The sequence below is a fragment of the Strix aluco genome, chromosome 2, assembly GCF_031877795.1.
Source record: "Strix aluco isolate bStrAlu1 chromosome 2, bStrAlu1.hap1, whole genome shotgun sequence".
NCBI classification, from domain to species: Eukaryota; Metazoa; Chordata; class Aves; order Strigiformes; family Strigidae; genus Strix; species Strix aluco.
In genome coordinates, this window is record NC_133932.1 from 70,729,499 (window position 1) to 70,995,442 (window position 265,944).

A 265,944-nucleotide genomic window follows, 5' to 3' on the forward strand; every position below is an offset into this window, starting at 1 on the left:
AGGCCACTGTCCAATCTCCTTGTCTTATTTTAACTTTAAAAAAAGCCAAACACACTTGTCTTGAGTATCAGTCAGCTCATAGTGTAGTGACTGAAAGTACCTTTTTGTTTACCCTCTTCTCCTTTCTATGGGGCATACAAATTGGTCAAATGTCTGTAAATCTTATTTTTTTTTTTTTTACTTGACCTGACTCCTATCTCATCATCTGAAACTAAGTTAAATCATCCCAAATAGGTGGCTATTACGCTGCCTGATCTGAGGCAGAAAAACACAATAAATCTCTCTTCATGTTCAGAAACTCAGCATTATTTAGCTGACAGAATAACCCTGCCATATTACTCCAGCTGACAGCCTTAGTTACAGCTGTCTCAATGTCCAAATAATCCAAAGTCTCTCAGCTAACCTTATATACGTGCCAATTTTAAAGACTTTGCACCCAAAACATGTCCTGTGGAGTGAGTGAAAGGCAGGGCTCACCAATATGGCTAGTTAAAAGGGATGAAACCCTGGCCCTGCTGAATTCACGGGGCAGTTTTGGGGTTTGACATTACTGGGGTTCAATAAGTGAGTAAAAGTATTAGCGAACAACTTCAATGAGCAGCGAGCCTGGAAGGGCTTTCTAAAGCCCAAGCTCCCCTTGCAGAGAGGGCGTTTAGAGAGTCTGTCATCTCTACCGTTTGCTTTTCCACCCGTGGGGAGCTGCTGGGGACACTTTTCAATCCTGCTTCTCTGCGTCCAGAGTGAGCTCAGGGTTGGGCGTCTGCCTCAATACACCAGAGCCTTTGGTTTAAAGCAGATAGAAAAGGTAGTTAATTGACACCTCTATGTTCTCTGCTCTGCCTCGCCATATACCTGTATGGCAAAACTTTTATTATACACACTCCGAAGATGAGTTAGCATCATCAGAGACCACCTAAAAACATTCCCCGCAGAAAATGGAAGAACATTGGTCTTAATTTTCCCAACTGCGCAACGTGGCAAACACTCTGGGAAACAGTGCTTTTCCCCTACTCGCTCCCTCCGTGATCCCCTATATCCCAACAGATGGCTGCAGGTTGTAGTGGGAGAATTATATTCATTATGTGCAGGCTTATAGGAAAGAAAAAAGAAAACCCAGAGGGAAACAAGTTCTCCTTTGCTTTATCTGCTCTGATAACAGCTATCACGCCGAGTCTATCGTAAGCCCTATGGGCACTCAGCAAAATGCGTAACTCTGCCGATCTGCTAAGGCAGTCAAGAGAAAGGAGAAGGGCATTTGATAGGAACTAACTTCTCCTTGCCAGCCTCAACACCACCATTCATTATCAACACCCTTTATAAAGAATTGTATCTGCTGTGGGTTGATAATAGTGAGCAGGGGTTTTCATTGGTATAGGAAGTAATCTCAGTGACCTTCAGCAGAGAAGAAGGTATAAAAACCAAAGTGTTTTTCTCAGGTGACTGTTTGGGCACCAGTTGAATTTCTTTGCTCCCAAAAAGGACGCGTTTTGGGGAAATTTTGTGAGAAAATGGCAACTTTAAATGAAAAAAAGACCTGCAGTGAACGGATGGAAAATTTCCGTCGTTTTGTCTGGAATCCAGAAACAAAGCTCTTCATGGGAAGGACCTTAATTAACTGGGGTAGGTTTTCACATGCAAGAGTCTTTTCTTCCTTCTGGTATGCTTAAAAACCCTGGGTGGGGGATGGTCCTAATGAATGGGACATAATAAGGTGGTGGATGTGTTGTAATCATTGAAGACATCAGTTCTCATATAGGCTTCTGAGCCACTTTAGGGTGGCCCTATAAGCTGAATCAATTAGATCAAAACATTGATCCAGGTACTTCCTGCAAATGTAAGAAGACTTTAAACTGGTTTCGGACCAAATACGTCAAAAGGACAAAACTTAACACATTAACACATTAACTTATTAATAGCTAAGGGTGATGGTTACAGTGTGGTTCTGACATTGCTGACTGAAGGGGGTTTCTGGTATACAGAGAATTTTGCTTAATTGGTGAGTTTTGTCCAATTGTCTGGAAACATATTTTGATTTTCCAAAATTCCTTTCTAAATTATTCTCTGCTTAGTAGATCTTCTCTCTTATCTCTGTGTGCTAGTTAATATTTCATCAGGGTCTCCCTGTCCATAGCCAAACTTGTGTCTACGATGACGATATGTTTTCTGATCTACATTCTCGGGAGGGCAGCCCTGACCACTGTAAGGAAGGTCCCCGCTCTTCCCACAGACCGTAACTGCAAGTTTTCAGGTGATTTTTCTTCTGCCATGAAGCCCGTGAGTGTAGCTTATTGGCCACTCTTAAAACCACAATTTTACAGAAAATTAAAGCAAAACATGAGTCTTTCCAGTTTGGAGAGAAGGTGCTATGAAGCGCCAATGATTACAGGGAGTGGTTTCTGACAGCCTTCTGACAGCTGCCCCCACCAAATAACCACTGGCTACTTGTAGGACACCAGCTGTGTGCAACACACATAATGCACATACAGACAGAAATATAACTTTCTGCATCTCACACCAGAATAAAATAGCAAGATGACACATTTTGCTGAAGGTAATTTCAGCTGTAAAAGGCAGTGAAGTGACATGGGTCTAGAATCAACACGCCTGAAATAATAGAATCACAGAATGGTTTGTGTTGGAAAGGACCTTAAAGATCATCTAGTTCCAACCCCCCTGCCATGGGCAGGGACACCTTCCACTAGACCAGGTTGCCCAAAGTCCCGTCCAACCTGGCCTTGAACACTTCCAGGGAGGGGGCAGCCATAGCTTCTCTGGGCAACCTGTTCCAGTGTCTCACCACCCTCATGGTGAAGAAATTCTTTCTTACATCTAATCTAAACCTACCCTCTTTCAGTTTAAAGTCATTACTCCTGTCCTATCACTACATGCCCTTGTAAAATGTACCTCCCCACCTTTCCTGTAGGTCCCCTTTAAGTACTGAAAGGCTGCAATAAGGTCTCCCCAGCACCTTCTCTTCTCCAGGCTGAACAACCCCAACTCTCAGCCTGTCCTCATAAGGGAGGTGCTCCAGCACCCTGATCATCTTCATGACCCTCCTCTGGATCCGCTTGAGCAGGTCCATGTCATTCTTATGTTGGAGGCCCCAGAGTTGAACACAGTACTCCAGGTGGGGTCTCACAAGACCAGAGTAGAGGGGGAGAATCACCTCCCTCGACCTGCTGGCCACACTCCTCTTGATGCAGCCCAGGATACAGCTGGCATCTGATATCTGTCGTCCAAATAACACAAGGAACAACTTGGTTTTGTTGAAGAAATATCTCATCTGTGTCGCTTAGTCCATGTGTAATAAGTAGATAAATGGTCTTAATATGTGAAGTTATTTCAAGAAACCACACAATTTAAACTTTAAATAATATGAGCTAAGCACCAACTACTTCAAAAATCTTTGTAAAACTGAACAAATTTACAGCCAGATTTTTCTAGAATATTCTCTTGAGTGTAGAGAATAAGATACAAAACACCTGTCCCTCCACAGCAAAAACCTCTCTGTGGCCAAGAGTGGAAAGGTGATGGCCACTGCTGCCGGGATCACTGTACTGCCTTGCTCAAAAAATGAAATTTTGCCCTCATTTATTTCCACAGTGTGGATCAGCCTGTACTACCTGGCATTCTACGTGGTGATGTCTGGGCTCTTCGCACTCTCCATTTATTCTTTAATGAGGACAGTGAATCCATACGAGCCAGATTACCAAGACCAGCTGAAATCCCCAGGTACTGCTATGGTCTGGTCTGCTGCTGCCCAGGGGAGTTAAATCCCCCCAGGTTCCTGCAGCGGCTGTGTGGGGCTGTGCTGGGTGGTGTCACCAGAGCCTGGGCACGAGGGGATTTAAACATGAAATAAATCAGGTTGATTCTCCCCAGATGATCCCTGCAAAGTTTAACCTCCACCTGAAAACACTTTTAGGATTTTTTTTTTAACAAAGGCATATTTATTTTATTCTTTTTTATATATTTATATATTTTTATATATAAATATATACCTCCTCTTCCCATGAGCAGCGGCAGCCCCTGGGTAAACTCTGGTTTCTGCTCCAGACCTCCAAGCACCCCAGAGAGTTTTGGGGTGCCCAGCAAGACAGAAGGGTGCTGGGGCAAGAAGCCCAGGGTGGGTATTTCCACACTTGCCGGCAGCATGGAAAGTCCCTGGGAGAGCAGGAATCCCTTCTTGGCGGGATGTGCTGTGACAGAGGCCAAGCAAGTAAAAATAAGACAAAGACACATGGGATTAGGAATAAATCTTCGTGGGACATGAAGTGAGACTGGGGAGATCATCAGCAAAAGATTATCAGCTCGCACTGCTAAAATTTCATCCCCCTCACGGCTTGTTTTTACAATGGGAGGGAAAAAAATGACCTTTTCAAAGCTATAGCCCTAAAAATTATTCCATCTGCTGTTGTATTTTGAGGTTTCCTCTCCCAATATTCAGTGAATTTGGTGTTTGCTGGCAAAATAATTCCTGTAAAATATTGTGTCTTTTTCAAAAGCTGTTTCTCATGCTGTAGTATGATCTGTTTCTTTAACCTGATGTGACTATTATAACTGTTATTGTTAACAAGTCCTGGGGAAATCCAGTGCAATTGGTGGAATGATTTCGCAAGCTGTTCTGATAACAGCATGGATATACATAAAAAGAAAAGAGTTTAGCAGCGGCAGAGGCTTTAGGGTTTTGGTTGAGTGATTCACAGCTGAGATGGTTTCCATACGTAGTTAAATCCTCCCCAGCAAAGCCTGGGGATCTCCAACACTTACTAGAATGAGTCTTGATGCAGCATAATCGCTGTTGTCAATTTAAATAAACACATCAGTGCCTGGCACCTCTCCTCTGCTTTGCCTTCCCTTTTCTTTTCCCTTGAAGGTGTAACATTACGACCTGATGTTTATGGGGATAGAGGACTACAGATTTACTACAACATATCTGACAACAAAACCTGGGAAGGTTTAGTGACAACTCTTCGGACTTTTCTGGCAGGTAAAAATGAGGTTTCCTGCATAATATTGAAGAAATGTGCTGTCACATCTCCTGTGTTAGGTCTAAGGAACCTTAAGTCAGTGTTTCCATTTTCTATTTGCCCTTCTGAAATTACAGATTTTGAGTGGGAAATGCATCTTCTCAAAAGGATGAGCAGATCTCATGGATCTATAAATCAAACATATATAAACATATCTATTAAAAGCAGAGCCCTGCTCCAGAACTTTTACTTTTAATCCTAAACAGCCTTAATAAAATAGGCCAATAGAAAGTTTGAAGGAAGAGGAAGGAACAAGGTCTTCAAAACTAGTCTCATCTAAATTAATCTAATACTGTCTGTGACTACAAACACCAAAGTGTTATAAGTCTTGTGAGGCTGTTGCATAGTGTCACCAGAGTGTATAGTCAAAGTAGGTTAGGTGCTCCATTTGCCTGTTCATATCTTGACACGTTCATATTCCTTTTGAGACTTAATATCATATTTCTGTTTCTCATACACATATTGGTAAAAATTATATTTGAAATTGACTTTATATGGAACTATCAACACAAGTTGCCAGTCTTAACTCAATTTGATCTTTTTTTTTGCTTTGTCTAGGTATTCTTAAAAAAAAAAAAAACAAACCAAGCAATTTAAATTTCCCTCATTCCATCTAATCCCAACTTCACCTGAATTACAGTCTCCCATGATATAACCTCCCAGCCTGGTATCAGGATGTATAATTTACATATGAAAAAGTTCAGAGAGGAATTTTCTTTCTTCCCTCACACATCTAGCATATACACCAGCTGCTCAGCGTCTGAATGTCAACTGCACCAGTGACACATACTTCATCCAGGATACATTTGATGGCCCAAATAAAACAAAACTATCCTGCAAATTTACCTCAGATATGCTTCAAAACTGCTCTGGCATCACTGATCCGACTTTTGGATTTCCAGAAGGAAACCCCTGTTTTATTATAAAAATGAACAGGGTAAGTACAAGCTCAAGGTGCTGAGCAGGAAAGAATTCACCAAGAAACCCCTGATAGCTCGACTCTCCACTGGGGGGCTGCTGCATTGTCTGCTGCCACAGGCTCTAATCTCTGCTTTGTACTGGGAAGAAAAATTCACATGCTTTTCCCAAGAGACCTCCAGAGTTACCAAAGAAATAGTGAGATTGGTCACCACCCCTACGGAATGAATGTAGAGCAAAGTGATCTCCGAACTGACTCTCTAAAACTTTAGCTTTTGTTTAGTTTTGTTAGCACATCCATAGCACTGTCATCCAACTAGTACATAAAAATTTCATTCTGCAATACTGCAATCCTGTGCCTTCAGCTGAGGCATTAAGATGTCACAGTAACTGAAGCGATTTCAGAGGTGATACTTGCTCACCTTGTTTCTCCAGGCTGCAAAGAAAATGTTTAGCAGAATACATAAAAGCAAAATTCAAATCTGGTAGATATCTTTTTCTGTGAAAACCACCAACACATGTCTTTCAGAGAGAAAAAATGGAATCTTCTATGCTTCCTTTGGTTTTTTTCAGGACATAGACAAAGGCATAAGCATTTTATTTTTGTTTTGAGGTAAAATTCTGAGTCTTCTAGCTCAATTTCAATAGAAAGTGAAGAGCTCAAATTTTCCTCCAGTTCCTGATGGACAAAAATCACTTGAGTTTTGGTTTGGCTTGCACCATAGACATTTTCAAGAGCTGCGTCCCTGATTTTGGCACGCAAAACACAGCCTGTTCCCCAAAATGTCTTTGCCTCCTTCAGCAAGGCTGCATGCCAGCCCTGGCAAGGGAAAGGCACGTGGATAGTGCCAGGGCAGGGCGGGGGGGGGGGGCTTTACCTCTTTTCGCCTTTGCTGCTACAGGATGTGACCCCACTATTTTTGTAGGATCAAATGGGCCCAAGGGTTTCTGCCGAAGCCAAGGTTTTCTAACCAGGCATAAGATGAAAAGTACAGAGATTCAGCTTTTCCTTTATTGTCACGCAACTAGCTGTTTTAAGAGACCCCTGGCTGCCCGGGCATCAGAAAGAGCAAGTGGTACATGTGGGTAAATGAGCTGGATGTGCCCAGAGGTGCAGCACTACCTGCCCTGGCCACGCTAGAGCCCATCTGCAGGGCCCATCCCAGGCAGCACAGAGTCCTACTTCCTAAATATCCAGCTCCGACATGGATTTTCACCCATATACTTAAGATGAGATGATCTGTTTGTCAGTGCCTTACGCAGAAGCCCATTAAGCATCCTTTGAAGCTCAGTTAATCATTTGCTCATTTTTATCTCCAATTTCGAACATGACCAAATGTGTGTTTTCTATTTCAGATTATCAAATTTTTCCCTGGCAATGGCACTGCACCCAGGGTGGACTGCACGTATGTGGTAAGTGTATAAGGTACAAGTCTCAAAAATTTCAAGCACTGCAGCTTTGATAGCAAGTGAAATGCAGTTGCAACCAGCAAGATTACCCTGCAGCTCTGAAAATCAGATAATTCTGGCCAAGTACTGGGAATATTCTCAGTTCTGTGCAATTTCTTGCACCAGACAACATCCTAAGAAGAAAAAAAAAGTTTGCTTTATTTTAAATCACCTGAAAAGTTGTTTTTCCATGCTGCAGAGAACATTCGCTGTTTGCTTTCAGCTCCCAGTAGTGAAGTTCATGCCTCAGAGCAGCTTCTTCAGGCTCTCTGCACATTTCAGCAGGTCCCTATTCACTGAATTCACAACTGCTATGCAAGAACACTTGCCTGTTTTTCTTGGCAAGAGCAACAGCAGGGGATTTCCACTTTTACTTGAAAAATAAGACCAGTGCTAAACCGACTGCTGAATTTGAGTTTTAATACGCACTACGCAGCTTTTAGCAGCAGTAAAACACTTGCCCAGGGCTGGCTTATGATTGCCTAGCCAGCGAAGCTTCTCTCTCACTTTACAAACAGGGTGATGAGTCTCGCCCACTGGAGGTGGACTACTACCCCGTGAATGGTACCTTCAACCTGCACTACTTCCCCTACTATGGAAAAAAGGCACAGGTGGGTGCTCATGAATTTCAGTATCACTTTTCTTCTTTATCTCTGTATAAGATTAAACATATTGCAGAGCATCTCTGCAATCTTATGAGAACTGGAGAGAAGGCTAATTTTAAGACTTCATTTTTAAACTGGCAGTGTAAAATTACTTTTTTTTTTTCCCCCTCCTAGCCCAGCTACAGCAATCCTTTGGTAGCTGTGAAATTTCTCAACATTACAAGGAATGTAGAAGTTAAAATAGTGTGCAAAATCATTGGAGCTGGAATTACCTTTGATAATGTTCATGACCCATATGAAGGAAAAGTGGAATTTAAATTGAAAATAGAAGACTGAGCAGCAACAGAGACACTTCTGAAAAACACGTGCAAAGAGTAAACTTACCTATTATCACATTCATCCATATTTATTTTCTATGATTTCCATATAAATTTACGCAAATGACAGTGCAAAGGGACGTTTTCTAGTGAAAGATGACCCATATAGCTAAAAATCAAGATACCACTCTCAGTGTGTGAAGGAGATGAGGGTTATCTCAATGTACATAGCTTCATATTCCATGGCTACGGTATGTTGCTGCCTTCATGCAAATATTTGTACAAAACATTTCCTCTAAACTGAGCAGCTGTGCCTTCAAAGAAAATACGTATAGGATCAAAACATCATCTTCTGTCACTTTTCAAACCATAATAACTGATGTATGATACTTAATATTGGATATTGAGAAATAATTAGATAGCTAGAAAAAGAAATCAATACTTTGAAATACTAGCAAGCAATATAATCCTCAATCTCTCTTGTATAGGATATATAAATTATGAAAGTATATTAAAATTATCTGTATCCCAATGCATTGTTTTTTTGTACTAGTCAGCCAAGCCAGATTTTTTTAGTTGACAAATCAATGACTGCAGAAGAAGTGAACTTGAAATCTGTCCTCTACCTTACAGATTTTATTGTACCACTTACGACTTCTGTATGTATGTAACTTAATAAAAATGACCAGTAAGACTGTAACAACTAGTTGTATCTAGTAGAACTGTGTTCATTTAACTATTAGAGGTTGTCATTTGGGTTTTTTTTCCTAGCAGACTAGTCCTTTATTGCAATGAGTTTTGGGTTACTTGGAGTAATCTGGAAGATGCTGAAGTAACATGAATCTAAAATTTGAGAAGTCTAACTCTACCACATACGATACAAAGACACAAGATTGCTGTCTGTATAGTATGCTTATGCTAAATGAAGTCCAGAATGCTTCAGCCAGAGAGTAAACATTGTACAGAAAAAAGATATTCAAGAGAAGAAATAATTTTACACCCTCACTGCCTGGGCGTTTTAGGAAATGGGAAGATATAACAGGTCAACCTCCTTTACTACAGTGACATTCAGAGAGCCATCTTGCAGAAAGAATTCAGTTGGAGGGGAGTATTTCCCCTTCAAAACCACAAATGGTATTTGAGCCTTTCTTAGAAAAAATGGGAATTCTGCATTTTAGAAACAATAAGAAAATGCATCTTCGTAAAAATTTTTTTTCCCCTGACCTTTCATGTTTCAATTTTTACAGTGGGACTTTGCCTCTCTTCTAAGAGACTGAATGAAAATCAATTTTATATCCTTGTTGGAACACAGGTCCCCCCCTGTGCATTTTTCCAAAATAACATGGAAAACAATAAAATCATAAAATACTTTTGATAACAAAATAGTAATTCATGCTCAAAGGTAATTCAAGGTTGCCTGTAAACAGAACATCTAAACATTACTGAGAAAACCAAGAACTCTTCCTTTGGTGTCTCTAACATAGGCAGATTTCTCTGCTTGACTGTATTTGATTTGGCATCTTCAATTTGCACATTTGAATCAAGCAATGCAGTATTATGAGCTCACATTTTTGTTAGCACTACAGCACAACACAGGAAGATGCTGAACAAATTTTCTACAGACTGGGTGTCTGCACAGCCACAGCTTCAGAATGACAGCCTAGGCCACCTTTACAAAAAGACCTTTGATGGGATAAGTACAATGAAAGGAATGATGGAAGCGTCCCTGTGTTGACCAAAGGATGATCCATTCTGAGGTCAAAAAAAGGGTATGCAGGCCCACTGGATCTGGTTCTTTAGTATAAAGATTGTACCCTGAATTTAGATTTCTCTTGAGCTTTTACCCATCTGAGGTGATTCTCTTTTCTTTACTGGAATTACAAATAATAATAATACAGAGCAAGGTTTGCAGATAGTGTAGGTGAAGTAGAAAAGCTCTGTGAAAGTTCGATGTGTATTAATTTGGGTATAGTTAATATTAGCTTGCCTGGAACCCAAATATAAGCACTCTTAAATAGCAGAATGACCAGCATGCAAGATTTTGTAATACGGTGAAAGCACAGCCCAACCCCACATACAAGCATTTCACGTAGTGAGCAACATAACCATCAAAGCAGCAAAGACACGCTTGCTCAGCTGCGCTTTGGAGACATTCAAGTGACAGACGTTACAAGATAAAGACCAAAATAAGCACAGGGGAAGGAAAACAGGCAGGGTTACCCTGCCCAAAGCACAAGAGGCATGACTGGTAAAAGCAAAACCAAGTTAAGGAATGGCTGAATTCCCCCTGGGGGTGGGGGGAGGGGCCAAGAAGCATAAAACATCACCAATGACAGGGGAGAAATGAAGACAGCTCTTTCTCTGGTGGAAGAGCTCTCCAGCCTTATTGCTTTCACCTTGGAGACTGAGGAGGACCTCAGCCACCAGTGCCAGCTCTACAGCAGCAGCTCTGTGCTAGTGTTTAGTCACAGTTAATTTAGCGTACAAGTCTTAGAGCCTAACAGTTTTATATACATAGAACTAATGCTTAATAATATGCAAGAAATAACAGTTAGCACAAAGTGTGTTGTTAAGAAATGAATTCAGTAGTTTTTGTTTTCAAGTTTAAAACTGGCTAATTTATCACTCTTTTAAGCACTCCCATTGCAAGTCTTCAATTCCTTGAGAGACACGCTCACATGCAAGAACATATACAGATGTATACATAAGTAGATATATAGAGATGTATACAAATACATAGATATACATTAATTCAGGTGCAACACTAGTGATATTTGATTAGACCAAATAATATAAATGGGGAAAAACTGTCAGGCTACATGGGTTTTTGATCAGGAAACTGAAGCAGCGTATTTAAGAACGAAATACAAGTAAAAACAAATTCCTGAGTTTAGTTAGATGTTGACCAACTCGGCCATCTGACAGTACAGGCAGTGAGCCCGTGTCTCCGGAGCAGCGGAGGGGGCGGGCAGGCGTTACCAGAGGAGACGCCTGGGTGGCTGCCAGTGCTGGACTGTCTGCTCTTTTTCCTATCAGCTGTGCAACAGAGGTTAGCCGGGAGAAGAGGAATAGGGAAGATGCCATGAAACTAGTGTTATTGACACCATGATTTTTTATATCCAATAGATTTTAGTTTCCAGACTTATCCCTTAAAGGGATCAAGCTCTTGAAGATCAGTGCAGAGAGAACAGAAACAGGGCAGTTGCTTTGAGATGTATCTTCCTCTCGACACCCCCATCTATTCTTATGAATATTCATATGACTGGCAAAGCCAAAAATTGAAGTGTGAAGTTCTAACGTCTATTATTAAAAATGAAGAAAAATTAACAGAGTGCAGAAAAACACTGAATACAAGCTCCTTGATGCAGAAAGGATTTTTTGTGCTGAGACTACAGCAAGTTCAAAACGTTTGCCCTCTACCTTTCAGAATTGCTAAGTACTATATATTAATAATTAAGTCTTTGCTTAATGGTTTCACATGATGTCATTGTTATTGCACTTGGGAATTCCTCTCATCATTTCATGTAACTGGTTTTAATCTCTCACCTGTAATAAAAGTCAGGCAGAGATTGATTCTGCAGCAAATAAAGCTGTCTACCCATGTCCTACTTTCAGTAATTGGATGTAGAGTAACAGCTGCATCAATAATGCTTGCAGAAAATATTTTATGCTTTGCACATATACTGCTTTCCCAAGCTTAATTTCTTTCAGATACAAAAGTTCAAGCTCAAACACGATTATCTTGTTTAACATAAAATAAGAATATGCATGAAAGAACAAGGTGTCCTCTTCCTCAATTTAATTTGAACTCTCTCTCACTGGGGTCAAAGACTGTTCACTTTTCTTCTCTTTCAATTTCTTTTTCTTGGTATCAGAGTGGCAACAATGGATGTATGACACTTCTCATTATGCTAAGAGCAGAAATTGCGCTGAAAATTCCCTTTTTAGGATCCCACTACATCTCTCTCACTGTCTAAAATGAGAAAGAACTGAATTCTGGAGAGACACTTGGGATAACAACCTTCATCATTAATGCATGTATTTATGTATTTACTGCTATCAATGTGGGAATTCTATCATTCCAATCAAAATATTTTCTGGCGTTTATTACCATCTTTATCAACTAGATAACTAATTTTATTCTGATTTCAAGTCCCAGTCCTTAAATTTTATGTCACTTTTCTCTCTGATACTGATGAGCCTGTTTAAAATGGCATCTTTCTGTATGACCTGACATAAATCCAGTATTTTCTTTTTTTTTTTTTTTTTAATAAACCAGAACAGAGTTCCTTCAATCTCTTATTAAAAGATCTTGACCTTATGTATCATATAACAGGGGGAAGGACTTTTTTCTGAGTCCTTCCCAATTTTTCCAATACCCTTTTTAAATGATGATGCTAACAAGTATGTAGCTGCTCACTATTGGTTTCCCTGTATGTATCTATATGTAACATCACTTCCCAATCCATTATTAGTTTTAGCTATACAGCGAAAATCAGATTAGCTAGTTCCTTAAAACACCATGAAGGAGACATATGCAGTTCTTGTCCACCTCAGCACCCAGATCATTTTTAGGATCCTACATTTTCAGCATATAGTCTTACCTCCTATATGCGTAGCTTCAATTCTTTGTTCAAAAGACGTATACTTTAACCATAACATTTTTTTGGACGTGCTTTGCTTGCGAAGCAATCCATTCATCTATCCTTTTCATTGTTTACTTCTTTTCTAACCAGTATCACTTAAAAATATATTTTTAATTTTCTTCTAGGTAATTGAAGAAAATGTTAAACCTAAGTACAATCTTACCTGATGCAGCTATTCAGTCACACTGACACAAAAACTATGTTTGATTCAGCAGTAAACAGTTCATAACCCTTTAACATACGATCTGTTGATACTGTAAAACATGTATTTAAAATCAGAATGCAATGAAACAGAAAAGGCTTAAAGATGCTGAAACATATCCATAGTTTCCTTAATCAGCTAAAAAGTTGCAATCTCCTCCCATATTAATCTGGTAAGACCTATTTGTCATTAATAATTAACCTTTCAGGCTTTTAATTTTCTTTTAGCTGTTTTCTTCAACAGTTTTTCTAATATGAGGTTCAGGGCTGACCTTAGTCTGTCTAGGCCACATTTGGACAGGACTTCCTCACATCACTTTGAAAACTGGCACTCTAGCATTATTTTAGTCTGTATGAACTTACTATTTCAAGGCTCATTAAAAATCAGCATCAGAAATGTAGAGATTCACACTACCTAGCAGAAATTACCTAGGCTGCCTGTTTAAGAGAGTTAAGCTTCAAGTATGTGCTTAATGTTCTGCTTTATTTTTAATGAATTCTCTCAAGTTTACATGATAAAAGACACGAACCTTGCCCAAAGTCTGCAATTTTGCTGTCTTTTAACGTGCTGCAACGCAGAAACTTTCCATTCTGCTCTGACCAGCTCTCCTGAAGGCTAGGGTTGGTATCACTGCACTATTTACAGCAATGTTGTACACAGTGACATGTTAAAAGATTGTCAAATCTTTGAGCCTAAGTTTGGATTTCAACCTGTTCAAAACACCCAAAAATTTAACAAACAAAAGAGGTCATAGCAGAACAAAGAAAAGCACATGTAAAGATATTACACAGGTGATTTTCTGTTAAACACCAGTCTCTCTATTCTCTGCCACATCAGGGCATTCTGCCTTTATCACAGCAAAGCTGTGAATCAATAACCACGATTTTCTCTGATTAATGTTTCACTTGTTAGTGTTGACCTACTCTGAATGTCTCTCTGGGGACAGCAGCTCTCTGACTGAGAGGCAGATGCACCCAGGTGACAACTGTCATCATGCCAGATGAGAATTACCGGTGTAACCAAATGCTAGTAGGAAATGCCCGTGCTATGTCAGTTGTTGCCCTTCTTCATTCTGCTCTCAGCATCAGCTGTATCTCTGCTTCTCAGAAACCTCTTCTTAAAGGGAGACAGTCTTCACTTCTACCCACTCATCTAACTACCTTTTCCATTGTAGGAGTTTGGTAACTTTTGACGGCTTCTGAATATGAGCTGAGCTTCCATGCTTTTTCTGCTGAGTCTTTGGTACACAGGCAAGCCAGATGACCCACTTGTTAGTCTGTTCATGCTAGTAATATATGGTATTTTCTAATGTGCTTTTTGTTTTCTTTTCCCCTCTCTTATGGGATCTGTATGGTAATTCAGGCTAGAAGGCACCTCAGATAGTTGACCATGCTTTGCACAGGGATTGGACTGTGACATCAGACTCTACACTGCTCAGGGCTTTTATCCTGTCGGGTCTTGAAAACCCTAAGGATGGAGTCAGCACAACCTCTCTGGGTAACCTGTTCCACAGCTTAACCATCCTAAGTTATTCCTTAAATCCAGTTGGAAACACTCTCGTTTCAGCTTGTGCGTGCTGTCTCCCATCCTCTGACCATCCACCACTGTGGCCTGACCCCATCTTTGCAATAACCTTCTCACAGTACTGGAAGGCTGCCATTAGGTCTCTTCAGGACACCTCTTCTTCAGGCTGAACAAGCCCCTCTCCCTCAGCCTCTCCTTATACAGCAACTGCTCCAGCTCACTGAGAATCTTGGTAACCCTCCAGAATCCATGGAAGCTCAAGGAGGAATCAGAGACCAAGAGAAAACTTGGAAAAAATTTAAATCCCAAATTTAGAAAATAGTGACATTAAAAGTTGCTGCTCTCATTGTGCTGGCTTGTCTTTGACTTTCCTGATAAATGAATGATAATTAAGGTAAAGCAAGGCTTTAACAATAAAGCATGTGTGATAATATTTGCACCTTTCTGGAAGCAGACAGATCTGATAAGGGCTTAAAGTTGTTAACTCAATGTAGTAGTCAAGATCAACAGCCTACTACTTCTCATAAGCAGACATGAAAAAGCAAATCCCTACAGGAAACAAGGAACTATCTGGGAAGAACAGTGTATATAGTCTCCTTTCTACTGATGATCATGCCACTAGAACAACATCAACACTTCTTTTTCCCCCCCTTTTACCCTTTTTATATTAAAGCAGCATCCAATTTTCAGATTTCCCATTAATGTGAACATTTCACAACCCATGTATTCCCTTATAAAGAAATGAAGAGATTTATCTTGTGACGGTTACCTCCTTCCATGAACAATTTAATAAATAGTCATCTTGAAGATGATTATTGTAGAGAAGAAAAAATAAATGGGATTGATAGTCGTCTTTAATTGAAGGAAAAAAAAAGTTAGTTTCCAAAGTCATAATTGCTTTTCTTTAGTTAAGACAAGCAAATTCCTACAGGAAAAGCAAAACAGTTCAATATTGAAACAAACAATTCAAGAAATTCTTCTTATCATACATGTCAAAATAGAGAGACAGTCTTTCAAAGCTCAGTATCACTTTAGAAAAACAGTAAAAGAGGGACTGTTCCCACGATTTATCTGCAGGACGTTTCAGAGATATCAATACACACTTTGCAACTTTTCCTCTTCTTCAGATCACAAAAGAGTGCTGACAAATTTAAGTCCCCTCCCTGTCATGTTTTTCCCCAAACTGAGCCCTTATTCCCATTCTCATTACCTTTACTATCATTTAATCTTTCTTAAACAGAATGTGAGTTTCTATCTCCTTACAGTATTTTCTACTTCCATAGATTTCCTCAACAATTTCCTGTCCATGATTTCCTCTTACATTCTTTTCGATCTTTCCTGCTTTCGATCTTCCTTTTCCAGCTGTGTGTGTGGTACCACACTTTTCAGAGATCAGAACCATATAGTTTAAAGTTATCTCCCACTTTCCAGCTCCTTTCATACCAGGCCTGATATTACTACATCTGTTCTATGCATTTCTCTGCCTTTTGTTTTAAACTTTCTAATAGTAGTCTTTTTTGTAGTCTTTGACTAGTCTTCTCTTGTTTTCCGATTATTTCTTGCCTACTTACACCTTCTTCTGCTTTTTTTCCCCTCTGTAAAGTTTCAATCATTTCTTTCTTTTCTGGCTCCCTCCTCCTACACTTCTTCAAGTCTCCTTTCCTCATTTCCACCTCCTCCCTCACCATTGGTCTCTTTTCTCTTTTTTTTCCTCCCTTCCTCCTTCACCTAAACACTATGACGAGGTACCTGCTCAAAATCTAGCAAGTAATTAAAATTATTGATTGTTGCCTTTACTAGAAAGCTCTCCTGAAACAAAAGTAATATAGAATCATGGAATCATTTAGGTTGGAAAAGGGCTTTAAGATCATCGAGTCCAACCGTAAATATAACATAGACTCATTCCCCCAAACCACTCCAATGCTATTTGTTTTAACTCTCAAATTCCATTTCAGAGATTCATCAGCAAACAAAAGCAAGCAAAGTAACATCTTTTGAAATGTATGTTTTGCCACACTTTTACGCTCACCTTGACCTTCTCTCATCTGAGGTCTGTTCCACTGGTAAGAACCAAAAGAAAGCCTTTCTTACCTAACATCCCTGTATTTACTCTTTGCAGGTAAATCTTGGATCATACACTGGAAATTTAGAATGCAAGGGAAAACTGGAATAACACCCTTGGACTGTTAAAAGTTCCTTGATAACTGTTTTTGGACTGTGTAGATACAACTGCTGTTCAACAGCAAAGATAATTTGAGTCAGCTGACTCATCCACAAGAACCTTGCTTCTAGCATTAGCACTGCAAAGAATGTCATCTTCAGCAAGAAACAAAGCACTCACCTAGACATCCCCCAAACAGTTTTCCCAGGTCCATAAAATTTAGTAATTTGCTTGGTTCACAGGGTGTGATACAATTAGAAAACGTTCACTGCGTATCAACTGCTCTGTAGTAAGCACCCACATCTCCTTACCACAGAAGATTTGTCAAGGCATAACCCCTCAGAGAAAAAAAAAAAAATCCACACTTCATATTTACCACAGGGTTTAAGTGCATCCAGGAGCCCTTACCACAGACAGAGCAGTTATTAGACTGTAAATTGTCTTTGCAGTGACTCCCTGGAGTTTGTGGAAGCAACAAATCCTGACTCTGGCAGCAGGCTGCAGAGTGACTGAGCCAGTTCAGTAACCTGCACTTTCAGGTGAGAGCAGAGGATGTGATTTAACAAAAAGTTTTAAGGTAGAAGTATACGGAAAGTAGATGAAGACCTGTTCTGAAGGCATGGGAATATATGATGGAAAGCCAGGATTGAGGAATATGGGATGAAAAGATAGGACAGTAAGTGTGGGATTTTAAACAGAGAAGCTGTATTGGAGGACTAAGATTGGCCTGACATGCTGAGGAGCAACATGATTGACATAAGGAGACGTGAAAGAAGAGAGTATACAGGTTAAGATACTGTTTTTTGCCTCGTAAGTTACCAAGAGCTATGACAAATTACTAAATCAAAGCAAAAAATCTAGGTCCTCTGTAGTGTAGATGCAGTATCCTGAGACAGTTAATTCTAGGTCTTGTGATGAAAGGAAGTTAAATGTTCTAAAATAACCCTAAAATTAGAAAAACCACAGAGCTTGTTAAAAATGCCCATGCGCGTTTTATTAATAAAAACTAACAGTGCCAAGGTTAAACAAGTCAAACAATTATAGTCTCTTTATATTCCATAAAATATTACAGAAAAGTTTATTTGTGTTTCAATAAAAAGACTACTGTCTTAGAATAGGCAGCTGACAGTATTTGTGCAGTTAATTGTTTGTGAATAAATTTAAAAAGACTACCACCTGCCCTGAAATTCCTTTTATAAAAATGAACTATTAAAAATGATTGACAAATTTTGAGTTAAAAAACTTAAAACATTCTCTATATTTAATTTCAACTTTATAATAGATTACAGGAAGATGCTTATGAAACAAATACAAACATTTGTTTCAGTACATGTCTTTATATGATAGACTTATAAGTATGTAAACAACTATATAATAAAAAGTTTCCAAAGTCTGCCTGTAAGAAATCAGGCAAATTTTACCATAAGCAATAAATCATTCCAAACCTTCAAGACATTTTATATAGCTGCACCAACTGGCAGTAAACATTTGCCAAAAACTTTGTAATTCTTATGTCCCAACATACAGTGAAAAGTATATAAACTTGATGGAATCATAATGTTAGATATAATTTAAGGGAAAATAAGTTCACAACAACATTTCTGGAATTTAACATGTAAAAAAGTAGGACGTATCTTTCTTGTTTGGTTCTTTGGACACTGCGTGATTAACAAAAAACACTACTACATTAGCACACTATCCCTCAAACAGTGGCATAATCAAAATACACTCCAAATAAATTGCCATTCAGTGTATTCATTTTCCACAGAAGGATAGCATTTTATTTCTCAATCATGTGTCTACATTTTTTTTTTTTTTTTTTTTAGCAAACTTCGCAAGAACATTTGGGGCAAAATCCATTTTCCTTCAAGTAAAAAAAAAAAACCCAAACAAAAACAACCAACAAACCAAAAACCCCTAAAACAAGAGTAAATAAAGGCTCTGCATTAACACACTGGTATCAAAAACACACATCCACACCACATTTAAAAATATCCTACATAAAACAATCCTTGTTTGCTTATCAGAGGTGCAATTTCTAAACTCAGAACTGCTTACCAATATTCTCCTTGAGGGATGGGGCAAAGTAATTTGAGACACTTCTCCCTAGAACAATTTATTCCTGAAGCTTGCTGAATTTTAACAAAAAATAGTCTACAAGCAAAGGGCATCAGTCGTCATCATCGTTTTCATTAAAATCGTCATCGTCGTCATCATCATCCCCGACATAAGAAACTGGTGTTTCAACTCTGGAGCCACTGTACTGAGATCCATTGGAACTGGTAGCCAACATCCCATCTCCACCATTGGAAAAGTCACTAAAAAAAAAAAGAGAGGCCAGTTGGCATTGCTGAATTATTTTTCCCAGTTTACTGTGCTCTTAAATATAGTCATAAATTCATTCCTTTAATGAATCTGCCACTGCTACTTTATAAACTGTCTTTAATATATGTCTAAGTTGTTTCTCAAAAGCAGAAACAGTTAAAGTAATTTTGAAACGGTTATTATTATGTTTTTTTCTTCAGGTTTAATATGAAGATTAAAGCCTTTCACAGGCGCATTAGAAGTATGCTTTCCAGGTTTCTTCTAAAGCACATTCAGTGTTAAGGCTACACAGCTAGCTAAACCCTTTCATATTTTTATGTAGCACTGGACACTTCCATCACAAGAGAATCATGTCTTGCAAAAGCACTAATCTTGATTCAGAGACTGGGAAAACTGAGGAATTAATAGCTTCTCAATTCCTTGTTGTAGCAATGGTAGTTTGCAATGTAATATGTGCTGTATTTTTAACTTGAAATTGTTTTCTTCTCATTATGCTTTTCTTTTTTAGCTAAAACTACTCAAACAAACAAACAAAAAACACATTGTCTTCAGCATCTCACATTTCTCCCTCTGTGAGAGTATCCCTACACTGAAAATCTACCTCCTGGATCAGCAAGTAGATTTAGAGAGTATCCACTTTCTTACTTGAATGTGTTCTTCTTCCAAAATACACACACACATTGTAGATATGGTCTGAAATGTCTTATTCCTAGATGAATTAACTGTATCCAGAAGTATTTTATTTTAATAGAGCCAAAACATTCCTGCCTCCATTATTACTTGACATTTTGTCAATCTTTTTTATCGTTTACTTTCTCAATAGTTTGATAAACAATTAAACTTGGTCACAAATTCTTGAAAAAATGTTTTTCTAAAAATCACAGAAATAGCATCTCCAGCTTGAAAGACATTCATCATTAAAAAACAGATTTAAAATATGTCTGTTAGTAATTTTTTAATCCAGCTAATGCACATAACCAATCATGCACACTGTTGTTCTATAGAGCTAATTCAATGGCCTATCATCACACAGAATGAGTTTCTGCCCTTCTGCACACTTCTTCAAAAGGAAGATACTAAGCTATAGCAAGCCATAGCTGTAGTCAGGTGGCTTGTAACAGGTTCTCCATAATTATCTGCAGAAGCAGTTTCAAAAACAAAAAAGAATGGAGATTATTCTTGTGTTCCTGTGAACTTTGAAAATACAAACCCAAAAACTCATCTCCCCTTTTTTTGATAAAAATGGAACTGGATTTTATAACCTGAGTATCCTAGTAGGACAAAGAAACTGGGATGAAGGCATTGGTAACAGCATCTTCAGTCTTCTGCAGACTTTCTTTAGAGAGCTTGCTAAATAAATTTACAGCCTATATTTGCCTTGGCTACACATCTTGTAGTTTCCTATTTCCATGAATATTTATATATATATACTATAATTAAACATAATTTGTCACTCCCTTTTTCCAACCTCCTAAGAAACAGATGTGGTACTTCTTGTACTTCTCAGCAAGATAATGAACCACAGTCAGCCTCTGGTTTTTTACTGGCCTCTGGCTAGTACTGGCCTATTCAAATTTAAAAGTCTTAAAAAATACATGGGCTCTTTTTCATTAACACCATGTTCATTATCACAGAAGGAACCTTAGTAAAAACAGTAGATTTTATGTACCGCATAAGTTCTGCTTCTCTAAAGATATTTTGGCAGTATTCACTCAAGTTTCAATTCCCTAGCACAAAACAGGCAGAATTCCCCACACTTTTTTGGGCAGCAGGAATGGTGCTCCTCACCACTGCTATTCCCATACATCCCTTGCACTTTTTTTTTTTTTTTTGCTTTGCATTCAACCCTATCATCTACAAGGAGTTTTTCAATGGTATAGCAATTTCCCAAATAATTTACACAGCAGAGCATGACGGAACAGTCATTGTTGTGGAAAGCACTGAAATAATCTAGAACTTTTCCCCTCCTCTCCAGCCTCACCTCAGTGCCCACTAAAATCATGGAACAGATCCTCCTGGAAGTTAATCTAAAGCATATGGAAAACAGGGATGTGATCAGGGACAGGCAGCACAGCTTCACCAAGGGCAAACCTAAGAGTAATCTAGTGTCACAATGGAGTGAATGCATCAATGAACAAGGGAAGAGCTACAGAAGTAATCTACCTGGGCTTCTGGAAGGCCTTTGATGCAGTCCCCCACAACCTTCTTATCTCTAAATTGGAGAGAGATTAGTTTGATGGATGGACTTTGATATGAGTTTGATGGATAAGAAATTGGCTGGATGGCCATGACCGAAGAGTTACAGTCAACAGCTCAATGTCCAAACAGAAACTAGTAACAAGTGGTGTCCCTCAAGGGTCCATACCAAGACCAATACTATTTAGTATCTTTGTTAATGGCAAACAGTGGGACTGAGTGCACCCTCAGTAAATTTGTGGATGACATCAATCCAAGTGGTGCAGTTGATATGCTTGAGGGACGGGATGCCAGCCAGAGGGACCTTGACAGGCTTGAGAGGTGGGCCCGTGCAAACCTCATGAAGTTCAACAAGGCCAAGGGCAAGGTCCTGTACATGGGTCGGAGCAGTCCCCAGTATCAGTACTGACTGAGGGATGAACGGATTAAGAGGAGCCCTGTGGAGAAGGATTTGGGAATACTGGTGGATGAAAAATTGGACACGAGCCAGAAATGTACACTTGCAGCCCAGAAAGCCAACCATATCCTGGGTTGCATCAAAAGAAGTGTGGCCACCAGGACAAGTGAGGTGATTCTCCTCCTCTATTCTGCTCTCGTGAGACCCCAGCCGGAATACTGCATCCAGCTCTGGAGTCCCCAGTATAAGACAGACATTGACTTGGTAGAGCAGTTCCAAAGGAGGACCATAAAAATGGTCAGAGAGCTGGAACACCTCTCCTATGAAGACAGGCTGACAAGAGTTGGGGTTGTTCAGCCTGGAGAAGAGAAGGCTCTGGGGAAACCTTACTGCAGCCTTTCACTAATTAAAGGGAGCTTATAAGAAATAAAGAGAAAGAAGTTTTACCAGGGCCTGCAGTGACAGACAAGGGGCAATGGTTTTAAACAGAAAGAGGGTAGGTTTAGATTGGATGTATGGAAGAAATTATTTATGATGAGGGTGGTGAGACACTGGAACAGGATGCCCAGAGCAGCAGTGAATGCCCCATCACCAGAAGTGTTCAAGGTCAGGTTGGACGGAGCTTTGAGCAACCTGATCTAGTGAAAGACATCTTAGCCCATCGTAGTGGGGGTAGACTAGATGATCTTTGAAGATCCCTTCCAACTGAAATCATTCTGCAGTTCTAGAATTGCCCAGATTGGATTAGTTGTGTTACATACATAACAGAAATTTAACTAACTTTTCAGATAAGGCTAAGTTTCTGGACACAACAGAAACAACTGGTAGAAAATGAACACTTTTACAGACAATTTGTTCAGCTAATCAGCTTGCTCAATTAGAATATTTTTTTTTAACAATGTTATACATTTCAATGATATTTGACTCATTTTACAACTTAGTAGACCTCACAGAAGGACATCTTTTTGATTAATGCAACAGCAAGAAACTAACAAGTAAGGGAAAGTGTCCTACAGAGCAAGAGAAAAATGAGTTCAGAAATTACCTATGTCCACACAAAGTTAAATACAAGTTATGGTTTACCAATCTACCAGCTTCTGATGCTGTTTAAAACCCAAAGACCAAAACCTTTTTTTTCAGTTAGACACTAATGACCAAGGGAGAATCTTGCCCATATTGTATCTTTAGGGAAGTATGTTTCTTGTCACAAACTCAAAACTAAACAAAAAAAATACATTCAAGATTAACACCACTCAAATCAATTTCTTTTCCACTATACAGGAAAAGATTTCTTTAATGACACTGGTAAGAACCACCACTACTCAAAGTAATGTCTGAAAATAAACTTAAACACATATCCACACCGTATTTAATCAAAACAGAACTTGTCTCATGAAGTATTTGATCCCTAATTAAGTTTCTTTGATGATCACAGATTTTGAAAACTTATTGATAATTTCATCTCACCTGGCTGAAAATCTTGTGCCATTTGATGCAGAACCTGATGAAGATGTGACATATACACTTCTGATTGATCCCTGAGCCATTTCTGTAAAATGAACAATACATATTTCAAGAATCCTTCAAAACACACTCATCTGATTCAGTGAAAATGCTTAATCCTTTTGAAGACCAGAAAAGGAGTCTTGCAACCAAAACAACAAAACATATTGATGTACTATATCCAAATCAGCATAATTAAAAAACCAAGAATATAGTTCAACAGCAAAATTTCAAAATACATTAAAAAAACATTTTATAGTGAGCAAATCAGATGCATTCAGTATTCTTATATAATGAAAATGATAAAACAATAGAAAATGAAGCCATGACCATGTTTGCACTTACTATCTTTTGCCTATGCAGATCAACTTATAAATACTGTCCTCTTAAAAGAATTACACACTGCAAAGATCTACTTGTGTGGTATAACGCAAAACATGCTTCTGCAAACAGCAACAGTCTGTTCTCTAATTTGTTCCCTAAGTTACACTAAAAAGCATATATATTTGAGAACTTCTTCGAAATCTTCACCACAGACTAGTGGAAATTAAATGATCTTAGATGTTTTAATGTTTTTTCCTTGAGTCCCATATTAAGGAGAAAAACAAAACAACTCTTCTCGGAGTAACTAACCTGTCACATATGGTTCCAGAGCTTTAGGAACCAAACTCCTTGCAATTTTTAGGTCCTCTGCTGAACAGGTTCCAGATTCTAGCCCACAAGCCATTCCCATTCGTTTTAGTACTTCTATATCATCATGAATTTCAAAAGTATTGTCAAAATTAAATAGATATTCAAACCTGGAGAGGAAAAAGTCTCAGTTAGCTTTAATTATTTTAACTACCTTTCCAGTTTTGGGAATTGCAACATTTCAAAAGCTTAACACACATTAAGCAATCAATTTTTCAAGATTTATGTATTTATGTATTTGACAGCAAGCGACTAAACCTGTCATTATACACAGTATATAAATCATTAACACATTTAAAAGATACAGAGTTTTCACCAAACATTGCATATTTGATAGTTTTTTCTTTACTCCCATTCCTCTGCCTACCATGTAATTTTTTTTCATGTTTTTAAGCTTCTCTAATAAGCTAGTAGTGCAAGGAAAAATCACTGCTACATTCAGCTTTTATTTAGCAGGTGAAAAGTGAACCAAAAGTAGGGAACAGCAGTTTTGAACACAAAATCCGTTTTCAATTCTGCTGGCTGCATTTCATCAAGTTAAAGTCAAAGGAAAACACTACCTGGTAAAGTATGATGTAAAACTTCAGCACAGCTGCCTTACTTTGCCTCTAACATCTCTAGACAGTAAGTCTTAAATACATTGTTAAATGTGAACGGAATTATACTGTTTATTAAAAAGCTCTATCAGATTGCTTCTATTCAACATGACTAAGTTTTATCTGTCTGAAATGCATGTTCTCAATCTACAAAAGGCACAAATAAATCCATCTGTATTTCATTTTTAACAAATCCAGATGAACACTTTAACATGGACATAAAACTGTACCAAAAGCCAGACAGAAAACTTTAACTCACTTGTCATTTGAAATACTGCAGTCAATCACTGTCTTCTTGCTGGTGTTCACAATAATAAATGGCAAATGGATGACAGAATTGGAAGGTGGCGGTCGATTTGCCTGTTGTTCTGCTTGACGGTTTCGCTGAACAAGGTTCTTGAAGGCAATTTGCTAGAAAAAGCAATAGTGATATGAAAGTATGAATTAAACCTTGAAGATTCTGTTAACAAAATGATCCCTCAGATAAAGAATACCAGCAATGGTTGCAGCAAGTAAATGAAGAAAAGGACAGAGAGTGTTCACCATATTCCTGCATGTTAAGATGCAAGAAGAGACACAAATGATAGCATTGACAAATACTCCACAGTAAAATTTAACTGAGAAAAAAAATGCATGTTTTAAGAACACATCAGGACAGTTCCTTGGACAGAATGAAGAGATAACAATGATTGGAAAAAGGAATTTTCATATAGCATCCTACTTCCACTGTGTTTACTATTCTCTGCTAGCTACTGCACTCCACAACAACAGTTGAATGCTTAATACTGTATTCTTGCTGAAATTATATGTTATATGTTAAAAAACAGTAAACATTTGGGATTTGAATGTCTGATGTTAGGTTTCTGAATTACTGAGCTAAGATTGGTGGCTTTACTCTCATATCTTACCAAAACTGCTTTTCAGAATGGCATGTTCATATTTTAAAGATTAGTAATTGTAAGAACTAAAAACTTAACTATTGAAACTCAAGTTATAAATCTTACAGTAAGACAGCAAACTAAGAAAAAAGTATTCTTCTGGTCATGGAGTCAAAGGAAATAAACAGGAGTTAAAAACAAAATCCAAAGCCAAAACAGACATTTGATAAAAATCAGATAGCTGTTGACATTACTGTCCCACAGCTGTCTGGATTCTCTTTCTGCACACCCTCCCTGGGATTCTCATTCCTACTGCATAGATAATGCAACTACTATGGGATACATTCCGGCGAACCAGCAGCACAGTGATTTAGGGGACAGACTACTGCTTCCTGCAGTGTACTAGGGGAAATCTGGGAAGGAGTTCAGCAACTGTTTCACAGCAGTTAAGCCACTAACACAGCAGGGGCAGCAACATCCCAGAAAGGCAAGACACAGAGCATTATGAGAGACGACCTCTACAGTCACATAATTTTATCTATGGACTCTAACACAGAAAAACATTCTGGATACAAGAACTGAACAGGAAAATTCAGAGGGTACAGTATGAATTACAGTTCCTGCCTGCATAAATCCCATTTAAACATACTTGAAACTGCAAAAGGATTAATCATAACTCATGGAAGGTTCCCCAATAGCAATGGCCAACAGCACGGTCCCAGCTGAACTACAGTGCAAATTAAAACTGCATATCCTTTATCCTGAAATTCACCTCTGATCTTCTTAGAAGCTTCCCATCCCTCACAGGGATAAAACAACAGGAATACAAATATAAATTACCTTGCCCTATAGACAAGAGTACCTTGACTGTACCTGTAGAATGAGTTCTTGTAGTTGAGACTGTTTTTGCTTTATTCTTTCAAGTCTTCTCTGTTTCTCCACCTTAAGACAGAAAAAGGATTGGTTAGTTTGTTGATTTTAAGTAGTGTTTTATATCAACATTTTCTCCCCTTAAAATCATTTCAACACCAGAGAACTGGAGGTAGGACATATGATGTCAATCATTAAGTTTCTGCAGATAATTTAAAGATCTAACTATCAAGACTCATATCAGTACTACTGATGGAAACTGTAACAAAGAGCAGAATTACAATACTGGGGAATAAAGTACAATATATCAGGGAGAGGGTAAAAACATCTTTGTAAACAGAAGTTATGCCTCAAAGAATTATCCAAATTCTCTCCAGGAGGCTAAGAGCATGTAGACCAGAACAATCCACTTGATGTAGTCTACCGATATTGGAGGTATTGGAGAAGATACATCAAAGATGCTTAAAGAAATGAAGCTGCTATGGAGCCCAAGGTTAAGTCCTCACGGTATTAAATACATACTAAATAATAACATAAAAGATAGGAGACAAAATGGTAGGAAATAAACAGCTTACTCGGTGGAGGAAGCTCACCAGCAGATTCCCACAAGGACTTAATTTACAGACTGTTATTCAAATTATAGAGGATCAGAATAAAGGGATAAACAGCAAGGTGACAGAATGTGCTGACAATGCTGGGTTACCTGGCATAGTAAAAAGAGAGCTTGTCATAAAGCACACTTGAAGTGTCTTGTAGCATTGAGTGATGACATCATCAAAATTATTTTTCGTAAATGTAATGTGGTATGTGAGAAAACAATCTCATCCATGCATGTATTAGAAAAAATGACATTCAGTAAACAACTTAAATTACAGTATCTACAAAAGTCATCAGCTCAGCATACCACAGCAGCCAAAAATTTGAATTATTAGGCAAAGAACAGAGAACAAAACAGGAATTATCACTACATCAGTGTATGAACCAGAACATTTACATCTTGAATTCTGTAGGTCTGGTGTTCCTATTTCAAAAAGACCAGCAATCAGGATAATCAATGGTACAGAACAGATTCCATACAAGGGAACAATGAATAAACTAGGACTCCACAGAAAGGAGAATGAAATAATGGGGGAGAACATGGGAGGTATGTATAAAACCATGAATAGGATGGAGAAAGTGAATAAGGAATGACCAAGTCATCATCACTTCCAATCAAAAAAAAAAAAATAATCAGAGGCTATCAACTAAATATAGTATGTTCAAAGCAAAACAAAAGGTATTTCACAAGAGGCTTCTAATGCACCTGAAATGCACTGCCACAAATGACTCAGTATTAAAAGCAAACTTTGTACAAAGCAAAAATCTGTGGAAGAAAAATTAATTGAGGGCTCTTAAATAGAAGGATACTCTATCTGCCTCAGGTTATGCCTGAATCACAACTTACGGGAGAAGACATCACTAAATACTTTCTCCAATCTTACACTCCTTCCTAGGTAACTGCTACTGTCAGGCAAAATACTGGATAGACAAGACCACTGGCCTGAACATCAACTTTTGTTTAGACCTTTAAAATATGCAACTAACAAAATTACTGGAGTTAAAAATTCACATGAATGCAGTTTTCTGTTTGTTTTCAATGAACAAAACCCAGAAATGTACAGAGTTGAAAAAACTGCAAAAGGCATATTTAAAAAAAAAAAAGGTAGTACCAAGTCTTATAATTTAGCATTAGAAAATAAGTCAAGTAACTGCCTCCCCCCAAAAAACTTACCACAACTCACCTGAGATATTTTCCTATCACATACATGTAAACTGCATTGCTTTCCATATTACTTCCAGATACAGACTCACACCCTCTCTTTTTGCATTATCGGGACATATTTTATCAAATCTAATATTCTAATTTACACACAAAGTTTAAAAAGACTTAAAATACTAAATACTTGATGGGGAACTCCTCAAACTCCTACATTACCTTATAAACTATTTGGCTTGATTTTTCAACAGTTTAAGGGTGAAGCTAGGCAGTATCAGATGGAATAGTAAAAAAAAGTTTATTAGGCCTGACAATTTCACAAATCTCACATATCAAACATTAGCCTCCACAAACTCATTAAAAAGAATCTTATTGCAAAACTTGTCAGGCAATGTCACTAATAATTTAAACGTCAATAGAACTTGCAGAAACAGGAGCTAGAATACTCATGAAGCGATAATGGGGAAGTGAAGAATCTTGCAATTTCCTCAACTAAACTCAACGCATCTTAGAATTTTTGCTATTTTCAAGACTATTACACTTGTGCCTCTATTATTCAGTGGTTAACAGAACTCCTTCCTCTTGTAACATCCAATTAGTAAGTCCTCATTTCGGTATCAGAAGCTATCATTGTTCCCATTATAAGCACACGAACCTTCACTGTGCATTATTACATTCTAAGTTGCTATTTTACTTCAGTACTAATATTATCCTACTCTTCTTTAGGACATTATCAGTCATGACATCAAAACCAGCTGTATGAGCCACACTTTTTCTTTTGCTCCAACATTACTGGCAATGCCATGCTTTGTGAGACAGATCCAAAGAGGTCTACTTGTAAAATCCCTCCAACTAGCTGGTTCTCTACTCAACACACAGCGCTGCCCAAACTATTTCACCTTCCATACTCATGCTACTGTTTATGCCCCAACCATCACTCTCTTACCTTAACTAATAATTTTCACTTGGGATGATAAATATTTAAATAACACTCAGACTGATTAGATACCCTATATTTTCTTCATCTAGATAGCAATTACAGTACTGACTGAAAAAACAATTATCAGTATCAAACAAAAATCTCCATAGAATTAGCCCTTTGTACACAGATTTCAAAATGTTTTCTCCAGTTTGTCAGCTTCTACACTGATTTTTCAGTCCTGCTGAAGGGAATTTAGACTTATTAAGAATAAATACAAAGTTTCATTCTATTCTGATAAAGTGAATTGACTTCAGTAAGCATCAGTAACTTTATTAACCTGCAAATCTCAGGATACTAAAAAACCCCATCCTGTCAGAACTTATGAATGCTTTTCAGTATAAAACATTTTACTTCTTACCCAAGACATGTAGTAAAAACGTCTAAGACCTGCAGCAACAAAGAAGAAGCAACGCATATATATACTGATCTACATGCAACATCTATCATCACAGATCTATTATTTGTCTGGCATCTGGAGAAAACAATCTTCCTGACTCTTGAGCACCACTATTGCAATGTTGAAAATACACATTAATCTTTCAGTTTTATTAACTTCCACTCAGAGCCATTTCACATACGCTGCAAAAGCTGTGACAGAGCTGTATTTCTGACACAGAAGAATTAAAAAGAATATATTTAAGCAATCTGGAAGCTTAAATGTGTGTTATGCAAATACAAATAAAAGAATCAAAGGAACCATACTATTCTACCTTGCTATCTCAGAAGATAAAATGCACATGTTGTATCAGAACATATTAAAGCTATAAACATTTACTCAAGCACAAAGCCACTGTGAACTTCCTAATACATGTACCTCTAAATTCTGACATTCCTGAGCCGAGTTAGCAGGTAGACCAATCCATCTGATTTCCTTCTTCTCTTTAGAGATAATGTTCATGGCCATAAGGACATTTAAGGCATCATAGACACGTCGTCTAATATTCTTCTGGTCATAAGCCTGCTGTAGACATAGTGCATTAATCAAAAACATACCTGTGACAAAAATATTTGAAAATATATTACAGTAAATGGGCAAACTCAGGTAATGTCTGAACTGTTTCATTTAGCAGCAGGAAAAGAAATACAAAAATCTCAAAAGAAATTTCTCTTCCCCCATTCAGTTCACATGTAATTGACCTCCCATATACTTACTGATTCATTTGGTGAAATGTGATTATCAGTGGTACTGAATTCTGCAACCAACTCGTCTGCCACCTCATTGTATGAGGTGGTTCCTTTTCTTTGTACCTTCTCACAAACCTTCATAGAGAAATGACGTAAACCCTTGCCATTCTTCTCTCCTTTTTTGTTCCGCTTCCTAAATATACGTATAATATATATTTTAAGAAGATTTGAACTTTGGAATATTTAATGTCTCTTTTTCAAATACAGGTACACTGCTGTAAAAAAACCAAGCCTTCCCTTCTGTTCTGCTTCTCACCCCTTCCCAACACTTTTTCCTAGAATTTTTTTCCCCTGCAATTTACAATAATTAACAATTCTAGTATCTTGATGCTGAAACACAGTACAAATTCATTCTTTTGGCAACTCTGCTAGCTCCAGTAGCAGATAATAAGTTAACAATAGGGATATTCCTTGAAGGAGTCAATAAAGAAAATCTTCCAGTCTTCAAGACAAGAGGGGATAGGGGGATAAATGCTAAAGTATGAAAAGTGAATTACAGGAAGTAACTTTTTTTGGTTTTCTTTTTTTTTCTTTGGTTTGGTTTTTGGTTGTTTGGGGGTTTTATAAATTTAAATAGCCCATCTAGTTTGACCACAAAAATTACATTAGATTGATTGAGCATTTTCCATGTAAGTGCAATACTGACTGAACAGACAAAGTCTGATGCTGGTTGAACTCACTAAACATTACACTATTACTAAAACACAGATTTGAAGTTATGCAGTATATGAAGTTGCTATGAAAACTACAAAGTTACAAGTAGTATAACAAAGTTTTCTCCACATCTTTTTATTTAAAAGTTCCTTGTAACTTGAGGAAAAATATAAGTATTAACAAAATTAGTAGCAGCAATGGAACCTCTCAATTCTCTACATCTCATTTTACTGTGTCATTCCAAAGTAGAAACCTATTTATGTGCAACAAGACACTGATGATACAATTTAGTCTTAAAGCAACTACATTAACAAGAGACCCTTAAAAACAAGCTTGCATGAGAAAAGACACCAAAAGAATGCATTCATTGTATCCAATACTTTTTCCCAATAAGGACTACATTCTTATTCAAGTGATACTTCAGGATACACTTATTCAATCTGAAAGTACTGTATATTTTTTTTGAAAAACACCAGCAAAACAGAAATGCCAAATTAAAAACTGAATCAAGTCCAATGAATTCCTGTGTCCTTCTAGGAGCTAAATTCTCTAAACGTAAGTAATGTGAGAATATCTATCAGAGTTTACAGAAAATATTCTAGTTCCTTTTACGACAAATGAGGGGGTATTTATTCTTGTGTGACTATTCCTGATTTTAATACAATATACTTGAATGTTGAAGTGCACTTGATGGAAAAGTGAACAGACTGTCTCTCTCACACTGCTAGCCTGAAGAGTACATACACTATCACAGTGAACATTTAGAACAAAAGTTCCAAACAATTTATTAATCCTTTGTAACTTCAATTTTGCTCACCCAGCAGACCACGGCGAAGAATCTGCAGTCTGATTCTGTGATACAAAATGTGTGTTAGGTGTATGTGGACTTCCTACCAGGATAGTATTTGGCGCTGAAGGTCTCTGAGGTGTACCAATAACCTACAGTAAAGATAAAATAATTTGGAAAGTGATCATAAGTATTCCAAGATATTCATATGCTGCATGATTCAAATGATACATTATACAAACAGCACTAATACTTTTTTCCTACCTGCTTCTATTACAGAACTGAATTTATACACACTAACACAAAAACCTTCAGATTACAGATTATATAGTTAGAGCACTCCCTAAACAACAAGCATTTATGTTTTATTCTTCTTAAACAAGCTTTTCATGCTTGCAGGATTACTTAACACTGTTCAACACTTAGATAAGATCAAAACACACATGCCCTCTTCCCCCAAAGAAAAAGGGAAAAAAACCCGAAACCCTACCAGACCATGTATAAAGTTGCAGTAAATTACAGTTAAAATATAAACATATGAAGCAAGATGATCTGAAAATTAGTAAAAGCAGAGAGAAAATGCAGAGCTGTTGCAAGAAAGGCCAAATTTTCTCCTGCAGTCAGTCTCTATCACTACAGAATCAAAACCAAAATACAATGTTAGAGATGAGAAAGAGTAAAGGTCAACTTTATCACTGCAGTGAGTGAGACCAACTTAGGCAAAACCATCCCATCCTGAACATATTACAAGCATATGCTCAGCTGATCACAGTCTTCCAGCTTACCTGTAAGCAGTCCTGAAGATGTGCTAATTTGATCATGAGTAATATATACATTTGCACTTAGAGCCATGCTCTCCTTATCTGTGAAACTAGCTGAAGCAGAACTCCCCCTTTGGCAATGATGTTTTTTATCTCTGAAATGTTATAAATGTAACTTTCTAGGGAATATGTATTTAGGAAAATAAAATGATACTGTACAGATTTCTACTCTGTAGAAAGATATGCCTACTTTTGGGGGGTACATTTACCTCCCAGTGAAAACAGTAGGTTGCATCCCTGGCATCAAGTGAAACAAGTATCAAATGAACCTAAACTCATAACCACCCACAAACTTGCTCTATTCTCCTGCAGCCACATTCTGCCTCACCAACAAAATTTTAAATTTCTTCCTCAGGCTAGCTTCAATAATTCAGCCTCAACAACAGTAAAAACAGAGAAACTGAAACCCAGAATCAAATGTTTTATGCATGAAAGTTACAATGAACCAAAATTTGAACAACCTTTAAATGCAGAATGCAAAAGGTAGTCTAGTGACTATTAGATGTTTGTGATTTCAACTGCCTGGAAGGAAAACCCCTGCGCTTTTTCTCAAAAACTGTCTCTTTATATTATGCCACCTCTCTGAGTAATTAATATACAAGTTTGTTACATCCAATTCTGACAGCTGGAAAATCTTAGATCCTCCTCCCCTTTCCAGTAGCTTTGTTCCGTACTTAAAATGTTTTTAATTCTTATGGAAAGTCAACTGATCTCCTCTCCTACTTTTCATAACCAAAACTTCTGATTGTGGGAAACAGAGCGAGGGTGAGGGATGCCAAACAGGCACAGGACACATGTGAACCATGAAAAAAGTACTATCAGTTCTGCTACTGACCGGTCTGGTTCACCAAATGTCTCAAAAGACTGAAAACCACCTGTGTGCTATTCAAGTAACATAGACAATAGAGAAAACAGAGGAAAGCAGTTAGCCGGTTTTTATTCCCTAGGATGCAGTTACAGAGGACTGGAAGAGATGATTCAATATCCTGCTCAGAGCCTAAAATTAGAGAGTCCCACTCTATTCCCTAGCTTCCTAATTCCACAAACAGCCCCACCATCACTGTGGTGCCACATCTAGAATTTGTATGACTACACAGTAAGATGAGAGCCAAGCCAGGACAGGGGAGGTGGTGGAATTACAGCTGGGAGAAAAACAAACCACTTGGCAGCAGCAAACCCTGGACATCTAGTGTGCTCAGCAGTGTCCTGAAATACTCAACAGTACAAAGGAATAAAGGGGAAGCATGTACAAATTCACAGGCTCATTTCTAGAGTGGAAAAGTAAAGTCTGTTTAATACATTCAAAACCTGTTCTGCATTTTCATTCTAACTCTCAAAAGTCTGCAAACTAGCTAGAATTACACGCTTTAATGTATCACTATTAAGGAAGACTATAAGTCTAGAGTTTCAGAATCTTCTAAGGATTACTTAGTATTATTGGCTCCTTAATAGAAATGTTAATGCTCTTAACTTTTATTCACAAGTTCATAAACAACCATGACTGAATGAAAAGAGTTAAGCAGTATCGAGTCACTGGGAACATCCTAAAATGAAAGCTTATAGATAGAATTAGGAAAGATGGTTTTAAGAGAAAACAGAGGGATTGGGGTGGAAGCAAAAGTAGAAGTGCCTGCTGTTTCTCTTAAGTTTCCTGACTTCAGAAGAGAACAAGATTACAGTTTAGCTCCTTGATAAGAAGATCAGGACAACAGAGAAAGCAGCAAGACAGCCCACACACTCCGCGCTCCACAGTAATCAACAGAAAAACTTGTATGGGGACAGTATTAAGAAAAAGAAATCAGACTACCTGAACAAAGAACACAAGCTCAAAAAACAAAGTATGTAAGTATTAAAAGACTGTTTTTACCACTCAAAGGTTAGAAAGTTGAGCAGTGTCACAAGCCAACTCCTCAAATCTGCTTCCCAAAACCATTTTGCAGATTGACAGAAAATTTATCTTCTCTTAATTTTCAATGTTCTAGGGGCGACTTTTATTTATAGTTCTTGCTATCCCCTTCAGAATTGTAAAGTCAACAGAAATTTATCCAAAATTTCTCTCTATATATACACAAAACTCCCATCTCTTCTTTAATGACATACAACTAAGCATCTAATTTTGTACTGGTAACAGTCAATACAAATATGGTGATATGGGCCTCCTTTTTCACAAAAAATTTAATGCTAGTATGTTCAGAGTAAGACTTAAAGTGCTGAAAAAAAATTATTATTGCAAATGTAAATTTCTCACAGTAATCATACTAAGAAAACCACCATTAAGAGTACTTATTATTTCAGAATCATACATTTTTAATGATGTTACCATGTAAAATTAATCATAGATAATATAGATGAGAATCTGTCAATTTAAAATTGTGATGTAAAACACAGAATTTATTCTATATGTATATAAACATAGTAGTCAACATTAATTTATTCATTGTTGAAAGTTTAAAAAAGCATCAGATGATTTTTAATTTCATTATTTTCTGCTGGGTTTGGTGCTTTAAGAAAATTTTGTAAGTTACCTGAAAGAACATTTCATTTTCAACATTAAACTCAACTACGTACACAGTCTCACAATAATGCCCTGAAGGGACTCCCTCTGTGCCACTATGGCCTATGATCTATAGTTAAAACGTTCTCCTCCTACTGCTGGTTACTGATTTTAAATTAAAAGAATGCCTAACTACTTTGAATTTCCTCTTTGAACATTTATTGATAGAACACCTCCTACTGAAAGAGCAGTTTCATTCAGTTAAATTTATTTCGCTACACTCAACTTTCAAGTGGCTGCTGCAAGTAGTTAGTTCAACACTGCTGCTGGAAATGGAGCATGGTGAACGATCTCTACTACATCTGTACAGTTGAAGCAATACAGTTTATAGATGCAAGCAGCCTCAATTATAAAACACCACTTAGAGCTTACAGTAGGGAAAGGCAGATGGGAAACTGCTTTCTTATCAAGAAGAAACCCAAATATAAGACATTCCATTTCAGATGGTTACATGTTACAGTTGCTTTCCAGAAGATTAACTGAGACCAACTCTTTTCAGATCACCAGATTTTAATTTTGATCACTATAAAAGTGACTTCTCATAACCTATGTATTATCTGTTGCATTATTAGATTCTTTGAAATCTCTAATTTCACAATACGTGAAAGCAAAAGTATATCTAAATTAAGCACTAAGAAAGGTAGCTCTGTTTTCAATTTTGTTCCACCTAACTTCAATCTCAATAAAACTGTGCTGATGGACTTCATTTACATTTCCCTATGCCAAATTTCAAAGCAGAATCTGAAAGAGCCACTGATTTTAAGTGGCAACTCTAGCAAAAGATGAAGCTCCCTGAATATTCAGGTATCTGCATGCTGATTTGAGAGTCATCTTTCATTTCTTTGTGCAAAAGAACATTTGTTTTAACATAATTTCTATGAAAATTAGAAACAAGCTTGGACTATCTGCCCATAACAAGTGATACCGACTATCAAGCTACAAATCAGATTTACAGTATGTATAAGCAATAGTACATACAATAAAAAAAAAAACAAAACAAAACACAGAGTCTCCTTACCACTTGTTGTGCAATGTTGACATTAGACTGTCCGAATGTTTTTGGCAGGAGCTGTTTTCCGAGCGTATTTACTGTAGAAGGATGAACAGCCAGTAGAGAAACAACCCCTAAACCAAATAGAAGTAGATAGCTTCAGGTCAGCCACATTGTATTATTTTAGCAATTGCAGTTTCACCTATACTACCAATGCATATTAATAGAAACTAGCTCTGAACTGCACAGAGAGTCAACATAGCATTTACACATTTGAAGCAAAAAAAGAAATTAAGATTCATGATACTTTGTCTCAAACTTTCTCCTATGTAACCTTACAGGTCAGTGACCTAGTATGAACATGGTTTTACTCCTTGTATTCCAATTTTTCTCTCAAAGCAGAGTAATATAGGCAATGGACACCTGACAGAAGGCATAATCCCTTCCTCTTTCACCCCTACCCTTTGTGGCTATTGAAATTTTTTCCCTCACCACCTGAAAAACATGCCTGACGCCCCAGCTTATGATATACCCTTCTGAGGCATGCTGGTGGTCTACAGGAGATAAAATTTGGCTAGCAGGGGCCTTTCCAAGAGAATATTCCCAACTTTTCTCTAAGTGTCCCCTCCCAGCTGAAGGCAGGGAATTAAAGAAAAAAAGTCTTCAAGAATCCAGTATGAGCAAAATACATGCAACACAGTAGACCAACCCTGCAGAGAAAGCTGCTCTTTTTCTGTTCATAAGCCATCCATAATCAGCATTGATAGCTAAGCAAGTTTTAAGCCATGTAAAACAAAAATTCAACTATAAAAATACCAAGCCAGGTATCCTCTACCAATTTGATGTGCCATGCCATAGTTTCAAAAAAAAAAAACCAACAACAAAAAAAGCAAAAAAGCAGCAACAAAGACTGACTACAGAAAAAGAATAATGGGACAAACAAGTCTTAAAATACCAGAGACATTTATTTTCCTGAAACATCTGTCATTTGGTTGTCAGGTGAGAAGTTTAACAGCTCTTTCCCTCAGATCACTTTTAAAGGGGCCAATGGGGCCAGAAGGACTTGGCACAACTCCCATTCCTCTTCCTTTTTCCCATTATCCAATATAAAAGCAATGAAGTAAGCATTTTTACAACAGTTGTATCAGGAAGGGCCCTAATGAGTCACTGATGCCTACCACCTCTTACGAATTCAGGTAGTTTACAGAAAGTTGAAGACAACTCAAATCTTAAGTCCTTGCTTTCCAAAAGGCTTGTATTTTCTAGCTGCTATTACTACACCATGTCAAACCGATACCTTCATGCAAGAACCTAATTCTCAATCCCCCAAATCTGAATAGAATGCAGCAGCCTGTCATTCTTCCACCATTAACCAACTTTCCAGTGCTCTTTCAGAAAGTCAGCAGCAATCTAGTTTGTAATGTAAGTCTGTTATGCTGTCCTGTCCTTTCAACCATACTCACCACTATCACAGTCTGTTTTCTGTGTGTTTTTCCTCTCTGCAGAATGCAGTAAAGCAATATAAACTACCCTGGCTATTAGTGCTTGTGTATCTTCTTCTCAGCTTCCTGGAGGTCAACATGTCTTTTATTAATCTCCTCCTCATTGCTTAACAAACAACAAAGCAATCTGAAGTGTTTCCAGTATAAGAGTTACAACTGCTTTCCAAAGTTAAGATGCTTCATCTATTTGATCACCCTCCCTTACCTTTGATGGTTCTTGTTGCCCATACACTTTCTAGTTCCCCTACCCTTTGAGATTTATTTTTGCAGAGGACAGGGATGGACACATTCATGACAAAGGAATGTCATATGTTATTGTATAACTCCATAGCAAATTTTCTATTTTAATCCCTGTTCCTTTCCAAATAATTCTCAAAATTCTATGTGCTTGTTCCCAACCAAACACCGATACGACATTTTTGTAATATAACCTACTTCAAGACCTTTCTTGAGTGCTAATAGCTCACTTGGGGTATTCATTGTATCTAGTTTAGTTTTCACCAATTATTAACCTGTGGGAGGACTCTCTCATTCTATGACACCTTGGTTTAACAGGCTGATTAAGGACCTTGATAATCAAGGTTTTGTTGTTACTTTTAAGAAATCCAAGGACGTTGCACTGATTAGATAACCCTTATCCACATGCTTGTTGACGCTTTCAAAGCATGACTTTGAAAAGACGTAACTTCATAACTTCCCTTCCCCCTCCCTCTAGAAAAGCCCTGTTAACTCCTGCCCATTATCACATTTGTCCATATGTCTACTACTTCTCTGTTACGCACTCAACCTATCTACCTAATAGAAGTCTCACTTACTCATCTGCAGTTATCTGAGCCCTTCAGAAATCGCTGCAAGATATGTGGCTTCCTTCTGATACTATATGAATTGTACATGTACTGATTTAGCAGAACAGAAGTACCACTGCTAGGTCCTAAGAATTCACAAGTAGATAATCCTCTGGCTCTGATGATTTCTAACCATTTATGTTATCAATTTTTTCCTAAGACAACAACTTCTAGCAATACTTCAGTAGGACAACCTCATAAAGAACAGTACTGCAGTGAGACTCTTCCTAATCATCTTGATCACTTATCGACTCTTCAGATGCACTCAGAGACTTTGTTCTTCTGGTATGTTTAAAAATAATTATTTATGCTATTGTGCTGTTTCTTAAAAACTTGTATGCAGTCAAAAGACAAAAGCAAAAATCTTGCACTTGAGACAGTGTAACTCCACACAACAGCAGAGGTCAAGGGTCAAGTGGTTAGGAAGCAGACCTGCAAAGGACCTGGGGTCTGGGTGGGCAACAGGCTGAATGTGGCCCAGAAGTACACCCCTAAGCTAACGAAGACTTAACCACATCCTGGGCGGCATTTGGAAGAGTACGTACAGCAGTAAGTGATTATTCACTCTTAGCCCAGGGCTCTTTACACTGTATCTGGATCACTGTTCAGTTTTGGAGCCCACAGTGCAAGAGAGGCATTAACAAAGAGGTGAGAGTCCATCAGAAAGACACGAACATGCCTAGGGTACTGGAACATATGATGTGCAAGGAGAAGCTGAGTGAGCTTGGTGTGTGCAGCTCATGGAAGAGAAGATTAAGGTGGAGCGAGAGGTGTTGTTTGTAGGAAGCTAACCACTGCCTTCAACTATTAAATGGAGAGTTATAGAGAGTTATTGACAGAGGACACAACAAAAGGAAAAGAGGGAACAGTCACAAGTTTGATGCAAAGCAAATTCCAACCAGACATGAGGTAAAAAATGCACAATGAGAAAGGTAAACAACGTAGCAATGGGTTGCCTAGGAGGTTCCCTGGAGAGATACATAAAAATTCAGCTACTGAAGGCTCTGTGCTTCAAAGCTGGCCCTGGTTTAATTGTAAGGTTAGACAAGATGGTCTCCAGCTTCCTTATATTATTCATTTATGACTACAAATAGCTATTTAAACTAAAACATCCACATGAAGGGAAGAGTACACACTATGCTTCTTTAAAGTCTTTAATTACATTAACATTTCCTGTGGTGCTTCGCCAGTTAATTCATGCAACTGAACAACCTGGCTTTATACAGAAACTGCAAGCTACATTTGTCTCTATGGCACAAACTGAGTGGCAAGGAAACGTCAATCTAACTGGAAGAACAGTAACACACACTTCACAGTTCCAAGCAAAGTCAAAGTCAACCTATAAAAGGTATCATACTAAATAGGAAAGAGCATAACTACTCAACAGCACGAAAAAAAAAGAGAGTTCTGGTTGGTGTTTTGGGTTTTTTGTTTGTGGCTTGTTTTTTTTTTTAAAAGGGTATTTTCAATTTGCCTCTGCCCAAGCGCATCCTACTATTCTCTCATTTACCTGATGTGGAAACATTTTTCTCATATCCACCTGCATTTTCATCAAAGGCTCACAATGCTCTGGTTTCATTGTGATGTTGTGTGTGTGTGGTTTGTTTGTTTCTTTGTCAGGTATACAAGCAGAAATAATTTCATTAACTTAGCTTTGCAAGTGACTGACAGCTCAGTTTCTCAAAGGAAGTTTACTAATAATTTGTTAATTACTATTACTCTTAGAGCAATCACTGCAATCCAAATAAGCCTGTACTTTGGCCAATATACAGTGTGCATAACAGCATGTAAAAATTAAAACCACGAGTTTGCAAACAGTTTTGCTGGCACTGACTCCTCTTCCTTTTCAAAACAAACATATTGTTAATACTGCTAGTCTGACACATCTTTTTTTTTTTTTTTCTTTCTTCTGAAGACTTCAAAAACCATGGGAAAAGGCCATGAAAAGCAGAAAATAAATTTATACAGAAGAATATAATTACTACGTAGATTCTTAGTCTCCCAAACATCACCAGTTTGGAAGACTACTCTCAGGAACTTACAAGGAATCATTAAACCTAAAGAGAAGTAGAACTTCATCAATATGAAGTCCCAGAATGCCTCCTAAACAGAACATGATGATACAGATGGGATCAAGGAGTAATGCCATATAAAACTTGCAGAGCAAAAGCAGCAGCACCCTTTAACAAAACTTGTTATTTATCTGTCTATAAACTGTTCCAGGTAGATGCTTTCTCCATACAGAGTATGTGGTAAATAGCCTTCTTTGGTTACTGGGTGCATTTAGGGAAGAACTTTTGAACTGGACCTTGGCGTGCATATAAAAACAAATTCAAGAATTTTACCAAAAAGAGAGTCCCTTGAAGAATTTTACCAGTAAAAAGGACTGGTGATACAGCTGATTATGAACATTTTAAATAACTTGAGATGCCACAGAAAAAGACAGAGTACATCTAAAATCAGAGAAAGGAGTGCCCTCTGCAGACAAAGCAATAGATCTCTACAAGCTGACCACTCCAGTTCATGAAACAGTAGTGACTTTGAACTTGGTGTTTCAGATCAAGGAGGATGGGTTGAGGTACTCCTTCCCTCAGGAGCAGAAATCCCCCTCATTGTAGGTGCTGTCCCACTGTCTGATGTAATCTGCCTTTATGTTTTCTTTACTTGTGAAAGAGAGAGCAACAGGAGTGATGCAACAACAGAAATCAACAGAAAAACAAGTCAGTTTCCTGATAATGCAGTCTCTCACAAACTAAGTCTTGTCAGTCTGTCTTCTAGCATAGAAGCAATATTGTATAAGGCACAACCGAATTTGGTAAAAAGGTAACTTTGCGAGCATTTTCTGCATTGTTACAACTCCAAAAAATAACGTACAGAATAAGAGAGTGGTTTGTCAGAACACAAAGTAATTCCTACCATCTCCTGCAACCGTTTCAACCAAACTGTCCAGCAGACCAATTTGTAAGTAAATACTCTACACGATCAAAGGTTAGGAATTAAGCAAAGGATTATTTTAAGAAAAGTCTAAAAAAATTTAACCTTGCAGATGACATTTTGCACTACAAATGCTTGTAGCCACTCTTATGAACTCTACAAACTTTTATCTTAATTACATAATGAGCTTTGAAATTGATGGTTTTAACAGAGCAGCTGGAATCTAGCTTAACGACAGCTACACAGCTCAAAGGCAGCGTTACTAAGCCAGTCTCAATACACGTAAAGTATAACTTACACTCTTAAATCAAGACAACATTACTATCAATAACCTGATAAAGCTCCTAAGAGAATATCAGCTGAGGAGCGGCAACGGGTCTGTTCTGAGAGACCAAAAGAGACCAGTGAGACATTCCATGAACAAAAAGATTTAAGAAGCTGACACAGACACCAGGATTCTATTGCGATTGTCACTTCTGAGAAGGCCAAGTGTCATCTGGAACATTACATTCCTTACTCTGGGAATTTTCTGAAAAGTTAATTGGAACAGAATTTTTATAAAGCCAGAGTACCTTACTGCTAAAGGTGCAAATGATTTATATAAGATTATATGAAAACTAAGAGAATTATTTGGAAAATGTTACAGATTCAGTTTTGGCAGTCTTCCATATGTGGATTTTTTCTTTTCTTTGGTAAGAAAAGATATAGGAGGAAGAGGAGAGGGAATTTGACATCAGCATCACTAACAAAATTCCGTATTATAACCATTTTGTAAAGCAAATACAGACAAAGCAATTCCAGCTCCAAACCTGTCCATCAAACCAACTGCTTAGAATAAACAAAACCCTAAATAACAAAAAGCAAACTAGTTTTCAGTGCCCAGTCTGCCCAGTGCCCAGTCTGCCCCTCTCTTTCCAGTACATCACCCCCCAACCCCAAGTTGGTGTCTACAGAAAATTGTTTGAAAAATTATCAAGTTTGGAATCAAAAAGTGAGCAGGGTCTCTCACGAGAATGTAAAGTAGCTTAAGTCCACCTAATTTTTTGCAAAGGTTCTTTTTTCAGTTGAAAAGCTCTGGGTTATCAGACTACAGATTTCTCTCAGGGTCTCTGCAAGCCACAGGCCTTATTACAGACACTGCAATAGTATTCTCAAAGACCTTAAGTTAGACTTGCTGATCTTTAATCATGGACTCTATCTGTCCTTGTACCACCTTCAGCTATTTTAATTTGCCACTATTCTACTCAAGAAAGCTTCATTTGTCTAGTTCAGCTATCTAGTTGATAGCTCAATATGCTTTTACTAGTACACTCCTCCCCAGTAAAGTAAGAGCAAAGCATCTGCATCTTCTACAAACAGTAAGGAAAACCACAGTTTGAAATCATTCAGAACTGCGGATTTACAGAAGCCTTCTAACTCTTTCTTTGGAGTCTGTACAATGCAATGCGTTTATTTCCAATATGGGGGGGGGAAAAGTAAGATGCAAGAATTACAAAAATATGAGCTTCTTCTGAAACATCTTTCATTAATCAGAAGTACTGTTCTATCCAGTTGTTTGGGCTGCTGTCAATAAAACTGACAGCAGAATGCCTTAGAGCAATTTATCCCAGGCACCTGAAGGTTTCAGTTGCCTAATTCTACTTGGCTTCTCTGCTACCACAGAAACTTGCACAGCTAATTTCGATTCCAGGGCTTCAGCAAAAATTGCCCAGCGACCAGGCTACAGGTTCTCTTCCTTGAGGCATTACCAAGCAATAGAAATCTAACAAACACTCCATGTTTGTTTTGTGGTTTTTTTTTTTTTTTTTAAAGGTATGGGAGACCTCATGAAAGCTCATCATGGAGACTGAAAGATAAGGAAGGCAGATCCTAGGAAAAACTTAAGTTCATTCCTCAGCATGACAGTCTAGTACAAAGCAGTATTAGTAAAGATGTGCCTTTGAGGACTCCAAATAATGAAATCCAAAATGCTCACTAGAGTGTGGAAGAATCTCTAGAAGGCTCAAAATCTTCACAGTTCAAACACAGGTGCACAATCTCTGAAGCTGAGACAGAGATGAATCCTGTTTTGGACAGCAGTGAAGCAGAGCTCAGAACATTATCTATAGTCAAGGTGGAAAATGCACAGAAAGTGAGAATTTCAGAGCTACAGAAAGCTGGTACAGCAGTCAGGACACAACCAAATAAGCTGAGGGAAGTCCTCAACTTTTCTACACCACTATTGATGCCTGCCAGCTGATGCCTGCAAGCAGTTGGTGCCTGTAACAATTGAGGCCTGTAACAATTCATGCTAAGAGAAGCGTTTCATTACACCTTATGCGGTCATGTTGTACCCAGTTGTGTATACCTGAAAGTCTCAAAGAGGGCATATTAAGAAATTCTTTTACCAAACAATGTTTAACTTTGTATTTAACAAGACCTGATTGATTAAAATGTACAGAGAAGATATCCTAACCTTCTGCCATCCTGGCAGAAATGCTCAAACGAGGTGTATAAGAAAGAACAGCCTGGCTAGACAACAGAGTTGGGAAACATCCAAGGAGAAGAAATTGTCCTCAAAAGACTCATGACCATAAAAGGGAAAAAGGAGTAGGAGATTAACTTCCCAAACGACCACCACGACCACCCAAGACACCCACTCATGTGTAGCTTAGTTCTGCAATGCCAGCATTATGTAAATAAGCAGAAAGGTGGAGACTTCTTGGAAAATGTATGAATATTCATGTCTTTAAGGTATATAAAGGATGAACTTTTGTTTTAGTGTATGCATGTTAGGTGGAATGATCCCCTGCTGCAATAAAGGATGCCTGCTTTCTGAAACTCCACAAGTCTTAAGAGAGTTCAATTCCACTGCCAGCTTTTACAGTAACACTATCACTGAACAAGAGGTAACAAAAGTAAGGTCTGAAAGAAACATCCTAAACAACAAGGCATCATATCAACATCATAACAAGAAAAGTTTTCTGTATGAATTAATGGAGCAGGCTTCCACTTCTTTCTCTACCTCAAAGCATCATGACAGCAGGAAACAGTATACTAAAGTCTCAAACCCACCAACCTGCCTCAATACAGTGACCAATGCAATGCTTGACAACAACCTCATTCAACCCCAACACTAGATGGAGGTGAAACAGCAACCAAGTGTCAAGCAGTTCCCTCAAGGACTGTTTAGTTTACTCCATGCATTTTGCTTTACATAATCTACCCTAAATCACAGCCTGAACCGCTACTGTCCTCCAAGTGCAGGAGAAGTCTTGAAGACACAGCTAGGATAAAAACATTAGTTTAGAGGTATTATTTAAAGTGCCTTTTATCCAGTCCACATCACCTTCAAAGAAAATAATTCCTTACACAAAAGCATCAACTTGACTAGTTTTAGATTATTAGACTACATATACATACAGAGTATGTATAACGGGTGTATTTAGAAGATCTGGGAAAGAAGACAAAGGTGATAATTCTATCCGAGGAGCTGATTCCTCAAATGTCACTCCTGTGAAGTTTCAGTTTTTAACATCTCTTGCAGACACCATAGGTATTTTAGGATTAGTTAGTTATACGCCAGTTTTCAGATAACACTCAACTCTTCTTGAGGGCATCAACCTACCATAAGCCTTGACAACACACAGATGATTGTCTCCAGTTGTGTGCCAAGACAACTGAAAATAACTGCTTATTGAACAAATCACACCATCCTGTTAGGACAACAAACATGCTTACACAGCAATTCTGAGCACTTTGTCAAAGACAATCTTCCCCCATGTGTAGTATTACTAAGTTCTTAAGCAATTTCTTACATCAACTCACACTTTTAGGTGATTCTCATCATCCTTAGATATGAACAGTAATACTTTGGCTATTACAAACCAGTCTTTCCAAGTCTGTGTTGAAATAAGCTGTGTGGTCTACCTTTAGACTTTTTAAAAAGTATTTTCAGACTTTTCAATGAAAATATCATTCCTATTTGCAGCAACAGTTTTATTTCCTAACCTTGACTTTAGATAATAATAATTGTTTGGATTTACCTCAGCTGCAATAACACACAGGCATTTTATAACCAATGTTCAGGTATGTATCTGTTTGCTAAAGCATGAATCACAGGCTCTGAAATAGATCTCTACTTCTGTTTCAGGGGAACAATTCCAGTCACTGCCAAAAATCAGAGAGAGTTTGATCTTCGGAATAAAATTAACAGTAACGTTACACTGCAAAAGTTTCTTGTTATATTAATAAAATGAAAAAGACAATCTTACAGTTAGGCAGTGTTGAAATGCAAGAGTCAAAATACACCCTAAAAATTTGCCTTCAATTTTTTCCAATTATCAAATCTGAAATGAAAATAAAACTAAAGTTCTTTATGCCCATAAAATTTTAAAGGGTAAGAGGTCAAAGGAGCTAAAGGCATCTTTCACAAGTATTTTCTGGCTACATACCTCTAATGCCACCTACTGGCATAACAGAACATCCAAATTTTCTTTCTGAGTATTTTTTAAATTAAGACCTTTAATTTCAATACAACATTAAATACCATTGGTTATCTTTTCCCTTGCACTCATCTGAAGCAGATAATTTCTTTCACCTGAATTTCTTCACAAGCAACAGGCGGAATTAGAAGTGTTCTATTTAATACTTAAATATCAGCACTAATCTGAATATAGCAAGGACCAGAATGTAGCAGTTTTCTTCAAAATGCAACCTTCCAGAACAACAAAATTTCTAAGTCTCTAAAATTCATTGCCAAATAACTTTTAGAAGACACAAACTCATAAGGAAGTTTTACTGGTTCAGCACCTATTAACAATTCTGTCCATCCTTCCAACCCATATGTATTTTCTAACCCTCAAAATGACTTCTGATTATAATTATCACTCAAAGTCCATGTACTTTGCAATTTCAGGTTTAAGCAATTAGCCAGGTGGATATCCAAAACAAAGCCAGGAATCAATAACAATTAGTTGGGTTTTTTAGGTTGGGGTTTTTTTGGCTTTTTTTTTTTAAATCCCAGAATAGAAATGAACGAAAATAACAATTAAAAGATCTAAATGAGATTGTTCTTGCCTTCTAACTAACGTAGTCAAGAAGCAAACAATTACAATCAAGTCACTTTGGAATTTTACTCCACAATTAAACCACTCTCTTATTCTCTCTTAGACAAAGCAATTTAGAATAGAACTATTTCAGTTGGAGGGGACCTACAACAATCATCTAGTCCAACTGCCTGACCAATTCAGGGCTGACCCAGTGAAAGCATGTTGTTAAGGGCATTGTCCAGATGCATCTTAAACACTGACAGGCTTGGGGCATCAATCACCTCTCTAGGAAGCCTGTTCCAGCGTTTGACCACCCCCTCCGTAAAGAAATGTTTCCTCATGCCCAGTCTGAGCCTCCCCTGGAGCTTTGAACCATTCCCATGTGTCCAGACCCTGGATCCCAGGGAGAAGAGCTCAGCACCTCCCTCTCCACTTCCCCTCCTCAGGGAGCTGCAGAGCACAATGAGGTCGCCCCTCAGCCTTCTCTCTCCAAACTAGACAAACCCAGAGTCCTCAGTCGTTCTTCCAGCCCCTTGTCCTCCAGCCCCTTCACCAGCTTTGTTGCCCTCCTCTGGACACATTCCAGGACCTTCACATCCTTCTTAAATTGTGGGCCCAGAACTACACACAGTATTCCAGGTGAGGCTGCACCAGCACTGAATACAGCAGGACAATCACCTCTTTTGACTGGCTGGTTATGCTGTGTTTGATGCATCCCAGGATGTGGTTTGCCCTCTTGGCTGCCAGGGCACACTGCTGACTCACATTGAGCCTGCTGCTGACCAGCACCCCCAGATTGCTTTTTATTATTGCCAGAAAAGGGCTAGAGCTATAAACCACAATTTGGGTGCCCTTACAGTTTTCTCCACTTGACCTTGGAAAATTTTACAAACATTGCTTCTGATTACAATTTGACACTTTACTGGAATTAATCTATGCGCAACTTCTACAAAACCCAATCCTGAATATAGGGTAACAAGCAAAGGAAAGAGCCCTCTGTAATGATGTTCTCAGAAATTGAGGCTTTAGGGAAAAAAAATTGCAACTGGCTATTTTGGAATGAGCCAAGGAAACTTGCAACTGCTTCCAATGGGATTTAGCATTCCTCCTCAATGTCACAATTGAAGCTGACGGTAAATAAAACAGCACAGGACAAGCAGCAGATATAAAACCAAGTGGCTTTATTAGAGTTCATCAGTGAGAAGACCTCTGGGTATACAGCTATCTTTTGCTGCATATGTTAACTCACTAGTGGTCACTAGCACAGCTACATTTTAAAAGCACCTGGCATTGCTCAGGATTTCCTGAAACAAAAACCTCCCTTCTCAGACACTCTCTGCATGTTACATTGCTGCTTCTCTCCTGAACAGGGTTATTGCAAAAAACCATCTTCCTGGCTGCCAAGTACACCAAACCTTTTTAGTCGTACCAAACCGCACCACTCTAGACCAAATCTGGAGATTTGTGCCACTTAAACCCTACCAGACTACAAACTCCACAGCCCTTGCACTTAACAGGAAAGCTGAACGAAGATACAAATGTCATACCTCATGTCATTCCAGAAGTTAGAGCCTTTCGACAGCACCACCCTGAAGCCAAACATACTGAAAACCCTCATTACCTAAGTTTCCTCATCCAAGGACTGGCAAATACTCAAAATAGTAAACAAATTTATCCCAAATATATGCATTTACATCATGAAGAAAAAATGATTAGACGGTACATTTTCTGAAGCCTTTGTGAGATCTGGGAATCAACACAGCCTTAGATCAAACAGGGGTTGATATAGCTGGTGTATTGCTCCACCTATACTTTCCCAAGATTTAAGAGTTAAAGAGTCAAGTTAAGAGTCAAGAGTTAGCCTTCTAGACTAAATTCTCAGTGATGAAGGAACAGAAGTAGGCTGAGAGAAAAATCTTTCTCCAGTGAGCAGAGCTAATGGTGTCATCTTAATACAAGGGAAAACTAGCACCTTGCTTGAGCAGCTCCATTGAACGCTGTTTTTTTCAGGGCTAAATGGGGTGTTACACTCCAGTAATGGAAATACAGAGGGATATCAGAAGACAGGTGAGTTTACACGCAACCTCTTCTGGAGGTTGCACAAGGACTGAAGGAAGCACAAGCTTCCAGGTCATTTCTACCACATACTGATTGATAACTCTTACTCCACACTAAAGATGTTTTTGAAGAAAGACATTTTTAGAGCATTTTCTGAAATGGTATTTTATGCCTATCACCAATTTACTCAAAATTATACGCATTATACACTAAGCAATTTTTTTTTTTTTTTTACTATTTTCTCCTCTTAAAAAGTCAGCCTCTGCTTTAAAACAAAAATCCTCATCTAGAGTTCATGATTGAGACCAGTCTCTCCAAAATTAGACTGAAGCATATCCCCACTAGCTTAAGTAAAAAGGCTGTCTAGGTTGGTAACCTGTTTCTGACAGCATACAGAGATAATTCCCTAACATAATCTCTTTCTCCCAGATTCTACAGCTTCAGAACTTTTTGAGCAAGAGTTTGCTCAGCACAACTGTTCAGCATAACTGCTGAGCAAGATGAGTGATGTCCCCTTTTCATCATTCAAAGAAATAACAGCTACCTACCTAACAAAACTCAGTCTAAAAATAACCCGTTCGCAGTTCCCAGATTTCTGCCAGTGCAGATTAAAAATTTACAGAAGTTCATGCACAGGCTATTCTGAAAGCATTGCAGCAAAGCTGTTCACGCTCTAAGAATTGTGGCATAACCACCTGTTTTGGCCAGAAAAGTCAACCTTTGCTTATCTTTCATAGTTGATTCATATATCTACCACTTAGTCTTGTATTCACCTTACAGAACTCTGATGAAGTGTTACAGAACCATTTTAAGAAAAACACTCTGCTCTCTTTCTCCCAAACCATGTTTTTGCAAGCATGTCCTTATAACCTGGCAGACAAGTCATTTTTTGTCCTCTACCACCCCCCTAAAAACTATTATTCCTCTGAGAGCTGAGCTCCTCTCCCTTTCACATCTGTGGAAACTGAAGCATTCTTAATTTGCGAAGTCTCTCAAAGTTGGACTTTCCTGAAAAGATGCTGGAATGCACCCTCTGATATTATTAATCCAATGACCTTGAGTGCTGTGAGAGCATAAGGAAAATGAACTTCAAAAAGTAGCCAGGCTCCTGCATTCTCCCTCAAGAGCCTGCCCATTTACTGCTGTTGAGGGCAACAGATTAGGCTACGCAAGCCACTCATCTGACACAGTAAGGAGATTTGATCCTGTATCAATAATGCAATGTATTCTCAAACTCTCCTTGTGATTGACTTGCAATTTCCAGAAAAGACTCCTTCCTCTTGAAAAATACAAATCAAAAAAAAAAAAAAAAAAAAAAAAAAAAGGAAAGGAAAAAACCCCACTTTTAATGATGACCATCAGAGAAGAATAGAAAGATTCTTTCCTGACCTCCTTCAATTCATCCTAAGAACAACACCAGGTACACTTCTGCTACCCTGTGGAAAGCTTACTCTGTTTTTATTGTGAAATTTTGCACAAACTTAGCAAGACAGCAGAGGACTGGACTTTTTGATATAATGGCATGTAATATAGACAGCTACTTTTAGAAAGCACATAGTACTTTTGTGTAGTTACATTTAAAATTCTAACATTTAAAGACTACATAAAAATCCCTAAAATGATAAAAAAGTGACAACGGAAAATGAGTACTACTTTAGTGAATAAATTCTGATACACATCTGCATACTTTAGTGACAAAATATTTGCTATTTTAAGCGCTGATCAACAGAGCCTGCATACAAAACACAGACAAGTTAGAGGCAAGAAACATAATCAAGCCAAGAGAAACAGTTGTGTCTTCTCAATATTAAGAATCAGTTGCTGTGTGTTAAATTTACAAAGCTTCCCTAAAAGCAATGAGGTGCAGAAATTAACTGAGGATAGCTTAGTTTGCTTGTATTATTCATGGTGGTATACACTGAGAATAGAGCTTGACTCTCAATCTGGAGGAGCTGCAAGCCTATAATAAACTAATAAACTATTTGATCACTTGAATTTATTTCAGAAATTCTACAAGCAATGAAATTACATCTATTTTGCCCAGTTCTACTTTAACAGCTACGTAATAATGGAAGATTCACATTTCCAATTCTTGCTGTCTAGGCTACCCTGTCTGTTTTGATTAGGTCTCCACTGAGTGTTACAGGGTCTAGAGGCCTAGATGGGTGTAAAATCTCCCTGTAAATATCAGTCCTGACAAAAATATCAGTTTTACTGCCCACAGGGGAGTATGAGGGAATCAGTAATGTAGGGAAAAATGATACAGCTGTTAAGAAACAGGTATCTACCTGCAAACTTTTTTTGTTCAGGGTCGTGTGACTTTGTTTACAAATATACACATGGAACAGTTAATAATTATCAATTATTCAACCCTTAGTGCCTTCTCCATCAAAAGTGGATCATGACAAATTAGTTGGACAGCCCCCTTTTGTAAAGCAATGTATATTTTAGACAAGAGAATGTCAAATAGAGAGCCTAGTGAGATTCCAATAAGATACTTAATGTACCTAGAAAAACTGTTAGTTGGTGGTGACAGAAATTAGAAGTTCTGCAGGTTGTGAAAACAAATGCTTTAACAGGTTTCCTGAAATCGTATATATAAAAGGCTAGAGCAGTAATACAGTTCACTTGGACTGGACTACAGGTTAATCTGAGAGTACCAGCATAATCCAGCATGAAGTCAATAGATTTGTCAACAGTGAGGTTTATGAGAGCATCAGACAAGTAGTAGGTGACTCTGTCCTAATAAATTTCACCCTACTTAGTACAGCCTATCAAAGCACACCATCTGTCACACACAAGAATAAACCAGACTATCATAATTTGGAAGCAACAACAAAAGGAAAATGGCCATTTCACCAAAATCTATTGTGAGATGCCTGTGAACCAAACATAGAAAAATTATTGATACCTCTGTACAAATATGACTGATGCTTCACTTGGAATCATATATACTATTTTGGTCACTTGCATTCAAGAAAGTTCATGAAAGCAATTGAACAGGCTCAAAGAAAGGCAATAAGGAAAATACAGAGGACAAAGAGCTCATCTGATGAGGAATCTAGGAAACAGTGGCTAGCTGGCCAGTCAAACTAGAGACTGTTAAGATTGTTATTTATCGAGTAGGTAAACATACTGGAGAAAACTATTAAGCTGAAAAATAACACTGTCACCAGCAAAATGCATAAACTGGCAAGAATATCCTTAACTGGAAATCAGAGTTCTAGTCTCACTATGGAAACAGCCTTCCCGTAAGAATACAGGGGACAAAAATCTAATCTTCACATATAGCATTATCAGGTTACAGTACAGGTTATGACATAGCTGCCCAGAACTGCAGGCAGCTGGAACTCAGTGGTGCTTCTGTTTTTTCCCCCAACTATGCTAATTGTAAAGTGCAGCTTGTAGCTGCCAAAATGTTTTAATACTCTTAGTTTTTGACCTTACATATCAAATTCAAGTTTATAGCCTGTGTTTTATTAAATTGCTTGATTACATTACATTATCATACATGCACAGCCATTATCTGCAAGTCCAAAACAGTTCTGTTCAAAGTATTTTTTCAGATAGGCTTGCACTAGTGTGGATGCACAATCATAAAAACTGTCATAACCCATTTTAAACTTCTACACTCCTGCATTTTTCCCATTTGCTAAACTATAGTGCCCCAAAAGATGTTTTAGACCATCTTGGCCTTTATACTTAAACACAATCTGCACTAACAAGAAGATCACATATGGGATGACAAACCACCACTGAACTTCACATGCAGTTTAAAGACAATTATAAAGCACAGAAAATCTACAGTTTGCTTGCTGATTATATAACTTAAGAAAAGCTTTACAAAAACTATGCTAAAAAATCAATTTAAAGCCAGCATAACAACTAAAAATCAAAAAATGGAGAGTCTTACTAAAAATTGTGTTCTTACCTTTTCCAGGACTTAGGTTTTGGTCTATAAACACCTTAAGCTCTCCATTGGCTTCAATTAGTCCAGCCTGTTAAAGAAAGTAACTTTTATTAAATTTACAAACACAGTTTTTTATTGTTAAAGATGGAAGATATCATACCAGAAGTCTTTGCTGCTATTACTCATATTTTGTCACAAACCTGCCATGATGTAATGGCACTGTTTGTGGCATAGTATTTGCCAAATTTTAAAATATTGGTTTTATAAATACTATATTCTTTAAAAGCAAGCAGAAAATCAGTTTACACCGACTTTGCTATTTTGTGTCCTACGGTCTTATAATGTACATGCACTGTTTTAACAGAGAGCTGAATACCCTTCTAATTGGAACTGCTCGCTACAACTACACCTTTCTCTACGTAGACACTATTTACCTATCACAGAAGTAAACATTATAGCAACAACAGTAGAGGTGGTAGAGAGCACATTAAGCTATTTTAATCAAAAAAAAAAGGCATTAGGAAGAAACACCTTGAGCTCTTGAATTATTATTTTTTTAAAGATCAGAACATAAAGGTCTTAAGTGAAAGTTATAGAACATACGAGTTTATAAAGTAATCACTATCCTGTGAGAAAGCTCACAGCAGAAGGTATTTTTAAAAATACTATTAATTTTTGGATACAAAACACTTGATGCAGGAATCCTTTGGTATCTCTGGAAAAAATAACGAACACAGGACACACAGGCTGTTTCCATTTAGAAAGAACAGCAGGAAAGTCAACACTTGTACTTAACCATAATTTGGCATGCGGTGTTACAGAGACTGAAAAGTTCCTAGCGACATTTTCTGCAGAGCTGGTATTCGCAGGCTGATCTTCAAGTGGTTTGCTGTCAGCTAGCAGCAAAGCTTTTCCCTTAAAAGTGTACCTCAAGAGCCTTACTTATGATTTGCCAGAAGTTCAGCAAACTAAGAGAGCCACTAGAGGATGCTGTGGTGCTGCTGTTATCCAGGTGTATGACAGAAATGATTTCTTAAGAAAGACAGGGAACTTTACAAAACGGGAGACTTTCTCTCCTCGGTGAAGGGGGGGCGGGGGGACGACGATGACGACAGAAGACAACCGAGCATTGGGAACGGGCTGGGAAGTAAGCAGAAGAGAAATTTTGCTAAGGGAAGCATAAAGAGCAGTGGCCTGTAATGGGATGGCAGCGATGAGGACCTGGTGGTACGAAGAAAACGTAAGTGAGGAGAGTCGAACTGATGGGTAGAATGAAGAGCCTGTGGCAGTTCTGTCCTCCATTCTCCTAATTTCCTCCCCCCCCCCCAAGTAACAAAATAGCATTGTTTTAAGGAGACTTCAACGATTTACCAGTACACAAACACTGCCTGTTCTCCACCTTGCCCACAGCAGGGATTCAAAGGTTTACTTGAACAAATGACAGTTCTACTGCCCTATTCCCAGGCAACCAGAGCTTTTCATAAGCCTGACTTGACTCTTCATCACACTTAACTACATAATTCAGAAGTGCAACAGACTATATCAGACACTTTCAAAGAAAGAAGGAATATGCATCAATGTGAAATCAGTATCACGTACAAAGATGTTGTTATTAGAGCTACAAAGACATTACTAGAGCTACACTCTATGGCAATATGACATTCCGGAACACTGGAACCCAATGTGCTATAGGAAGATGAATTTTTGGGTAAGTGTTACATTATACTCCCATTCTACCTCAATTTCACAAGAGTGTTAAACCACACAGGAAGTGCAGTCTCACTGTGATAATTTCTTTAAACACAGTACTTCAGTTTCTATTCAACAGCAGAAAAAAAAGGTTTGTACTCAAGGATTCCTGCAAATTCTCTTTTCCATGAGAATCAAAAAGATATCAATGAGACTGGAAAGACTTTTAATATATTGAGTTTCTGATCAGTGGACCACCAAAAAAATGGCTGTTTTAATCTGTAATGTCTTTCATTTTAGAAGCACATGAATTTAATAGTTTTGAATTATCAAATCCATTCATCAGTTTAATATGCAAAAGCAAACTTGCATCAAGTTCACATGCCAGTTACAGTGATAATTCCAAACCAAATATTTAAGCCATGATATTCAGCAAATTCAAGTATTAAATGCAAATCATTATTTCGGTAATTAGCAAATTAGGCAATTCAGTAATCAATTATTTATTGGTCCCTTCCTATTTTTATCTTTTTAAAACTAGAATGGTCTCAAATATAAGCGCATTTCTATTAATTCATTTTATCCTTAACTATTCAACCAATCATCACACCATAGCATCAAATAATCTCATAAGCTTCAAGGTTTTTTTCTACATAATTATAATTTTAATACACAGTGAAAAATATTATCCAAAACACTATGCAACTCCAAAAAAACAATTTAACCTTGCATTACAAAGGATCAGGTTAGTGCTACATGCCCTGGACCATGCTTTTGTGTGACTGAAATTATGCAAGTCACTGACAAACTGGAGAACATCTGGGAAAAACACTGCATTTAATCAATAGGAGAACACAATTTGGGAAAATCAGAGAATAGCAATCCCTGAACAACAAGGAGAATCCCCTCAGCAAACACGACAGTGATGAAGAGTACAGCATTTACAGTTCCACCACCTTTCCACACCAGTGTCTTACTAAAGGGTCAGCTCCAGCAGTTAGAATAGCTGGTAAATATTCAACTCACTTGTAAGAGCACACCCAGGAAAGACTCCAAGAAAACTATCTGGAAAGAATACTACCAAATCCCACAGCAAATAGCACCCCCAGTTGCTATTATTCATAATGAAAACTGATTTCTAGTGAAAATTCTGCTACTCCAGCCTCAATATGCTCTTTACACATCTGGATACACTATTTAATTCTAAAGTTAGCAAAATTTATCACTAGTTTTGAGTCAAAGAGAAAATTGAAAAGTGAAACTTCCATCCCATATGAAATTCTAGTGTCTTTGTTCTAAAATGGAAATAATAGGCAAAAAAAATCAGTGTGCATTTTGAAGAAATTCCCCCTATTTTTCAAGCCAGGTTATTTTGGAGGACACACTGAGATTACTCCTCCATAACCTATCTAGCATAGCAAAGTGCCCAAAAGAAATAAAGAAAACGGAGGAAAATGTGACCATAGCTCCTATTAGGTATATCATAGTCACAGATTCACAACAAACAAAGAACCAAAACCAAACCAAACCAAAACCAACAAAAAACCCCACACCAGCAAGAAGTATTTGATTTTCCCCAATGGAAAAGTAACCTCCTGCCAAGGAGGGTCTAGATATCACGGAAATTCTATTTTCTGATAGGAAAACACACATAGTTTTCAGGCCTTACCAAGACACTTGTAACAAGTATTTTGATTTTTATTTTTTTCACCTGATAACATGGGTTTTTTCTCATATTCCACATTTCCTGATGTTTTCATGATTCTCAATTTCAAGATGTGTTACTTCCTTTGACGATAACACCAGGGCTGCTTGAAATAATATCATGCTCTTAATATTTGATTCTGAAAGCTTATTATGTGTGTGCAATTCCACAACTTAGCATTGCTTTATTCTTCAAAGAGACATGCTGGCTACATATACTTCTCTATGGCTACACAGAGAAACTCCTAGTATCCTAGACGGGCAACAGATACACCCTTTCTCCTTTTCACATTACAGCAAAATCAACAATGATTTTAGAAAATAACTTTTGACACACAACATAGCATCTGAACTGTAATAGCTTAAGATCTCCTTTCCATAGATCAGAGGAAGAAGGTTAAGGACCACTGGATAAATTAGCAAATCTGGTAATTTTAACTGCAGATGCTGGAGTGGAGACCCTAACCATCACCTAGGCTGTCTCATCACACCCATTCAGAACTCCGGAGGAAAAGAAACCAACTGACGGGCTAAACATATCAAAAATTCACTGAAGTTAGCTTTGGCCTGCTATGAGATCATCAGCAGTCATAAGGACTGGGAAGTCTATTTTTGTTTTGTTTACAAGTAAAAGCTGAAAAGCACTACAAGTGCCTTCAGTTTGAAAGTCAGTAAAATGGGAAACATCTTTTTGTTGGGAATAAAGTTAATCTGAAACAAAATTTGCTAAAAATGCAGAGAATTTCACGTATTAAAAAAAATCCCTTAGTGCAGGCTATCACAGAATAATTTCATATCTTACTAACAAGCTAATATTTGCGGTCTCTGAAGTTGTGCAACTAGAAACTCAACACCCTTACAACAAAAGTATCATTTCTTCCACAGCTTTCCAGACTTGCAACTCAATTTCTTAATAAAAATTGGCATAAAATTATTCACTAAACCTTTAAATAAACAGAAAAGATTCAAGCTGAATTTGGACTGAAGGACAGGGAACCTATAAAAGCATGACCAAGAAGTTTGACTAAAACGAGACTGAACAAGTACATGTGCTATGTCTATCAGGTTTAACCGGAGAGGAAGGTCCTCCCTCACTACTCTGAGATAAGTAAATATGGGGAACAGAAGGGTGCTTTTGTGCCACAGAATACCTCTTCTATCTTGCTTCTAGGTAACGAGCCCACTTCAAGTATACTCCCTGAAAAAGAACTGAGAGAAGAGCAAAAAGGGTAGAGATAAACGGAACCAGAGGTATTTGCCAAAAGGTTATTTCTCAGAACAGAAATTTTCAGTTGTGAAGTGTAACAGCAGATTAAACCCACTAGTTTGAGGCGCAGAACTGGGTCTGATGACAAAACAGGAGATGTGGGTGCCAAATATACAACAATGGTTAAAGAACAGGAGTCAGCATGGGACAGACAGAAAAACGATCTTGAGACTGGCTGGGAAAGAGACAGAGTGAGCTAGAAAATCAGATGAAGATGGCAGATGACGAGTTGAGGTAGAGGAACTGGGAGTCACTGAAGAAGTACAGGTACAGAACTGACGAGAACCTAAAACAGAGCTTTAATAGAACAAGGAGATCAGATCCTGAGAAGGGAAGAACATGGGAACTGGAAAGACAAATACAATCTATTCTAAACTACGACTGAATGGGTAAATAAACCAGGACTCAGACTGAGAAGTTCAAAACAAATCAGGAAAGAAGTAGAAAAGACAGAACCATAAAACAGAGAAATTGGGAAGGAAAATTATTCCTGTTAGAGTACATTTCCTCCCCAAGCTTGTCGAAGGCATCAGGAGAATGCCTCTGCTGTCTACAGGCATTTGCAAAGCCTTCTAGCAAACAACCACACATCTTGTGCAAACTGCACCTAACTTGATCCACACAGAATGACAATCCCTAGCCATTTTACCGCTTAAGAGTAGGCAATAAATGTACAGGCCCTATGCCATGCAATTTTACTATGTGTCACTTCACCAACGGTGTAGGGGGTTTTTTGTTTGCCTTATATTTTAGTATCAGGAAGCAACAAACACACACAAACACAACGGAAAATTAACACAGCTACAAAGTGGAAAAAAGCTTATAATCAGAAGTAACACCACTTAATTCTTCTTTCACCCCCATCCATATGCAAATGTAATTTATAATAAGATGATAACACACTATTTTTCCCATTGGATTCTCAATGCATTCAGGAACCAGAGCAAACATGCTCTGAGAATGAATCATCACGTAACTGCAGAAGACTATTTTTATGGGACATCCAATTCATTTTTCACAAAAGTTAAAAGGCAATTAAGATATGAAGTAGAGGATCGCAGAAAAGGAAAGAAAGTTCTTAAATTTAAAACATTTGAATTTCATTTTGCAAATGAAGTCAGTGAGAACTATACCATATATAAAGTAACATAAAAGAACTTCTGAAGTCAGGCTATAGGAGTCTGACCCTGCAAAATTCTCAGACGTGTTATTTTACTCTGTCTCAGTGGCCTTCTGAAACAGAGATCATACCACATCCTCAGTTCATGATGCATCTTCAAGACTAATGTGTTTGTCAATCACACCTGAGGTCTCCTTACTACAGAATATGTCAAGACCATTAGCTTTCTTGGCTGTTCTTTCTGAACAGATCTGAACACATCTGGAATTCAGCAAAAATTAAACGAAGAATTCATTTGCAGATGAATCAAAGAATGGTTCAGTCTAAGCAGCCACACAGATCAAAAATACCACAGGAGTTAAAATCATTATACTTTGTTGTTTCTTAAAGTAATTCAATCGCCCAATTGATACAATCCTTGCAAAATTTACAGCTGGCACCCCCAAAACAAACTGCAAGGCTCTAAGAATGAACCAAAACTGAACACAAGATTCCTAGGGTGAATATGACCAAAGCACTGGTTTGTCACTTTTACCACATAAACTAATCAGAAAATAAAGTCATCATCTGTGTCCTCCTGGACTAAATACTCATATGCAAAGAGGTACCAGCAGCAGTCACTTCCACAACTAGCTCCTGGTGATGTTCTAGATTTGACCTTAATAGACTTTTGTTTTTCCAGCCAAATCACATTTTACAGCAGTTTGCTCAACAGCATCTGAACCACAGCCGAAATCAACAAGTAATGTTAAACAGGACTCATTCCGAAACCACTTGCTTCACCGACCTCCTTATCAGTGTATTATAAGTCTACAGGAGCCCACAATGTAATTTTCAGGCAAGTCTGTGTAACCATTAATGCAATACTGGGACACTTAGCAAATGCAATGTAACACACCACAAGACAAGTAGCCAGCAGTGTTTCTGGGGACATGGACCACTGTCAACCTTTAAAATCACGTTGTCTGCTGTGTGTCTGAGAACCACTTCAACACAGAGAATTGGCAAAAATTGGCCCATTTTTCCTCCCACTTCTAATTAGCCACAATAAATCTCCATTAAATGATATCCAGGCAAGCAAATACAAACACTAAAATAAGTGATCCCTAGTGTAACTTAAGTTTTAAAAGCTGCATTTTTGTTTAGCGTGTTGTCAGCAGAGTATTTACTCAGTAATACTACAAATAGGTATTTATATAGAGCCACTACTATTAACTGACACAATTAATAAGTTAAACACTTGAAGGTTACAAGAAAATGCTTTATTTACACAAATAAATTGGCAAGGTGAGGGGCAACTTCTGAGTTGCTATCTTCTGACTCAAAAATGCAAACCATAATGGGGGAAAGAAAAGGGAAACTCGTGTATTTGGAATGTAAAAAGGAGAGCTTCAAGATCACTTTCCTTCTGCCTTCTTCTAAAAACCATATTTTAAAAAAATTTAACAATATTCGTAATCCCAGACTGAGATGCCTTTTTAGAAGACCTAATTTTGTAACATTTCATCTTCAGTTTGCAAACTTCTGAACACCTTAGAACTCACTAAAGGCAAATCGAAACAGATCAAGCTACCACAAAGTCACTGAACTAAAATCATATCAAAAAGGTGCATGAACCACTTGAGATCCACTAAAGACTTAACTTCTCTGGTCTGCCTCACTGTAACTCCCAGTACATAACCAAAAATAAACATAAAAGGAGAAACACATGCTGATATTTTAAGAAAAGTCTGAAAAATGTTTTGAAGACTTCAATACTTTCTAGGCACTGGAAGAGCATCATGTAAAAAAGATCCAAAATACATCTTTTTCCTACTTCCCTTAGGCTCTTTTTTTAATCCATCCCAAATGTAACTTTTTTCAGACCACAAAGACTTGCTCAAGATTCATGTAGAAGCACCACATGAAAGCCATTAAAAAGTACAACTTCTGTGGTGTTCTGGCAAAATTAATATATAGCAGCACAGATCTACTTCTTTCCCCAAATTTTGCAGACCTATTGACCTATTCAGTAAAGTTGTGGTAAGAAATTAGTTTGCTGTGGGTTTTTTAAAAATTCTTTGAGCAAAATATTTATTAATACTGTGAAATAAATTCATTGGATTAAATTAGATACCCAAATGTATTCCAAATACACAAATAAACCATCAGTGTTAATCCCTACAGCTCTAAATCTCTTAAACAGTCATGTTAGATCAGGTGCTGAACTTTGTGCAGGCAGAACTTCTTACGCGGTGTCCTCAGATTTACATATGTGCACAGGGCTTCCTTGGCAAAGTTTGATATGTGGGCCATAGCTACTACTCAGTGAGATTAATAAAAGCACCATGAAATACTAAAGAGATACAGTAAGTTTTATGCAAACCAGAGATCAAGAAAAAAATACCTCATAAAGTAACTGAAGCAAAAGATGACATTAGAATAAAACATAAATAAATAAAAAAAAAAACCACCCTAATTTTAGAATGAGTGGTTCCAAAGCCAACACCACTGTTGGCAACCTATGAAACAGTAAAAGGCATGAGCTTTCCAGACAAAGAGCTCTCAAGAAAGGTATTTTAGTCTGTGAGAAATTCTGAAGGCTAACAGTGGTGTGTCAGTTTAAAAAGTTTGTGAAATACCAGATTAGTTTTCAACTGTATGTTCTTCATGAACAATTATATTTCTTTTAATGGCTAGAAACAGCTCATGCGATAATGGTGACCAGCCGAAACAATCATAAGCAACTGCTACTATACAGAGTATTTCATTTACGTAACTCATCCGTTTTGATATGTTAATTTTCGAGATCAGAAGGAATCTTACTCGCTCCTTTTGTCTAGCCCATCTCCTCAGTACTCGCTGTAACATCATGCATTGGACTATCCCCTCTAACAGACCCAGTTCCTGCAAGCGACTCGGGCTTCTTCTCTGCTATTTAACAGTGGGTCTTAAAGAAGAGCCACAAGCTTCTCCTTCTTTATGGCTGCTTGAGAGGCCTCAACAGTTCATTTGCAACAGAAGTAACTGAGAGGAGAAACAGGATCACACAAGTTGGATCTTCAGCTACGCTACAGAAACTGTTTAGTGGTGGAGGGTATGTTAATCATTGATATTAAAAAGTATTATTTAATATTATTTAATTTACAGATAATTCTCAAGATCTAACTGAATATAAAAGTGGCCAGCAAGAAGTCCTCAGTCTTGTACTGGGAGTTGGAAGACAAAAAATTAAGTTAACATTCCTTGCTACAGTAATTCCTGCTCCTTCTTTCTATGTCGCATCCTGCCCAGTTTTAAGCACGCCAAAGCTGGACAGGTCACCATTTCACCTTGGGAACCGTACTCCCTGCCAAACTATTAATCCCACAAATCCAGTGAGCAGTGCAAGTCAGCTGATGACCTCGGTGTGTACGTTTGGCTCTTCCAGCTCCTGCCTGGAAGGTGCCACATTTCTCATCAGTGGAAGTGTTTACAGTAGACTCAGCAAAGTCTGAGAGTGACACAGAAAGAGCAATACTGGCTAAGCTGGAGTTTCTGGAGATTGTCGGCAAGCGATGACTACCTCTGTCTCAGACCAACAAACTTCCCATACAGTGCAAATGTACGTGTCAAACTGTACCCAACTCTACCGAACTCAATTTGTCATTCAGCCTCTGACAAGCAATAGAATGATCCCCCTCCCAAGGTACACAAGTCCTTGGGATAGTGCAATTGGTGTTCTCTCATCCACACATGGTTTTTTGATACCTTTTCTTTAAATTACACCAAAAGTAAAGTCTTTCTAGTAACTAAGATCTTCTGAATTGAATGCGATATTCTGTGGCCAAACCACCTGATTCTGTTAGAATTGCTTCTCAGCTCCACACGACGCTCATTTATATAAAACCCAAAATGGCTATGCTCATTACTATTACCAGATCACACTGAAAAACAAGTTTGCTCTTTCCCCCCCACCTTTACACTTACTGCATTCTAGATCCCCTACCATTTATGTAAGTTTTCAAAAAAATAAACTATGTCCACAGATACTTTAACCTTCACAAGCTAGTATTTCTCTTTTGCCATTATTATTTTCCAGCTTATCCAGCTATAACACTACTTGTGATCATGCTCTTAAATTCCACCTGCAGGCTCTTAATTAAGGTGCTACATATGACTGTATCTTTTTTTTCCTCCCTCATAGCCTCCTGACCACTGCTGAGGAAAGTATTTGGAAAAAAAAAAAAATCAATTCTTTGTTGCTTATTTTCTCTTTATTGTACACTCTGAAAAGCACTAGAGGGATACATTTTGAAGTAGTACTTAACAGAATTTAGACTCAGGTCAAACAGCTCATCAGCATTATCTTGCCAGCTTACCTGATCAGTACTTCTGTAATTATTTAATCCTTTAGAAAAACATTTCATTGGGTTTGCTGGTATTCCCCATCATACTCCCCTTCTGTTCAATTATCCAGTAAAGTCTCAGTCTGTAAACTTTTACAAGTATTTCACTTTTCAAACAGGTCTTTTCAAATTATAGTTTTTATAAAGAGGTATCAGAAGGAGAGCTGGAAGCCAGCAACAAAAGGAAAAGTGCTGTTCTGCAGCAGGTGGGAGGAGGGGATAAGTAGGAGCACGTTGTCTTGTGGCGCCCTGGCTCCACACCTTCCTCTTCTGCAGGGCTGCCTGCTTCACCATCACCAGAGCAAGCACTGCCCCAGCAGTGTAAAAGCGGGATGCAGATCGAGCCTGCGTTCCCAGGCTGGAGCGCGCTGAAGCATGTTTGGCCACGTAAATGCCACCTGAAGCCCAGACTCAGCATCGTAGCAGCACAGCCCTTACCACAGTTTAGCCATCTCAGCTCTGCTGAGAAAAGGGGAAGGAAGGGGTGGGGGCATTCATCAAGTAGGCCATCTTCTTCACCACTACATCTCCCAGTCCGTTAGTGCACTTGATAGGTGACATGGCAGAACCTCAAGCCATTAATCACAGCAATATTTCCATGTCAGAATGTTTAAACTTACAGCAGTGCAGGTCTTCATAGACTCAGTGACCAGAATTTCAGGGATACTGTCTCTACCATGATTAATTCCATTATTTCGCTAGGAAAAGAACTTGGATTTTGGACAAAAAAATATGGGAATAATTCTCTTCCCTTCTGAAAATGAAAGAAGTGTTATACCAACTAGCATCTCTATTTTCTAGCATTCAAACCTAACAGGGCCCATAATCAGACCTGGAAATTTGAAATTTCCCAGCATTCACTACACGTTTTAGACATCATGTAATGGTGGGTATGTAATAGTCTGCAAAAAGGTAAGCAGTTCATCTTTCTTCCCTGAGGCAGGATTAAGTATGTGTAGAGGTTTTTAAGAACAGGTTAGACAATCCTTCAATTAAGATTTCATACCCTTTCTAGCTACCCTGTTCCGGTGCTCAAGTACACTTACAATTTTACCTAAAACCTGACCTAGATTTTAATTTTTCCAAATTCAGCTTATTAATTCTTGTAATAAAGATACTGAAAGCAATTTCTTTTCCTATCTGGAGCATCTTCTTCCATTTCTGAAGTTTATTATCATGTATGTTATTCCTCCCTTAACTACTCTCTTTTCTAGAATAAATTTCAAAAAACACAGTTTCTTTATTAAATGTCTTACTCTCATTCTGCTCTCCTAGACCCTCTAGGATATTCACCTGTATTTCCAGGTGCTAGCACTTCTTCACTTGGTTGATCTCTCTCCCAAAAGCTAGTATTACACAAATGTACTTTAGTATCTCAATTACGTTGAACTGTTTCAATTTCATCTTAGTCTAACATTCCTCTTTCATTTTCTTCCCGCTTATACAGCCTTTCATTCCCTGAACTCTGCTATCTATAACGTACTTGGCCACCCTTATCTCTTCCAGGCAAGCTTTGAGTGACTATGTATTTCTGGTTGCTTCTCCGCACATTAAGATGTTTTTCACTTGCTTTTGAATTACTAAAATTCTCTACAAGATTAATCTGTTCAACCAATCACTATTTCATGGAAATCCTCGATATTTGAAAGTTACAACAGTCCACATTAGACTGTAACCTGCTGTTTAATAATTTGAATTGTATCACTTTTCCTTATCTTGAATACGGAGTAGTATCTTGTCTTATTTTCAATAAGGAAATGCAAAAGCCAATTATTTTAGGTATTAACAATGAATTACATCTTAAAGGTAGAACCTGCTTAATTTTATTGTTTTTTTAAAGTACTGGAACAGGTAAAGACAAACATGGTTCAAGCGGTAGACCACAGAATCAAAGCCATTAACATCAGTGGTACAGAAGTTATGATTTAAGTCCCCAAAGTCTGTTTTTACAGACACTAACTAGCATCTTTTGGTAGACAGAGACAAAACAATGATCACATACGGAGACAGAACCATCTTCACTCCCTTGAATATATGACACCTCCTTGAACACAAGGAAGGCAATGCTAGCTGACAGCAGTAGCCAACGACAACCCCATCACCTGAACACTATTTGCTGGGGTTTTTAAAATCCAGTTCAAAACCAAGCTGTTTTAGTGTTCAATATGAATGTATGTAATGCCTACAGCCCAAGTGCTTTGATGAGCGTAGTGAATTCTTAAGAATAATTACTCCGAAAAAAAAATGGCTGCAGATCTGAAGCTGGTTTATGCTGTTACATCTACAGGAAAACATAGTCTAGGCTTGATGTAAAACGTAGATAAAGTAAGTTTCATATACTCATTAATGACAGCTATTATAAAGCATGACCTGGTTTGCTTTTGTTAATAAAAACAAAGATATTCTATGAGCTACGCTTCCACATATGATGTGCTACAAATATACTTACATCTTTTGCCATGTTACCAAAGACTAGAAATCAGTCCTCTTAAAATCTTGACGGCTGCAGGACACAGAGACAATGACGCTATTTTCTAGAAAGCAAGTAAAGACAACATCAGCTATAAAAATGAAAGGAGGGAAAGTTTTTACAATTGAAATTACTGACCACGACCAAAACCAATTTAGTTTTTTAAAAACCGGTTTTAAAGAGGAAAAAGTTTCCTGTCATCACCAATCCACCCCCTAACACCCCCCCGCCCGCTCACGTGTGGGCAATACTCCCTTTCCGAGAGCGGGGGTGAGCTCTCCCCTGGCAGGAGCGCCCTTCCCCCAGCCCGTACCCGATCCCGGCGGGGCAGCCGCGCTGGGCCGGTCCCTGTCCAGCTGCGCCCCTTGCAACACCGCAGAGCAGGGCGCGGGCAGGAGCGGCGGGGGAAGCGATCACTGCCTCGGCCTCGGCCTCCTCCTCCTCCCCACCCCCCTTTCCAGCAGCAGGCACAAGTAGGCCCCGGGGGCCAGCTCCCCCCAGGGCCTTGCAACCCCCCTCTCCTCCTCCTCCTCCACCTCCTCCTCGCAGGCGAACGGGCCGCGGCTGCACCAAGAGGCAGAGACTGGCCGTCGCCACCGCGCCTCGGGCAACCAGCGCCCGCCCGCCCGCCCGCCCGCCTCCCCCACCGCGCCCCCCGACCAGGGCCTCACCGCCCGGGCAAAGCCCTAAGCCCCGCGTCGCCTCCCCTCGGCAGCGAGGGGCCGCGCTAATCGCCTCAGAGGCGGCGGGGGCACGAGGAAGGGGGGACGCGCCCGCGCGCGCCAGGCGGCTGCACCGCGGCCGGTGGGGGGAGGGGGCCACCCCGTCCCCATCCTCCTCACCCCGCCGGCGGCAGCGCCCCCCCCCCCGTCCGCCGCCCCGATGCTCCCCATCCTCCTCCCGCTGCAGGTCGGCCCGGGGCTGCCCGCACCTGAGCGGCCGAAGGCAGAGAGAACCGGCTCCATCCCCCGCCGCCGCCCCCAGACAGGGACCCGGAGCGCGGAGCGGGAGCACCCCCCGCCCGCCGCCGCTGCCGCCGCGCTGCTGCGGAGGCGCCCGACTGCACATGTGCGGCGGCGGCGCGCGCGGGCCTGGCGAGCCCGGCGGGAGGGGGCAGGGGAGGAGGGAGCGGGCGCGGGGGGAGGCGGCGGGAGCCCAACGGCCCCAACGGCAGCTCGGGCGGGGCGGGGGGGGGGGGGGGGGAGCGAAGGGGGGGCCGGCAGGGACCGCCCCGCTGCCCGCGCTCCGGGGCGGGGGGGAGTGGGGTGCAGGGTAAGGGGGGGGCAGAGGGCAGCGGGGTCTCTCCCCGGCGGGCTGTCACTTCCCAGCCCGCCTCTGCCCCCGCCGGTCACCAGCCCGGCGGGCTCCCGGCCCCCCGCCCGCACACCTGCCCGCCGGCGCGCCCGGCCCGCGCCCCCGCCGCCGAGGGGCTGCCCGCGGGGAGGGGGGGAAGGGGGCGGCGGGGGGGAGGGAAGGCGCGAACGCAGCGGCCCCCCGCCGGGTACCGCGCGCGCGACCCCGCCGTTCCCTCCGCTCTTTTTTTTTTTTTTCCCCTCCCCCCCCGTCGGCAGGAAAAAAAAAAAAATTGAAACTTACACTTTTGTGCGTCCCACCGCCGTGACGCTGCGCGCTGACGTCACGGGGGTGTAGCGTGCCTTGCACGGGCACACGCGGAGCGGCTAAGCCAACCGCCCGCCGCTCCAGGGGTGCAGGGAGCATGCGCGGGATTTTCGCGCCTTCCGACTCCCCGCCCTGCGGCGCTCGCGGCGAGCGCGCGGGAAGCATCGGCGCGAGATTGCTCTTCGGCCCCGGCCGCCGAGCACGTGGTCGCCGGCGCGCGCGCGCGGGCGGGCGGGCGCGAGCCGCCTCCCACACGGCGCTGTGAGGGGGCGGGAAAGCGCCGGGCTCCGCCGTGTCCTTATCGCTGCGGGACACGGCCCGCGCCTCGGCCCCGCCGGCGCGGGGAGGGCCGCGCCGGGCCGGGCAGCCTCCCCCAGCCTCCGGCGGGCCAGCCTGCCTCATGGCCGAGGAGGGAGCCCCGGCCACCCCTGCCCCTGAGCGGGTTTCTGGGGGCGCGGGTGGCAGCGGGGCAAGGGCGGTGCGGTTTGTTGCCGCAACATCCTGCTGGTGCTTCCTCATCGCGTTTTGTCCGGCCTTTACTTGAGCAAGTTCGCTTACAGCGATCGTGGCTAAAACTAGGATTTCATAGAAGTAGGAGTGAAAGTTTTCCGTTAGGCGGCTGCTGCTCTCAACCTTGAACTAGGCCATACCTACACCCGGTAATTCAGCACTCATGCTGACACCTCCAGCCTGTGAACCCTCTGCATGCCCCATGTGCCAGCTGTGGGCAGCCACTGCAAGGGTACATGTGATGTAATAACGTGAGAATGATGTAATTCTTGGCAAAAAACTTTCAGCAGCCAGACTGGGGGCTATAAAGGCGTAGCCATAACGGTGAAGACTGCAGCACATTAAAAACCTTAAAAGCTGTGTTGCCTGTAGGAGTGGATATAAGACTATTTGATGGGGGGGAAGCTACAGGCAGTGGTGCATGCGATACCAAGCCTGCATGGTACAAGGTTGTTCGTAACACGATCAGGAGGGGAGCAGGAAGTAAAAGGTTCATTCTTTCTCTAAAACCTTGCCCCTGCCTGGTCATGCCTGGGAAGGATGACTAGTTGGGAACAGAAGACAGGACCAGCAGAGCTGCTATGTAGAAACAGCGGAACAATCTAACATAGATGACGGACAAGAGGCATTTCATCAGCTGACAAGATTACTTTCATACCTTACTCAATTTATTTTTTGTGTGTTTCATAATAATGAGGATACACTAGCTACCTTCATTTTCTTGATAAAGAGCAATCTTTGAAGTTTTTCATTCTCAGTAACCCCCTGGTTGCTGCTCTGGGGTTCTATGGCTGCTCATGCAGGAGCCTGCTCTGATAATGACCATTATCACCCCCTTTCCTCATTCCTCTTGACTAAGCTTGATGGCAGTAGACATCAAAGAAAGAACATGATAATGAAAATATGTTTAGAACTGTTTGTAACTTTTGAGAAAGAGGCAAGAACTTCCACACCGAAAAAAACATGAAACACCCCAAGACAGCTGCAGAAAAAATGCTTTCTAAAAGACATCTCCTCTAGTTGATGGTGCTGCTCTACACCCTCCAAGTGACATATGCTATGCCTGTGGGTTTAAACTGTCTGTATACCTCAAGTCCCTGCCCACACCCCCCTTCTTACATTAATACTCGTAGAAAAAACTGTTCTGTTATCCCAACTACCAGGAGTTCCTGGAATGCACCCTCAACAGGGTACATCTGTCCCAGGGTGAAGAAGGGACTACAAAAAAAGCAAATGTGCTTTTAAAAAGGTAGAATTAAACGACTGTGCTAAGATAGAAAGCATTTCCTCTGCTGTTTTAAGTTCTACCTAAGAGACTAGTTGAATTTTGAAAAAGTCTCGGGTTGAAACCTTCTACCTTCTCTAGTACAAAGCAAAATTGACAAACTTATGAATAAAAAAATTAGAAAACACTTCATTAGCAGCTGTGATTCATAGGGACTAAGATAACTATACCAGCTTTCAGAATGGAGGTGCAGTGGCAAAGGACAGAATATGAACCTCACGCCACTACCTGCTTTTGCAACCTACACAACTGCTCTGCAAACATCAGAAGTGATGCTTTCTTGACCCTAGTCAGTAAAGAAACAGTGACTGAAGACCACCTTTTTTAGTTACTCAGATTCTTCTATTTACACTTGTCACATAATGTTGCTGCGTTGCTCGTGCTTCCCAGTAAGCACACCTCTGCCTCGAGCTGCTTGCAAGACAACTGAACAAGCACGAACAAGAGGGGGTGTCCTGGTTTGCTAGCATTTATTTTGACACATTACTAACTGCCCAACCATATCCAGTCCCAGGTGTGGTTTTTCTTTCTTTAGGAGAGGGTTGTTGACAACTAATTTGAAGTATTTGTACCAGTGGAAAAACCTTCAGCATTTCTCTAATCTCGGAGCATGCCTTTCTCAGGCATTTTAAAGCTTTAGGACTTTGTGTTTGTAGCAGTGAAAGGCTATTCCAGTTCACAGCTGTTTTCTGTGGCCTGCCTGCCCCTTTTAAGTGTGCTTGAAAAGGAGAACGGATCACAACTTTAAACAGCATCAGTGTGGCAGAACTATGTGACAGACACAAGGAAACTGTTTCAAGAGGTCATCTAGTCTCTAGACAGAAACCTATGACAGATGCCAGAGGACATGCATGTGGATGTATTTTGACCTGCATCCTTCAGAACTGGAGGCCATGACATCTTAAGAGAGGGACCTGTGCAAGCTCCTGGCTTAAATAAAGGGCTAATACCAGCTGACAAGCTTGTCAGCATTAGGCCTTGTTGGGAGGTAGCATCTCCAATTCCCAAATTTCTGCTCGGTTTTAGGAAATAAAAAATACAGCTTGGTACCGTAGCCTTGAAAGTGTTGCCATTCCCTGATCTCCATTTTGTCCCTCAAGGTGGGATCAGCTGTCCCTAAGCCAATCTGGTCACACCACTGTCCCATTTGTTCGGTCTCTGGGGATCAGGAGGTTTCCCTAGTCTTCTGTCCTTCCTGCCAGTAAGTTCTTCCCACCTGGCAGTGCTCATCACTGCCAGAGGCAGCGGGAGACCCAAAGCAGCTCATCTCCTGGGCTACCCAGTGAGGCTGGTAGAGGGGTGCCTTCCCCTTCTACCTTTTGTTTCCTTTCAGGCAGGGTGGGCCACACATCTCCCAGCCCTTGGGATACTTTGCTGCTCTTCCTTCTTGCTTCAGTAGTTTTGTTGGCTCCCTCATTGTCAGATCATCTTAACAGTGGAGGTTTGGTACTGGCTGCTCCTTACAAGCTATTGCTGTTTCCCACAAAGATGTTAAACACTGTCAGCGTGGCTTGCCTCCCGTCACTCAGGGGTCCAGTTTCCTCTACCTCTGGCACTGCCCACACGCTGGAGCACTGCCAGGATCGTTTACAGAGCAGCACTACAGATTCCTCCCTAGACAAACCCCAGGAGTGCTTTTGTGGTTAGATTGTTCCTGGGTTCACTCCAACAGACAGCAAGACCACGCTAAGGCTTCTCACACCCTCCATCAAGCACCATCATACAGCACTACTCTGTCACGCTAGGCACCCCCACACACCCCTCTGCCCGCAAAGCGGAGGATCCCCAACCGTAAAACAAGTCAAATACAAGGTATTGTGAAGGTGTTTTCTCCTCATCTTCAAGGATTATAGGAAATACTAATTCTTACATCTTTTAAAAAGCTACGTAGCCCCATGGACCAGGCCCCATGACAGCGTTCCTTGAGCCGTCCTAGACCCGTGTCAGTCACAGTTGCAAGAACCTTCCTCACAGCTCCCACTAGGTATATTCCTACCGAGGAATGGAAGCAGCCTGCTCTATATATGATGTGCCATATGTAGGGTGGTTGTGGGTCCATATAATCCAATCTGACCCTGGGGACAGGGAAATAACTTGCCGAGTATAAACACAGCCCACACTACCAGCTTCTAAACTGTTTTTGTTCCTTCACCCTCATATGGAACAATGACCGAAGTTAGCAATTAAGGGGTAACATGCAAGAACTCAAATTTTCAGAAAGCCACACAAAACAAGCAACCAGTTACACCCACACCTGAAACAAACCAAGCTAAAAAAACCCAACCCCAAAACAGGTACACTGAATGAGTTGCTTACTCAAGCACAGAGCAGACCCTTCTTTTCCACCTCCTCAAGCTCAGCTTCACCACAGAAATAGCCTATCATCGTTTATGAAGCTTCTGCCCTGTATCAGCTCTTCTGTATTCAAATGATGCTGATCATTAAATAAATAAATGAGACAGAACCACTGTCCAACAAGCTGAAACAAAAATTTCCAGAAAAGATCACCTGTTTTTCAACAAACCTTCAACAAATCAGTAGATTTTCCTTTCAGGGCTTCCGGATGTCTGCTTTACTTTTATCTACTTGGCACAGACAGAGAGTATTCCAGAGTACAAGCATAAGGTTCCCAAAAAGCTACAATTATATCTAAGTAGACTAATTGTGAAATATTCTCCCCATTTTCCATACAGGCATGACTGATCATTCAGGAATAAGGTCTGTTGTTTCTATCCTGAGATTGTATCATGAGACTACCCTATTTTGACATGGAATTATGTATGGAGCCATCATTTGCATTTCAGGTAACATTTACAGTATCTCAATATACCTCCAGATTTCTATGAGACAATCTCAAACAACAGATTGTAAACAAACTTATCGTATGTCCAGTAAGATTAGTAATTTGAACTTACATCTAATATTCAATCAGGCAAGCCAAGTCTACGTCAACAAAGAGGCACAGAACATTGATACTCAGATGAGGCTCCTGTTTCTCTTTCACCAGTTCTCCTAAAGCCTAGCCAAGTCATGACCGAATCAAAAATTATTTGGGAAAGAAGTGACAGAGATGAGGCAACTATCTAGATACTTGCTTTCCTTTGTGGACATGGTACCAAAGGACTCTTCACCCAACTCCTTTAAAAGGTAATCAGGAAAATATTTTCTTTAAGAGACACAATCCATCAGTATTTCCTACTTTCCTAACTGGAATTTTCCAGAGAAGTACCACTAGCCACAGCAATTAATTTAGACAAAAGATTTACTCATCACAGCTGTAATACTTTGTATAATAGTTTCAAGGGCTAACTAAGAGACATAAAGGAAACCATACAGAGGTCTCTACCACGGTCTGTCCTAGATAGTTTTTTTCCCCTGAAACATAGGTGGTAAACTACATGTGAAATGAACATCTTTCAAAATGAAAACGAGGCATTCAAGAGAGAAGCTTGTATTTCAAGGAGAAACTATGAGCTAGGTCAGTGGATAGAGTAAGATTTCTCTCTCTAGTACAGTTAAGAAACAAATTATTGTAGTGAGGCACCTGAAAAAAAGGTCCAAGCTAGTAGATTGTTAAATGGTACCCTAAGAGTTTTGAATACAAAATATTGAAATACACCAACAAATCAGTTTCAAGTTTCTTTTCTGTTACAGATTCATTTTATAAAAAAAAAAAAAAAAAAACACTCCACTATTTACAGGGCAGCTTTCTCCTCTGTATTTGTCACTGTTCCTCAATAACTTTTGAAACCATTCAAGGAGAGATGGAATTGCCATATGTTCCTGCAACCTTTATGAAGCATCAGTGCCTGGAAAGAAAGCCCTGAATTCGGGGAACAAGAACAGAAATATGATGAACCCTACCCTGTCCTAACAGTATGTACACACACACACACACTCCAGTCTAGTCCAAGCTGCATTTTGACAAGCCCAGCACATGTCAGAGAAAACACAGGGGGAAACTGAGGCTATGGTGGTAGAGGAAAGAGATATAAAGCACACAAATCCATCCAAAGTTTTGTTCTGCTACTTGGAGGACAGATTTCATTTTAATTGGTAATTTAAATCTATGTAACATGCATTTTTCTAACCATTTTTGGGTATCAAAGTTATTTCAGATGACAGTATAATACTGACCTAAAGTGTTAATCTATCTTTAATAGTATTGTTTTTAGCAGATAAATCTCAAGATGATTTTTAAATTGTTTGTCAGAGTAGACTACTATCTGTGAGTAAGCTTTCTCCACGACACTTAAAGAATGGGCTTTTACAAGGCTTATCCTGCTACATGTAACATTTTAAAGAACAAAACCACTTACATTTAAGCTCATATTCAAAACACTGTTTTTTAAAATATCATGGTATTTTAAAGAGACTAACAATTTATTCAGTGTAAATGCAACATATCAAGTCGCAGAGTTCCAAATACACATCCAGTCTGCCATTTCTAGTTTTGTGCAAATTAATTTACTTAAAATAATTTCAAATCTAGCATACTGTCAAATAACATCCAACCTCCAAAGTTACAGAACTGATGTTTTTCACACCTGCTTGAAATCAGATTTCCCATTTTACTAAATTTATTTATTTAAAACAAAGAAAACAAACTGTAAACAATTACTCTAACAGCAGTTAGCAACAGGAATGGGTGACAACTGTCAGTCTTCAAATATAACTTATGCCCTTTCTTACCGTCAGCTTTTAGTCAAAAACGTAAATAAATACAACAACTAACACAAATAAAAGTTACTACTATAAGAAAATACATTATATGCTGCAGTTTGGAATAAAATATACAATATTGGCTGCATCATTTGGAATATGTATCTGACTGCTTAAAACCTCTTCTTGGTGTAGAGGACTACACTTTTACTCACCTTTAGAAATGTGTTTTGTGATTAATTTCATACTAGTGTATTAAACTCCTAAATGTGAAAATGACTCAAGTCATTTAGTGAAAGAAGATACCATAGGCACCATAATACATTTCTTTTTAAACAAAAACTGGTGATGAACCAGCAGTAACAAAATAGGATGAAAATTAAAAGGCACATTCAGGCAAAAAATAATCAACATAATGTGCATGATGCTCTGAATAATTAATTGGATCAGGAACAAATATTCTGGCAGATTCTAATTTGTCAGAGAAAAAGTAAATTTTGTAAAAGGTGTGCAATTCAAATTACATAATTATTTTTAAATGTTGAATTTTGTTTTAAGGTCAGTATAAGGCTTATAACCAAGTGCACGTTAAGAGTGACTACTCAAAACCCCTTGTTTTCTGAGTGCATAGAAGTACAATGAGCAATGAAGATATTCCTTGCAAGAAGTTGTATTCTTGAATATGTGCAAATCTTAATCAAGTACTTGAGCGTCTTTCTGGTCTTGGAACACATTTCATAATCGCAGCTCTCCACAGGGCAGGGGCAAGTAAAAGGCTTAGAGTAGTCACACTCAGAATAAGAAGATAGACCTGAAAATTGCAAATAAAAACCATTACTTCTTTTAGTTACATGGTAAGCTAAGAAGTGACTAGAAGTTTGAGGAGATCAGACTGTCCGGGACAGTATTTTCAGGAGACTTCACCTGTCTTCCTAACCAAATATGTATATTGCTACAAAAGCAAACAAGTGCATTCTCAAATTGTCTAATTATTTGTTTACGTCCTTTGAAGATACAATTACAAAAACAACACTATGAGCTTATAGAAAAACAATTATTTACATGTATGATTAAAGGGTCAATTTTGAAAGCTCAATGTTTGCTAAAAGGTCAAAGGCCAAATAACACTTTATTTAAAATAAAACAAAAAGCAAACCACCCAAAACTATTCTGGTTTAATGATATAATGGCAAAGTACACTACTATTTTATACAGTAAAAAAGCAAAGAAAAATTCATTTAAGTCATACTTCATATCTTCTGAAAAAAGATCTTAACTATATAGTCTGAATGAGTCTTATAAAACAGCAACAGGAAGTAGTTTTGGGTCCCAAACAGAAGAATGACTTTTGGAAATTTCAGAGATACACAAACCCATAGAGTAGGTAATCACGTGACAGCTGCCAGAGAAAAAAATGAAAGCCTAAAGGCCTCCAAGCGCAGTGGGTGGGCCCCTAAACTGGTTCTGTGATCACGTATGGATATCTTGAAACTCTATACAAACATACAATATTTATAACTCCTAATTATATGCAGGAGTGAACATGAAAATGAATCACCTTTACCTATACAAGTGAACAGCATTGTATAAGTTTTTTACACGTGCTTCATTTGGAATTGGTTCCAGCATTATACAGCCCACTTGCTCACACAATGGAAAGCTCAGAGTGCCAGCAGAGTATTTTTGTGAGCAGAGATACAGAGAAGAAAGCAGCTAGCATTAAGAAGTGGGGACAGTTGTTGTATCTCTATAGCCATAATTTACTTAATTTCACAAAGCAGGCTTCATCTTGAAAAAAATAACATTCTCACAGCTTCAACATAGAACTAAGTTTAAGGTTTCTTTCCTAGGGGATTTTTTTCATGACTACTGAAAAAGCTGGTGGTTTCTTCTGCAGAAGATTTAAAATGAACAAGCTTTGCAGGTAAAGATTACAAATTTGTTTGCTTGTCTAAATGTTAAGGCAACTTCCTCCTCACCATATCTGCTCTCTAGTTCTTATTTACTGATATTTTCTTATTCAAATCGTATACTCTCAGTTACCTCTTTCTATAGCTATATCAAGATTTTAAAAGCAAAGGCTTCTCAGTCTTAGCGATTTGGGTGCTATCTAAAACTCACAGCTCAGTTAATAAAGAAATTGTAAGTGAGAGCAGCTAAGGTAAAGCATTTATAACTAAGCTATTTAAAAGTAAAACCTGCTATTTAAAATATTAAAGTACAATATGAAACAAGTAAAAAAAGGAACTAAAAACCTGTCAGGAATATACATGTCTCCATTTGTATGGGTTGATTCTACTTGTTAACAGTTGAGAGATGCCACAAAATTGGAGTGTATTGATAATTCAAACACACTGTAATACAAAATCCAGTAAGTTATTCAGGTGCAAAACCCAAAGTTAATAACTATAGAACAGCTTACCTCCCGAGATATGATCCCTGCTCTGCGTGCTCTACTTCCCAGAACAAAAGAGAATTCGCTGACTTGTGCCAGTCCTGCTGAGACAATCCACTTGATATACTGGCTGGTCTTTGGAAGAATCAGAGAAAGGACAAGCACTGCCAAGACAAACTTTAAAAACGTTGGAGGTTTTTTTGTGGGGGGTGTTGTGGGTTTGGTTTGGTTTTTTTTAAATAGAAGCACAATAAATAAAATAATACAATCTTTGTAAGATACATAGTATCAAATATAATAATTCTGGACATAAACTAGTGGACTTCTAAATGTGTCTTCTGTATTAATGTAAAAAGAGACAAATGTACATTACACAGTAAAAAATAGTATCTTGTTTACTATAATAAAAACATTTGTTAACTTTGTCACAAATCCCAAGCTAGACAAATAGAAGTTTCTCCATGTGTAACTTTTAACTTTAAATACAATCCTTTAATATCCTAAGAATGTTGTATCAAACTGTATTCTAATAAGCAAGATTACTTCAAATACAGATTTACAGTAAATATGTAATATTCTCTGTTATATCAGATGTTCAGTTCTTGCACAGAATTTTCATTAGGGCATGCAGCACAAAGATTATTGTGACTATTAAAAGATAAAAAAGAGAAAAAGAAAATACCTTCATTATGACCACAGACAATGTAAGGAATAGTAAAACTGTGAGTTCATATATTACAAATGTGGGGAAAACATGAAGTCCTAGGAGGAAAGAAAACAATGTTTCAAAGTTTAAGGCCAATATCTTACTATAATTTTCTGAGTTAATAATAGAGTTAATTGCAAGACTGTATTCTCAAAACCAGACAGCCAAAAAGCCCTAACATACCTACCTACACTACCGACTTGATCACTAAAGTACTTCTTGCATTATCCAACCATTTTTCCTTTGGAGGGGTTTAGCACAAACAATATTCCCAAACTTAGTTAAATTGTATATGACTTGTATATAATAATGATATAATTGTATATGCATGAGCACTTGCATTTATAAAGTTTTCTCTCTTCCACACCAGTCAACAATCCAGAATCTGAACTGAAACACACCTCTAATGAAAACTATAAAAATACTGCAGCAAAACAATTCTATTGTTCTGCTGAGCGATTGCAACATACACTTTGCTAGCCATTTAACATTTTTGTATGACATGGTAATGGACTGCCACTGTGGGAGGAACATGATACTTGGTACTCGCAGACTATAGCTACAACAGAAAATATAATTGTTTTGATCCCATGACCCTCACTTGCAAACACTGAAAGACACTTGAACTGGAAAAGTCACTTCAACTGGAATCAGGTAAAGTTATAAACCTGACCATGCTCAGGGGTTTATGATTATATAATTTATATAATTAAGGAATTATATAAAACCCCATTTCTATGATGTTGGTTTTGGTTGGTTTTGTTTTTTTTCTTTTTTTGCAATTTTTTTGTCATTTTAATGCTGTAATTATATGAAGCAAGATAACAAGAAGCATAAAGAGTGCAAAAATTTAAAATTAAATGCTGCTAATATTAAACACAATAAAAAGAAATATTTGTTGGAGAAGTCCTGGAGTCACTGAGGAAGAATCTTACTCACAGCTGACTAAGTCCATTTTTTCCTCCTAGGGTATGAGGAACTTGTTCAGGCAAACATAACTGTGTATCCTTGGAAGCTCATTCCTTTTTCAAAAAAGCTCTTAAAAAGAGGAACGAAAGTAGTGGTGCCGTTCCTGATAAATCCATAATAGTTGGCAGTTCTCCAACCCAGTTACACCTCTGGTGAAGGACAAGAGTTTAGCTTTCTAAAGCACGAGGCATGTAAATCGATGCTGTAACTTCTTGTTTTAATGCAAGACAAGTTTTCACTAATTTTCCCTGCCCCATAGGGCTGCAGAGCCAGAAAACCTGTAAGAACTAAGAGTCATCTTCTCTTCCTGTGCGCGCAGAAGTTACAGTAACTTCACAATGTTTTTGTCCGTACGCACATTCCATTGTGGATGGAAACGTACTTCAAGTACATCAGAGATTTTTATACAAGTACTACCCAGTCAGCATGTACACGCCCTGTTTTAGTTCTTAATTTCCCTCCAACTACTGAAGCACAAATGCAAAAGACTACCAAAAGAAGGGGAGAGATGGCAGAATAAGAGAGACAACCACCAAACCAAAAAAAGAAATCCAAATGTGTGCACACGTGCATGTGGAGGGACAAGCAGCTTCTCTTTTTTTACTGTGTATCACGTACACATTCCTCATTCACCTTTAGGCCAGTCTCAGAAATATACATGAAAAGCAACCAGAGAAATACAGCCTGTAACAATGTCATGATTGATAAGAGGGCCAACTCTGCCACATCTGGAATTGAAGATTTCAGGGGGAGGCTCTAAATATAGCCTACTGTTGGCATCACTACTGGTGGAGCTACCTTTTCAGTTCTGGAGAAGACAGGCAGTCTGAAGTCCATTTGAACTGCTGCCCCACATGGAAATTATCATCATATTCCAAAGAGCTGAGGCACAAACTACCACAGATTTCTATACCAATCCCATGGAGGTAAGCTGCTGCAAGGTGAAGCAAGCCTAAACCTGTTACATACACTATTCTGAGCAAACAAACATCCCAGCACACAGATATATTTTGGGGGAAACAGATCCCACTGTAGTGGGTTTCATGGTCATTACAGCCCTCTGTCCCAGCCCTAGATGAAAACTTAGGGTAAGGCCAGAAATCATATCAGACTGCTGTACAAGCACATGAAGCCTTCAGGACAATACAAATGTCATCAGAAAGATTAACTTCATAGATGGAAGGTGCGTGAATATGGGGCATTTATTTCAATGGTTTTAATCAGACTTTGCAACTAAGCTCAAGAGTCATTATGGACTTGTTCTCCAAAATGGAAAAAACGCTTCAATCAAGTAATTCAAGAACTTCAGCACTGTCATCAGGTAGCATGTGGCATGTTGGCCTGTCACCAATAGCTAGGATATCACTTAGGTACATTTTTACAGAGCTGAGCATAAGCCACCAGACTTCAATTCTAAGCAGTGTTCTGGAATAGCTGGAATGGAGGCCTCTGGGTGAAGGTGTCCTTGCATCAACGTCAAGCCAAAAAGTACAGTTCACTCCTATAAGCTGGGATGTGTTCTTCTGTGGACAGCTACAGGCAAGATTTTGCACTTTCTTTTCAGAAGTACTTTTTTCTTAACAAGTAAACTGCCTCTACCTGCTGATTAGACAGATTCCACCAATCCACTGGATGGCCGCTAAACAGCACGTGAAGATCCAGACATCATGACCACATCCTGGAAGATCCAGATCAAGAAAACAAATCTTGGAGATCCTTGATGGCAAACAAGATTACAGAAACCAGAACTCTGTTGGTCAAACTGAAGCCAGTAGAATTAGTTCTGACACATACTCAAAGCAGGTCATCACTCAGAAAAATCACGTTAGCGATGCATTGGGATGCTGTATCTACTAAGAGTCTTAATAAGATGATAGCTAGCAAATGCAATGAATGCTACAGCCCTGGCTAGATGATTAAGCAGAAGGGGAAAACATTAATTTCCATCTTTCTGCATAGGGGAAAGTCCTCTTGATTCTAACGTCAGTTCTGAGAGCTTGAAACCTCGAAATTTCATTGTGTTTCATGCAGGACAAAGCAGTAAAGCTGGCTGGATAAGAAGGCGATGTATGTCACCTAATAAATTCCAGTTGGGATCTTCCTTTGATTTCTCTTAAATTCAACAGAAATGTTAAGAGGCTCAGAGAAACATTATGTACATGTTTGTTCTGGACAGTGGTAGTGCTGACAGTGCTGACACATCACCCATCTTCTGAAGACAAAGACCGCACTGTTGAAGAGTTTTCAGCATCTTGCATTCAAGGACCAAGGTGGACCACAAGATTTACTCAGAAAGGAAACATGGAGCCTGGCAAGTGAGTACATCTGTACAGCACATTGAGGACACAAAACTTAGTCAGTGGAAGTAATCTGTCTCCTGACCAGTGGCAGATAGGGTCCTGATGCCGAATTTCAAACTCCAAACACTCTGTAGGCTGACAAAAAATGGGATATTGGAGCCTTTTAAAAAAAAAAAAAAAAGTCAGTCTATGCAAAGATGCCTTACATCTTTCTAAAAAACAATCAAAACAAAGTCAAATGAGGCAGAGGTGGAATGGGAAGGATCTGATTACTAGGTTCCAAAACAGAAATGAGAAAAAAAGTTCTCAAAATGTAGCTCTAAGGGATTGGTCCAGATGTTCTCAAAAATATTTGTGAGGATAGAGACTAGCAGGAACTTTCTAGCCTCAGCAGACAGCGTAGAAGCCAGAAACCTTGAAGAACACGGAGGCCTAAATGAATGTACAGATGGAGAATAACTCAAAGTGCAGCTGTTAATGCCTAACTGCAAAGGTGTATTATTCCCACAAATGCACCCATGAGCAAATTTGAAAGCAGTAGTGTTACACAGGTCAAGCTAAGGGCAGGACCACTGTTACAGATATTACACAAACAGCTTTTAGTGACCAGAAGGATTTCTGTAGAACAGAAAAGCAAGCATTTAAGACAAGCAAACTAGGAACTAACTATTACAGATATTTACATCACTTTTCAATGAAGTCAAATTTTTCTATTTATTCCTTTATTCTAAAAGGAACAGAAATGATATTACTGCAGTGGTGTACCATCCCACCTCAGGATCTCAATGTTTCTGCTCTCTATAATAGACTGCTTGCTGCATATAGCAACAAGCCTTCTCTTTAGGCAGGAGGGGAGAATCTTTCCCTGGGACCTTTACATAATTTCACAGAGTAAATCTCTATATATTTATAGATACATATCATTTGCATGTGTACATATATAAGTAGAGAGCAAGCAAGAAGTCTTTTCTTATTAGATTTCTTTTTAAAAAGTTTAAGGAATACTTTTTATCCTACTCAGGTTTTCTTTGCAACATCACATCACATCACTTCTTTTTAAAACCTACCTCTTTGCCACCCCACAAAATTTGAAAGTAATTGAAAGTAAAGAGGGAAGGGGGGGATAATGTTTATTTGGGGGGATTTTTTTTTGTTTTTTGTAGGTTTGGCTAGGTTTCTTTGGGGGTTTTTTGTTAGGGTTTTTTGTTTTTTTGTTTTGTTTTGTTTTTTTTTTTACAAGCAAGCATTGTCACATTTTGTCAGAGGCCTGTAACATAGCTCATTTTTTCTGATTTTTAGCTAACTTTCTTCTCAGTCAGGAATAACCCTCATTTTCTGTAAAGCCATACAAACCTGTTAGGCAATGTTATTTTATTTCCCTTCTTGCAATTATAATGGTAACAACAGTTAAAAAGATCTTTTTTTAATTCTCCAATAGAACTACCAAAATAATTTCCTTATAGTATAACATAGGCTATATGAAGTGCTGCCAGTATGCCAACTGAGGTCTCGCTATTTTCTTGTACTGTACCAAAGTCTTATCTCTAGTGTCAATTTATGCAGTCACAAGAGTGCAGGACAGTATTTTTGTGCAGTCCCTCGTAAAATTAACTTTAGGCTTATACTTACTTGTCATGCTTTGTAACCCTGATAACACTATCTGCTCCATCACCATCTTTACTAAAACACATAAACAACTTACCTGTGCACATTTAGCAATTACTCATCCAACCTTGTCAGTTATATGGGCCCAAGAGTTTTACCATAGCTCACCACTTTCCTCCCTTTATTAAAAAATAAGTTATTTAAATAAACTTATCTATTACTAAGCAATCTGACTGATCAGCACAAGCTATTATCATGGGCTGAGTAAAACAAAAATCAAGACTGGCAGGAATAACTATTTCCTTTTAATTTTGACAACCACCAGAAACCAGTTTTAGTTTCTGTTATGAAACAATGACTATCAAACAGGTATATAAAGACATTAAAATTATGCTGATGATGGGACTTCACTATTATCTGAATAAATATATGGAGATAAAAAGAACAATAGAAAACTTAAAATAAAACCAGAAGAAAAACCAAGGTTAATCTTGGGGAAAAAACCCAACACAAACCCTAAGAATTTCTGAGTAAGCATGGGTTGAAGGAGGTTGGATTTGTGCAACAGGCCACATTCAAACCCCCTATTTTAGACCTTGCAATGCCCCCAAAATAGGACACGCATGTCCTACACAATCCACAGGAAGAGGCAAGTGCTTTCACAGGGCCTGTCTCCTCATTCACTGGACCTAAGCACTTCAGTAACGTGATTCAGTTTCCTTTAGAGAAAGTGTATTGGGGCACCCATAGACAGCTAGAGAATGTAGTAGTTCAAAGTGAAGCCACTGATTGATTGTAAATATTCTCAGAGTTAACTTGTTTCAGATAACAAGCATGATGAGTTACTCTCCTGGTCTTAAGCATCAATGCTGCATTTTAGCTGGCATTCAAGTAGTCTCTGAGATACATCTTGCTCAACTAATTTTTCCCTGTGTTGAGAACACACAGATCACATTTTGCTAACAAAAGAAACAAGGTGCTGTAAAAAAGGATCTGTTTCCATTATCATATCCTGCTTCTAGACCACAAAAAACCTGAAATCTACTCTACCAATTGACTCAAAAGAGTAATACCATTTTAGTATACGTTGCAAATACAGCTGCTGTGAAGACAGAAGAACATGAAAAAAACCAACCAAAACCACCTCCCAAACAATAACCTTTTTCTCTTAAAATTTTTAGTTACATGTTTTGAACAGCATGAATTCAGAATTAACAATGAAAAACTGACATTAAAACAAGAATTGAGAGTACAACATGGAAATTGCTTATGAAAATGAATGTTACATTTAAAAATATTAGCAAAGGCAAAACAACACTGTGGTCAGTTAACAGCTTCGTATTTTAACAGAATAAAATCTATCTCCTCCCCCCAGTTTGTAGACACGTGTTTTTTGTCCTCCCCCACATCTGTTGCTTAACACTATTTTTTAAATAAGTTTTCTTAGAAGTTACCTATGGATGCAAAGAAAATGATGGCAAGAAAGTCACGTATTGGTTCAATACAGGACATAATCTCCTCAGTAACCATGTGACCCTGAGAAGAGATCAGAGCTCCCGCTAAGAAGCATCCCAGCTCCATTGAAACATCCAACAGCTCTGTGATCTGTCAAGGAATAACAGAGAATCTATTGCTGCTTTCTAGCCCTGAGTGACTTTATATACTATTTCACAGTGAAATTATAAATCTGTACATTAGACTGAATGTAGGAAATTACTATGTCTTTATGCAAGTTCAACAACAAATAGAACTCATGTATCTATTTCAGTGTTCTGCAGTATTGTATTTATACAAAAGACTCACAAAACCAGTTTCTCTTCCATGTTACCTCCTTCTCCACAAAAACAAAAATACATTTCTTAATCTACATTGTAATGCTTTGTGTCACTCTTAAGTCTAGCATTGAATTTCACAAAAACGAGAAAGACTAACAACTTCAAAGTAAAGATTACATAATACATTGAGGCTGTGAAATAAAGCAGTAAGAACAGTATATTTTCCAGCTGTCAAACGGGGGTGGGGGGGGGGTGGGAAATCAAAGCTTATAATTTGGGAGAACAGTTTCAATTTAGCAAAAAGTCCCAGGCATAAATTACATTTTATTATTGCAAATTGGACTTAAATGTGCCTGAGTGCTTTACTGAATAGGGATGCATTTAAGCATGTGAAGTAAACTGCTGAAATGAAGCATGGTATCTGTTTGAAAGAATTCAGACTACTTCATTCTTTTTTTATTATTTGAATACGGTACTAGAAGGAAGAGATGAAACACGTGTAAAGAGACTGAACTAAAACCAAAGCAACTGCTTAAGGCAATGCTTGGAACATTAAAAAAAGCAAGCAGCACTTTTAGTTAGTATGAAGTATGTTTTAAAATAATTACTTTAAAACCATGCTGCTACAGAGGGTCATCTTACTGAGAAAGGGCAACATTATTAATATTAATGCAATGTTTAAAACTGAAGACTATTTCCATACTAATTTAGATTAAATAACAATACACCGTAGTACATTTGTGGACAACATTCATCATATCTTGAATGGTGTTACACTGCAAGGTGTGAAGCTAAAACTCAAGTGGCTTGAAATTAATGGAGGAGAGCAAAAGACACAATAAACAAGCCTCCAAGCTATGCATAAAATGCCACATAAAAATAAACCCCAGACTTTTGTGTATTGAAGTATTAATGTCTGAAATGCTCATCACGTAACTCCATTTGTGCTAACAGTCTAATTTATTACAAGACATTCAAGAAAACAAATTGGTTCTGTCAACTAATGCAAATAGTTACTGATCAGGCAAAACCAACAAAACAACATTTTAAAACAAAAGGAATTTTAGTGCTTTTCACCACAATTTGAAAATGTAGAAGGGAAGAAGGAAATATATATAAAGGCTTTAAAACCACCAGAAGATGAGTAACATAAAGGAAAGAGTTATGAATAGCAGACATTTAAGTACTTCTCAATCATACATTAGTTGTTCTAAAAGTCACAACCTCTTGAGTATGACTAAGATCCAATATAGCTTCTTCAAATAAAGTTGGAATTATTTCTACTATTCAGCTATAATCCCCCAACACTTAAGTGTCCTCAGCTACAACAAAGCTCCAGAACAAAACTTTTATAGCTAATATTTTAAATATTCTCATGCACATGGTTAGGTTACCATGTAAGAAGTGATTTAGCATCTCTTGTATCGGAATTGCATGATACTGTGCTGTTATGAAAAATCACTATTCAAGCAAGGAGCAATTTGTGAAAGAAACATGCTCGTTCAGAAAGCATCAGACATAACTGGAGTGAACTGTATGTCCGTCTGGGTTTGCTCCCACAGCATAAAAACTTAACTCCATTCCTTTAGTCTATGGCAAGCTAAGTATTTCTTGTCCACTCTCTAGGTACTACACAACTTCAGGTCCACAAAATCTATGGGTCACTCTACACACAGAAAAGTCTGAAGGGGATGAGAAGGCGAGAAAAGAATGAAAAATTACATTATTTTCTTAGCCCCATCCCCCCACCTCTAGTCTGTTTTTCAGATTTATACTTAGACTTACACAGAGACTCCTTTTACTATACCCATCCTGGTCTCTGACTGTCCAACAATATTACCAATAAGTGGGTACATTTCCTCCACTAAATCTATAGCATCAGAGTTTATTATATATAATGTGTGGGCGCACGCACACACACACGCACACTGGAGAGGGTTTATTTTACTGGCAGAAAGGCATTCTCAGCAAAATTTCTTACATAAGCAAGACTTGGAAAGTATTTTGCATTTAGCATTCCCTCTCTGTTTGCATCATTTTTAATGTTTTGCCTTTACCAAACAGGGCTCTTAACAATTACTAATCCCCTGGCTCTGCAGTGCCTTTTTCTCAACTCCTACATTACAGAAAGCTTTTCCAGTCAAAATTAAATGAAGAGTTTTGTCAATTTACATGTTCTTCCCAGTACAATTTAGTTTTCAGAGGTGCCATTTTACTCTAATTCAGAAAGGATTGCTTTGCTTTCACTAGAATATTGGATTTTTATGTTCAAATGTTCTACCATACCAATAAATAAATAAACATCAGTGCTATAACATGTTCCAGCTGAATTTCAACCATTTGTTCAGCAGTTGTTTTCCCTGTATTCTCTAATAATGTGTATCTTACTGTTACTTTTTAATCATCATAGAAGCTTAATGAATATAATAAGTAGTAAAATTAAAGAAATCCCTGATGGAAATAAATGTATTAGAATTTCAGGCTTTAATAACTTAAATCTGCCCAAGAGAAAAGAGGTGAATTCTAAGCTTGCATAGTAAGGAAGTAAAGTTTTAATGGAAAGCGAAACAATTTTTAGTGAGCCTTGTAAAAACTCCACCTCAACTGTATTTTATTAAATAATTAACTACAATATTTGAGATTACAGTTCTTCCTTAATCTTCTCCTTTCAATTGATAGGAAAGAGTCCATAAGCAGGTTATGAGCCATTGAGTACTCCAGGAAAACAAGGAATGACATTCCTAATACACTGCAGGAAAAAGTATGTACATTTGCATATATAAAGTACTGCAATAACATAGCTATATTTTCTTTTCATCTTTTTGGTGTATAAAGCAAGCTGGCAATTTCCCTCTGCTGCCATCATCCCAGGTCAAACATAAGGCACTTCCCCCCCCCCCCCGCCCCCCCACGTGTATGCAGAGTCCTATAAACATGTAAACGCAACTGCTATCCTTCTTGTCAGGTCAGGCTTTATTTTTTTCCATTTCCTTAATAACACTCTGCAACTTAGTTTTAAAACATAACAAAACTGACCACTGTTGTTCTGCAGGTATCTAACACAGCAATTCATTATCAGGATAGTGTTTAATGTTTCTGTATATACAGAACATGAAAAAGCAACACTACACCAGTGAACTCTGGCTGACTTATAACATGTTCTTCATGTTCTTCAGAGCTCATTGTGGCATATATCTTGACCTAAAAGTACTGTTTTGGTCATCAATCCTAAATGGTCATATTTAAAACCCTAAGCTAGATTTGCTCTTTATGTTGCAATTCAGAACAGTTCCCCAATTTAAAAAAAAAAAAAAAAAAGCCATATTTTCATAACTCAAAGCTTGAAAAGGAGTTGCTGAAAGTGCAATAATGATCTACTGAACCTTTGTTACTGATGACAACTTACATGATCGAAAGATGAATAACTGTGTCTCAAAGGCAGCTAGATTTTTATAGGATTGGCACTTGACACAATTCCCCCTAACTAGTTGAGGGACAAAAGAGAAGGGAATTTCAGTTACATCTGAGAGTATCTGGGAACAGAAAGAGGTATCTTAGGCTCCAAATCTTGGTAAAATATCTCATATTTCAGATTTGTTACACCTCTTCTACTCTAAACTAGTTTATCAAGAAGAGACATATTTAAGATCCTGTTTCAGATTTAATGAGTTGCAACATTATCTAAGAGAGCCAAGCAGTTCAGAAATGCTCAAAAGTCACTTCCATACAGGAAGTTCCTCAACTGACAGGATAATCCTTACATCAAAATTGCTTGCTCATGCTGCAGTATAGGAACCTCTTCTGTCCTATCCTCCCTCTTGTTTTCCATTATAGAATTTGCCCTTATTGGTAGAGAAATGGCAACTCTTGTTTAATTAGTCATCTGAGATTTTCAAACACAGGAAAGAAGTAAAAAATATTATTTTAAAGTTTATACATTATTATTAAATAATATATTAAAAATTACATTAAAATATTATTATAAAGTTTATATATAATGTGCATTACATGTGCTAGTGCTACAGATGAACCCCAGTACAGGATAAACTTAGGTGGACCCCAGAAATCCAGTCAACACTGAAGCACATAACAAGTAACTGTATGCATGAAGCAGGAATACTGTATCATTCCTACCCCCTTTGGCATGTATTGGAAAGGATGTGGCCTGCAGAATAACTCACATGCTAGATAGAGAGTTAAAATATTTTGTTTAAAAACACCTCTCGAGTTTTCTAAATGCAGCTGCAGCGTCATCTTTGGTTAAGGCCACTAAAATATGCACTCTCCTATTCCTCCCCCTAAAAATTCCAAAGCTTTTTTAGAATTACACCAGTATAGAAAATTTTATGTTTGCAGGTAATTATACAAATTCTATCAATATTTAGGCTTGGTTTTCCAAGGAGAAAGATCTTTGCAGGAACCGTGACAATCTAATTGTTTTCCTACCTGACACCCAAAACCCTTAATTTATCCCTTCCAAATACATGCAACATTTTTTCAAATTAGATTGCCATCCCCCATCCTATGTTTTTATTCCTGACATAGTAGGGCATGTATACTAATTAGGATTTGTTTTCCAGAAGATTTGTTTGTTGAGCTGTTCAACTGGCCAACCAAATACTTTTTTGGTTTGTTTTTCCATTTTTTTTTTTTTTAAAGTCTTTGTGCTCAAACCACAACTTTGTAGCATTACTATAATGAATGTATCGGTGTCAGTGAATATCAAGCATCTCAACTGGTTTACTGAGGTTACATGCAGTATCCCTTGTACTGTTCCCTTTGATACATTATTTATCAACTTTAAAAGGAAAATTGTTTTCACTTAAAGTACACAAAATATTTGCTCCTTCACAAATGTTTCCCTTGATGAAGAAGCATTCTGTTTTGCAGTATGAATCCACCACACTCAAACATATTCTCCCTCAGGTTTGTGTACACACATATATTATGTAAAGTCATGTAGACAAAGTCCTTGTACATTTGATACAGGATTTGGGCACAATACGCCCAATTCAATCAGATGAGTCTATGTAGGCCGTATTTTTAATGAAAGTAAGACTGCTTCTAGATACCATAATATTTTATGCAACTTTTGTGGTTTGCTGGTTCTTTTTTTATTGAAGTTGTTCTACAAATGTTATGTCTACTTGTTAGACATTAAAAGGAGAAACTAGTTTTGTTCCTTCACTTGTTAGACGATATGTTTGGAATATGAATAGCTGTTTAGAGGGATAGCATTTTTAACGTATACAATAGACACCAACAGATTGTAAAGCTATGCCCTCACCAACTTTCTTGACCTGCTTCCTGAAGGAGGTCAGCTTTCTCTGTTGGAGCTGTAATAATTAAAGCAAATACCCCTAGAAAAGAGAGGCACATGCACAGCAACTTTTTGGGATAATTTTTCTCAGAAATTCTCAAGAGGACATAACAATCTGCACATTCAGGATAAGGAGTTTCAAACCCACAATATTATCAGCAACTGTCACATTCTATTCTCCCACAGAATAGTTTTTCAGAGGGCTGAAACATGAGATAGAAACAAATAGAAGGAGGATTCATAGGAAAATGAACCAAACCCAAAAGGGATATCAAAATCTATGAACCTTAAGGCATTTGTCTACTTTCTCAACTTCATCCCAAACTATTTATCTCCCACAAAAAAATAAAATTATTTTACAATAAAAACCATGTTTAGAATTTGCTATTGAAAAGAAACTTGGGAGCAAATGTCACAATCAGCCATTATCAGTATCTCAAAATCCATCCTAAATTATTTTCAAATGCATGAAGTAGCCCAAAATTAAAACTGGAATCATGACTCTTTAACTGGTTGCATTAAAAGTGACCAGAAGATCAGCTGATTGACATTCAAATTTTATCTCTTCTTACTCACCTATGTTGTAATGCATGAATCATCTGTGCATTTGGGGTTTGCTTTAAAACAATTTAGAACCAAATAATTAGCTACAGAGGAACATGGATATAAAATAACAGTAAGTGCAATGGCTTTTGTGATACTGATGCAGTAAACTACCACGTGTATCAAAATGGTTTATTAATTTAAAAGATTACCGTTAACATAAGGAAGATGAATGCAGTTATTCCTAGAATGAGGATTTCTTTATTCCCTTTGCTTTCTGCATGCAACTTGCGATAATACGGTCCTATGAGATAAGTCTTTATAACAAGACATATAAGAAAAACAGCAGCCAGAGAAAAGAGAATTTGGCCAATCAGTATCAGTATTCTCAGTATTTCCTTGAAAATGCTGGAAGAGAAAAACAAACAAAACATTTCTTTCAAGTGCTCTCATGCCTCCCAACCAGTTCCCCTTCAGTGAAAAGATCTAATTCCACAGATGTTCAAAACTGACTAGCTACAGTAAGATTATTTAGATACATTAGTAAACAAGATGAATACTAAATCTGCTGAGTGCCCAGCAATCTCTTTTACAGCCTAGAATTTACTTTCATGTTGATTCAAAAAGATTTTTATTGATTCATCTTCAAGGTAAGCCATCAGGCTCAATAATACTATTGCATAGTCTTGGACAAAAATATACCTTGAGGGAATAAAGTAACTGAAAAAATTACCTTATTTTTTACAATAACAAACTTTTCACTACGAATTTTAAGTACTGGACAGGACTAAGGCGGCTAGAGCAGGAAGAATATCTTCATACAACATGACAAGTACAAATAGTAAAGGGAATTCACAGAATGGAGGGCATATTCGTATTGGAGATCTACATACTAATTGGAAGGGGGTGGGGGAAGATACATACAATAATTTTTTTTTTTTTTACCTGGAATACGTGCTCACTCCTGCTTGAATAAGTGTAGGCATGACAGCTATAAATAACCCAAGCTGCACATCCTGCATCACCAACATGCCAAGTAGTACACTGCTGTAGTCAATATCCCCTGTACACCAGCAAAGCAGTCACAGAAGCATTAATCAGAATCTATGAAGGCTTGCAGTGCTCAGAAATCTAGAAATGCCTTAATCAAGTGGATACTAAGTATAGTTCTCAATGGGATGAGTTAATTCAAAGCATTCTGGTTTTTTTTTTCCCACTAGTATGTAAATTAAAATTATATATAAAGACATATTAAAAATATAAATAAAATATTCATATGAAGTTTTGTTACACAATAAAAATATAGACTTTGCTTAGCAGTTAAGCACTAGTTATGCATTTGCTGGAACTCCTTCACTGAAAACATACACTCTTTAGAATAACAGACACATGTAAGAGCCAGCATGTGTAAAATATATGCTTTGAATTTAGGCATTAGAATATGAATATTCTAGGGGGTGGGGAGAACTTTAATGCAGTGTGTATGAGGCAGGTTTAAGTGGAAGAAAGCAGGATAGCAAAACTTTTGAAAGGAAACCTTTAAAAGTCTTTCAGAAGCTAGCAATATGGCACTTGAAGGTACTTATTTGAAGAGCTGTTAGCTATGAAAGACTACCTGAGCTGGTCTTAGTTTGCTGAAGAAGGATGTTAATTATTTAAGTTAGCCTTTCTGCCCTGATGACAGACTGGTAGTAATGGTTTAACCTGGTAACCTCTTAGAAAGCACAAAGATTCCAGACCCTCAGTGAAGTAAATTCTTAACATGGTGAGTTCCAACTCCGCTATGCTGTCTTTCTCCAAAGAGGACCGACCACATAAATAGGAGGTACCCCTCTTAACAAGAATATAATAACACTGGCCAGTGTTAGAGGAGGATGATCACTTGTAAACCAGACCTAACAGTAGGTTTTGGTTTGTTTCTCTCGTAATATTACAAAGTCAACTTCTTTCAAATTTTATTGTAATTACTACAGTAGTCCATATTTAAAATCATACTTACCTTCTTTATCGCCTCGAATACTACCTGCAAGAAATCTTGACACCAATGGCGTGCTTGATAAAGATAAACAAGTGGAAATGAAGACACTTTGTGTTGGTCTAATTTGGAGCAAGTGTCCCCATAGTAAACCAAAGGCAATCATCAGAACTGTCATGTAGCATGGTCCTTGCAAAGATATTTTCCACACCTTGGGAAGAAAACAAATTCTTATGATAAAGTCTGATGACACTTTTTTCACTGATAATTTACAATGATTTTCTGCGCAAATAAGCAGTTAAAGATACACGATTTGGGGCTGCAGAGCTCGGCCAGAGAAGTAACAGGCTGTCATCCTATACATCTAAAACTCTGTGAAGTTATTATGCCTAGTAGATATTCCAGGCCAGAAGGCTCATTACCAGAAGTTAGATAAATTTCCTAGAGCTCACAGACAAATTAAGGGCCAAAGGTCCAGTATGGGCTGAAATATATTAAAATCATCAAATAGAAGACCAGTTATTTGATGTGATTCCAGGGTGGGGAAAAAAATGAGAGTGGCAAAGACCATCATCAATACCAGCAGCCTGCTCCACACTAGTGTGCACACAATTCTGAAGTAGCAGTTTACATACTACAGTTTAGGAACCCTCGAATTACTAATTTTTATCTCTGGCTTTAGATGGACTAGAGACAGCAGATTAACCTGAATGCTCATAAATTTTAACACGTTTCAGTTAAAGCTTTTATAATCCAATGAACTCACAACCATCAGTTTAGGAACAAATCACACAATGCAACTCTTTACATACATACAGTCTTTACATATTTTGCAGCAGTATTTTCCACTATTAAAATTCCAGCTGGTTTATGAGATAACATTTTTTTAAAAATTAAGACCAAAAGAAACTTGTACCATTTTACTGAATCCTGATGGCCGCATCATGTCATATTCCAGATTGTGCTAACATACTTGCATAATCAATTTATCAGTCAGTACAGCATGTATCATCAATTCAGTATGCAGTACCTAGCAAACTGATTTTTTTTTTTTTTTTTAATAACAGGACTGGCAAATATCACTGGACACACCATAACAGCAACTGCATGTTAAAGCTGAGATGGATTGTCATAAATTGTACAAGATTTTTCTAGTAATCAAACTGTTTTATTAAAATGAAGAGGAATAGCACAGTTTGGGGTTTTTTGAGACACTGAATAAATAATGCATTCTTTTCTTTCCAAAGAGTTACAGAGAAGCAGCAAATGTCACATTTGTCTTCTCAAAAATGTACATAGTTACACTGGCATATTACAGGGAGAGTGTAAAAATCTGAAATATGACTGATAACTTGAACATTAACAATTAAATCCTGTAATGTAGAGGTATTATACAAAAATACCTTTCTTAATCTTTCAGGAGAAAATTCCAGGCCAACTAGAAAGAGAGTGAAGAATACACCAAACTCTCCTAACGTCTCCACCTGTACAATAGACTTTTAAAAAAATAAAATAAAAATCAGTGCACAGCAGTCTACTTATTATACAAATTATAAGTCTACTTACAAACCAAATTGTTTCTCATTATGTTTCCATAGGTAGTTCACTTATTGATCATATGATATCAGAAGTTCCCTTGGCATCTTTAAGTTTCAAACATTTTTCCCCATCACCTGGCTTCTACTAGATAATTTGGTTGGATAGTGCTGGTCACCCAAAATGCATATGTGCGTTGATTTAGGTAAGCTTGCTTGCTTGTTGAAAATAAATAGGCTACGTTTTATAAATATGCTGTTAAACCCCCAAGACTTGCATTCCAGAAGTTACTTCTGGCTAGTTATTCTATTGGTCTGTTGGTATAATCATTCTGCTAGACACTTCAGAGAGAAGGGTGCAACAGTGAGAAAAGTGGTTGTCTTCCTTGTCACAACAGAAAAATGGGGCTACACCTAGTCAGTGACTGGTCACCAGGGGTGTTCTTCAGGGCTCCATTCTAAGGCCAGTCCCATTCAATGTATTTATCAATAATCTGGATGCAGGAGTTGAATGCACCATTAACAAATTTGCAGATGATGCCAAACTGGGAGGTGCTGTTGACTCTCCTGAGGGACAAGGGGCCCTGCAGAGTGATCTAGAGAGATCAGAGCATTGGGAAATGATTAATCAGATAAAATTTAACAAGGTAAAATGCCAGATTCTGCACCTAGGACAGAATAATGCAGGGCTCAAGTATAAATTGGGAGAGGAATGACTGCAGAGCATCCCTGCAGAAAGCAATCTGGGGGTGCTGGTCAGCAGCAGGCTCAATGTGAGTCAGCAGTGTGCCCTGGCAGCCAAGAGGGCAAACCTCATCCTGGGATGCATCAAACACAGCATAACCAGCCAGTCAAAAGAGGTGATTGTCCTGCTGTATTCAGCACTGGTATGGCTGCACCTGGAATACTGTGGTGCAGTTCTGGGCCCCACAATTTAAGAAGGATGTGAAGGTCCTGGAATGTGTCCAGAGGAGGGCAACAAAGCTGGTGAAGGGGCTGGAGGACATGTCCAGTGAGGAGCGGCTGAGGACTCTGGGTTTGTCTAATTTGGAGAGAGAAGGCTGAGGGGCGACCTCATTGTGCTCTACAGCTCCCTGGGGAGGGGAAGTGGAGAGGGAGGTGCTGAGCTCTTCTCCCTGGGATCCAGGGTCTGGACACATGGGAATGGTTCAAAGCTGCACCAGGGGAGGTTCAGACTGGACATAAGGAAGCATTTCTTCCTAAGGAAGATGGTGGTCAAACCCTGGAACAGGCTTCCTAGAGAGGTGATCGATGCCCCAAGCCGGTCAGTGTTTAAGACGCATCTGGACAATGCCCTTAACAACATGCTTTCACTGGGTCAGCCCTGAATTGGTCAGGCAGTTGGACTAGATGATCGTTGTAGGTCCCCTCCAACTGAAACAATCTATTCTATTCTAAAAACCTAACATATCTTTTCTATGTATTTACAGTCCAGAGCAGAAGAGGACAGGGTCTATCATCAATCATAGAGAAGTGGAGATGGAAACTACATTCCCTGCCACATTAGAATCTGTCTGCCTCCTCAGTTCCTCTGACATTCAACTTTTTTATGAAATACAGAAAAGACAAAAGGAGAGAACACACACAAGAGACCCAGTCAACACGAACATTATCCAGATGAACAACGTTTAATCACAGCTCCACAAAAAACAGGCAGTTCACTGAGAAATTGTCCTAAAGAAACCTCTCATGTCTGTTCTGACCACATCATCTTCCTCAGTGTAAGCCTCTGAAAATCCGTGGTTCAATCTCTTTATAGTGCCAAGCTTACAAACTTGTTTCTGAGTCTAAGTGGTCAAGCTTTCTAGACCTACTCAACCCAGAAGTTATGTACGATACAAAGGTTGTCACTTAATCTGAATTTTAGAATATGAAATTTTGAAACTGTAGTATTTGTAGCCTTCTCTTCCAACACGAGATTGACAAAATCCTACAATTTCTACTTATCCCTATTTACTTGAGCCCAAGAGTCATTTTCAACAGAAGTCCATGTAAGAGCAGATGTTGCAAAGACAGTAAGTTCCAAGCAGTTACGTGGATATTGATGTAATAGACACGTGTAACTTAACCCGACAATGCCATGCAACCTTAACATGTGTTCTGTTTTGCCTGCTGGCTAAACAATCTGTTAATTCACAGCTGACCACTAATCAAAACATGTGCTATGTCTAGCCAACCACAGCCCATGGTTTCGCATGAGATAGTTAGCAATCAGGGTACACGTGATGCAGCTAAAAAGGTTCAAGAGACTTCAGGAATGTGGGCAGGGAACTGGAAAAGAATTAGGGTGACTAGGATGGATGAAAGAGCTACAGAGATGCAAAATAACTCTCCAGAGAGCCAAGCTATGCTACTCGGAGAACTACTTGTTTTAAATGTTTCCTCCACTGTCAACACTGACTTTTTGCAAGTTTCTGAATATTTGATGTCATTTAAATAATTTGGCTCTCAAATGTGATGCTTTATGAAAAGGGAAACAAACAAAAAACCCCCACAACAGACAACTTTCAGCTTTCACTTTCAACAATTATATCATGATTATATAGGAGAAAAAAATTGAAAACAAAGTGATTCAGACATAAAATTTTAAGGCCTCATTTTGCAAAGGTCCAGGTTTGAGGAGTTGTTGTGGGGTTTTTTAAATACATTTGAGGTTGGCAATACCATATTCTTTTAAAACTACTTTTACAGATTTCAACAAATTAAATCAGTCAAGAAGCAACTTGAACACTTACCTTGATACTATTTAGTCCTGATGGTCCTAAGAGTACTCCACAGATGATATACCCAAACATGGTGGGCAATCCTATTGTTGTGCACAGCCAGCCACAAGGCAAAGACAACATTCCTATTGTTACAATATCCTAAATATGTAAGATTTACAAATGTGTTAATATAAAGGACATACAAATTTGTGATGAAATTAAAGACTATTATCTTTCAAAAGGTAAATAGCATTGTAAAATTAAATGTAGAATACTGCCTGTAAAAAGAAAATACAATTTCAGTAAACTAACCTGAACACTTTGTTGTAGGTGTAAGCACTGCAGTGTTGCAGATGAAATAGATGAGGTACTGACCTGAAGTAACTGGTAGCTTTGGGGACTTTTGATCAATTTATTAAATATTTTAGATATATTACAGGAAGTAGACGTTTTCCTGGGGAACTGGGGAGGGGGAATGACACTTTGTATTAAAACAAAATGTGGAAACAGATATGTTCTGGTTTCGGTTGTTGTTTTTTGTTGGTTTGTTTGTTGGGTTTTTTTTGTTTGGTTGGTTTTTTTAAATCCCAGTCTAGTCATTCATTGTGAAGGACAAATACTATAAAAAACATGTCCATATCTTCCCGGATCCCTTTTTCCATCACAAGACATAAACAGATAAATTCTCTCTAGTGACAACATGCAAGTGGCTTATGAGGGACAGCAGTAGCTTGCTTTAACACTGTGCGGTCCAAGAGAAGGGATGGCACCCCAAAGATGCAACAAGTTAAATCAAATAAAAACAGAGAGGATTCATGTGGCATCAGAATCAGTCTTGTGAAGACTGTACTACACATTGGAACACATTGGGCAGATCACCAGGCAAGGGAATCATGAATGCTAGGGTAACTTTAGAGGGACAAATGCTGAAGCTATACGCAATCCAACCAAGCTGTACTGGCATGCAAACTAGTAGGACTAAATCTTACCAGAACGAATGACAAGGATGTCTCTAAAATGATTACCTTTATGAAATGATGGTCAGCACGAGGAATGGTTGAATCTCTGGGCTTGGTAAGGATATACTGATTGTTCTGGGAATCAATAAGCATACTAAGACCTAAGTCATCATCTACTTCTCTTTTTGAAGCATTTCTTTTGGAGTTGGCTTCATCTTCCTCCACCCTTAAAACCGCTTCAAAGTTTACACCTCTTACCTGTAAGAAAGCAAGTAACAAAAAAACAAAAAAACAAAACAAAACAAAAAAAAGATCAATAAAGCATACAGTAAAAAGGAAAGGGAAAGACTATTAGCTGTGCTTGAAGTTGTTCCAGAATTTTTTGACACTGGATAAAAATACTGCAGTTTCTTCTTAGAGAATTCTTTTAGTCTCTTTATTAAAACTTGACATCCATAACTGAAAAAGCTATAGTTTGCTTTACATTCTAAAACCGAGATTTTCCAGACCTCTTTAGCCAAGTTGTCCAACTAAAAGCTATAGAAACAGGGTTTCAAAGCTGTAAAATTCCAATTCAGTATTTTCAATTGCATCTGATTTAAAATATTTTTTTAAAAAAAGCTTTATCACATTTAGAACACAAAAGGTTGGATTGAAATGTAACATTTTAGTCCCCTCAACAAAAAAAATTAGAAATTACGAAATGATACTCAGTTCACAAAAATATGAAATAACAACTGCATTCCAAGTCAAGAAAAAGTCACTGTCCTGTGAATACTAAGGAGAGGGCATAAGAACTGTTTCTACCTAGCTCTGTCTTCAGTGACTGTAATTACAAAGTGGAAGACACTAGGCTGATTTCATTATTCACTGTATTTTAAATAATGTAGGTTTTACCAATATTCAGAAACAGTTAAGGTTGTTACTTCTTTTTGACAGCAGCCTACTCTCTTTACTGGAGTCTTTCTCATGAGCGACTACAAAACATTCAACTTTTCTGGATTGCCGTACTTTGCCCAAGCAACACCCCAATTTAATGAAGAAATGCATTCACATAAACCATCTATAAAACAGCCTCCTATTTTTCTTTGCTGATTCCCCAGCATATTTCCCCAAACTGTTCAGATAAATATTACATTTTCAATATTTAATATTTAACCTGCAATTTTTATTCCTTTCTTCTACCCCTTACATTTGTGTGTATGTGTGTATAATTAATAAAATCGTTTATCATGGGAAGGACCTCTTCCCCTGTTTTTGTACATCATGCAACATGATAGGCCTCTGAAGAACTGGAAGTCACTAAGAATCAGACAGAGGGTAAAAGGGAATTTGAAACAAATTATGAAGTTTGCAGAATGATTTAGAAGCATAAAATAGCTGCTTCAAATATCAGCCTTTTTAGGTGTTGGAGCGAGAGGCTGATGACCATTTTCTTTTTATGCATTATGATATGTCACCGAGAGACTACCAAGCCTCGTACAGTCCACTGATTATCATTCACTGCTGTTGTTTCACATGGGCACCAGTGATACAGCCAGGAACAGTCTGAGGAGTATCAAGGATTACAGAGCCCTGGGAGTGGCAGTAAGGCACTGTGGAGCGCAGGGAGTTTTTCATCAATCCTCCTGGTCAAAGGGAAGGGGTTTGAAAGGGCCAGTTAAGTCTGGCGAATCAACAAATGGTTACGGGACTGCTGTCACAGCCTAAGACCACTGGACTCGCTTTGAGAAACCTGGTCTACTGCGGGCTGATGGGGTCCATCTGTTGGAAGGGGAAGAGCATCTTTGGCCATAGGCTTATCAAGCTGGTGAAGAGGGCTTTAAACTGGAGTTGCTGGTGGGAGGGGAACCTCAACCCATCCCACTCCTACCAGTTTGATGCAAGTGCCAGCAATAGATGCCCAGAGCCTGGGGAGGGATCACAGATCAGCAGGAGAGCACCTGAAGAGCAGCACAAAGGAATTCCAGCCACTGCAGCCAGTAGGTCAGCTTCATCAGGGGCCCAACTTAAATGCCTCTATGCAGACGCACATAGCATGGGGTATAAACAAGAGGAGCTAGAGACATGCACTCGCCTGCAGGGCCACGATCTTATTGGCATCACAGAGATGTAGTGGGATGGCTCCTATGGCTGGAGTATTGGAATGGAAGGATACAGGCTTTTCAGGAAGGACAAGCAGGGGAGACAAGGAGGGGGGTGTCACCCTCTATATCAGTGACCAGCTGGAGTGCCTGGAGCTCTGCCTGGGGATGGATGAGGAACCAACTGAGAGCTTCTGAGTCGAGATTAAAGGGAAGGCAGGGACAGGTGATGTTATAGTGGGGTCTGCTACAGGCCAAGCAGATGAGGCCCTCTATAGACAGATAGGAGCAGCCTCATGTTTACAAGCCCTGGGCCTCATGGGGGACTTCAACCACCCTGATATCTGTTGGAGGGACAACACAGCAGGGCATAAGCAATCCAGGAGGTTCCAGTAATGTGTGATGATAACTTCCTTCTCCAAGTGATAGAGGAGCCAATGAGGAGAGATGCTATGCTATGCAATGAGATGCTATGTTCTCACCAACAAGGAGGGGCTGGTGGGGAGTGTGAAGCTCAAGGGTAGCCTTGGCTGCAGTGACCATGAAATGTTGGAGTTCAAGATCCTTAGGGCAGTGAGGAGGGCGCACAGCAAGCTCGCTACCCTGGTCTTCAGGAGTGCAGACTTTGGCCTCTTTGGGGATCTGCTTGGCAGAGTAGCATGGGATAAAGCCCTGGAGGGAAGAGGGGCTGGTTAATATTCAAGGATCACCTCCGCCAAGCTCAGGAGCGATGCATCCCAACAAGGAGGAAGTCAGGCAAAACCATTAGGAGGCCTGCATGGATGAACAAGGAGCTGCTGGACAAAGTCAAACACAAAAAGGAAGCCTACAGAGAGTGGAAGCAAGGACAGACAGCCTGGGACAAATACAGAAAAATTGTCCAAGCAGCCAGGGATCAGGTTAGGAAGGCCAAAGCCCTGACAGAATTCAGTCTGGCCAGGGACATCAAGGGCAGCAAGAAAAGCTTCTATAGGTACATTGGTGATAAAAGGAAGACTAGGGAAAACATAAGCCCTCTCTGCAAGGAAACAGGAGACTTGGTTAGCCGGGACATGGAGGAGGCTGAGGTACCAAACAACTTTTTTGCCTCAGTCTTCACCAGCAAGGGCTCCAGCCACACCTCCCAAGTCACAGAAGGCAAAGGCAGGGACTGGGAGAAGGAAGAACCTCCCACCCTCTCCCCATAGGAGAAGATCAGGTTCAAGACCATCTAAGGAACCTGAAGGTGCACAAGTCCATGGGATCTGATGAGATGTATCCACGGGTCCCAAGGGAACTGGCAGATGAACTGGCTAAGCCACTCTCCATCATATTTGAGAAGTCGTAGCAGTGCGGTGAAGTTCCCCCTGACTGGAAAAGGGGAAACACAACCCCCATTGTTAAAAAGGAAGAAAAAGGAAAACCCAGGGAAATACAGGCCAGTGAATCTCACCTTTGTGCCCAGCAAGATCATGGAGCAAATCCTCCTGGAAACTGTTCTAGGACACATGGAAAATAAGGAGGTGATTGGTGACAGCCAACATGGCTTCACTAACATAAATCGTGCCTGACAAATCTGGTGGCCTCCTATGATGGGGTTACAGCACTGGTGGATAAGGGAAGAGCAACTGATGTCATCTACCTGGACTTGTGCGAAGCATTTGACACTGTCCCACATGACATCCTTGTCTCTAAATTGGAGAGACATGGATTTGATGGATGGACCACTTGGAGGCTAAGGAATTGGCTGGATGGTCACACTCAAACAGTTGTGGTCAACAGCTCAATGTCCAAGCAGAGACCAGTGATGAGTGGTGCTCCTCAGGGGCTGATGTTGGGACCGGTGCTGTTTAACACCTTTGCTGGCAACATGGACAGTGGGACTGAGTGCACCCTCAGCATGTTCGCTGATGACACCAAGCTGTGTGGTGCAGTCGACACACTGGGGGGAAGGGATGCCATCCAGAGGGACCTGGACAGGCTTGAGAGGTGGGACTGTGCAAACCTCATAAAGTTCAACAAGGCCAAGGGCAAGATCCTGCACATGGCTTGACCAATCCCATGCACAAATACAGGCTGGGCAATGAGTGGATTGAGAGCAGCCCTGAGGAGAAGGACTTGGGCAGTGCTGGTTGATGAGAAGCTCAACATGACCTGGCAATGTGCACTTGCAGCCCAGAAAGCCAACCATATCCTGAGCTGCATCAAGAGAAGTGTGGCCAGCAGGTCAAGGGAGGTGATTCTCCCCCTCTACTCCACAATCATGAGACCCCACCTGGACTACAGTGTCCAGCTCTAGGGCCTCAACATAAGAAGGCCATGGACCTGCTCGAGCAAGTCCAGAGGAGGGCCACAAAGATGATCAGAGGGCTGGAGCACCTTCCCTATGAAGAAAGGCTGAGAGAGTTGGGGTTGTTCAGCCTGGAGAAGAGAAAAGAAGGCTCCAGGTAGACCTTATAGCAGCCTTCCAGTACCTAAAGGGGGGCTACAGGCAAAATGGGGAGGGACTTTTTACAAGGGCATGTAGTGACAAAACAAGGGGTAATGGTTTTAAACTGAAAGAGATTTAGATTAGATACAAGGAAGAATTTCTTCACTATGAGGGTGGTGAGGCACTGGACCAGGCCGCCCAGAGAAGTTGTGGATGTCCCCTCCCTGGAAGTGTTCAAGGCCATGTTGGACAGGGCTTTGAGTAACATGGTTTAGCAGAAGACATCCCTGCTCATGGCAGGGGGGTTGGAAAGAGATGATCTTTAAGGTCCCTTCCAACCCAAACCATTCTATGAGTCTATGAGGTTGTCTTTTTACCCTTTTTGCCCATAACCTGTCTTTTTATACACATTTGGCCTTTACTTGCCTAAGCTCCCTACGTAGCAGGCTATTTTGCATTCCAGAATGAGGTGTCCATTGCCAAGTCTAAGAGACCAAACCAAGGTTTCATGTTTTCAGCTGATGGCAGAAAGCAAGAGCAGCTGCATGCCACGTACATGCAAACTATTCTCAGTACTACAGCAAAGAAGAAAGGCTTCCCTACAGTCAGCAGACATGAAGAACTGTTTCTAATCAGAATACACAATAAGTGCCCAATTCTACTGTTTTTCTGTCATCTTTGCTCCTGAGCCCATCTCCTACATCCTCGTTGCTACTTCAGGGATAAAACAGAGCTTAGAGCTTACTGTTAAATGTTGGCTCTGCAATATAAAACATACTTTACACTGACTTTCACACTGAAATTATTTCAGTGCTCAATACAGTGTCCCCATCTTGCAGATGACTATTACTTTGCCTAAAAACCAAAATGCTAATAAACCAACATCTGTTCTGGTATCTTCTTGGGAATTTAATGTTATGACATCAGCAATGGTGTTCACTAAGCAAAATTATCTTATAAAACACATCAGCAGTGAAGCATCTACTTTGAAGCTCTGGAACTCCAAATTCATAGACAGTTTGTTACATGCTCCTTTGTTCTTGGTAGCTTGTGTGTCTGGAATCTAACCAAACTTCTCTATATCAAAATTTAAAATGTATCAAAGATCATATAAAAGCAATGCAATTGGATAAATACATTCCTCATCTAGTAGAGTTCACAGTATAGGTCAGAAACAATATTAGGAAAAAAAGGGAAGATGTTTATAAGATTAAGACAATTAGGAAAACCAATCTTTTTTTCTGTGTAATATATGTAAAAATCCTACCTTGTGTGAATATTATGGTGCATTTTCACTTTTACAAAAGAAAAGGGAACTGACAGAAGTCAGGCTATGCTACAAGAGCAAGAGTAGGTGGCACAGGTTCAGATGAGCTTTTAAATACTAATAAATTTGAGGACATAATGAGAAAAAAAAACCAGTAGTTTTCAGGATTTTATTTCCTAAAACAGCAATTCCTGAAAGTAGGTTGTACATAACAGAATACAGTGAGCAAACACTCTCGTCTTACATTAAGTGCTCAGATTCCTTTTCTCTTTTGTACCTACTACACTTCTCTATTTGATTATATTTTAATAGAAGCTTTTGTATCTTTATCAGATTACTGATGATTCTATTAGAGCTTCTTTATTCTAATGTTCCAGTGTTCTTCTAGCTTAAGAGAAAACACACTATATGTTTCTTGCGAAGATGGAGATATAAATAGTCCTCCATCTTGTATTTCACGATTCCTTTTTTTTCATGAATAGAGATACAAGCAGAAGACCAGAGAGACACTGGAGAAAAAGGATGCGTTGGCATTTTGCCAATTTCACAGGTGTAGCAGAAGAAACCATTCCTGGTCTCTTTTAAACATGTCGTTATACCCCAGTGGAACAGAAGAGGGCACTCCAGCTAGTTCATCCCTTCCCTGCGGTTGGTCCTGCTAGGTAGGGTTCCCACTGGGTACAACTGCTCCTGCGATCTGGTGTATACAAAATTAAAAGCTGCTTTCACCTTTTCTCAGTGCAACTACACAAAATGGCCCGGCTCTCTACTACAGAGCAACTGTTTTTCCTTCTCAGCAGAATTCAAGAGCTACGCTCACCTTGGAAGTCAACCTGCAAATCACCAAAAACCTTTCAAGAGCAAAAGCCAAATAAAATTGCAACCCATGTTTATGCAAACAGGACCAATTTAGAGAGTCAGTCTCTGAGTATGGCACAACGGGACTCCAGAATAAACGGATGTACTCCCAGCTCCAAATACAGACAGCCTTACCTGAGGGATACTGTCCATCATGCAACGTAGAAACAATGAACGATGTAAATAGGCCAAAGTACAAAAAGCAGAGAAAGTCAGAAGTGGAAGAAATCAACACCACGAACACGTTTCAGGTCCTAAACCTTGAACAATGTATCTTTTCCCAGACTGTGAAAACTGCATGCAAGGATTCTTGTTCTCACATAACCTTCTCAACCAAATAAAAAAGTGGAGACTACACTTAACATGGTAACTCCATACCCTGCAAAGTCTAAATATCACAGTCGCCACCATCACCACTGAGATGTCATAACCCTCATGGGCTGCATCAGTGAGATGGACTTCACTTGTCACTGTTGAAGTGGCAGCTGCAGGGAGGACTTTCAAATCAAAACCACAAAAATCACTAGCAAAAAGGAGTAATTATTCCTCTTCGCTCACTCCTAACAAGCAATCATTCTACCACTAAATATTTTCTTCTGTTGAAGAGGAAACAAAAACAAAAGTAGAGCCAAAAGTTCTTTGGTTTGGGTTAAATAGTCACTAAAATCCTAACAGCTCTTTAACACAAGAGAAACACCCCTACAGTGCACATAACTGAAAAATAAATGCACACCAATGAAAAGACTGAGTCTGAAACATCACTTACAGATTTGTTGTCATCAAAGGCATGCTCTTCTATTTCCTCTTCCAATCTATCAGCTGCTTTCCTGACATCTTCTAGAATTTCATCAAGCATTGACAGGCTTTTGTTTTGATGCTGCATGTTCTTAAGGGCTTCAACCTGATGTTTTTCTGCTGCTAAGAGTTCAACGTATTCCATTTCTTCCTGTTGAATTTTACAACACACAGATAAAAGTACTGGCCAGGCCTTCAAGCAGAAAAAACATTTGACATAAATGTACACTTCTTTTGACACAAAACATCTTATGACTGGAACTGCAAAAGCAATACAGACTCTATAATGATATTTGAAGATTGCTTTCTCTTTTCACTGGGGGAAGCAGGCAAGAAAAACAACAACTAAACAAAATATCAACCAATTGCATTTTCTAATCCACCAAACAGTAGAGCTGCCCCAAGGTTACAATCCATAAAATACAAGAAAGAAATTACTTTGAGGAACTCTAGGAAACACTTCAGAGCCAAGTCAAGTTTAGAGCTCAGTGTTTTAGCAGGGAAGCATAATAAACTTGAAAGCATAGCTTTACTAGCAACAACAAACAAACAAATTGGAAGGAAAACACAATGAATCTTAATTTTATAAGCCATTTGATAAACACAGGAAGAGGTCTGTTTATGATTTTCAAAAATTACAACAACTGTGGAAACAGCAAAAAAAAAAAAAAAGCAAATTGGGAGAGACTAGTGATGAGCAGTCAAGCACTCTAGCTGAGATTCCTGTTTATGTTTCCCAAGAAGCAATTTTCCTATCAGAAGTAAAATACTTGACTTTGTCTATCTTTTCAGTTTGTGCCTCTTATGAACTTGCACTAACGACTTCTGAAATCCATTTCTAGGCTTCAGAAGTAAGAAAAGAGAAAATGTCAATGTTGTTTGATATGGTGTAAAAATATTTCAGTAGCATCCCTAATAAAGTTATAATGTTTCATTTATCTTTGAATGTTTCAGGTTAAAAAAAGAAATAAAAAAGTTTATTTATTGATCAAGACTGGACTTAACATTGCACATTCTACATGGTTATGAGACAAAACCAAGCATAATACTTTGTGTATTGACAGAGCATAATTTGAGGTTTTTTTGAAAAAAAGATGCTTCATTTTACATGCCCACATTCTTTTAAAGATGCACTGGTTGAGAGAGAGAACAACTATGAATGAGGAAACATATGCAATGGCAGGCTTTTTCCTTTCAGTCAGGTTCAGGACGATGAGAATATTTAGACGAGAGACCCTACATCTGTTCTTCAAGGGAGCCATTACTATTACCAAGGGAAAAAACACACTGGGCAAAAAATACAAGCAATCTCTAGGTCAGACTGAATTCTCAGAAAACACAAGTTTCTGTCTCCATTTTAGATGCCCTGCCATACCCAGTTAGAAATCAGATAGAACACAGATCTCCCTTAGGTTGCGTGTTTTATCTGCGTACCCCACACAGATATCTTAGATAACCTGGGCATCTAAAATGGTCCTAAACTCTTATGTTTAAATAACTGGAATGTCCCCTCCTCCACATGTTTGCAGAGGGACATTTTTCGCCTTGAAACCTGCAAGAGCATGCGTATAATTTAATCAATTCCTTGATGCCAAGACAAGAGCATGTTCAGTAGAGCCTGTAACTGTCGTTTAACCCTTTTAAAATCCTGACAGTCAGATTTAAAATCCTGACAGTCAACCTCTGGTTGTGATGAAAACACAGAACTGCTGTCTGTTGGTGTTTAGAATTACCATAGTTACACCAGCATGATGAAAATTACCCAGTTCCCAAAATAACTGGAGTTGGGAAAAATGTAACAATGTGTTTGGCCCAATGTCAACTGCTTTAGTTCTTATGCAACACATAAGCAAGAGACACAGTCACTCTCATACAGCCTCAAGGAAAAACATTTCCTATCTCTTGTTCTCTGCTAGCAGACACTGCTTGAAAGATGGAAAAACCAGCCCCTGTGTGAGCTGCAGATGCTTTCCTCAGTCAGCAACAACTTGGAGCATGAGATGGAATTGATAGGGGTTAGGTTCTTTCCCCTCAAAAACGGAACAGGTTTTGGGCAGAGGAAGCCAATCAGCCCTTTCTGACAAACAGGCTGAACAGAGCTAAACTGCAGAAAAATAAATAGCGCTCTAATTTACATGAAGTTAACTTTCTCTGAGTAGCAATGTAGAAGAGCTTTAAAAAAATCTGAGTTTAACTAAGTTTCTTTAATTAATGAAGGCAAAGGTTTTTGTAGTCTAATGAAATGGCATCTCTGTTTTCACCTACAGACCAGTGTCACAGCAGGAGAGTGGGACAATCACGGAGAATGGTGTCCTTGAAAAGGACAAACTATCTCAAACAGCCTGCTACATGTTGAGCAGAAGTGCATCACAGCACACTGTTCTGAAACTCATGCTGGGATTGGAGACATTTGATCACAAGGTACATATCAAACAGTCTTTTAAACAAGGTAATAAAGATAAGGATTGTGCACTAAACAGGAGACTGGAACGCCTAGAAACACATGAGCAAAATTAAGTAAGACTCTGGGGCAATGATGGTTAGGAACACAGTGTTGCTGTTGCTCTATACTGTTTAATCAGGGCTGAAAAAAACACATTCAGAAGAGGACACTACTTCTGAGTTATTTTTTCCATCAGTGTCTGCATACTAGGCACCCAAGAAACTGGAAGCTGATAAAAAGTAGGTGAGATTTTGTTGCTTCTTCCTGAACCTCCACACAGGTTCCTGGAGAAAAGAAAGTTAGAAGCCATCTTTTTGCTTCTTCCTTCCTCCCCGCCTCATTAATGATTCCGCTATACCTTTTCCCAACAGCAGAACCAACAAGAAATGCATCAGATATGCATACATATCCCAACACTAAACACTTCCACTCAACACAAATAAAATGAAGGGAAGAGTCCAGCACCCTCTACAGTCATTTGTATTTTCCATTCAATCACTGTTTAAAAAAACGGGAAGGATGTCTTATGAGTACACCAACAAAGTAATCATTACAGCAAAATGAAACTAGAACAAAATTGGACCTAATGTGTGTCTTCTGAAGTAAGAACAAGGCCAAAAAATGTATCCTGTGTAATTTTCATCTTTTTGGCATGCATTTCCCCACTATTCTTTGTTTCACTTCATATAACAATTGCAAAATTAGAACAACAAATATTCTATTTAAATAATCGCATGCATGACAGCAGAAGGAAGGGTATAAAAGATTGCTCATTCAAGTAAATATCTTGCTATGATAATACAAAAAAAGCCTACACAATCCACCTCTGCAGAAGTAAAGTTTTGAAAGGACATACATCCAAAGCACATCATTATACACACAGGTCTCCTTTTATGAGAAAAATGAGAAAGCATCATTCAAGTTCAAGGATAGATTACTTCAGTATTTTACAGTAACGTTGTCAATAATTAGGTAAGTGAGAAAGAAGATTCTGTCAGCTTCACTGCTGCTATTTTAATAGGTCTGAGAAAAAAAAAAAAGATGTAAAATCAAGTCATTTTCATGACAATTGCTACCATTTCTATGCAGCAGAGGCTGGCACCTCCATGAAGTGCTAATAATCGAAGTCATATTGAGCACTTCATAGGAACACACCTAGATCCAAGCTACACCCTATCCAAATTTGCCATAATTCAGTCTTTGTTTTCACCGCACAGACTACTTCAGTCTCCCAAGTCTGCATCCTAACTTCTACCTACTTCCACCAGCCTTTCTTACACATGAACTCTTGCCATCTTCCTCTCTTAAGATCTGCACATCTCTTACACAAATACCCTTCAGAGATTCTCCCAGCTCAGATGCTATATCCCAATTACATTTTTTTTTTCTTCTCTTGCTTCTTTGTGCAAGGGCAGCCTTTTTTTTTAGAAGACAGAAATCAAAGAAAATTCTTAATATATTCCTCCAGTTGTTGAGGCATAGAGCAAAGAAAAGAGCAATTTAAATACCAAACCAATTAAATGACATTTTCTCTCAATGGGAGACATTCAGGACACAGTCTGAGCACTACCAAGTCCAGTAGAGCGTGGCAGACTGTGCACACCCTAACGTTGTCTGCACTGACATGGGAACTCAAATTTTCCATGAAGTACTTGTGTTCAACTGTTACTCATCTGTGCTTTTCTTGGTAAAGTTATCTCAGCCAGCTCTTTCTTGGAAGCACCATTTTTCAAACCTGCACTTCTTAGGCTCAGAGTGTTATACTGAGATTTAATCATCTCATGTTTTCCACGTCCATTTTACTCACATCTATATGAATATGGAAATAAAAGGCAAGAAGTCATTCTGTTTGAATTGTAGATTTTGGTTGAGCAATTGTCATTTAAGGTGGAAAAAACAGTATTTTACCAATTTACAGCATTATTTCTGCTCTGATAATCCCACTGGCTTATCTAGTGCAACTGTGCTATGTGCACTGACTCACTTCTTGTATTCCTCTCCCTTTAACATAATATTTGCCAATTTATGGCATTATTTTCACTCTGATAATCCCACTGGCTTATCTACTGCAACTGTGCTATGTGCATTGACTCACTTCTTGTATTCCTTTCCCTTTAATATAATATTTGCCATAGGTTTTATGATTATGCTTAGCTTTGTTTTGAAATAAGAACTTCTAACTGCTAGTAAGTTTCAAGCTCTACACCAGAATTATTTCTAATTTTACTAATGAGAACAAATACTTTATTCAAAATCCATTTTAAACAGCAAATTATTGCAAGTTTCATGTAGATGCACTTTTTTATTAAAAGAGGTTGAAATCATGCCATAATAAAATTAAAATCACATGTAAAATATTAATACTCTAGTAATAAACATGAGGGAACTAACCTTAATTGCAGCTTCTCTCAAGGCTTCCAGTCTCTGTCTGCTGCTTTCTTTCATATTTACAACATCTTTGTAATCACCCTGTAGAGCTCTCTGGAGGCCATGGATTGCTTGAAAGACTGAGTTTTCACTTTCATTTAGCTCCTTTTGGAAAATTTCAAAGGTATGCACCTGAAAAAGTTTCTCTTCGTCTGACAGTCCTGCATCCTTCTCAACTGCTCTTATAGCATTTTTTAGTTTGTTGAGAACAACATTCTTTTGGCGAAGAAGACCAGACAGTTTCCGGCAGCTCTCCAAAACCCACTGCTTTCTCTGAGTGATAACAGCTCCTTTCCCACGGTGCAGCTTTATTGCATGCTTTACTACATCTTCATGTTCTGCAGGATTTGCTAACTGGCCACAAGGCAGGGAAACCAACGTCCACAGGGAAATAAATCCAGTTGCCTTCATTCTTCACTTTTTGTTGCTGTTGGGAGAAACTGATAATCCACAACTGCTCAACGTTTTCTGCTACATGGTTTCTGCATCTCCAGTGTGCATACCACGCTGCAAGATCGTACCAATCAGTTACCAAACATGATAATGCTGGGCCATTAGGTCAAACAAATGTAGAAAACAAACCTAAGACTGTGTCCTATGCTATGATCTTTAACAGAACATATATGGTCTTCTTCAGTCAACAGTTATCAAAACCAACAAGTAGCCCAGGGTTATTGATGGATTTTTGTTTTCCCCTTGACTATTTTGTAGATATCACCTTGTTTTAAAAACACGGAATGGAAAGCTTAGTCATTTCACAAGGTAGTCACACACACTTCTTACATGAGAGAAAAGCCATTAAAAATATTAAGCCATGATGCCATAGGCTGTACTTCAACCTAGCACCAGAACTCATTATTCTTATCTATCAGTAAACATCTTTTAGTTTTTCAAACCTATCCTAAGAAAGTGTATTTGTTATCTATACAGTCTCAGAAACATTAACACACGCAACTATACAAACATAATGAAAAAAAGCTTAACTGAAACAGATTACATTATAAATCATACTTGCAAATGAAACATTTCTACAGTAAAGAAACAGCAAAACTTCCTGGACTTCTGAGCACTACTAGTTTGGATCAAAGACCTTCACCTAAAAGGCTGCATGGCCTTGAGGCATTTTACCTCAAAGCTAATTATCGATCCTCATTATTTTAAAATAGAGCTATAAGAACATCAAAAGTAAAATCAATTCATTCATAAGTTCATTTCCCAAAAGCTACTTGAAGAACTATATTTAAACTGCTGTATTTGCTTTTAACGCCAAGCAGGATAGAGTTTCAAAACTAAGAACAAATTTCCTTCCCCAGATTCTACAGGAAAATACTGACATTATTATAAAATAACAAAGTTACATTTTCTTTAAAAAAAAACCCCAACCAAACACAAAAACCCACAAAAACCCACACACACCACAAAGCTAAGCATAACAATGTATAAATGTATGTACAAAATACACATTTATCACTGAAACATGGCATTCTAAAAACGCACAACACACACTACACGTTAATAGATCATCAATACAGCAGATATTTGCCTAAAACTTTAGCTTCAATCTTGATTTCTGGGCCAACAGCCTTAATCAGGAACCAATAAATGGACATAATCATCTGGAAGCAGTCCGCCTAAGAGAGAATCTTATTTCTCTATAATGTATTAGCAGTCACAATCACAAGGATCCACGCCAGCCATCGTCAACATACAGAATGGGATGGGAAGATGGGAAGCACAGCCATGCACTACTTTCCTTTTTAAAATGCCCTCCCAACTCTGTTTCAGGGAGAACTGAGAAAATCTGCCTGTGGGTTGGTTTATTTCTTTTCAATGCACGAAATACAAGCCAAAGTATTTAACTATCAGTAGTTGACTATGGGCTAGTGTTTAACAACATGAAGAGTTAAACATTTAAAATTAAGAACTGATTAAATTAAATTAGCAAAAGTTATTTTAATTTAAATTAAATTTTAAAAAATTAAAGTAGCAAAAGCACAGCTAGACCACTCTAATTTCAATAAAATAATAAAGTAGAAATATTTTGAGAACTTTGATAAAGCTCTGAGGTTTACTATTTTTAAGAGATCAGGAAAAAATAACAATACCCACCACCTAGCAAAATTCTAGAGTAGTGTTTAAGGAAATATTTCTTCATATATACAAAGTAATACTCTTCCTGTTTAACACGTTTGGGGAGAGATTTTGCTGAATATATTACAACCTACATCCTGGAAGAAAGAGGGAGAGGAAAATGCCTAGTGCAAGTTCAAGCTTCGGCTTGCAGGGGGGTGAGTAAAAGACTCACGCAAGACCACGTCTTATGTGGTATGTCAATCCACGTAACTAAATTCTCAGCACAGATTTATACTATTAAGCTTGCCCAGTGCTGCACTGTGGAAACTTATCGCCGTGGTTCAGACACAGTAGAGTTTTGTTTCATTAACAGTGGCTTTTACTTGACTAGCAAAAACCACTTAGAAGAGTGGCACCTGGGGCTGTGCTCAAAAGCTCTTAAGGGAATACTGACCTCACATATAAAAATATACGATATGCTTCAGAGTGCAAATGATGAGAAACAAACACAAAAAGCACTCCTCTCCATGCACCAGGAAGTATCAAATTTGAGGGAACTCCTGTCGTTTGGAGTCCTTTCTAAGCACAGCTTGTTTTCTGATGGATTACTGCCCCTCTTCCCGATCTTTCCTTCCTGAACACGACACTGTAGTACCGGATTTCACCAAGCTGCTCTCAGACCCTGCCTCCATGCAAGCCCCGATCCCCTCTTCCAAAACGCCTGCGGGTCCTCCTGCTGGCTTGCCACCACCCCCCCAGTTTTCTCAGCCCAAGCTCCCCCTCAGGACCCGCAGGGCCGCCGAGCCAGGGGGGCCTCGGTCCCGTCCCGCACCCACCTGAGGGCGATGGCCGCCGAAGGGCAGCTCCCAGCGCCACCGCCTCTCTTCGCGGCTTCCGGGCGGCGCCTGCCGGTCCCTCTCCCTGGGGAAGGCCGGTTTGGGGGAAAAAAGGGGAGAACGGAGAGATCTGGAGAGCTCGGCTGCGACCAGCCCCCTTCCCGCCCCCTCATGGCGGCGGAGGGCGGGAGGCGGCCGCCCCGCACCCCCCACCCCCCCTCACCCCGGCGCTCCCGGTAGCGGCACTCAACTTTCCGGCCCCGCGGCAGTAGGGACAAACCCACCGCCGGCTTCTCGCAGCCCCCACCTGCCCGGCAACCGCCCAGCACCCACCTCAGGGCGGCAGCTGCCCCGGCCACCGAGGCGGGGGGAGACGGAGGCGGCCGCCGGACTCGGACGCCGCTTCTCCCCCTCGCCACACTCACCTGAGGGATGAAGCCGGCAGCGGCCAGGGGAGCGCGGGAAGGTCGGGATGGCAACGCGGCGGGCAAGGAGGTGGGGGGGTGGCCGCTGACGGGAAGGGCCGAGGAGCCCCGGCCTTAGCAGCGGCCTCGCCCGCCCCCGCAGCGGCCGCCCCTCTCACCCTGCGCCGGTTACCGAGCGCCGGTGCGGCACCTTTAAGCGCAGAGTCAGACGGGATCTGTAGTCCGAGCGCCGCCTCGCGGCGCCTCACGGGAAGCGCGATAACGGGCTGTCCCCCTCACACGGACGGACACACGGACACACCGCCCAGTCCCTCATGCCGGCCCGGCCCGGCCCTGCACGGCGGGAGGCGCGGTGGCCGCTCCGCGGGGGGCGCGCGCCCCTGAATCCCGCGCTCCGCCTCCGCGCCCGGTGCCCCCGCGCGGCCGGCGATAGGCGGCGAGGGCGGGACGGCGCGCGCCTGCGCGGGGGGCGGCGCCGGGCGGTGAAGTTGGTCAAAGCGCCGGTGATAAAATGGTAGGTTGTGGGAGCAGGGGGGAGGGGGGAGGCAGAGAAATGGGGAGCGGGGGAACCCCAAACAGCCCCTAGCCACCCGGGCCAGCGAGCCGAGCGCCCCCGCGCCCCGCGGCGTCCCGCCACTCCCCTCCCTCCGCGCCAGGTCCCGCTCCCCTGTCCGGGCGGGGGGGGACGGGGATGGCGCCAGGCGAGTGGCGGGGGCGAAGGGGGGGGACGGACATGTACCGTGCAGAGTCGCCCTCCCGCCGCCCTCCTCCTCCTCCGCCGGGGCCGGGAGCGGGGAAGGTCACCAGGGGCGGGGGGGGGGAGGGGGCCGGGCGCCGCCGCCGCCACCGCCGCGGGTATTTCGAGCGTCGGCCGCCGGCGCGTACCTTTCCCTTTTTTGGGCTTGGGGCTGGCGGGGCAGGTTGCCGGATCCCGGTGCCCCTCGGTCCCGCCTTCCGGCACCGGGCGGGGCCCCCCCGCCCGCCGCCTCCTCACCCCGGGCGGCGGCAGGTGCAACGGCGGGTGCTGGCCGGGCCGCGCAGCCGGAGGCGGCGGGGAAGGTGCAGGACAAATCCCCTTCCCGGGGCGGGGGGTGCGGGAAGGGCGCGCAGGGATGGCCGGGACAGGGCTCCCCCGGTGCCTCTGCCGCAGCCCGCGCTGTTTCGGTCTTCGGCCCTCCGTGGGGATTTGCGGTGCGGTGTCATCACCGCGTTGAGAGGGGTCCCCGGAGGGTGACTTAATTATGGCTGGGTGCGAAGGACACCTCCTTCTTCGGGCTCCCTTAGCGCGAAGGGAAACGCGACTGCCAGACCTTCCCCCTGCCCTGTGTTTGCTGCTGTTAGAGAACAGAAAACCTTCTGCATATGGGAACAATAAGCAGAAATATAAATTTATTACTGCCAGAATATGTGCTGCTAAAAATGTCTACGTAGATGCTGTCACTTCAGTTTTCAGTCTATAGGTACCGCAGGGCGTCAGGCACAAACGTAGGGTAGAAGCTATACAACGTGGCAGAGTAGTAGATCGGATGGTCGGATGTGTTTCTTACCTCTGGTTTCTTCAAATAGTTCCATTTTGAACCTATAAAATATCCCTAAATGCCTGGCATTAAGTTGATTTATGAGAGGACATGGAGTTTACTTTGGAATTGTTGTCAGAGACCTCTGTTTTGAAGTGATCATCACTAAGCTTGTTGCTCAAAGTTTATGTAACTGAGGGAGATCTTAGTGCAGAGAGACTCATAATTGGACCTTAATGAAAACTGGGCGGGGGGTGGGGGTTACACAGAGCTTGCAGTTAAAGGATTATTGAGTACTTTCTTACCAAAATATGTTGTAGTTATTTTTGCAGCTCTTTTCCCACTTTACATGTTTCTTCATGTATAAAAAGACACTGTACATCTTTGTTCTTATATAAAATTGAAAAATCTTGTAGGAAAGACCGAAGTCCTTATCTTGTTTACATGATGTGTTTCTTGTCTCAGGACCATCTGTAGTCAAGATGTCACTATCCATATGTGTACAAGAGATAACAAGTAAACTGAAAGATGGTCCTGTGTTTACTGCTTACTGCTCACTGCATCAGGGTTCACTTTTTCCCCCTGATATTTAAGAGACCAGTAAATTTTCTATTATACCTGATGATTGAAGCAGTAGTGAGGAACTTAGACAAATTTCTCAGCTTAATTGTTGGCCCAGAACATGTATTAAGTATGCTTAAACAAAATTGGGAAGTATCAGAATATAATAAAAATGAAAGTTTATAATAAAAACAAGAGTTTGATTTGTAAAGAATAATGTTGAGCTATGTTAATAGCAAATTTGCTCCCTATAAAATCCCTGTTCCCACCTCTTGAGTCTTCCAGAAGTTTAGGGATGTCATGTCAATATGGTTGCTGCAGTTAGCTGCCATTAGGAGAAACATCTTATTGGTTCCTGTATACTGCTATAATAGGCAGTTTTATCATTTAACATATTAATAGTATAAATATATTTTTCAGAGTTAAAGTTTTAGATCACATTTACAGCAACTTTATAGTCTCATTGTAACGTTCAACAAACCTCTGACATGTCCACTTTATCTATTTTCTTTTTGTCTTATGTCTTCTGTTGGCAATGGTCTCTAACATAAAAATGTGAGAAATGCTTCTGCCTTTTTCAGCTGGTCACTTAAAATGTTTAAACTTCGCATTGTTCATTGTTGCTAGGAAAATATTAGGAAAACTGTTGAGCAGTTTTTCTCTGTGTATGAAGGACGTGTACAGAATCTGAGAATCTACAAGTTGTGCCTTTGTAATTTCTTGTTTGTATATAACCACTAGGCGTATTTTTCAGAAGATAACCCTATTGTTATATGATGAAACTTATGTTTGCTGCTGTTTGCTGCAGAAAGAAAACTTTCTGCATATGTGAGCAATAAAGCAGAAATACAAATTTATTACTGCCAGAATATGTGCTGCTAAAAATGTGTATATATAGATGCTGTCATTTCAGTTTTCAGAAGAAAATGCTGTCTTTTTAACTGCAGAAGAACAAGGCTTTGTCTTCCTGTAATTCTGAAGTGAAAGTTGTCATCAACAAGAAAACTAAAACCTTGTAAAAATAGGCGTTAGTAGTAGAATGCTGAAACAAACTTCTGGATTAGCTTCATTGGCTTTCCTGCTTCTTTTGCATCCCAAAGCATAAGCTTAAATCGTCTCAGAAGGACAAGGTCCGCCAGTTTATGGCATTTACCCAAGCTGGTGAAAGGACTGCTATATACTGCTTAATGCAGAATGAATGGAAACTAGAAGTGGCAACAGACAACTACTTCCAGAATCCAGACTTGTACTACAAAGAATCCATGAAAAATTCAGTAGACAGGAAGAAATTAGAACAATTGTATAATCGATACAAAGGTAAGGTGCTTTTTTTGTGGGGGTGGGTTTTTGGTTTTTTCTAATTATTTTGTTTGGGTGGTATTTCTGCTTTTCCCTCTGCCATTCTTAAGGACTTCTAAGGAAAGGTTGCTAGCTTTTGCTTCTTGTTCTGTGTTTGCAGTAGTGAGATAAGAATGAAAAAGGTTTTAAATGCTCTTAATGTTCAGTACACAACTTCTTTAGATATTCCTGTAGCATTTAAAGTAAATTCACGATAGGAAATTAAACCTATCAGGAGGAAATAATGTCAGCTGCATATGGTGTAAATATGGAATATATGGAGTAAAGCTTATTATGCAACTTTTTTGATTTATTGCCAGTGGCTGCTATTAAATACATGCACAATGTACTTTGTGTGGCAAAATAATACATATTATTCTTATACTAATACTTGGGGAGTTAATTTTATTCAAATATAGTGGTATTTCTATACATTAAAATAAGAAATGTTTCAGATAACATTACAGCTAGGAGTCTGATGAAACAGTTAAATAAGAAAACTCAAAAGCTAGTCATAGAAACTCCGTCCTTATTTTATTCTTTGTGCTAGCATATTACAGCAAAAGTGATGTGCCTGTTCAGAGAGGCTTGGAGGAAAAACCATGTGGAAGTGGATTAAAGACAGAGTTGTTTCTTTTCCATTTATTTTTATTTTACAGCATTGTTAAAAAGAACAGAAAAAATAAATGGAAAAGATAGTCATGTAGATATAAAAATGTACATGATCCAGGTAACAGTGCTTTCTGAAGTGTGGCCATGTGATATGAAAGTGTGCATTGTTCATTACATGTTAGAGCAGAGCAGACTGGAATCATTACTGGCCCCTGCTGAGATCCATACATCTTGTGTTTTAAAAGATGAACTCTTAACAATTACTCAACTATGATTTTATGTACTTTTCTAATTGCAGTATATGGCATGCTTTGTATACACTTTATCATGTTCTTATGATAGTTTCCACCTTTTTTCTGTTACTCTTTACATCATGTGTTCTAAGCATAGACATTCTTTAATATTTCATTATTATGTGGTAATGAATTGTGTAGGGACAAAGAACCAACAACACTAGAGCATTTCCTTTGTGGGGGAAAAAAAACAAAACAAAACAAATGAGAAAAAAAACCCACCCCAAAAACTAGAGAGCCACTTTTTTTGTTGTTTTTTCTTTTTTTTTGCATATATATATACACATACATGTCTACATCTTTTGCTTGCTCCTTGCATGTCAGTCTTGGAGATTGCTGGGTCAAATGTACAGATATGTACAAATTCATAAGTGCTACTAAGAATACCTAAATGAAAAAAAAATCACAAATGTTTGTTATTTATTATTCATCATTTTCTAGCAGTGGCAGACTGCATCAGTTGGTTTTTGTGAAAGAAAGCCTAGTTGGTTTTATGTCCATGTTTTGGTTAGCAGCACACCTTTGCAGTTCTAGCACTTTAACACTTAAGTATAAGTTGTAAACTTGAACAAAACCCTCACAAGATTTGATAGAAAACAATAAAAGTTTTGGTTAAGCACCATATGTTGCTTCATACATAGCTTAAACCTGAGTCACTGGCCTCGCAACAACAAGGAATTCCTTCGTCCTACAGGACAAAGAATACTACATACTAGATGCATTGCACTATATTTGAAATCTGAGATGAGTGATTTCTGAGATTTCTGTGCTGTCTTTTTGCTAGTTTTCTTATCTGTTTATCCAGCAACTCTGTCAAAACAACAATTTCATTTTTGTTCCCAGTTACCTGGATGACATGAAACGTGGTAAGGATGAAACAGTCCTTGCTGAAATCTATCAGAGAGTTTTTCCACTGAGTTCAACACTACTGTACTTTTCACCTTCAGTTCTTCAATTACTCCCCAAATATACAAGAAATGCATTTTACATGTCTTAGAACTAGATCTGGCATATAGCAGAATAGATATATTTACTTATTATTCCTGCTCAAAGGTCCTTGGGTTATACCAGGGTTGTAACTCTTTGTTTAATGGGTATAAATTTTTGCTAAATTAACTTTCTCTCTGCATTTTAACATTTCTTCCACTATCGTATCAGCTGGAAAAGTGGAAGAGATCTTAGCTTAACATCCCAAAAATTTTTTTTAAAAAAGTTTTCTTTAGACTTGATTTTTTTTTTTTTTTTTTTTTTTTTAAATCAACTTACTGGGTAAGGACCTAATAGCCTGGTTGAAAATCTTACCAGTTTAAGGAGTTGGTCTTAAATTTACTGGAGGGATACTTTTCTACATAGCCCAATTTAACGATACTGAAATGTCTTCCTATCAAAAGCTGGGAAACACAGTAAACTGTCGAGCTTTGAAAACTAAAGGTGTTGGGTTTGGGGGTTTTTTTGCTGTGTGGTTTGTTTTGTTTTTTCCTTCCAAATACTCAAGTGTACATGCAGGGGATTTTGTTTGTTCAGGTGTTGGGGGTTTTTCTGTGAGAGAGAATTTTGTTACAGTTACAGAATTGTTACAATGACACCTGCCCTGACATACATCGTTACAAAGTGTGGTTTTGACATTCAAAAGGCTGGTAAACTTAGTACTACTGAAATATATTTCCTAAATTGTGTTGTTTAGCTTAAGACCCTGTTATGCTAGGCATTGTTTGAGCAATGTTTTGGTGATTTCCCTAATTTATAATTAAAACCCCAAAATGTTTGAGTTAATTGTGGTCTTTAAACAGTTATAGTGGATTATCGTATATCCCTATCAGGAAAAAAATCTGTGGGCTCACTTGGTAGGTGTGTTTTTGTTGTGGGGTTTCTTGTTTTGGTTTGGTTTTTCTTTTAAAGTTTAATACATGCTAACCAACAAATATATCATATTTTGATGTGCTTATCAGCCTTACTATTTTTAGATGTAGTCAGGCATCTCCTCAATTAATTCAGATCTTTCATAGAGCATTGTGGAGAGAAGACAAAACTATTTCATTGATGTTAGCTCATGAATTTAGGAAAAAGTTGCAAAGCAATTTCTAGGGAAGTTTGCAGAATACTTAATCTATTTACAGATACTCTTCAAGGTACTTCTAAAATTTACTAGATTTCAAGGGAAGACGTTTGTGAAGTTTATGAAAAAATGAAGACCTGTGTTATGCAGCGTATCAAAACTGTGCAGATTATTATTTGTAAATATTTTTTGTAAATAATTACAATTCTCCTCTCTGTATTTTGAACTGCAGACCCACAAGATGAAAATAAAATTGGCATTGATGGGATTCAACAGTTCTGTGATGATTTAAACCTGGACCCAGCCAGTATCAGTGTTCTGGTTGTAGCATGGAAGTTCAGGGCGGCTACTCAATGCGAATTCAGTAAAAAGGAATTTGTTGATGGCATGACAGAGTTGGGGTAAGTATCCATTTCTGCATAGTTCAAAATGTAAGGTCTGAGCCTGGTTTATGTTTAAAACATTTTTAACTGAATTAAGTGTGAAGCTTCAGAAAGCTGGTAAGGCTGGTGCCAAGCTTAACCAGTGCTAAACACCTGTAGTGTCCGTCTTCCTTAAATAGGTGCTTTACTGCAAAGCCTTAACAGTGACCACAATAAGGGTGAAGCAAAATAATTTCTACCTGTACAGCAAGGAAAACAGGTATGCTGATCTTTTCATGTAATTCGTACAAGCGTATGCATGATTGTGTTAAGGTTTTGAGTTGGACTGTGTGCTGTTAAAAGCTGGAAGTCACTGGAGATGTGTGAAGGAAAAAAAAAAGTTCAGTCAGTGTTGAAGCAGAAAAGAAATAGGAAAGCAGAAAAGAACTTTCAGTTATCTCATTTTTACCATATCACCACCAAATGCAACTTTTTATTTTTACTGGTTTCACAAACCATAGTTTTCTCTTATTGCCATGTATACTAGATACTTTATTTGTACAGAATATCTATAAGAAATGGAAATAAAAATGAGGGTATTAGTAGTAAAAAAGGTTGTTTAGTCTGGCTGTGATGTAACTGATAAAAATTTTTTTCCTTCCTGGATTATGGAGCTGTTCTGGATAATAGAGGTTAAACCACGTTGCCTCTGTTTAGCAATAAAGTCGAGCATTTACCACCATAAAATAATATTTTGTGTATAACTTTTCCTTGGAAGAGATGCAGTATTTCTAATATATGGAGCTGTCAAAATGATTTTTTTTTTTTAAAAACAGATTGCTTTAGATGGGCGGAGAATTACAGTTTATTAGTTGTGCATACTTTTTTGTAGCTAAATAATTTCATTTGATCTTAGAATGGCACCTTATCAATACCTTTCTACAATAAACCGACTTCTCACAAATGTGGTGGTTGTTTCTTGAGCAGGCGTCCTAGTAGTCTGTTGGTACTGACCTCATTGGTTATTGACTAATTTCTAAGCTTTCCTTTTTAGGTAAGGGTATTCAGAAATTGTGATTAAATGACTTTTGAGATCATCTGAACTGCTTTATTTTGTCCCTTTGGGTAGCTTTGGATAGAGACTGTAAGAATAATTATGATTTTCTAGCCACAGACAGTAATCACGTGCTCATGCTGTTACATTAAAGACTGCCAGCATTATTTGATATAACTGATTAAAAAGGCTTTACTAAACCACCTGTGGCTTCTGGCCTGGTTTTTGTTTTGTAACTTTATTGTCACATTGCTCTGTGTCCTCATGACTGTCTGATACAGTTTCACAGAAGTCTGTGATTTTTATCTCTTTCTGCTCAACACACATTATTGTGTTCTTGGGAGCATAATCTGATCATACCTGCTTGCTGTTGGTATAGTGCTTATTGAGAATTTGGAATTATTTTGTTACATACTGGAGGTGCAGTGTCTGTGGTTTTTAGCACTGAACATAGGTAAAGGTCTGAATGAAAAAAAATTTCCTGAGGCTTAGTTCATATAGCACTTTTAGGATGTGTATAGGAAGGTATGATATTCATCCCTATCGTAAACTAGATCAAGTCCCCATGAAACTGAATTTTTCGGTTGAAGACTGTTGGCAGAATTCTTTATCTTTTCTCTACCAGGTACTGCTGGAGGCCAGAAAGGTGCTTATTTTTATCTGTACCATGCAAGATAGTTAAAACTGCATCTGCATCTTATGGATTTTGCTATAGTTATCCAGCATTTAATAAAATTATTCTTGAACCTTTAGAATAAATACAAACATTTAGCTGCTGAGAACTTTCAAATGTAAGGTGTAGTTATGATAGCTGCTTCTTTGATACCCACTTCCTTTGCTTTTTGTTTCCAGGTACAATTCAGAATGTTGGTGATATCCTATAAACCTTGAATATTCATTTGATTCCTTGGTGTGAGGGAAACCCTTTTTCTTTTAAAATCAGCTCAAGCACTATCACTGAAAATGCTCCAGTCTTGTGTTGTTAAGGGACGTGTTCCTGCTAAAATCTCAGTAACTTGATTCTGTCTTAGAATGTCTTACCTGTGCCAGGCTGTTGAGTGGTTTGTCAGCCTTCAAGCTATTGTCAAAGGCTCATTTTTTTCCTGGGTTTTGTGTTCTGTGGTGGAGAGAGGATGACTGCAAATCATAGTTCATTTTGTTGGAAAGTCCTTTAATGTTAAGGTTAACTGTAAGCCTAGTATCCAGCTCTTCATTTACATAAAGCAGGGAATAAGTAATGTCTATCTAGATTAAAGCAAAAACCCACACCCTTGTGCTGCAACAGTTGTAAAAGGGGAAATTATAACAGATTTCATTGAGATTTATATGTTCTTTAAGAACAAAATAACATCTATTGTCTGAGTTCATAAATTCATGAAGAGACCGAGAAAAGAAGTTAAACCTGAATCCTGTTTAGGTTGTGTACTTAATGGATGTCTATATATAATGTTCCACTTAAAATCGTTTCATAAAGACATATGAGTGTTTATATTTTTAAGAAGGCTATCCGGAAGGATACTCTGTGTTTTTCTTAACTACTGTTTTATTTTGCTCTGAAACTAAACCTTAAAAACTAAAAGAGAAGGAAAAAGAAAAAAAGTAAAAATATCTTAAATATTTACAAATAATATAACCTCTTTTGAACAGGTGTGACACCACAGAAAAACTAAAAGCTCTATTGCCAAGACTGGAACAAGAGCTAAAGGATCCAACAAAGTTCAAAGATTTTTATCAGTTTACTTTTAACTTTGCTAAAAACCCTGGACAAAAAGGTCTAGGTAAGTAGAAAAAAATAGAAAATATCTACAGACAGAGAAGTCAATTCCAAATACTTTGAATAATACAGTTTTCTCATTGATAATTTTATAGTAAATTCTTTATTGATTTCTTTCACTGACATCTTCTCTTTCCCATCTTCTTTCAGTTAATCTCTTCTTTAATGTCCCCTTGGTACAGATAATTTAATGGGGTTTTCTGCTAATATTGACATTCTTTCTTCTCTTGTTAAAGGAAGTTCCTACAGTTCTTAGAGACCTGTTGGAATTTTTTTTTAAAAGACTGAGCTAGTGAGCTACTTATGTTTTCCATTTTGTTCAGAACAACTGAAACAAGATGTCCATATTGGCTTAAAAAGAGAAAACTATGGGCAAAAGTTAATGCTTTTCTAAGAATTTTTAGGTTTAGATCACAGTTTTCATGTAAAGACTAGAAAAAGAATATTATGGACTTGGCTCCAGGCTAGTGAATAGAAATAGGCATACAGTTTATAAAGTATTAATTTTTTTTGTAGTTTGAGATTTGACCCAATCCATGCCTTGTATCGCTGGAGTAAAATGGATATGATCTTTAAATTCCAATGTTTATTCTCTTCAAATCAAAAATATCTGTAGTTTGTGAATAGATGAAAAAAATTGTAAGATGAAATCCAATATCCTTTCATATTTATGTCCACTTTCAAAAGACACTGTGTATGAAGGAATTAAACTGTTTTGTGTGTAGAATAGCACCGTACCATCATCACTGTTCTCTTTGTGCTGCAGATAAGAGGAAGTGGGGTTTTTTTAGCATAGCCACTTTAACTCTGTGTCTCCATTACTTGGCAAGCAGGTTAATAAATACTTTATCTTAAAAATTGTTGGAAGAGTAGTGAGATAGAGGAGCAAAATATTGATTTAGACTGCCTTAGCTGGAGGTGTCTGTTCCACATTCTTTCTTGGGAATTACTTTGAATAATATATCTTGTCTTTCCTAGTGTCTTTTTTTTTTTCCCCCAACTGTTGGCAACTTTTAGCCAGTTTCCATTTTTCGTTATTTTTTGCAGCAATTTAATTTTTTGTTACATGTGTCAGTCTTTTCATGGGTTACATGCCACCTTTCCAGACACAAAAATGCAATAGTCTTGTAGTGGTTCTATGAGGCTGCTTGGAATTCAAGTCCCTTAGTAGGTGTTCATTTTCTTGCCTCTCTTCATTAAAAAGCCTAGTACTTTCAGATTGTGGAAAAGGTAAGTCACTTACAGCTGAGGTTGAAATTTATGGGATACCTAAAGAAATATTACAAATGGCTTCCTGTTTTAATTGGATCAATTCCAACATGAAACTCATGTACTTGGGAAATACGTCTCAAAAGCTTTTCACCTAAGCCTGCACAAAGAGAGGAGGAGGGAAGGCAGCCCAACCCAGATTATGGAACTGAATGTACTGTTTATTTGACATGAAGAGGAAAAAGGAAACTTACTTGTTTTCCATTACTTCTGTTTATTCGCTATGGAGGCCCTTTCATTTCTAAGTTTGTCATCTCTGTTGTGTAAGAATGGTGCTTATTGGCAATAAAACACCTAAGTGCCTTCTTGCACTAAGTGTTGAAGTATTAGCAGGAGAAATGCAAAAACTAAAGTTAAGCTTAAAATAAACTGTAGAAAGAGTTGACTGGAACTGTTGCTGATTTCAGTTTTCAGGAATTTTAATAATTCTGGTAATACTTACTGTTACTTAATTTCAAGTAGTGCTTAGTTCTTACATGGCAGTATTCTGGTGATGTTTTTTGTCAGACTTTTTCTAGTTTTGCAAAGATAATTCTAGATATTAGATAAGTATAAGCAGGTGCCAGTGCTCTTATTCCAGTGGAGATACACCACATTTTTCTCTGGTGTGAACTTGGATCACTATAGATCAAGTAGAAAGAGAGTGCTAAGCAAGCATATTGACTAATCTGACATTTTTGAGTGATTGAGGTCAGTGATGGCTTATCCAAATAAAAATTAACACTGTATAGGTTTGGAGTTGGAATCTTTTCAGGGAATGCCGTTATATTCAGCAGAGCAGAGAGATGAAGGAAAAAAATAAGTTTACAGGTCGGCATTTACAACATGCTGCTTCCTGCTGCGATTATTTTAAGAGCTATGTTTGTTCTTTTTCAGCAAAAAAGTGTTCATCGAGGAAAAAAAAAAAATCAGTCAGTTTTCTTACAAGACTGTCTGTATGAGCTGAGAATTCTAGTTGCTTCAGCCACATTTAATATAGGCTCGGGTGCTTTTTTACTTTATATCCTCTTGTCTGTATACTCTATGTATTTTCTTCCAGAATGAGAAACTCCACCTTCCCTCCCTCTCTCCACAACTAATGTTAGAGGTGTTTGGTATTCGTGTCCCAATGACTGTGTGCCTTATTGTCAAGGAGATGTGGGAATTTATCTCATCCATGTACAAAATCTGTTTCTCTCTTACTAAGTTTGGAGCCTTGGCTCAGGATGCTTTTATGAATTCAGTCCAGACAGTTAAAGAGAATGTATAATTAGATTGGTTACCAAACAAGCTGGTATAAATCTCTGTGTAGCTCTGTCTAGGTCATCTTAAGGTGTTGACCTCCCCTTCTTCTCCCCATGCACCTTAGATGACATGCAGTGCTACCTAAATATAGGATACTCCTAAGCTACTGCCCTAGCGGCTTGCCTTAAAATATTTCTGGTGACAGGCTCCCATGATAGTGCTTGCCTACTCATTTCCATACGTTCGCATTTGAGTTACGACTTGAAGACTAAGAGGTCAGTAAGTTTGTATCAAGTAGGGATAGAAGTGAATGGTTTTAGTTAATGAAGTGGAAATAATCAAAGGAATTCTTTCCTAATTTTCAATTACAAAATATTTTAATGTGATATTTCTGGGGTGTTATCCAACGCTGCTTCTTACTACACTCAGAGCTTAAATCACCAAGTCTGGTAGTTCTTGCACTCAGGAGAGTCATCTGTAGTCTAAAAGAATATTGTTTGATTCTCAGGTATACTCGCGACCTATGAATACGCCTATTTGAAAACTAAGCAACTTTGACATAGTGCCAGTGACAAATGGGAAATTCTTATTCTTACCAGATTGTTAATAATGGTTCTTCTGTTGGATCCTTCAGGCTGAGTGCTAATGCTTTTTTTTTTAACAGAAATAACTTGAGAATAGAGCTCATCAGAAAAATGTCTGTGATAGTCAAAAAAGACGCATTAATGCAATTATTTTTCATGTTTTTTATCTTAACATATTGAAACTATAAGAAATTACTGAAATATCTCTGAAATGTTCAAACAGTGATGCTTTGGTTATGAGTCAAATTCATTGCTCTATCAGTATTTTAATATGTTTCAGATTACTTTTTTTTAAAATCTATTTCTGCTGTTTTAAGAAGTGATAAGCAGCAACTACTACTTTATTTTTTGCCCCATTTCCCCTGAAGAACATCAGGAAATACAGTGATTCATGGATTCCTTTTTAATATGCCAGGTGGTCTTTAAATTTAAGAGAAACACTTATATAGTGTATACCCTTGTGCCAGACAGGATCAATGTCTACCAAAACCCTTCCTCGCAGATGTTTTTCTAACCAAATGTTCAGTGGTGTGCTAGCCATATATACTAACTTGCCTTTTCAGTTTCAGTAGTTATAACCAAGATTTGAGATCTGATTGGCAGTGGTCCTCTGGCTGAAAAAGTTTGGGAGCCACTGCCTTCACTTAATATAATCTTAAATCTCCAGTAGCAGGTCTCCTACATCTATGTCCATGCTTGCTCAAACCTATTGTTAAATTACTTTTTTTCTTTTTCTAGCATATAACTTAAATATCTATTCCTGAATTTTCAGTGCAATACTTACTCATCCAGAGCAAATAGACAGAATACATGTCTCCTTAGAGTTAGTAACAACTTTTTACATATTTTGCAACTAAGTATGTGTCTTCCCTTAGTCTCTCGACTGAGTAAAACCAACAACCCTGATAAATTTTATCTTCCAGTTCTCTGACATTGGAACGGTATCTTCTCTTTTCCTTTGCAGTCCAATTGATCTAACTTTCTCTTGTACCCAAACAAGCTCGATATCTTCCATGTGCCTTAGATACTTTGCTCTTTGTTTTACATCCCATTATTAAGTTTGCTTATGTTTATAATACTGATAGTGGTCTATTATATTACTGGGTTTCTGCAGAGCTGCAATGCACACAGTTAATTCTGATCTTGTATTTCTGTAGTCAATTATTCCCACTACCTATATGACTTTGCACTTCTCTTTAATGAAATCTTTATTTACTTCCAAGTGGTTTTCCAATTTGTCCAAATAATTTTGAATTCTAATCCTGTCCTCTACTGTGCTATGCTTTTTCAGGTTTTGCGTAAGTTGCAGATTTAATAGAAGTTTTCTTTGTATCATCTGAGTTACTTAAGTATTGGACAGTATTAGATACAGGACTGACCCCCATGGATAAGTTACTTCCACCAGTTCGGCAGAGAACCACTGAGGTTCTTCTACAACCTCCTTTGATCTCTGTGTAGTCTCAAAGATAATAGGTAGCAGTTTGAGGTTGCATCAGCACACTGAGATGAATTTCACCATGTCTAGCTTCACTCTGGGCACCAGCGCTTTCAGACTGAATTTCTAAAAGTTGTTTATCAGATTACTGTCAGTTTTCATTGAACCTTTTTTGCCTGGAGCATATCTTGAAAAAAATCTGTGTATCCAAACCACTTCTCTTCCAGGAGATATCTACAGGATGCATAGTATCTTTTGTTACACCAGCTGACATTTGTAAGGGAGGGAGTGGGAAGGCACAGAAGTCCTTCTTAGAAGTTTTCTTGGTGATAGAAGAATTTTGGTGATACCCGACACAGTCGTCTTTGCAATACAGTAGATTTTACTCCAGGAAAGAGCTCTGGGGGGAGGTGTGTGTATGCAATTTTGCGTTTTATTTGTTTTTAGAACAGCCTGTCTTTCATTGCTTTTTAATTTCTTCTTATTCTACAGCTTCCCTCAAAACCAGTGCAAGAAATTCTGCCTTTATGTAATTAAATGGGAAGAATCCTCTCCAGTAAATTAATTTACATCTATTCTGTCATTCCCCAAAATAGGCACAGAGTTCAGTACAACAATACTCATTCCTAAAAACAGGACTGCCTTTTATAGGAGTCTTTTCCACAGTTCATGTGGTGATACTAGGGAAATTTTATTTCCCTTTATATCTACAGGACTTCTGTCTCTGTAGTCTCATCCAACTTGAATGTAGTACCAGTCCCCCTAGGTGACAGCTTGTGTAAGTAGTGAGATGCAGGAGGCAAAAACATATTGTATAAGATCTATCATGGTTTTCTTTAAGCAGAAAATTATGTTCTGAATAATGTTACTCAGGACCTAACTGTCAAGTGTCTTTCAAATGCATCTGAAGAGATTTGATTATTATCTAAGAAAAAGATGAATGCTTATAACTGTTAAGACTATTGTTCTCTAAGTGGTGGTCAGAATTCAGGAAAAAAAGATAGCAAGGTTTCAACACAGCATTGCCATCTCAATGGCTACGTATTGGACCTGGCAGGCATAATATTTAGATATATTAAACTTCATCGGAGTGTTTTATATCTATTTTGAGATAATGTAAAAGGTGCAGTTTATTAAGGTCTGGTTTGCCAGGAGACTTTTACAAAGAATTATTATGGATAACTGTGATTCTGTCTGTTTAATCTGCTGTCATGTTATTGCTAATATATTTAGTACAATAAATCTTTCAAGTTTTGCATGGTGCAGATTTCGAGAGGTTTATCTCACCTTGGAGAAGTGTATCTCACCTTCTACTCCCAGTTTCCCAAAGTGAAATTTTGCATCCTAGCTCTTGGTTGATGTGTATGAAAGAATAGGATTACAGATCTTTTGCCATGCTGTATACAGAGCAGTTCAGATTTCTGAGGACACTGTCGAAGCTCAAAACAAAGCCTTAGATCCATCTTTTTTTTTTTTTGAACCTGATACTTACTGTGAGTCTCTTAATGGGTCTCCCTTCGAGCCCCAACAAGATATGTTCAGGAGATCCCTCATACTCAGGAGTTTACTAAAGTTTGTTTCAGCACCGTGGAGGAACTTAATGCATTCTTTCATGGTCTTCGACTTTCAACATGGAAACAAAAAGCAGATTTGGTCCTTCATCAGTCCTTTGTGGTCCCTTCGCCTGCTTGCTGGCTCAAAAGGTTGTGCTTCCTTCTCTCTGCCAGTTTCCTGGGATCAAGCAGCAGATGATGCATGAGGAGGTCATTCAGACTTGAATCAAATATTACGTCAAGACCAGAAGAATGACTATCTTTGCATCCGGTATGTGGACTTCAAGGAGGTTGCATCTTCTATGAGCAGATGAGTATAACGTGCTCTTTTTAATTGAAGCAACATCAGCTTTGGCTTTCATCATAGTAGTATCTCAAGATTCTTTGAAGAGACACTCAGACATTAGGGAAGGCTACCTGGCTATTTTTTTTTTCATTTTTTCCCCCCATAAATAGTTATCAGATTTCCTCCACTTTCAATGAAAAATTAGATTGATCCATTTGTAGGGTGTTTGTAGGAGTGAGTGGATGGAAGAAGCTGAGGGAGTTCAATAAATTAATTTCATGTTTACTTTGGAAGAGGTCTATGAATGCTGTGTTTTAGGTGTTTCGATGGCCTTTGCCTGTGTATATGGTCCTTGCTTTATTTTTGTTCACATTTTTCTTTCTGAAAATGCCAGCAATTTGAGAAGCTTAGTATAGAACAGGGTGCTCTGATCAAAAAAGGCCAATAGTAGAAGAAAAAATGTGGCACAACTGCCAGTTCTAGTAATGCCTCATTGATTCTTTTGCTCGTGTTTGGTTCTTACTTGGGAAATGTATATCCAGTCAACTTTAAGTCATCTGTTGTAGTTTATCTGAATTGTACGTGGAGAGATTTGCAGAGATGGAAGGTTCATTAGGCTGCACTCAAACTGACATTTAGATAGCTATCTTCTTCTAAGCCTAGCTCACGTTCAGAAGCAGTTTATCTGCTTTTGTGCAGTTGGTGCTTAAGATAATAAACATGAAAGGTTTGCATGGAATCAGCCTGCTTCAGTGTGGCAGATGCTGAGATAGAGTTAATAAGCACAGTCAGACCCTGCCCGATTCCTGCAGAGCTCGTCACTACTCTCCCCTGTCCACCACAGGGACTTTGACACTGTGCATTATACATCCCCTAACATAAAGCACTGGGAAGCTCTTTGCTTATGGCTTTTCAGGGATGAATGGATCCAACTAAGCTGGATCCTGAGTTTAGCCACTTCCAGTATTTGTGTCATACTCCTTATCTGTTTTTCCCTTCTCTCTTCCTTCTGTGGGGAGCTCCTAGTTGCAGATAAGGGCTATTTTTCTCTAAACTTTTGGCAATTTGGTGAAGGATTTTTAGGTTGAAACCTGATGGTATTTTCTTGTTACTTTGCTATGTGGCTTTTGTTTGTTTGTAGAAGAAGGAAAAGTCTGATAGGAAAGAAACTAATTCTTGTGTCCATGTTCTTAGTAATTTGGAGGCCAAAGAAGACTCTTAAAATCATTCAGATGAGGAAACAAGGAATCAAGTAACTCACTGAATCTTGCAAGTATTCATTTGATGTTTGTTGGTCAGGTAGTGCAATAGTCCAATTTTTGAGATAGATTGACACCAATTTCCACTGTTCCCACATCTGCACCAGTTTTGGCATGGTGTCCAGGAATTTTATTGAAACAAAACAATTTTGTGCAATGTGGCTTTTGTTTTAGCTTTACAGAAGTATATTTGACTGTGGTCACAGTAAGAAAATAAGAGGGAGGAGATCAAAGAATATCAACCAAATGATACTTTAGGGCAAATTATATGACTATAAAGAAAATATCTGAAGTTCAGCCTCTTGCAGAGGCTACGTATGTTTTCACAAAGCAATTGAATGACAGATTTATGTCTTGTCCAGATTCATTTTTTATGCAGTGTTGGGAACTGGACAGTTTGTTATTCTTTTCTTTTCAAAGCTATAGGATAAGTTTTGGTTCAAGCACTGGGGAGAGAAAGCCTCAAATAAAGGGGCTCTTGGCTCTGACAATTTCATTTCCAAAACTTTCTTTTTTTTTTTTCCTCATCCTTATTAACTGGTCTAATAAAAATAACTTTTCCTTCCTACAAGCTTTGTTACATTCTTTACTAATTTGTTGTTTTCTGTCTGTAGATGGACTGGGTAAGACTGATGCATCCTGTTATTTTGAAAAAAAAAAAAAATAACATTACTGCCCATGTAGCTTGAGAGAGTACTATTTGAATAAGACTCATTGGTGAGCACTGACACCTAAAACAAGCTGCCCAAAGTCTCTCATAGAGATGACATATAAATAGCAAAGTTTATGATATTGATAAGAAGATTAAACATCAGTAAAGGAAGAAAAAGACAGTACTGGGACAATCAGTTAATCTCAAAACATTAAATTAAAATAAATTACTTGTTTACAAGCTCTAGAACATGATGGACTCTACCATCATAATGTACAGAACCTGGTTAATATGCTAACTAGGGATCATGAGGGCAACAGTGGCTAATATTAAAGTATTCTTATAAATAAAGACTTTAAAATATCATTAGGAGGTCAATGTAGTTCATTTAGTCTTTTTTTCTTTTAAGTTATATCAGTAATTCAGATGAATTAGTTTTAATATTCTGACAGCTTCAAACATGATTGCATGAGCAGCTCTATTGGTAGGGCAGTCTGAGAGCTGGAAAGCTCTGTTTGGCAGAGGATGACAAGTGAGTGCTGCAGTCCCAGAGTGTTGTTTTGGCACAGCAGGTCTAAATGAACTTCATTTCGTGTTCCTCATAAATCCTACTTTCCAGCCAGTTCTTTGCTATCTGATGCATTATCTTTCTGTTTTCTTACTTCCTTGATTACTTGTGTGCAGTGACTTCATTGTCCTTGTCCAAAATCATAGCAAAGGGGTGAGGAACTTAATTTGATTTTTTTTTTTATTCATGCAAGAATCTAATAATGATTTTTCTGTTGTTATTGTTAATAAGATAAGCATTTGATCAGATCTTGAAAGTAGATGTAGGCTGTCTATCTAATAATGTATTTCTCCTGCATTAATTGTGCTAATTTGTTATCACTTCAGGCTTTCTGTTCAATCGGGGTAGAAGAGGCTGAGGGTTTTTTTAAAACAATTTTAGAATGAGGCTTTAATGTTTCAGAAATAGATCATACTGCATACAAAATGCTTTACTTCTGATTGTGAAAAACTGATTGTTTAATAATTCAAAAGTGTAAAGCACTCCTTTAAAACATACTAAAGCATGTTTACTATAATAAATGTTATTTACAAAGTCATGTTTAAAATAAAACATTATTTTACTAACCTTTTCCTCCTTGAACTTGCTTTACTTAGATATTGTATATATTTAAAATTTTTTTAGTAATTTTAGTAATTTTGTCATGGTAATTGCTATCACTCTTAGGTGGCTCAGTTCTTAGGGTTTTACTACAGAAAGCTTTATAGATGCTGTATGTAGCCACAACTAGACTAGATATCTAGAAAGCTGAACATCTAGATGTTGAAGCTTTGTTTCAGTGTATGTAAAAACTTTGAACTATAAAGCCATTATCCTGAAGGGGCTGCATGACATACAGCACCTGCTAGATATTGACACTGAAAATGTTTTGGAGTGAAATAAAAGCTCAAACCATTGTATAATGTACAGTATATGATGTGGTATTTCTATTATGTTCTTTAAACATTAACTCTTTATCAATTTTATGTTTTGGATATGAACATGTATGTTTGCAATGAAGTCTCTTCTAAACTGGTCCTGGCTTAGGCATTAGTTTCCGGAGATCCATGCATCTGTCTTTTCCTTTCCATTTATAAAACTTGCATTATTACTCTATAATGTGTGAAGCATAATTTTTGGTACAAAACCACCATATTTTGATAATTGTAGTTTGATTTTATTTTATTTGTAATAATCCCTTCATATCTATGCAGCATTGAAATAGGTATTCCTAAGACTGCCTAAGAAATCCATGCTTTCCAAAAGCATCTTCCTGTGGGGATGCAGAACTCTCAAGCATAAGGCCTTTTTTTTTTTTTAAATATATATATCTATCTATCTTCTAGTGCTGCACTAATTGTAGCAGAAACACAAACTCCACAGCATTACTGTTTATTGATACTACTCTCACCACCCTAATGTAGAACTGGAACTCTGTGGAAGTAGGTCTTCCCTTTAAAGTAGAAAAATCCTACTTTCTGTCCTCAAGTGCTAAGTTTTTCTACGTAGGTAGGGTAGGTCTTCAGTCAAAAGTGTAGGCATATCCCCTGAGAATCTAGCATACCTGAAGGCCTAGTTTTCTCAAACACTTTAAGATTGCATAAACTGGCACCACTACCAAAATTGATAGTCCCATCTAGTCCTTTTGTTGAAGTATCTCTTGTGTTAGTTCATGAGTTTGTGCGATTGCAGTGAACCTGATGAGGAAGATTTACTTTTTTAAATTTTTTCCCTTGAGTTAATTTTAACCAAGATCAGGACTTCCCTCCATGTGCTTAATGGGGAGAGCACCTCCAGGATGGACCAGTTTCAGCCACTACAGAGCGGCATCCTCAGCAGGATATTCTTTTGTTGTACATTACAGCAAATAATTCCTGCATCTTTGTGCAGGAGAATCGATTTGCACACACATGTAATGTATCCCTCAAGTATCAACTTAATTAAGATAATATTTCACGTGCACTGTGTTAAATACAATTTTGCAATAATCAAGTTCACCTTAACATAATACTAAATTTGACACATACCCAAATAAGCCGAGGAACTGTGTCCTCTTCTTTCCCTTTTAACTTTTTTGTGGCACCTTTAACCATCTTTGTTTCCTTGTCTGCAGCTTCTTCCTTTTTTCAAGGAATATTTCCATCAGAAGTATAAAATCTCTTCTGTTCTTAAAGTGTGTTTTCTTCAAAGTGCGTTTTGCTTAATGTTGTCACGTGACAGATTTGCAAGATTGGCTTGGAAAGGTTGGGTCTTCATAAAGAAGCCTGAGTGAATGGAATCAAAGCAGGTCACTTCACAGGGAAGTTTAGAAACTCTTAAGATTATTCAAGTTTCTCCCTTCCTATTTGTTTTACTTTTCATTTGGGATAACATATGAATAATTAACCTGCATATCTAAACAGCAAGGAAATGCTATTAACTATTCTCTCCTACTTATTTTCTGCAAAAAGTGAGCATGGTGGCAAAACAGGAAGGACTGAAAGAAGTTTATTAGGGCGTAAAGCAAGTTCTGTGCTGAAAAGCACTCTGATCATAGTAGAACAAACACTGGCAGCACTGTCTCTGTATAGCTAGGTATAGACATATTGCATTTCTCTACATCTTAACTATTGCACTTTGTCTGGGCCCCAGCCCTCTGTGATAGAGACTCCAGGGAACTGGCTGTGTTAAAATCTGGAACACCTCTTTCAGACTTGAAATTTGATTGCAGGTGACAGTGTCCTTTGGTTTGTAATGTGATACGTACAGTTTCAAATACCACGCTCCTTTCTTATATGTGGAGGTCAAACTTTCATCTTATCTGCTATGACAATACTTTCTATCAAGTTTCATATTTTGTTTATACTTACTTTACACTGAAGGCACAAACAGACATCTTTTTGTGGTTTAAGAAAGACTGTGCTTTATTTTGTGGTTGCACAGCAGTGTGCATACAGTTTAGTGCTGTTGCCTGTGGGACCAAGCACAGAAGCCATTAGGTAGTGAGTTTCTGAGAATGAAAACAGCCTTCAAAAAACATCATTTCTACCGTTATGCTGCGTCTAATATTGCTCCTGCTTTTCTGCTTGAATGTGTGGCAGTGCTGAATCCTCCTGTTGGCATGCATGAGCCGGTCGTGGTGCAGAATAAGGGCTGCTTTCTTGGACTCATATTTTCAGTATTGGGTGTAGGTGTTTGTCTGTTGAATGATTCCAGAAGAGAATTATTGCCGAAAGGGGTGCTGTAGAATTATCATGCCCCAAGCAAATCTTTTTTTATCCCCTCATGTCCTTAAATTCCCTTTAAAATCAAGTGTGTCTAAAATGTGAGAGATTAACAGGAATTGGCACCTGCAGACTTAAATGTTTGGGTTTCTATCAATTTTTGTTGCTTTTCTGCGTGTATCTTTTGGGTATTTTTATTTGTAGACGGAGTTATTGATAACTATTTTGTTCTGTTTCTGCAGATTGAAAGTAGCTTTAATCTGGCACTGCTGGATGGTGACAAAAATATTTTAGTCTTTGACTGCAGTGTTCAATATGCAATTTATACCATTACTGCTTGTCTTCTGCCTTTTGGGTCAGTGAGAGTAGTTCCTTGTAATTTTCGTAGTGATTTTAAAAGAATGTTATATGTTTGTATCATAATATACTGGATATAGCATTAATTGTTTAACGATAAGGGTTTTATTGCATATAACGCGCTGTAATATTTATGTGTTGCTTTGTCTCTTGCAGATCTAGAAATGGCAATTGCATATTGGAATTTAGTCTTGTCAGGAAGGTTTAAATTTCTAGATCTTTGGAATAAATTTTTGTTGGTAAGTATGTACTGTATTCCTTCCTGACTGTCTTAGTCCACAGTAGTCTGGCTTGTAGGCTGTGTGCTTACAATAAAGAAAATGACAGGGTATCTAAATACTTCCTTCAAACTTTTTCCTTTTTGAAAACTGATATAAAATAGTCTTAAGTCAAGCCAAACTAAATCTTCTTTATATAATTTTCTGAGAAGAATGCAAAAAGATGTAGCAAAGCAGTAGAGCATTCTGCTTGCTTGATCCTGTATCCTCCTACTTGTGAAAGCTTCTGCATGAAAGGAAGACATGACTGTAGATTGAACCAATGTAGTCTTTATTCTCAAGACACCTGTGGTTATTGTCAGCCATGTATTTTACCATGCTCTGCCTTTTGCGGTATTAATGCATGAACTCAGTCTTTTTTAAATTCTGTTATGTCTGACTTAACCTGAGAGAATTTTCTTTTTAAGCAAAAGTTCTTGTCTGAGTAATTATTTTGACTTTTTTTTTTTTTATAATAGTTGTGAACTGATCTTGACAGTTTTCTCTTACCAGTGCAATTCTGGGGGCAGTGGAGTAAAGATGCATAAATTAAACTTTAGAAATTGCAAAATATTCTTATTAAAGACCTGATTCACTCATCCATGTTTCTACATTTGCATTTCTATGTACTTGCAAAAAAATACCTTATCTAATGTTACATAATATATAATTTATGTTGGTTTTTTTCCCCAATTTATCATCTGTCGTTTAGGAGAATTAAGAAGTCTTTCTGCATTTTGTCCCATAATCACCTGTGCTTAATAGGGAAAGTGTATAATTTTTGCAGTATTTTCTGAAACTTTTTGGACTATATTTATTTTACGCACTGAATAATGTACCAGTTTTATCAAGAGAACTTGTGAAAACATTTCGTATTTTAACTGCCTTAATACACTTAACACATCTAAATTCGGATCTATAGATGTAACTGAAGAAAAGTCTTAACTTTTTTTCCCACTTGCTTATGTGATGAAGTTTGTTACAACGGGCAGTTCTGCAGATCTCTACTTCAAGCAATAATCTGGATGATCTGGTATACAGTGTCTTACTTTGCTACAAATATTTAACCTGAATATTTATTTTAAAAGAAATGTTTAGATTAAAAAAATTCAGCCTAAGAAAGAAGCAAGATGGGACTCATTAGGATGGGGGCTTTTTTGGTTTGTTTTAAAGGAACCTTTTCCAGAAGGTATGTTTGCTTGTCATATTTTTTGCAGTCAAGATACAGCCGTTGGCTTGAGTGAGAGGACATGTTTGCTGTTGTGTTGGACAGCAACCTCATTTTGATCAAATTTCAGATTTTTGAAATGCAGTTTGTTCTTCTCAATAGTTTAGAGTATTACTGCTTAAAAAAAAACCCAAACCACATCTCACCCCACAACACAAAACTAAACCCACAAAAACCCCCAACCCTTCACTGAGCAGTTGCAACTTTTTTACTGCAAATGAAAACTAGGAGTTGAAATTTAATTCCCTATTAATCACCTGCTATCCTCAGGTAATAAAGCAGTATCAACAAATGAAGGGAGATGTGAATGATCTGATTTGATCCTACAGCTCACAACTGCTTGTGTTTCCCCACACACTCTCTTCTTGGGAGAGCTAACTTTAAAAGCTGAGAGAACACTGACTAGGACTGAAGGTTTTTTGGAGCACTGCTTAAACTGGCCAGGGTGGCAACAACTACTTGTGAGTGGGGAGTGATCCAGAAAGAGCGTATTTGAAATCAGGCAGGGAGGTGGTTGTGGAGAATAGGACAGACTGTGCAGAAGTGGAGCAAACGCAGGTAGTGCATCATGGTGAAGGAGAGAATAGCTGAAGAGAGGCTGGAAGGCGGTCTGGGAGTGAGAAGAGTGTAGGTGCAACTGTAACCAACAAGTTGAAAGAGAGACTGGGTAAGCATAAGGAAAAAGGGGCTCAAGTTGAAATGACAGAATGCTAACCCATGGCTGTACAGTTTCAGAACCTGGAATAGATGCCATTAAGTAGAAATTTGAAGTGCATTTGGTTTATTCTTTTCCATAACAAGTTAGGAACACGTACCTTAAAAGCAGAATGGAAGAAATAAGACAGCTGTCAAAGACTTCTTACACTTTTTTGCCTTCTTTAGTTGCAGTTTGTTTTGTAGCTTTCTTTGGAAGCTCTGAACCTTATTTAAAAAAAAAACAAAAAAACAAAAAAACAAAAAAAAACCTTGGAAAACGTTATTTCTGTATATGTCAATATAAAATACTACTGTGGAGTTTGAAAATAGTTTGGATTGAACAGTACCATTTTTCCTCCTTTATAGGAACATCATAAAAGATCAATTCCAAAAGATACTTGGAATCTTTTGTTAGACTTCGGAAATATGATTGCAGATGATATGTCCAACTATGATGAAGAAGGTAAGCAGTACGTACAGCAGAATTAAAATACTGCTATAAACAAACAGAACATGCTGCTATGTCTGTCTTAATTTGTTTACTCTTAGAGGTTTAGCTGCAAATATAGTGTCATACTTGTTGCCAAAACAGTAATGATAAGAAGGTTAACTAGTTTGCTGTAATATGTAAATAGAAGTAAAGATATTGTCACATCATGAGATATAGCACATGCTATTTGAACCTGTTAATGCTGCAGGAGTCTCAGTGAAACTGTATTTTTTGTACAAAAGTGCTGCTAACTGCAAGGAAATACATCATTTTTCTACTTGCAAGATTGTCTACATGAACATTTTTTTTTACTAACCTAAAAGCAATTTACACTCTGTAACTACTAATCCTGCAAATCCTATTTTGGAATGACTGTGTACAGAAATATATCCTAAGTTATGAATAGCTCTAATAGGAATGCCATGGTTTTGCTATCAACTAATGTTTATAAACTTTGAAGACTGGATTATGCTTTAAATACATTTTGTTTGTACTAAGAACTATTGCTGCAAGAAGAGATTCAAATGCTTAATGTACTAGTTAGGTGCTTTTTTCAAGTTTTATCGTGTCGTGCATGTTAAAGCTAGACTAGGCCAGAAATGTCAAAGTGAGCTTCTGATCCTTTGTATTTAGAGACTACACCAATTTATTGCTGATAACAATACATTAATTTCTGAATTGCTTGACTTCTCTTTAGGAGCGTGGCCTGTTCTTATAGATGATTTTGTGGAATATGCACGACCAGTAGTCACAGGAGGAAAACGTAAAACTTCCTAACCTCAGACTTGTCAATATGGACTAAACGTGTGCTCTGAACTGCATTAGGTAATGAAGATTTGTTGACTGATGACTGTGCACATTGTTGCTGGTTTCAGTGGTTGTGATGAGATCCTGCAGACAAAACTGAAATTCCTCCTTTCTGCCTAAAGAAAATGTTGGCTGACTTGTGGACGCTCCAAGAACAACTCAGAAGATAGTCCAGGCTGTTTGTAGGCTATTGGCTTCAATTATTGTACTGGTTGTATCATATAGGATGTAGATTTTGCATGATTTTATACTTTGGAGAAGTTTAACTAGAGGCCATTTTATTAAAGTTTTGACAGCACAGCATGCCATTCAGTTCATGATCCAAAGTGACCACCAGCAGTTACATAAATAAAACTGTATTATATTGTACCTATAATAAAAGCAGTATTTGTGGTATATAAATTAAATCCCTAAATAAAACTTATGCAGTATGTTGTATTTTTATAAAAGTTAGTTCTGTGGATCTGTCCTAATATAGAATTGTAACAAAACAGGAAAACACTTATGCTTTTTTTACTTGCTGCCAAAATTTTAAATTTGTATTTTTAAGTCCTATATGTATAGATTGATTGATTACATCCAGCCTTTTGTTTTCTCCCGGTGAGATTAACTTCCTCATTATTCTTAAAGTGCTTGGACATGTAACAGTAGCATCGCTGAGGAAGGCCTGCTGCTCTATGCTATGTTGCAACTCCAGCTTTTTTAATTAACCATTTTAAAGTAGACATTAAATAACCAAAGATGCTGTTATAATTCATGTTTGATAATCATAGTTCAGTTAGTCTTCAATTATGTGTTTTATTTACTTTAAATAATGAACTGGTAGAATATAACTTTTATTGTAGTCTGAAACATATCATAAATTCTATCTAAATGCAACATAGTTATAAATGCAATTCCTGGCACTTCTCACAGAAAATAAATGTGAATAAGCCCAAAGACTTAACTAGTTGGCTTCCACTTTGGAGAAATATTTCAGGGGTAAGGAGACTTTATAGTAAGGATGATAAGCATTCATGCCTCTGGTTATATTACGCATTCAATTTTATTTAATGGAAAAAAAGAGTAAATTAATGCAGTATCATTGATCTCAAGGCTAATGGAATTGGACCAGTTTTCACTAAATCTGAATTTGTTCAGTCATTCACTTCTCCCCTTTCACCAGCCATCTATTATAAACTGTACAGAGGTCAGTCTCCTCTTTCTCAACAGTGTCTTCCAATGCCTAAGCACAAAAAAGTTTTACCAGAAGCTATTCAACATGTCTTCACACAGGGCTCTTTTAAATGCTACCTCATCAAAATGAGTTTCATAGCCACTGTAAAAGTATGTTAAAACAAAGAGTTGCTAAAGAGTATGTACAGCTATGATCAATATATTTTCTGTAATCAGAGCTGAATAGATGCAAGAGTTTTGATGAAAATAGTGCATTAAGTTATATAATTTATATCTGTTTGGATCATATCAGATCATTTAAGTATTGCATGACAGCATACTATTTTATTTTGTAGCTGTGAGAGTGTAAAAGCTTACAATATTCTCTTAAACTCTAATATTTAGAGTTTCATACAAGCAGTCAGCTTTCATTTACGTCAACGCAGCCTACAAGGGCAAATGTACATGCTGCGTACAGAAAGATTACCTTAATTCTTCCACTTGAATTTCAGTTGTGCATGATATATAAAAAGCAGGATTAGGACAAATTTGAACAAATTAGCAGATTTTCTGTTAATAAGAATATAGCAGGCAAGTTACAAATGCCCCATGAGTGACGTATTATTAGTAGTCTTTTCACCCTAAGCAGTATTTGTAGATGTTAGATCTTGCATGGCAGCCACTGGATGTCAGTGTCTCAGTCTTCAGATGCCTCTCTCTTCTGTGTAGAGTTAAGGAGTAACATTAAGCCAGATTATTACTTTCTGACTACATCTTTTTAGAAGGGTATTTGTGTACATAAGTCCAGGTATTCCACAGAAATCAACAGAGTTTTAAAACCAGTATTATGCTCTTTTTAAATGCATTTGATTTGCCTGCTTTTCCTTCCCCAAACAAGCCGTTTCTATATATGTCCTGTAGGCTTTGGAGAATGTGTAACATCTCATAACATCAAGTGCATTTATCCAGCCAAAAGCAATGGAATGCTTATTATTCACACAATTGCCACTTTAAATATATAGCTATAATATAACTGACCAGAAGTAGTTTAATCTATTGGTATGTGATGTAACTGAATAGTTTCATAGCGGTAGAGCCTGTGAAATATTTGTTCATGCTGAGAACTCCTTCAAATCAACCTGATGAAGCTTTTAAAATAAATAGAGCATAAAAAATCCATGTGGGTTCAGGTTTTTTTGCCTTGTTAATCTGAGGAAGAAGGAAGGTGCTTAGCACAGTATTCAGTTTCTATTTATACACACTTATTCACTTACTCTTAAGCCTCATTCCTGTGAGGATCCTTCATGGAAGACACCTTCCAACAGAGGAAGACTGGGCAAAATACTCTCAAAGTAGGAGTTGGTCCTTATCAGCCAGCTTCCTAGGAGCAGTACGCTTTTTCTTTTGTTCTTAGTCTTCTACCCATTTGAAACCGCATATGCATTTTACATTCCCATAAATAATAGCATGGAGTTACACCTTCACACTTGAACAAATAAACTGCCTTTAAATTATGAGTACCTTATGTATTTTAATAATTGCTGCTGTCCACAGTTGTACTTTACAGGGCACTCTGACTTGCTTTTTAAGTAAGCTGGTACAGTGGTAACACTTAGGTTGATCAATTTATAAATGGTACAGATGTCTTCAAGTTGTTCAGTGCATACAGTATTAGTTCCTAGATACGCTGTATGTATTTTTAAACTTGGTGCCAAGTTGTTTGGTTTTACATCCTAGAGTGTTTGAAACTGAGCCACATGATTTGTACTTGCCAATTCTAAATTTAAATGTAATTTATCATGTATGTCATGCTGAGGAGAGCAGACTTGCAGGCATCTGCTCATTCAATGCACCTGAGAGATTTGCTGCTGAGTAAGCTGTATGTGTGTAAATTTTGTGGCAATGGAAAAAGGAATAAATGGACTGTCAACATAAAGGATTTGAAGTCAGTGATGTGAGGTGTCTGTATGGTTTTTGTCAGCTTTCTGCTTTGGAAGCCTTGCAAAGGCTGCTGGGTTTTTCTGTTTTCTGGTTAATTTATTAGATTCTTGTATTATTATTCAATCAGTCAGAAGAGGGCAAGGATGTAACTCATTAATTTTTGAGCGGTTATAATAAATTTCTATTTTGCTCATCTGTGCCACCTTTAAGCTTTTAAGCAGCTCACTGTGTTTAGCTGCAGTGCAGCATCCACTATGTGTACCTGCTAGTGACCAAACTCTCTGTAATTTGTGTCATTAGTTTGTACTGCAATGAGAGGTGTAATTGCAGGGAAAGTCTTGCTCAGTCCTAGGCTTTGAGCTCTGCAGGAGAAGCAGCATGCTCAGAAGTCTGTGCAAAGACCTTCAAAGGTATGTATTCAACTGTCCTTAATTCTCTTCTGAAAGTTTAAATCAAAATAAATAAGTTGTCCTCTCTACTCTCCCAGCTGGCATCCCTCTCCAGTGGTTTCACCAATGACTGTCTGCTTTGGTATCACATGAGTCTGTCTTCCTTCTCCTATAAGTGAAACTGCTGATGCAGATACTTGAACCATGGCAACCTTTTTCTTTCAAGTGTCAGCACCAGTAGCTTCCCTCAGCTGATGCCAACCAGCATCCGGCACACCAAAAGGCATAGCCCTTCTGAAAGGGAAAAAGTGTCATGTTTTACAACCAAAAGACCTTTTTTAAAAAAAAAATTCAACAAAACATGTTTTCTGGCCTTTGCATCATGTACAGTATGCTGCGTAGAATTACATGAGGATGACACACGCTTTTTTGTTATAAACTGTTGACAGAGGGGTCTGCAACTGCAGCTATCGCTACAACCACAGGCAGAAAATTCCATATTTCAGACATGGGTACTTGTTCACCTCTTAATGAGAAATGCTTGGGGAAGCTTAAGGGCATTCAGATTTTGATAGAGTATAATTACTGAGATATTTCCTCTTGTTGGTATGTACACTTGACGAATTCCCCTGGTTTTTTTTCTTGTCCCTCTTTTACAAGCAGTGAAATGCTCTATTTGTTGTTAGGCAAACCTATAGGCTTCATGTCATGACATAGGCTTTGTGTCATGAAGGTAAAGAAGAAAGAAGTTCATGCTGTAGTGTTAAAGGAGTATTTTTCCTTTAAGGCAGTGGTGTAAAGTGGTATGAAAATGATTCATCCCCTTTAAAGAATTGAGTAAAACCAGTCTATTTCTTCCTGGATCTCAATGAATGTCTTCTGTAATTAGTATCATTCTTAAAGGAATGATCCTGTTGCCAAAGTGGAGGCCTTCAGTAGTGGCAAAGATGCAGGTCTGACAGAAGTCTGACACCCACTTGGTATCAACCTTGCTTTTCCAGGATGTGGCTCTGCATCCTTTGGATGGGTGAACTTGGAATCAAGAGCGTTTCTCTGCCAAATGTCTTTGAATGCCAGAAGCGTCACTCATTCATGGGTGAAGTACTGGGGGTGTAGTCTTTTACCTTAAAATGCTGAAGGGCTTGTGTTGATAGAGCAGTCTCAGCACGTGCTCCGTTCACTGGTTCATTTGTTCATAAAAGACAGCAGTGCCTGTATGGCCCAAGAGTCCTCTCCCGGGTGGTGGAGATCATCGATTCACATCCCCTCAGGTGGAGGAGGCAGATGGAGCCATGTTTGTTGAAGGCTGCTTTCATGTTCTCACATAGGGTTTCAAATGCAGTTGAGCTGAAACAACAGCATGTTGCCAGCAACACGAACAAGTCTCTTCTCTGTCCCGACTTCCCTTTCCTTTTGTTCTGGATTCTCCCCATCTGAAAGCAGTCATATGTACACTAATGAGAGGACTCTTAAGCCGCATTTTTATCTGATTTAACATTTATCAAACATTTTTTGCCAGCTCTACTTGGGTTTTTTTCCTATTGTGAATATATGTGATAAGTGAATACTTACCCATCTTAATGGAGTTACTGTATTTTGGCTGTGTTTAAGACATGCAAGTACATTTTACAAGTAATTTTCTCCTTTGGGGGGAACAGGGGTAGATATCAGTGCACCTAACCTACCTCTGCCCAGAAAGATCATAGTGGCTGGAAGTACCGGTTGAAAAGGAGATCATGTGCAATTAACAAATTAAATAAAAACTAAATTCTTTGTTGCATGTTCTGCTTTGCAGAGTTGAAAAATAGAAATTTTATGACATTTTCTCTGGGTTTTCATTATAGCCTTTTTTCTAAAGCCAAAGATTTTACTCCTAAATTGGGCTGTGCTACGAGCAGCCAAGCGTGCATGCAACAGGGTAAAGTCCACAGGAGGCAAAAGGGCAGTGCAACTGCCAGCCACATTCAGAAGGAAGAGATAAATGGAAAACTAAGAATAGCTTTGTCCGTTTTCAGGAAGGAACCTTTCATCTGATGAGGCCCTTACTAGCTCTCCACAGCGCCTCAGCAGGTGATCTCTCCTGTCCTTGTTTCACAAGTTCAAATTCCCACATGCTTCCAGATCGTAATGCTCTGCAGGAATAGAGAAGGAGTGGGTGCCACAGAAGGGTGCATGGACCTGTAATGGAGACATCGACATCAGTACTTCTGCCTGGAGCGTTTTTTGTAAGCAACCTTGGCCTTAGTTTTCTATTTCAAGTGTTCACTTTCAGACACACAGAACGTGAAGTAACTCTGGCAGTGCAGGGGTGACTCAGATTACCTCTGCGTTGCTTAAATGCCCCAGTTGTGGGAGGTGATGCCTGTTCCCATAGCCACACAGGGCAGAGGGGCTGGTGTCCTCACTGCTCATGGCAATCCATCTCTAGCACAGGCTGGATATGGCCCCACTGTAGAACGCTTGGCCCTGCATCTCCTCTGGTCGCTACATAATGCCCCTGGTATCCTAAGGCATAATTGCCCTTTTTTTTGTCTTTTTCAGTGCAAAGTTGTTCCTTCCTAGCAATGAAGACACACTCTCAGCATCCTCTTCTTAATACTTCTGTTACCCAAGTCCTAACCTTTAAAAGAATGTACTAACAGAGGCTACTTTAACCACTTCGGCACCTTATTTCTTATAATGTAAAATAGGGATGGCGATGTTTATCTGTGTTCTGAAACTGTATTAAGGTTTCTTGTGAAGTACAGTGATATTTCTACACATGTCAATAATTCAGTCTGTGATAATAATTCAAACTACTTATTGCTCTGGGTGATTGGAGGATGCATGCTGTACACTGCTGGCCTTTTCCATCCAAATAGCAATCAGTATTCGTTTCTGAAAAAGATCAAGGAAAAACAAAGCTATCTTTTATGAAAATCAGTCAAGCCAATCAAAGGTTTCTGTTTATCTACCTAAGTTTATATTTACATTTGTATTTCTATCTGTAGAGTAGTAGTAATTTGTGAGCCTTTAGGACAGTATGGGTGGTGACTCCGAACCACAATCTGAGTCAGTCGCAGCAGACCCCTCGAAGGAAGATGTTGAGCCTACACAGAGATGTGTTTGTGGGCAAAATGCATTTAAAAAGCTGAAAGACTACAGAGCCCCTTCTTGCACTGCATGGCAGAAGCACAGAAAAAACTGCAATAACAGAATGAAGCACATAATTGCACAAGTATCAGGTTTGAAAGAATGGTATTAATAAAGCCTGTCTCCTACTAAGAGAGATTTCTTCATACATTAACTTTCTTAGACTCACAGTATGCCATTTAAAGACATCCTTCAAAATAGTTTCCTTCCCGAGTCCAAATGTGCGCTGCACCTGAGCTCGGTCTTAGGAAAAACTTACTCTTTGCCAGCAAGTAAGAGGCATGGGGTTGAAGTTGGTGTTTTCCTCAGTGTTTGTCCAGGGGTGCAGTGAATTAGCAAAACATTCTCATAATAGGTGGAACAGAGCAAGAAAACTGTTGACAAAATATCACCATAGGGCATAATTAGAAATGGGAGAGGTTGTCTGCATTTGACTAGTTTTCTTACTGCCTAACCCCTCATTCTAGTGTTTACAGAGTTTGGAAACTCCTTTTATCACAGGCTTTCCTTCTGACTGGTCCCTGAAAAGAAGGCTGATTCTAGCATATCAGAAAAGGGCAAGAATATACATTAATTACAAGTTATTAAATAAATAAACACCCCTGTGAAGGCATCTGTTTTTCTGGGTGTAGAGTTACTTACACTGGGTAGGGCTAAGGATTTCCTGGCTTGCTTTACGCTGGGTTGCAGAAACAAGGCTTTTGCACTTCACTTTGCGGGTCCGCTCTTGCAGTTTCATTGAACAAAACCCCTGCAAAATCCCTGGGTTATGAAATATTTCCTCTCCGTCGGGTCCCGGACAAGAGATGGCATCTGCAGAGCCAGAAAAGGAAGTGCTTGCCTTATAGAGTGCGCTCTTGGTGTGACACAATGGCTGATATAAAGTGTCAGGGGGGCTGAGCTGAAGGCAAAGGAACAAAGGAAGATCAAGATTCGGTGGCTGTCTTGGACAAAAGAAAAGCAGAAAGTGTGCCAGGGATGGATAAATTTAAGGCTGCGCTTGTACTGGCTGGGGTAGGGGATGCTCTTGGTTATCGCAATTTCTCCCGAGAAAACAATGCCTTAGGTGCAAAAATCCAGCAGGAGCTGAAGGAAATTGGAGGCCTTGAGAACCTGGTGCTCTCTCCTGACAAGTGGCCAGTAAGTGACAACACTCTCATGCATATGGCTACAGCAGAGGCTGTCATCACAGGTAGGTACGACGGGACTAGCGAATGCAGTCTGGAGAGGAACAAAACTGTCGGGCTGCTGCATTTCTTAGAATAAGCCTGAGTTCTGGGGAAGTCATGAGAAAGCGTGTCAGAAATGCTGCTTATGTGAATGATAATGGGTATTAGCTTGCCTTCTCCATGAGCATAATCCTGCAACCATCACACAAACTGCAGAATTTTGATTTCTTGAGTGTGGAAGGGCTCTCTCTGTATTTTCCCTAGGTTTATACAGTTGGTTAAAGCTTAAAGACTAAACTACCACACGTCCAGCATAATAAAAATAATTGTTAAGTACATTATCTGTACGCTGGAATATGTCAGGGACTGATATAACCACTAGAGATTCTTCTGTAAAAGATAAGAGCTCTTCTAAGTGCATTTTTAACATGTTTGTGTCCAGAACTCCAGGCTGGAGTAGAGTCACTTTAATACCTCTTTCAGGCTAAAATCACTAGCGCTGTCTCCTCTTTGCTGCCCCTTGGGCAAAGGGTTGCACCTGCAAGGCCAGAAAAGGAACAATTTGCTTTATAAGGAGAGCTCTGTGTCTTTAGTCCAAAAAACTAAAGTAATACATTTGTAATAAATTCTGTCAGAATAGTGGAGGTTAATATATGTCTTCTAAAATCACGATAGTTTGAGAGATAACTTTTGTTTTTTCTTAAGGTAGGAATAGTCCTTTGTAAGATACAAAAACATTTGTGTCAACACCTTACCCATTGAACTAAAGCTTTCTGAGACTGTCAAGATCATCATCAAAAGTACACCAGAAGACAGTGACCACTCAGCAATATTTTGCCTCTTTCGAATGAATCAATTTTTTTAATCTCTATAAAAATATTCCTGATTTTTCATAAAACACATAACGCTGGATAACTAACAGTAGCAGAATCTCACAATGTAGCTAAGTATCCTTCACGTCAATGAAATTTCCCTTGTGCTTCTCTTTCAACCGCTTTATCTGCCTGCTTCCAATCTGCTCTAAATTTAGTACATAGAGATCAGTTGAAGAGTGTGTTGGATACTTCATACTTGGCTATTAGCTAACCAATGGTTTAAGGGGTAGCTAATACACTAAAGATAAGGGCAAGATGTCAGCCTATCAAGAAAAAAGATGACTAACATATTTCTGAATATAGGCTATGATTAAATACGTATCATATGTTTCTTGCTTATTGAACTCTCTAAAACCATAACTTCTGGGTAATCAAGCCAGTTAGACTAACAGTAAAATATTAAATCTTATTTCTTAAATATAGAAGGAACACTGTGGCTCTAAAGAAAAAAAGTCTCAGCTATAATTCCCATCAGCTGTGTTTATCCTATACTCTCATTGGCCTGATCAGACAAGCTTTTTAAAAAGGTGCTTTTATGGGCTGGTGAGAAAGCAACAATCTGGAGTGGGGAATTTTAGTAAGAAATCTTCATTTCATAGTAACATCGGTGAACAGGGAAAAGTGAGTCCTTCTCTCTGCTTCCCACAAGGGAACAGAACCACTCCTGCTTGCAGCAGTGTCTCCTCCAAGAGGAACGTAAAACAGCCACTGGGCTTGCTCATGTCCCAGCCTGCACGCCAAATCACCCAAGTCAACAGAGCGAAGCTGAAGAAGGTGAACGTTGGTCCGTGAGGCTGAAGGCAGCTGCCACCAGCCCCAGGGACCTGCCTTCCTCATGCAGTGGGGAGCCCTCATTGTCATGGAGACTGAGATTTTAAGGAATATATTGAGTGTCTGGAACATTACCAGCCAAGAAAGAAGGAGGGGAAATAAGCAATAAAAATATTCCTGTTCCTCACTGCTCCGCTCACCGCATGTCCCGTTCACCTGGCTGGCTGCCCGCCAGCTGCAGGCAGCATTCCCTGGGTGCATACCTGCAGTACATGCGGGATGTTTGCAGGCTGAGACGGGCATACCCAGGGCTTAGACTTGCCATGAAGTCACATCGCCAGGGCACTGCCCTCAGGAGAGCTCCCAGCCTGACGCAGCCACAGCAGCCAAGCATGAGGTGGAGTTTTGTGTTAAGGAGAAAGGCAGTTCTCACCCGGAGAGGCAATTTGGCCAGTGCTTTGCTGGCTGTGTGGAGGACATCCCAGGAGGGCCACAGCCAGAAGCAGCAGGGGCTGCAAGCGCTGCTGCAGACTGAGCTGGTGCTCCTCAAATCCACCATGTGCACAGACTGAAAGGTCGATCCAACAACGAAGGATAAACAGAACATCTGCTTCCAGCAGGAATCTGTCCCGCAAGGGAGGAATGAGAACAGCATCATCAAAAACAGAGGAACTATCCCTGCAATGAGGAAAGGCTTTTCCTCTCTGACTTAAACCACAGTTTAAAAAAAAAAAATGCGGGTTCATTTCTAAAGAAAAGACCTGTCCTATTGACTAGATGGCTGAGGCAGCAGCCTGGCTTCAGGTGCGGGAACTGTGGTGGACTCGGGCAAGCCAGAGGTGCTGGACCACAGGGACTCTGGCTCTGGAGACAAGGCTTCTGCAGAAGCTGCCTCGTGGTAAATCCTGCTCCTGGCTCCCATCCGGATAAACTGACAACTGATTCCTAAATCTGGAAAGAGTTGGCAGCTTGAAAGTATCTTGTTCCTTTAGGATTGTATGTGGGATGGCCAGCATAACTGATAGGGTATTTTTTTATGTGAAAGGAGGGAAATCTTGGTTTTACCCTGCTTCTCTATTCACCTGTCTACATAACTGGTACTTTCAAGTGGCTCTGGCTTACAGAGCTCCAAACTTTCTCTTAAATGAAACCTCTTTTGTGGATTTCAAGAAATCACCATCTTTGACAAAATGAAGATATTTTTAGAAGAACTTCCCCTGCTGTGTCATTCAATCTGTGCATCAAACCAAGTATTAAATGGGGTTTCTCTAAGTACATAGAAAAGATATAAATGGACAAATCCCAACGGCCTCCTCAGTTCCCACTGATTACACAACTGTAATAGATGCCAGTGGAAGCTTTTTTCTTGGCAAGAGCTGAGGGCAGGGCTCTTCAAGCCCAGCAACACGCAACAGCAGTCAAGAGAAGCAGCTATACTGAAAAAACAGTGCATGTTTAACAGGGGGAAGATTCCTCCTTAGGCAAAACTGTAGGCCTTGGTAAAAATAACCAATAAACAGATATTGTTAGTGACCTTATTCCAGAAAGAAATTTATCTGCTGGAAATACTACAGACTGCAGGGTTTTACTACTCTTACTGATTTTTATAGTCATTTTTATAAAAGCTTGCTGTTCTGGTTACTGTACTGACATAAGATATTGGGATTCCTGCATGAAAGACATACAAATTTTAGACAAAATAAATATAAAATACAGATTAAAAGTCAAGGTCACAAACTTGCTTTTGCATTTAATCATGTATATCTCTCTTTAATGATGTGGTAATTTTAAAAAATATGCTTTCATTTTTAAATTGCATTCTGGTCTGCAAATGCCCGCAAAGGCACAGGCTGAGCCAGGCACAGCTGGCTTCATGTGCACACCCAGTCCCCACGGCAGCACCACACTTGCCTTACAGTTAGACACCTCTGTAAATACTTCACACCACAGAGTCTAAATAAAGCATCTGAGCAGCTACTGTTGATGAACAGAATGCCTACATCTTTCCAATTAAAAAAATGAAAAGTGGAAAGGAAAGCAGGAAAAGATAACAGAAAGATGAAACTCTTCCTCTCTCCAGTCTGTTCTCATGGTGTGTAAAAATGTGTTGACAATGGCACCAGAAACATGACTCCATGTATTAGAAGTGGAAATAGGGACATTTCTTAAATGCACAGTGAGCTTGCTTGCTTGTTTTCAGTGCTCTCTTGCTCCTCTGCCTTCACATAGCAACCTTCTCTTCCTCCCTCTGAGCAGATTACTGGTGTTTAGAAGACCTGTACCGGGAGCTGGTAAAACGCTATGTGGATGCTATCGACAAACTCTCAGGGAGGCGGCCAGACCCTGCTACCATCGAAGGCTGCAGGGAATTAAAACCAGATAACTACCTTCTTGCTTGGCACACACCGTTCAATGAAAAGGGTATGGTACTGCTTTCCAGTTATAGAAGCTGGCTTGAATAATGCATGTTTTCAGTGTTGGTGGCTATATGGAAATTGTTTCCTTTTTCCCCTCTGACATCAAAGGCTACTACCCCTGAAACGTTTCCATGTTTGCCTGAGGATGGCAAGAGATCTGCCAGGAATTCCTTCTGTAGGGCACTATGTCCTCTTGTAAATGAACCCTTCCCTCTTTAACATCTATTTAAAGAGACTTTGTTCTTGGCTCTGTGCCTCAGGGTCCAGATCTTTGTCCTTGCGTTTAATGGCTATTTTAAGAAATATTTTCTGCCATTTTTAATTTAAATGTTTATAGTCTTGGATCTTTTTGGTGATGGCAGTTCTGAAACAAAAAGGCAAGCCTGTAAATTGCTCTAAGCACCAATGCGTTCACTGGAGGGAAAGCAAAGGCTTTTCTCCAGGTGGATACCCTGCTAACAACCATGACTGTTTTGCTGGTAATTCCTAATATTCCTAGCCCTGTTTCTCTATCCATGGCCCTCTCTTTCTTTCTGTTTATGAACTTTTCATTTTATGATTAATTAAATTTTTACTTCAAGACAAATAACATGCCTGCAGCTGTGTGCACACACATATGCATATACCCATACGGTGCAACTAATCTTGAAAGCCTGTAGAGACACCACATCATCAGAGAAGGTAGACATAGACAGCCACAAGACAATGGCAGCTCACACAGATGTTGTGCTGTGTCAGTGTGATGCTCTACCACTGCAGTACATATCAACGCTGCTCAACAGCATTGCATATTGACACAACATCGTGGCAAAGACCTGATGGCATGATGCCATGGCTATTTCTGGGTCTCTGCAGTCAGTTTTCTCTGACAACAAGCATCCCTCACTATGCCTCTGCTCCTCACAACAGCTGTTGGGGGGGAAAAGGATCCCCTCCCCATGTATTCTGCCCACCCTGCTATTAACCAGGCACATCTGAGAAAGTGCCCCTTTGACAGTTGTCATATGTTTTCTGATAGACAGTGAGTAAAATTTGGTCAAAATAATTGTGGGAGCTGCTGCTGGTCCTGAGCAGCTCTCAACACCTCCAGCAGTGGAGCATGGCTATTCCCTGGCCCATTGCCATGTTGGAGCTACATCTCTTCTTTTAGCCTGCCCAGCTTTCCACGACGAACTATTTGCTTTTGGGGTACTCTGGGCTAGAAGGATCTAAAATAAATTCATGCCTTAAGACCTGGCAGTTAAAGTCCACCTTCACCATCTGGTCTGACAAATACCACGCTGAACATATCAAGAAGCCTTTTTTTCTCCCTGAGAGCAAAAGAACCAGGGACCTGAGGTGGAGATGTTCAGCCTACCATGGGACTTGACACTCCTATGGACATAATTAACTTTTTTATTGAATTTTCACAAATTTCTTCTCAAGGCAAAAACATTCCACAGGCATGAAATGCCTAGCATTTGGGTGATATCTTGGGTGGGTTGGAACCAAAATGCTGTTTTCCTGTGGTCACTCTGTCTTATCTCACTTCTAGCAACAATTCATGTGCCAGCCTTCATGGACCAGTGAAGTCTTAGCTTAGGTAATTTTGCATTGCTTATATGATGCTCCTCTGCTCAAATTCCTGTGGGTGTAGTCAGCACAGAGTTCTTAAGACAAACTGCCCTGTGTGTCTCTTTGCCACCTCATGTCATGCTCATTGCCACACTCATTGCAGAGGTACCTGGATTATGTTAAAGGCTGGTGAGATTCCTGTAACCACCAGAAGACCTGTCAAAGGCTGTTTAACACCTTCCATTTTAAGAGTTTGTTGTCAATTTCTGAGACTGACAAGCTCAAGGCTAAAATTTTCACCACTGAGTGTTTGCCTTTGTTTGTCTGACAACATTTGTTTAAAGTTTTGATGCAAACAAGTCTGCTGTTTCTGAGACATGGTAAAAATGTTTTGTTCCATTGCCAAAACCTCAAACTGTTCAGAAGAGAATCATTGATGTTTGAGAGCTGGAACCACAATCTGAGTAAGGTGGTGCCCCTTGAGCCAGAGATGTGCCTTTGGAGCCACTGCAAAAGGACAGTCACATGGCAGTTTGGCTCTACCTGTATTGTGTGTATTTCAGGCTGAGGCTGCGGCATCCAAGCAGGTCTTTATCTGCAGTTACTGGAGCAGCTGCTGGGCTTCCTAGTAGCACTTGAGAACAGTGCCTTTTTGCTGTTAGAGGAGCATGAGGAAAAAAGTGTAAGTTAAATGCAGAAAGTTGGGGAACAAAAATGAAGAGAAGGATAAGCTGCAGAGGGACAGAAGATAAAGGTACCAGGCCCTAAGTTCTCATGCAGAATTGTTTGTAGTCACAAAAGACACATCTTCTTCAGGGCTTAGCAGCCATTAAGCTGATCTTTGTTATTCTACAGATGTAGAGTGAAGAAAAGCACACTTGGGTATTACACACTAAAAGACAGTAAGGTAGTGTATGAATGAAAATCATGTAACAAGAAGGTGCCAACACAGCTTTTGTGACAAGAAGTCATACCTTGGAATTCTATCAGAAAGCTCATGAAGTAGCCATGAAACAGGAAGAAAAAGGAGACCCTGTGAAGATGGTCTGTTAGGATTTCCAAAAGACTCTCAACAAGGTGCCTCACCAAAGGCACTAAGCGATGAGGCACTAAGTTGCTACAGGATGGTGGAGAGGTTCTTCTGAGGATAGACAACTGGTTAAAAGGCAATAAATGAAGAGCAGGAGATTGTGGTCTGTCTTCTCTGTAGAGAAGGAGGTGTCTGTGTTGGAACTCTGTTGTTCAACACGTCCACAAACTGTCTGGAAATACAAATGCATAGTGGGGTCAGCAAATATGATGCAGACTTGTGGGAATAACAGTGTGGCACAGTAGCAGAACCAAATGCAATGCAGACAAGTGAAAAGTCGTATGTGGGGAGGGGCAGGGGAGGAATCCTAATCTTATATACATACTTGCAGTTGCTGACTCTGTTAGGGAAGGGATAGTGGAGCTATAGTAGTTCTGCAAAATGCCACTTCAGCACTCAGTAAGAGCCAGAAAGCAAACAGACTATTAGAAATGACTGGGAAAGGAAGAGACAACAAAACACAAAACATGTTTGCACCACTGTATAAATCCATAGCTGCTGTTTCTTGATTACTCTATGTGATCTGGTCCCTCCCTCCTCCCAAAAGGATGTAAGAGAACTAGATAAATATGAGGAAGGAAGGTTGGATTAGTAAAAAACAGCTTCCACAGGCTGTGATGTCTAACACAGTACGATAGAGAACTGTAAAGTCATAGATAACTTGGAGAACACAAATAGGGACAAAGAAAACTCACTGTCTCCTCCAGCACAAGCTTCAAATGAAACTGACAGGTTATGAGTTCAAAGCAAGAAAAAAGGAGGACTTCTTCACACAACACCTAATTAAGCTCCACAACTATTTTCCAGTATCAATTTGCAGATGCTACAGTTCATGTGAGTTCAAAAAAGAGCTGGGTAAATTCACCCAAGGGAAATCCTTCAACAGTTATTAAGCAGAAATATGAATAGCCAGCTGCCTCCTGGATCAGGGAGACAAATTGTCAGCAGTTTAGTGAGTACAAAGGAATAGTGTCATCATACTTTTACCCTTTCTTAACTATTCTCTCCATTAGCCACTGTCAGACATGATAAATCAGGTCAACTTTTGGTCTGATCATGGAAGACAGTCCTTAAGTTCTTACACATGTGTCTCACCTGTTGGTTGGACTAGTCTCACTCTCCCTTGCTTCATTGATTCAAATAGTAGATACTGAGAGATGGGAGCTAACAGCTGCTAATCACCTGAAGCTCTCTCTAGGCTTAATGCTGCTCCATGTGATGGAACTTTTTTTACTGAGTTTTCTTGTCTAATTCTGCAGAAGGTTTTAATATAACTTCCTAGACTGGAGGAACACAATGAAGTTGCAAAGACAAGCTCCTTCAGACCAGCAGTCAGATTACTGTAGTGCATCCTCCACTTTGGATATACTAAGAGATGTTATTAATTAGTAGCTCTGTGTAGCACAACACCCTTCCCTCTGGATAACCAGCATGGATTGTGTCCTTTAGAGGAACCAAGACTACATAATGAAGAAGACTCTTATCTGATGCTCTATGGCAGCAGAGGGTTTAATGAAGAGTTTGGTCTTGCAAGCAGAAGATATGTTCTCCCATTTAAGCTGACTGGAGCTCTGGAAGACTGGATTTCTTTCCTGACTCTTCCTTGTGGTTTCTATGTGACTTGTGGAATAGGCAGACAGTTTTATCTGCTACTGGCTCCTTAATAACCAGACACTGCAGCTGCAGCACGTGAGGTACAGGAGAAAACACACCATTTGTAGGACAAGTATCCAGCCTTTTCAGCAGGAGCAGTGGCCAAAAGTGTTCTGGAGAGGGCCTCTTTCACTGTTATTAGGAAGGCTAACAAGGGATGAAGAAGTAAGCTCTGAGCTTGTGGGGAATAAAATGGTATTTTGCAAAGTGTTTCATGTCACATTTATCAGGTGTTTGGCCTTCTTTTGAAGAGTTATTGCAAGCAAAATTTGCACATTAGACTCTGAGAAGGAAGGGAAGAAATGTCTTCATCTAACTTAATTAGATCATCTAACCAGGGTGCTCTCTTAGGCTAGCTGCTCTCCAGGGAGAAGAAGAGCTCTTCTCTCAAGAGAGAAAATCAGATCCTGGTATTGCACCTGGAGATGCCAATGAGTGGCTTATGTTAGTTTGGCTCAGGCTTCATTTTGGATTGAAGTAAATCTTTCTGCCACCCCCACCACCACACTTTGATCACACTCATTATCTTAGGACACCTTAGCTGGAGCCACGGGATGACACTAAATGGCAAGCAGTGCTTCAAGAGAGTCCCTGGTGCTCTGCATCCACAGCAGGCACAGCTCAGGGGAGCAGCTGAGGGTTCTTCTCAAGATTGGTACCTGAAAGCCCTGACCCTGGCTCTTTGGCATCTGCTGCTTCAATTCACTCCAGTCCATGAATTGCTCCCACTATGCTATCTTACCGGCTAATGGAGATAGAGCCTTTCTCCACACTGCCTATCTGGGAAAGACAGGGAGACTGTACTCCTAATGCAGGTTCCACAGAGGCTAAAATTAGGTGGCATAAATATGACCGTTATCTTCGAGGGGCCAAGTAGAGAAATGCTGATTGCTCTCAGCTATACCCAAGGTCGCTGGGAAGTGTGATTGAGCAAAGGCAGTGCTGAAAAATGCCACGTACTTTGAAAAATCGAACCCTATCTATCTCAGGGTGGGTGCCTGCAATGAGTTAATGCTTTTTTGGGCATTGGCTCACCAGCTGCAAAGAGGACATAATCACCTCACTGGTGTCTTGTGAAGATAAGCTCATTAAAACTTCTGTGGGATCCTGATATTGTTGTGATAAGTACTGCAGAAAAACTCGTTAGTAAATTTAACTCCCCATTCAATGAAGTGTTGAAAAGTTGAACACCTGGGATCATGCATTCAATTGAGGATTAAAAGAAATTCTGAATTAACTATTCAATAAATAAACTCTGTGCTGCACAAGGCAGAAATTCCCAAGACCACACTCAGTAAGTGCAGGCTGTAGCACGATGAGCATGCACGCAGGCATTAATCTCAGGTTGCACAGGAAACCTCAGTTCTGACATCATTGCCTAACTTTGGACTATTTGGCTCCATAGCCTTTAGTTTGGTTTTGGACACGTTATTTTTGTATGTAACAGAAACTATTTTGTGAACTACCTGAGGGGCTGTCTAGGATGAAACATGCATTAAAATTTTAAGATCAACTGTGATACTCATATAAAGTGTTTTAATCATGTGCATTCAGCATGAACACTACCAAAATATGGGTGTAGTAAAAGTGTATCCATTTCTCAAACTTCTGTTTCTAGTGCTGGCATCTGGAGCAAGCAAAACAGTGGGGTGAACCAAGAATGAGTAAATATGTCATGAGAGTTTGAATCAAATAAGTCCTGTGAACAAGAGAGCACACTGCTTTCTGAACCCTCTGTGCTCTTCGTAGCACTTGAAAATATTGGAATATACCTGTAAAACCAGAATGACTGTGTAGAAACAAAATTCCTTGCAATAAACTTTCAAAACTTGTAACTCACTTTGCATGTTAATTTCCCATTCCCTGAGGAGTTCCCACACATAAGCTGAATTAATAAAATATGCTTGTTTCACATTTTAGCAACATATTTGTGTATACCATTAGTCTCCTTTTAAATGCTTGACATCATCTTTTTACTTTAGGTTCTGGATTTGGAGCATCCACAAAAGCCATGTGTTTAGGGATGCGATACTGGAAGCCGGAAAGGCTGGAGTCACTTATTGAAGTGAGCATTGAATGCGGACGAATGACTCATAACCATCCTACAGGTAATGTCCACTGATGTATCGGTGTGCTGAAGTCCATAAGGCTGCTTTTCACTCTGTGGGACTAATGCAGCTTCTGTGAATTCACCTGGTTAAACTGCTTCTGCTTTGCAGACTCAAAGGCCTTAGTTTGAATTTTGCTTGGATAGTATTTACATGCATATATTACTTACATAGGTTTATGTACTTTCTTGAATATTATGACGACAGCAACATCAGGCTGGGAGTTTTCCCTTCTAAAATCCCAATAACTAAACACAATCTGTCTTGTCCAAAGCATATTCATGTCGCTTGTTCTGATCAAATTTTAGGATTCATGTACATCCAGATGACTCGCTGTTATCATGCAAGTTTATGGTTCAGAAGATAAAAACATTTTTCTCTTGACAGGTTTTGTCATATCCAATCACTGTAGGTAAAGGTAGAAAGCCAAAAAATCTACCTCCACGTGTTTTAGGACACAATCTGACACATTCTCTGAACAAAACATAAATAAGTAGATTTAATATTGTTCTGAATATTCAAGTCTGCCATTCTGATAATTTTATGCTATGTAAGTGTGTATTCATTCTGTCTGCTTTAAACAACAATAGATATAACCATAATGAATGATGACATGTTCAACATGCTCAGTGCTCTGAAGCAGTCAGAAAAGCCAACAGGATGGCATAAAATTAGAGGAAAAGAATTCAAAGCAAAGCAGAAAATCTCATTAAGCCAATATATAAAGTCCTTGGTGCATTAACAGCAATAAGACTGCTTGCAGTTCTCAGTCTCCCACCTCAGAAACGACTCACTAGAGCCAGAAAATGGCAGCAAGGAGCATCCAAGTTGTCAAGCGCCTTCCATACAAGGAGAAATTACATCCAGAAGGAGTTTTCAACTGGGAAAAGAGACAAGTGGCACGGCGGGGAGGAGAAGGGTGGAAGGGCCACCATGGACCTCACTACCATCCTGAAAGGTGCCAGAGAAATGTCAGTTGTGATTCTCATAACTCAAAGACAGGGAAAACCCAATTGACATGTCAGTCAGGACTGAAACAAACAAAGGAAATACTTCCCTGTGTCGTGCATAGTTAAGTTGCAGACCTCGCTGCTACAGGCAGCTGCAAAGTCCACAGATACGGCTGGGTTCAAAAGGGATCAAGCAAGCGGACGAGAAGGGCTGTCGCTATTAAAAGCAATCAAGCTGACTAATTAAAATTGCCCCTAAGCTAGTCCAAAAGCTCTGGGGAGTGGAGAAGACAAGCCAATTAGGCTCACTCTGTATTTGCATTATTTGTAGAGCCAGAAACCTCAGCTGGGGCTTGCTTTTCTTCCCTGGTGAGGGGCAGGAGGCTATGTGAATGCTGCCAGGAGCAGGGGAAGCAGGGCAATAGCAGCAGGGGGAGAGAGTTACCTGGAAAGCAGGCAGGAAGAGACTGCCAGCCCCCCTAAAACCTTCTGGGCACTTTGCAGCCTCTACCACCCTCTTCACCACCTGCTGCCCCCTGCTAGCCCTTTGCTTCACCGTCTAAACATTCTGCTGCCACCCTCACGCTGAATGTGACACTCAAGGATCTTTATGAAGTTGGATTAGATGTTGTCTATCAGAGTGAGACCCTTTGAGCTGTCTCTATTTTTTTATTCTTTCTGGAAGCATTTACTGGATCCTGGGTTAGAAGTGCCTTTAGCCTGACACAGAATTGCAGGTCTTACGGCAGAGAGAATGAGTAGTTGTCTCATCTGGGCTTGTAACCTCCTAAAATAATTTGGTTTTACCTTCAGCAAAACACATGAAGTTCATACTTAGTTCTATGCATGAGTGAATACTTTGGGACCCATGCACCGAGAGAAGCACACGCATTAATACTTTGCTCACCTGGGGCTTACTTAAATGACTGACTTGTTTTCTTAACCTTCTTTTACACATTGCAGTGGGTTGGCTTTGTTGCCTTTGACAGAATGCCAAGGACACAAGCAAATACAAGGAATGAGCCCCTCTGTTTCTGATGTCATGGAAGTGTTGAGTGCCCATCAGCGGAAAGTTCATCTTAAGTATATTTGTATCCAAAGTGGAAGACCTAGCTAGGCAGGCAGACAGCATGTCTTGCTTGGACAAGGCCATGTTCCCTTAGAGGAAAGAAGCAATTGTCCAAGTAAGACATGGACTTGTCCCCCTAGAGTAAAATGAGCCAGAAATAATCTTAGATCTAACAACCACAGCCCTTGGCCTGGATGACTCTGTAAGCAAGGTGATATAGCTTGTAATTGAATCACTTTGCACAAGTCAATTATTTCATGTGACTTCAATTAGAAGATTTTCAGTATCACGTTAGTGGACGATGTTTATTTTTGACCCCTACCTCAATTTCTGTCATGTTACACCACTGAGACTAGAAGCTCCCTTCTATGTAAACTAAGTTGTAAACCAATGGGCACCACGCATTAGTCAAGAATTTCAACATGACATGAGTCAGCCTGTAAACAGGCAGAGATAGGTTATGTACATTTGTTAATCTACCCAACAGCCATGAGACATTCCACTAATGATTTTACGAGGGACAAGACAAGGATGGTACAAGCACAGACTGCACATTGGTAATCATTGTTATCTATGAATTCCAGGCTTTCTAGGGTCTCTATGTACAGCTCTCTTTGTGGCGTACGCAATACAAGGGAAACCCCTTGTGCAGTGGGGAAGAGAGATGATGAAGGTTGTGCCAATGGCTGAAGAATACTGCAAGAAGACGATTCGCCACATGGCAGGTAACATGTCTGAATCAAAAGAGTTATTTTCTTAAATCTATGTTTGGCTAGAAAGACACTGAAGAAACGTCTCTCCCCAGTCTCCCCATTTTGCTGCTTTCCCCCCTCTTCCACCTCCACAGGCTGTCCTCCTGCTTCCTCTGCTCAGACTGAAAGCTCTTGGTAGGTGGTGCCACCTTCTTCTACCATCCATTAGTTGCCTGGTATATTGATGGCAAAAATACAAAGAGAAATAACAGTGATAATGCCCTACAGCACAGTTTTATTTTTAGGAAATCTTCGAAGATTGCTGGGCAGAGGGGTAGGGAGAAAATTATATTTTGCAGATTATTAGGCAAACTGACTGCTGAGATATGAATTATTCAGCTCCCATCAATTAGCACAGTCCAATATTTTCCATAAGAAAACCGACTGACATTCCTCATTTTGCCAGGAAAAGCTCACCTGCAGATGCCTCCTGACCAAGAGTTAGCTTTAGACCACAAATTCAGACTTGACTTGTTGCTTTTCTGAACATATATTTCAGACACAACTTGTTGTATCCTTGTTTTAAAACAACTAATCTTAACACAACTACTGAATTTGATATTGCTACTTTACTAATATGTGTGATCTTCAGGGCAAAGGTATTTTGGTCCCCTCTTGCTAGGGAGTGGTGTGTTTGGAGACCTGATACAGACAGATGAGTACCATTACATTAAAACATTGGGGAAAGAGGTTTTTTTGGTAACCTCAAGGGACAACTGTTGAGAAAGATTGAATTCAATGGAAATCTTTACTCAAGAGCACTCAGAAATGAACATTTACCCGGAAGAAAAGCTGCTGCTTTAAAATCTGAAAGGAGTACTAGGGAGCATTTCTGAAAGACCCCACAATTTCATCTACGCCTCATTGCGCACCAGGATTTTTTTAGCTGAGACCTATGAGAAGCAGGTGCAGGATTAGTGTGAGAGAGCTCCTCTCTGAGTGGCTTTGCAGCAGGTCCCTGTCACTCCACCCGAGCAGGACCCCTCGGCGTGGAGGTATGCATGTTGGACTCCTGAGGCACGCTCTCCGGCTAGTGCCTGTATTGTCAAGCTTTGTCCTATTTTGGTAGTGGGAAAAGTCTCCTGCATTAAAGTTAAGCTCCTTGACTGGTGAGATGCACTGCAAAGAAATCCTGCCAGAGTCCTCCAATTTTAGAAAACTCTTTTTTAGCTGCGATATCCCCCTTGGGTAACAAACACAGTGTTCAGTCACAGAGGGTTCAACTCAATGCCCCTCTCTGATATTCAGGTGTGATTACTTGCCAGATAGTCCCATGGATCTGAATGTGACCGCCGTCTCAGGCTGGGCTTGAGCGATGGGGCAGAGCCTCCCTAGGGCTCACAGTGTGGGATTTCTGACCATGCTACACGTCATCCATGCAACCGAAGTCTCCTGCAACAGCTTGATCCTTTTGTTTCTGAAGCTGTGCATTGGAATAATCACGCTTCCTTGCTTGTTGATGTGCTACATAGAAAACACTAATTTTTGAGGCATTCATGGTTTATGGTCATGGGGGAAATGCGAAAAAACCCCCACAAAGAAAGTAACCTGTTGGGTCACCTGCATTTCTAACAGCAGTCTTGTAACCAGCTGGAGTGGTGTTGGTAGTTTACCTCAACCAACAATATTTTCTTTGTGTGACTTTTTTTTCCCTTAAGATGCTCTCCTTGTCCTGATGGCTGTGAGTGCACTTTCACACTGTTTTTCTAAACACTCCCCTATTTTTAGAGTTCTCATGAATGGCTTCCTTGTAATCAGGCAAAACCGGGGCATGGACTCAGGAAAAGGGCAGCTGGGCATTCCCAGGCATATAGGGCATGTGGCTGAAGGCTCATCCCAGTCTGGGACTGGGGAACCGGCAACCTTGTGAAAGTATCAGGTCTTACAAGGCAGCTTGGAATTTTTTTACATGGAGTTGAACTGTTTTAAAGATCTTAATTGACAAAGAGGGTCACCTGTATGGCATTTTAGGAAAAGAAGCAAAATCAGATTATGTGCTTCAGAGAAATGGTTTGGTTGTGTGCGTGTTCCTCAGCCACTGGCAGCACACAACTGAGTGACCAAGCAGGACGGAGCCAGGGAAGAAGTGGCAATGCTCAATTTTATTTCAAACCGTACCAATAGTCCCATACTGAGTTGCTATTTTGCCTTGGCATATTTAGCTGTCTGGTCCATCTTACTGATTTCTAATTCCTTACCCCCATCATCTTCCCAGGCACGGTTTCACTCAGGCCTCAATTCTGCAGACAGGTGTGTAAGTGTGATCTTAACAGGTCAGTGTGACTTATGTGCCTTTTTAGGCCTTTATAAAAAGGTTGAACCAGAGCACTGGCTTGAAAAAACCCTGAATTTAATAAGATTATTTACAGACACAATGTTAAACATGATTAGAGATGCTCTTGCTAAAGTGACAGAAAAAGGACAAAGACCTATGGTTATTAAAAAAGGCTTATTTCTACGGGCACAGAAGCAGACGTGGGTTATTTACCCCTTTTACTACATTTGATACATATTATAATATATGCAAATGGAAATTTTGACCTTTCCTATCTGCCTTTTCCTGAAAGATCACACAGAAATACTGTGTAAACAGAACAGAAATACTGACGAAATTATGTGATTAAAAACTGGCAGGAGGCAATTTGTAATTAGGCTGTGTAAGCATTTTTAGATATTCTTTAATCATAGTAAAAGAATACAAAAATTGGCATAGAATTGATTTTTTTCCCTTTTTTTTTTTTTTGACTCTTATCTTTTCCTTGGAGTGTTCCTCAGTGAGTTCTCTAAAAATCTCATTTTGATGAATCTTAATGTAATTTTAATATACCATAAAAATAGTATAAGATTCTGAAAATATTTTCTTCTTTCACATTTCCTGTTTCCAGTTAGGTGTCCCACTCCATATTAAAATGCATACTTAGTACATATGACTACTTAATGTACATTGCTGTAAAATGCATAGTTTTTTTGGTCAGTCAACACTGTCATTTTCTTTAAAATTTAGTAAAGTAGAACTGAAAATGTTGCCAAGATGAAATACTACATCATTGATTTCTTTTGCATTCAGAATACCAGGAGCACTGGTTTTACTTCGAAGCTAAGTGGCAGTTTTATTTGGAGGAGAGAGAAATCAATGAGGAAAATCAGAATAAACCTGTCTTTCCGGACAACTATGATGCAGAGGAGAGAGAAAAGGTAATTGTAACTTCAGGAAGCACTCAGAAAGGCTTGGAATTGAGAGAGGTATTTTCAAAGAGACACACGAGCATTTTTCAACTGTTTCCAGTGCCAGAGCAGTCAGGAAGTCTTCTCTTTTTTTTTCCCTAAAATTTCAAGGAAGAAAAAACAACTCCCATGCTTGGCTTGGGTATGTGTTAGCATAAAAAAGCAGTTGCAACTGGTCCTGGGGTTGCTGCAATGGGAGGAAACAGTGCAGAGAGGCAGACTTAATGGTCAGATGTGTTGACACCCAGAGCAGGTACAAAACATAAGCCACAGCTATTTGACAGTGGAAAAGGCAAGTGTTTCACAGGGACTCTCATTAAAGCCTAACGGAGCTGTGGCCCGACTCCCACAGAAATCCCCCCGGGTGCTAGGAGCTGGACCTTGTTATGGTCCTTTGAACAGAAGACAGCCATCCCAAGCAATTCTCTGCCAATGCAGGCTGTGCCCAGGCTAGTTTTAAGTGTCTTGAGGGATGGTATTTCATCACGTCCCATGGGATACTATTTTATAGCGTACATGATCTTTCCTTAGCCTCATGACTTCTGGTTATATCTTCTTAACTCAAGAGAAATAATCTGTCTTCTTCCCTAGTGTTTACAGCTTTCTGATACATGCTGGCACCTCTCAAAGCTCTCCACTTAGCAGCTAAGCAATAAGTATGTGGTTCTTGACACCTTTTCCCATAAATCAATCATTTTCTCCAGACTATTAAAGCACAGTTCTATTCTGAGAATTCACTTTGTATATTTTTAGGGGCTCATTTATGCAGTGAAAAGTGCCAATGGATAGATTGACTGTGGATAATAAGAAATTGCTCACTCTAAACATAAAGAATAGATCTCCTTCCAGATTTATTTTATTACTTCAGTGCCATGAGTTTGTTATTAGTTTTTTGTTCCTTCCAGTTCTACCAGAGTCTTAGCAGAGCTTTAGGAGGGATTAAACACAACAGTATTTTCCCATGATCATTTAAAGAGAGAACTGCATGAATTCCTAATACAGAAACAGAATTTACCTTCATTGCCCAAGCCAAACTAGTTTGGCCTATTGAGTTAGTCATTTTCATGCACAGGAAAGGAAAATGTTGCTTGACCCTCAAACTTCACTGCCAGCCAGAAACCACAGCCTGACAGCAGTTGAGAGGCTTAATTTGCTTATAAGCCGAGCGTGCTTATAGCGATGGAAAGAATAAATGAGGATAAGGTAACCATCCTGCCTGCCTTTTTCCCAGGAGTGTTTTCCTTTGCACTCCCTCCAGACCAGCTGTCCACTTGTGTCTGGAGGTATAGCTGATTGCCTTTCTCCAGGCAATTAATAAAGCACCACTCTTGCCAACAGGCCGCTGTATGCGTGTTCCTGCTTGACCAGGTGCACCTTTCTGCAGGCACACACCAGCCGCAGGAGTTGTGAAAGTGAGGCCCCCAAATGTGGCATGGATTGATCTGAGTACATTGCAAAGTCAATTCCCTCTCTAAAAGAAATTATACCTTGAAATGTTAAGCAGCAAAGACCACATTCTGTATAAGCAGGTATATGACTTAAATTTGGAGATTACTAGAAATGTGGGGATAAAAGGCAAATTACCTCTTCTTGAATGCATAAATACAAGATGGGCCAATGTAGGATAAATCATTTTTCAGTGATGCGCATTTGGAACACGTTAGATATACAGTGAATAGGCACTGCAGTCGGGATCAGCCTTGCTTCTGCAAACAAATCAGTCGTCCTGCTCGCTTTCTCATGTTGGACATGATGTGCAACAAAACAAGAGAGGAACCAAACCAAAGTCATCCAGGCCAATTAGACTCTGAGGAGCTTGTCCCCTTAAGATGGAGTTGCTTAAACGAGCACTGTGAAAGCACCCAGAAAGGGAAACAAAATGAATGGAAAGTGAGTGCTAGCCAGCAGCAGGTCAGCTCCTGGAGGGTGAGGAAGTCAGAGGCAGCTGTAAATACTGACGCAGGGGTTTACAGCAAGGAGGGGACCTGTGAATTACCTCCAGGGCCTGGCAGCAACTCAGTGCCTTCAGCAAGAAGGAGTGCGTGTTGACACCATGTCCATGCACTCAGTGCTTCTGGTCCTCGCCCGCCCAACCTAGGGAAGCTGGGCTGGTGCCACATCACAGGGTTGCACAGAGGCGCAGGAGTTGAAAGGAGGCTGCACTTTTGAAAAGTTTGAGAAATGTTGCCTTGGTGCAGTTAAGTCCCCCCAGGCTCGGTCCTGAGGACAACTATCCCTAATGTAAAGTTGTTTCAGCAAGGGGAGATGACATCAGATATGTGCAGAGCACCAGTGATCTTAAGAGCTAAATGAAGCGACACTTGAGCTGCCCACCTGCGCACCCAGAATAGCACCTCCACACTTAGTGCTCTTGCCTTTGGTAATATTACATGTGTGTCAGTACTGCTCCACCAGCATTCAAGCTGCAGCAATAAGGCTGGAAAATCTGCATGTGGCACATGACACAAAGATATAAATACTCTCTAGATTAAAAAAAAAAAAAAAGAAAGAAAGCACCAGAATGAAGCTGTAGTCCAACTCTGCCTTGTTTGATGTATATGCAGATAAACCACAAGCGAGTACGTAATGACTGAGGTGAAAGTGAATAGATAGAAATGCAAACCCTTCATATGTGTTGCAGAAGCCAAGAGCCAGCCAAGCAGCAACAATTCAACTTGCCATCATGTAACTTAAACTTCAGGAAATAAAGCTGCCCATTTCCTTTAAAGGAAGGTATTTTTTTACTATAAATTTATCAGTGTTGAGTTAATTTGGGGATTTTGGACAGGAATAAGTGAGTTCCAGAGGTAACTCCTATAGAGAAAATCTGATTTTCCTTTGCAAACCTTGCAAAAGAAAGTTTTTGGATTTTTTTTTTTATTCTTTCTTCTTCTGGGGAAGAAATGCTTCTTACATTTACAAAATATTATCCCTTTTGTTCAACAAATGCTTGTAGAAGAGGAGAGAAAAGACTTGACAAGAAAAAGTCAGGGAAGGGGGCTTGAATTAACATAATCTGAAATTGACCCCCTAAAGAAATTACTGAATCGGAACTTTTTCACCCCCTCACTTAAAACTTGGCTAATTGAAACACTTGCAAACATGTGGCAAGGGGAATTCAGAATATTTCCAAGAGGCAGGAAGAGGACTGACAAAGTAAGCCCTTACCAACGCTGATGTTTTAAATAATAAGGAATTTCTAGAGTGTGAACTTGGAATCTATCTTGATCTACTTTTTGCCATTCTTGGCTTGCTTAAATCAGCTTCTTGGCCTGCCAAGAACTTGGTGCGTTAAGCTGGGGTGCAGGCTTACACCTGCACCTCAGGCATCACCTAGGCTGTGGTAGCTGCCCCTGAGCTGGCTCATCCCATACAGCCGGCAGCAGTGCAGGCAACGCAGCTGCCTACCACCCTTTCTCTGCAAGACAAGCAATTCTCACCGACCAGCAGAGAAGCCACCCTGGCGTCGCTGCATGCCCCACGTCCCCAATTCTAGTGCCCTACCCTGACACTGTGGTCTCTCCCACAGACATACAGGAGGTGGAGCTCCGAGGGCCGGGGTGGGAGACGAGGCCACGACGCTCCCATGATCGCCTATGACGCCCTGCTGGGCTGCGGTGGGGACTGGACAGAGCTCTGCAACCGCTCCATGTTCCACGGAGGTGAGGGCCCCCCATGCCTCCTGCCCCCCGCTCCCTCACCGGGGATGGGAGAGAGCCCTCATGGCTGTTGGCTGTTGCTGTTGGCCAACCTGCCATGTTGCCTGTTATATCTGTGCCCCTGGTTTTATGCCCTAAAGGCTGTTCTTGCAGCAGCAGCTGCCATGCAAACAGTTCATGGTGCTTTTCAAATGATGCTTTATCTAAGTCTCACAGTTTTGAGAGGTACACAAAGAGTAAATCCAGTATGGCTTTGTAAAGGACTGGCATCTTCCCCCACTGAAGCGCTGGCGCCTTTGGCAAAGCAACCCTTTAGTTGAACATAATGAAACCAAGTAAGGGAGAAAAATAATACAGCGCCCAATCAAGTGCCAGGGAGATAAAATCTAGCATTTAGAGGCACACAATTAATTACTTCTACAGCTCTGCAAGAGATAACTCTCTCACTGGCAGCTGCATCCTGCTGGGCTTTTGAGAGGGACCGCGTAGCCAGCGGGGAAGGATCCCAGCCCCGAATCACCCGCTCCCTCCCTGCCTGGTGTGGGCCCTTCGCAGAGGCTCTGGGTCGCTCACTCACCCCAACACAGTGGTGAGAACTCACAGCCCCTTGCTGCAGACCGCGGCAGGCACGACCCCATGGGCACTGCACAGAGCATCAGTGCTACTCACCGTGGCTAGATGTTTTAAGGCACATGCAGTGCCACTCTGTGCTGTGGGGAAGAAAGGGACACTCTCCAGTCCAGGAGGTTTGCCGTGTAGCAGGGACCCATGCAACTACTTTTCCCTCTTTTTTTCCTAATGATGGCTAGCTTCTTGCAAGAGCTGTTGTGTCAGAGTGGATTTTCCCCAAATCAAGTAAGCTCCTGGTGCAAAAGCGCCTGCCGCAGAGGCATCACCACATGCTTGCCTTGGCATCACTCTCTTCCCTAGGCATCCTCACCTGCACTGTTGAAGGCAGGACATGGGGTGGTGCAAGCCTTTGGGACTGGCCCAACATGCCCCCACCATGCTCCATCAGCGACTCAATATTTCCTCCTCTGTTCTCCGCGGTTTTTGGTTGTGTATGCAAAGGTGACACTAAGAGACCATTGCAATTGTGCTTAAACCTGCAGGAGAAAGTGCAGCTACTGGGTCTATTGCTGGCTGCCTGTATGGCTTGGTTTACGGCCTGAACAAGGTCCCCAAAGGCTTGTACCAGGACCTGGAACAAAGGGAGAGGCTCGAGTACTTGGGCGAGAATCTTTACCGACTATCCACGGAGGAAAAGTAAAGCGGTTTCTGCCATTTCTCTTTCTATAAAGACTATATCAGACCCTGTAGATAACTGACGTTCATAGCAAAGGAAGTAGCTGAGAGTTAGTCTGAAAGGCTGTATGTAGATTGTGTGCAAGCGAAGATAGCTGAATTATTGAAGACTGATTAGATATTTACAGTCTTTGTGGTTTTTTTACAGATGTAGGGATTTCTGAGTATAAAGAGTGCTGCTTAAACCAGTGAGATAATCTCAAATGGAAAAAAATAAATAAAACTTTTTTTGACTGACTTCAGTCTAACTTGCTATAATACCACTTCCTAAACAGCTATGACCAGTAATTACACATATGAAATTAATTTTCAGAACTAATGCTTTCCTGCAAAACTAATGGTAGTACCCACTTATGGGGATATTTTCTGTATATTTGGCAATCCTTTCACCACTGTGTTCCTCCATGTTCTCAAATCTAATGTGTCTGTGACACTTGCAAACCTAATGTCTCACAGATTAGCTTTTAATGAACCACTGATCCCTGCATCAGCACTGTGGTGCAAGGTATTGTTACATTAGAAGCTTCCAGAAAAGGAAAAGCCAACACTAAAAATACCCCCAAGGAACAGCAAAGCATCAGTGTGTCTAAAATTTCTGAATTACACTTTTATTCTTCTTAAGTCTTCAGAACAAAAGTTTTTTAAAAATATAACTGGCTGAAATATTTGTAAATAAATTGATCTTACACAATTTTCTAAGCATCATTCTTTGGTTTTAGATTGAGCAGGTTATATGTTGCTGTATCAGTATCAGAATTTTTGGCTAAGGTCTTCAAGCAGTTGTAATATGTCAGCAGTCAAGCTGTGATATATTTCACAAGTCTGAGCACCACAAAAACCCTAGGAAGAAAACAGTTACAACTGCTTTACCTTTTCCCTTTTTCCTTTTTCCTTTTTTTTCTTTTCCTTTTATTTCCTTTTTTCTTTTTCCCCTTTCCTTGCCTTGCCTAGTCTCATGTTGCCTCACCTCGCCTCTCCAACTTCTTTTTCTTTCTTTCTTTTTCTATTTTCTTTTTCTTTTTCTCTTTTTATTCTTTTTATTTTTCTAATTTTCTCTTTCTTCATCCTTTTCTTTTTTCCTCTTTTTCTTTTTCTTTTTCTTTTTCTTTTTCTTTTTCTTTTTCTTTTTCTTTTTCTTTTTCTTTTTCTTTTTCTTTTTCTTTTTCTTTTTCTTTTTCTTTTTCTTTTTCTTTTTCTTTTTCTTTTTCTTTTTCTTTTTTCTTTTTATTCTTTTTATTTTTCTAATTGTCTCTTTCCTCATCCTTTTCTTTTTTCCTCTTTTTCTTTTTCTTTTTCTTTTTCTTTTTCTTTTTCTTTTTCTTTTTCTTTTTCTTTTTCTTTTTCTTTTTCTTTTTCTTTTTCTTTTTCTTTTTCTTTTTCTTTTTCTTTTTCTTTTTCTTTTTCTTTTTCTTTTTCGTTTATATTTTTTATTTTTATTCTTCAAGAAAACCACAAACTATGATTTGGTTAAAAGTTGTACACAGAAGAAAAAGTAAACAGTAGACCCTGGTGAAGGAGATTCTGATGCCCCCACAGCAGCACAGGCACGAATCTGGAATCCTCAATGAAATGACACAGAAGAAGTGGGCGCAGAATTTGTTCCTGGTGCTTAACCTTGTGTTTTACCTCAGAAGTTCAGAAACTGAGGTCTACATGGCACTTTCTAATCTCCACCATGAGTGCCTACATGGTGTTGGTTTCTCCTATCTTTCTCCAGCTGCTGAACCGCGTTTTAAAAAGATCGCTAAAAATACATAAGTACTTTCCTACCCCTCTTTCCATGTAAGCAATTACTGGAATCATCACTGTGATGTTATGTGGCAGAAAGAGAAGCAGGTGATCCATGCCGTTATGAATAGCAGCCTGCATGACAATATCCGTATGAAAATGTTTTCTGTACTGTGAGCTACTTCACACACTGTTGTTTTAGCATGTTTTCTCTTGTTAGCTTCGCAAGATGCTTTCTTGTTTGCTTTGGAGATATGTTAAACCAAAGGGAGCATTTCTGTCAGTAGCTTCTGATTTAAAACAGTACCAAGACTTTCTAAAAATATTCCTTCTAGTTTAGGATGCCTCTAGTATACCTGTAATAAATTCAGCAATAGAGAAGAGAGAAGAACATATCCTGCATAAGGTAGGATTTACTCCAGTACTTCGTCTTTTCCTTTTCCTTTAGAAAAAGTAATCACAAAAACAATGAAGAGCATTCATAACTGTTCCCACTTTACCTTCTATCCAGGCTGGGGAGGACCAAGTTTTGTTTCAGAGACAAATAAGAGAATCTCATTTAAAAAGTGGTTGCCAAAGACTGAACCTATAAAGCACCATTTCTGCAGCTGTTGAGGTGAACGGCGTGTTGGCCATCATTTCACTGAAAACACTATAAAGGCCTGTGCATCGGTCTGAGCAGGCAGAGCTGCTCCTGGTTGCCCTCCTTATCTAGGGGTAGGTCACTGGACCAAACACCACGCAGAGCCAGGTAGCAACGGGATGCCCGGGGGCAAGGGGACCTACAGGATGCAGCACCTTGCATGCTCCAGCTCATGGCCATTTCCCCAGAGTCAACCCTCAGTGAGTCAGAGCAATCCATCTATCTCTGGCAGCTTCTGCAAGTTGGATAGTGTTTTCCATTTTTTCTCCTGTCTTTTGATGAAGTCTCCATAGCACTGCATCCTCCTGCTCATGCCCCTATCCTGAGTGCTGCCTCTGCAGCAGCTAGTCCTCCAGGCTGCCAGGGTGTGCAAAATGGTGGTTGGATATTTAACATGTAATTCAGGGTCAAGAGACAGGGCCTTCCCTTCTCCGCACCAGAGACAGTAAACCAGAAACTCCTACAGCCATATGCATTTAGCAAACACCATGGGATGTCACCACTCAGCAGCCTCTGGACCCCTAACAGAGTGGAAGGGCAGGAGTGTGTTGGTGCGGGACAGTGTGGGCAGGGCTGGAAGAGAGTGTCAGCTCCTCACCCTCTGCCATGGCATGTCATCTCTCCTCTACCCTGCAACACAGCGGTGTCCGCTGCAGAGGTTTCCCTGGGATGGGCCAGCCAGGGGTATAGGGTTGCACTGCTGCCCGTTAACATATCAGGCTGTTGCCACTCTGATGCTGCCATGATAAGTGTCACCAAAGAACTGATAAATAAATAACTGAGCTACCTCTCTTATGCATCTTAATTATTCGTGGGCCAAGAAGACAGGAATCTCTTGAAGGTGGCCCTGCCTCCTCTGGAGGTCCAAGCAGTCTGTCCTCCAGACACTGAAAACTACACAGCAGCACTTCCAGAAACCAGCAGCACATTGAGGCAGCATCATGCACATTAAAAACAATGAAAACCAGCATCTCTGGGGGAGAAGAGGGGTGAAGAGGCTGCAGTCCATGTTAGGCCATTTCACAGCATCAAGAGAGGAGCCCAAGTATCTACTTTGTCATCTGGCATAGCTCACACCACTAGGAAGTGACTTCTGCTGGCATGGGGTTCCCCCTATACATGGCGGGTACCTGCCTGGTTCCTCCCAGCCATAGTTGCGACTAGAGTTGACTATCTGTAGTTGATATAGAGGTGTCTATATTTCACTGACAGGTCACATAGTTTAAGGACCGCAGGATGCAACTTCGGAAAAGGTGGAGAAGAAATATTAGGAATGATGTCAGCCTGTTGAAAATGGTGGTCATACTTCCGAACTTGTGAAACACTCTGACTTTGCCTTCCTTCCCAGAGGAGGAAACATGGTGTTTTCCAAACACTGGGACAACACAGACTCATCACTACCCACATTTTCTGTGGTGGTCTCAGAATTTAGTGTCATTGTACCACAGCCCTTGCACAGAACACATTTCAGATTTAGATGGTCATGATGCTGGTTTGCAGGTGAGGTCACCTTGGAAGAACTGCAGATGCTCTAAATAAGTGCCATAGCTGTTTGCTCATTTTCTGCTTCTTGCAGAATGATGAATATGGATCAAACACTCAATCCATGCAACATGTCTTGGTACTTAGGGCAATGCAGTATTCCCACAAATGCTACATTTCAGATGGAATCCTGTAAGAACACTCTAACGTGGAAAAGGAAAACCCTGAACAGAGCTCATTAGTAATATATTTTAATGAAGTTGTTTGAATTTTATAGCTCATAAGTGATTAATTACTGTGAATATTCCTTGCAGAGAGGGTCTAACCTTCTTCCCTTCACAGTCAATAATAGTTTGGCTATGCTGACGTCACTGAAAGCAGGACTAGTCCATATGTTACTGTGGCCATTTGCTGTACCCAAAGTAGTCCAGAAGGGAGAGGTAAGCGGGGAATCTGGTTCCACTGCTGTTCTAAGACATCAGAGTTGACCCGAAATCATGCTGTTTGATGGCCCCATGTGTGTTTCTGAATACACCAGTCAAGTACTTCTTAGGTAGGAGAGGAGTGATCTTCTGCCATGGCAAGCTTTCAGTCAAAATATCAGCAGACTGGCTATAGGAGGGAGAGTGAACCAGGATATTTTTAGCCAACTATATCCTGAATTCTGTTTTTTTCTTTATTCTGAAAATTTCCATGCTTGTGACAAACAGGGATCTTGGTGTAACATGGAAGCCTTGCCTCCTCGGCTGTGGTCAATTCAGTAAGGGAAAGGGTGGATGTTACCACATTATGCACATGGGAGCATGCACCTGTGCTATGCTGAAATGCGGTTATTCCCAATCAAAACCTATGAAGTATTGTTTGTCACATTATACATGGGCCAGTTGTCATGCTTTTTTCTTTTATGGGCCTTTAAAAGTATCTACAAAGTCATTATAAATAGCCTTTCTTCCATTCAAGATGGCAACTTCATCCCACTGCTGAGGAATGTAATTTTCAATATGTGCACTTGAAATGCAGCCAAGTAGAACCCAAATGTCATGACCCGACTGGATGAGGACCAACCCCCCACTTTGCAAACAGCCTCCATAATATCGCAGTGGGGGGCCAGGTCCAATTTCTTTCAGGGTCCATGGGGTACCAGCTGCTGGGGCACAGCCAGGCCTTCCCCAACCTTTCGAGGCTGACACTCCCTAAAGGATAAGCCTCTTTGCAGCCTTTCTCCATTTTCTACGTGTGGGCTTAATTTAAAGAATTTTATTCCACTTCTGCTCATAAAAATTAATCCCCTCCCAGTATGCAGGCTGCATTCTGTGCATGAAACTATTTCGCTGCACAGTGAAGTAACCTTCCAGCTTTTTGTGGTGTCAGAAAGCTGACACCTCTTGCTTTTTTCCTTCCTAGACCCATCTATTGTTATTGACTTCACACTCCAGCTTTTGTGCTGAGTTCAGTATTTTATTTAGTAACTGATCCACACCAATTAAAGCACTGACTAAATCCCCAGCTGTCCAAGGGCCTGATTCTTCAAACTCAAGCGTAGGTCCAACATACCAGCCTTCTTCCTCCAGATTAAAGGGGGTTGTATTCAAGGGACATTGCCAGGGTTTTTGCAGTGGTGCTATCCTTCACAAAGTAGACTTAAGAGCATAGTCCTGATGTGGGATTTGAATGCTATCAAAAAGCAAATAATGCAACTCCTGTGGTGTTTTTTTAATTCTAGAGAGATATCTACTGACTTCTAACCTGTACCAATAGCAAAAACTATCAGTGGCACATTTGTGCTCCTCAGCCTTGATATTTTGTTTTAATGGTTTGAGTCTGGTTTTATAACCCAGAGACAGAACTATGTTTTCCTGCTAACTGTGTTCTCATCATATTTATCTTTGCCTTTGCTTTACCTAGCAGGAGAGGAAAACACCTTTGATGTTGCCCTCGTATTAGGACACAATATTACTAAATGAGTGAGGAGTGGCACAGAGGAACTCCAACTAGTGTTGCTTACTTCCCTAAGTGCTTCCACTGGCCACAAAACACAGAAGAGAGATCCAACGGTGATGTGTGGGACTATGTGAAGCCCTGCACGCTCCTGCTACACCATGCCTCATGAAGCTTGTAAAGCACTTTGCATGCTTTTTAACAGGCCACTAATGACAACTCTCTTGAGAAATTCTAAATTACAGTATATTTTTTTCCATTTTATGCATGGCAGCATGCCATTAAAGCAAAATAAGGAGGTAGCGGCAATGTTGATGACTTGAAAGGAACATTCCTGTTTTCTCTTGCACAGCACCAAAAGCACACGCTTTTGCGGAGATGATAAGATGCTGGTAGACCCTTTGGTGCTGAAGAAGAAGCTCAATAGGATGGCAACTGAGCAAGGGGCCTTTGCTGTTCTCAGCAGCCTACTGCTGTACGTCACCGAGCTCGCAGTCGGCGATCCACAGCTCAGCAGCAAGAGGACAAAATGGGCAGAAGGTAAAGAAAACAAGGTGAGTTATAATCAGCCACGTCCAGATCCAAACAGGGGCCTGCATCCGACCAGATTTCAGCTCTTGCGGTCCAGATTTCTAAACAACAATCGTGAGCCATATACCAAGAAAAGGCGAGAAGTTGGCAAACTGGTCATTAAAGAGAAGCTGTGGGTGAGCAGGGCTGGTAACAAGCTGGACAGAAGCAGAGACAGGAAAGGAGATGGAAAAGCAGCAGAGGAGGGTGCAGAGACAGCAGCCTGTGAAAGAGCAAGGTGGACCTGCGCGAGTGGGAAAAACACAGTGAAGAGCATCCTGAAGAAATTTTTAGCTGCTGAAGAAAAAGAAGCCAAGGAGAAGTCTTCCAGCTGGAAAAAGAAGGGGCCAAACAGTGGTTTGCCAAAAATAGTCAACAGGAGTTCAGTCCTGTCCAAACTGAAGGAGCAGTTTGAACAAAGCACTCTCTGCTCAGCTGCAGAGGTGAAAGCATCGCTCTTGCGCAAAGGTGACAAAAAGTCTAAAAACTTTCCAAGCAGAAAAACTATTCGTAAGCCAGAGGTCAGAGCGCTGCGCATGGCAGCAATGACAGCCACAGATATAAACAGTCCAGAGTCCCAATATTTAGTGTGCTCCACAGTCCCGGTGCCCAGACTCAGCATCGCTACTGAAATTAACCATCCTTGGACCTGGTCAAAAAATAACGCTGTGAAGCAGCCTTTCAGTCATGACACACCACTGAAGGAAAAGGGGAGGTTGGACAGAGAGCCTGGTGAGAACAAAACACTAGCAAATGCAGCACAGAACAGGGAGGACAAAGAAGAGTTACTGGTGGCACCTGAGGCCATGTCTGAGGCAAAGGACCACGCTGAGGCTAAAATAGATTTCACAAAGCAAGGACCGAGCTTTAATCCTAATCTAAATAGCTCTTCTATTATCCATAAAAACAAAGCTCTTGCAGACTGCATTCCTCCCTTGTTTGAATGTAGTCTAGACTGCAACAGGAATAACATGCCAACTGGACCTGATACATCTTCATTATTGGGGACTACCAATGCTGTGCGACATGTTAAGGAAGACAGCCCACCTTCTAACTCACCTTACCGTAGCACAGCTGAAGGATCCCATGAACAAAGTCCTCAGGATACTAAAACAAGTGAGATTCCTGAAATAACCATGTACGTATACAGCTCAGAGGAAGCTGACACAGGGCTCACAGAGTCAGAAAAGGATTCTTTCTTTGAAGGCCAAAAATGTTTTCCAGAGCATAAAGCACTGGAAAACATTCTGCCATTTTACTCTTCAGGAGTTCAAGCATCTTGTGAAGTTGACCTTCCAATGGAGGATCAACAGCTAACTCTCCTAACACCAGCTTCTGGCAAAAGGCCACCAGTAGTCCAAAAAGAGGCACCAGGTTTAAGAGGCAGATGTTCTAAGGAAGCCAAAGAAGGAGCGAAATATCACAGTGAAAACAAAATATCCCCTACTTCTATCAAAAATAATAGTGAAGTCCCAACTGAAAAGGAAGAGGAGAATAAAACACCCAACAGCCAAATGCAAAATGAATCCAAAGCCAACCAGACACAGCCTCCTCAAATGCTCAGCCCACAAAATAACTTTGGTAATTCCAGTGTGGACATATCAAATCCAGATGCAAATCAGACCAAACCCACAGTGTCCCCAAATGAGAGCCAGAAGCAGAAGCCTGGTGCTGCAGAAGAAGAACACATCCCTTATCATTTGGAAAAGACACAAAGCCCTTTGCCAGGTGACCTTGTGAAGCACAGTTCCTATATTGCAGAAGAAGATTTTGGGAAGAACAAATTATCTTCATCAAATGAAATGATGAATCATGCAAACAATCAAGCCCTGCACAGGAGTACCTTGACTGACCTGGAGACCTGTCACAAGCCATCCAAATCTTTCACTGAGCGTGAAGAGGCCACTGCAGATGAGATTCCCTGGCCTGACTCTGAGGCATGGCAGTCACCCTCGTCAACCTCTTTACCAACACTAGTGAGTGGGATTGCAGGACAAAGAATCCACTGTATTCTTGGAAATCCCCCAGCCCTTCCACCTACAGATCTGGTGAGACAGGGAGCTGGTGGTGTGGGAGATGAGCATGCCAGCCATGGCTGTGAGAAGCATCCATCACCCTCTTCAGATGAGTTGACAAACCATGAGAATGATATTATGGTGAAGAAGAAAACTGCATGTGATTTTAAGAACCAAGTGCTGTCCCCAAATCATGTAACAGAAGATGAAAACTCTACAGCTGAAGAGACAAATACATGTCAGAGATTTGAGAACTGTCTTTCACTTTCAACCAAGAAGCCAGGAAAAGATGAAAATAAAACCACACTATCAAGAAAGCCCCTATTACCCTTGGAGGAGAAAAAAAAACTAACTTCAGATGATACCACGAAGCAAGGAAGTGATATGCTGGAAGAGAACCTGTTTCCTTCACCAACTGAATTGTTCTCAGACCAAAAGAATCACGCAAAAGGTAGAAATAAGGTCTCCAAACATAAAAAGGATAAGTTCTTGTCATCAGATGATGACATGAAGCATGAGAATGATAGGATGGAGACAGAAGAGAGAGAAGAGATAAATGTCTTGCATAAATCTGAGGAGGAAAAAGTATTCGCACCAACTGATACGGTGGATCATGTTAATAACACTTCATATGAGAATAATGCTCATAGACCTCAAACATCCCAGTTACCTTCATCAGAGCATGATACCAACATTCAAGGAGTGAAAAATACTGGGCAGAGTTTGAAGCTTCTAACACCTTCAAGAGATTTTGTGAAACATGAACATGATATGACAGTAGATGAAAATATCTGCTACAATAATGGGAAACACCACCTGTCCTCATCAAACGTACCAACGAAACATGCAAATGACAGTGCAGAGAAGAAAAACATCAAGTCAAACTTCAAGAATTATTCAATGCCACCAAGAAATACATCAAGGCAGGACAATAAGACTACTGATGAGGAGAATACCCCTCATAATTTGAAAAATGAACCAGTGCAGCATAAAAAGATCTATGAAAGAGAGAGGAATACTTTGTGTGATCCTAAAAATCAAATACCATTATCAGATCCATTGGTGAAGCAAGACAAGAAATCATCCCCACTAGAGACACAGAAGCAAATGTCACCAGGTGACTTTGTAAAGCCTGAAACTAAGTCAGATGAAAAACAGAGTAAACATACCTCTGAGAAGAGCCAGTCACCTTCTTCAAACAAACTGCTGAAGTTTCATGAAAGAAGCTCCTCAGGAGAGAGAAAGCAAAAGACACCAGCAGCAGAGGACACCAGGTCACCTGAAACTAAGGCTGTAAAAAAGGATAATGAGCACCAGCGTTCTGGGAAATATCAGATACCTCCTTCAATAAAATCAGAAAAGCATGAGGGAAACACTCCAGGAGGAGACAAGCAGCAAACAAGATGTGAAGATTTTACGATGCCCAATATGAATGCTGCAAAAGAGAAGAACAAATTTCCAAGTTCCAGGAAGTACCGATCAGTATCATCAGAAACATTGGTTAAGCCTCAAGAAGAAAATACTCCAGAACAAAAGCAACAAACATCAGTTTCTGCAGGTTTTAAGAAGCCTGGTACTGATGATGTAAAAGATGGAGATCCAAATTCTGAGAAGTCACCCTCTTTAAAGAAAGTGGTGAAGTCCCAAGAAAAAAATACCTCAGGAGATAGAAAGCAAAATACAAGAGCAGTGGAGGACATCAGGTCACCTGAAACTAAGGATGTAAAAAAGGATGATAAACACCAGTGTTCTGGAAAATACCAGCCTTCAAGAAAATCAGAAAAGTATGAAGAAAACACTCCAGGAGGAGACAAGCAGCAAACAAGATGTGAAGATTTTACGATGCCTGATACGAATGCTGCAAAAGAGAAGAACAAATTTCCAAGTTCCAGGAAGTACCGATCAGCATCATCAGAAACATTGGTTAAGCCTCAAGAAGAAAATACTCCAGAACAAAAGCAACAAACATCAGTTTCTGCAGGTTTTAAGAAGCCTGGTACTAATGATGTAAAAGTAAAAGTTGGAGATCCAAATTCTGAGAAGTCACCCTCTTTAAAGAAAGTGGTGAAGTCCCAAGAAAAAAATACCTCAGGAGATAGAAAGCAAAAGACAAGAGCAGCGGAGGACATCAGGTCACCTGAAACTAAGGATGTAAAAAAGGATGATAAACATCAGTGTTCTGGGAACCATCAGTTACCTCCTTCAAGTAAATCAACAAAGCCTGAGAAAAATACTCCAGGAGGAGAAAACCAACAAACTGTATCTGAAAGTTTTACAAAGCCTGGTGCAAGTGCTGTAAAAGATAAAAGGAAAGATCTAGGTTCTGGGGTGTGCCAGTCCCCATCTTCAAATTCAGTGGTGAAGCCTCAAGAAAAGAACGCCACAACCAAAAAGAAGCAATCGCCACTACCACCTGATGAAAAAACAACGTACAAAACTGCTAGCCCAGAAAAGAAGAGTGGACCTGGGAGAAGAGAGAAATACCAGCCATGCTCTTCAGCTCAGTCAGAGAAGCACAGCAATGATGGCTCGGGAAAAGAAGGCCCTGTGAGCAACTTCAAGAGCTATCAAGCTCCATTGCCAAGTGGTGGCATAAATTGTAAAAGCAATACTGTCCCAAAAGAGACCAGTTTGTTTAATACAGAGAAGTCCCCCAAATCATCCTCATTTCATGTTGCATCAAAAGATGAGGAAAATCCTGCTGGAAATAGGAAAAAGCAGCCTGGATTTAAGAAGTACCAAGTGCTCTCATCAAAGAATTTGGTGAGGCATGAGAAAGATGTTGCTGAAAGGGAGGAGAGCTGGCAGGCAGCTGGCAAAACAAGTGAGAAAAAAACAGAACTAGAGGACTGCTCTAAAGCAGCGTCATTCTCAAAATACACAGTGGAAAGCTACAGTGAAAGACCCTTAGATTCATCTTTCAAACCACTGATCATTAGAGTAACTGACACATTTAAACATCACAGCTAAAAAATACGTCTACAGCTTAGGCAAGAACTTACAAGTGATCATGCCACCGATTCTCTCAATCTTTCTTTTTTCCTTTACTCTCCAGGGCATTATATTATCATTTTTTAATCACAAGGACATTGATGTGCATCTATCTGAGCTGGGTTTTTTTCCTTTCTTAAACATTAGCCTGAAGACATGAATTAAATTAATCACTGCAAGTGAATTAGCTAATCACTGAATTAATCATCAGTTTATAAATTAAATATGAGAAGGGCTTTGAGATCAGCATGAATTCAGCCCTGCTCCAGACTCTCCTTGCTAACTAATGGGTTTTGTTTGTAACAAAGACGACTGTTCAGGGTGAACTCTATTTGTATTTACTTATTCTAATGAACCTCTGCTAGTACTTCTTCCAGGAATGGTGCTAGGCAGTGTCAGCTTTAATTATGTCAAAAAGCGCTTGTTCTAAGCTCTGCCTTTTCACAGATTAACAGGAACTGTTGATCTATTGCTGCACTGAGTGACGCTGTTGGCAGAAGTAGTGAGGGAAGGAGAGGAATGCTTCATTTATCTGCAGAAAAATCCTCAAAGGACATTGATGCTACAAGAGGATTTACAGCAAATGCAAATGTTCAGCCTCATTAATATTAACATTGGAAAAATAGTGATTTAACCTTCTCTGAAGCTATTTGCACTTTGACCATATACTGTATGCATTATTGTTGTGAAGATACACCATTTCAAGGGGTTCTTAATTACTGCAGATGAACATGCAACAAGTGTAAGAGCTCAGAAAAGCTTGACACTGAAAGGCCCTGAGGACCTCTCCTGAGGACAATGTAAGTCAGAGAGACTCAACACCTTGCCAGGGCAATTCAGCTCTTCCTTGGACATCTGTCCCACTCCAATTCCCAGGGCACACAGACAGGAGGCAGGTGCCACAGCTCACATTAAAAGTCTTAGGAAGTGGGGTTTTTTACAACACAATGTGAAACGGAGCAGTAAGAAGCAGCCAGTGTCACTGAATCCTACTAATGGGATATGATTTTTTGTGTTTATAGTAATAGTGTCTTCTGCGCAAAGTTTGTGTGTGATGAAAGTTGAGTTGGAGAAGTGAGGGCAGGGTTGCTGCCTTGGGTGTCATAGCAAAGCTGTGACAGACAGAGAAATCTTACAGCATTACTCTCCCATATGCCAGTTTAATTTAGCATTGTAACCATGCATTCAGGTTAAAACTTATTGTGGAGGAACCCTAAAGGCATATCCTAAGGACCCACCTTCAGAAAGTTGCAGATCTATCCAGAAAGAGAGAGGTTTTACACAAGTGAGGTCCTTCTCCCCCATGGCAGTGACTTCCCTTCAGTTTTTAAGACGCTCTCCACAACCGCACTCTGCAGCCAAGGGCTGGCCGTTCCTCCAGCCCAGGTTGGCCGAGCGCCCTGACCTACTGCCAGCAAGGGAACAAGGACAAGAGCAGGCTGGCAGCAAGCTGAGATCCAACCTGTTTGCCAGCACAATGCACATGAGTCACATACGTGACAACTGGGCTGGCCCAGCCAGGGACACTGCGGGAGAAAGAGGGGACGTGAACATTGTGTCCCCTGGCTGCTGAAGAGGCTTAGACTTTGATTTCTTTTCCTTTGCAACATGCCAAGAATTAGGCTTTCTGGCATCTGGAGGCTCACAAAACGAAAAGCACATATGTATTATCACACCAGTCCTCAAAATAGAAGCTAAATGGAATTTATTGGAGGTACCTCCTTCTGAGCAGAGGTGTGTTTCACCCACAAAGCTTTTATGAGCTGGCAACCATAAAGGCCACTTTGTACTAAACCTAAATCATAATTTGCTTTTTATTGTCCATGATTTCATTTCCCATTTGAGAAAAGTCTTCACAACATAAAGCTTTTGCACCAGACTTGAATGGTATATTCTTTATTAGCTGGCTTCTCCTGCCAGCACAGGAGCAGCTGTTTTAATTATTCTTTTTCTAATATTTTAAAATAATTTTTTTTTTTGCCCCTTATTCACACCTGGAAAGATCACTACCCTGTCACAAATTAAAGGACTTCTGTCTGTCAGATATTAAGCAGATACCCACAAGGAGAGCTAGTCAGTGCATACCAGGAGACCTTCAACTCTTCCAGTTTACACCTGCAATGTCTGTTCTTCTCAACAGAGATACAGCACTAGAAGACTCAAATGCAGCACCCTGTATTCAGGACAAGTCAGGCAGAGTCATCTTGTGGGGATTAACTTTTAGGTTGCTGCATGTCTTAATCTCTGCTGCTAAAACATAAATCATCCATCCAAGTCAATTGACCATTCCTCCCTGAAGTGCAATTAAAACATGACAGAGATTTGCACTAAATGCATCCTTAAGGGTAATGCTTCACTTAAGCAAATCACTGAGTTTTGAATTTCAGGAGCTAACACAATTTATCCTCCAGGAAAGGAGAGAGTGAAGCCATACAAATTCCCGTGGCGATGGCTAGAAGCGCAGTAGCAGATTGGTGTGTCTTGCAGTCAACAGCCCAAAACAAGCCACTCCAGATCATGCTGGAAGGAAATTTAGGACTGGTGATAAGCAAAGAAATGTCAGAAATGGGTAATTCAGAAAGAACAGGAGTCTGAGGAGGATTATGCAGATCTATGTCAACTGTGCCAGAACATGTGCAAACGGCAAGGCTTAAACCCTGGTGAGACCCTTGCGTGAGGGAGATACACAATAGAAAATAAAGTTTTATTCCCAGTGCCCAGGAGTCCTTCCCAGTCTTCCTTGCCTTGGGAGGTGAGGTCCTGTGCCTCTGCTCCCCTTTATGCTCATCTCCCACCTTGTCACAGGAGAGGCAGTGAAGGGAACGCCCTCCCGGGCTGCTATTTCACTTTGACCAGGCAACAGGTATTTTCGATGCATTTGTTGGCACATCTCTTGGCTGTTGTATTTTTGCATGGTGTGTATAATTCTGTACAGTTCTGTTCCTTCCACCACACTACAACCCTTTGCTTTACTAAACCACATCTTTTAAGGCAAACATCTCTCAAGGTCATTGAAGGCATTAGGTCCTTAGCCCTCACTAATGTAGCAGGATTTTTTTTTTGCCAGTTTTAGTAATGCTTCTTTAAAGCCCTGGCTTAGCTACAGATACAGACAGACAATCAAAACTAGGCCAGGCACAAGGTAAAGAAAGAAAAAACAAAGCCCAGGTAGAGAACGTTTTTCAAGGTTACCCCTCTGCGGTGACATAGTCTGAAATTTGGACTCTTACGGAACTAGCCTCTCAGAGAGAGAGAACTTTTTAAGGGGACTGGGCAAAATGAATGACAGTGTCATTTCCCCAGACATAGGCCACTTCTCCAAAGTGTAGCTTTCCAGGAGTGTTTGAAAGTCTGAATAAAGGAGTTTTTTTAAGGGAGTCCTGACTCCAAGCTGCACCCGGGGCTCCTGAAGGGTCCCAGCTGAAGAAGCAGGTCTGAGGGGGGTTTGGTGGTAAGTGGTGGAGTAGAGGTTGGGGCAAGCAGAGAAGCCAGGAAGGCTTCCAGCAGCAGCCATCAGCAAAGTCTTTCAGATTTTTTATGTCCTCTCTAATTAGGCCATAGCAAAAACCTCCCGTAGCACTTCAGCAGGACACCTCTCAAACAGGCTTAGGAATATGGGATACAAAAGGATTGGTTTGGGGTGATTTGGGTAGCCAAGCACAGACCCGAAAAAAACTGCATAGCAGTGTGGTAGTACAGTCTCCTTCCCACTGTCAAACACACACTCATCATCTCCAGCAGCCCCATTCATCCTCCTGCATTTTTGACTGAAGGACAAACCTCTGCCTTTGGTCCCAAACTAGGCACTAGGTCAACTAGGCCTCACTCTCCCTCCATCTCTTACATCAGCACAGCCCTCAGCTGAGGCACTTGGGGCTGAGTGGGACAAACACAGGCCTCAGAGTCCCAGCTTTGTAAAGAGATCACCACTTTCTCCAAAAGTTTTGTGAAGCGAATGTGATGCCTGTATTTCTGGAGCTTCAGGCACCGAGAATGCTCAGAAGGCCCAGGGGAAGGGCTGAGAGCTCCCTCTCCCCCCTCAGTTCAGAAAGGGCTGCTAAGCTGTGCTGGGTGAGTGTTGTTTCTGTGAAACTGTAACAAAGAGCTCCCGCTTGCTGATTTTTTTTTTTTTTTAAATTGAAAGTGGGCATATAAAGCATAGCTACTCTCAGCAAAAAGATCCCAAGACCTGTGAAGATTTAGCCAGTGGCAGAACTCAGGCCAGTGCTGACCATGAGGCACAAACAGTCCACATTAAAATTGGGAAACACGTCACTACTTTTCTGCAGACCCCAAAACTGGGAAGAAACAGTTGTCCTGGTAGTGTTGTCTGATTCCAAATGGTTCAAATGAAACAAAAAATTAATGAATGCACACTTCTGGCTCTGAACTGTGAAATAACTTAGTAATTTATCAGCATCTTCTAGAGCTGTTTCTCAGACAATCTTTAACACATCACACCTGACAAAAAAGATAGAGACCAAGACCTTAAGTTGCATGATTTGTCTCAGGTTTTCCCCATTACAGGTTTTTTTGTATGTCAATGGAGCTGGTAATAGAAGAAAGCACTAAAGACAATAGAAAAGACCGCATATTAAAACGCCACTTTTCCTCCCATTTTAGCTTTTTCATTTCCACCTGCATCCAGCAGATCCCAGCACACAGGGATTATTCAGGATTTCGGTAAAGGATCTGTCCCATCCGGGAGATGCTACAGATGAAACCCCTTGGCTGCTGACAGTAGAAACGCTCCACCTAATGGCTAAATCTGTAAAGCAGGTTGCAAGCAAGCGGTGATGAATGCAGAGGAAAAGTGGGAATAATTATGGGAACCATGGGGAAATTTAGGGAACCATTTCTTCTCTTATTCCTGTGATGGTAAGGACTGCACACCATCCAAAAGGAGCTTGTCTGTGTGACCAGAGAAATCTTACAAGTAATAACTGGGGATTCTTAGAGCTTTTGGGGTGGGGAGTTGATCTGGAACACTAAAGGAAATCTCTGTTACCTGAGAAATAACCACAGGGGTATTATCAGATATTAGTGGAAGGAGTTTTAACTACTCTACTCACTATGTGGTTTCCAAAATGCATCATGTCCTGCAAGCTTTATTTCTCTTTTTCATTTCCATGAGCATCTCTTTTTACAGAATGGAACATTTCTCACTCCTTGATGAGAACTTCCAACATAGGAAAAAAAATCTTGCTGGGTATCTGCTTTTCTGCCAACTAAAAGACTGTATACTGAATAGCTAAAGAAGCAGCAGGTCAGTATTTTACCTCTTACTACCTGAAGGACCTGAAACAGTTTTGAGAATGGCTAGACACCTCCTGTTACTGTACCTGGTTTGTTCTTAATACGCCTCCAGTTGCTTGTATTTCACTGAGCTGCAGGTGCAAGAACAACTTCATTAAATGGTAGGATTTTCACTGGGCAAGCAAATGCTACAGCAGGCTTTCAGTGATGTGTGTCATGCAACAGCAGAAACGCACTGCCAGAGGGAAAATTTCCTGAGGTAATAACACCATAAAGAACTATAATGCACTGAACTGGTTATCCTCAAAAAGCCACCAAATATCTGTTAGGACCTATATTTTTGAAAATGGCTAGTGACTTTAAATATCCAATATGGGACACCTTATCAAAGGATCTAATTTTCTGAGGAAGTGCTCAGCGCTTGCTGTCTGAAAATCACTTTCCTTTCCTAAGATGCCTCATGTTAGGCAACCAAAGCCCCTTTTAAAAAAATTGACTCAGATTTTGAAATACAGGAGAGTTTCACAGGCACCTACTTTCCCCTGCATATACAAAAATATGGCTGTGAATTGTCATGCAGGGACCAGTCAGCTCTCCACAGCCCTGTGAGTGAATGCAACCAGTGCAGACTGCTTTTATCGCAAGGAATTGCAACTGCTTTCTGCAGACCACACACCTCTTTTGGCCTGCACCATGGCAGTTGCTAAGTCAGTCACTCTGGCCCTTGGAGGGAGGTGAGAGAGTTTTTATGGTTGAGATGCAGCCTAAAAAGAAGGTGAATCCTTCCCATTGTTGTGCTCCCCAAGGCTTCTGGAAGGAATCAAAGGAAGAGAACTTGGACACTGCAGAGTCAGTCCCTCCTTACCAAGAAATGACTGTGTTTAGCCAAGTTACACCATCAGAGTGAAATACTTGTGTCACTTGAGATTTGTACCAATACAATGCACGACCCAAAGGCAGCTCTGGATTGCTAGCTCCGGTTACTGAGAACTTTCATTCTTCTGAAGAATGGGAACAGTGCGGACAGCAGTGATCCAAGCGCCCAGATAAGGTCGCACCAAATGTATCTCAGCTCCAACTGTCTCCCGGCTCCAGCATGCTTATCACAGAAGAACAGAAATCCCCAAAAGACATCTTCTTTATTAACTCATTTAAATTACACCCATCATGTAACAAGAAAGTCTGTACCATTGTCATACTATACAGATTTCTTAATAAAACTGTTTTCCTTCTTAGATGGGTTACTTATTTGTACCATTGAGTCTTACTTGTGTGTTGAGAAGACGAAAATAATAAAAGCATACAAAATAATGATCTTGTAATCATTCTGTCATTATCAAGGAAGGAGCATGAGAAACAAAGACAAACAGCGCCTGTAAGTATCTCATCAGTATGCAAACTGTTTTCCTTACGCCCAAGAGAGCTGACACATGCTGAGTTTCATGGGACAGCTGGGAATAGGTAGAAAATGTGAAGCATTAATTATGCAAATATTGTGGCTTTGAAAAGAGCATGACAAGCTGCATTTTATGTAGCTTGCTTCTTGCTGCCCTGGTCCTGCTGGCTGCTCAGGCCCAGCCAAAGAGCAGGCTGAGTGCCAGGGAGGTGACTCCAGCCACCAAAACAGGAGCAGTGACGGGCTAAGGACCTGGCTGGTGGGACCAACCTCCTCATCCCATGATGTCCGTAGAGTGGGGGTGGCCAGCCAGGGCTGCATGACCTGACACGACTACCTATCTTGCTTTTCCTTGGTGATAGGAGTGATTAAATGCACACCTGAAATGAATCTGGTGCCACAGCAGGGCTGGATCAGGTTTGGCTATCCGTGATTCGAGGCTGGCAGGAGAAGCCAGTAACCTGGTGGCTGCATTAGTGCGTTAGAGCTGCAGAAAGGCCTTGGACAGCTACTCCTTCATATATAACAGGAAGGAGTAGGAAAGCAGCATTTACTGTTGAGATTGCTGGATGCTGTCCCCTCCAGACCACAAAACTCAAGCAAAACTGAACCTTTGAACGTGGAAATACAGTTACCCACAGAGTGGTCCAGGGTGACCTGCAAGCGCTCCAGCCCTGCCTGCTGCTTGCCGGAGCAGCTGGCCAAATCTGGAGCTAGCCTGTGAGGAGCAAACCCTGGGGATACTCCTAGCCCTTGCCTGAGCTGGGCCTTTCTTCTGCTCCCACAAATGCTGGTGAAGGGAAGAGAGGGATCTTGATGAGGATTCACCTTGCCCCCTTTGAAAATGTTTTGGAGGAGCCGAGTTTAGTTCTGTTCTTTCTTGTCACAAACTGTGCAGTCATCAGCACTTAATCCCTCCATGCATTCCACCTGCAAAACAGAGGACATACTTTGTAGGCACTGGGGAGCTCGGGTGCCAGCTGTGGCCAGGGTCTGGCAAGCACACAGCCTGGGCCCACCGCCTGGGTGCGAGCAGCACAGGGAAACCAGGGCAGAGGCTGCCCACCCACAGTCACCATTGTCCTGTGCATCTGACTCCTCTTCCAAAACCAACACCACAGATCCTCGTCTCCACTTCGGCTCTTTCAGCGTTAATTCTCCAGGTGACATGTGTAGGTGAGATGGCCACTGAGCAGGAGAATTGCAGTGGAGAGTGGGCAGAGCTGCAGTGGGAGACAACCCATGTGAGCACGCAGGTTATCAGAGTGATCCCATACAGAGGCAACACTTTTTCAGCTGTATATTTGGTGGAGCTGCAACTCAAACTGATGCTAAGCAGTTGCCTGGGGACTTCTGATGTTCCTCTGGTGTTTCTCTTTGCTGGCTCATACAATCCATGTTTGAAAAAGGCAAAAAGGGTGTGTGTAAAGTGTGTGGGAGCAAGATTCCTGGCAGGAGCGAGTATGAAGCTGAATGTCACTAATTAGAAGAAACAGACCTGTACAAGTACCACATGGGAACAAGCACTTAAGCACAAGCTGTTCCTAAGAAAATATAATGAAAACACAGGTAAGTCTTGATTCCAACCCCCCACCCCCCCCCCCAGTAGAGTAAATCTTTCTCATATCAAAAGAATCAGCTTCTTTCTATACCTTGCTTCTCCATCTGCATAACGGGAATGAATGATTTTTTCCCCTTACCTTGGTGACTGTCTTTGTATATGTGATATGTAAGTTCTTTGAGTCATGGTAGTCTGCAACAAGTGTATGTATGCAGATATACCATCTACCTGACTGCAACCAAGAGCTTCCTTGAAGCTTCCAGGCAATGTTGAAACTCAAACTGAAGATTACATTTATTATTTCCTATTAACTTCAGGCCCTCATTTTCAGAATTCACCTGGAAGCTGACACGTGGCACAGACACAACCTCTGGGTGCTCCCTTTCAAACATGCTAACACTGACACCTAATTTTGCATTAAAAAATTGGTCCACCAACTTTTTAAAATATCTTTTTAAAATAAATGACCACTGCTCTCCAATGTACACCACTAGCACCCAACTCTAGGCAAACAAAAATGCAAAATCAGGTCTTTCTTTATGCTTTCTCCTTTAGAAACGCATGTTAAAATGAAAAATCAGCTGTTTGCAAATCTCAGGGGCTAAACTATGATGAGATAATTGTCTGCTTCCTAGGGGCTGAAGAACAGTCCAGCATCAATTCTGAAGGCCATGAGATCATGACAGCCTCCATAAAGATTGTTAAAATTCTTTGAGTGCCCTGTAACTGATGAAGGATTGTAAGAGTGTAGTAAGTCAGCCAGCAGCAACAGGACCCCAAAGCTCTGACAGGTTTGCTGGGCAGCCCCTCACCTGGTGGCTGACCTCCTCGTAATTCTTCAGCATCAGGGCAGCTCCCTCTGCAGCAGAAGCTCTAGGTGGAACAAGACCACAACCAAACCGCTGATAAGAGCCAGAGGAGGCCATGGCAGACAGGCTTGGGTTTCCCTCACAGTTGTTAGGACCAGTGGGGCCAAATGCACAGTGAATTATGGGCAGGAGGCATAGCAATAACAAGGCTCTGCTGTTTCTCATTAGCATGTTGCATGATGGTATTTAGGGCATGGCTTACACAGGGCTGGCAAAGACAGGGCTGCAGGTTCTCTGGTTCCTCTCTGGTGCTTACAAACCCTTCTGTTGTTGGGGGAGCTGACTATGTGTGTTTTCCTTTTGGCAGCTTTGAGATAGCTTTTATTCGAAATGGGGTGAAACTGAGGTTGCCTCAGTTTCCTCTTCTTTCTTTTTTAAAGGGCTGAATGGAAACAATATTATAAAAATCTTTTGATTTTGACTTTTTACTGTTAATTGGATGTGACTGTGATCCTGAGCACTACAAGACAGCCACTGAAATAAGGTAACCTTTCTCCTTAAAATTTATTTTAAATAGAAAAATGCATTCCAGTAATGTTCCTCCAGCCTGACAAAGAAAGCTCAAACTTCCTGAAACACCGTGTTTTGGTATCTTTCAAAAATCAAACGTGTTTTCATGGAAAAAAATATGCTTAAGAAACAGTATGTTCCAATCAAAACCACGTTTCATGGGGAAACCGGTGTTGATTTCTAGTAGCAGGGGAGGGTATTAAGGCCTGGGCTGGGAAGCCGAAGGGGGCAGGAGCCCTGCAGCGTGCTCCCTCCTTGCAGCTGGGACCAGGCATGAGGAGACCACTAGCAAGGGTAGAAAAAGCCTGCTGAAGAAGAACATGAAGTTCAATTTTTTAGATATTTTTTAAACAATCCACTGGCATAGGATAAACCTCTGGAGACAGACACTCTAAAATTTAGGATAGCACCCAAAGAGCGATTTCCTTTTGCTAACTGGTGTATAAAAGGAGAGGAAACCCTAAGACCACCGTAAGCAAGGTGTCCTTGAGCTTGTGGGGCTGTTTTGTTCCCCGGTCCTTGTGAGTTGTCTTGCTGGCCTGCAGATGGCGAGTTTGCCATTTGGAGACGTGGCTGTTTGCTGACAAGATGGGGGAAAGCCCTGCATCCTTAAAGGAATCTGAAAAAACAGATAGCTAAGAATTCATGCTCCTTAACAGCTCTCCCATATGCTTAATTTTGTGTGCATGACCAGCTGTTTACTAGGCATGAAGATATGACCCTGAAGATGCTATTATTACTACTTTGGCTGATCATTAAACATTACTATTTGCAATAGAAATAGGGAACTTCACCACCCACTTCAGCAGCAGCTGCAGTCCACAGCACAAAATCATTAACATTGCTCTTCCAGGAGGTGAAGTAAAGGTATGTGATGATCATCCTATCATTTTCTTGCCCCCTCTATGGTCTTTAGTAATACACAGACATGAATTAAGAGATACCCACATTGACTGCTTGATTCCAAAGGTTCCACAGCAAGGTCCAAGACTAAGACTCAAGCAATGACTTGCAGCATTACTGATCTCTATGTCACCATGAGCTAAATTCTCCGAGGAGGTAAAAAATTTTGAGTCTGGGCCCCACTGAATCATCACATGCCTTTAGGAAAACATGGTTTCCATATCTGTTTTTCAGAATCCATGTCTGTGTTTTAAACTCATCTGGACTCCTTCATCAATTCACAAAAATAAACATATGAATACTTCACAAAAGTAAAAATACAAAGTTGAAAAGAGTACTTTTAACAGACACAAGAATACAGGTTTTTCCCTGACTGCCCACATGGAAACTCCGCTAAGCTCGTCCTGTGACACATGCATTTCCTATTGCTGGCTTCCCTCTCTTCCTTTCCACTTTCCTACCTTTATCCTTACATTTCTGTCCTGTCCAAGGGCTACAAAATGAGGCTGGAATGTGAATCATGTGTTTCCAAGAAACACAGAGAACTTGCTCTGTGGGTCAAATTTTCCAGTTATTTTTCAATAAAGATTCTGAGTCCTCCCAAGAGCCACATGAGTAGGAATGTCTTTCCAAAATGCAGCTGCTCATTAATTCCTGGGAAAACCCCTAAAACAAACAGGTTTTAGTAAGGTAGTAATCTTTCCATTCTGAAGCTTCGCGGTTACTTTTTTAAAGCACTCACAGCCATTCAAAAGAAACCATTTTCAATGCACTGTTTTGATCAGCTATACAAATGTGCACACATATTGCATTCTGGCTGCAAATCTCAAATCTGATAATAATTTGGTGCCCAAATAACTAAAACATTTGAGGGGGCATTTTTCCATGGCTCCTGTTCTCCAGTGCAGTACCCACTCCTCCCTGGATAGCCTAGGACTTTCCCTCTGCCGTCACCCAAGCTTCAGGAGGAGCCCTGGGGGGAAGGAAGGCAGGATCCTCTCCATCTTGGAGCCCTGGGCAGCACAAGGCAAAGGCAGCTGCTGCTGCTGCTGCCAGTAATCCTACAAAGGAGGTAGCAGCATCCCCTCTGACATTTCCAGCATTGCAGGAGGATGCTATCTCAGCTATCAGACCATAAACACACTGCAAATAAGCCAGGCCTGTTATAGGCATGAGCTCTGCCATTGTGTTCATCTCTACAAACTGCAAGACCAGATAAGTACCCCTTGCTCTGCCACCATCACCACTGTTCCCCACTTGCCCACAGGGAACGGGTGAGTTTTGCAAGAGCCTGGATACATAGGTGGGTGTATTTGCCTGTGGTTTTTCCTCTGCATGCCCGACACCCAGTGCTGCAAGGCTGCTGCTGCGATTGGAGCTGCTTGGGTGCTGCTGCAGGGATGTTCTCTGAGCCAGCAAGCAGCTGCGGACCACAGAAGAGGGTGGAGGTTTTCTACAATACCAGGAAAGGAGCAATGCACAGCAAAGGCTGAGTGGTAATAAAGAGGAAAACTTTCTGATTTATGCTCAGAAGACCATGTTGCTGGCAAAGAGCAGCACTTAGTACCTCCTCTCTCCAGCAACCCAGAGACTCCATTTCTAGGTCTTAATAGCTTGTCTTTGACCAACAGTTTGTGTGCCATGGGGGCAGAGCTAAGGGGAGCAGAGGCAATACCTCACTAGCATATTTCACTAGCTTGGGGGCAGTCCCTTTGCATGCACAGCACTTTTTAGCTGAAAAAACTCAGCATTTTCAGCTGACTAAACCTCCTTGCAAGTTGCAAGACTCTCTATGCCATTACCTCTGCCTTTCCCAATGCACACAGGGCTTCCAGGCTCAGCTGAGAGTGAAGTTGCTACAGGTTCTTAGGAAGACCAGGGCATTGGGGTCTTAAAGCCCCGTTACCACTTGGCACAGAGAGTACTTTTATATCTTACAGGACAGAAATCATTTGACTGCTGCCTCAGATTACTGCTGACGAAAATAATCCCAGGGTTTGCTGTCACGTAGATGATGTGGTGGTGCAGGCCTGAGAGGAAGACTGCAACCCTGGCTATCTCTCTCCAGTGAGGGCACCAGCTCCCTCCACTCCACACGTCATTTTGGAGGGTCCCCTGTCAGATTTCTGCAAAGTTCTGCCACTTCAGTGCAAAGGGTTTTGATGTCATGTCTGCAGTGGCCTCAGTAGCTGCACTGAACACAAACCAACAGCAAAGTGGCTCTGCCTAGCCAGAGCCCCTGCATTTTGTAGGATCTGGCCCTTTCTTTCCATTTTCCAGACTCAAGAAGGGTTTTGCTGAGATCAACAATCAAATCCTCCATGATTTACTTCAAGGCCCTTTTGACGTTCCCCAGTAGCATTTGCACAGTTATTTCTTTGGCTGTTTTTCTGCTGCAAGCATAGATCAAAGTGTTCTCTCTGACCCCCCACCGCTTGCCATTCAATTTGCATTCCCCAGCCATCACAGCTAGTCAGAATCTTTTTTAAACAAGGCTGCTTTATCACTTATGGTTATTATCAGTCAGCACTGTGGGCAGATCTGTGAGCAAACAGCTTGCTAACAATAAATGGTGATAAGAAAGCTGCCCTTGGCAAAGACAGAAGTAATAATGCCCTGTCATAGTGTGGTGGGTTGACCTGGGCTGTACACCAGGTGCCCACCAAAGCAGCTCTATCACTCCCCCTCCTCAACTGGACAGAGGAGAGAAAATATAACGAAAGGCATGTGGGTAGAGATAAGGACAGGGAGAGATCACTCACTAATTACCGTCACAGTCAAAACAGACTCAGCTTGGGAAAAGTAACTTAATTTATTGCTGGTCAGATCAGAGAAGGGTAATTAAAAATAAAACAAATCTCTAAACACCTTCCCCTCAAGCCTTCCTTCTTCACGTGCTTAACTTCACTCCCAATTTCTCTACTTCCTCCCCTCCAGTGGTGCAGCGGAACAGGGAATGGGAGTTGCGGTCAGTTCATCACCCATTGTCTCTGCCACTCCTTCCTCCTCAAGGGGAGGACTCCTCACACTCTTCCCCTGCTCCAGTGTGGGTCCTCCACAAACTCTCCAACATGAGTCCTTCCCGTGGGCTCCAGTCCTTCACGATCTGCTCCAGTGTGGGCACCCCTTCCACGGGGTGCAGTCCCTCAGGAACAAACTGCTCCAGCATGGGTCACCCACAGGGTCACAAGTCCTGCCAGCAAACCTGCTCCAGTGTGGGCTACTCTCCCCAGGGATCCACAGGTTCTGCCTGGAGTATCTCCTCCCTCTCCTTCTTCACTGACCTTGGTGTCTGCAGAGTTGTTTCTCTCACATATTCTTATTCCTCTCTCTGGCTGCAGTTGCCATTGCCTAGGGGGTTTTTCCCCTTCTTAAATACGTTATCCCAGAGGCACTATCACCATAGCCGATGGGCTCAGCCTTGGCCAGTGGCGGGTCCATCTTGGAGCCAGCTGGCATTGGCTCTATCGGACATGGGGGAAGCTTCTAGCAGCTTCTCACAGAAGCCACCCCTGTAGCTGCCCTGCTACCAAAACCTTGCCATGCAAACCCAGTACAGACAGCTCCCTTATTCTGGCCCAGCTCAGGATGCCCTTCTGACAGCTGAATGTGGATTTATATGGCAAATGTGTTTGCGTGTACCCTGCTAGAGATTACAGGAGTCTTGCTCTCTGCTGTTCTCAGGATTAAGTAACGAGGGAGACAAGTTTCTTGGCAGGGATCACCTTGCTTCCCAGAATGTCAGAAGCACCACAGAATAGCAATAAAAATAAGGCAATAGGAAATCACAGTTACCATCCATAACAAAAAAAAAAAAAATCAGTTTTGTAGAAAAGCCATTCACTCCATTAAACAGTGAGAAGGCTGTAAAATTAATCTCCAGAGGTAAAAGGTAACAGATAAGAATTCAGGTAATTAAACTGCTTTCACACTTTAAAGCACAAACTCACCTCCCAGGACTGCCTTTGAATATTCCAGTAGGGAATACTCATGGGGAAGCGGTGCTCTGACTGGTGTCTTTGCACTACACCTTCTTACCCTCCTCTATCAGATTTAAACATTAATAATTGTAATTTCTCACCCATCCTGGGCAGTCAGATCCTGTACCCAACTGAACTGGCCCAGCCTAATATCCCCTGAGCCACCCATCTCTTTGCACTCCACACATGCTTGCTCTTAGGTTGGCTTCACACCACTCATTTATCTCAGGCTAATTTTGCCTGTGGAAACCTCTCAGGCCCTACTTTTAAGTCCTTTGTTCCACACAGTTTTATTTTTAAAAATGGCAGCCCAAAGGGAAAGAGAGGTAAAATAAAAGCATCATTCAATTTGATGGGAATGAAAGGAATAAATTACTTAATGCCTACTTGGCAAAAAACGTGCTTTTGCTAAATCCTGAGAGCTGTACACATTGTCACTGGCTCTAGAAACATGGTTATTTCTGCTGGTAGTCATTAGTGTTGTTGGTATGTACAACAGGTCCTCTGAAAATAGCCATGTTCAAATTAGAACTGCAAAAACCCTGATGCAGTGATTCTCTGTGGTGTCCTGCCTCATCTCTTCTCACACTCATCAAAGACAGATTTTGCCTCACCTTCTTCGGAACTATTTTTATCCATCTTTCACACTACAGACCATCAACTCAATTACTGTATTGAAGCACGTACATTCAGGGAGGAGATCCCAGATGCATTGGGACAACATAGGTTTTTAGCTTAATTAAAGGCAATTGCTAAAACAGAAGTGACAAGATATGCATCTTGCATGTCCTTATTATCAACATTTCAGCATTCACAGCTTTCCTCTTTGTAATCATGTGCTGCAAATTTCTCAAATATTATTTGATGTTACTCCACTGGTTTTCAAAAAGTGTTTACCGAGAAGTGTTAAATGCAGTCCAGACCCAAACATCTGAAGGGATTCCTCTGTGGGTCAGGGAAGTGCAAGTTGCAAAAGCCAGTTACGCACAGGAGAGTGTATTTACAAAGGATACGGAAGGGTCCTCGAGCGGAAAATCAGACCATTGAAAAACTAAAACCAGTCATTGATTCTTATGTAAGTGTTACCTAATTGTTATTTATTCCCAGAAAACAGTCCATCGGAGCCGTCTCTTGTTTTATTACAAGTGTCCCCTTTGTGAGGACCCTTGACAGCAACTGTGAGGTTTATTATCACCACATAAGCCTGACTGCAAGGACCAGAGTTAGCTTTCTCTCCTGGGAATATGAATGGTATTGCCAGGGACACGCTATCATTGCTGTGGGAAATACAACACCTTGCTAATCTGGCATTTGTTTCATACTAGAAACGACACTGTGAACACTACCCACCCCTTGTAGTAACCACACATCAGTACTCTAAAATGCAGGCACTGCAATCAAAAGTGTTTTTCCATGTGGGCCACCAGTGTTTTTCCACACAAATAAGTCCCAGTCATGCTGATCAATACTGACGGTGTACTTCGAAGGGCTGAGTCCTTCCCCTTTGTGGAAACTCTTGTCTTTTTCTTTCTGAAGCACTGGGTGGAAGTTCTCAGGAAGTTGTTCATCTTCCTGGTATCTGACCATTTGATTGTCAGCTTGCATATAGGTGCTAGACTTGCAATTTTGCTGCAAGATATATTTGATCCTGTGATGTGCAGGGAGAAAACTGCAGTGTTCTGCACAATATCCAGTGCACCATCAATTTTCTTTACTGGATGGAAGGCTGAACTTGCTTTCTCTCTACTTGCATCTCTTTCACATTTGCTTTCCCTGACTACTCAAACGTGACATAAAACTGTGGCTGTACCTTCACATTTAAGACCTGGCCTGTTTTAACATATAGCTCCCAGACTCTATTTTTTTTTGGTAACACAAGCAAAGAAATGCCATGTGAGAGACAGAACAGCCACATGTAACATATTTTGTGAGTGCCAGCTGGTTCCTTCATGCAGAGATTGGATATTTCTGGATAGAAAGAGTGATAGAGCTTCCCAGCAGTGTTTCTTCTGGTTCAGCAACCCCATGTTGAGCCCTGGGGGGCTCCAAGCCTTGAGTGGGCTTTAGAGCTGGGCACTGGAGCTGGAAAGAGAAATCACCTTTTTTACTTGGGTGAAGGCCTGAGTGAGAGTTTTTCACACTTGGAGAAGAATCATCTCCTCTCCTTGAGTGACTTGTACACTCTCTGGTCTTGCACTGTCATGGCTGTTTGAACCCTGGGGACTGGGACAGGCTGAAACAAAGAACTGAAAATGATTAAGAGAGGCATGACGAACACTCAGCCTTTTCCCCCCACCATCCTGGTGAATTTTGTGGGATTGAATCTGAGCTTTCTTTGCCAAAACTTGTTTCATTTACACAAACTAATCTGCTGCACACATATAAAGAACCATTAAATACTCAAAGTCTGTAATTCTCATCACATTTTATACAGGGCATGTATGCCGGCATCAAAATGCAGAAAGCTATGTCTGAGAGATATTTCCAGAACAGCATAGTTAAGAGAATTGCAGCTGGAACTACTTACAGACTTATTCTTTGGAATGCTAAATGGTTTCATCACATGTAGATATCATGGGCTAAATTGTAACTGAGTGGGGCAGAGCATCCAGGGCCCTACAAGGCATGTCCACGGCAGGCAAAACTGTAATGGTCTAATGTCCATCCTAAATATTAGTTATGCATTTTGATGGGTTGATTTACATTTACATGTGAATTATAACTATGGTCAATTTTCCATCAACAATTTCCCATCAACATCTGATAAGAAGATGCTTGCACTTTTGCAACCACATGAAAAAAATAACCTTGCATAGATCAGGAAAGATAATAATTATCATAAAGCTTACTTGACTGTGTTCAGAAGTTTATAAATTGCTCATGAAGGACTGGTAGTGATGAGATGTATGTAAAGGAAATTATTATAAAAATAATACTAGTGGAGTTTCTGAGAAGAAAATTCTTGAAAAATATGTTGCTGAGAAATATGAAGATACAGAAATAGAAGGTGCCTGTTGCAGTAGTAATACAAATTTGCAGCACTGTCATAAGCAGTGATTGCTATGGCTCAAGGGATAATAACAGCAAATTAAGTTCTATAATTCTTGTGAGTTCACACATAGATAAAATAAAATTACTCAGTTGAGAAAAAAAATCTGGTGTATTGTTGTCATGTGAGCTACACTTTCAACGGAAAAAAGAATCAAATAGCTGCTGAGAACACATTATTTTTGTAACCACTCACACAGCAAACCATGGAAATACCAAAATGTTGCTGATAGTTTTCAGTGCTACACATCCCTTCTCAATCTGATTACTTTAAGACAGGAAAAAACAGTGTCAGAAGTACCTGAAATAAAAAAAAGAAATTTAAATTAAGTAATTTCAGTTTTGACAATGTATCAGCTAACGATAACGTTAGTGTTTGCAGGACATTTATCTGCAAATTAACACAGAATGAGAATTTAATTATTCTTCCAGTATTAGTTATGTGATATAATCTGTAACCTGACAAAGTAAGCCAGAGGGAAGTCATAATTTGATCCTAGATGTTGCAATCAAAGATTCTTACCTTTCAAAGGAATTTAAAAACATGATACTTCAGCCTATATCACATGTTAATTCTGAGGCATATCTGTACAGATGGTTGTTGCTATAACCTTGCAGTTCAAAGAAGCTTCAGCTACTCCTGCTGTCAAACCCAAATTTGGATTTTCACAAAACTTCTTATTTTTCTTTCAGCCTGTGAGTTTGAAAAATATGTAGGGAATAAACATGCAGAAAGCTACAGTGAAGAACAGCCTCCTTGGGAGGATGTTACCTTTTGTTAGTTCAGCGCTCCAAAGCTGCGAACTTACAGAAAGGGAATTTGCTGATCTGACCTAAACTCGGTACCCTTGTACCTATCCAGTATGAAATAGTATTTAATTACAGAAACTTAAAATTATCAATGATCCTGGAAAAATCCTGCCTTATTCCATGTGAGAAATGGATGTTTCTTCCTTAATGGGTAGCTATACCTTCTTCTTTTTACACCAAACTGTGTCGTTACTTTAAGGATTTTTTCCTCCATGCATGATTTTTAGAGAAACCCTTAACTGCATAGAGACAACTAAGTGAAATAGATAACGTTCTTCTCAGTTAACACTCTGTATTTACATGCAATGATTGTATTTAAATACCTGTAATGACAACTCTGCCAGCTCATTATGGAATAGGATGTTGTTTGAGACAACTGAAATGAGAGTCCTTGCAGGAGTCCTAATGCAGAGGCAACTGAAGGCTGGAGAAGGTTTGCCTTCACATTTCTGAACTAGGAATAAATGTAAAATCATAGTAGACAGCCAGAGAACATCCAGGTTAAACCCCATCCCTAATCAGTAGATCTTGGAGTTGTCGGATTTGCTAGGCATGATATTTTCACAAATAGGGACAAAAAAGAAAAAGGGATGGGAGAAGTAAGAAAGAGTTAATAATCTCCAGTCTTGTCTGTCATCTCTCCCTGCTAAATTTCAAAGTTCAGTTATAAGCCTTCTTGCAACCAGGAAAGTAAACATCATCAGCAGGAATTTAAGGTGTTTTCAGCATACCCCTCACGATCATTCAAGTAGATAATGAAAAACAAAACAGGCAGAACAAAACCATCTAGAAAATACTTCATTTTGTCAGTTGAAATAAAAAACGTGTTTTACAGAATTACAGCCTGACTTTAGCTAGATTCATCAAGTAATTAGCCACTATGAATCTCTCTTTTGGTTTACTCAGTTCCATACCATTGGGTTACTGGTCTGTGATAGTTACTGATGTTTTTCTAAGGATATCCTTGTCCCTGTCTTAGGAACTCTTCCTGCTAATAATGTTTGAGTATTTTTTTCCATATCAGTTTTGACATATAATTTTGCCGTGTTTTTCACACTGAGGGCATTACCATATTATTTCTTTCCCTGTTGTTTCTAGCATTGTCACTTACAGCCTCAAGCCTTCTTTTCCGATGCAGCTGGAGGATGGCAGCTGAGTGCAGAAACCTTTTTGCAGAGATTTCCATGGGTAATGTTTATTCTCCAGGCAGCTGCAGTAGTTTGCAGCAAGCTTTAGAGTTCCTTTTTATAGTTGCTCATATCAGTATGCTTTGACTCCTGGGGCCACAGTCATACTGAGAATAATCAAAATACTGGCACTTCCCAGACTATATGTGGATTTGTAACTCGCCCTACTAGCTAGTAACCTTCATAGACATGAAGCTGTGAAGCCTTCAGGGAACAGAGGAAATTAACTTTTAAAAATACGTTTCTGTCCTTGTTACGCACTCTGTTCTGAAGTTCAGTGACTGCTGTTGGAACAATTCACTTGAACAGGTTTAATCAGGCCTGCAGACTATAATTGTGTAAGCATGATGCAATTTTCTGGGACAAAAATATGGAGCAAGTTCAGCATTTCATTACCTGTTCACAGCCTCAATCCATACATAGGTGAAGGTTGACTAAACTTAGTAGGTAGCTGGTTGTAACAGGAACCAAAAGTGTCTGGATGTGATGGTGGCATTCCTTAACCTCACTAGCTGAATGAGTTGTCTAGTGCTGGAACACATTGTTCCTAGGTTAGAACACAGACTTGCAGTAGTTAAAAAATATATATGTATATACACACACATATGTTTACTTCTTACTGGATATTTCTATACTGCCAAATCTGCTTAATCTAAACTGTTTTCCCCAAGTATGGAGTAGCAGATTTTTTTCATGTCATGGGACAGTAACTCAAGCCAAATGAATGCAGAGTAGAGCTCCAACAAAGCAGGGTACGCTTGCGTGGCATGGTTTACTAAATACAGACACAAAGCTAGGCGGCTGGATGACAAATCACACAAGCTAGGGAAGCCACATATGCTGTGGGACTTTCATCGTTTATTTGGGATACTACAACACCCAGCCGCTAGCAAGAATTATCGTTTTATCTCTTCTCCAATGCTGCTGCATTCACATTTTCTGAACAGGGGCTATTAACCATTTTCTGAGTGGTTAGGGGTTTTTTAAAACCTTACTGTCTGGATCTGGAAAAGCACGGCTGATAACTTTGCTCGGAATGGTGTTTCTCACTGGTATTTCTCAATGAACAGACTCACTCATGCTATCTCAAAAATAGTAGGCACACTATATCCACACACACCTTCTGTATCCACACACACCTGATCCCTTTCTTGGTCCTATTGCGCTTTGCTTCCTCCTAACAATTTCTTTTCTTGGACCTCCCTGTAGCCACTGAAAAGAACCTTGGGCAGGAAAACTGACACATTTATGATACACAAAATAATATATTTCTTTCATTCTTGGATGGATAAAGAATCCTTATGGCCCCCACAGGCAGCCAAGGAAATACTTTCAGGCACAAATATTATCAAAGGCTTTCTCCTGATGCTCCTGCTCCAGTTCTGCTTAAAAGTAACAGTGGCCTTGGGGTGGTATGTGACAAGCTGGACCACGTTTTAGCACTGCTGATACATCAAGCATACGTGGTGTAGCACACATTTCACAGCTTTGGGAAGCATAAAGCCACCCCAGACTAATTCCGGATAAGGCTGAAAATTTTGCTGGTATTGTTATTTACCAATAACTGCTCTGCAAACACAGATAGGGAAACCTTGCTCCCTAAAATACAGGGTATAAGTGAAGCTTTGAATGCCTCAGCCTGTGAAACACTTGTCTGCTGTCTTCATCTCCTTTGCAGGGAACACATCTAAATGCCTACCCTTAAAGGGAAGTCACTATTTTAAGGACTGATTCTGGCAGCAGCGGGATGGGAATTTCTACCAGACACGTTCATGATTACGTAAAAATGTCAGGGATGGGGTTCAGATGCAAAAGGGGGGAAAAAAAGTTACATAAGGTACATTTCCTTTGTGCCAGGTGGTAGGTAGGAAAGCTGTGAGCTTTGCTGGCCTGAACATCGTCTAAGTGTCCCTCCTGCACTCTGCCTCTGCCACTGCCACGAACTCTTTCAGAACTAAAGGATCAAAAGTAAATAGTATCCTTTTCTGCTGATCACAACACCAAGCAGTTTTCAGATTAGAGGGTTTATGCATCAGTTTCTTTGAATGCCTTTAAAAGCAGCATGATACAATCTGCCCAGAAGAGAGCAGCATTGATACCCTGTGAAGGACAATCAAGGTATTATCTATTGCCAGACAGTAGGCTGGTTCGTATTATCAGGCACAATATGGGGATCCAATTCTTGCACTGAAAGGTAGGAATTATTTCTATTAATCAATTAACATTCTAAGTAGCTTCCTTAACAGTAGTTACGTGAAGTTTCTTAATATGAGCCTTTGTGTGAAATGCATAAATCTGAGTGAACCACACAGTTGTTATGCTTGTGTTAGAGCAACAGAAACTGTATACAACATTTAAGGCTTGCTGACAGTGAAAATGCACTGTGGTATACACAAGGCTACCCTTGATGCACTGCAGATGTACCCTTAATTAATCGCAGAAACAATCTGCTGTTTGCAGGGAACTTTTGACGGATCCATTTTAAAAGGAATATGCACCAAAGAGCCTGGTCTTGTCAGGTGAAGTATAACCCTGTTACCAACAAGCCTGTGGTTTCAGGATTTGGGGGAGAAGGGGGTATTCTGCCTAACTGAGGCTTCCTTCTTCTTTTCCGTGGGACAGCATCGCCTCCTTCTATTCACAGCTCTGCCAAGGATTTTCTATGCGACTTTGACCAAGTCACTGGGGCAGAGCTGTTTGCAGAGCGTGCCTCTGCCTACACTCCGCCAAGGCAACGCTGGCGGGATGTCAAAGCACAGGCTTGGCACAGGCACCGGCCGGCCCTCCCCGGGCTGGTTTGTAATCAGGTTGCAGTCCTGCCAGTACCCAAGTGTGTTCGTGACGCCGCACAGTAATTCGAGCGGGACCACCCTCCTGCAGGAGAAGCCCTACGCCTGCAAAAGCACAGAATTTTCCCACCAAAAAAAAAAAAAATAAATTACGTTTTGCTGAACAATCACAAACTTTTACACCCCTGTGATGGCAGTTAAACCAAGTATGAATCTTTGTATTTTTTTCCTGCCGTTGGAGCCGAACTACTTCCACATTTCTGTGTGGGTGATTGTCTTTGATCCCACAGAGAGGAGGTAGCTTTCTCGAGGAGTGTGCTGGGAGGGAGCAACTGTTGATCTCCCTTGTGAAATCCCATCTGTTGTCTTCAGCAACTTTTACTCGCTGGCTGAACGAGATAATGTTTCCCCGGCAGTAGCTGTAATTTTCCAAGTGCTTTGCTGGGTGCAAAGTCAGAACTTGATTCAAAAAGGACAAGCAGGGATATAATTTCGCTCTCTCCCTTCTGTTACGCAGTGTGTTACGAATTAAGCTGCTGGCAGGCAGGTAGGGCAGAGTCCATGTGGGTTTTGGGGTTTGTTCCACACCTCTGAAGACAAAGAGCAGTGTGCTAATGTTAGAGGCGGATTCTGGAAATGGGGAAGCCTTTTCGAGTATCATTTTGGGTATTATTACTCCACGTTTTTGGCAACCTGCCATTTATTATTTAAATGATTTTAAAATGATCATTAGTGGAAACTAAGTCAGCAGAAGCTAAAGTTGGTGATATTTCAGTGTAAGAAAGCATCGACTTTCACGAATTATTTGGGGAAATTAAATGGAAGAGTACGAGGGTTTGGGGGGGAAAAAAAGCCCAAACCAACCAATTGAACTTAAATACTAACACGACCACCTCTTCCCGCTGGTTATGGAGAAATTCCTTCGGTTTGACGGGCCTCACCCGCAGCCACTCTCACCCTGTGTTAGCGAGACATTTCTCTCGCGCTAAAATACTTGCGTTTTCCCCAGGACGTGACAGGAATGTGAAACACACAAATCTAAAACGGTACCAGAATCAGATCAACATCTCTCTGCTGCCGAGTTGCCCGTTTCCCTCCCGACCCCCTCCCCAGGACCCCCGCCCGGCGGAGCGGCGGGGAGCGGGGCCGCGCAGGTGAGGTGAGGCGGGAGGGGGGGGGAACCGCCTCTCCGCCGCCCGGCCCCGCGGGCACGGAACCGCCCGGCCCCTGGCGGGGGAGGCGGGACCCGGCGGCCGCCCCCGCCCCTCGGAGGGCGGCAGGAGAGTTGAACTCGGGAGCTGCTCCGTGTGGGGCCTCGGCCGCGGCGCGGCTCGGCCTGAGGAGCGCCCACCCCGCGGCCGAGGCGCCGCGCTCCCCGCCGTGGGGGGGGAGAGGCCGATGGAGAGGCGAGAGGACGGGCGGGACTGGGCGTACAGGTAGGGCTGCCGGCGGCGGTGGGGGCTTCCGCTCGCCAGGGCCGGGCGCCCGGCAGCGGCCCGCAGGGGGGCCCGGCGTGCCCCCCCCTCCCCAGCCGGGACCGGCCGCGGCCCGCTCCCACCTGGGCTCTCTCGGGGTGTGGGGAGTGTGACATCTAAAAATGTGGCTTTTACAACTTTCCTATAAATCCGCAGCACTGACTGAGGGAGGCAGCGAGCCGGTAGCAGGAGCGGTGGCTCTCAGTGCCCTGCAGGGAGTTTGGGTTTTTTGGTAGTCCCTTAAATTAGCCTTTTCCCCTGCTGGTATCTTGCCGAGAAACACGAAGGGCTGGGGCAGGGAGGGTGAAGTTTGGAGCCGGGTAATCCGGGGAGAGCAAGACATTCCTCCCGAGCGCTTGGGCTTGTGAGGGGGCGGCCGCAGGTAACGGCCGGGGCCGGCGGGAAATGGCCGAGGGGGCTGCGGGGGGTGGGGGAGGCCGCCAGCCGCGGGGAAAGCCCCACACAGACCCAGCGTCAGGGCACCGTCACTGCCTGGGGGCAGGTTAGGGAAGGTAACTTCCTTAAAACCGGACTTCCTGACTCTTTATTTTCCCTTTCTACCTCAGGAATGGAGTTGAGCATGAAATTAATCCGTGCTTGCTGCCTCGACGGTGGCAGTCATAAATATGAGATGTGTGTGCATGCAGGCGTTAGGCTTTTGTGAGCATTTTCATGTTCGGTGTTTTCAGAGGAACCTGTGTTGGGGATTTCGGTGTTTTTTACACCTGTGTATTTTGCCTCAGATTTGAGGTGTACGTGAATACTTTTCTAACTGCCCATTAGATAATACCAATTTGAGGTCTGAATATTAAAATGTTCCTCTTCTGATTCATGCTTTACTACCCGTGACGATCCCGTGAGCCGGAGTTTACCCAAGGCTGTGCCGGTGCTGCACCATGGGCAAATTCCTTCTCCATGAATGAAATGGGCAGTGTTTTTGGAAGTTGAGCCTCGATGTCTGTCTCGCAAACTTTTCTGCATGGACAGACAGACCCCTCTGCCTGTTTGACTTCTGCGAAGCCTATGAGTGTTCTGTACTCAGGTGGTAATTGGCAGGTATACAGCATCCTGGGAAGTTGCCATAAATCTAGTTTAGCAAGGTGACTTGATATATCAAGCTAAAACAGAATCAGACTTGCAGTTCTTAAACTTCATCAGTGTCATACTGCCCGAGATAATGTGCTGTAACGTTGAAAAATGGTTAATAAAATAAGCATTTTTGAAACTACATATGAAGAAGGTAGATTGACACAAGGATTTATGTGTTTTTCCCAAGCTGTATACTTTAATGAAGCTGATTTCAGAAATTACCCCTTTTAAAAATAATCTTTGTAACTTGTTACACTTGTACATTTTGTTGTCATTTTTCTGTGCAGAACTGTGTGGAAGGAGAGTTCAGGCCATGTTTGAGCTGTTGTGCTATACCTTCATACTTTTCAACTGTTTGTTGGTATTGTGGAGAAAAGTACCTCCCAGACTTCTGTGTGGTCATAATTTGGGTCAGTTTTGCACACAACAGATCCTTTGCTCTAACAGCTCCTTACTTCTAGAAGTAGTGAAAGCTCTAAAATTGACTGAACAGTGCATGTTTAAATTCATTTACTTAAACAGCTTTGATATGCTAAACGAAGTGTAGCAGTTTGTGTAAAGTAGGTTTTTGTTGGGAAGAGGGAGTTTTGAGCTGCTTTTAGAAATAGCAACTGGAAGTTATTTAAAGCATACTTGCATATATCTTTTTTTTTTTTCCAGCTGTAGATACGTAGAAACATTTGTACAAGAATTCTTTTTTATTTTGTAGGGTTGATTCATATGGGTTTGAAAGGCCAGAAGACTTTGATTATGCATCCTATGAAGCATTCTTTTCCAGATATCTAGTGGTACTCACTAGAAGAGCAATAAAATGGTCCAAGCTCCTAAAAGGGAATAAGAGTATACAGAAGAGTTTAAAAGGTAAGATGTATGTCTATTTATAGGTAAAAGTGCATTATGTTGGAACCAATATAAATTTTATTAAATTGGTTTGTGTTTTTGAACGTTAAATACTATTTTTGCCTTCAAATAAAAAACAGTGGTATAAACAGTAATAATACATAAGTAAGTGTGCTGCTGTTAGGGGGATTGTTGATTTGATTTAAAGCTTAGGAAAGAGTACTCCTTTGGCATATGCTCTAATATTTTATTACATCTGTAACCCAGGGATTATGGGCACTGGCACTTCAAGATGTGGTTTTACAGCTGTTTGTTGTATTGTACTCTGCTCTGTGCTCTCTTTAAAAAGACATAAGATTATGTAGAAGACACTGTCTTGAACCACAGGGATCAGGATGTTAAGGGCTCTCAGTGGCTGACTCTTTGACTGTTGTTTAGATTGCTGAGATTTTCTAGCTCTCCTTATCCTCTTTTTGTAAAATTATGTTCACCACACAGCTAAAAAAGTACATACTAAGAACTGATGCTAAATGCCTTATGATGTAAAGAAAGTAAAATTAATGCAGGAGCTAATGCAACATTGGATAAAATGCTGATGGAACTGTTAATGGCCACTCCAAAAAGCAAGAAAACCCCTAGTAATCTTTTATCTTGCAAGAGAGACAGGGAGAAATAAATGGAGTCAGAAGGTGGCAGAGAATCCTGTGAAACTAAAGGGTTGGGGTTTTTCCTGCCACACTTACTCTGGCTTATTTTTTTTCATATAAGCATCTAAAGTTTCATCTTTGCTCTTAATGATGCTATTCAGCTTGCTTTCTCTTGGGAGTCTTTCAGAGTTGGGCAGAGTTCTCTATAGTATGTTAGAGTAAAACTAAGCAAAAGTTAATCAGGTACTGACTGTAACATAGCTGCTGAGTATTTGGAGCTGTGCTTCAAGTGCAGACTTTGACTGCTAATGCTGGTGGGTTTGTTGTTTTGGGGTCTTTTTTTTTTCTTGGCACCAAGAATGGGATGATAACTAATGAGATATTTTAAATATAACAGTGTATTTAGTGTATGGATGTCCATTTTAAGGCTGAGGAATCCCAGAAATGTAGGTTTGAGTTATAGCTGCTAGATCATATACTGCTAACCAGAAAGTAGCTAATTCACAGAATCACAGAATCGTCTAGGTTGGAAAAGACCTTGAAGATCATCCAGTCCAACCATTAACCTAACATTGGCAGTTCCCAACTACACCATATCCCTCAGCTCTATGTCGACCCGACTCTTAAACACCTCCAGGGATGGGGACTCCACCACCTCCCTGGGCAGCCCATTCCAACACCTGACTACCCATTCTGTAAAGAAATGCTTCCTAATATCTAGTCTAAACCTTCCCTGGCGCAACTTGAGGCCATTCCCTTGGTTAAAGAGACTCATCCCCAGCTCTCTGCAGCCTCCTTTCAGGTAGCTGTAGAGGGCGATGATGTCTCCCCTCAGCCTCCTCTTCTCCAGACTAAACAACCCCAGTTTCCTCAGCCGCTCCTCCTACAACACGTGCTCCAGACCCTTCACCATCTTCATTGCCCTTCTCTGGACACGCTCGAGTAATTCAATGTCCTTTTTGTAGTGAGGGGCCCAAAACGGAACACAGTCATCGAGGTGCGGCCTCACCAGTGCCGAGTACAGGGGTAAGATCACTTCCCTGTCCCTGCTGGCCACGCTATTTCTGATACAAGCCAGGATGCCATTGGCCTTCTTGGCCACCTGGGCACACTGCTGGCTCATGTTCAGCCGGCTGTCAATCAACACCCCCAGGTCCCTCTCTGACTGGCAGCTCTCCAGCCACTCCTCCCCAAGCCTGTAGCGCTGCTGGGAGTTGTTGTGGCCCAAGTGCAGCACCCGGCATTTGGCCTTATTGAAGCTCATGCACTTGGCCTTAGCCCATCGCTCCAGCCTGTCCAGGTCTCTCTGCAGAGCCTCCCTACCCTCGAGCAGATCAACACTCCCACCCAACTTGGTGTCATCTGCAAACTTACTGAGGGTGCACTCAATCCCCTTGTCTAGATCGTCAGTAAAGATGTTAAACAGGAGTGGCCCCAAAACCGAGCCCTGGGGGACACCACTACTCTCTTCTTTTTTTCTTCCAAATGTAAAGATGCTTTTGTTTAGGATGTTGAGTTTGAATATAGTGATAACTGTGCAGTATTTTGAATTAGTGAGGATTTTGAGATTCTGCAGAACTTAGTTTTCTAGTTGTTGTGAAGAAATAATCTCAGGTTTTGATTCATCTCCATCTTGTCCTAAAATGCATGAACTGTGACAATGGCAGCTTTTAGCAGTTTCTGTGAGTTAGTTACGTTTCTCTTTGCTTGTGTTCCCTGTTCCAGCATTGTAGACACAGAATACTACTGTGATACAAACAGTGTGAATACCTTTGGTCTTATTTTGGAGCCAAAACTTTGACCCAATCTCTCAACTTGCCTACCAGGCTTCAGTACTGATGATCATGCTGCCCCACTAGCCATGTAATTAATGTGGTTTTAATAGTCCTTAACAAGCTATTGTTTGTGAAAAATGGGATACCATAAATCCACCATGTGGACACAGGCAGTGGCTCTTGACTGTAGCAAGCCCTCACAGGCTGGTGCATCATCTTTGGCATTACTAACTTTTGCTAAAGATACTTGAATTTGTAGACTATGTATTCTCATGTATATGTGTAACATGTAACTCTAAGGAGAGTGACTGGAATAAGTAATGTTGAGGAAATGTAGTGTGAGTGTAAATTCAAAGTTGTTAAAATAAGCTTTTCACATTATCCCCAACTGATACCTCAGGAGAGGAGAGCAACAGGTTAACCTGTACAATTACTGATCTTTAAATACTTCCCTTCTTACATCAGTATTAAGATTGAAGTTTGTGGCATATGAATTATGTAAGCAGTTGTTTAAGCATGTGCTTTATCCTGCAAGATGAGCCTGCAGTGATTTCCTTGCAGGCAGTCAGATAGCAGAAGGTCTGCCTGGTGATGCACTGAATTTCCCTCCTCCACGACCTGACTTCATTGCTCTGAAGCTTTGCTCAGGAGCTGCTGGTTCTGATTAACTTCCCCTTCTGCTGCAAGTCAGCCATAAGCTAGAACTGAAGAATATTTGATTTGCCGCTTCCCCCCCAAATGCAGTAGCTGTATCTGCGAACCCATATCCTTATTCTGAGTTCTGCTGGGGCCTTTTCAAAATGCATCCTGCTGTGAGTAGATGTGAGGGAGGCATCATAAGTGTGGTATCTCGGTAGCTCCACACCCATTTGTCTTTACACACAGAGAAGCTTGTAATTCCTGTCCGCGTGAACAGGAAGAAGCGATGACTTGTGTTCGTTTTAGAGTTTGGAAATGTGGCGTGTTCACATGGTACTGTGTTTGCCTTGCATCCAGGGTGGTATGTATGTGTATAATTCTGTTCTACTGTAAAGAAAAATAATTAGACTACATTTTAACAACAGTAATTAAGCAGTGTATCCTGTTGTTTTGGATTACAGCATCCCGGCAGGGCGAGTCATGAGAATTTTGGCTGACAGTTCCTTTTGCCCCTGCTCCAGTCTCTTCCTTTTCATTATTTTCTGGTATTTTATTTCCCTCTCTACCCTTGTTACCTTCACTGTTTCCTCTGCGCGTGTGAATTTTCAGTCCATGTTCAGTCACTTGCCTCCTCTCTCTCCACCACTACTGAGAACCTTTAATTTTTGCATTTCTTCCCTCAGCTGCTATCTGGGACCAAAAGACAGCTTTCTGCTCTGGCTTGTTTGTAGGTGGGCAACAAACCGTCTGATGTAATTGCCCAAAGTAGCTTAATTCTGACCAAAAGTGTGCTACGTAAAAGAATGTGGTTGTAAGTGGATTAGTCAAAACTGACCAGTAGCAGAAAGTGCTTTCTAGTCTTTGAAGCTGAAAAAATACAGTGAAAGGTGAAAGTAATGGTACTGAACAGTAGTTATAACAGGAGCTCTTCTGTTCTAGCCCAGGGGTTGGAGGAAGGAAGGAGCGTCTTAGAAAGTCAGTTCTTGTGTTTGTAACCTGAACATTTACAGCACAGATCTACTTTGTTTCTTCTGTAATGTATTCATAAAATAAAACTTTAAAGTTCTTGTTGTATGCTGTTTTCAGCTCTTTTGTATAATTTTTCCTCTAGAGTCCAAGTTAGTTTCCTCAACGTTCAACAGTAATTGTTAGTAACTGAAAAAATATCTGAAGAGCGCAGATGCTTCTCAAAAATCACACTCTTCTAGTATTTTAGACAAGATATTTTTTGTTTTTAAAAGGGGTTTTCCTACATAAACTTAGTCTATGGTGTAGAGTGAAACAATGTTAATAGAAGGAAAAGGTAAATACAACTTTATCTAGAAGCAGAAACCTCCAAAATTCTCGTATTCTACCATAAAACAAGGACAGGCAGGTTTAAAATTATTTGCTTCTTTTTAGATCTTATTACTATAAGTAGTGCACAGTCTTGGAAAATGTTATTTTCTGCATATTTTTCTCTTGAAGTTACTTTGGGTATTTATCAGCACTTCTAGACTACTACCCTATCATGTAGCTGTTTTTTCTTGTTACAAGATAAACATATTGATGAAGTGTGACTCTCAACCTGCAGGAACTGACACTGAGTGTCAGAGGTAATGGAATTAAGACTGCTTTGATTTGCTTAAAAATTGATATTCTGTATTTTGTTAATGAAGTGGCAAAAATTTCACGTAAAGATATTTCTTTGTTACGCATGTTTTAAAGCTCAGACTGTGTTATGCACACTGTGGTTGCCCTGGGAGTGATTCTGCATGTGGATACGCAGGGCTCGGTGGTATTCAACAGTGCTACTTTTGAGATCAAGCCCTTGGTTTACAGTTGGGAGTCAGATGTGTGATTGGAGACACATGCAGAATCCGGCTTCATCTGTGAAAGCTTCTTAAATGTCACAGTGGGAGGATATTCTGCGGTGTGGACTGTTGTGGGCTCTTTAGTTCCTGAGGTTAATGTGGAAGAAGGTCTATAGAAAACAAAATAAATAAATATTTGTATAAAACATCTTTATGTATGGAATATGACACATATATGTATATATAAAACATTAAATTGCAACTGTCCTTATTTTCAAAACTACTTTGCTGCTTCTGTATGTCAGTTTGCAGATCCTGGCAAGTATGATAATGGTATGAGGAAGAAAAGCACTGTGTAAAGGGCTTTTTCCATTCCTCAGGGAGTGAGGGAGCTGGGGTAGGTAGTCACTTGGGGCAATGCAAGCCTCTGGCTGTCTATTACCATGAGAATGATGACGCTGAGAAATAATGAGTGTATGCTGTGCTGCAGGGCTGCTTCCCCCTTGTGCCAGTGTCAAAGGCTTGTCCCTGGTTCTCTTAAATTTAATGTGTATTGTTGGATGTGGATGTTGGCTCTGCTTTTAGAATTGATAGTTGTTCCAGAAAAAATTACCATTGGAATTATATGTTAGAATATGATAATCAAGTAATTTAGCCAGTAAGTTTGCTTCTAGAGACATTTGCAGGCTCATCCGAATGTCTCTTCTTGTTGACCTAAATGCAACTGGTTCCTCATATTCATTCCTGCATTTGCTGTGTCTGTCTACAGGATTTCCTGAGCATTAGAGTTTAAAATCTTGTAAAAAAAACATGAAGTGGGGATTATTTAACAACCATGGAAACAAGTAAATTATTTCCAGTCTGTCTAAAAGAAGGTTGTAGTTAAAAGTTATTTTACAGCTAGAACAGTGGAGACTGTAACCCATAGTATAAATCCTCAGCAAAAAGCTAAACTGCACCATGGTGTTTACTGCAAATGTGAAGGGTAGGAGTGTTTCTCTGAGAGGAAGTACCAGATTTTAGGTGGGTGAAATGCCCATTAGAGTTGCACGGATCTTTCTCTTGACACTGGGAAAGCAGCTTGGGCTCCTAAAGCATAGGCAGGTGGAATGTATTTAGAAGGTGGCTAGCTGAGGTGTTGTAAAATGTTTCACTCTGCTGTTTTAAGGCCTTTAATGCAGGCAGTGTTTATCTTGAGTTACAGATCTTTGTGATTGGATAAAACCAGATTAGGTAATGATATTGGGGGGGGGGGGGGGGGGAGTGAAAGCAAAATCTCCACTCTCATTTGAGTCTCATAGAGTATTGACTTCTCCTCCCTAAATTCTAATTGATACAGTCTCATTCATTTACTAATAAATGTTGAATTCCTTTGTTAGTTTGTTCTCCCTGGAAAGAGCAGAAGGATCTCAAACATTCAGCTGTCCTTTGGGGTCAGAAGGGTTAATGCTGATTTAGGATTATGTACCAATGAGCAGCATTGGCTCCTTATTTGCATGCCATTCCCAGGAGGAAGCTGCTTTGGCTGTCATTAGCCTGATGCTTCTTCCTGCAATCTTGCATCCTAGTTATTTACACTGAATCATCTGCTTAAACCCCCAAAGCATACCCTGGTGATGAATGTGAGGCAGGAGATAAGAGCTACTTTAGATTTGAAAAGACTTCCCCAGTTATTCTAGGAAAAAGAATCTGCTGCTCGCTCATATCTCCAGTTCTTCCAGAGGCTCATTTAGACAGTAGCCACATATTTCATATTTATCAGTTTCTCCTGTGATTTCAGTAGTTAGGTGCTAAACTGAAATCCTAGGATTATGTTAACGTAGCCATTTATGCTAGAGCATAACCAAGGAAATGGAGGGGGCTGTCATGTCAGAGGCCATTGGTAATGTAGCGAAAGGAAAAGTCAGTGCTTGTCTGGGTGAAAAAGGACAAAGATTAAGGGGAAACTTTGCTGTTCATATCCAGAAAGCCAGGAAGAAGAAGAAGAAAGGATTCAAAACCCTAATGGGGGAACAGAAGAGGGAGGAAAGCCTGGGTCTGGCGATCTGTGTGGAGAGTCTGAGTGGCAAGAATTTAGGAGTGAATCTGAAGTATACCATGTAGCTGAGAAGGAAACGCTTATCCTAAATGGCAGCGTAGGGGAGAGAGCATCATAATCTCTACTCAAGAGTTTTCCTGTGACTTCTTAACTTTCTGTTGCTCATTTCTGAAAGAGAAATACAGCTGGATTCTTTTATTTATTTCAAAAAAAAACCCCCAAACTTCTTGTTTTTCAGTGAAGAGATATATCAGGAAAGGCATCCCCAATGAACACCGTGCATTGATCTGGATGATCGTGAGTGGGGCCCAAGCCAACATGGAACAAAACCCTGGGTATTACCACAGACTGCTTGAAGAAGAGAAGAATGACAAGCTTGTTGAAGCAATCAAAACAGGTTATTGTCTTGATAACACTGTTTATCTGTGTTTATCTGTCCTATGTCCTTAAAGATCAAGTTATGTCATGGAAAACATAGGTTTCTGTAGTAGTGGTTTAAGTGCTGAATTAACATGTAAATTAGTTTAGCCCTAAGCTCTTTAACAGCACGGATCTTTCCACGTTCATCATGTGGTCAAAAGCATTAAGAAAGATTAGAAATTATTTGGGAAAGAACAGAGAACAAACTAGAAAATGTTATTACATCATCTCCCTAAGTAGTTGAAGAGTTGTAACTTTGTACCATGAGACCTGCCTTAGGGTCTGTTTCTCCTTCCTTCTGTCCCAATAAGACACTAGAAGAGCAGCAGGGATGGCTGAAGATGTACAGTGTCTGTATGAGGCAGGTGAAGAATGCTAGGATTTCAGCTTCAAGAAGACTGCTGAGAAAAAGCTGCTGATACAGCTGTATGAATTATAAATGGTGTAGAGAGGGTGAACAGGGAGCAATTGTCATTTGTTTCTTGTAACGTAAGAACCAAGGACACTGAATGGAATTTGTCATGCTGCAGGTCTAGAAGAGCATATCACTGAATTGTGGCACTTGTTACTGGAGGGTGCTGCTGAGGCCAGAGGTATGAACTGATTTAAAAAGGAATTTGATAAACTGACGAGTGGGGTAATCTACTTGATGCATGAAATCCTAAACACTAAATGTAAATCCCTGAAAGAAGGGAAGCGTAGGAGAAGAAATACCCCTCTGCTACTAATCCAGTTTCATGTATGCTGTCTGTCAACATTGATCAGTGGCTAATATTGATGACAGGATATGAGGGAAGCCAGACTGTAGACTGGCCCACTGGGTGTTTAAAAGAGGCAGTAGGGGAGGATAACCAAGTATGAGTTTGATGTAACTGATATTTGTCCTGAAACTTTTCAACCTGCTGCAGCAGACCTTTTGTAGAGAAGCTGATATTGGTTGAATTGCCCAATTAATGAGTCAAGAGGTTGGGCTGTGCTCTGGACAAGCACAGCGCCGAAGTTTGTTGTCTTACAATGGCAGGTGCAGTTGTAATCTTCTTCCTCTTGAAAAAGCCAGGTAGTTAAAGTTGGGGTTTTACGGATTTTTATTCAAGCTGCATAACCATCTGAACACTTCTTGTTTTATGCTGAGTTTCTCCTCCACCTCTCCTCACAACAGCAGTAACTCTGTGGGCTTTTGGGACTACACGCCTTAGTAAGGCATTTTGGAGCATAAACTTTCATGTTCCTACAAATATGAAGACTAGCCAGAAATTTTCAGGCTCATATCCTGCTCAACACTAGAAACAGTAGAGCTCTAACTGAATACAGAGGGAGCTACTAAGATGAGTTTCCAAAGCCAGCCTTGGAAAGGGCCTGGGGAAAGATCTAACTGTATTCAGTTGGGGTACAATTGCTGCAGGAGAGAGTTGCAAACAATTTCTTTTCCAGTAATAGACAATGACATGAAAGATCATATCATGACAGTGGGAGGCTTTTCCCACAGGTTATGCCATGAAATAAAAATATTTCTCCGGGGGAGGAAAAATAATGGAAGAAAATAAATATCTATTTGTGAATTATGGAGAAAATAAATTTTTGGAAGAGCTACTGCATTGATTGGAAAACTGCCGAAGAGAAAACTAACAAGGAGCAAGTGAGGGAAGGGATAAAGAAAAATGGGTTGGAGGGTTTTATTGGAGGGGAAAAAAAATTAAGAGGACCTCAGACTCCAGAGTGATAGGTTTCCCTTCAGAAAGGAAGAAACAATGTGAACATATGAGAGATGAAAGGAGCAAAGTACTTTAGGTGAAAGGGAACTTTGTTCAATAAACTTAGTGCTACTGTTGACAGTGCATATTTTATAGTGGGCTTTAGCTGAGGACTGTTTCAGTGTGAATTGTTATCTGACATTCAGTTTGTTTCTGCTAGTGTTGTTTTCCCATCACTGTAGTAGTTTTTAACAGTAAACTAAAGTAAGATGTGGAATCTTGCTGCCGTTCACTTTTCATGTCTGCAGTTTCCAAAATTTTCAGGCAATTGTGCTGTATTTAGTCCTGTGGTCTGGCTGTAAAATTATAGCCCAGGACAATTCTGTGGTTTAAAAACAAGAGAACAGCCACCATGCTTCCTTTTTTTTTTTTTTTTCTTTCTCCAAGGGGAGAGACAGGAGGACAAGGCCAACCAAAGACTTTATTTCAAAGTCAATTTAAAACATGTGTAAGAGCCAATGTGTCCTGTTTCTTTCACATGCCCAGAAGCTCCAAACAATTTTCGTGTATGTTTGGAACTTATTTGCAATATGGGAATGTCTTTAATGGAATATAATCGTGTTAAAACTTGCAGATGAACTGTATAGAGAAATGGTCTAATCTTTAAAGAAAAATCTGATTAGTAATAGCAATAAAAGTCTTTCAGCTAAATAAGTTAAACTGTCCTTTCACTATTTTTGCCCTTTAATTTGCTGATTCTGAACTGATGGGCTTTATTGCTGATTTTGTTTTATATAATATTTGCTGTTTGAACATGCTTTTTTTTTTTAAAAAGAGAAATGTAGGAGAGGGCAGGCTTCTTACTCTAAACATAAAAATAAGAGCTTAAAGAATGCAGATCTATAAATGTTGATGGAAATTTTCAGGGCTTAGTTTATGTATGTATTTAGAAGGGCATGCATTCCTACTGCATTTTGTTCATGCCCTATTATAGTAAAGTTCAGTAGGACAGATGATGTTAGCAGGATAAAATATGGCTGTCCTCCTAATGCAAAGGCTACATGCTGGCTACAAAAAGGCTGGGGTGTAAGTTGATGTAGCTTCCTTGCAGTATGCCCCCTTGGGCGAGGTCATTGAGTTTCAAAGTATGTGTCTGCAAGTCCTCTTGTGTGCACATGCAGCTAATATCCACGTTTCCACTCTTGTGTTTCCTGAGGAGGTGTTGTAGGTGCTATGAAGTCCAGGGTCTGATATTTAGCAGTCGCCTGAGCCTGCATGTCTGCTGGCATAAGGATCTGACTGCACGGATTTGATAGCAGTTGCAGGATCTTAGTTTAGTTTATGATGACTTCAGAAAACTAATTCAAACAATAGCCTTTGCCACTTCACTGGAGACAGTGAATATCTTACTATTAAAGCACTAATAAACTTCTCTGAACGGGGTTAAACTATTAGTGAAGGTTGGGAATTTTCACATGAGTTTAGGGCATTTAACTGTGCAAGAGCAAGGGGAACAGCAGTGTCAGCTCTTCTCGCTCTCTGTAAGAGAAGCTATATTACATCATATCCAAATGTCTACCTCATCTGGTCTTCTGCCTAGCAGAACAGCTAAAGGAAGAACTGGAGGAGTAAAGTGTGTAGTGATATTTCCTCATCCTCATTTCCTAGGAATGTTTTTTGTAGTCTCCAGTTATCAGTGGTTTGGGGAGTCCCTGAGTCACGTGCCACATGTTTGTAGTTAATAACATTGGATGGAGAAAAATTCACAAAAAAGCTCTGGTTGCTCCTTTTTCATATAACTTACCTTGCTTGTGATTTTGCAGACTTGTGCTGTCTTGCTCATAAGCATCTCCTTCCAAACTAAGGTGCTCTAATTCACCTTGTTTTATACTATGTATGGTAGCCACTTCATGCCTGTGATCTTCCTTGTTGCCATTCTCTTCTGCAATTCCTTCAATTCTGATATCACCTTCTTGAGATGAAGGAAACTAGAATTTATGTGGGTGCTTCTCAGCTTTATACAGTAGCATTATTGTTCTTTTGTAGGAAATCCTAACCCTGTTTGCTTTCTTGACTGCTGCAAGCTGTTGAACTGTTACTTGGTGCTGGTGGTGGAGGGTGTCAGGCTGAGTTTCTCTGGTTTTAGTTGATAGCAACTTGACCTTAACTTAAAAACAAAAAAAACCCAAACAATCCAAACCAAAAAACCTCCAAGCCTCCAAAACAATTTCTAGTTTCAGGTGTTACAGGGAAAAATTTGAACTTGAGTCCTAAATATCCAGTTATAACAAATTTAAAATACCCTTTAAGTATATTATTTTTACAAGTTGTAGTTGATGACCTTACCTCATTATTCTGGAGGTTTGCAGTGGAGTTTTTGAATGCTTGTAGCTGTCAGTTGAGGTGAATTTTTATTCTGCTCTTTAATAAGTAAAAAAAAAAAATTAAAAAATTACCTGCCTGGACAGAGCAGATGCAAGTTACAGATGTAGCAGTAGCAAAGAAGTGACCATTAAGTGGAGTAGAGGATGTTAGTTATAAAAATACTTGTGTGATTTACTGGGCACTGTGTCTATGAGTGGGTAGCACCTGGATATGAAGGTGAGAACAGAAAGGATGAGATAGCAAAATGAAGAAGGTTGACTTGTAGGTGCCTGACTTTTGAAGTACCCTAAATATGAAAAGCACAAGACTGGTATGAAAGCATTAGTTTTCTGGACTGCACATTTAAATCTCTTTGCTGTAGAAATAATATCAACAATTGTGATTCCAGGTACCAAAACAGATATCTGGTTTATAAACTGAGGCTAATGTGGCTTTCTGCCTATGTTTGTATTACTAAATGAGAGGTAGAAGTAGTGCAGACCTGTGAAAGGGAAGAAACAAGCCAGTGGTCTTCTCATGGTTGCTGCACAGAGGTAAATCAACAGGGAGGGAAAGATGCTGGTTTTGTTTCACAGCAGCATAACACTGCCACCTCACAGCACTCAAAGATCATCTAATAAAAAATGCTATTAGGATTTAATCTGAGTTTACTGCAAAGGAGTAACTAGTCTTTTCTTTGTGACCTTCTTCCTGGTCCCGTGCTCCTATACCTAGTGTGGTTATAGCCAGCAGATCTGCATGCAACCACAAGATGGTCATAGTTTTGGGGTTTATCTAGCAGTATAAAGTTCTAACATTCGTTTCCCTTCTTGAAAATAATTCTGACGCTTTTTTCCCCCAAACTGGACTAGTTTGAGGCTGTGTTGCTTTGGACGCTAATGTCTATCAAGAATGAAGTAGATCAGAGGGTGGGCTGCACAGAATGGGAGGAGGTGGTGTCTGGATGCCTCCTCTGGGACAGGTGTAGCAAAGTGTGGGTAAGTGCTCAAGTCACATGAACAGCTCCTGCCGTTTGCCTCAAGTCATCTCTGGCAGTTGTAGTATGGTAAAACTTAACAGTTTGTGTGCACTTAGGGAGTAGGTTGGCTTCCCTTGCAGTCTGAGAAGCCTCAGAGCTAGAGGAAGAGGGAGAGCATGCAGATGGAGCAGAAAGGGGAGGATGAAGAGGAAGCAGGACCCCCTGCTCTTGGTGTGCTCAAGATAATAATCTGGCATAAGGAATCCTGTGAGACTGTGCCCTGTGTCTTCTATTAAGGGTGAACACTTCTAGTTCTTGTATCTTGTTTTTGTCCCCGTCTCCTCCTCCCAAACTAAAATACTGTTACTAAATATAAAGAAAAGTTTTAAATCCTTCATAAAATTAGAGAAGACTTCCCCTAGCCCTTGTGGGGAAAAACATGCTCTGCAATCAGAAAACAAATTGGAGCTGATTCTCTCAACTGCAGGCCTTCCTCAGGTTGTGAAATTAAAGATCAGTTCAGTTTGAGTAGTCTCTGCTCTGTATGTGATGGACTCTTCATACTCCCCCCTCACCCTTGTTCTGCATAGCTGAAGGGAAGAACCATAACTGAAATGTCAGCATTAATCTTTTCTGTAACGTCCAGCATATATTTTAATAAACAACAAATTTTGATTATGAAAATACTGTGCTGCTCTTCCTACCAGGAAGAAACAAAACAAATTTATCTATCCTATAACTGGCTGTTGCTCAAGTCCTTTTAAAAATTGTCTTTTTCCTTGTGTTTTTCTTTTCAGTCACATGAGAGGTGAAGTGAAATATTTCCCTGCTCTACCATTTCTGTAAATGATTTGTTCACTTTAAAAGGAAGCAATAGTGATTAGAATGATAAATTTTTAATGCTTGTGACTTCCATTACACTAATGATTTTGGGGAGCTCTCTTCCTTTGGTTGCTTACAGCTCAACTTTGTGTCAAAACTGTAACAGACTTCTTCCTTTATACAGGAAAAGGCTGATAAGAAGTGATAAGTCATAGGACATAGGTATCTGTACAGTAGTGCTGTTACTGATTTTTTTTTTAACTTAATTTTTTGTTGTTGTTGTTGTTAAATATAACCAAAACAACTATTAGTATTTTATAAATAAGTCTTGGGTTTTGAAAATCATCAAAGTTACTTTTGATTTTTCTCCCCAACTTAAACTTCTAAAAATCAGATGCACAAGTCTGGACTAGTGACCTTGTGTTCCCTCTTTATAGAGTGAAGCAGGCCAAAAATTAACTCTGCCTGTTTCTTTCTAACAACTAAAGAGAGTTTTGGGTGACTAGCTCAAACTTGCATGTCTAATATTTAGATCTTTGTAAGGAGAGATGAGTCCTACTATTCATGTTTTGTCTGGAAGAAATGAATGTTTTGAAATGTCAGTAATTGCGTAGTCCTTACTTAGTTTAGGATTGAGCTTGAAGCATGTGGGATGTGCTCTGCTGCTTGGGTATCAAAAATCTTCTCTCCTTCTCAGTGATCTTGCACCAGTGAAGAAACAACTTTTCTCATGGTCACATCATGGAGAAACTTAAAACTTTTAGAAGGTGATTTTAAGTGGAAGTTACCAGCTGCAGGAACAGGACTACTTCTTTAGCTGTTTAGGACTGATAGAAGTTCACTGAATAAGTCAACTGAAAGTTCATCTAATTTGTTCTGAGAATATGCTTTCCTAGAGGTGCAGCTCATTTCGTGCCACTTGGCTAGATGAATTTGGTATGTGTTGTTTCTATCAGTCTAAATGTCTGGTCTGCTTTCATTTAAGCCTTTGCAGTCAGATGTTGAGAGTGTCCAATCTGCAGGAGAATTTCTTTAGTCCTGCTTGAAATTGATTTCTGTACACTAGTAATCTTTCTAGGAATTGATTATCCTTGAATGCAGATGGCCTTTTAGCCAAAATGGAGGTAAAACTATTTCTTAAAATTCATCCACCAAAACTACAGTTTAGTGAACCATAGTGAAGTTTCAGTTGCACTTCAGAAAAGCTATGAAAGTTTGTTTGGAAAGTGAATTTTGGTCTTTTTCCTTTTTTGTCTAGACATGAACAGAACATTTCCAGATAATGTAAAATTCCGCAAAACTGCTGATCCCTGTTTGCAGAATACACTCTACAATGTGTTGGTAGCATATGGGCATCATAATAAAGCAGTAGGATATTGTCAGGTATGTAATGACTATTTTTTAAACAATGCTGCATTTCAACAGTGGTAATTGTTCTTGTCTGTTTGAATGTGCATTTTTTCAAAGCAGATGCACAAACTATTTCTGTTTTTAAAATGGCCTTGGTGGAATGAATCACTTCAGGCAAGTTCAAATGTCCTTGTGAGTTTCTCTGTGGCCTCTTCTGTAGCTAGCTTGATCAAGTTTTTGGTTCCATTTGTTAGCTGCAAAATAAATGTTTTATCATACGTGGTTGTATCAAGATGAATTGCTTTGGAGAGAAAGTGAGCTTGCCTTTTCCCTCTTCCTCCCTCCTCTTTCCCAAAACAGTCCTTCGTTTGTACGAGGCATCATGAGATCTCAGTTCCCTTCATATTTTGAAAAATGTGACTGAAAACAGGAAGACCAACATTCATGTGACGTCACATTGTTGGGGGGTGGTAGCGTTTATTTAGTGCCCTCTATCAGTATAGACAGACAAGTAGGTAGAAAATCTGTTTGAAATTCAACCTGATACTGAAGGTTAGATGACGGCTCAAAAAAGCTTCTGTTGTCACTGCCAAGTATTGTAAAGTTTCCTGTGGAGCACAAAAGATTAAAATTTGATTCATGTCAGTCAAGAAAAAAGTCGCCATCTTTAAGGCTCATAAAGAAGCAGGAACTGTTATAAGCAAAATCTGTTTTCAGTTCATTTGAGTCCTCTCCTCTCTCCTCCCCTTCCTCACCAAGGATATGTGGGCTAACCTATACCTCACGTTAGTTGAGAAAGTTAGTACAGTAAATACAACTGTAAGTTAAAAGAATATGAATTGTATTGATTGAATTCTGGAGAGGAGAAGACTTAGAGGGACTTAATCCTAGGCTGAAGTCCCAAAAAAAAAACAAAAAACAAAAAACATTTGTGTATCCGAACCAGTTTTAGTACAGAAATTATTTGAAGAATGGAGTAAAAGATAAATGATTTTTATTTCAGTACTATGTATTTATTAAAATATATTTTTAATATTTTGAGAATAACAGAAGGGGTAGAATTATGAATACTTTCTTTTGCAAGTGTCAGGCTCCTATATAAAGGTAGTTATACCCTCAAACATCCACAACTTCTAAACCATGCTAGCTTCTACCCGAAACATACGTCCAATTGTTACAAAAAAAGTTTTGGTACATTAAGTGTTTAATGGGCTAACCTTTTGCATTTTAACTTGGCATTATGAACACTGGAGGTGAAAGAAGAATAATTAAGAAGCCTTATGTGATTTCTTTTCATCTCTGGTCTCCTCACAGGGTGAATGTTATCGTTTCTGTCTAAATAACCAGAACATAAACCAAAGGTCAACATCTGCTTTCCAAGGCATGTTGTAAATCAAGCAATTCCAGGAAATCACCTTTTCTGCTAGTGAAGCAGCAGACTTCATCAAGATAGATATAGTGATACCCACTGCATGATAAGAGAGATCTTGTAAACACTAGAAAAGTCAGTGTTTTGCAGAGCTTTTACTGAGTGAAGGCTCTTCAGGGGATGTTTCCATCATGCTAGTGAATTTGTGGTACTTATTGGCATTTAAGTCTCCCATCTGGGAGTGGGTTAGGCTTTGCATTGTCATGCTGTGACAGTGGTACGGTGTTGCATACCCTGGTATAACCAGCAAAATTCAGTGTCCTGTGAACATATGCTCCAGAGTAATTTTTTGTGCATGCCATGTTAAATGCCAAACGGTCTCTTGTCACCATAGATGCGATTACTATACTAAGTGTCAGCATGGAAACAAATAGTTACCTTCCTAACTAGAAGGCCAAGCACCATGTAAGGCCATGCAAGGTCTATCCAAGCCATTTGTGTAACAACTGCTGTAGTGACTCAAAGCTTGAAAATGAGACATTGGAGAGGAGGCAGTGTCCTAATATTTTGTATGTTCTGGGAGTATTGCAAGGCTTTCTGAGGTGGGACAGGTGGGTAAAATCTGTTGAATACAAAAAATTAGATCGGTTCAGAGAGGAAGTTGTAGCTTCCAGGGGCTGTGAGGGGTGTTGGTTTTGGTAGCTGTCATCTGGCTCAAAGCCATAACTGGCAGCACTGCAGGATACCTAGAGACAGTGGTGTGCCTGTGGTGACAGACGTGCTGGAGAAGCCCAGTTTGGAGGGAGAGAGCACAGGGAGGTCAAAAAGAGGGATGAAACCAAAGAAGGCAATGTAACCAACACCATAGCCTGTAAATATTTAAAGGTAACTTTCTGTTAGCTTAGGAAGACTTTGGGGGGGCTTGCACCTCAGAGGCAGCTCTTGTAGATTGTTTTGATGTACTGTCTATGTTATTAGGGTTGTTAGCTTGTTTACGATGAAAAAGACATCTTAAAAAATGCACAGTCGTTCACTTTCTTAAGCATGCAAATCAGTAATATTGTCATAACTTAGCAGTGTTATGGTAGATAGAAGAAAAAGGGTGCCTGAGACAGAGACAGGGTGTTTACAGGGAATACCAGTTCGTGAAACTGTGTGTTCTGTATGGCGCTTCTCCGGTCAGAGAGAGTCAGTAACAGTTACAAAATTGCACAGTTGGTATTTGGCTAGTTATGACTTGACTACTTTTCACAAATTTTCTGGTAGCTCTTCCAATCTTCCTAGCCCAAGCCTGGTGTTTACCTTCTGTTTGCAAACTGAAAGCCAGAAGCTGTAGTGGCCAGTTCTTGACTAGCACGTGGAGTACTGAAGGTATTATGGAAGCAAATGATTTGTATGCAGTCATTTAAGCAGCTTGTAAAAGTTGCTGGAGCTGCAACTTTTTGCTAAAGACTGTTTGGGTCAGGCATTCTTCTGCAGCCACGCTGTCTACCTGTAGATGTGTTGTGTTTGTAGTGCACATCTGATACAGCTGTGTTTTGGTTCTGGTCAAAGCAGTCTCCAGTTACATTGGGAGAGGGCTTTGTGATTTTTAAAAAAAAAAAAAAAAATAAATTTAATGTAAATTACAGACTACTAAGCTTTTTCTTTTCATTTTTCTCTCCTTGATCTTTGTTAATAATTCTTGTTAGCTGTTGTTATGCGGGTTTAACAGCTTACTCAACTGGTGGCCTTTATTACAGGATTTTACTTAATATGCCCACTTTGTAGAATTGTAGTAATATAGTCCTTAATCAAAAGAAATAAACTAGAAACTCTTTAAGATAAGTGTATGCATCTTAAAACCGTTCTTTCTATTTCAGGGCATGAACTTCATAGCTGGATACCTGATTCTTATTACAAAGAATGAAGAGGAGTCCTTTTGGTTGCTAGATGCTCTTATTGGAAGAATATTGCCTGGTATACTAAAAACATATATAGCTGTATTTGTATATTGGAGCTTGGCTTTTATGTTATCTTTGCATTCTTCTCCATTTATTTTTTTTTAGAGGTTTTAGATGTTAAAATGGACTTGCATGGACTGAAGGGTCCAGGAGACACAGGACAAAGGACAAAGACACAGCACACAGGCAGAACTTGTCTGTTTTATAGTCAGATCTTAGTCTTGATGCAGTGGTTTATGTGTATGTTAATTTGCAGTCTTACGTCTCACTCCCTACTTATACCTGTTAGGTAGATGTCTTCCTATAGCAGTACGATACTGGGGAACAGGACTCAGGAGGGTGTCTGGGGTTTGGCACTTCTGGTTGCAGAAATATGATATTAGGCACAGATGAAGCAGTGACTGCAGAGCAAAGATGGGAGATGTGCACAGTTTAAGCACTGAGCCTGAAGTAGGAATTCCCAGTGGTTTGACTGGAGGCAGCATGAGCTTTCTTCAGAGGCATTTGACAAGGTGGTGTTAGTTTCTGCTAGGCACGGCAGTTTCTGCTGTGTCCCTCACTTCTGAGCCGGGATATCTTGGGCACTTTACACATTGTGATTATGCAACAAAGCAAACAAATGTCAATCTCTGTCTGTGTCTGTACGTGAAGTTATCAAAGCTCTGTCACAATCACTGGTGATCTAGCCAGGCTGGTCAACGGAGTCCAGAGGGAAATTCAGCACACCCTAAGCTATAGACAATGTCTACATCTGGTCAGTTCAGTAGCTCTCTAGGTTCCCTTGCCTGGATCTCTGGGTTTGAAGGAGGTGTTTATATACTGAATTTTGCCCCATGTATAAGCTGAATCTTGCCACATGTCTGCTTCTGGTTTTAAAATACATCATATATCAGGCACAGCTATGTTTTTTACTCCTATGAAATCCATTTGGGAATACTCTTTCTTGGGATTTAATTATAGAGGAAGAATGGTTTCATCATGAATTCCCCTTAGCATTGCACAGGACTGACTACAGCTACACCCTTAATGTAAAGCCATACTCAAAACGGAAGACTAATTTTTCTATTCCCTATTAGCCCGGTTTTGCTTTTGAATAGATCTTTATCCCAAATGGTGAGAGGCTGAATTCAGTATTACAGTGTCAACTAAGTCCTGGTCAAGGACATCAAGGTTGATACTTTCATTTTTGATTCTTTCTGTTCTTGTTTAAGATTAAACAAGCAAAAAGCGTATAATTTTTGGTTCCTTATTGAACAGAAGATAAAGACTTTGAGAAAGAAGCAAAAAGAGCTAAGCAAGTCTTTTACTGCTTTTGAATGACTGTAAGAAATTATCTTTTACACTAAATACACCCTATAGGAACCCAGGTTCTCCTTGCATGTGAGCAGAGTGGTTGGACTTCATTTGCACATTGAAAGAGTAGAGACAGTCTGGGAGTGCTATGGCTTGTTGAATCAGTCTGCAAATATTTGAGGGTTTGCAGCCTTCAAGTTTACTTTCAAGCTATAAAAATAGTCTAAAGAATAATCAACTGTGTTGCTTTTGTTCAGCTTTGAGAACTATAAGCTGTGCAAACAGGTAGGAGACTTGAGGGCTGCTGTCTACCACACGACCTGCCACTGTCTGCCATCACTGGATGTCTTTCCATTTACATCACTGTGTGAGGGATAAGGCCCTCAGTAAAAGGCAGGTTTCACTGCAAAGTGATGTGTGACAAATTTTGCTGGTAAATCTTTTTAATAGTCTTGTATGTTTTTATTTGGGGCAAGGGAGTAGATTCAGAATTCTTTATTCATTGCTTTTGATAGAGAGCTTCCTTTAGTTGTTCTTGTATATCCTTCTATACTTTGATGCTACCTAAATGACAGAAGTTGCTCTTGTTTTTCCTTCTTAGTTGTTGAACTTATCTGATGCCAGTAGCATTGGTGATGAGAAGAAACTCATAATGTAAAAGGCAATTACTGTGTGTAAAGGAGATGTACACTTAATTGTATTTATAGATATATTTTTACTATGCTGTTTGTAGATATATTTTTACTACCCTGTAACAAGAGTCTTGTTACAGACTTTGGCCTTGGTTCAGCACATCCAATACAGGCATCCGTCTGAGGTGCTGAAGTTAGAAACACGCGTGCTTATGTTTCTTTGATAGTCAGTGAGGAAGGGGATATCTGATCAGAACTGCTGATCTGAGTGTGCCCCTTTCCCCTCCACAGTCAGTTTTAAGAGAGCTTGGGGTGTTCCTTCCAGCTTGCGTGCCTCAACAAGAGCACAAGTTAGGGTAGTATGAATCTTCTATGTAGTAAAAATATTTGTATTAAGTATACAGGCTTAATTGTCAGAAAATGTGTTGCTGATGCTTCCCCTCCCCCCTTTTTTTAAAAAAAGTTTTCCCCTTTTATTCCCACTACCCTCCTATATCATGCTTGAGTTTTACCTTTATAAAATTCAAAGCATGATGGATAAAATTATTGGCATAATTTCAGTGAAATACTGTGTGTGTATATGTGAGAGAGAATATCAGTCAGACAGACTGTATCCATAAACTCAGGTAAGTACTAGCCTTCTGTTAAAGGTGCTAGGTACAGCACATTTCAGTTTAAAGCCCTGTAATTATTTGTTGGGGAAGCAGAGAAGCATACGTTCTCCAGATCTTCAGAGGGAAAAGTAGCAATCATTTTTTCTTGAATGTGAACAGTTTGATTAGCCAACATTTTTCCTTTGGTTTCATTGATGCTCTTTTCTTGATCTGTTTGCATTATAATCTACATGTTTTCCCCTTTCATTACAACAGCTATGCCTCCAGGTCATGTCCTCATTTCAAGTATGTTCTGTTGTTGCTGGTTAAATCAGTGATGATTTAGGACAGTTTAGAAATCCCTTCTCTGCCCTCTGCAGTGTCCCTATGAATGCTTCCTTCCCCTTGCCCACAAGCATTTAATTACATTAAACAGCTGCTCCAGTACCTTGATGCTGACAGCATTCTTTTGGTCAGCAGATGAACCAAGACAGCCACAGATCAATGTCATTGATTCAAAAATGTAGAATGTGACAGATGGGGGCATTAGTGGCAGCTTTCTGGGGAAGTGACAGAGAAGGGCTCCCAAAGCTATGACTTGCCTCCCCACTTGTACTGGTTTTTAGGTCTGGGTGGAGGAATGTACCACAGAATATGATGCAGGTGTGACTGCTCCACCCAGTGACAGAAGGGGGACAATTTGGGAGTAGGACCCCATCAGCAGAGGTTCTGTAGCTGAATTGTTCTGTTAAACTCAGATGGAGTTAGCACAGTAGGAAGAGCAAGCCAGCAAAAATCACGGTTTGGTTTGTTGGAGTTGTGTGCGTGCCATTCACCTGTCTGAACATAGCGCTGCTGGATGAGGACAGAAAGATGCTGCTTCTGCTGAAGGCAAGCCCCTAGTCTGCTCCCTTTTGTGTCTGTCAGCTGCTCAACCAAGGATTTGGAGGGATTAGGAGTGTATCTCATTTAAACACAGCAAGGGGAAAGAGAATTATTTGTTTAACTGAAGTTTTGGGTGTTACGAAGATCTTTTATTCCCAGGTTCATTCAAAACAGATGGCCGGAGCAGACGGTGTTGCCCACAATTTGAGCTCAGAGTGGATATGTCTGCAATATGTATTCAGCGTAGCTCTAGTGTTTCTGTTCTGTTCATCACTCTGCTTCTTGTTGAGAAATCTTTTTGTTCTGGTGAAGAAATAATTGGGGAGGTTGCTTTAGAAAGCATCAGGTAGGTGGGAACTTTTAACTGTGGTACTTTGGTGTGTAATTTAAGGAGCATATTTTGTCATATTTTACATATTTGTGATCAAATGGTGAGTTTAAGAGAAGAAAAACTTGACAACTTGAACTTGCTTTAGCATGACAGTTATGCTTATATATAGCAGAACGATTTTTCATTTTCTTTTTCCGCTCACTTCAGTGGTTCTCAGTCTGAAAGCAGCAGTGTTTATCAAGGTACACTCCAATTAGTCTACTGGACTATTATACTGGAGTTACTTACACTTACTGAAAACCAATTGTAGAGTACTCCTCCAGTGATTGAGAGGTGTTATGACTTCTGTACTAGCCTGTTCATGGCAAATTTTTTATCCTTTTATTCTTGTGCCAGTGATGACTTTTGGGGGTAAAAAAAGTCTCCCTCTTGTGCTTACCTTTCATGTATTTGTAGGATACAGACAATTCATTTTACAGTTCTTCTGTATTACTAAGATGCTACAGTCAAACTCTTCTTGCATGAAACTCTTCTCTGTTCCTGTTTTAGCCTAATAATTATTTTGTGTGCTTGTTCCAGTTCAAATTTACTTTTTTTAAACTTGATTACAATGGCACCCTTCTTTTTCCAGTGGAAAATTTGCTAGTGCCTTGTGCAGTGGCATTATTTCTCTCTTTTCACAGCTGAAAACGTTTTATTTGAGAGGGGAAAAACTGTAGGATCTTCCTTGTCTTTTTTCCCTTGTGGCACTCTGGTTTTGATTTGTGATCTCAGTAATAATGTATATGCTATTGTTCCTTTCTCATTGTCAACAGATGCTTTTTCCACAGCTTATAGGAATTCATAACACCTTCTCACTGAACTTTATTTGCATGTTCTTGTCCTTGTTATTATAAATACCGCCATGTCTCTCTTTACTCCAGTCTTTTCACTATGTTACTCTGTTGTGCCTCGTGTATCGATGTGGGACAGTATCTCCCGGCTTCAGATTGTTAACAAATACCAGATTTTTCTTTTTCTCCATCATTGTTAATACATTTCTTATATTGGGTGTAGTTTACAAGCATTCTTCAAGGATCAGTCTAACAACCTCCCTTCAGCCTGGTACTTCTTAGCCTTTTGTTTTTTAAAAATTTTACCCATGTGTACTGCCTGGTGGTTTATCAATAATTAAAAATAAGAACAGAGTTTTGAATGATGTAATAGTCACAAAAGTAGTAGACAGCACTGAACTAACTGGCATTATCTGCAAGAATACAAGGTGCAATGCAGGATACCACTTTGGTGGGTAGCTTAGCGACTGCTGGTTAAGGCAAATGTCTGCATGTTGAGATAATAGATATCTAACATGTTTGTTTTGAGCTTTCTGTGGTTCTCAATTGTATCAGCCACAGACTTAAGGGTACTGTTGCATAAGAGATTAGGTGTAGTAGTAAACATGAATGTTTGAACTCTATAATAACATAGTTATGTATCAAACTCTTGTATATCCTTCTCTTTCAAATGATTCATATGATAAAATTCTTTGAAGTCCCATCATACAGACTTCCAGGTTTGAAGGGAAGAGCCGCTTGAGAAATGCAGAATGCTGTGTTACCTTTACAGTATTTCTGTTTAGACTGCTTGCTTTTAATTGCAGTTAAGCATGTATTTATTTTGCTCTTGTGTCTGAATTTATTTTAATACTCTGGGTATTGCCAGCAAACCTCTGAATGCAGAACTGGCTAGGCAGCTGTGTCTTTTAAGATGCGCTTCTCCAAAGCAGGGTGGAACTTTGTTTCACATGAAGCATTTTATTCAGCTGTGCAGCTAAAAGATAGTGCTAGACCTGAATAGTAGTAATGTTGAGCTGAGTTTACAGCCGGTGAAGGAGACTTTGATGAAAAACATGTCCTTTCACAGAGAAGACTTGAGCACTACAGCCATGTGCCTTTGGGGTGGGAAAGCTCCTTGCAAGGCTAGGCATAACATGCATGACCTCATGTTTGTTTGCAAAATAGTTTTTGATAACCAAGCTTTTTTTATAGCACCATCAACTCAAATTTCAGCAGATTGATCGGTTCTGGCCTGTTTTGTTATCTTCCTCTTCTGGTAGCACCCAGCTACAGGGCCATGAGCTGGCAGAGAGTTCCTCTGTGATGGCATGTGAAGCCATAGCAGTGGATGCCTCTGACATCACATCTACTGCTAGGAGAGAGGAACACTTGACTGGTAGGAGTTTTGAAATATGGGACCCCAACATGCTTTACTGTTAAATAGCAGCCATGATGAAAGCATTAATCTTCGAACATTAGAGATTGGTTGTATTTACCTAGGAATTAAGTGTGCAGTGTCCTGTTAAGCTGAAGGTGGAATGTAGGAGTCATTGTGTGCCTGTATTTAGAAACCATGATAAGCCTGCAATGCTTATTACTTACAAATCTGAACTGCTAGGGGATTTAGGAAACTTGAGCAAGCAGGAAGTAACTGATGTATTTCTTCTTTAAAATTATACATATATTTAGACTTTTGGAATAATTTATTTCCTGTATGTATTGTACCCCACCCCCAATCACAAGCCTCATCAGTAACAGTATTTAGTAGGTGTGCTTTAGGTATCTGGGTAGAAATCTTAGTTTTGTCTAAAAAAGAAGTTTCCTGTACATGACAAGAATATACGTGTTGTTAGCCTTACCATGGTGAGGAAACATGCTAAGTTTCAGGTATGCAGCAAAAGGACCCATAGTGTTTTAAAATGTTAAAGAATATTGTGTTCCTTGGTATGGCTGTATTTACACTAGAATCGGGACCTAAATGATGACTTCCACTCAAAGAAGTCAAGTATGCCTCTTTCCTTCTGGCAGGCAAGCCTTGTATTAATGTAATTCCATTATGTGGAACTTGAGATCTTCAGAAGCCTCCTGTGGCACTACTCTGGACAGGACTGCAGCCTCTGGCTATCTGTTCAAGCAGTGATATTTGCCTGTTTATCTCCCCAGTAAATCAAAGTTTCATCCATTTCAAAAGCCACCAGCAAAATAAACTTTTCAAATGAAAATTTAGTTCAGTTAGGACTGACCAAAAGTAGAATTCCCTGGCTGTGTACAAAGGAGGAAGGTAGGTAGAGTGGTGGAAACCCAAAAGTGTGGGTTTGCGGGAGGAGATCCCCCCTCTTCTTTTTTTTTAATGTGTAAAAACTAGTTAGTGGCCAAGTCTTAGCATGCAGCATAAGGCTTACTTAGTTTGTGCTTTATGTTTTATTGGAATAGCCATGTTGTAGGGATGTTTTATTTTTTTTTAGTTTTAGCTAATGGCTCCAGTTGTGAAAGCACTAATGTGCACATGTGGTATTGAAACTATAGTTTTGACAGAGCTGTCTCCATGATGAAAGGATTATGCTGTTTTAACTGTATAATTAAAGTGGCAGAGGCACAAAGCCAGAGTGAGTAGCACATTTTGTTCCTCATAGCATTTTTTTTTGACCTTCTAATGGTCAGTCAGGGCTCTACACATTCAATTAAAATTTTAATCATGCAGCCTTCATGAATATGTCACTTTGACAGCAGGAAGCATAATATAATTGCTGACAAATGTATAACGCTGTTAGGGGCACTCAATGTAGATCCTAATATACAGGTTTGTATTTTAACTTGTAAATCCCCGTAAGATGTATTCATATGCTTGTAGTAATCCATGTGTTAAATGCCAGGACTCATAAAACTGGAAATGTAACTGGATTTGTTGTACAAGAAGCCAGCTGAGGAAACGATAGTATTTCCTCCCATTCCCTCTGCAGCAAACTCATTTGGCTAGAGCTTGTCTTTGTGAAAGGTCCCAAACTTGGTCTGAAAGAAGAACCCTACTGGCACTCCTGGTAGTGTATTCAAGCTATAAATCACTCTTATTTAAAATGTTTGATATACTTCTTATTGGAATTTATCTTGTCCTAACTTGTAGCAATTACTTCTTTTTAGACTTTCTCTTACTATATTGAAAAGCCCATAATACCTAGGGTGTTTTCTCAATGAAGTGGTCAAGTTTGCTTTTAATTTTCCTTGCATAAATTCTACAAATAGAGAAGTTCTTTACAGAGCTCAATTTTTGTAAGTAGTATTTGTAACCCTTTCTTTCACATCCTTTCCAGTTCTTCAACTTCCTGCCTTAAATGTGAATATCAGAGCTGGACAGTTTTCTAACCTCAGGTTTGCTAATGTCATATACAGAGATGACATACTCTCTCTGTCAGTAGTGGAAATATCCAAGGATTACTTTGGCTTTTCCTGAGCTAAGATGTGCTTACTCTGGATTTATCGTGTTTGCAACTTAAGATACTGCAAAAATTGTTATTTTAAATTGCTCAACCATATTGTCAAGTTTGTTGGTTTTTTTTAATACGGAATATTATAAAGAAGCACTGATAGCAGGCTTTGATATTGTTTCAAAATATAGTATAATGCATATGTAGCATAGGTGGCTATGTAAAGAATGTGTTTGTGAAGGGAGATGTGCTTTGGGAGTAAAGGAAATTAAATGAAGAAAATAATGTGCAGAGCACAGTGGTAACTTTTGTCTACCTAAATGTACAAGAAGTGACTGTTCGGTTTCAGAGAGATGCTTGGGAAATACAACCTTGGTTGATACATGTGTTTTATGTTCAAAAGACTTGAATGCTTTACTAAGCTTTCAATTTATGGCTAGTGAAAAAGTCTCATTTGTTCCTCTTGTAGTTTTAAAACCTGTTGCTTCAAGATTAAAGTTAATTCTCTTGTTAGCTTCTTCAAGCTTGAAATAAGAGGATTGTGGCTTTAATTCTCTTCAGACTGAAGTGTTGGATTGGTTTCCCTCTCTAAATAACAGGCTAGAACTGTATGTGTCTGTCCAGCTCTGTATTTTAAGCCTCCTGCTTCTGTCCCAGTCTTTTAAGTAAGGTGCTCAATCTGTAGTGTTCTTGTAAAGAGCTGAAGAAAATGTAACACTGGGGTGATTCTTAAGTGCAAGAGAATATCAATCCTGTGTTTTGTGCTGAAGTGTTAAGAATAATCTTGTCAGCATGGTGAAGTGATAAAATCGCCATTCTTCCTAATCACATAGAGGAATTAAAAAAGCCACAGATCCAGGAATCCTTATTCAGCTGAAGTCATCAGTCATTAAGACTCACTGTACAATTATAAACTTATTTTTACAAAAAATAAAATAAAGTCTGTTTCCTCTGCAGGCATGATAAGCAGTTGTGGTAATCTTCAATGCTTTTTCATGAATTTCCTTTTCATTTGAGGAAATTGATGTTAAAAGTCTGTCAAAGTGAGTTTGTGAATTAAAAGCCTTGGCTCCTGGGACTACCATCAACCCAGTAAGCTGCAGCCTTCTCCAAAGGCTTTTTCTGCAACTCTTTAGACTGCCATGATTCATAGAGTGCAATGACTGGAGTTGGACCAGGCCGTTTGGAAACAGCTGAGTGGTGAATAACCTGTATCCATTGGTGTCTATCACCTCACTGATACTATGAAATAAACCACTATCCACGAAGGGAGCAATTCCAATGGTAGTGGATACAAAGAGGGGGGAGAGGGAAGAAAGGAGAATAGGCCAACAGCATTTTTTGCTCAGAGTTATATCTTATCTGTACAAGAGTGCTTTGGTAGGTATAACTTTAATCTAGACTAGTTTTTAATGATGCATATATCTCTACTGAGCAGCACATAACAGAGTTAGTGTTTAAACCAAAAAATAATAAAAAACCTAGCCAGTTTAGTTCTCCATAACTAGAATGTCTGAAAGTAGCATTTGTGCTTTCTAACATGCTGCTAACTTCAATTTGTTTTCTCTGAGAGGTTACACATGGAGTACTTAATATATTTTATCTCTGCCTTCTGTAATGTCTGGAAGGATATCATCTTTGCCTTTCTCTCCATTGTCTTTATAATTAACAAGCATCCTTCTTCAGTTTCCAAATGGTGGCTACTACATCTGCTCACAATCCCACTGTGCTGTGTGAAATGCAAATAGGAAACCAAAGGGCTCTTTCTGCTCCACAGGATCCATTTTTCCAAGTTTGGGATCAGAAGCAAAAGATGAATACAGGCAGATGGAATCATGTAGAAACCATCAAACACTGCCTTTTTGTGCTTGATAAAAAGGCGTTAATAGTAAATAATTTCTCAGAATACTGTTATTCTAAATTTTGTGTAATCTCAGTATCACAACCAATAAGCATCCATAAAATGCTTGCATTCAAGGTAGTTCTGCCATCCAAAATGAATTGTGGTTTTTTTGTTTGTTTGTTTTAAAGCTAATATTTAATTGTGAATGATACAGCTACTGCTGGTTCAGGTGTGAGTTTACTACCTCAGGACAGAAATTCTGATTCAGTTTGGTTCAATGAAGGAAAAAAAAATATGGCTTGAGCCTGTTTTGAGTTGTTTTGTTTATTTGTTGGATTTCTTCTCAGTTCCGTGGAGGATTATGAACTTGTGTTTTAAAAATAACATAATTAGGAGTTCAGATTGCTGCTTAACTACATATCTGCAGGATATTGCTTTGGGCAGGACATCTGCAGGGGGTCACTTTGGCCTGATATTGCAAAAAGATTTGGCAGTACTCTTGGTTTTCCTCCTCTTCCTGTTGTGACTATGACTTTCTGATTTCCTCCCAAACATAGGTCGTCCAACTTTTTATGCCAGGCTCATGATGTAGATTTTTACAGGACCTGTTGCACCTTTTTGGACTATCCCATGGTAGAAATACAGTAGCAGAACATTGCCCTGCCTTCTTGGACAAAGCAGGCTGAGAGTTGCCAACAGGGAGAATGAGCGAGTCAATAAATTGTGTAGGAGTAGCATAAATGGTATTTAGATGCTCTGAAGGTGAGAAGGGACTGCTATTGTAATCTAGTTTGACCTCTGTAGCTAAAGTGATGAAACTCCTTCCATGTGTGTTGCATGAAGTTCATAAACTCAGCTATGATAGCATATCTTTTTGGAAAGGAAAGCTTTGTGCTGCCAAGGTTATTTAAAATAATCCCTCTGTTCAGTAACATGCAAACAGTTAAGTTTTATAGTGAAGGATTTTTTTATAGGATTTTTTCCCACAAAGGCACGTGGTGGAATCTGTTTCTGTTTTGACTTGAAATGTAGAACTTGAGTGTTTTTCATGAAGCTGGCCAATCTGTTCATGGCAACCTCTGCTTTTGTCTGCCAGCATTGAGGCCTGCTCTATTTGTCTCTTCTGGATTCCAGTGAAGTCTGGTAGCAAATGGTAACGTGAATCTACAACAAGGAGACATTTTTGAATGTTGCATGTTGCAATGAACCATTTTTGCTTGTTTGGGGGAGGAGAGAGAACATTAATCCCCCTCCCCTGCCATGGCTCTCATGGACATTATATTCTTGTGAATAAAATACTTTACATTGCTTATGACTATGAGAAAAGTTAAACCAGCTAATTTTTAATTTTTCAGTTTGGTTAAATAAATTGGATTGCCAAGACAAATCACTGAGTTTGTCCCAGGCTGGGTTATATACACTCTTGAAATAACAGTTAGAAATGCTGGAAGATAAGCAGCAGAGCTGAGGTCTTGTCTTGGGTATTTCTATAATGGTAAGAATTCATATCATGTTAGTTCCAGTAGGAGTGTTTATATTTAACCTGACATATGCACAAAAGACTTAAAGGATTCTTTTTCAACTTCTGCAGCTCTGACTTGTAGAGGTAATTCAAGGCTGTAAGAGTACTGCTTCTTAAACTTTTATTTTTGGAACCTCTTAATCTATTTGTAACGGAGAACAAGGTCATACAGTCCCTACAAGCTTTATCCTTTTTCCTGCAAATCTCATTACTGCTCTAGAGCACAAGCTTAGTCCTGGACATCCTGGTAGGATTCAGAGAAGTGCTAATTATTGTGACAGGGAGACAGTGAAATGTAGCTTAAGGAATAGCTCTCTGCCAGATGCTGAGCCAGAACAGTGTCAATCTCAGTGACAGCATGCCACAGTCAGTGCAGTGTTAGTTACAAAAAGCCCTTTAAACAAGGAAAAAAGTCCCTTCATCTAGTCGCCCGTCTTGTACAGTAGCAATAAAATACCTGGGAGTTGGTGAAGCTGGCTTTTCCTTTTTGTTGCTTGACTCCAAGAGGAAGAGAAGCTGATGATCCCGGCAGAGCTGCTCTTTGGGATAAGGACTTTGAGGAAGGGGCACTCGGTGAGGTGCTGCCTGCATTGCCCTTTGCTACATTCTTGGGCACTGCTAAACTTAGCAAGAACTCCACAGGCAGGCACCAGGAATGACAGACTAGGCAAAGCAGGTACACGTGGGAAAGCAACAGGCAAAGGAAAGCAGAGAGGAAAGTAAGGAAAGCCTAGGACCAGTTTACAAAAGAGCTTGGAGACGTGGAGTTTCCTATTGGAAAACTTAATTTTCATCTAGAGATTTTTCTGGAAGTTAATAATAATAATTTAATAGTAGAACATAATAATTTATAATACAATATTTCATTTGTTGCCTTCCAGAAGAAGATGCGATGAAAAGTAATGTAGTGCACAATCACCTAAATGTTAACGTTATCACTTCTGTTTGACGATTTGAGGAATAAAAGGAAGCAATCTGGCTATGTGTTTTTTCAGGAGGATGATACATAGTCAGAGGACATTCCTATAACCTAGATCAATAGATACATAATATAATTAGCCTATATATATATTTTTTTTTTTAAATTGGTAAGTGGCAGAGTGACAGCAGTTACTGACTCGGGTCGGTTCTGGGTCATCAACTGCTCAGTATTTTGCCAGATTATTGAGAGGGAAAAGTAATTAATACACTAATTAAACGTGGATGGTGAAAATCTAGAAATTTCAAATAATGTGTAAGATAAGATATAGAAGGAACATAAAGCTAATGTATTTTGATGGTAGGTGAGTAAAATTAATTTGCTGCACAGTATCTTGTGAAAAACAGCTTTGTGGTGAGGGGAGGGTTAGGCTTGTTTATAAACAAGGATATCTTGACTTTAGGGAGAGATTCTGGGCAGAGCAACCAATTATAAAACATGAGGAAAATAGGGAACACTGAAACGTTTGCAGCAAGAGAGAGGTGCAGGATTTTTGCTGTGGGGACATTTCCAGAAGGTCTAGGGACCGGGCATCCTTAGCAAATAAGAACAGAATAGAAGAGCCGTGTAGGTTAAATGTTCCCAAGCACTTAGGCACCAAACCAAGTTGCAAAATCATTTCCACTAGTGAGACCAGCCATGGACCATGAAAGGTGGCTCAAACATGATGCTGGATCCTCTTCTGACTCGCCTGTGTAATTCTGGCTACGCCTGTGTAGCCCTGATGACTTCGTGTGATGCGTGGCAGAGTGCGTGCTCCAGGGCAGAGGCCTGGCTTCCCTCTGGGGTAACGCTGCCCTCAGAAGATCAATGCTAGAGCTCTATGGTCGGGTCTGTGCTATCCCCTGGGCTGCTGCAATGCCCTTATGTTCCTTGTAAATGACCAGTGAGTAAGTTTTGCACAAATATGGGATGCTGCAGGAATGTTTCTGGAGGATTGGAAATGCAGCTTTCTTAATTTGAGGAGCTAAGTTTATATATGTACATTTATGTATAACGCTATATATATTAAAATTATAGATATTAAATTATAACCACATATTCATTATGTGTAATAATTAGAATTAATACCCCTAGTAACTATAATTAAAGTGTAATAATTACATATAAAAACGTCTTGGATGCAGATCCTTTTAATGTAACTTCTTTCTGTTGTGAATTGACAGCTAATATCCTGGAAAAAACCTGCTACTCGGTTACTGGTATTTGCATAAAACCGTTAAAATCCCTCCCCCTGCTTGTTTTGCAGCAGCGCTGGGCTGAACGTTGCACTGCTGCATACCAGGGCACATGGGAGCTGCTCCTGCTCCGCAAGGAGTGGCAGGAGGCTGCCCCAGATAGATGAATAGTTCCTTTTTCCTTTTTGTCCAGCAGTACAATGTAACAAACTTGAACGAAATTTTCATTTATGTCAAGGCTTCCCAGCTGCTTGCTGCTTCAGTAATTCACGGAGTAACCTATTCAAGTTGCCTGGCTGTTAACTTTTTACTTGCCAGCTTTCAAAAAGCTGGGTGGGTGTCCGGTTGTGTTCTCACTGAGATCCTGACATTTACTTTGCTGTACAAATTAAAAATAGCAGCTGCTCAGTTGATTTCAGCGTATCGGATGATTGCAGCAGAGCAGAGAGCCTGTGGGCTGCTGTCCTTCCTCCTGAGGACACTTGCCAGTGATAACTTGAAGAACTTTTAAGTGCTCACATGTCTCAGGAGCACAAAAAAGAAGAAAAAAACCCCCTGGTTTGTGGATATATGAGAGGAGGAGGAAGGGTAGGAAAGGGAAGGCGGCTTGTTTTTTGAAATGTGATTCTTTGGTTTTTTGCTTACGTTAAAGCAGCGTTTAAAAAAAAGGTTTACTCAGCCAGTTAATGTTACTTTACCTGCATTCCAGTCCACAAATGAGCACAACACACCAAATAAGCAGAAAGAGGTTTTTGTGTTGGCTTTGGGGTCATGGTGTGACTGGTTTTAGTACACTTTTTCATGGGATTACTTGTGCTTTAGCTCACAGAGCTTTGCCTCCAAGCAAGTGAAAGGCAAACGGTTAAAGGAATGTATGTAGTGGCAGTGCCTCTTCTGTCTGTAGAGGAGTTTTACCTATCATTCTTCAATGGGAACAAATCAAATAAGGATCACAGACAAAAAGCCTGATTCCTAAAAGTTGAATGCAATGCTCCTTGGTATCATAAAAAGTCCTGTAGATGTTCTGCAGTTGGACAGGACAAATGTAGAGCAAATAGTTCCTTAGGTGGGAAGTCCGGTCAAGAAAACCTTTGACACAGAAAAGAGTGGAATATTAAACTGCTCTTGTGATTTCATTAGGGAAATTAAAGTGGTTATAAATTTACTGCGTAATTTGGACATCTTAAACTTGTGGCACTGAAAAGTTTTATTAAAATCATTTCAGACAAACAGACTTTGTTTTTTCTGATTCCTTCACTTTCCTGTGAACCGTTGGTCTATGCTATGTGTGTCTGGGAACCTTGGCAGAAACCAGTTAAGTTAGAGAAACCTGAATTGCAGCTTTCCAGAATCAGTGAAGTAAAGAAACACATACAAGGGTGCTTGTGTTACCAGTTACTTCTTTTACTAAATAATTATATAGGTCTTGTCAGCAAAGCACTAGTGAACCATCAAGGATTGCTTCCCAGGGCTGGAGCCATCAAGTCCAGCTTAAATGTTTCTGTCAACATCTAAATGAAACATACAATTTCCTTAAACATCTGTGTAATTCTTGTGCCTTGCTGGGCCATCTGAACTCTTAGGAACTAAAATAATCTTTTTCTTTCCTTAAGTATACCCAGAACTACTTGCTTATAGATCTGAGATGCTTGTTATATCAGCCTGTACCTTGTAATGAAAATGCTTACCCTGTCAAACAGGCTGTGGAGTAACAGTCATAAGTGTGCTCCACTGTTCTTAATTTTGGATTTAACAGTTTAGTGCAGTGACCAGCAGTGTAGGAGATGTAGGTCTAATTTCAACCCCTGCCTTGCAGGTAAATTAAGTAGGAAATGTTGCCTGAGGGATCTGTCATTCACTTCCTTTTGGAATTATTCTATGAAAAGTGGGTTCCTTGGCCAGAGGAAAAAAGAAAAAAAAAAAAACTCTTAATGGCTAGGTCACACCCTAGGAGAAGTGGTACAGCACCCCTGCACAGCTGGCACTCAGAAGTTTGCATTTATAGTTCCTGACCGGACCCAGTCTAAAGGCTACAAGTTGTTTGGGGTTTTTTTTGTTACCTGTCTGGGTATTGTGTGGACTGGGAGGTGTGCAGCCCCCACACATGGGAAGGAGGTGGTGGTTATATTGTTTAAATATTAGTAAGACTTTTGTAGTTTAGCCAGCAGTTAAATACTACCTAGATGATCCTTCCTTGGGAAGGAAAAATGAATTGCCAAAAAACATCAGAGAGAAAGCAGATACGTTGGTAGGCATGAATGAAGGGTTTGTGTAGGGGGATCAGCCTTGGCTGAAAGAGAAGGAAGGGCTGTGTGACCACAATGCAGACATCTTTGTTGCATGGTTTAATTTACTTCAGCTTGGGATTCACAGGCTCAACATGCCTTTATATGCTCAGCTGCACAGGACATTCTCTTCAGTGTTGTGGAAAGATTGTGTCCACAGATTCCTGAATTTTGGTTTCTTCTCTCCAAGATTATTACAGTCCTGCAATGTTGGGCCTGAAAACTGATCAGGAAGTCCTTGGAGAACTTGTGAAAATGAAAGTTCCAGCTGTGGCAGAGCTGATGGAAAGACATGGAGTGATGTGGACCCTAGTGGTGTCACGCTGGTTTATATGCTTGTTCATTGACATTCTTCCAGTAGAGGTAATTGGTAACGTAAAGTTCTCTTAATATACACTCGCAATTGTTGTTTCATTGGTACTGCTTTAGTAGTAATTACCTACTGGAAATCAAGAAGCTATAATCTGAATTCTCTCCTTTTCTGCAGACTGTGCTCCGAATATGGGATTGTTTATTCTATGAAGGGTCAAAGATCATCTTCCGTGTGGCCTTAACATTAATTAAGCAACACCAAGCTTTTATTTTGGAAGCCACAAACTTCCCTGACATTTGTGACAAATTTAAGCAGATCACCAAAGGAACATTTGTAACAGAATGTCACAGCTTCATGCAGGTAAAATCTCTGCAGCTTTTAGATGTTACAAATTAAAAACAAGACTGACTTAAAAATGTTTTGCTCAGTCGAAACAGATGGATACAGTTAGGAGAAATGTACTGTGGGAATTGCCAAAGGGACAAAGAATGTTTTTACATAAGAAACTCCAACCTTTCTAAGAATTTTTAAAAAAGAATTATCTAAATCTGTATATAGCAATCCATTCACAGTATCTGTTGTACAGGGAAAAAAAATCTTTTTGCCCTTTTTACCAGTTAAGGCAGGAAGAAAATAACTTTAGTGCATTCTTTCAGTGAACTATGGATTATGTTTCTGTGCTTTTTTCAGATGAACCGTATCAGAGTATTGTAGACACAAAGTGAATTTTAAACTTGCATTGATAAATCTTTATAGTGCCAGAATATATTGTTCTGTTTAGAACAAAAAGGTACCACCAACTTCTTATTTCCAAACTAAGAATTATTCTTGTAAATTATTAATAGATTGGATGCCAAATCTGTATAGAACATTAGATTCAGAGCTTAACTCAGGAGATGGAAATGTAAAAGATGTTAGCTTCAAAAAAGTAACAGGAGCACATCTGTCATAAAACACTTGGCTACCTCCACTACCACTGTTTGCCTAGTGTACACAAAACTTCATCCCAGCAGGTGACTTTTACCCCAAAAAGAGTTTCATGCTCATGTCAGAGCTCTGTGCATAGGTCTGTCATAGTAGGATGTCATTCATGTTACGTTTCATTTTTTGCTCATACAGAAGAAAAATAAGCTTAACTTACTAGTGTTTGAGTCTTTAAAGTAAAATAAATTGCAGGTGGAGCTTTAATTTAGAAGGGAGATGTTTGAGGGGTTTTTCCTATTCCATAAAGGGTTTTGAATAAGAGTTTTGTTAAATGTTAATTGCCATGAGATACAAACACTTGTCCTTGAAGGACTTCCCCCTCCCCCCCCTTTTTATTTAACTACATTTTACAGCAGCTGTTTTTAGAAAATCAACTACCTTTCTCTTGCAGTTATCTTGAATAAAACAGTTTATTTTAAATGTATTGGCTGCTGTAGTGAGGGAGCTTTGAAGGCAATTAAATAAACAGTTTAGGTTAGGTTCTTATATAACTTTGAAAGACTTTTGGGTTTGGATTTGTTTGGGGTTTTTTTTTCAGCAGTACAGATACTAGCATCAGTAGAGGGGATGACTGTTGAGTATTTTCTGTTGCCCTCTGCCTGAACAAAACCTTAGTTTTTAGTTTAATGCAGTGCAGGCTTCTTTACCAGAATGCTGTTCAGAACTGGCTCATTTATAATCTTGTCTCCAGAGTTGTCAGTTACAACTACAGAGAGCTGAGGGGCCCACACATCTTAACTGTAGGTTGAAGTGCATAAACTTGCAGCTTGCCCTGTAGTTTTAGATGAAGTAGTGGAAACAAATGTATTGTTCTTGAGCAACAAGTCAAAGTGAAGAAAAAAAAAAAAAACACAACACAGATATGTGATGGCTTTTGAAGTAGTTGAAATTCTTACATCCATATACATTACTACCCTGGAAAGCCTGGGAAAGAAGACCAAAGGTAGCATAGCAAGGGATTGAGACTGATTTTTTTTTTTTTTTTTTTTTTTTTTTTTGCAGTAGGAACATACTGTTTTCTGCATGTGTGTGTTCCAGAGCCTGAACACCCTGTGCTGGCACCACATGGGAAATGTACTTGTGCTTTGCAGCATTACCTAGGATGGCTTAATATGTTCTAAATATGTCAGCCACCCCCCAACACAAATGCCTTCTAAAATAATTTTAACTGGACACTTATATTCAAACTAGCTTTTGTATTGTTGCTTTTGTGTAACTTACAGCACTTGTTATGAGCTACAGGTTTACCATGTCTTTACAGCAGAGTAGATGAAGATGCTACCCCGTCACAAGGAGGCCAAACAGCAGTAATCATGGCACAGTGTGGATATCAACGCAGGGATTTCACGCTTCAGAGAATTATGTGAGAATTCCAGCATGTTTTCCAAAGCCAACACTTTAACTAAGAATTTTCTCCTTTTGCCCACAGAAAATATTCACAGACCCTGGAAGCTTGCCTATGGCAACAATCAACAAACATAGAGAGACTTGCAGAGAGAAGGTGCTTTCTCAGGGATAACTCACCAGACTTAACCAGGTGGTCAGATACTACAGCAATGACACATTCCTCTATTTGCACTGACTAAAGCACACTTTAAGCTTTCCATGAGTTAACTGACACTTGACCAATTTTTCCTGCCTTTCAAGTAAGTGTTATTAACACTTTGTACTGTATGTTAGACTTGATAACTGGAAGTGGTGGTTCCGTTCTTGTTGTTTTGGGTTTTTTTAAAGGATTAAAGTGTTTTCAGAGTAGAATGTGATCAGTGTCAGGACCCTCCTTTTAAAAAAAGTCACCATCCTTGTCTTTTCAGGGCATTTTGTAATGTTAAAAACCCCCCCAGGTGTATAAAATGATATATCCTTCTTATTGTATTAACTGTGACACCACTATCCTTTGTACAAAATAAATTAATTTAATTTGTCAGAACCTGTTTCTTGGTGTGAAGAGAATAGAATATCTATCTGATATCTTTCCTGACTGCCAGTAGTTGGCTAGAATACAAGCATCTTCCTTTTTCCTTGCTGCTATCACTTAAGGAACTCAAGTATGGTAAAGTACAGGACAAGACAGCCATGAGGAAGGTGATCTTTATCTTCACTAGCAGTTACTCTGTGCAGTGTATGATGACTCTTCAGGTAAAGGCAGCAGGGAACATGTGGAAGTCCAGGCTCCAGAAAGCAGTAGCGAAAATTCCTCTATAACACTCTTAATATTTATATGCTTATTCAGGGTTTTCTAGTTCTACCAGAGTAGGTAACATGTAATTTGACTCAATCATTTCTCACTTTGTTATAAGGGATGCTGAAAGTAGATACTGTACTTCTACTTTGTGCTGGTATACTGAGGTGGCACTACAGGTGCTATATCCTCATATACTTGTATCTCTACAAATTTGGGGAAAAACACTTGTAAAGAAAGACAGCCACAAACAACATCCTTCTTCCTTGACAGGGTGAGGCATCAGGCACTTAACAAGGCTATACCTTAATGCAAATCTAACTAGCCTACCCCTGGGCAGAAACAAGCTGGGGCCAGGTGCCTGGGACTTGCTTTCTTGTCCTTACAGAGCCCTCTAGTGGCCAAATCTTCCCCGCATCTTCCTGCTGGGGAAGGGAGGGAAGACAGCTGAAGAGAGACCAGCCATTTGTGCTTTTCATTCTCCCTGTTGAAAGCCTCACCATTGAACACCACACTCCTTTTCAGACACTACTCCAAGCCATCTTCATTCCTTGTCAAGCAAGGCTTTTTTTTTGTCTCCCCCCTGCAGATTGAGTTTCTTTCATTCCTCAGCAGGGAAAAAACCCAAAACTTTTCAGAGGAAGTAGATGAGTGAGTAGACAGCTACACAGCAGTATGATTCTAAGCTATCCCATCTTTACAGTACTAGATATACAGCTTTTTCCTCGAGTACCAAATTATAAGGACAGTAGCAGTGCCATACTTCTAGTACATCAGCAGGTATTAGGAAATACTAGTTTATTCACCACTGCCAAAATCCACAGTTTCCAGATACCTCTGAGGTCCAAAGTGTCTTTGGCCAGCCAGTTCTCCTTGTCAGCAGCACAGTGTTCTGTGCCTTGGTTCCTGCCCTGCATAGTTGGCACTGTTAACACCTAAATGTTACTGCAGGAGGGGGTCAGGGAAGCTTTAAACACAAAGGTTCATTCCCAGCACATTACAACACACATAAGGCTCAGCAGACATGCATTTCCTACTCTGTGGTAAGAATCCAACTTTAAAACATAAAGTGTCATTTATACAGTCCTTATTCCAAGTTTTTAACAGCACTTCTGGAAAGCAATGCTTAGCAGGGCAGACCAATGTACTGACACTTCTCAGCAAGTGGCAGTTTAATGAAGGAGTTAACTTCTTCAGATCTCAGGTTATTGATACACAGAAGCTTTACCTGTTTCCAAGCACAAAGTCCAAAACAAGGGACTGTTTTGAAGATGCACAGTTAAGCCTCACCTTTGTGCTAGAGAAAAAACTTAGAACACTTATTTAACACAACTCCACACTAAGGATTGTTTAAAACTTCCCCAGTAGAGCCAAACCACAACCTTAGCACTTAGCAAACAGTCAAACATTTTTAAGAGTGATCAGAAACACTAAGATATACAGAAAAAAAGTGTCTTTATTAGCATTGTTACAGGCAATGCATACATAAGAACTGATCCTTAAAGTGTACAACCCCCAGCCAAGTTTAAAGCAAGAGAATCAGCAGATTGAGATCTATATTGTACACATGTGCAGTAACAGGATCTCTCTGGACCTTCCAACAGAATAGACTGAAATCACTTTACAAAAAAAGTAAATAAAAATAACACCCATTTTAAAAAAGTACCAGCTCCTAACAAGCTGGTATAGCATCAAAAATATCAAACAAGGGAGTTGTCCAATCATTAAAGAGTTCCTGTAAGGTTGGAGTATTGTGTTGTTCACACCCTGCATGTGCCAGGCATTGAGTTTAAAGCTAAGTAAAAAATACACACCTAAGAGACAAGGTGGAGTTTAGATTTTAAGTTTTGATTTTGTCAGTTGTTACTAAACTTTAAATGCATCATCAGTATAATTAACATCATCACTGAATGGCAGCAGTACAAAGAATGAACTTTTTCCCTTTGTTAAGAATTCTGAAATTGAGTCAGTGTGAATTAGCAACATCCCTCTCTGGAATCTTTAGCTGACATGACCTTACGCCAATTCCAAAAAAGCACCCTTAAAAACTTTTTGCTTGTTTCTAAGTGGGTAAATATTTAAACTAGTTAGCAAAATTAAACACCAGAATTTTCAGAAGTTATTTTTGTGCATAGTTAAATGCTGCAAGATGATTTCACATTTAATAAAGCAGACTTTAAAGAAGAAGCAATTTGCAAGAAAAGGTGTTCCCTTACAATATCAATCTCAGCTCAGGGGAAATGTGTGGGTTTTTCTTTTTCCCAGCCTCTTGCAATTGCTTTTCATCTACACTGAATTTTAGTGCAAGTCATTAAATTGTTTGATATCCAGCATGGCTCCTCTTTCTACCAATCAAGTAAGCAATCAAGACAATGAGAACAAGACCAGCAAGGGCTGCACCAACTATTATAGGGATCAGCATGTTATTTTCATCCAGTTGACATTCTTCCACTGAAGAGAGAGAAAAAGATCCATGTTAGGCACCCATGCAGCAACAGATGGCTATAGCCAGAACTTCAAGCTTCTGCGCTCAGCACACAGATAAAACTGGCTCAAGTTAACTTCTAGCTTAGCTTGCCAACAACCAAAAGGAAGCCAAGTCAGGATGAGGTCTTTCTAGTACTAGTTTTGTATGTACAATATGAAGATTTATAATAATTGTTGCCTTATCAAGAGCTGTTACTGTTGCACACAGGCTTAGCCATCAGAGATATCCATGCAAGTCCTCCCCTAGCTGTTTTGCTTTAACCACAGTCCCAAAGGACAGTGTTCACTAAAAGAGTTAGGAACTTCCCAGAACTCTGCCCCTTTAGTTAGGGCAGAAAGTTAACATTCTTCCTTAACTCTTCTCTGGACCACAAGGAGCAAGTCCTAGTTATTTCAAAGCTTTTTACATACTTCTTGCACTAGCCTCAACTCAGACATCAGTCCCCATATCATCTACAGCAGAGACTAAGCACAGCACCCACAAGCTGACATTTGACTACAGAATATTATGTTTATATCAAAGTGTACTTCACAAACCTTCAGTTCCCCCTGCAAAATGTAAACCTCTTACCTGCCCCAAATTTGTCTCCATCAATCTTGAAAACCTGAATCTGAACATTAAATACATTGACAAGTGCGTTGTTTGTGACCTGGAGGTTCTCCTCTGCACTGCACTTGTAGGAGTTCCCTACTGTAGCTCTCAGGTCACTCATGCTGTTGTTCGATGCTTCAAACTTTGGAACTGTGCAAGAGAAAGTCTTATTACAAAATCCTGAAGAGCAGGAGCCGTAAGCTCATAGAGCCTAGATTCAATACGTTCATCCCCAACATTTCTAACATGTTATTTAATGTAGGAAACCCTGAATATTTATACAAGTAGTGACTGAAAGTAGACTTCTTAAAACTCCTTACCTTTTGCTTCAGAAGGCAGAGTTGTGCTTACATTCAAACCTTGCAGGAAGAATTTTTCAGTACTTGCATTCTTTAAAAAAAAAAAAGAAACCAGTAGTTGTCATTTAAGTTACTGATGTACAACATAAGCTGTTAACATTTGGGTTCAATTCTGCATGCATTTTGAGAAAGGTTTTCAAAGGATGGTCCACAATTTGGATTAGCATCCAAAGGAAGAGCTTTAGTTGCACTCTAGGAGAGAACAGCTACAGAAGATATGCACCTTTGAGAAGGCTACTTTGGGGGAGGTAAGCAGGGACTGTCACCCCTCAGACTGCTGACTTGACTTCCACACTACAGGCACAGCACCCCCTATGCCTTAACCAGGCTGCTGCAACAGTCTCACCTGTGGTACAGATACAGTTTTAAAGCAGCTCGGTACCCCACAGAGATGTGGGGAGTCATTTAATAACAACGGGTCAAGGTGGTCACATTTGATCAATCTCACAAGTATTAGAAGGAGCACGAAGCTCTGACAAACACAGTGGATTTGGTCCTCAAGGGTCCACAGCTCTAATACAGCACTAGGGCAGGGCTGTGGAAAACAGGATTCCCAACCATCATAGAAGACCATAAAACAAGCACATATGGCCCTTGGGCTAGACACAGAATATTAATGAGGATTTAAATCCAGTTCTGGACTTGTACGATTAGACGAAATACCTACTTGTCACAGGCTGTTCACAGTTTGGGCAAGAAGCTTTAGAGAGTTGGCAATACAACCTTAAAAGAAATCCCCATTCCAGACAAAATACATTTCTGTGTATACATATGTATGTGTGCATATATACGTGTACATATTATTTCCTCATAATGGTTACCAAGTATTAAAACCTCTAAATCCTAGTATTAAAAATAAAGGAATTATTTATTCCCCTCTCTGTAGTTGCATCTTTTTTTCTCTTGTACTTGTCCCGATTAGTTTTCCCCACATGAAAAGTCTTGCAGGCCCTACATGCTGTCTAGAGATTCTTACCAATGCAAAGTGGAAGATAACCCTTGTTTTCTCAAAAGTCAGATTCAAGAAGGCAGACGTATTGTCGCATCTCCCAGAAAAAGTTGTATTATGTGGTATGAAATTCAGCAAGTCCAAACCCATCTGTGAGAGAAGAGGACCAGTTATGGCATCTGAAGAGACTAACACATCACCACACATTCAGTCAACTTCTAGCTTGCCTGTACTCATGCACACAGTGCGTATTTGCCCACACGTTACAGACACCGGGGCAGGTACGTGTGCCAGTTAGAGGCTGGCGTATGCTGCACCCGAGTTACCAGGCTGGCACAGAGTTAACAAAGAGCACGCTCTGCATGCTTAAGGAAGCCTTCTGCAGCCCTGACTGGCTGCAGTCAATGACCTGCTGCTTTCTCCACACTAAACATCTTTGGTCCAAGCAGCTTAAGGAAAAACATCAATAAACACCACTACACAAGGGGCAACAAGCCGTAAAATACCGCTTTGCCATAACAAAGAGGCAATCAAGGGAACTGCCTGTAAGCACGATCATCTTGCAACTCCCTTCAGTTCAAAATGCTTTAGATTTGACTGTGGTAGTGATTTTATACCGTCCTGTATCTGCAGAAGACTGACTTAAATGCACTTGCCAAACAATCAAATAGAAACCTCTCAGTAGCTCTAAGCTGATCCTCATGTGACTTTGGAAAACCTATTTGCCACCTTCTCACTGGTCACTGCACTACAGATCAGCTGTTCAGCAGAGCTAGAATGCCATGCTACATGCTCAGGGAACTTCACACAATTAAAGGTGGCTAAAACACAGCTGCCATCAGCACCAGCTACTGTACAGCCACACACCAGCTCTCAGTGCTCATGATTTTACTTCTCAGTCATCATCATAAATGCAATAGATTCCTCTGCACCACAGCATTAAGCAGCTAAATCCTACAGATACCACCCTCCTCACACACCAGGTCCTTCCTCACTGAGATCCAACTTAAACTACACAAAAGCCACCATAATTTGTTTGCCAATGCTCATCCTCGTTACCTCAGATTAAGCCACAGGCTAGGAAAAAGCAGCTTGTGATCAAAGGTCCTTGTAACAAAGCTTCACTGAACATAAAGGTTTGCTGACCCTTGGTATCTGTTTCCTATTGAGGGCTTTCAGCCGTCTCTTTGGGATTACCGGTCAGCAGGCAACAGGTTTGTCCACGGGGCCGGCAAGCTTGGCTTCGCATCAACAGAGGGAAAGAACCTGTGCCAGGGCTGGATCTTACATAAACCATGTAGCATTCTTGCTGTTAAAATCAGCCATTAAGTAGCTCTTAAGCATTAAAGTCAAACCCAAGCCTCTTTGGTGCTGGCTGGAAATTAAGTCACAAGCCTGTCCAGTTTTACAGCAGTAACAATTTTCCCTTCTAACAGTCATTCACTGTTTTTATTCAGATGCCTCACGCCAAATTCCTGCATTTAACAGTTAAAAAATATTGTTTAGATGGCATCTTTGATATGATAACAGATTCCCCCTACTCATATCTTGATAATTTTTACTGCTTCTGTGGAATAGCCGCATACACTTACTGGATTTGACAGACAAGTTTAGTACTCTCACTGAATGAAAAAATCTTTCATGACCACTTTCAGTAGAAGAGAACTATTGAAATTGTCACTAGTCTAGTTCAAGTTAAGCAATTCAAATAAAGGACAAACATGGACGAACATCACAAAGAACTGGGATTTTTAAAGAAAAAAGTTAGCCTATAATAGTTTACCAAGTCTTCCCCAAAGAAGGAATCTTAAGGCTTTGGAGAAAAAAAAAGTACCTTTCCATCTTTTTTTAGATAGGTGATATTAAGCTGTAACCCCATGTAGGCCAGTACACAGGTTCCATTTGGACCAGTCACATTGTATTTCCCAACTGCAGGATTTGGGGGCGATGCAGTTGGTGCTGGGCTAGTTGTTGGAACCTGGCTAGTAGTCTGTTTAGGAGTTGTAGGCGCTACAGCAGTAGTTGAGACCATATCTTCAGCACATTCAGTCTCTGGAGAGAAAGGAAAACAGTCATTACCAAACAAAATGAAGCTGTGGGATGATCTACCTTTTTAATCCTCAAGGGAAAGGAAGACACAATTTCAAGTAGCTTTTCCTAATAGAAGATAATCAAAGCTCAGAAACGCAATGGTAAAGCACTACCTAAACTCTTGTCACAAAGTCTGAGACACTTTTAAAGCTTGGCATAGGAAAGTGACCCCTCTGCTGCTGTTTACAGAAGTTCACCATGACCACATCTACTTTCACTCATGTCTGTCATTTCACTTTGCCATCAAGTCAGGATAAATAAGATACTGCTACGCTGACAGAGCCAGCATTCCCGCCGAATGTTCACAGCGGGGCTGAGATAAGTACCCCTTAGATGCTCTGGGCACTCGTGGGCTAGAGGCAGAGGAACAGTTCTCCTGCCCACTGGTAAAAGTGGTCTCCCAGGAGATGTGGTCTCCCTCCCCTCTCCTCAGTTACACTACCAGGTTGTGAGGTCCCCATGTTACTCTTTTGGCAATACTCGTTGTAACATTAAAATACTGCTGGACCTCCCAAGTCCTCACAGCAGTGCTGTGGCTCTTCTATCCTTAACAAAGGAATTCCAAACCACTGCTGCTCATGGCAAAATTTCAGCTATGTCCTTTCCCATCCATCCTCCCTTTCGTCCTGCATTAGCAGCCACCCACCACTGGTGGTACAAGGGTAAGTGAAGATGTGTAAGACTGCCTTCTCTCTTCACCCAGTTCAGCAGCAACTTCCAAGGCAAAAGAAGAAACAACAGTGACTCTGATTTATTTGCTAGAGTACTCAGAAACACCTGGCAGCAAGATCTGAACTTGATCTGGGAGCCAAGAAGATTCCTGCATTGAACATCCAAGCCAAAACCAAAGGTCACAGCAAAGTCATTACTGTAGTAGAGGCTTCCATGTCCCAAGGCAAGGTCATCTCCACATGTCAGGGATAACAGCTTGCCACTTCATAAGGATGACGGCAACTGCAGCAGCAGTCAATTCTGTCTCAAAGGGACTACTTCTAACATTTAATCCGTATGTATCTTGCAGATACTAAATATCTGAACTTAAACAGCAATTTAATTTTTGATTATGGCTCAGAAAGAGGAACTCTAGTCACACCTTCTGAAGTCAGAGACTCCAACATAGCATGCTCTCCTATTTCTACTCCATTTCTGGAAAGTCAAAGAACAGAGGGAGGTGGATGAATGGAGGAGTGACCCTATCTTTTGTAGGGATACTGGTCAGGTCCCAAAATGTGATCATTCCCTAATAAACAAACGAAACAGCAGCTTTACTTGGTACTTCAATGTAGAGTTTCCCTCCATCTGCAAGACCTCAACACATAGAGCCTCTTACTCAAGTTGACAAAGATGGAAACAACCAAATCACTTTAAATGAAAGTTTGTTCTAGGTGGTGTCTTGATACAGTATTTTTACTGAACTTATTTACAGCAGAGCTCCTAGTAACTCTTCAAGACAGATTTGAAGAGGAGACAAATTCTTATGTCTTTTTCTGACAGTTACAGGAAAGCAGCTGACAACACTACCAACAGATAGAACAAAACCCTCCTTTTCTTCAGAGCTGCAGATAATCACTACTGTAACCTCAGTCACTATCCTCTAGGTACACTGACAGAAGTTACCATTGCTAGTGATGCACTGAATACTGACTTCAGCTAGCCTTGCCCAGATCACCAGCAGAAATATCCTCTAATGAAAAAGTTGCAGGGAGAAAAAGTTAAGGGAGAATTCCAGATCTAAAGTTTATCAATAACTAGCTGCCAAAAGGACAGGAGAAGTCTCAAGTCTACAAGAATGGAAAAGAGGAACTGATCTGGAAAGAACAATGTGATTTCAGGGACAAGAAGACTTAAAAAAAGGATAAAGTGAGAATTTTTTAACCATCTGAATAAAAAAAAAAAAAAACAAGAAAGAGCTCATTGTGCCACAGGAATAGAAAAAAAATAAAATCTGAGTGCAGACCTGAGAGAGTAATAAAAACTTAGGGATGATGGTAATTTAAAGAAAAAACTGTGCATGGCAGTATGGATAACAGGAATGTGGAAACAAAAAACCCACAAAACAAAAAGCTTAAACTCAGACCAGTGTTTATCCCACGATCATAGGAAATAATTTTTTTTCTGAGGCTCAGTAGTTTCATCAAGACAGTGGTACCATGGAGAAAAGCAACTCTGGGGAAGTGATCATGGTAAATTAAAGCATTTATATTAGTCCAGAAAATAAAGCAAATACTGACAAACTTGTGTTGCATAAGAAACACCCTCCAGAAATAATGCAATATTGAATTGTTTTAACCAAAGGACTATGTAAGAAGAAAAAAATAAGTGGTCTTAAAAGGAAAAGTATTACACAGTAGGGAGATTTTATTGAAGTTTTGTATAAGTTAAAAACCAGCTTTTCCCAATATTATGGCTTATGTTCAAGCCTGCTGATATGCATGATAAGTGATCGGTTATCTGATGTAACTGGATTGAGGTATCATATTAAAAAGAGATAGTTCTAAAGACTGGAGTAATAGAAATAAGATACTTTTAATTACAAATGTAGGTCCACATCTTTGCTGCAAACTAGTTCATTGAATGGAAAAGACTGATCAAGAGAATGATACACACTGAAATCTGAGCCAGTCATGCCAGGCAGCCATAAAAGAAGTCAATGTCAGTATTACCATGCATCAGACAAGGTATTTTTCAGAGATACGGGACAAGGTAGAGATACTCCTGTAGAAGGCACTTGTTCAGTGTATCCATCCCATGCCAGCACTGACTACCCTAGTTTTTAAGAGTTGTTTCAATTTAACAGGTGCATAAATAGGATTAACAGCATAAGAAAAGTTCTACATTTCCCAGAAAATGAAGACTTCTTACTTGCCCCAAAAGGCAAAGACTTATCACTCCTTAAGATAGCATGGGTGATAAGTTTACACGGCTCTGTGTTTGAAGAGTGTTGCCACAAAAGCAAAGGACACAAACACACCTTAAAGCAGTTTGTCAGCGGTAAAATTCCAAAACTCATTATAGCAGTAAAATTCCAAAATGCTTTTCAATACAAGCCACCAGGACAAAAAGATGCTCTGTAACTGAGCCTGACAGAGAAAGAACATCACTGTTACAGCTTACATAAAGCCTCCTGTAGGAAGATGTACGTATCTGCTCCCTACAGATCAGTTCTCTATTGTCTGCCACTATATCACTAATTTTCCCCAGAGCACACAGTAACTAGTTCAAATTACTTTGGTAAAGGCATAATACTTGGCAGTCATCAGATACTTCTTAAACTAGGATTTTGGCCATGTGCCCAGTTGACCTACCACAGCAGATGTTTACACCCACAAATACTCATGAACAGAAGGGGTGTTCTCCAATACCTGTACAAAACCCATGCGAACACTGCGCTGTCTTCTAGTCGTGGATGCTGACACCCCTACAGAGAAAACCTGAAGCAGGTCCGTTCATTTCAAAAGATGCTGCTATTAGAGCTGCAGATCCAGTTTGTACCTGCCTAAATATGATTAGTCAGGACTTAAAGAAATAATCTATTATTGGAAATACTAGCTCACCAAGTACATTTTCTGTTACAAGATACCTACTGTTCATACTGAAAGTGCCGTTTGTGAGATAGGCTTCCAAAGTAACATTGCTAAAAGTAATGTTCACATTCTTCATGTTGACATGCTTGGAGCTGATGCATCTGTATTTTGTGCCCACATATGCCTGAATAATAGTTTTATGTGATACTCTCTTCACTTCTCCTGCAAAAAGATTGCATTGCATTAGTATGAAACAGTATTTACAGAAACAAATCAGTATTACATCTCTAAAGGTTAACACAATGAGAACAGGAAGTTTTCACCTTACCTGCAGTTGAATTATGGAATAAAGTTGCATCTGACAAATTGTAGTGGAAAACTAGCTCTTCGACTTGGTACTTGTCTGCAAGTTCTGAGAAATTCAGGCTTAATGAATGTCCTGCTCCAAAACCCAATACCAGAATGGGATGAGATGTGTTACCGCTACCACATGAGCTCTGTGGCTCTACTGTAGCATTTTGTGGAAGAAAAAAGTGTGCAAACTGTGGGGTAGGAAACAAAACACATGTAAATGGGATGATGTAACAGCTTTTCCTTACTGCTTTCTAATATCCTATGAAACTGTTGTAAAGCATACAGCTGACATTCATGCATGCTGTAAGATCTCTACTTATACACCTGTATATAGCAAGTAGCATGTTACTGGCACTCAGATTTCTAAGAATATTGCTCTCTGAAACTTGAGGATAAAACGGTACATACTCACAGCATCTCTTAGACTTTTTCCCCCTAAACTAGCACTATGAATTTGCAGGTACTTTTGTACTACGTGACTCAAATCTGGCAAACTCTGGACATATGAAAACTGAGAGAATTTAAGCTTTGCTTCTTGTAGCACAATTGCGCAAGAACTAAAGCAAATGGTACAGCCTACATAGCTTGGCTATAATACTTTGAGTTTATTACATATTGAGAAGTAATGTGGTACCTGAAGACCAATACAATGTTTACTGGAAAGTTTTGAGCTTGCTGCTTACAAGAAGAAACAGGCAAAAGCATGTTATGAAAGCATTCACCTCTGAATGCAAACTCATATACCAGTATCAGCAGGATCTCAGACCTCATTTTTTTTAATCTCGCATTACACTGATGGCTAGAAAAAATAATCTTCAATAAGAGTGCCTCAAAACATGCAACTGCAATGAGATTATTTATAATCCACAATTCCTGTTCAGTAGTGAAGATAGCCAAAAAAGTAAACTGAAAAGCAGAGTATTTATAAATAAAAATTTTTAGCTTTCCATTAACAGGCTTTTGCTGTTAATACGGAACAACCTGTAAGCACTGCACTAGACTGTAGACATGCTGAAATCTACAGATTTGCTAAATGAGAAGATCACAGATTACAGGGAAGTTTAAAAGCTAGTCTTAGTTCAGATCTAATCCATCTAAGTATGACCAAGTTCACCAAAAGATGCTTAGTAGCATTTTTGCCTTCACAGTTCCAGTGAAAGCCATTCTAGCTACCAATACAACTGGTGTGGAACTTCAGCCACAACAGCAATTTCACACATGCATTTGTCTGTGATGGTTTCAGGCAGCCTTAACCCTGTTGTTTAATTAGAAGATGCATCAGTAATACAGAAAAGTTGATGCAACATGACAGAGGGGGGAAGTCTTTGCTGAAGCAGTTTTTCCATAAATATTTGTTCAGAGTTTAAATACTGTGCACATGCAAAAATACCACACATTTTATAAATACAAGTTAGAGACTAGCAGTGAGATAGTGCCCTTACCTCTTTTTGCCCCCTGCTTTTGTATTCCACTGAGAAGTCTACAGTCAAATCAGCAATTATGCAGACCTTACCACTTGAATCTTTCACCTCAAATGAAGAGGAAGCCTGTAAAAAGCCTGTTAAGAATGACAAGTGGTTAAATTGGTGTAACAAATTTTTATTTTTGATCCCAAAGAGACAAATATGTACAACTGTACATTTTGGGAGTACATCCTAAACAGCAGTTGAGTTTGGAAACCTGGGCATGAACAGTCTCTACACTAGCTTCAACATCACTAACACACAGAGGACAAACTGAACACCCCATTTATACAACGACAAAGCCACCCAAACTGAAACTGTTGACATGTTGGGTCCTCAGAGGGTAAGAAAAACTTGCAACAAACACCAGTTATACTGTTCAAGGCAGCTACCCAGTGTTCACCCTACACAGCAACTATTTAGCAACCTTCAGCCTGAACTGACTTCGCATATTTGATCCTCCATGCCTACAACGCTCAGCCTTCCCCCCGCACACCACGCAGCCTTCATTCCCGCTGTACCAGGACACTCAGCTGTACATGCACTGAATGCAGCATTTAGAAAGCTTGGACTGACTGCAGATGTTTTAGAGGGACTGCCAAAAATAGCATGATGGAGCATGCCACCCTTGCCAGGAGAACTTTTTACTGTCATCACACTCTCTGCACTTGAGAGGAGGATCGGGGCCAAGACCTTGACACAGACTGAGGTTATCTTTTCCTGACTGATTTAAGCTAACCTCAGACCCAGCTCCTGACAAAAGCTCGGCTTTTCCCCCCCACTCGCTCCCCTCCAGCCCCAGCGCTCAGAGCACTAGTACAACCGACCACACTATTACTGACTTAACAGGGTAAGAACACGTGGCAAGAGGAGCACAGGATCATCCTTCCCGACAGCAGCATGGACTTAGACCAGCATCCACTGCCAATGAAGCTTCATCTAGGGGATGTGTTGTGGCAGGCTGGATACAGCCAGAAAGCTGGTTATCTCATACTTCATTTGCAGTAAGGGGAACTGGACAGTGCTCCTGTATCTGAAATAATACCAAGGTGATCCAAGTCCTTTATCGTAGAGCATTTGATTTTTCTGATTCTCAATTTGTCACATCTGAAACAAACCTCACGGCAAAAACCCTGCACCATTTTCATGGTAGCATTTTATCAGCTTGCATTTGCAGCAACTTCAGTCTTGCAGAAAACCTGATAAAAAAAGCAGCTGTGAGACATAAACCACTATCTCAAGCAATTAAGCTTTAAAGAGTCAAACATGCTAATCCATTCAACTGCTGATACAGCAAAAAGATCCAGCTGAAGGGTTATCCATTAGCTAGCTTCCCTCCCCAAAAAGTTTTCAAGAAGTACCAATTTTAAAACTTTTCACTACAAAACTATGGTATGTACAAATGTATTAAGACAATTATTAAGAAGAACTGGACTTTTGTCAACTGGACTTTGGTAGAAGGCCCTTCAGTTGTAGGAACACATTGGAAACAATTTCTCTGGCACTCAGCCTTTTCCCTTGTTGCCTTCCCCTTAGCAACAATATATCCTCCCCCAGCACCAAAGGGGGCCAAAACTTAAACTGGAATTCATACATTTTACCCAGCTGTTTAAAGAGACTAGACTTGAAACCAGAGACAGACAGAAGAAAGAAATTGCTTAAGAATGGATAGTGTAGAAAATTGGTACTTCAAAGCAAAACTGTCCTACCTTTGCCTTTATGTCCAGCTCAGTGCTCATTAGGCAACATACATTCACAAAGAAAATGTTATTTATTGCACTTCAGAGCAGTACTAGAAACAGTCAATGCTCCTCCACACGGAAGTTTCAATTTGCAAAGTTTCCTTCAATTTGAAATTACATCTGGAACTTGTTTACATTTTACCCAAGCACTTCTTTTCTCAAGAGCAAGCTGCTTACACTTTCCTGAAGATTTTTAGCACAGCATAGAGGCAGGGAAGAGTCCATGGCTCCTTGACTAACACAACCAATGGAAAATGTGCTATAAGGAAAATCTTCACCATCCATGCTGACGCCCTTGTTTGATAGCTATTAAAAATGTTGGCAATTTTAGAGCTAAAAATAAACAAATAATAGGCAGTAAAAGAATGAAAGAAGAAAAAAAAATCAGTTTCAAGAAGAAATGCAGGGGAAAGAAAAGACTGAAAAGCAAATAAGAAAAATTTTGCTGACCTAAAGGAAAATGTGACAGACCTGCCTGTTACAGATGATTCAGAGAACAACAAAAGACAACACAGAGGTACCAGAAAGCACCAAATGAAAGACAGATTCTGGGAATGAAGAGGTGACAAATCACCCTCAGCAAGTTTAATTAATAGAATATAAAGGGGTATGAACAAACAGTAAAAAATACCACCTGCATAAGTACTAGATTTTTGTGAGGTTAAATTCACACCATGATATGAAACCTGATTTTGTTACTGTGGAACAAACGTTATGAAACCCCATTCCTTAAGAAATGTTCAGCAGTTGCTGGATTTGCAGTGTTGGAGATGAGACAGACACATCCAGCACGAGACACTGAGCTGTCCTCGAAGCAGCAAGAAAGCTGTTTCACCACGACTAAGCCAGTGTGCACAAGGATGGCGATCAGAGCAAACACTGTGCTGCAGCATCATCTTCTCCCATGGTCTTGGAGGAATGCAGATGAAACATTAAGGGACATAGGGGCAAAGAAAATTTAGCAAAAAAACACTGAAAACCAAATCAAGACACTGAAGGAAAAAAGGTCCTTCCTACTCTTCACTCCAGCCAGTTTAAGGCAGAGGAAGAGCTCGCTGGGTTTCGCAGGAAAGCAGCTGTTGAGTTTGTGAAGACAGTTTCAGTGTCGACTAGTGATTAATGCATGAATCATCACCAGCCCACAAATAGTAAGAGCCTACAGTCAAAATGTCATGAATACAGAAAAGCAAACTGATGTTGAATCAATCTGTCCTGGGAATATTTCTAATTAAGTTACATAAAGTATTGCTCAATTTTTGTCATGGCGTATCTACAAGTTGAGAATATTGCTTGTACTTCTCATAACAATATTGTTCTTTGCTATTTAACAAAACCTGATACAACCTCCAGTTTCTTAACTTCAGACTTGAAATGCTCTTAATAAACTGCCGTGCCCTATTTGACAACTACCTGCACTAGAGCAAGTGCAGTACTACAGATTTACTCCACTGAAGAGCTCCTAGACTTTTCAATAACAAAAAGTAAGTTTTGTGAAGTTCATTATTCACTTGGCTGGAAATATTATGCTACAGATATCTAGTAGAGGAATCATCAAAAATGTACTCATATCAAAGAAATTTCACTTAGTTCAGATGCTTCCTTTGTACTCCAGTAGGTTCCGAAAAAGGGCTGCTTACGTATTTATTCTAGCTGCATGTTTTCAATTGAAAATCATAAGAAAAATCTCTCGCCTTATGCCTCATTTCTGAAATTATAGTTTCATGCAAGAAAAGATAGAAGTTAAAACAGCTAGATATGTCACCCGAATTAAATCCAGCACCCTGCCTTACCTAATGTACCTACATCAAAAAACCCAAGCAGATCATATTAACACTGAAATACAATAAACAAGTCAATCAAAACGAAGACTTGCTTGGTTATATAACAATTTATCTTAAAGAAATCTACCTCAACAAGTTAAGTTTATTTTAAACTGAAAACTACTAAGCTAATAAAACCATCTAGCACATTTGAACAATCTAAATCTGAGTCCTTTTGAATTTGGCTCTTAGAACGGCTTTGACCACACAAAGATGCTTCTGGGTTTCAACCTTTTTATAACTGAAATCCTGTTAGCCAAGCACAGCTACCCTTGGGTTACTCTGCCACATAATGGAAACCTACTAAGGGAGAAAGATGAATGGTTGTTGTGCTCTAAAAAAGCAAGCATATATTAATGGCAATTGTTTACACTGCTTGCAAAGAGGACTTCAGTTACTGTAGTTAATGATTTACTTTGTCTCCAGTCTTTATTAGAAACATGGAACACTGACAATAAGGATTTCAAACACAAAAGCTACTTTTATATAATCTGGGTTTCGTTACTATAGACATGTTTCCTGCATAAGTAAAAGCCTCTTCAGTATTTTTCTTCCTCCCTCTTGAAGGAAAGGACAGCAAACCGTCCAAATCCACCTGGGCACATATTCCACATCAGTAGTTTAAGTGGATGGGACTGTTTGCAATTACACTGAGTGACTATGGCATGAGGGAGGAAAACCATGGCTGCAGCATAGCCCAGCTAACTGCTCCCCACAAGTGCTGCGACAGTGGTTCAGAGTATCACACCCACAGCCTGGTCACACACATCAAAGACTCTCCTCGGCTACAGCCTACCCTGTAATTGCTGTGCAGCAGTACTCGGAAGGTAAGGGGTGCTTGCTGACTGACACCAGCACTACACAATCATTCTGTACCCACGCTACAGCACTGCTGTGCTGCCCTGCACCTTTGCCCAGATGTTCTTAGGGTACATGGCAGCGAACGCTGCTATCTATGGGGCATTAATCCAAGGAGATAAGAAGTGCTGGTTCTCATCTAAAGAAGGTTTATTTTCTATTGTACGTGTGAGCAGAAGTGCCCAGTAATTTACTCATTCTGATGGTTTGGAAGGATCCTGTCAGCTCAGTGTCATTTTGTGAACAAAGTAGTGACCTTCATCACCACTTTAGACTCCTAAATCTATGCCAGAGAAGAAAATAGAAAAATCCCTGAGGAGTTATGCTCCCCTCTAATCACTTGTCTTCCAATGTAAGCACCACTTCCCAGAGGGACACCTGGTATAAGTCCTTTCTCAGCAGACCAAGTCAAGATCAGTTGCTTAGGATCCATGATCTATACTACCTTAGGATAGTACAGAAAAAGAACTTAAAAAATAAAATATTATTTGAAAGATCACACTATTTACTAACCCTAACATTTCTGGGGAACAACTGAAAGCAGGAAAATCCCTTGGCAGACTTGATGTACGAACCACTTTGCATGAGACAAGATGGTTCTCATAACATTATGAGTTATACTTAACTGTCACCAACGGACTCAGAAGACTGAACACTGGCTACCTGGAAAGCATTGTAGGGAAAGACAAGGCTGGACTCACTTCAGCTGCTGTTGGACACACTTGAACACAAACACAGTGGTGGAAAGGGGGAACAGCTTTATTCAAGGATGGATGAGAGTACTTTAGGGTAAAAGAGAATCAGCTGCACTTGTGCAGATACAGCACCTGATTATATCAAGTGCCTGATCCAGCCCTACAAGATGCACTTGCCAACTAACAGAAACAAATTTACAGTCTCAGGTTATGTTTTTGACATTGTTGATTTTTGTTAAGGCAGTAAACATTTTGTTTCTCAATTCAAGTTTGCAGATGAATAACCTCTGTCTTTATAAGCAAATTTATAAAAGTAAAAAAGCATTGTAAAGGAAAAGCTATTTAGCAGCCTTGCACTTGCCACTTGGCCAGCAAATTGCACAACCACATCAAGTTCAGTCACATGAAGCTTCTTTATAGTTTCCTATCTAGAGGAAGTAAGTCTTGGGATAGCTCTACAGCAGCTGATTACATGAGTCCACTGGGAGGTCTGAACTTGGGTGGCTAGATCCTTTCCAGCATTCACACAAGTCCATTTTGTACTTGCTCTGGTTCGAGCTGCTCTATCACACCCACAACTAACACACATCCTTCAAGGTAGCTGGCAGCCCCAAACAAGCTGGCAGCCCCTTTTGGAGGAAGGAGCAAGTGTGTTGACAATTTAAAGATAAAGCCTCCTCAGAGGAGAGCATATTGGAAAAAAGATAATAAACCAACTGCCTGAGTAAAACCACTCTCCCAGTCCTATTGAAAAGAGAGTAGACCTCACCTCCATCAAGGAAAGTAAAGACAAACTGGTGCTCCCATATTACACAGACTGAATTCTACCTTGTTAAGAAATCAGAAGCCATTGAAGTTTAATAAAACTAAATGCATAAAGTGTGGACTACTGTGCTCAAGCCTGAGCGCTGGAGAGGGAACAGCTAGACAAGGGCCCACTGTGCAGAGCTGAACTGCAATTGAAACTCTGCACTCTACTACCAAGGTGCTACTAACACTCTCACACTTTGAATTACAGTAGAAAAAGTAGTACTGGCAATCAGCAGTGCTGTCAAGTGGCAGACGGTTAAGAGACTGTTACCCTCAGATTGAAAGGGACACCAGTCCATCTTGAGTCAGATGCATAAAAAACATGGAAGCCTGATTTACCAAAGCATAAGGTACATTTTAAAATATGTAATTTAGAATTAAGATAATGCAATGAGTTGTTCAAATAGCTGTGTTAACTACTGCCACTCACACACCCAAAAGGGTCTCCTGCCAAGCTTAAGAGAATAAATACCAGGAAATCCATTATGGCACCAAGCTTTCTCAAACAATTTCCAAATAATCATGCCTGACTTGAGAGAAAAGACAAACTGTTGCAGTCAAGCTGCAACAAGCAAAGGCAAGGCGTGTCTCCTTAGTGCTAGAAATAAGTTATCTTTAAGACATAGAAAGGCCTAACAGAGATAACAGTAGTTAACTTCTCAATAAAATATCCATCTTTTCTTTGAGTAGGGTTGCTCTGTACCTAGAGGCAATTCTTCAGTTTATTGTCTGCTACTGACTGGAAAACATCCTATTCACTAGAGAACAATCCAGAAACAGGTTACACCAAAAATGAAACTTCCCAGTTAGCCTGAACAGGAACCTAGGGAGCATGTCTCAAAAGTAGCATGTCAGGGAGCCTGAGGAATTCTTACTCAGCAAGTAAGAAGTTACTTCAAAAGTCAGAAAAGCTGCCAAAGTCAAAGCTGAGTAACCTATCACCTGGTGACAGGCTTGGCATTAGCACACAAATTCAGATCTTTAGAGTCCGTGTCAACACACTTAAAAGAACCAATCGAGCAAACACTGTGTTAAGGGCAGCATTTGGTAAAACAACGTTTCAAAAGTCACACAACATAAAAGCAGTTCTATTTTGTGAAAACTAATTTGTACTCTGTCTCAGTTCCACACAGCTAGAAATGCCAAAACTGAAGAAAACAATACAACAAATTAGTCATTGGCTGGAATTTATTATCCAAGTTTCTCTCAGCTATCCCTACATTGGTAGCAAGGTTTGAAATTCCCCTTTAAACTAGAGTTGTGCAATAGAAACACATGAATTATGCGTCAATAGCCCTGAAACAGCATCACACTACCTTGTCAAACTCATTTTTCCTTCCCCTATACTGAATCCATGTCTGACTCTAAACTGAGATTTTTAGAAATGTTTTCTCTGATGTGTTTGTGTTTCAGTAAGGAAAAAACTACAGGTGCTCTAAGACTCAAAGAGCATAAGCAGCTCTGTTGGGCTTGGCACACAACCCAACTGATCCACTGTGCTCAAAACTAGACAAGCATAATACTCCTCTATACTTCAAAAAGCAGAATCTAAGTTTGAGGGGAGGTACTTCACCTCCTGTACCTCCCCATTCCCTGTATTTATAACTGTACTACCTAAATCCTTTTTTTTATTCCATATACATGTTTGATACTCATGAGGAAATTCATCACGAAATACTTAATGCTGACATGAAATATTTAGCTTAGTGCTTACTTTTTCAGTTCTCCATTCACACTGAAGAGCAAGTGAGGTGTGGTGAGGTACACTGGAGGAAAAAAAAAAAATCTTCTATTGTCCCAAAGTCAAGGCATTGCCAAACAAGCTTCCACATCTGACCCACCCATGCTAATCCTTCAGCCTCCTGTGATCACTACCTTATCCTCATCAGTTCACTCAGATGACTAAAAGGCTGTAAACGAGCATCTAAAGAATTCAGCTCCTATCTTCTCATTATCTCAAATTCTTCTCCCTTCACTACCCCCAAGCCCCATACTCTGGCAGGAGAGGGTGGCTATCTGTACTCCAAGAAGGGGTCTCTATTTGCACCACAAAGTCTTCCCCTGAGATTGTAGGATGAAGTTATGTAGAAACACCCAGCTACTAGTCACAGGTACAAAGCCCTGATTGTCACTAGTTACGCTAGTAAAATAAACTTGCCTCAGCTGCAGGAATCTAACACATTTTACATGCCAGAAAGTGACAAAGCTAATGCACTGAATTATGTTTGTAACTGCTAATTAAGCAGGGAAAGACTACTACAGTCCCAGAAAACAGTACACGTGGTACCACTTAAAAACTACACAGACTGATCAGAAGGCAAACAACAGCAATTCTTTATTTAAGGCATAACTATATTAAACAAGCTATACAAGAATTCCCACTATAACACCAGTTCAATGCTACTGAAGTTGCCAGTCCTAAAAAGCAAGTCTAATAGCACTGTAAGTCACAGTGCTTGTAAAGCTGGATACAACTGCTCAGTGCCCCTTGTGAGTGACATCTTTCAGGCTCAGTGAAACTGAACTACTGTCAACAATGATAATGGTATTTACTACCAAAGAAAAGTTAAAAGAGTTTCAAAGGGTGTCATAATCTCCAAAATTATGGCAGATAACCGTTCTCAACTGCTGCTTTACTGAGGAAATATTTGTGCTAGCTGCTGAAGCAGTTTCCTTTGCTGCCAAAGCCACATTTCAGAAACTTGATATTGTGTCGCGTGATGTGGCTTTCAAGGCAAGAAAGCTAAAGCAAGGTAGTCATCAGTGAACAAGCAAGAAACACTTCCTCATAAAACAGTCTTACTGCACTAACAAACCTCATCAAGGCACCAAAATCTATTCCAGCAACATTTCAGATTTCACTCAAGATACAGCAGGGTGAAAGCCAGTAGTGAAGGGAGCATTACACGCGCTATAGGAAAGAGCTACTTATAGAATCATAAATTGATTTGGGCTGGAAGGGACCTTAAGAATCATCTAGTTCTGACCCCCAGCCTCCTACTTCCTAGCAATGACATCAGTAGTTCCTGTGCTTCCATGCCTCGTGAGAGGTAAAGGCGTATTTCCCGGTTCTCCCCGGAGCGCTGTCCCTCCATCCCGAGCAGATGCTCAGAGGAGCGTTCCCGGCCGCCGCACGGTTCTCCCCGCCAAGCACAGCCGCTGCCGCTTTCCCTCCGTCCTTCCCCTCGTACCCCCGGCAGCTGTCGGGGGCCCCCGGCCGCCGCAAGGGCCCGGTGCAAGGAGGGAAAGGGATGACCTCCCCAAAGGACCCGCCGCAGTGCAGCGGCCGGGGACCCCTGCGGGCGGACCCGTCCCGTCCCGTCCCACCACCGGCCGGGCGGCGGCCCAGCCCCAGGCCAGGCACCAGCTGGGTGCCGCGCCGCCGCCCCCGGCAGGCCCAGGACCCCCCGGGTCAGAGTCACCGCCCCGGAATAGCAACAGCGGGCGGGAGCCCGCGGGCGGGTTTCCAGTTACAGCCGGCGCGCAGGTGCCGCGTCCAGCGCCGGCGGCCCCGGGGCCGCCCCAGGCCGCGGCGACCCCTCCCCGCCACCGGGCACCACAGGCCGCGGCCGCCCCGCCCCCCTCCTTACCGAGCAGGGCGGCCACCGCGAGCAGCCGCCACGCGCCCTGGGCGCGAGCCATGGCGGGGGACAGGGCGAGGCGGCACTGGCAGGAGCGCGGAGAAGGGGCGAGGGCGGTGGCGGGGGGCGGCGGCGGCGGCGCACCGCGCTCGGGAGAGTGGCGACGGCCCCGGCCGGTCATATGACTTATGACGTCACCGGCCCCGCCCGGGCACCATCACGTGACCCACACGCTCGGCGCAGCCGGCGCCCCCGGCGAGGGAGGTGGGAAGGATCTCGCGAGAGGAGGGGGCGGGGCTCCCCCGCGCTCCGCCGGTGGCCCCTGAGGCGGGCGGGGCGGCCTGGGGGTGCGGATGATCAGGGGCTGGAGCAGGTCACCTATGGGGCAGGCTGGGAGCGGCAGGGTTGTTCAGCCTGGGGAAGAGAAGGCTCCAAGGAGACCTTCTAGTGGCCTTCCAGTGCTTAAAGGGGGCCTACAGGAAAGATGGGGAGGGACTCTTTATCAGGGAGTGTAGTGATAGGATGAGGAGTAACGGTTTTAAACTGAAAGAGGGTAGATTTAGATTAGATAGAAGGCAGAAATTCTTTACTGTGAGGGTGGTGAGACACTGGAACAGGTTGCCCAGAGAAGCTGTGGCTGCCCCCTCCCTGGCAGTGTTCAAGGCCAGGTTGGACGGGGCTTTGAGCAACCTGGTCTAGTGGAAGGTGTCCCTGCTCATGGCAGGGGGGTTGGAACTACATGGTCTTTAAGGTCTCTTCCAACCCAAACCATTCTGTGACTCTGAAATGCGCATGCAGGTGTAAATGCATGTACGTGCACAGATAAATGTGTGAAAACATACGTGAATGCAGGTGGGTGGTTCTGACACATGCAAACATGGAGCAGGCCCGTTCCTTGGTACAGGTGTGAGTATCGCATGTTGTGTCCCTCACACGTGCGAACTGCACACAGCCGTGGGGTGGTGGGTGTGTACATTCCCCCCTGCAGGGGCAGATGCACACTTTGTGTGATAGCATGCAGAGGTACACACAGGTACAATGCACCATCATCACAAGCTGCTGTGGTTCAGCTCCAGGCTCCTCTTGCCACCAGCCCTAACCTGTGGGCTTTTCAGACCCTGTTCTGCCATGGGCTGAAGACAGCCATGGCTTGGTCCTGGGGCACTGCCGCTCTGGCACGGGCCACCTGCCTAGCACTCACCTGCAGCATGGATGTTTGGCAATGGGCATTTGGAGGTTTGGGGTCTTTCTGCAAACTGCCATATGGCTTAGCCCTGTAACTCAGGTCAGATGAGAGCTGTGAGGAACATCAGGGCCCGGGACAGCTTTACCAGCTCTAGGCTTTTAACTGTGGTTCCCAGTGGGGAATGCAGCACAGGTGCCCCTTTATTAAAGGAGAGGTGATAGTGGAGGGTGAGAAGTGGCTTTGGTAAGCAATTAACCCATCTAATTTATGTATTACCTCCAGATGTTTCTTGCCACTGAGTTTAAAGGCAGCCTAAGGTGAGTACAAGCATCTCTGATAGAACTAATTCAGTCCCAGCTGTGTAAAAGCACTGGAAGTTAACAGTCTAGTATCTCTGAAGTGATGCATGTATGTATACCTGTGTATACATATCATCCACATGTGTTCTAAGCCAAACCAGGGACTGCTAATGACTTGTGGTTGCATGGATAAAATTAACTTCACTTTCACATAGTTTGTGATGATGTCTGATGTTTTTATAAACAAGAATTTTAAGAAATCCCTTTTTTTTGAGAAAATAGAAAAAAATAGATGAAGTTAATCTATCAACATTCTCAGATGTTAGCATAGTAACGGAAATAGGGAGCCTAGGCCATTTGATCACTTTGTAATTCAATGCTCTTTCTTATCTAAGCTGTTAAGGATATGCTTTCTTCATCTGAAACCTCAGAAGTACTTGTTTTGCTACTGAAATCCTATTTCTGGTGCAATTGGAAAGTGTGCCAATAGCAGGGTGCTTTTGTTTTCTCAAAATGACTGCCATGTCATCCCTCTCCTCATTACAGCGTACTCCAGATTAATCAGCTCTGAGACAGAATCATTTATGCTCCCAAGCTGCCTTCATACATTTTTACTTAGAACCAGTTTGAAATGCAATTTAGCTACTACCAGCTGCTAAAGTCCAGCTGCTGTACACTTGACCTTTCCTTGATGTTTGTCTCGGTTCACTTACACTTCCCGTTTCCCCAAAACATCCTAGAGAAGTTCATTTGCTCTTCAGGGTAGCTTGGGGATCTGCCTGCCTTTTCCAACACTATTGCTATTGACAGACATTTCTTTCTTAATGCTGCATTTTTATCTGTGCATTTTTAGAGACAGTAATGTTTGGTTTTCCCTGCAGCACTTCTAGCAATCTTTATTCTTGCCATGTATTGCCAAAAGCAGAAGTTAGTCAGCTTGAAAAAGGGCATAAGGAACAGCTCTGGTCAAGTGTTTGAATGAGTCATCTGCAGAAGAGTTGAGGTTAATGGAGGTGGGCCATCGGTTGTTCTCATTTTTTGAAACCTGCAGTGGGAGTCGAGGAAAGTCTGTGTAATACTTGAAGTCTGCCAGAAAACAAAGTAGAGAGGGAGGCCCAACGTCAGGTTTAAACTTGCTGTGCAGTAGTCTGCCCCTCTACTGGAAAACTGGGAGGCATCTATGAATTGAAAAATAATGGATACTTGGCTTATTACCAATTAATATCAGTATATGAGTTGCATCAAGCAACAATATTGTGGCAAGAAATTGGTAAATAAAGAACATAAGGCTATCAGCAGAGAATGATGTTGATCTTGCATGCTGCGGCTCATTAGCTTACTCAGCCTTTTAGAGTGGTGTAGAGACTGCACAATAACCAACTTCCATGTCGTTGTCAGTCGAAGCATCACCAGGATGTTTGTTACCCTCCTTTCCTAATGGAACAAGTCTTACGCAACCATGCTGGCCATCAGACTCACTGCTCAATAACTCATTGGCCAACATCAATCAAACTTGATAGCAGGGTAAGACATAAACAAACATGAAGTTAGAGCTTCTGTAAAAGCTGGTATATAGACAGCTCGGAGATCCAAATTAGTGCCGTCACCAAGGGAAATGTAGTCCATACCCAGCCCTTACGCATTTTGTGTGACAGAGGTGCTCGCCAACCAACACGCACACCGTTCCAGATTAACTATGGTACAGCTCCTGGCCCCTCTTCAGAGCTGGGGATGCAGAACAGCTGCTTGTGGGGAAGAACATGGGAAATACTCAGAAGATCTAGAGCTGTTACTACAATACAAAGTGTTCTGCAAAGTTGAGGCAGAATATTGTCATGGTAGACAGAGCACAGGTTGGGAATTTTATTGGGAAAGAATTTCCACAAAATATGACTCCATTTTTCCTGTAGCCTTTTTATTATCTGACTGCACAAGGTTATTTTCTTTCTTGCTAGGAATAGATAACCAAGGTCATAGTACAGAGTCCACTCTCCCTAACACACCTGCCAAAGATCATAAACCTACAAATAAGTCTGTCTGCATAACAAATCAATGCACTACAGTTGCCTGAAAAGGGTGTAATTTTTTTTCAAAGATGCGTAGCACAAAGACAGAAAGAAGATGCAGCAGACCAAGGGAGTTAAATGATAAACCCAGGTTCAGATAAAGGAATCAGAGGAAGCTAAAATACAGAACTAAGAAAAGAGGACAGAAGGAGCAGGCAGGAAGGAGGCTCTCGGCAGCTGGTAAGAAGAGCTGTAATTGGGAAGCATCTGCAAGTCAGCAGTCAGCCTGCATTCTCACACTTGCTTTCCCTCAGGAAATGTTTAAATTATGTTTACATTTAAATTGTGAAATTGTACGCTTTTGGTAAGATTGGAGAGCCCCTGCCTGTATCCCAGATTCCTGCTGTATTTTTTGTCATTCCATAGAAGCTGCTACACAGTTTGTTCCAAGGAGGCTGAATTGCCAAGATCCAGGTTTTCAAGACACCTTCTGAACACAGATGCGCTACAGAGGAAATCTGTTACTTTGCTACAGCCTGATGTCTTCAACACTGGGTAATCTTCCAGGAAATGTTTAGCAACCTCTGTCCTGTGGGCACAAACGCACTCGGGGGGCAATGTGAGCCCAAAGAGCCAGCATCGAACCAACAGCTGGTTGAGACTGGATGCTCAGCCAAATTCAATCACCAGCTCTCAAAGAGCAAATGCAGCTACTCTGCTATGAAGAAGCGACTACCATACTGACTAATAAGCTACCTGCTTGGTTCAGCACATACAAAATCCCAGGAAGAGAAGTTTGAGGAAGTCAAATTAAAAATGAGGACCTGAGAAAAAGAGAGTCACGATCACCTGGCCTGTCAATCTCTCCCATAGCTGTTGAACATCTGAAGCCACTTT

At 40.2% G+C, this 265,944-nt stretch overlaps 7 protein-coding genes across 29 annotated transcripts; 4 read left to right on the plus strand and 3 right to left on the minus strand.

Annotated features, from left to right (window-relative positions):
• The first annotated feature begins 1,508 nt into the window (after window positions 1-1,508).
• ATP4B (ATPase H+/K+ transporting subunit beta) lies at window positions 1,509-8,338 on the plus strand. Of its 2 annotated transcripts, none has more exons than XM_074816925.1 (7): window positions 1,509-1,620; window positions 3,604-3,732; window positions 4,877-4,990; window positions 5,768-5,967; window positions 7,305-7,361; window positions 7,916-8,008; window positions 8,177-8,338. In XM_074816925.1, the coding sequence occupies exons 1-7, from the start codon at window positions 1,509-1,511 to the stop codon at window positions 8,336-8,338; spliced, it is 867 nt and encodes a 288-aa protein (XP_074673026.1). The 2 variants fall into 2 exon arrangements, with proteins under 2 accessions (XP_074673026.1, XP_074673027.1); XM_074816926.1 differs by having other exon boundaries at window positions 7,305-7,358.
• A 9,483-nt stretch (window positions 8,339-17,821) lies between these two features.
• Window positions 17,822-66,739, minus strand: TFDP1 (transcription factor Dp-1). 4 transcript variants are annotated; one of them, XM_074815216.1, is made up of 12 exons: window positions 66,530-66,739; window positions 64,913-64,997; window positions 52,338-52,404; window positions 36,065-36,171; window positions 31,702-31,823; window positions 30,198-30,363; window positions 29,860-30,006; window positions 26,311-26,379; window positions 24,819-24,970; window positions 23,907-24,073; window positions 23,238-23,319; window positions 17,822-19,170 (listed from the first exon to the last, which is right to left on the minus strand). In XM_074815216.1, exons 2-12 carry the CDS (start codon window positions 64,922-64,924, stop codon window positions 19,023-19,025), a joined length of 1,239 nt encoding a protein of 412 aa, XP_074671317.1. In that variant the 5' UTR covers window positions 64,925-64,997; window positions 66,530-66,739; the 3' UTR covers window positions 17,822-19,022. The 4 variants fall into 4 exon arrangements, with proteins under 4 accessions (XP_074671317.1, XP_074671320.1, XP_074671316.1 ...); XM_074815219.1 differs by lacking the exon at window positions 66,530-66,739 and adding an exon at window positions 65,865-66,004 and having other exon boundaries at window positions 29,860-30,003; XM_074815215.1 differs by lacking the exon at window positions 66,530-66,739 and adding an exon at window positions 65,865-66,004.
• Window positions 66,740-72,364: 5,625 nt separating this feature from the next.
• Window positions 72,365-111,762, minus strand: TMCO3 (transmembrane and coiled-coil domains 3). 6 transcript variants are annotated; one of them, XR_012621994.1, is made up of 14 exons: window positions 111,437-111,762; window positions 111,012-111,096; window positions 108,067-108,609; window positions 103,204-103,383; window positions 95,885-96,076; window positions 94,890-95,018; window positions 92,002-92,094; window positions 90,623-90,809; window positions 89,569-89,686; window positions 88,836-89,031; window positions 82,440-82,590; window positions 76,088-76,167; window positions 75,433-75,569; window positions 72,365-73,821 (listed from the first exon to the last, which is right to left on the minus strand). XR_012621994.1 is itself a non-coding variant. In XM_074815226.1 (14 exons), the coding sequence occupies exons 3-14, from the start codon at window positions 108,511-108,513 to the stop codon at window positions 73,708-73,710; spliced, it is 2,037 nt and encodes a 678-aa protein (XP_074671327.1). In that variant the 5' UTR covers window positions 108,514-108,609; window positions 111,012-111,096; window positions 111,437-111,762; the 3' UTR covers window positions 72,365-73,707. The 6 variants fall into 6 exon arrangements, 2 of the variants coding, with proteins under 2 accessions (XP_074671327.1, XP_074671328.1); XM_074815226.1 differs by having other exon boundaries at window positions 75,433-75,582; XR_012621993.1 differs by lacking the exon at window positions 72,365-73,821 and having other exon boundaries at window positions 75,515-75,582; window positions 76,088-79,540.
• Window positions 111,763-111,814: 52 nt separating this feature from the next.
• On the plus strand, window positions 111,815-139,958 carry DCUN1D2 (defective in cullin neddylation 1 domain containing 2). 6 transcript variants are annotated; one of them, XM_074815234.1, is made up of 7 exons: window positions 111,815-111,950; window positions 114,615-114,831; window positions 118,046-118,214; window positions 120,877-121,007; window positions 133,529-133,611; window positions 134,605-134,662; window positions 135,920-136,016. In XM_074815234.1, the coding sequence occupies exons 1-6, from the start codon at window positions 111,948-111,950 to the stop codon at window positions 134,647-134,649; spliced, it is 648 nt and encodes a 215-aa protein (XP_074671335.1). In that variant the 5' UTR covers window positions 111,815-111,947; the 3' UTR covers window positions 134,650-134,662; window positions 135,920-136,016. The 6 variants fall into 6 exon arrangements, with proteins under 6 accessions (XP_074671335.1, XP_074671329.1, XP_074671333.1 ...); XM_074815228.1 differs by lacking the exon at window positions 134,605-134,662 and adding an exon at window positions 136,741-139,958 and having other exon boundaries at window positions 111,818-111,950; XM_074815232.1 differs by lacking the exon at window positions 134,605-134,662 and adding an exon at window positions 136,741-139,958 and having other exon boundaries at window positions 111,832-111,950; window positions 114,462-114,831.
• Window positions 139,959-144,297: 4,339 nt separating this feature from the next.
• ADPRHL1 (ADP-ribosylhydrolase like 1) lies at window positions 144,298-183,998 on the plus strand. Of its 6 annotated transcripts, none has more exons than XM_074815221.1 (9): window positions 144,318-144,659; window positions 148,539-148,703; window positions 154,979-155,104; window positions 157,708-157,848; window positions 160,943-161,070; window positions 164,630-164,762; window positions 165,872-166,025; window positions 172,208-172,409; window positions 177,879-183,998. In XM_074815221.1, the coding sequence occupies exons 1-9, from the start codon at window positions 144,446-144,448 to the stop codon at window positions 177,894-177,896; spliced, it is 1,281 nt and encodes a 426-aa protein (XP_074671322.1). In that variant the 5' UTR covers window positions 144,318-144,445; the 3' UTR covers window positions 177,897-183,998. The 6 variants fall into 6 exon arrangements, with proteins under 6 accessions (XP_074671321.1, XP_074671322.1, XP_074671323.1 ...); XM_074815224.1 differs by lacking the exons at window positions 172,208-172,409; window positions 177,879-183,998 and adding exons at window positions 168,133-168,198; window positions 168,304-168,413 and having other exon boundaries at window positions 144,331-144,659; XM_074815220.1 differs by having other exon boundaries at window positions 144,298-144,659; window positions 172,208-183,998.
• Window positions 183,999-201,003: 17,005 nt separating this feature from the next.
• GRTP1 (growth hormone regulated TBC protein 1) lies at window positions 201,004-239,983 on the plus strand. 3 transcript variants are annotated; one of them, XM_074815241.1, is made up of 9 exons: window positions 201,004-201,176; window positions 203,014-203,165; window positions 210,275-210,433; window positions 210,987-211,049; window positions 217,571-217,695; window positions 220,894-220,990; window positions 236,943-237,115; window positions 237,240-237,425; window positions 239,311-239,983. In XM_074815241.1, the coding sequence occupies exons 1-9, from the start codon at window positions 201,139-201,141 to the stop codon at window positions 239,320-239,322; spliced, it is 1,005 nt and encodes a 334-aa protein (XP_074671342.1). In that variant the 5' UTR covers window positions 201,004-201,138; the 3' UTR covers window positions 239,323-239,983. The 3 variants fall into 3 exon arrangements, with proteins under 3 accessions (XP_074671342.1, XP_074671340.1, XP_074671341.1); XM_074815239.1 differs by having other exon boundaries at window positions 239,479-239,983; XM_074815240.1 differs by lacking the exon at window positions 210,987-211,049 and having other exon boundaries at window positions 239,479-239,983.
• Window positions 239,984-241,669: 1,686 nt separating this feature from the next.
• Window positions 241,670-261,724, minus strand: LAMP1 (lysosomal associated membrane protein 1). Of its 2 annotated transcripts, none has more exons than XM_074815237.1 (9): window positions 261,566-261,724; window positions 252,030-252,145; window positions 250,562-250,775; window positions 250,294-250,455; window positions 246,453-246,670; window positions 244,646-244,768; window positions 243,631-243,700; window positions 243,290-243,460; window positions 241,670-242,682 (listed from the first exon to the last, which is right to left on the minus strand). In XM_074815237.1, the coding sequence occupies exons 1-9, from the start codon at window positions 261,615-261,617 to the stop codon at window positions 242,543-242,545; spliced, it is 1,266 nt and encodes a 421-aa protein (XP_074671338.1). In that variant the 5' UTR covers window positions 261,618-261,724; the 3' UTR covers window positions 241,670-242,542. The 2 variants fall into 2 exon arrangements, with proteins under 2 accessions (XP_074671338.1, XP_074671339.1); XM_074815238.1 differs by lacking the exon at window positions 261,566-261,724 and adding an exon at window positions 252,495-252,516.
• Between the last annotated feature and the right edge of the window lie 4,220 nt (window positions 261,725-265,944).

What these genes read in the sequence shown, in the direction of transcription:
- LAMP1 (XM_074815237.1), bottom strand. Translation starts at nt 261,617, where the DNA reads ATGGCTCGCGCCCAGGGCGCGTGGCGGCTGCTCGCGGTGGCCGCCCTG. An exon ending in TTATCTTCCACTTTGCATTG is followed by an intron (nt 243,701 to 244,645) that starts GTAAGAATCTCT and finishes TTTTTTTTAAAG; the next exon opens with AATGCAAGTACTGAAAAATT. An exon ending in TCTGCCTTCTGAAGCAAAAG is followed by an intron (nt 243,461 to 243,630) that starts GTAAGGAGTTTT and finishes TCTCTTGCACAG; the next exon opens with TTCCAAAGTTTGAAGCATCG.
- TFDP1 (XM_074815216.1), bottom strand. An exon ending in ACATTTCACCAAATGAATCA is followed by an intron (nt 30,007 to 30,197) that starts GTAAGTATATGG and finishes CTATGTCTACAG; the next exon opens with CAGGCTTATGACCAGAAGAA. An exon ending in AGGAATGTCAGAATTTAGAG is followed by an intron (nt 26,380 to 29,859) that starts GTACATGTATTA and finishes TTCTGTCTTAAG; the next exon opens with GTGGAGAAACAGAGAAGACT.
- ATP4B (XM_074816925.1), top strand. Translation starts at nt 1,509, where the DNA reads ATGGCAACTTTAAATGAAAAAAAGACCTGCAGTGAACGGATGGAAAAT. An exon ending in AGACCAGCTGAAATCCCCAG is followed by an intron (nt 3,733 to 4,876) that starts GTACTGCTATGG and finishes TTTCCCTTGAAG; the next exon opens with GTGTAACATTACGACCTGAT. An exon ending in ACTATGGAAAAAAGGCACAG is followed by an intron (nt 8,009 to 8,176) that starts GTGGGTGCTCAT and finishes TCCCCCTCCTAG; the next exon opens with CCCAGCTACAGCAATCCTTT.
- GRTP1 (XM_074815239.1), top strand. Translation starts at nt 201,139, where the DNA reads ATGGAGAGGCGAGAGGACGGGCGGGACTGGGCGTACAG. An exon ending in TGTTGAAGCAATCAAAACAG is followed by an intron (nt 210,434 to 210,986) that starts GTTATTGTCTTG and finishes GTCATGCTGCAG; the next exon opens with GTCTAGAAGAGCATATCACT. An exon ending in TATTGGAAGAATATTGCCTG is followed by an intron (nt 220,991 to 236,942) that starts GTATACTAAAAA and finishes CTTCTCTCCAAG; the next exon opens with ATTATTACAGTCCTGCAATG.
- ADPRHL1 (XM_074815220.1), top strand. Translation starts at nt 144,446, where the DNA reads ATGGATAAATTTAAGGCTGCGCTTGTACTGGCTGGGGTAGGGGATGCT. An exon ending in AGCAGAGGCTGTCATCACAG is followed by an intron (nt 144,660 to 148,538) that starts GTAGGTACGACG and finishes CCCTCTGAGCAG; the next exon opens with ATTACTGGTGTTTAGAAGAC. An exon ending in GACGATTCGCCACATGGCAG is followed by an intron (nt 157,849 to 160,942) that starts GTAACATGTCTG and finishes TTTTGCATTCAG; the next exon opens with AATACCAGGAGCACTGGTTT.
- DCUN1D2 (XM_074815228.1), top strand. An exon ending in ATTGTATAATCGATACAAAG is followed by an intron (nt 114,832 to 118,045) that starts GTAAGGTGCTTT and finishes TTTGAACTGCAG; the next exon opens with ACCCACAAGATGAAAATAAA. An exon ending in GTCCAACTATGATGAAGAAG is followed by an intron (nt 136,017 to 136,740) that starts GTAAGCAGTACG and finishes ACTTCTCTTTAG; the next exon opens with GAGCGTGGCCTGTTCTTATA.
- TMCO3 (XM_074815226.1), bottom strand. Translation starts at nt 108,513, where the DNA reads ATGAAGGCAACTGGATTTATTTCCCTGTGGACGTTGGTTTCCCTGCCT. An exon ending in TATTCGAGGCGATAAAGAAG is followed by an intron (nt 89,687 to 90,622) that starts GTAAGTATGATT and finishes GCTGGTGTACAG; the next exon opens with GGGATATTGACTACAGCAGT. An exon ending in CATTTTCTTTGCATCCATAG is followed by an intron (nt 76,168 to 82,439) that starts GTAACTTCTAAG and finishes CTTTCCTCCTAG; the next exon opens with GACTTCATGTTTTCCCCACA.